The sequence below is a fragment of the Cetorhinus maximus genome, chromosome 23 (genome assembly GCF_964194155.1).
Source record: "Cetorhinus maximus chromosome 23, sCetMax3.hap1.1, whole genome shotgun sequence".
NCBI classification, from domain to species: domain Eukaryota; kingdom Metazoa; phylum Chordata; class Chondrichthyes; order Lamniformes; family Cetorhinidae; genus Cetorhinus; species Cetorhinus maximus.
In genome coordinates this window covers 57,911,072-58,199,429 of record NC_135901.1, presented here as the reverse complement: position 1 = coordinate 58,199,429, position 288,358 = coordinate 57,911,072, and the positions used below count along the sequence as shown (strand labels likewise).

General features: G+C 44.4%; 2 protein-coding genes, 14 non-coding genes and 2 pseudogenes across 18 annotated transcripts; 9 read left to right on the top strand and 9 right to left on the bottom strand.

Annotated features, from left to right (window-relative positions):
• The first annotated feature begins 15,213 nt into the window (after positions 1–15,213).
• Positions 15,214–15,295, top strand: trnas-aga (transfer RNA serine (anticodon AGA)). Its single transcript has one exon. It is a non-coding gene; the product is annotated as a tRNA-Ser (tRNA).
• A 2,972-nt stretch (positions 15,296–18,267) lies between these two features.
• trnak-cuu (transfer RNA lysine (anticodon CUU)) lies at positions 18,268–18,340 on the top strand. Its single transcript has one exon. It is a non-coding gene; the product is annotated as a tRNA-Lys (tRNA).
• A 1,315-nt stretch (positions 18,341–19,655) lies between these two features.
• trnas-uga (transfer RNA serine (anticodon UGA)) lies at positions 19,656–19,737 on the top strand. Its single transcript has one exon. It is a non-coding gene; the product is annotated as a tRNA-Ser (tRNA).
• A 2,100-nt stretch (positions 19,738–21,837) lies between these two features.
• trnas-uga (transfer RNA serine (anticodon UGA)) lies at positions 21,838–21,919 on the top strand. Its single transcript has one exon. It is a non-coding gene; the product is annotated as a tRNA-Ser (tRNA).
• A 5,140-nt stretch (positions 21,920–27,059) lies between these two features.
• On the top strand, positions 27,060–27,132 carry trnat-agu (transfer RNA threonine (anticodon AGU)). Its single transcript has one exon. It is a non-coding gene; the product is annotated as a tRNA-Thr (tRNA).
• Positions 27,133–46,705: 19,573 nt separating this feature from the next.
• trnan-guu (transfer RNA asparagine (anticodon GUU)) lies at positions 46,706–46,779 on the top strand. Its single transcript has one exon. It is a non-coding gene; the product is annotated as a tRNA-Asn (tRNA).
• Positions 46,780–49,665: 2,886 nt separating this feature from the next.
• Positions 49,666–49,738, bottom strand: trnat-agu (transfer RNA threonine (anticodon AGU)). Its single transcript has one exon. It is a non-coding gene; the product is annotated as a tRNA-Thr (tRNA).
• A 5,136-nt stretch (positions 49,739–54,874) lies between these two features.
• trnas-uga (transfer RNA serine (anticodon UGA)) lies at positions 54,875–54,956 on the bottom strand. Its single transcript has one exon. It is a non-coding gene; the product is annotated as a tRNA-Ser (tRNA).
• Positions 54,957–57,056: 2,100 nt separating this feature from the next.
• trnas-uga (transfer RNA serine (anticodon UGA)) lies at positions 57,057–57,138 on the bottom strand. Its single transcript has one exon. It is a non-coding gene; the product is annotated as a tRNA-Ser (tRNA).
• Positions 57,139–58,453: 1,315 nt separating this feature from the next.
• On the bottom strand, positions 58,454–58,526 carry trnak-cuu (transfer RNA lysine (anticodon CUU)). Its single transcript has one exon. It is a non-coding gene; the product is annotated as a tRNA-Lys (tRNA).
• A 2,972-nt stretch (positions 58,527–61,498) lies between these two features.
• On the bottom strand, positions 61,499–61,580 carry trnas-aga (transfer RNA serine (anticodon AGA)). The gene has a single exon. It is a non-coding gene; the product is annotated as a tRNA-Ser (tRNA).
• A 22,459-nt stretch (positions 61,581–84,039) lies between these two features.
• Positions 84,040–84,113, top strand: trnat-ugu (transfer RNA threonine (anticodon UGU)). The gene has a single exon. It is a non-coding gene; the product is annotated as a tRNA-Thr (tRNA).
• Positions 84,114–92,019: 7,906 nt separating this feature from the next.
• On the bottom strand, positions 92,020–103,797 carry LOC144698063 (uncharacterized; annotated as a pseudogene).
• A 72-nt stretch (positions 103,798–103,869) lies between these two features.
• Positions 103,870–225,611, top strand: LOC144698062 (uncharacterized). The gene is given in 8 exon segments (XM_078569991.1): positions 103,870–104,204; positions 109,269–109,471; positions 156,855–157,332; positions 170,312–171,235; positions 193,351–193,429; positions 219,579–219,937; positions 225,304–225,381; positions 225,449–225,611. Coding segments are annotated over 8 exon segments (2,619 nt in total).
• trnas-aga (transfer RNA serine (anticodon AGA)) lies at positions 208,330–208,411 on the bottom strand. The gene has a single exon. It is a non-coding gene; the product is annotated as a tRNA-Ser (tRNA).
• On the top strand, positions 212,118–212,189 carry trnae-cuc (transfer RNA glutamic acid (anticodon CUC)). Its single transcript has one exon. It is a non-coding gene; the product is annotated as a tRNA-Glu (tRNA).
• A 13,717-nt stretch (positions 225,612–239,328) lies between the features above and the next one.
• On the bottom strand, positions 239,329–245,441 carry LOC144698350 (uncharacterized; annotated as a pseudogene).
• A 20,131-nt stretch (positions 245,442–265,572) lies between these two features.
• Positions 265,573–270,294, bottom strand: LOC144697652 (uncharacterized). 3 transcript variants are annotated; one of them, XR_013580421.1, is made up of 2 exons: positions 266,129–266,401; positions 265,573–265,989 (listed from the first exon to the last, which is right to left on the bottom strand). XR_013580421.1 is itself a non-coding variant. In XM_078569675.1 (2 exons), exon 1 carries the CDS (start codon positions 270,047–270,049, stop codon positions 269,543–269,545), a length of 507 nt encoding a protein of 168 aa, XP_078425801.1. In that variant the 5' UTR covers positions 270,050–270,294; the 3' UTR covers positions 265,573–265,989; positions 269,471–269,542. The 3 variants fall into 3 exon arrangements, 1 of the variants encoding a protein (XP_078425801.1); XR_013580422.1 differs by having other exon boundaries at positions 266,177–266,276; XM_078569675.1 differs by lacking the exon at positions 266,129–266,401 and adding an exon at positions 269,471–270,294.
• Positions 270,295–288,358: the final 18,064 nt, after the last annotated feature.

The window sequence follows — 288,358 nt, the reverse complement described above, 5'->3', positions numbered from 1 at the left end:
TGTTTCCCTTTCCACATTTCCGCAGTGTTTTGCTTTTATTGAAGTGCAGTAATTGTTGTAATTTAGGGAACACGGCAGCCAATCAATGCTCAGGAAACAGTCAAAATCAGGCACGTCACAATGGGCAGACCATGTGCGGTTGTTTGAGGGATAAACACTGACCAGGCCACGTGGCTGCAACGTGAACCTACCGATTATGATAATGACTCTGCCCAGTTTTGAACCAGAGAACGTTTCACGTGTTAGACAAGCATGAAAATCACTGCACCACAGAAACAGGAAACAGCACAGAGGCCCAATGGGCTTCACTAAAATGTACAGCTGTGACGTCATGCAGCAGCACATTGGGTCTTTGTTTTGAAGAAATGGAATTCAGCTGTTCTCATTAGGAATGCTGGAGACAGACTGATCAACAATGTCATCATGTCATGATACAGCTCTACAAGAGTTCTTTCGGACAATTATATTTATGTCAGTTTTGTACAAAGAGAATTTTAGTTAATCTCAACTTCTTTGTCTCTTTCCATAACCCTGATTATATTTCTCCCTTTCATGTCATTGTCCAATTCCCTTCTGAAAACTCTGAGTTAAGAAAAACAATATTGAAAGAGGCGCAGGAGCTTCTGCAGTGTCTATGCACAATGTGTGAAAATTAACAAACCTTCCCTGACCCAATTACATGAAGAGTTGGATTCTGAAACTTTTTACAGTTTTCAAAATTTTTGAAATAGTTGATGTCAAATCGAATTATCAAAAAATGTTTATCCTGACCAATCATCTCCTCAATTTTCTCAGTCAATAGATACAAATTCATTACCTGTTACCAACATTTCATTCAGCAAACACGCACAGTCACACAGGAAAAAAGAAATATCATTTGCAACATCGAAGCAATGAGACATTGAAAAAAGAATTTAACAGTGGAGATGATTTCTGTATGTAACAAAATGCAGGATGATCTGATTAACTGCCAGAGCTGGTTCGAGTTTCGAAACGACCTACCCCTGCTACTTTGCTGCTGTTCTATTTCGTTGGCAATACCAGTGAAGGAAATTATGAGCGTTGCTGCTTACTGTGGTAACGTGGCTGAGCGGTTTAAGTCGCTGGATGAAGACTCCAGTCTCTACTGAGGCGTAGGTTCGGATCCCACCACTAGCAAATATTTAAGTTATCCGCCTTTTAGGATCTGCAGCAGTCCCATTTGAACCAACAGATACCAACTCACATTAAATCCAGCGGACTGTGCAGTTTTTAACTTTGTTAGGAGGAACGAGGAGAGACGACATGAATATGAGTTGCTGGAGGAAAAACACGGGGTGTGGAATGAGAGTCGCTGAGCTGCTCTTCCAGAGACTCGGCAAGTGAATGGCCGTCTGATGTAGCCGTCTATGATTTTATACAAACAACTTTCATGCAAATCTGGGACTTGGACTGAGTTGTTAAGGTGACGGGTTTTGAATGAATTGGGATCTCCACAGGTCGGCTGGAATCCTAATAGCTACGCTTCTTATCATCCCTGAATTTTACTGTGTGCCTGCACAATTAATTGCCGAATGAGTTGAATAAAAAACAGCCATAACTTCCAGCGTTCTCTAATTTTCATTCGTCTGCAAGCATTCACAAAAGTTACAGCTACAAAGTGGAGGATGATGGAAATTGTCACTGAGCAACATTTAAACAGACAGACACCAAGTCCTTGTGGTTGAGTGGGTAAGGCAATGGACACATCGACAGAATAAATTTTTAAATTCAAATAGCCCAAACTGAAATCACTTGGACAATAGGAATTGTTTCTACTGCTGTCAGGTGTCGCAAAGAACACGAAAGTAATAGCTCAATAACAAATGTTGCAACAACGGATAGCTTATAATCACCAGGAAAGGCTGAACAGCCTGAAGCTCTTTTCTCTGGGAAGGAGAAGGCTGAGAGATGACCTGATAGAAATGGAATGTTTTGCCCCTGTTTCTTCAGGGATTCGAGGTGAAATTTATTCACACAGCTGCAGGTTTACATCCTCTGAATCTGCATCAAACAAACAATGAAATGTTTAGAGATATAGAAAGAAAGATTCTACATTGAGATGGAAATCTTAAGATCGTATTTTGTCATCTATTGCATCAGCATTTTTATCAAACTTTCTCTGTCATTAGATTACCACAGTGAGTACGTTTCAAAAAGATTTCATTGGCTCTAAAGAGCCTCCCGGTTTCCTGAATTGGTGAAAGGCTCTGTTTTAATGTAAATATTTATTTCTCTCTTTCTGTCTGTCAACTTAAAGATAACAATCATATGGAATGGTGAAGTGTATCTGTTCCTTTCTGTGTCTACCGCTCTCTCTCCCTCTGTCTGCTTCTCTTTGCCTCTGTATATCTGTCTCGGTCTCTTTCACTCTCTCAGTCTCTCTGTCTGTGTCTCTATCTCTGTTGACTCTTGTGCTCTTTGTTCCCTCCAATCACTCGCTGTCTGTGTGCAACCAAGATTCACTGGATTGATCCTGAGATGAGACGGCTGTCCTAGGAGGAGAGATTATGTGGGATGAGTCTGTTCTCTCTGGAATTTAGAATAATGAGAGGTGATCTCATTGAACAGTCTGACATTTTGAGACAGCTTGACAGTGAACATGCTGAGAGGCTGTTTCCTCCTGGCTGGAGAGTCTAGAACTGGGCTCACATTCTCCGGATAATGTGTCAGCCATTTAGGACTGAGGTGAGGAGACATTTCTTCACTCAAAGGCTTGTGAATATTTAGAATTCTGTAGCCCACATGTCTCTGGATCCTCATTCGACGAGTATATTGAAGGCTGAGGTGGATATAGTTTTGGGCTTTAAGGGAATGAAGGACAATCGGGATCAGATGGGAAATTGGTGTTGAGATTGGGGATCTGACATGATCTAATAAAGTGGTAGCGGAGGCTCGAGGGGGCTTATAGTCAATTCCTGTTCCTTTTTTGATGTTTTTAATGTTCTGTTTCAGTGGGAAAACCATCAAAACGACGGGAAACAGCAGGTTGAGAGAGGTAGTCTGGCCGAACGGCCTCAGGCGCTGGATTCAGGTTCCAGTCTCTGTGGAACCGCTGCCAAAGTGTTAGGTGGTTCACCTGCAGATCACTTTGAATGCTCTCTTCTGACGACAAAGTGCCGGCTCAAAGTGAATGCGAGCGTGTATTGGGTTTCATTTTAACCGGGAGAAGAAGAAGAGGCAATGCAAATATTAATTGCTTTTGTGAGAATGCCGGCAATGGAAGTTGCTGACTTGATCTTCCAGACAGCCAGCACGGAGAAGATGGGCCGAAAGCCCGCCTTCTGTGCTGCAGCCATCTTATATAGCAACAACATTATCCTGTCCATAAGGCCAGTTGCAGTGGCCGACTGGTTAAGGCGATGGAGTGAAAATCCATTGGAGTTTCCCCGCTGCTCATTATTCCTGGTTTTAACTCTGTGTCTGCAGAGTTAATTCTCGGTTAGATTCAATCAAATCCGTCCAAGCACTAAAGCATCCAATGGGGTTTTCCTATTTCCGTTCATTCACAAAAACTTTCACAAAACTTTTAGTCCTAGTGGAACAAAAACGGAGCCAGGTGGTGTCATGCTTTCTTTCTGGGTGTTTGTCTCTCCTTGGATACAAACCCTTGCCCTCTGTCACTCTCGGTGTATATGTCGGTGTGTATCCCTCTATGTGTGTCAGTGTGCTTCAGTTCCCCGAGGGGGTGAGCACATTTTTACTATCACAAACTTTATTCACATTAGTTGTGCAGTTTCATATCAAAATGTTACAGAGAAAAATATCAGGATGGAAGACGCAGGAGGAGTTTGCAATAAAAACAAAAATAGCTGGAAAAACTCAGCAGGTCTGACAGCATCTGTGGAGAGGAAGACAGAGTTAACGTTTCGAGTCCTTATGATTCTTCATGAGTTCTGTTGAAGAGTCAGTCAAACGGACTCGAAACGTCAACTGTGTTCCTCTCCACAGATGCTGTCAGACCTGCTGAGTTTTTCCAGCTTTTTTTGTTTTTGTATCAGACTTCCAGCATTCGTAGTATTTTGCTTTTATCTTAGGAGTTTGCAATGTTTGGAAGGAGGTGCAGCTAAAAAGTGAAAGATTCAGCAACAAGTTTTCTTCTCAGTTAACATGAGATTTGGAAGCAGTTCTGGGAGATATTTGTATCGGTGTCAACAATAAAATCTCCCCTATTACCACTATATTTTGTCGTACACCACCGTCAGCGCTTTGTAGCCGATCACAGCCCTTCTCTCATTCCTTATCTTCACCTCTGTGTTTGTTCTCGACCGGTTGCGACCGAATGACATTTCCAACTCTGATGCAAACCTCGAGCTTTCACTCCACTGAGAATCAGATGACTTGCATTTTTTGCTTTTAATCAGGAAATTATTCAAGATCATTTTTACAGTTTGCACGAGGTCAATAAATTACTACCCCTTGACCGAGAATCGAACCCAAGGCAGCAGCCGTAAAAGAGTTGAATCCTGACCACTAGACCACCAAGGAAGCTGCATACAAATCTTACAACCTGGATTACCTATGTTATCTCTGCCTTTTATTTCCGACCCCTTTCACCAGAGACACGTTTCAAACGAACATAGGAACATAAGGAAAAGGAGCAGGAGTCGACCATTTGGCCCCTCAATCCTGCCCCGCTATTCAATAAGATAATAGTTGATCTGCCCCAGGCCTCAACTCCTCTTTTGTGCCAGTTCCTCATCGGCCTCAATTCCCCGATATTTTACAAATCCAACTTCCTCCTCTTTAAATACTTTCAGTGATCTAGCCGCCACAACTCTCTGGGGTAGAGAATTCCAGACATTTACTGCCCTCTGAGAGAGGGAATTCCTTCGCATCTCACTTTTAAATGAGTGTCCCCTTATTCTGTTACTATGTTCCCTAGTTCGAGATTCCCCCACTAGTGGAAGCATCTTCTCTACATCTGCCCTGTCAAGCTTCCTCAGAATCTTGTCCGTTTCAATAAGGTCACACCTCATTCTTATAAACTCTAATGAATAAAGGCTTAACCTGTTTCGCCGTTTTTGATAAGTCAGCCTCTTCATCCCAAAAATGAGCCTACTGAATCAAGATTCCCCACTACTGGAAACGTCTTCTTTACATTAATCTGTCAAGCCTCCTCGGAATCTTGTAGGTTTATGGAGGAGATTTTACTGTTTGCACCGATACAAATATCTCCCAGATCCAGTTCCAAATCTCGTGTTAAATGAAAAGAAAGCTTCTCGCTGAATCCTCTACTTCATGGCTGCACCTCATGCCAAACATTGCAAACCCGTCTTGCATCTTCCATCCTGATATTTTTCTCTACAACATTTTGATATGAAGCTGTACAACTAACGTGAATAAAATTTTTGATGGTAAAACTGTTTTCAATCTCTCGGGGAATTGAGCCACATTGACACACACAGAGGAAAACACACAGACATATACATATCTCTAAGGAGAGGCAAACACCTAGAAAGCAAGAATGGCATCAGCCTGGCTCCGTTTTTGTTCCATTTCCGACTGGAAATTTCGTGAATCTTTTCATCAATTAACGGAAATAGCTCCCGAGTTTCTGGATGGATTTGGTTCAATGTAACCGATAATTCACACTGTAGACAGATAGTTAAAACCAGGAATGCATTCTCATAAAATCAATAAATATTTGTTTTGCTTCTCCTCCTTCTTCCAGTTAAAATTAAGCCCAATACACTCCCGCATTCACTTTGTGCTGGCACTTTTTCGTCAGAAGAGAGCAGCCAAAGTGACTCACAGGTGAACCAAATATAACTTTGGCAGTGGTGACACAGAGACTGAAATCTGAATCCAGCATCTGAGGCCATTCGGCCAGGCTACCACGCTCAACCTGCTGTTTCCCTTCGCCTTGATGGTATTTCCACTGAGATAGAACATTGAAATGATCAAAAAAGGAACAGGAATTGGCCATAAGCCCCTTCGAGCCTCCTCCACCAGTTCATAAGATCATGGCGGATCCACAATCTCAACACCAATTGCCCACCCAATCCCGATGCCCTTTCATTCCCTTAAAGAGCAAAAATCTTAACATCTCAGCCTTCAATATACTCATCGGCTGAGGATCCACAGACCTCTTGGCTACAGAATTCCAAAGGTTCACAAATATTTGAATGAAGAAATGTCTCCTCACCTCAGTCCTAAACGGCTGACACATTATCTGGAGAATGTGAGCCCAGTTCTAGACACTCCAGCCAGGGGGAAACAGCCTCTCCGCATGTTCACTGTCAAGCTGGCTCAGAATGTCAGACTGTTCAATGAGATCACCTCTCATTATTCTAAACTCCAGAGAGAACAGACTCATCCCACTTAATCTCTCCTCCTAGGACAATCGTCTCATCTCAGGAATCAATCCAGTGAATCTTGGTTGCGCACAGACAGCGAGAGAATAGAAGGAACAACGAGCACAAGAGTGAACAGAGATAGAGACACAGACAGAGACTGAGAGAGTGAAAGAGAGCGAGGCTGATATACAGAGGCAAAGGGAGACAGATAGAGACAGAGAGTGGAGTAGACACTGGGAACAGATACACATCACCATTCCACATGATTGTTAACTCATATTGAAGTCAGAAAGAAAGAAGAGAAAGAAAGACTTACATTTAAATAGTGCTTTTCACCAACTCTGGATAACGGGAGGCGTTTTACAGCCAATGAAATCTTGCTGAAGTGCAGTCAATGTTGTAATCTAATGACAGAGAGAGTTTGATAAAAGTAATTCATTTAGCAGATGACAAAATCCGACTTTACGAATTCCATCTCAATGCAGAATAATTCTTTCTATATCCCTAAAGATTTCATTGTTTGTTTGCTGCAGATTCAGAAGATGTAAACCTGCAGCTGAAGAAATAAATTTCAACTCGAATCGCTGAAGAAGCAGGGACAAACCATCCCATTTCTATCAGGTCATCTCTCAGCCTTCTCTTTTCCGGAGAAATGACTTTCAGGCTGTTCAGCCTTTCCTGGTGATTATAACCTATCCGTTCCTGTAACATTTGTGATGGAACTTTTATTTTCCTGTTCCTTGCAGCACCCGACAGCAATAGAAACAGTTCCTAATGTCCGAGTGATTTCACTTTGGACTATTTGTTTTTAGAAACTCGTTCTCTCGATGTGTCCATTGCCTTAGCCACTCGACCACAAGGACTCGGTGTCTGCCTGTTTAAATGTTGCTCAGTGACAATTTCCATCATCCTCCACTTTGTACAGCCCCGACCCTTAGAAGCTGAAAAGTCTCCAGTAAAAGAAAAGAAAGAAAACCTCTCTTGTACATTTTAAATCCGGTCCTTTTGTTCTCTTTACCATCTTAATATGAAGCCGCACAATTAACGTGAATAATGTTTGGATGGTAAAAATGGGGAACTGAACCACATTGACACACACACAGGAACACACACGAGAGTGACAGAGGCAAGTCTCTAAGGAGAGACAAACACCCAGAAAGCAAGAATGACACCAATCTCGCACTGTTTTCCTTCCATTTTTAGCTGTAACTTTTGTGAATCCTTGCAGACGAATGGAAATTAGAGAACGCTGGGGAAATTGGGTCAGGGAAACTTTGTTAATTTTCACAAACTGTTCAGAGGCACTGCAGAAGCTCCTGCACCTATGTCAATATTGTTTTTCTTAACTCAGAGTTTTCAAAAGGGAATTGGACAATGACTTGCAAGCGAGTAAAAAAAAAGGTTATGGAAAGAGGCAACGAAATTGAGATTAACTGGAAATCTCGCTGTAGAAAATGGACACAGATATGATTGTCCGAAAGACTTCTTACTGCGCTGTGCCATTTGATGATGACATTGTTGATCAGTCTGTCTCCAGCATTCCTAATGAGAACAGCCGAATTCCATTTCTTCAAAACAAAGACCCAAAGTGCTGCTGCATGACGTCACCGTTTAACATTTTAGTGAAGCCCATTGGGCCTTTGTGTTGTTTCCTGTTTCTGTGGTGCAGTGATTTTCATGCTTATCTAACACGTGAAACGGTCTCTGGTTCAAAACTGGGCAAAGCCATTACCAAAATCTGTGGGGTACAGCCATGTGACCTGGTCAGTGTTTATCCCTCAACAAAAAACACATTATCTGCTCATTTTGACTTCCCTGGTTTTGGCTGTTTCCTGGGCGGTGATTGGCTGCCGTGTTTCCTGCATTACAACAATGACTGCACTTTATTAAAAGCAAAACTGCGGAAATCTGGAATGGAAAACAGAAAATGCAGGAAAAACTCAGCAGATCTGACAGCATCTGTGGAGAGTGAAACCTGCTGAGTTTTCCAACATTTTCTGTTCTTGTTTCAAAGAAGTACTTAATTGGCTGGAAAGTGTTTTGAGACATCCACCGGTCGGGAAAATCGCTATTAAAATGCAAGTCTGTCCATCTTTAATTATCTTAAATCCCAGTCCTCTGGTTACTGACCTCCGTCAGTGGAGAGCGCCCGTCCCCACCGCCCCCACCCCCATCATTTTGAACAGCTCCATGAAATCTCCGTTTAACCGTCTTTATTTTAAAGAGAACAATCCCGGTCTCTATAATCTCTCCACCAAACTGAATTTCCTCATCTTTGGACATGATGAACGGCGAAGGATTGAGATGAGATTTCGGAAAATATTGTCAGTTGGCAGGTGGGAAAATGGAGAAAGAACCAAAACAGAAAAACCAGTCTCCAGCTTTGTGAATCTTCAGAAAGACTTTGGGAACCGGAATCCGAGGAGAATGAAGGGTGAACTGTCCGACTGACCAGAGACAGTCAAGGCACCTTTCCCTTCTTTAAGACGCCGGAACACTGACTCTGATGTTCTCAGTGAAATTAACTGATCTGAGACTTTGAAAAGATTATCGTTACTGCACATCAGGAATTCAAGCCTAATATCGGCTTTGGGACAATCAGAATACTGGGCAACAGACAAGAAGCCGAAAGGCTCGAAGGGAGACGGCTCCGGTTGTAGGAGAGCTGGTTCCCGGTGACAGGGATGTGTCTGCAGTGGGTGGGGTCAGACTGTTTCCATGTATCCACAATGAATGTCCCAACCTTTATTTTGGAAGAGTAAAACTGATAGAGAACAATTGTCATTCCGTTCGCAGCAATCTGAAGCTTTAACTCGCTGACACCCGGCTGAAGTTTTTATCGGTCTCTGTGGCGCAATTGGTCAGCGCATTCGGGTATTAACCGAAAAGTTGGTGGTTTGAGACTACCCCGGGACGTCGCTGTCACTAATTTCTCCCCATCAACCTTCATTGTCACACAGTTCCTGATTGTCATTGGGTCCTTGAACTGAATGTCAAGACTCCAGAAATGTTGCCGGCTCCACTGTTATCCAGTGAGCTCCCAGGCAAGCGGCTTTTTTTCGAATATTAATTTCAAATGTAATGGGAAAACAATTAGGCATACCATGAAACGATATCCAACACACTGGAAATCTGTGAAGCTATTGGATTCAAACAAACCCATCAACTCTTCCCTCTTCCTCATTTCCACAGTGAATGAGACAGCGAAAAGCAAAAAAGCAGCAATATTCCGGCCCCACACTCTCCAATCACCCGCTGCCAGCAGAAAGCGCCGACTGCAGCTTCAATCAGCGGGTTACTGCCCATCCCTGGGACACAAGATACTCCAACCCGGGCCAAACCTCCCAATACACCGAGCACAGGCTCAGGAATACGCAGGTAGATTATATTCATGTCACTAAACCTCCGGGCAGCATTTACAGAATTCCCGAGTGAGTGAGTCACAAATAAAAATCACACCAACTTTCTAATCATTTCACTGTAAAATACCTTCATTTTATTGAAAAGCTGACTGTTGTGAATCTGAAAACGAGCATCATGGGATTTGTGTTACCGAGTGACTTGTTTTCCATTGTTTGTCCGTCAGGTTTGCAATTCAATTTTGTTGGATATTGAAGCGAATCTAATTTCAAAATGAGGACACAAAGCAGGTAAGTATAAAATACAGAAGAAAATCCTGAGGAAAATCAATCACAGTATTTGGAAAGAGGTGCAGCTAAGAAGTGGAAGATGTGAATGATGTTATTGATGATTGAGGGGAATGAATTGCAACCTTGGGGCATTCGTAGGCTGATTACGTTCCACACTTTAAAATTCCGACCAAGCTGAGGTATCGGGTGGAAAGCAACAAAACCATCCATGTAAGTTGGTATATGCGATAGCTGCGAACGTGCCCGGCTAGCTCAGCCGGTAGAACATGTGGTTCAGGGTCGTGGGTTAGAACCCCAATTTGGTAGCTGTTTCAAATTCTGACACAGAGTCGTACGGACTGGAAACATTGACCTGTTTCTCCCTTCAGCTGCTGAGGTTTTTCCAACATTTTCTGTTTGTGTTTCAGGTTTCCATCATTCGCAGTAATTTGCTTTTATCTTTTTACTTTTACATTTTCCTGCTTCAAAAAACACCAACTAATCACTGCGGCTCCTGTCAAACTTACAAGGCAGAAATTCATCTCTGAAAACAACTGACACACATCAATTTCAAAGTACTTTCATGTTGCATCTCTTTCTGCTTCTGTCCCTGCCTCGCCTCCAGCTCCCTCTATCTGTCCAGTTCCCAGGTAAATTAGCTGCTTGATGCAGACACAGTCAGTTCGTGGGAATGGGTAAAACTCGTGGGTAAAGAGACACCTGGATCTCATCTTCCTGGTTCTCCCAGATACAGGAATGTGCACAGTCCCGATTATCCACAGTCACTCTCCTCCCAGTTGTTCAGCTTTTTAATTGATTTTCACAGTGGGTTTCAATGTGAAGAAAGCAGAGCTGTGATAAGCTGATATTGTTCAGCAGATGTACTGCAAGAAGGTGCATAACAGGCTGATGATAACAGTACTCTTTGGACGCAGTGAGCTCTAGTGAAGGATTGGCACCATTAATGTATCGTTTAAGTAGTCTCTCGACAAATCTCGTGCTGGAAATGACAAGAAAACTCACTGAATTTGCTCCGTGTTTTGGTTTCAAAAGAGCCGAATACAAGGTAAGAAAGTACATCTCACTCGAGTGGGTGACAAAATGGCAGAATGACTCGTGCTGTTGGGAAAAATAAAACTATAGAAAGTCACAGCACAGAAAGTGGCCATTCGGCCGGGCGTGCTGCTTTCAAAGAGCAGTAGTGATTGGTTGATACATCAGGAATGATATTTGTGCCAGTGCAAACTGTAGGCAGCAAAATTTGTACGTTTCCCATCCATATTTTGCCTCACACCAACATTCCTATGATCAGTTTAATACCCTCACTCCACTTGAACCAAGTGAGATGATTTCCAGCTCTGAGGCGAAACTTAAACTCTCACTCATCTGATTCTGGTGGAGCTTTTAAACTTTCCCAATTAATGAATAATCAACACTCGTTCGAACAAACTCAATAAATCGACAACCCCTGACTGGGAATCGAACCCGAGCCGCGGCGGTGAGAGCGCTGAATCCTAACCACTAGATAACCAGGGAAGGTGCACCAGCATTTTTCGATTCGGCTTATCTACGCTGCTTTTAGCTATTGTTTTTCAGTTCAGATCTCTTTCACCACAAAACTGCCTGTTTAGGTTCAACACAAAGGACTTCTTCAGCCAAGGAAAATAACGGTTGATGTGAGCTGGAACATGAAATTGACAGTAAAGTGAAATCGTCCCACAAGCTGCTCATGTGCAACTTTAAATTTCTAAAACCCTCCACTCTTTTCGCTGTTGGTCAAATGAAAGCGCCGATTCCCAGTCACTGGACATCAGAGTAACTACCAATAAAGCTGGACAGGTGGATTATGGAGGCTACTTTTGACTTTTTTTTCATTCCCGATCTCTTTCGCCAGAGACAACTTTCTCTGACCAAATGGCCTGTGTCAGATGAACACAAGTGACATCTTCACCAATGAGAAGAACCATTGCTGTTAGCTGGAACATGAAATAGATACTTTCCTCCTTTAAGACAGTTCTTAAAGCCTCCCACTTTGACCGAGATTTTAGTCATCTGACCGAATATGAGGCTCGGTGTCACACTTTGTTATATAATGCTCCTGGGGAACGCCTTGTGAAGGTTTCATTAGGTTAAATGCGCTTTATAATTTAAGTTGTTGTTGTTTTTGGATATATATAGAAAGGGTCACTCTCCAGTTTTATCTTTCACGCTGATGATTGTCTCTGCTACATTTTAACATGAATTCGCACAACTAATGTGAGTCAAGTTTGCAACGTTAAAATCGTTTTCACCACCTCAGGGAACTGAACCACATTGACAATCACAGACACAGAGATATACACCGAGAGTGACAGAGGCCTAAGGAGAAACACTCCCAGAAAGCAAGGATGTCACCAACTTGGCTCAATGTTTGTTCCATTTCCGAAAGCAAATTTCCTGAATGCTGACAAATGAATGGGAATCGGAAAATACAGGAGTATTTGGATGGGTTTCCTTCTATTTAACTGATAATTAAACTGGTTAAATTCAAAAATGGTGAAAACTTTAGTCAGCAGGATTCCAACCCTTGTGTTCATATTTACAACAAACGTTAATTATCTAAATTTCGCTCACACTAAAATAAACAAGCCTGGATAATGTTCTTGCCAGGTTTCAAACCGCAGCTCCATCATACGTGAAGCGAATATGACCCCACTCGCCTCTACAAACTCTGCACTGTAAAGATACCAATGGAGCTGTCTGGAATGTTAAACGGTGACGTCATGCAGCAGCACTTTGGGTCTTTGTTTTGAAGAAATGGAATTAGGCTGTTCTCATTAGGAATGCTGGAGACAGACTGATCAACAATGTCATCATCAAATGGCACAGCTCAGTAAGAGGACCTTCCACACATCTTGTCTATATCAGTTTTGTACAAAGAGCTTTATAATTAATGACAGTTTCCTTCTCTTTCTCCTTAACCCTGTTTTTATTTCACTTTCAAGCCATTGTCCAATTCCCATTTGGAAACTCGGTGTTAAGGAAACCAATATTGGAAGTTTCAGCTGGTTCCTCACCTGAGCAAATACGTCAGACTTGCTCCAGACACTGACCTTTGCAGCGCTTTAATTTGGTTAGGAGAACAAGGCAATATAATTTGCAGGCTAACCTGAATGTTTTTAAAAAATCATTCATGGGATGTGGGCTTCGCTGTCTGGGCCAGCATTTAATGCCCATCCCTATTTGCCCTTGGGAAGATTGTCTGCCTTCCTGAACCGCTGCAGTCCATGTGGTGTAGGTACACCCACAGTGCTGTTAGGAAGGCCAGAACAAATTAAATGTAAAATAAAACTTATCGTACTCCACCCTACAATGCATCTTAGCCTCATGTTGGAACAGTAGCCCAACTGAACCAAAGTTTATTTGTTGCACTTAACAGAGCAGCATTCTCTTGTCCTTTCTTGGCAAGATTGTCATTTTAGTTCTGATTATGGGGCAAGCTTTGTGTTGTCAACTAGCATCCACTAGGAACTGGGTTGAGACGGTCCAAATACATTTCACGCAGGATCTTGAACCAGTGACAGTGAAGGAACGGCGATAAATTTCCGAGTCAGGATGGTGAGTGACTGAAAGGGAACTTCCAGGTGGTGGTGTTCCCATCTATCTTTTGCCTTTGTCCTTCTAGCTGGCAGTGGTCGTGAGTTTGGATGCTGCTGTCTAAGGAGCCTTGGTGAATTCCTGCAGTGCATCTTGTAGATGGTACACACTGATGCTACTGCATGTCGGTGGTGAAGAGAGTGAATGTGGATGTGGTGCCAGTCCAGCAGACTGCTTTGCCCTAGATGGTGTCCATTTTCTTCAGTGTTGTGGGAGCTGCACTCATCCAGGCAAGTAGCGAGTATTCCATCAGACTCCAAACTTGTGCCTTGCAGATAGTGGACAGGCTTCTGTGAGTCAGGAGGTGAGTTACTCGTTGCACGACTCCTAGCCTCTGACCTGCTCTTGTAGCCACAGTGTTTGTACGGCTAGTCCAGTTCAGTTCTTGGTCAATGTTAACCCCCAGGGCATTGATAGTGAAGGATTTGTGATGGTAATGCCATTGAACATCAAGCGGCGATGGTTGGATCCTCTCTTGGAGCTGGCCATTACCTGACACTTGTGTGCTGTGAATGTTGCTTGCTAATTGTCAGGCCAAGCCTGGATATTATCCAGGCGTTGCTGCATTTGGACATGAACTGCTTCAGTATCTGAAGGGTCGGGTATAAGATCATAAGACCATAAAACATAGGAGCAGAAATTAGGCCAATCGGCCCATCGAGTCTGCTCCGCCATTCAATCATGGCTGATAAGTTTCTCAACCCCATTCTCCCGCCTTCTCCCCGTAACCTTTGATCCCCTTACCAATCAAGAACCTATCTCTCTCGGTCTTAAATACACTCAGTCACCTGGCCTCCACAACCTTCTGTGGCAATGAATTCCATAGATTCACCACTCTCTGGTTAAAGATGTTTATCCTCATCTCTGTTATAAAAGGTCTTCCCTTTACTCTGAGGCGGTGCCCTCGGGTCCTAGTCTCTCCTCCTAATGGAAACATTTTCCCCACATATGGGTATGGTGCTGAACATTGTGCAAATCATCAGTGAACATCCCCACTTCTGAACTTATGATGGAAGGAAGGTCACTGGTCAAACAGCTGAAGGTGGTTGGGTCGAGGATACTACCCTGAGGAAGTCCTGCAGTGATGTCCTGGAGCTAAGATGGCTGACCTCCAACAACCACCATCATCTCGCTTTGTGCTAGGTATGACTCCAACAAGCGGTGAGTATCCTTCTGATTCCCATTGACTCCAGTTTTGCTAGGGCTCTTTGATGCCGCCTTGATGTCAAGGACAGTCACTCTCACCTCATCTCGGGAGTTCTGCTCTTTTGCCTATGTCTGAACCAAGGGTGTAATGAGGTCAGGAGCTGAGTAGCCCTTGCGGAACCCAAACTGGGCATCGGTGAGCAGGTTGTTGCTCAGTCAGTGCCGCTTGATAGCACCGTTGATGACCCCTTCCATTACTTTACTGACGACGGAGAGTAGACTGATGGTGCGGTAATTGGCCAGGTTGGATCATTCTCTTTCTTTCATTCCCAGTTTTGTTGGAAGAACGAGGGGAAACTGTATAAATTGCAGGGTTCTGGGGAAAAGATCGGCTCATGGCAATGACAGGACAGGCAGAAAGACCGTTTTCTCTGCTGTAACTTTTATGATTTCATATAAATAATAGTGATATAGGTGCAGCAGCTGTAGTCGTGGCCGAGTGGTTAAGGCGATGGATTAGAAATCCATTGGGGTTTCCCCGCGCAGGTTCGAATCCTGCCGACTACGTTTCTCATTACTTCTTATTTTAACCGCGTGCAGATGTAATTAATTATCGTTTGAATCGAGGAAAAGCGCTCCAAACATCTCCGTGATCTCTTATTTCCATTCATTTGTCAGCCTTCTGCAATTCTCCAGTGGGAAATTGAAAAAAAAACTGCGCCAATTTGGTGACATGATTTCATTCTGGCATTTCTCTCTCCTTAGGCCTCTGTCACTCTCGGTGTATATCTCTGTTTGTTCCTCTGTGTGGGTCAATGTGGTTTGGTTCCCCGAACACAAATGTATTCACATTCGTTGTGCAGCTTCACATTTCAATATTACAGCGAAAGATATCAGGATGAAAGAGGGAAGAAGAGTTTGTCTCTTTCTATCCATGGGCTAGAACAACAACTTATATTTATAAAGCTCTTTTTACCTAATGAAACATCACAAGGCGTTCCCCAGGAGCATTGTATAACAAAGTGTGACACCGAGCCTCATATTCGGTCAGATAACTAAAAGTTGAGTCAAAGGGTGAGGCTTTAAGAGCTGATGTAAAGGAGGAAAGTATCGATTTCACGTTCCGGCCAACAGCAATGGTTCTTCTCATTGGCTGAAGACGTCACTTGTGTTCACCCGACACAGACCATTTGGCCAAAGAAACTTGCACCTTGTCAACGGTATGTGGAATGGGAAAATGCCATACGCAACCAATATGTGTCTAACTGCTGGGCTAGCCGTTAAAATGCGGCAATTTTATCAGCACAACCTGCGTTCGATTCCTGGTTAGGGATTTGAAACTTATTCCTCCTGGGCGAGCTGATCAAATCAATGTGATTGATTTGCTGTTTGACGATAACACATTTTAGCTCTGCCAGAATTGTTGGAGTGAGAGTGGAAGTTTCACATCAGAGCTGGAAATATCACAAGGGCCAAAACTCGGGAATAAACCCAGAGTCGTAGTGAGGGGGCGACAATTAAAGAGAAGAGCTGTGATAGGTGACAAAGCACTGACTATAGAGCTGATGGTGCGAGGCAGGATATTATTCCTGTATTACCCATGTCACATGCAGTTCTAATTTCCTGATTTATGCCTTGCCCAATATTACCACTACAGTTTGGTGGCCTATAAACAACTCCCACCAATGCTTGCTGTTTCTTAGCTCCACCCAAACTGATTCTACATCTTGACCCTTCAATCTAAGACCCTCTCTCACCGATGTACCGATCTCGTTCCTTATTAACAGCGCGACCCCGCCTCGTTTTCCTTTTTGCCCATTCTTCCGAATGTACTGATATCTTTGAGTATTCAGATCAACCAATTACACTGTTCGTTGGAAGCAGCACACAGGGCCGAATGGCCTCTTTCCTTGTTGTAACTTTCTGTCATGTTATGTTTCCTAACACCACGGTTAAGATGAACTTTCTTATCTTCCATGTGATGCTTTCAATTTAAGACAATAAGCAAATTCCGCGAGTTTCCTTATCATTTCTAGCGCAGAATTTGGAACCGGACTCGTTGAACGACAATTAAATGGTCTCAATCGTTAGATGCAGCTCACTGTGTACACACTGTGTACAAGCACTGTGAACATCAGCCTGTTATATACATTCTTGCTTTACATCTTCTGAGCTATAAGCTGATCACAGCTCCACTTTCTGCTTATTGAAGGACATGGCAAAAATATTCACAATTTCAAATCTTAACAACGTGCATATTTGTGAATTTCTGTGTGCGTGTCAATGTGGTTCAGTCTCTCGTTTTTATTCATGTTAGTCCTGTAACTTCATATTAAGATGGTACAGAGAGAAAAAAGAGCAGTTTTAAAAGATGCAACATGATATTTCTTTGAGTGGAGACTGTTCAGTAACTGGACGTACGGATGTTACAAAGTGGATGATGATTGAAGTTTTCACATGATCTTATTCAGCAGCTGAAGATGCTCGAATGGCTAATTCCTGATCATATATTTTTATATACTAATTCAGTGTCAATGTTGGTGAAGACAATGTTTGTGTCTAATCTGAATGTGGTAGTGAGGCCGAGCGGGATCAGCCGCTGGTTCAGGTTTCGATCAGCCGCTGGTTCAGGTTTCGATCTCGCTGCTGACTTGAGCTTCAGTCTCACCGCTGCCAAACTTTCTGGTGGTTGGTTATTTGAGGCGCTTCCCAAAAAATCTCAGTGCAGTGAAGGAGCAGCTGATCTGTGCCGTGTTGTATTTCAGTTGGAAGAATGAGGAGAGACAGTGTAAATCCCAGGGTGACTGGGTTAAGGTAGGGCAATGGCACGGACTGGAAGACCTTCTTTCTTTGGAACTCCCTGTATTCATTCTATTATTTTAAACAAACAACATGCAGCCTTTACCCAGTTGTCCTGGCCGAGTGGTTCAGGCGTTTTTCTACATGGTTCGAATCCTGCCAACTCCCCTTCTTCTCATTCCTGATTGACACAAACAGTCTGCGGAATAAATTGTCAGTCAAATGAAAAGGAAAACCACCCAAACCCGCTGTGTTTCTTACTTCTCTTCATCTACAAACATTCACTACATTTGGCCCCTGAAATGGAAGAATAATTTGCGAAGTTGGTGACATTCTTGCTTTCTGGGTGTTTGTCTCTCCTTTGGCCTCTGTCACTCTCGGTGTTTGTGTCTGTGTGCGTTCCTCTGTGTGTGTTAATGTGGTTCAGTTCCCCGAGGGGCAAACACACATTCATCATCACAAACTTAACTCACATTAGTAGTGCAGCTTCTTATTAAAATGTCAAAGAGAAAAATATCAGGATGAACGATGCAAGTGGAGTTTGCAATGTTTGGAAGGAGGTGCAGCTAAGAAGTGGAAGATGTGAATGTTATTGATGATTGAGAGGAATGTATTGTAACCTTGGGGCTTTTGTAGCTCGATTACCTTCGACACTTTGAAATTCAGAACAAGCTGAGGCTCCAGGTGGAAAACAATATTGATCTCTCTGAATTTTTGCGTAGGAAGCAAGCACCGTATGTGCCCGGCTAGCTCAGTCGGTAGAGCATGAGACTCTTAATCTCAGGGTCGTGGGTTCGAGCCCCACGTTGGGCGCCGGCTCTTTTTTAAAGCTTTGCTGTTTTCATGGGTGATCCCCAGCTCCCCATTCCTCCGGCAGTGTCACCGCTCAAACTGAGTCTCTTTCCATCCCACTTTGTTAATATCACAGCCGCTGGTTTCTGAGCAAAAACTGCCATTGGCTTCACTGGAAGTCGGAGAGTTCCGTATGGAGGGTTTGGTGCTTTCATCGCTCGCAGCCCATGTTCAATTCCCAGTCAGGGAAAACCTTATTTCTTGCCTCTGTGTGAACTGTCTAAATGCACAGGAATTCCTCGCGTAAACTCTTAAAACGTACCTGAAATTCACTGTAAGGGAGAGTGAAGTGTTTCCTGTTGGTTGGAAGAATGAGGAGAGGTAACATCACATAAAGTGTACAGTTTTAAAGGGGTTTCTTTGTTAATCAGCGAGTGGTTAGGATCTGGAATGCACGGCCTGAGAGTGTGGGGGAGGCAGATACAGTCGAGGATTTCAAAAGAGAATTGGACAGAAAATGCAGGTCTTCGGGGAAAAGTTGGGCGAGTGGGACCAGGTCAGTTATTTTCCAGAAGAGTAAGAGGCCTCCCTTTTCAGACGGAGATGAGAAGATTTTTTCTCCCGTCGAGGGCCGTTAGCCTGTGGAATTATTTTCCCCAGAAAGCAGTGGAGGCTGGGTCACCGAATTTATTCAAGGCAGAATTAGACAGCTTTTTGATCGAGAAGGGGTTATGGGGGTTTGGGGCAAACAAAAATGTGGAGTTGAGACCACAACCTGATCAGCCATGAGCTTATTGAATGGTGGAGCAGTCGCAAAGGGCCGAATGGCCTCCTCCTGCTGCTAAATCCTATATTTCAATGACCCCGGCCGAATGGCCTCTATCTCTGGTGTAACATTAGCTGTCATTATGTAATATTATGAGGGGCTCCAGGGGGAGAATGGTTCCATTCCTCCTTCTATTTGTTATGGTCTAATTCAGCGCTGATACCACTCTAGGCGATGGTTACGGTGCTTCTGTTTGCTCTGTAGGTGCGTGTCCGAGCGGCCCAAGGCCCTGAAATTCGATTGTAGCGTTTTATGAAACGCGGGTTTTAGTGTCTTATGAAGCGTGGGTTCAAATCCCACTGCGATCGAAATTTCAAGTAGTTTGTCTTGTTCGAAAATCCATTGGGATGCGCTCGGGGCAGCTGACGCTTGCGGTGCTTTATTTTGGTAGGAAGAACGAGGAGAGACGATAAAAATTGCAGGGTGACCGGAAGTGGGTGGGGCCAAGTGCCAGCTTTTCCCACTGTAACCATTCTGCAATTTTAGCTCAAAAACATTCATGCTCCTTTAGTAGTCGTGGCCGAGTGGTTAAGGTGATGGATTTGAAATCCATTGTGGTTTCCCCACGCAGGTTCGACTCCTGCCGACTGCGCTGCTTCCCTGTTGGTCCTATCCGTTGTCTCGACAGCTAATTGCTGGTGAAATGAAATCAGAAGCTTCCAAATACTCCCGTGTTTTTTTTCCGCTTCACTTGCGCGCTCTTTCATTTCCGTTCATCTGAAAGTATTCACCAAATCGCCAGAAATGGAAGAAAACTGAGCCAAGTTGGTGACATGGGTGTTTGTCTCTCTTTAGGCCTCTGTCCCTCTCGGTGTATATGTCTGTTTGTGCTCCTCTGTGTGTGTCAGTGTGGTTTAGTTCACCGAGGGATGAACACATTTTTCCCAGCGCAAAATTTGTTCACTTTTGTTATGTACCTTCGTGGTAAATGGTACAGGGAAATGAACAGGTTTTAATGTTGCAAGATATGATTGCCACTTCCTGTGTTTATTTTTGAGTGCAGACTGCTTGTTGACTCAGTGCCCGAATGTTACACAGCGGAGGATGATTGAAATTTTCACTGAGCAACATTTAAACAGACAGTGGATTGCCCTTGTGTCCTTTTCATGTAATCAATATGTGAGAGAACCAGGAAGATAGATCATGTTTTATCTTTACACTGTCATCTGCAAACCCATCCCTTCCGGAAGCTTTGGGACTTCCATTCTCTGTCCCTGCTTTCCAGGGAAAGCTTGGGTTCATGAACTGACTGTGTCTGCATCAAGCAGCTAATTGACCTGGGAGCTGGATGGGCAGAGGGAGCTGAAGGCGAAGCAGGGACAGAAGCAGAAACAGATGCGACATGAAATTGTTTATTATTTGATGTGTGCCAGTTACTTTCAGTGATGAATGTCTGCCGTGTGCTCCCTTGTAAGTTTTACAGGACCCGCAGTGAAGAGGTTGGTGGGTTTTGGAAATTGAAATTTACACAGGAGCAGCTTGTGAGACTATTTCACCTCACTGTCGATTTCGTGTTCCAGCTCCCAGAAACCGTTGTCCTCATTGGCTGAACAATTGCCATTGAACAAGCCCTTCCTGTTCCAAGTAAACGCGCCATTTTGTAGGACAAACTTATCCCTGGTGAAGCGGGTCTGAAGCGAGGAAATGGCAAAATTGGAGTGGACGAAACATTCTGCAAGGCTTATGGACAGTGTTCGGAACGAGGAGGTGAAGGAAAAAAACACACACGGGCTGTGAAAGGTTGTTTGGTGGAGAACTGAGTAGAGGGATAGAGTGACGTGTACACAAATCTTCGAAGGTAGCAGGGCAAGCTGATCTCTCTGCTTTCTTTAAAAATAGCTCACGTGGTCCTTGGCTTCATTAATGGAGGCTTGGAGTTCAAAAGCAAACTGATGATGCTGAATCTTTGTAAATCATTTATTGAACCTCAGCTGAAATATTATGTTCACACTTTGGGAAAGATGTCAAGTCTTTGGAGAGGTTACGGGCAGTATTCACATGAACTGTGTCAGGGATAAGCTATTTCAATCATGTGGAGAGGCGGCAGAATCTGGTATTATTCTCACAGGATGGAGGAAACAGAAATGGGAATTTGGTCCAACCAGTCCGCTCCGGGGTTTATGATCCACCTCAGCCTCCTCCAATTTCCCTTCATTTAAATCTACAATTGTAACTATTTATTCCCTTCTCCCTTAAATACTTGCCTAGTTTCCTCTTAAATGTATCTGTACTATTCATTTCAACCACTCCCTGTGGCAACGGGTTCCACATTCCCACCACTCTCTGGGTAAAGAAGCTATTACACTGTTTCACCTCACTTCATGTTCATGTCTAAGACACTCGATGCTGTTATTGGCTGAACAAGTCTTCTGTGTTTGAACTAAACACGCTCCCACTGCTGGCCCTCCTCAGGGAATGTTGTTTTCTTGTTGCTGTGTGAACTGTCACAATGAACTGTCCCCGGAGTCTTTTTCCCTGGGATCGACAAAACCCATCACTTCTCTTCCTCTCTCATTCTCACTCTTTCATTCCCAGTTTGGGAGGGAGAACGAGAAGGGACAGTATAAATTGCAGGGTTATGGGGAAAAGGTTGGGTTGTGGCAGTGACAGGGCAGGAAGAAGGCCCTCTTTCTCTGCTGTAACTATTCTATGATTTCATATATGAAATATATATATTTCACTGTCCAGGTCTGTAGTCGTGGCCAAGTGGTTAAGGCGATGGATTTGAAATCCATTGGGGTTACCCCGCGCAGGTTCAAATCCTGCCGACTACGTTTTCCATTATTTCTGATTTTAACCATTGATATCAGAAACAGTAAATTGATTCGACATTTTCACAACACCGGCAGTAGCAAAGTTTGACCAGTAGGTGGCAGTGAAACCGTGATTGTTCACATCACATCAAGCAGGCGCTGTCTCAATTATTAGTGCACTTGGCACTGTCTCTGTTCAGATTAAATTAGACGCCGTTTATATTTCTATTACACTAGGACATGTCTCTTATCATATTAGCGAAGGTCATCTCTCAGTTGTTTCTATACTGGACTAGGGCACCATACCGTTGGCACTATCTCAGTCACGACTGCACTGAAGCAGGTCTTGGCTAAAGTTACAATAAGCCATGCCCCAGATGGCACTGCACTAGAGCTTGTCTCTGGTTATAGAAAACTAGAACATGTTTTTCGTTGCATTTCACAAGACCCTGCCTCAGCTATTACTCCAGTAGAACCTGCCACGTGTCTATCAAACTTGACCCTGTCTGTTAATGCTGCACCAATACATGCTTCCATTCATATCATACTTCCCTGTTCCTGTTGTTATTGCCCTAAACCATTACTCTCTTATTGCTGTACTTGTCCATGTCTCTGTTTTTATTAATCTCGTACCTTTGCCGGTATTTAATTCACCAGACACTGCGTCAATTTATATTATAAAGAGCCCTGAATTATGTGAAGCTCCACTAGACCCTGTATCAGTTTTCTTACACTGGATCCGGTCTGTCTTATCACTACACTAGACTGGTTCGTATTGCACAAGATCCTGTCTCAATTATTACTGCACTCTGCACTGTCTCACTTATATTCCACTAGATCGCGGCCCTGCTTATAATACACTGAATCATATCTGCACTTATATTCCGCTAGACCATATTTCAGAACAAGTTACATTAGACTCTGTATCAGCCTGTATCACACTCGAGCTGTTCTGCCTTTTTAATTAAAATGGATCCTGCCTTTGCAGAGACTTTGTCTTTGTCTCTGTCTCTGTCTCTGCTTCTATTCCACTCTCCCTGTCTCTGTTTTTACTCCACGAAATAATGTCTGTCTCTCTTACACTGGAGGCAGTCTCGGTTATTACGGCCTTAGACTCTCTCTAGGAAGCAATTATTCTATGTCCTGTGCCTGTAATGACTACCCTATTTCTCTTGATATTGATCCAGGCCCTGTATCAGTAACTACTGCACTAGACCCGTCTCCGATATTACAGCAGTAGTCCTTGTCTATGTTAATATAGCACTCGTCCCCGTCTTTGCTTAAGTAACATTAGATGCTGTTTCTATTATTACTGCGCTAGTAATGTCTCTGCTTAAATTGCTCTAGGTCCTGTCTCAGTAATTACCACACCAGGCTCTGTCTCTGTTGTTACTGCACTAGCCTATGTCTCTATAAGGTGGACGTCGAGCTCGAAATGGGCCTCTGACTTTGGCCTAAAACTAGAGGTTTCCCATTGACTCTTTGTTCTGCGCAGCTCCTGATAATCATTTTCATTACAGCCACAGAATTACATTTGAGACATCGCCTGTTCTGTATGTGTGTGTGAAAACAAATCATGCTGCATCATTCCACAAGGATAAACGAATTATCTTCACCAGAATGTTTCCGTTTGTTTTTATTCTCTCTTATTCAAACTGTAACTACAGATCGCCTAATACCGTAAATATTCGTCAGTGGTATATTCTGTTGTGTGCTCTTGTTAAGAAATTCATGTCCTACCAACTATTTCTTTGGTAAGACGGGCACGGAGAATGCTGCGGAGAGTAATTCACCTATTGAATCCCCAAACTCGCCCAGCACCTACAAGGCTCAATTCAGACGTCTCCACTTGCTTGGGTGAGCGCGGCTCCAGCAACACACTGTTGGCTCCAGCTCGACACCATCCAGCACAAAGTAGCCCACTTGTTGACACCTCACCTATCACCTTCGCCATTCACTCCCTCCACCACCGACGCACAGTAGCAGTAGTGTGTACCATCTAGAAGATGCACTGTAGGAACTCATCAAGGCTCCTTCGACTGCACTTTCCAAACCCACGACCACTACCATTTAGAAGGTCAATGGCAGCAGATGGATGGGAACACTACCACCTGGTACAGTAAGTCCCCATAATAAATGGAAAGGGGAACAGGATAACGTTCCACGTGGATTATATTTGATCGGCTGGAGATGTCTGAGAGGGAGGACAGGGAGTTAAAAGATGTGACATGAAAGCGCCAGAACTTGATGTGTGTCAGTTGCTTTCTGTGATGAATGTCTGCCGCGGTAATGTGGGAGATTTCACTGCCGACTGTTTACACTGACACAAATATCACTCCTGGCTAATCAATCACAACTGCCCTTTGAAAGCAGCGCGCCAGGCCGAATGGCCTCTTTCTTTGCTGGAACTGTCTATAATTTTATCTTTTCCAGCATCACGGTTGCTTCTTTCACTATCATTCCGACATTTTATTGCACACTATTGGGGAATGTACTTTCTTACATTCTATCCAACGCTTTTGACGTCAAGACACTGAGCAATTTCAGGGGGTTTTCTTGTTATTTCTGGCACGGGATTTGGAATCAGATCAGTTGAACGACAGTTTATTGGTGCCAATCCTCCACTGAGCTCACCCCTTAAAAAGAATGGGTGCCATTCGCTGAAGATGTCGTTTGAGTTCTCGTTAAACACAAAATTCTGTAGGAAAAAATTGTCTCTGGTGAAATTGTCTGAAGAAATGACAAATGTGGCTCAGATAAAGCACGTTGCAAGACTTATAGACAGCTGTCCTCGTGATTTAGAGGTGAGGATTCGGCCCTTGTGCTGCCGCGGTCCAGGATCGTTTCCTGGTCAGAGAATGAAGATTTATTGATCTGGTACAAACTGTTAAAACAGGCCTGATTTACTTATTGATTGAAAACCAAAACGCACAACAGCTCCGCCCGAATCAGAGGAGTAAGAGTTGAAGTTTCACATCAGAGCTGCAAATGTCACACGTGGAAAAACTTCGAGAAGAAATCCAGTTCCTAATGTCCGAGGGATATGAGTTTGGGCTATTTGTATTTACAAATTATCTCTCTCCAGCGTCCATTTCCTTAAACACTCGATCATAAGGACCCGGTGAATGTCTGTTTAAATGTTGCTCGGTGAAAATTTCAATCACCTTCCACTTTGTAACATAGACACTTAGTAACTGAACAGTTTCCACTCAAAAAAAATACAGAAAAAAATTCCTCTTCAATCTTTTAAATTTATTTTTATTTTCTCTCTACGATTTTAATATGAAGCCACACAACTAAGGTGAATGAAGTATGGATTGTGAAAAATGGGGAACGGAACTACATTGACACAGACAGAGGAACACACACAGACATATACACCGAGAGTGACAGAGGCCTGAGGAGAGACAAACACCCAGAAAGAAAGGATGTCACCAACTGGCTCACTTTGTTCCATTTGTGACTGCAGATTTCGTGAATCCATACAGATTAATTTAAATAAGAAAGCGCGGGTGTTTTTGTTTTATTCTATTTACCCGATAATTAATCCTGCTGGTACCTGGTTAAAATCGGGAATAATAAGAGCCGCAGTCAGCAGGATTGCAACCTACATTGGGAAGCCCGATAGATCTTGAAACCATCGCTTCAAACACTCGTACACGACTAACAGCATATCCATAGTCCATGCACACTCATATCAAATCAGAGATGGTGACAAAATAAGTCACTCGGCCCATTGTGTCCGTGCTGGATCTCTGGAAGAGCAACTCAACCAATTCCACGCACCCTCCTTTCCCCCACAGCAATTTATATTTGTATTGCCTCTCCCCGTTCTTCCAAACAAAATCAAGGACCGCAATCCGCACGCTCTCCCCACCACCCGCCACCCGCCCGGCATTAAACTGGAGTTGCCTCTTGTCCACCCAAACAGAATTCCTAAAGTGCCAGAAAGGGGGAAGCATCTGAAAGTTTGGCAGCCGCGGGATTCGGACCCACTCCGCCAGAGACTGGAACCTGAATCCAGCTCTGCCGTTTGTAGAGCACATTGAATCAGATTGTAGATATCAGCACAGAAATAGCAAGGGTATCTTGATAAGAAAAAATGTGTTGTTTTAAATTCGCTATGAAATCAATTGCATAAATCAATTATGTTTATGTCAAAAAGTATATATAGAACCGCAGCAGCGAAAGCGCCAATTCCTAATCACCACCGCACCAGAGAAACTGTTTGCAAACCTCACAACCGGCTGATCTGTGCTACCTGTGCCTTTTATTCTCATTCCAGTCCTCGCTCACCAGAGACACGTTTCCCCCACAAAATTACATGTTTATATCTAACACAAACGACTTCCTCAGCCAATGACAACAGCGATTGCTGTTAACTGGAACATCATTCATTGTCACGCAGTTCCGGGCTGTCACTGGGTCCTTCAGTAGCAAACAAAATAAAATAAATAACAAAAATTGCCACCTCTGCTGTCACCCAGCGAGTTCCAACTGATACTTGTTTTTTTGTGAAAAGAGGAGTTAGTCCGAATCCCAGCGCTGCCACAGTTTCAGTCACATTCCCCCTTTCAGGCACTTTAGGAAGTTCCTTTAGGTGAGCAAGAGGAGATTCTGGTTTAATGCTCCTTTATTTTGACAGGAAGAACGGGGAGAGGCAATACAAATATAAATGGCTGCGGGGGAAATTCGAGTGTGTGGAATCGGGTGAGTTGTTCTTCCAAAGAGCCAGCACAGGCGCGATGGGCCGAGTGACTTACTTTTTCGCCATCTCTGATTTGATAAGAACACCTTTGAACTCGGAGGAGCTGTTGGTCATAACTCAATGTTTAAGGTGATGGATTTGAAATCCACTGGTGTCTCCCCCTGTCGGTTTGAAACCTGCTGACTACAGTTCCCATTATTCCTCATTTCAACCACATGTCACCAACTTCATCCCTGCGGCTCCTGTGAAACTGACAAGGCGACACATGGCAGAAATTCATCACTGAAAGTAACTGACACACATCAAATTCTGCCACTTTCATGTCGCATCTTTTAACTTCCTGTTCTCCCTCTCAGACATTTCCAGGTCGATCAAATGTCTTCTACCTGAAATGTCATCCTGGTCCTCGTCCACTGAATATGGTTGACTTTCCGGGCATTTGATTGAGCAGTTGGCTCCATAGCTCAGTGGTTAGAGCACTGGTCTAGTAGACCAGGGGTCGCGAGTTCAACTCTTGCTGGAGCCTGTGGTTTAGCTGATGAAACCAAGTTCCGTGGGAAAATGGGCGATTGGTTGGACAATGCTGCAAAACAATATTGATCCTTGAAAAGGTGCCGTTCCCAGAACTACACACAGTCCTCCAGGTTCGATCTAAGCAGGGCTTCGTGTATCTGCAGTAAGCCTCTTTTGCATAACAGCCTCTGTAACAGGTTGTACAGCAAGAGGAATTAGATTGTAGATATCGAATAAGGAGTACTCTTTATTGTAATTATTTCTTTTTATTTCGAAGACCATATATGAATCCCCAGCACAACTCTCCATATAATTGGGTCAGGGAAACTTTGTTAATTTTCACACACTGAGCATGGACACTGCAGAAGCTCCTGCACCTCTTTCAATATTGGTTTTCTTCAATCAGAGTTTTCAAAAGGGAATTGGGCAATTATTTGAAATGGAAAATAAAACTGCAGGGTTATGAAGGAAGAGAATGATATTGGAACTAAGTGGAAGAAAGCACACACCCGATGGGTCGAAAGGCCTCCTAATGAGCTGTGTAAATTTACAATTAGATCAATTTCTCTGCAGCATTCCAAAATGTCCCACTCCAATTCAATACCTGTAAAACAGGATCTTGCAGTGCAGCATGTCTACACAGTTTGACATTCCATACAAGTCCCTTTGGCTTTATCTCACAACTTGTTTCTGTGGTGTAGTGACCTGGCCAGCGATGTCCATATCCTATAAATGATTAGAGAAACAAGTAGTGGTTTCACGTTCACTTCACATGTGCTAGGTCGCTGGTTCGAAAACTGACGGAAACATTATTAAAATTGAGCCATTTAATTGTGAGAAGTTGCACAATTCCCGTTTGTTGCCAAATAATAGCTGAATACATTATCTCACAGCCATGTGACATTGGCACTTCCCCAGGCTTTGACTGATTTTCTCCAAAAGGCATGGTTGTAAGAAAGAGACAATAAGTCAGACGAATTGCAATAAGATAGTTCACACGTGTGTGAAGTGTTGAATAACCTGTTGATGTGCTGTGTCATTTTATGATTCTAATGTCAAGTCAATTTCTCTGCCGCATGGTTATGTTTTTCAGCCGAATTGTACTTCCACAAAACAGGGTTCGGAAGTGCAGTAAGACTGCATGGTTTGATATTCTAAGTCAGTCCATGTGGTTCTGCCCATTGTTTCTGTAGTGCAGTGGTTACTACGTACACGCAAAAGGTCCCCTGTCTGGAAATGGGTAGAAACATTATCGAGATTTACACATCTAAGTGTGAGGGAAAGTTTCATAATTCACATTCGTTGTTGAATATTAATTGAATATAGTATCTCACCGCCACATTAAATCTGCCCTTCGCCAAGCCGCAAAAATCCACCCCCCGCCCCCACCCCCCCCCCCCTCCCCGCTCCAAAATCAAGAGGGATGAAACTGACTAGGCACAAAAACTAGCAGTTTCTTTAGTTGACAACAGAAATTAATGAGTTTACAAATGCAAATTCACAGTTAATTACTGACTGAAAGATGACGACCAGTGTGATCCAAAGACTAGCGTCATCCTAAAGATAGATGCAACTGATACAATGATTGAACATGAGGGAGTGGGAGAGATGGTAGAAAATCACTTTGTATCGCGCTTCATCATGGATCTTCATTCTTTCATGAGCATCGCTGGCCAGCATTTGTTGCCCATCCTGAATTGCCCTTCAACTGTGTAACTTGTTAAAGCATTTCAGAGGGCAGTTGAGAATCAACCACATCCATTGTGCGTCTGGAGTCACATGCAGGTCAGACCAGGTAAGGACGGCCGATTGAATTCCCTAAAGGACTGGTGAACCACATGGGTTTGTATGGCAATCAATGATAGTTTCATAGTCATCATGACTGAGGAAATACTGAGGACATGTCTGATCAGAATAAACATCTTTTGAAAGTTCACCATGAAAGGAATTGCATAAATAGCTTATACTTGTATCGAAAACTGGAGAAGGAACCCTAGTCCAACTCTTAATTTCATTGGGTAAGGGAACTATTCATTAAGGCAAAGTGCATGGATTCTGCAGAAACTCCTTCTACAAAGGGGAATTTGGCAATGGTTGAAAGGGAGAAAATTCTGATCCATGGAAAGAGAGAAGGAATTTGGGATTAATTGGCAAGATTTTTGTAAAAAGCTGGTATAAATAAAATGTGCGGAAGGTCCTCTTGCCGCGCTGTGCCATTTGATGATGACATTGTTGATCAGTCTGTCTCCAGCATTTCTAATGAGAACAGCCGAATTCAATTTCTTCAAAACAAAGACCCAAAGTGCTGCTGCATGACGTCACCGTTTAACATTCCAGACAGCTCCATTGGGATCCAGGCAGGGAAATGGTTCTGTAACCTTGTGGTTACCCCGCTCATTTCGCGTGTGCAAATTACTCCATTCGATGCTCGTGAAAAACATTGTCACCCAACTGTGTGGAAAAGTTGCATCGATCCCATTCCTGTTTGTTGTTGAATGTGATCTGAATGCTACATCTTGCAGCCACATTAGATTCGCTCTTCAGCATTTCTGAAGATAACATTCAGCAAAATAAGAATATGTTTCTGCTGGCAGCGGGTGATTGGAGAGTATGGGGCTGGAATATTGCTACTTTTTCCTGTCTCAGTTACCGTGGAGCGACTAATTGATGGGTTTGTTTCAATCCAATAGCCTCATAGATCTGTATTAAATTAGATGGGGGTACATGATCGTTCATTTTCTTTGTCATATCAGAAATGAATGTCCATAACAAAGCTTGATGTGGGAGCCGAGTTTGCAACTTGTGGGTGGGGGTCGGAGGATTTTCTTGTGGTTTCAGAGGCCCGAAACAAACCAGAGCGTTAATGAGTAATGACGGGGGGAAAACAGTGACAGCTTCGTCCCTGAGTGGTCTCGAACCACCAACGTTTCAGTTAACAGCCGAACGTGCTGACCAATTGCGCCACAGAGACGTGACGAAGTAACATATCCTCTATAAAATATCCTAAACCAATGGCTCAGCGAGTGAAAGCTTCAGATTGCCGCGACTGGAGTGACAATTATTCTTTCCCAGTTTTACTCTTCCCAAATAAAAGAGTGGGACATTCATTGTGGATACATGAAAACAGTCTGATCCCACCCACTGCAGACACATCCATGTCACCGCGAACCAGCTCTCGTACAACCGGTGCCGTCTCCCTTTGAGTCTTTCGCTGTCTTGTCTGTTACCAAGTATTCTGATTGTCCTGAAGCCGATATTAGGTTTGAATTCCTGATGTGCAGTAACGAGAATCCTTTCAAAGTCTCAGATCAGTTAATTTCACTGAGAACATCAGAGTCAATGTTCCAGCGTCTTAAGAAGGGAAAGGTGCCTTGACTGTCTCTGGTCAGTCGGACAGTTCACCCTTCATTCTCCTCTGATTCCGGTTCACAAAGAGTTTCTTAAGATTCACAAAGCTGGAGACTGGGTTTTCTGGTTTGGTTCCTTTTCCATTTTCTTACCTGCCAACTGACAATATTTTCCAAAATCTCGTCTCAATCCTCCGCCTTGCATCTTGTCCAGGGATGAGGAAATTCAGTTTTGTGGAGAGATTATAGAGACCGGGCTTGTTCTCTTTAGAGCAATGTCGGTTAAATGGAGAATTCATGGAGCGGCTCAAAATGATGGGGGTGGGGGCAACGGGGATGGGGCGGTTTGATGGAGCAGATAGGGAGAGACTGTTTCCACTGACGGGGGTCACTAGCCAGAGGACTGGAATTTAAGATAATTAAAGAAAGACAGACTTGCATTTAGTGTAGTGGTTATTACGTTTGCCTAACAAGTGGTTCGAAATCGGGCAGAAAAATTACCACAATCTGTTCAATCACGTTTGTTGAATATAGTACCTTCCAGCCCTGCCTTCTGGTCAATGCTTATAGCGCTTTTCCCGACCAGCGGGCGTCTCAAAGCGCTTTCCAGGCAATGAAGGACATTTTGAAGTGTCGCCATTGTTGTGATATAGAAAACGCGGCAGCCAATTAGCGCTCAGCAAACTCTCACAACCAGCAACGTCATCATGAGCGGATGATGTGTTTTTGTGACGTTGACTGACAGATGAACAGGACACGTGGCTGTGAGACACTGTATTCCCTTAATATTTAGCATCAAACGTGTAGTTTTGGATATTTGCTTCCCATTAAATTAACATATTTTGATCATATTTCTGCCCAGTTTCAAAGCGGGGACCTTTCACATGTGATAACCACTCCACTACAGAACAATACCTGACAGAGCCAGAGGCACCTACACATCATATTAAACTGTGAGGTCCTGCAGCAGCACTTTGGGTCTTTGATTTACGGAAATGGAATTCAGGTGGCAGATTTAGAAATGCTGTCGTCAAATTAATCTGATAATGTTATCATAAAATGACATAGCACGTGAGGAGACCATTCAGCCCTTCTAATCAATAACAACTTTTTACAATGTTCTTTCCAATTAGTCTCAATTTCGTTTTCTTTCTACATAACCATGATGTTTGACACTTTCAATTCATTTTCGAATTCCTTTTTGAAAACTCTGAGTGAAGAAAAACAATATTGAAAGAGGTGCAGGAGCTTCTGCCGTGTCCATGCTCAGTGTGTGAACATTAACAAAGTTCCCCTGACCCAATGACATGAAGGCTTAGGCTGGGGTTTCTTAAACAGCTTTCAAAAAAAAAATGAAGTTCATTTCAAATGGAATTTGCAAAGGAATTTTATTCTGACCAAGCATCTCCTTATTTTCCCCTGTCGATATGGACAATCTAATTCCTCTTGCTGTTCAACCTGTTACAGAGGCTGTTATAGAAAAGAGGGAAAGGTTTGCTACAGCTATACAAGGCCCTGGTTAGGTCACACCTGGAGGACTGTGTATAGTTCTGGGAACGGAACCTTATAAAGGATCAATATTTGCCTTGAAAGTTTCAGAGGAGCCGCATTGATTCCTTGGTGGGTTTTGGAAATTGGAAGCTGTACATCCGCAGTTTGTGGCACTATTTCACCTCACTGTTCACTTCGTGTTCATGTCTAACACATTCGATACTGTTATTGGTTGAACAAGTCTTCTGTGTTTGAGCTAAACGTGCTATTATTCGGCGCTCCCACTCCTGCCGCCCGGGTTTGGCCCTCCTCAAGGAATGTTGTTTTCTTGTTGCTGTGTGAACTGTCACAATGAACTGATCCTGGAGTCTCTTTCCTGTGGGATCTACAAAACCCCTCACTTCTCTTCCTTTTTCATTCTCACTCTTTGATTTCCAGTTGGGTTGGAAGCACGTGAAACAACCGCATCATGCATGGCTTAGTCAGTAGAGCAGACGGTTCTTAATTTTAGGGTCGTGGGCTCAAGCCCCAGGCTGGACAGCGCCGTTTTTTAAACTTTGCTGCTGTGATGGGTGAATCCCAGCTCCCCAATCCTCCAGCAGTGTCACCGCTCAAACTGAGTCCTTCTCCATCCTCTTTGTTAGTATCACAGTTGCTACTGTGCGAGTGTAAACTGCCTTCGGCTTCACTGGAAGTCGGAAAGCTTTAGTGCTTTCATCCACCCCAGCCTAGATTCAATCCCCGTTTTTTCCGCTCTGCTAACTGATACAATGGCAGGGATTCCTCGTGCAAACTGTAAAAACAATACTGAAATTTGCTCGAGGGAACTCTGAAGCGATTCATGTTGGTCAGGAGAATGAGGAGAGGCAACATCAAATAAATTGTACAATTCTAAAGGGGTTTCTCTGTTACACAGCGAGTGGTTAGGATCTGGAATGCACTATCTGAGAGTGTGGGGGAGGCAGATTCAATCCCGGATTTCAAAAGAGAATTGGACAGAAAATGCAGGTCTCTGGGGAAAAGGCGGGGGAGTGGGACCAGGTCAGTTAGTTTCCATAAGGGTAAAAGTTCTCCCTTTTCAGACGGAGATGAGGAGATTTTTCTCTCTCTCAAAGGGTCGTTGGCCTGTGGAATTATTTTCCCCAGAAAGCAGTGGAGGCTGGGTCACTGAATTTATTCAAGGCAGAATTAGACAGATTTTTGATGGACATGGGAATCAAGGCTTATGCCGGGGGCAGGAGTGGGGGGAAGCACGGTGGTGGGGGCGGAGGGGTCTCTGGTGGGGGAGTATGAAAGTGGAGTTGAGATCAGAACCGGATCAGCCATGATCTGATTGAATGCTGGAGCAGGCTGGAAGTGTTGAATGGCCTCCTCCTGTTCATTACTCCTATGTTCCTCAGGCCAGGGCCAAATGTAACCTTGTCTCTGATTCTCCAATACTATGGGGGGCTCGAGGGGCAAAATGGTTCCATTCCTGCTCCAGTTGTTCTGTTCTAATTCAGGGCTGGTCGCACTCAAAGCAATGGTTAAAGGGACATTCGCTGTGGTAAGTGTGGTTGAGTGGTTTGAGAAACTGGATTTAAATTATATTCATATTTATATTATATTTATATTATATCGGCCCGTTCTCTGCAACCGCAACACCCGTACCTTGTTAATTGGGGTCTCAAACCTGCACTGTGTCTTTATAAACCTTTTTTTCCCATTGCGCTGGCTCCATTCCTCCTCACACTCCCACTAACTCTGTTAGTTTGCTCCACTCTATATTTTCTCAACCACTCTGAGCGGCTTCAGTCACAGACCAGCAGTGCGCATGCTCATGAAGCAAACCGCAATGCGCACGCTCCAAGCACATACAACAATGCGCATGTGCCAGGAACTGCTGTCGTGAGAATAGGGCACATTCTGTCCCGCAGTGAATGCTGGGTGAGCACTCCGCCATTGAAGGGCGAAAATGTAGGAAATCAACCTATGTCCTGTAATCAGATACGATGAATGCCATTGAGGCAAGGCATAAAATTGTTCAATCAATTGATACAGCGACCAAATTGCTCTGGGCTCCACCATAATTCTCTCCTGTGTGCAATGAACAGCAGAACAAACCCCTGGAGTTAGATCTGAACTCAGCGGAATCTCAGCAGATGGGATGAGTTGGTGGCTTTTAAACCGTCCTTTGCCAGTAGCAATCCTCAGATTGTGGATCAAATCCTTTGAACCTTTAAAGATGGAGTGTTAACATGTGGGCAAACTGAATAAAGCCCTTTGCTCACGTGAATGTCCGCCCACCGGGGTCATGAAGCTATTATGTACATAATATTTTGGTAAATACTTTTGTTTTCAAATAGAGGTTTAGTCTATGGGTGAGTCTTATTTGGATTAAAGCCAGCTAGCCTGGGTGCTTTGATGTGTGCTAGTTTTGAGTTGTAAGAGGAATAACGTGCATTTGCATTTTTTAGTCGAGCATTCAAGAAGTAGGGTGAAAACGGACACCTGCCTAGCTGCTACCAAGCAATATATTTATCGTTTTAATAAAATTGGTATTATGAAAGGGCTTTCATTGTTAAAAGGTGGTGTTCAATGAGGCTGGTGGGAAAATGAGAATTAGCATTCAATCAGTGATGGTAGGTATAACAAGACAACCATTTTGGGTGTGCAGAACAAAGGCAACATGCGATCAAAAGGCAGCTGCAAGCCTCCAATTGACTCCACAAGGAACAAATGAAAAGAACCTCATTTTGAATTTGTACGGTGAAAATGCTTTGCCTGGTGTCTGGTTAAGTCAATGGGTTGCTGTTGCCTTAATGGAGATTAGTTTGGGAATTTGTTAAAATTTCTGAGAGTAATAATTTGTAGCCATGTGTATATATATTTTAATCTGTGTAAATTAATAAAATGTTTTACTTTGTTTAATTTAAAACTTCGAGAGCTGGTGGTCTGATTCCTGAATTTAGGGTCGCATCTCAAACATAGCACTTAAAATCAATGACAGTTGTTTAAGGTTTCCCTCTGGGAATTTAAATAACTCCGCTTTACCAACTGCATTACTCATAATACCAGCGAGACTGTGTTGCTGTGTTAGTAATTGCGATGATAGAGCGAATCCCTTTCCATTTCCACCTGGTGAACAATCTGTTTACAGTGTGAGCTTACCTGCACGTTTTCAGCTCAGACATGGATCTCTAAATCTACTGGTAATGGGTTTCACATTCTTAGCACTACATGAGAACAAGGAGCAGGAGTAGGCCATTAGGCCCCTCAATCCTGCTCCGCCATTTAATAAGATCATGGCTGACCTGACAGTAACCTGAAATCTGTACCCCGTCTACCCCCGATAACCTATCACCCCCTTGCTTACCAAGAATATATCCATCTCTGCCTTAAAAATATTCAAAGACTCTGCTTCAATAGCCTTTTCAGGAGTTCCAAAGACTCACGAATCTCTGAGAGAAAAAACACTTTGCCTCTCTGTTTTAAATGGGTGACCGCTTATTTTTAAACAGTGACCCCTAGTTCTAGATTCTCCCGCAAGAGGTAACATCCTCTCAACATCCGCCCTGCCAGGTACGCTCACAATCTTATATGTTTCACTAATCTGGTAAAGAAAAGCAACATATTGCAGATGCTGGTCATCTGAAATAAAAACATAAATACTGGAATTCTCAGTAGACCTGGTAGCCTCTGTGGAGAGATAAACATAGTTTTCATTTTAGGTCTGTAATCTTTCATCGGAACTCCATTACATCTGAACTATAAATTATGCCTCTCAAATCAAAGATGCTGCCAGATGTAGTCAGGGAACTCAAGGAGAAGGGCGCTGTGGTACTTCTAAAATCTTGCTGCTTTCAAAAAGGAAAAAAAAAACCATCTAATCGCTGCAAGGCAGACATTCACCATTGAAAGCAACTGGCAGCATCTTTCATGGCAAATTCAAAGCACTTTCATGTCACATCTCTTTCTGCTTCTGTCCCTGTCTCGTGTCCTGCTCCCGGGTCAATTAGCTGCTCGATGCAGACAGAGTCAGTTGATGGGAATGTAAAACATAAGGCGATAAGTTTGCAGACAACAGGGTAAAGAGACACCAGGATCTCATCTTCCTGATCCTCCCAGATTCTGATTACAGGAATGTCCACAGTGCCGATTATCCACAGTCACACTCTCCTTCTAGTCCGTTTGTACTTGTACGAGCACGTTCTAGTACGTTGTTCAGCTTTGAAATTGTTCATATTTTCACACTGGGTTTCAATGTGAAGGAAGTGGAGCTGTGATAAGCTTATATTGTTCAGCAGATGCACTGCAAGAAGGCACATAACAAGCTGATGAGAACAGTGCTCTTTGGACGCAGTGAGCTCCAGTGAAGGATTGGCACCATTAATGTGTCGTTCAATTAGTCTCGTGACAAACTGGTACTAGAAATGACAAGAAAACTCGCTGAATTTGCTCAGTGTTCTGGTTTGTTAAGAGCCGAATACAAGGTAAGAAAGTATATCTCGCTCGATTGGGCTATAAAATGGCAGAATGACCCGTGCTGTTGGGAACCATAAACTTATAAAAAGTTAGAGCAAAGAAAGAGCAGTTGTGATTGGTTGAATGATCAGGAGTGATCGCTGTGCCAGTACAAACAGTAGGGAGCAACATTTGTCCTTCTGCCACCCATATTTGGCCTTGCGCCACCATCTCTGGTCAGTGCTTTGCAACCAGCCCTACTCTTAGTCATTCCCTCACTCCGCCTCTGTGTTCTCCACCTGTTCCAAATGTGATTTTTCCAGCTCTGAGGCGATACTCTCACTCTTCTGCTTCTAGCAGAGCTGCTAAATGTTTTCAAGCAATAAGTAATCAACACTTGTTTAAACAATTTATCGAGATCCACAAACCTTTATTCCCTGACTGGCAATTAAACCCAGACCGTGGTGGGGAAAGCACCAAATCCTGACCACTAGACCACCAGGGAATCTGCCAAATTGTTTCTGGAGTTGACTTATCTAATCTACGCTGCTTTTGCCTCTTTTTGTTCCAAGGGGTCGGATATAAAAATTAAAGGCACAGGTAACATAGATAAGTCAGATTGTAAGGCTCGTGCACAGTTTCCCTAGTGGTTCGGTTTCGCCGCTTTCACCGGGCCATGGGCCGGGTTCAATTCCTGATCAGGGAATGATAATTTATTGGCCTCGTGCAAACTATTAAAGCGAGACTGGATAATTTCCTGATTAAAGCGAGAAATGCAGACCACCTTTGCCACAATCAGTGGTGTGAGAGCGTGAGTTTTGGATCAGAGTTGGAAATGTCATCTGGTCGCAACGGCTGGAGAACAAACACAGAGGTGAAGATAGGGAATGAGAGAAGGGCTGTGATATGTTGCAAAGCACTGACTATAGAGATAGTGGTGCAAGGCAAAATATAACGGTAATAGGGGAGATTTTACTGTTTACACCGATACAAATATCTCCCAGATCTGGTTCCAAATCTCGTGTTAAATGAGAAGAAAACTTCTCGCTGAATCTTCCACTTCTTAGCTGCACCTCCTTCCAAACATTGCAAAATCCTCCTGCATCTTCCATCCTGATATTTTTCTCTGTAACATTTTGAGATGAAACTGCACAGCTAATGTGAATAAAGTTTGTGATGGTAAAAATGTATTCACCCCTTCGGGAATTGAACCACATTGACACACACAGAGGAACAGACACAAAAATATACACCGAGAGTGACAGAGGGCAAGGGTTAGTCTCTAAGGAGAGACAAACGCTCAGAAAGCAAGCATAACACCAACCTGCCTCTGTTTATGTCCCACTATGACTACAAGTTTCGTGAATGTATTTGTGAATGAACGGAAATAGGAAAATCCCCTTGGAAGCTTTAGTGCTTGGATGGATTTGATTGAATCTAACCGAGAAATAACTTTGTAGACACAGAGTTAAAACCAGGAATAATGAGCAGCGGGAAAACCCAACTGATTTAAACTCCATCGCTTTAACCACACGACCACCGCAACTGGCCCTATGGACAGGTTAATGTTGCTGGTATATAAGATGGCTGCAGCAGAGAAGGCGGGCTTTCGGCCCATCTTCTCCATGCTCTGTCTGGAAGAACAACTCAACTATTTCCACTCCTGTACATTCTCATACAAGCAATTACTATTTGTATTGCCTCTCCTCCTTCTCCCAATTAAAATAAAACCCTATACACGCCCGCATTCTCTTTGAGCTGGCACTTTGATTTCAGAAGAGAGCATTCAAAATGGCCCACAAGTGAACCACCAATAAACTTGGCAGCGGTTCCACAAATAATGGAACCTGGACCCAGCACCTGAGGCCGTTCGGCCAGGCTACCTCTCTCAACCTGCGGTTTCCTGTCGCCTTGATGGTGTTTCCACTGAAACAGAACATTAAAAATTGGCCATAAGCCCCCTCGAGCCTCCGCTACCACTTAATAAGATCATGTCAGATCCCCAAACTCTACACCAATTTCCCACCTAATTCCAATAGCCCTTCATTCCCTTAATCGACCTCAGCCTTCAATATTCTCATTGGCTGGGGATCCACAGACATCCGGGCTACAAAATTCCATAGATTCACAAGCCTTTGAGTGAAGAAATGTCTCCTCACCTCAGTCCTAAGTGGCTGACACATTATCTGGAGAATCTGAGCCCAGTTCTAGACGCTCCAGCCAGGGGGAAACAGCCTCTCAGCATGTTCACTGTCAAGCTGACTCAGAATGTCAGCCTTTTCAATGAGATCACCTCTCATTATTATAAACTCCAGAGAGAACAGACTCATCCCATTTAATCTCTCCTCCTAGGACAACCGTCTCATCTCAGGAATCAATCCAGTGAATTTTGGTTGCACACAGGCAGCGAGTGAATGGGGTGAACAAAGAGCACAAGAGTCAACAGAGATAGAGACACAGACAGAGAGACTGAGAGAGTGAAAGAGAGCGAGGCAGATATACAGAGGCAAAGGCAGACAGATAGAGTCCGAGAGTGGAGTAGACACTGGGAACAGATAAACTTCACCATTTCATATGATTGTTAACTTAGATTGACAGACAGAAAGAAAGAAGAGAAAGAAGGGCTTACATTTAAACAGAGCCTTTCATCAACTCTGGACAACGGGAGGCGCTTTAGAGCCAATGAAATCTTTCTGAAGTGTAGTCACTGTTGTAATCCAATGACAGAGAGAGTTTGATAAAAATGCTGATTCAGCAGATGACAAAATCTGATTTTAAGAATTCCATCTCAACGTAGAATCTTTCTTTCTATATACCTAAACATTTCATTGTTTGTTTGATGCAGATTCAAATGATGTAAATCTGTAGCTGAAGAAATAAATTGCACCTCGAATCCCTGAAGAAACAACAACAAAGCATCCCATTTCTATCAGGTCATCTCTCAGCCTTCTCTTTCCTGGAGAAAAGAGCTTCAGGCTGCTCAGCCTATCTTGGTGATTATATCCTATCCGTTCCTGGAACATTTATTGTTGAACTTTTACGTTCCTGGTCCTTGCGACACCTGACAGCAGTAGAAATAGTTCCTAATGTCCGAGGGATTTCAGTTTGGACTATTTATATTTACAAATTCATTCTCCCGATGTGTTCGTTGCCTTAACCTCCAAACCACAAAGACTCGGTGTCTGTCTGTTTAAATGTTGATCAGTGACAATTTCAATCAACCTCCACTTTGTACCAAACCGACCCTCAGAAGCTGAAAAGTCTCCATTCAAATAAGAGAAAGAAAATTCCTCTTGTATATTTTAAAACTGCTCTTTTTGTTCTCTATACCGTCTTAACATGAAGCCACACAACTAACGTGAATAATGCTTGAATGGTAAAAGTGAGGAACTGAAACACAGTGACGCACACAGGAACATACACAGACATATACACCGAGCGTGACAGAGGGCAAGGGGTTCTCTCTATGGAGAGACAAACACCCAGAAAGCAAGCCTGACACCAACCTGGCTCCGTTTTTGTTTCATTTCTAGCTGCAACTTTTGTGAATGCTTGCAGACGAATGGAAATCAGAGCACGCTGGAGATTTTGGGTGGTTTTTATTCAACTTAATCGATAATTAATTGTGCAGGTACATTGAAAATTTCAGGAATGATAAGAGTAGTTGGCAGGATTCCAGCCTACCTGTGGAGATCCCAAAGCATTCAAAACCCGACACCTTAACAACTCAGTGACGAATCCAGGCCCCGGATTTGCATTAATGACGTTTATATAAAACCATAAGCGGCTACATAAGACGATCATTCACCATGTCGTTCACATGCTGACTCTCTGGAAGAGCAAATCAACTACTGTAATTCCACACTCCGCCTTTTCCCACACAGCAATTCATATCTATATTGTCTCTCCTCGATCTTCCCATCAAAGTAAAGCACCACACTGGATTTAATGCGGGCTGGTATCTGTTGGTTCTAATGGGCAGCTGCAGACATCAAAGAGAAGACTAAACCCTTGGTCGCGGTGGGATGCGAACTCACGCCTCTATAGTGACTGGAGCATAAATCCAGGGCCTAAGACTACTCGGCCAAGATAGAATAGCCAAAGATGTCAACCATCGTTTCCTTCACTGGTGTTGCCACCAAAATAGAACAGAAGCAAAGGAACAGGAATCGGTCATTGGGAAACTCGAACCAGCTCCGTCAGTTAATCAGATCATCCTCCACTTTGTAACATACAGACATCATCTCCAGTGGTAACTTAATTATTTCAATGTTTCATTATTTCGATGTTTCAAATGATGTTCCTTTTTTCCTGTGTGGCTGTGCGTGTTTACTCAATGAAATGTTGGTATAAGGTAATTAGATTGTGTTTTTTGACTGAGAAAAATGAGGAGGTGATTGGTCAGAATAAACTTTTTTTTCGAATATTCGATTTGAAATGAACTATTTTTAAAATTTCCATAACTGTAAAAAATTAGGAAACCAACTCCTCACGTCATTGAGTCAGGGAAACTTTGTTAATTTTCCCATTAATTTTAACAGACTGCAGAAGCTCCTACACCTCTTTCAATATTGCTTTTCTCAACTCAGAGTTTTCAAAGCGAATTGGGCAAAGACTTGAAAGGGAGAGAATAAAATTAGGGTTATGGATAGAGATAAAGAAATTCAGATTAATTAGAAAGTTCTTTGTACAAAACTGATGTAGATCCGTTGGGCCAAAATACCTCTTACTGTGTTGTACCATTTGATGATGACATTGTTGATCAGTCTGTCTCCAGCATTCCTAATGAGAACAGCCGAATTCCATTTCTTCAAAACAAAGACCCAAAGTGCTGCTGCATGACGTCACAGCTTAACATTTCAGTGAAGCCCATTGAGCTTTGCGGCTATCTCCTGCTTCTGCAGTGCAGAGGTTGTCACATTTGCCTAACTCATGATAAAAACCCTGGTTCAAGACTGCACAGAACCATTATCTAAATCTGCAGATTCACGTATGTTGAAGACATTATCTTACAGCCATGTGGCCTGGTCACTGTTTATCCTTCAACCAAACACACATGATCTGCTCATTGTGACTGGTTAATCAGGAGTGACTTTTGTCCCAGTCGGAACAGCAGGAAGAAAAATCTCTCCCATTCCCACCCACATTTTGTACCCTCATCCCTTTAGTCAGTTTCTTTCTCATGCCCTGTAACCTATCACACTCCTTCCCTTTTGTCCTTTCACCCCCCCCTCCCTCCGCCTCTGGACTTGTTTTCCACCTGTTACACCCCTGACTTTTCCAGCTCTGATAAAAGATCAACAAACTGGAAGGTAAACTCTGTTTCTCACTCCACAGACACTGCCAGGCCTACTTTCACTTGATAAGCAATCCCTGTTCATTGTGACAGTTCACACAGCGGAAGGGGAAAGGTTTTCCCTGGCCAGAAATTGAACCTGGGCTGCGGCAGTGAAAGCACCAAATTCAAAGCAGTAAATTCTTCACCTTCTGTTGAAGCGGAGGCAGTTTCCACTTATAAACCCAGCAACTTTGATATTAACAAAGCAGGATGGAAAAAGAATCAGTTTGACCGTTGACACTGTCGGAGGAATGGAGTGCTGGGGCTCACCCATGAAAGCAGCAAAGTTTAAAATCAATGTCGCCCATCAAGCAGCTCGAACTCACAACCGACAGGTCCAGTGTCATTCACTCTGCCAAGTGATGATGTGTGCATCCACTAGCTCTGGTCTCCAACGCGCAGAAAGACAAATATGTTCCATCTGGAGCCTCAGTTTGTTCTGAATTTCAAAGTGTAGAAGGTAATCGACCTACAAAAGCCCCAAGGTTGCACTGTATTCCTTTCAATCATCAATAACATCATTCAACATAGAACCACAGAATTATAGGAATGTTACAGTGAAGAAGGAGACCATTCAGCCCATCATGTCTTCGCCAGCCAAAAAAGAGGAAAAAGAAACCAGCCGGTCATTATATTCTCACTTTCTGGCACGTGGTCTGTAGCCTTGCAGGTTACAGCATTTCAGGTGTTGATCCAGGTACTTTTAAATACTTTCAGCGTTTCAGCCTCAATCACAAACTTAGGCAGTGAATTCCAGACGCCCTCCACTCTCTGGATGAAAATGTTTTTCCATCTTAATTTTGCATTCACGGGATGTGGGCTACACTAGCTGGGCCAGTATTTATTGCCCGTCCCTAGTTGCACTTGAGAAGTTGGTGGTGAGCGGCCTTCTTGAACCACTGCAGTCCATGTGGTATGGATACACTAACAGTGCTGTTAGGGAGGTAATTCCAGGATTCTGACCTAGCGATAGTGAAGGAACAGCGATATATTTCCAAGTCAGGATGGTGAGTAACTTGGAGGAGAACTTCCAGGTGGTGGTGTTTCCATCTATCTGCTGCCCTTGTCCTTCTAGGTGGTAATGGTCGTGGGTTTGGAAATTGCTGTCGAAGGATCTTTGGTGAATTGCCGCAGTGCATCTTGTAGATGGTACACACTGCTGCTACAGTGCATCGGTGCTGGAAGGAAAGAATGTTTGTGGATGTTGTGCCAATCAAGGGGGCTGTTTTGTCCTGGACAGTGTCAAGCTTCGTGAGTGTTGTTGGAGATGCACTCATTCAGGTAAATGGGAAGCAGTCTATCATACCACTGACCTGTGACTTGCAAAGAAAACTGGACTCGGTCTCACCTATTTCCGGTCACCCCACAATTTATATCGCTCCTCCTCATTCTTCCCATCAAACTGAAGCACTGCAGACATCGGCTTTCCCCAGCGCATCCTGAGGGATTTACTGAAGAGACCGAAAGAAAGCGAATTAGCTGGAATTCTGACAGCGGTGCGATTTGAATATAATTTAAATCCAGTTTCTCAAACCACTCAACCACACTTACCACAGCGAATGTCCCTTTAACCATTGCTTTGAGTGCGACCAGCCCTGAATTAGAACAGAACAACTGGAGCAGGAATGGAACCATTTTGCCCCTCGAGCCCCCCATAGTATTGGAGAATCAGAGACAAGGTTACATTTGGCCCTGGCCTGAGGAACATAGGAGTAATGAACAGGAGGAGGCCATTCAACACTTCCAGCCTGCTCCAGCATTCAATCAGATCATGGCTGATCCGGTTCTGATCTCAACTCCACTTTCATACTCCCCCACCAGAGACCCCTCCGCCCCCACCACCGTGCTTCCCCCCACTCCTGCCCCCGGCATAAGCCTTGATTCCCATGTCCATCAAAAATCTGTCTAATTCTGCCTTGAATAAATTCAGTGACCCAGCCTCCACTGCTTTCTGGGGAAAATAATTCCACAGGCCAACGACCCTTTGAGAGAGAGAAAAATCTCCTCATCTCCGTCTGAAAAGGGAGAACTTTTACCCTTATGGAAACTAACTGACCTGGTCCCACTCCCCCGCCTTTTCCCCAGAGACCTGCATTTTCTGTCCAATTCTCTTTTGAAATCCGGGATTGAATCTGCCTCCCCCACACTCTCAGATAGTGCATTCCAGATCCTAACCACTCGCTGTGTAACAGAGAAACCCCTTTAGAATTGTACAATTTATTTGATGTTGCCTCTCCTCATTCTCCTGACCAACATGAATCGCTTCACAGTTCCCTCGAGCAAATTTCAGTATTGTTTTTACAGTTTGCACGAGGAATCCCTGCCATTGTATCAGTTAGCAGAGCGGAAAAAAACGGGGATTGAATCTAGGCTGGGGTGGATGAAAGCACTAAAGCTTTCCGACTTCCAGTGAAGCCGAAGGCAGTTTACACTCGCAAAGTAGCAACTGTGACACTAACAAAGAGGATGGAGAAGGACTCAGTTTGAGCGGTGACACTGCCGGAGGAATGGGGAGCTGGGATTCACCCATCACAGCAGCAAAGTTTAAAAAACGGCGCTGTCCAGCCTGGGGCTTGAGCCCACGACCCTAAAATTAAGAACCGTCTGCTCTACTGACTAAGCCATGCATGATGCGGTTGTTTCACGTGCTTCCAACCCAACTGGAAATCAAAGAGTGAGAATGAAAAAGGAAGAGAAGTGAGGGGTTTTGTAGATCCCACAGGAAAGAGACTCCAGGATCAGTTCATTGTGACAGTTCACACAGCAACAAGAAAACAACATTCCTTGAGGAGGGCCAAAACCGGGCGGCAGGAGTGGGAGCGCCGAATAATAGCACGTTTAGCTCAAACACAGAAGACTTGTTCAACCAATAACAGTATCGAATGTGTTAGACATGAACACGAAATGAACAGTGAGGTGAAATAGTGCCACAAACTGCGGATGTACAGCTTCCAATTTCCAAAACCCACCAAGGAATCAATGCGGCTCCTCTGAAACTTTCAAGGCAAATATTGATCCTTTATAAGGTTCCGTTCCCAGAACTATACACAGTCCTCCAGGTGTGACCTAACCAGGGCCTTGTATAGCTGTAGCAAACCTTTCCCTCTTTTCTATAACAGCCTCTGTAACAGGTTGAACAGCAAGAGGAATTAGATTGTCCATATCGACAGGGGAAAATAAGGAGATGCTTGGTCAGAATAAAATTCCTTTGCAAATTCCATTTGAAATGAACTTCATTTTTTTTTTGAAAGCTGTTTAAGAAACCCCAGCCTAAGCCTTCATGTCATTGGGTCAGGGGAACTTTGTTAATGTTCACACACTGAGCATGGACACGGCAGAAGCTCCTGCACCTCTTTCAATATTGTTTTTCTTCACTCAGAGTTTTCAAAAAGGAATTCGAAAATGAATTGAAAGTGTCAAACATCATGGTTATGTAGAAAGAAAACGAAATTGAGACTAATTGGAAAGAACATTGTAAAAAGTTGTTATTGATTAGAAGGGCTGAATGGTCTCCTCACGTGCTATGTCATTTTATGATAACATTATCAGATTAATTTGACGACAGCATTTCTAAATCTGCCACCTGAATTCCATTTCCGTAAATCAAAGACCCAAAGTGCTGCTGCAGGACCTCACAGTTTAATATGATGTGTAGGTGCCTCTGGCTCTGTCAGGTATTGTTCTGTAGTGGAGTGGTTATCACATGTGAAAGGTCCCCGCTTTGAAACTGGGCAGAAATATGATCAAAATATGTTAATTTAATGGGAAGCAAATATCCAAAACTACACGTTTGATGCTAAATATTAAGGGAATACAGTGTCTCACAGCCACGTGTCCTGTTCATCTGTCAGTCAACGTCACAAAAACACATCATCCGCTCATGATGACGTTGCTGGTTGTGAGAGTTTGCTGAGCGCTAATTGGCTGCCGCGTTTTCTATATCACAACAATGGCGACACTTCAAAATGTCCTTCATTGCCTGGAAAGCGCTTTGAGACGCCCGCTGGTCGGGAAAAGCGCTATAAGCATTGACCAGAAGGCAGGGCTGGAAGGTACTATATTCAACAAACGTGATTGAACAGATTGTGGTAATTTTTCTGCCCGATTTCGAACCACTTGTTAGGCAAACGTAATAACCACTACACTAAATGCAAGTCTGTCTTTCTTTAATTATCTTAAATTCCAGTCCTCTGGCTAGTGACCCCCGTCAGTGGAAACAGTCTCTCCCTATCTGCTCCATCAAACCGCCCCATCCCCGTTGCCCCCCACCCCCATCATTTTGAGCCGCTCCATGAATTCTCCATTTAACCGACATTGCTCTAAAGAGAACAAGCCCGGTCTCTATAATCTCTCCACAAAACTGAATTTCCTCATCCCTGGACAAGATGCAAGGCGGAGGATTGAGACGAGATTTTGGAAAATATTGTCAGTTGGCAGGTAGGAAAATGGAGAAGGAACCAAACCAGAAAACCCAGTCTCCAGCTTTGTGAATCTTTAGAAACTCTTTGTGAACCGGAATCAGAGGAGAATGAAGGGTGAACTGTTCGACTGACCAGAGACAGTCAAGGCACCTTTCCCTTCTTTAAGACGCTGGAACATTGACTCTGATGTTCTCAGTGAAATTAACTGATCTGAGACTTTGAAAGGATTCTCGTTACTGCACATCAGGAATTCAAACCTAATATCGGCTTCAGGACAATCAGAATACTTGGTAACAGACAAGACAGCGAAAGACTCAAAGAGAGACGGCACCGGTTGTACGAGAGCTGGTTCCCGGTGACATGGATGTGTCTGCAGTGGGTGGGATCAGACTGTTTTCATGTATCCACAATGAATGTCCCACTCTTTTATTTGGGAAGAGTAAAACTGAGAAAGAATAATTGTCACTCCAGTCGCGGCAATCTGAAGCTTTCACTCGCTGAGCCATTGGTTTAGGATATTTTATAGAGGATATGGTACCTCGTCACGTCTCTGTGGCGCAATTGGTCAGCGCGTTCGGCTGTTAACTGAAAGGTTGGTGGTTCGAGACCACTCAGGGACGAAGCTGTCACTGTTTTCTCCCCGTCATTACTCATTAACGCTCTGGTTTGTTTCGGGCCTCTGAAACCACAAGAAAATCCTCCCACCCCCACCCACAAGTTGCAAACTCGGCTCCCACATCAAGCTTTGTTTATGGACATTCATTTCTGATATGACAAAGAAAATGAACGATCATGTACCCCCATCTAATTTAATACAGATCTATGAGGCAATTGGATTGAAACAAACCCATCAATTAGTCGCTCCACGGTAACTGAGACAGGAAAAAGTAGCAATATTCCAGCCCCATACTCTCCAATCACCCGCTGCCAGCAGAAACATATTCTTATTTTGCTGAATGTTATCTTCAGAAATGCTGAAGAGCGAATCTAATGTGGCTGCAAGATGTAGCATTCAGATCACATTCAACAACAAACAGGAATGGGATCGATGCAACTTTTCCACACAGTTGGGTGACAATGTTTTTCACGAGCATCGAATGGAGTAATTTGCACACGCGAAATGAGCGGGGTAACCACAAGGTTACAGAACCATTTCCCTGCCTGGATCCCAATGGAGCTGTCTGGAATGTTAAACGGTGACGTCATGCAGCAGCACTTTGGGTCTTTGTTTTGAAGAAATTGAATTCGGCTGTTCTCATTAGAAATGCTGGAGACAGACTGATCAACAATGTCATCATCAAATGGCACAGCGCGGCAAGAGGACCTTCCGCACATTTTATTTATACCAGCTTTTTACAAAAATCTTGCCAATTAATCCCAACTTCCTTCTCCCTTTCCATGGATCAGAATTTTCTCCCTTTCAACCATTGCCAAATTCCCCTTTGTAGAAGGAGTTTCTGCAGAATCCATGCACTTTGCCTTAATGAATAGTTCCCTTACCCAATGAAATTAAGAGTTGGACTAGGGTTCCTTCTCCAGTTTTCGATACAAGCATAAGCTATTTATGCAATTCCTTTCATGGTGAACTTTCAAAAGATGTTTATTCTGATCAGACATGTCCTCAGTATTTCCTCAGTCATGATGACTATGAAACTATCATTGATTGCCATACAAACCCATGTGGTTCACCAGTCCTTTAGGGAATTCAATCGGCCGTCCTTACCTGGTCTGACCTGCATGTGACTCCAGACGCACAATGGATGTGGTTGATTCTCAACTGCCCTCTGAAATGCTTTAACAAGTTACACAGTTGAAGGGCAATTCAGGATGGGCAACAAATGCTGGCCAGCGATGCTCATGAAAGAATGAAGATCCATGATGAAGCGCGATACAAAGTGATTTTCTACCATCTCTCCCACTCCCTCATGTTCAATCATTGTATCAGTTGCATCTATCTTTAGGATGACGCTAGTCTTTGGATCACACTGGTCGTCATCTTTCAGTCAGTAATTAACTGTGAATTTGCATTTGTAAACTCATTAATTTCTGTTGTCAACTAAAGAAACTGCTAGTTTTTGTGCCTAGTCAGTTTCATCCCTCTTGATTTTGGAGCGGGGAGGGGGGGGGGGGGTGGGGGCGGGGGGTGGCTTTTTGCGGCTTGGCGAAGGGCAGATTTAATGTGGCGGTGAGATACTATATTCAATTAATATTCAACAACGAATGTGAATTATGAAACTTTCCCTCACACTTAGATGTGTAAATTTCGATAATGTTTCTACCCGTTTCCAGACAGGGGACCTTTTGCGTGTACGTAGTAACCACTGCACTACAGAAACAATGGGCAGAACCACATGGACTGACTTAGAATATCAAACCATGCAGTCTTACTGCACTTCCGAACCCTGTTTTGTGGAAGTACAATTCGGCTGAAAAACATAACTATGCGGCAGAGAAATTGACTTGACATTAGAATCATAAAATGACACAGCACATCAACAGGTTATTCAACACTTCACACACGTGTGAACTATCTTATTGCAATTCGTCTGACTTATTGTCTCTTTCTTACAACCATGCCTTTTGGAGAAAATCAGTCAAAGCCTGGGGAAGTGCCAATGTCACATGGCTGTGAGATAATGTATTCAGCTATTATTTGGCAACAAACGGGAATTGTGCAACTTCTCACAATTAAATGGCTCAATTTTAATAATGTTTCCGTCAGTTTTCGAACCAGCGACCTAGCACATGTGAAGTGAACGTGAAACCACTACTTGTTTCTCTAATCATTTATAGGATATGGACATCGCTGGCCAGGTCACTACACCACAGAAACAAGTTGTGAGAAAAAGCCAAAGGGACTTGTATGGAATGTCAAACTGTGTAGACATGCTGCACTGCAAGATCCTGTTTTACAGGTATTGAATTGGAGTGGGACATTTTGGAATGCTGCAGAGAAATTGATCTAATTGTAAATTTACACAGCTCATTAGGAGGCCTTTCGACCCATCGGGTGTGTGCTTTCTTCCACTTAGTTCCAATATCATTCTCTTCCTTCATAACCCTGCAGTTTTATTTTCCATTTCAAATAATTGCCCAATTCCCTTTTGAAAACTCTGATTGAAGAAAACCAATATTGAAAGAGGTGCAGGAGCTTCTGCAGTGTCCATGCTCAGTGTGTGAAAATTAACAAAGTTTCCCTGACCCAATTATATGGAGAGTTGTGCTGGGGATTCATATATGGTCTTCGAAATAAAAAGAAATAATTACAATAAAGAGTACTCCTTATTCGATATCTACAATCTAATTCCTCTTGCTGTACAACCTGTTACAGAGGCTGTTATGCAAAAGAGGCTTACTGCAGATACACGAAGCCCTGCTTAGATCGAACCTGGAGGACTGTGTGTAGTTCTGGGAACGGCACCTTTTCAAGGATCAATATTGTTTTGCTGCATTGTCCAACCAATCGCCCATTTTCCCATGGAACATGGTCTCATCAGCTAAACCACAGGCTCCAGCAAGAGTTGAACTCGCGACCCCTGGTCTACTAGACCAGTGCTCTAACCACTGAGCTATGGAGCCAACTGCTCAATCAAATGCCCGGAAAGTCAACCATATTCAGTGGACGAGGACCAGGATGACATTTCAGGTAGAAGACATTTGATCGACCTGGAAATGTCTGAGAGGGAGAACAGGAAGTTAAAAGATGCGACATGAAAGTGGCAGAATTTGATGTGTGTCAGTTACTTTCAGTGATGAATTTCTGCCATGTGTCGCCTTGTCAGTTTCACAGGAGCCGCAGGGATGAAGTTGGTGACATGTGGTTGAAATGAGGAATAATGGGAACTGTAGTCAGCAGGATTCAAACCGACAGGGGGAGACACCAGTGGATTTCAAATCCATCACCTTAAACATTGAGTTATGACCAACAGCTCCTCCGAGTTCAAAGGTGTTCTTATCAAATCAGAGATGGCGAAAAAGTAAGTCACTCGGCCCATCGCGCCTGTGCTGGCTCTTTGGAAGAACAACTCACCCGATTCCACACACTCGAATTTCCCCCGCAGCCATTTATATTTGTATTGCCTCTCCCCGTTCTTCCTGTCAAAATAAAGGAGCATTAAACCAGAATCTCCTCTTGCTCACCTAAAGGAACTTCCTAAAGTGCCTGAAAGGGGGAATGTGACTGAAACTGTGGCAGCGCTGGGATTCGGACTAACTCCTCTTTTCACAAAAAAACAAGTATCAGTTGGAACTCGCTGGGTGACAGCAGAGGTGGCAATTTTTGTTATTTATTTTATTTTGTTTGCTACTGAAGGACCCAGTGACAGCCCGGAACTGCGTGACAATGAATGATGTTCCAGTTAACAGCAATCGCTGTTGTCATTGGCTGAGGAAGTCGTTTGTGTTCGATATAAACATGTAATTTTGTGGGGGAAACGTGTCTCTGGTGAGCGAGGACTGGAATGAGAATAAAAGGCACAGGTAGCACAGATCAGCCGTTTGTGAGGTTTGCAAACAGTTTCTCTGGTGCAGAGGTGATTAGGAATTGGCGCTTTCGCTGCTGCGGTTCTATATATACTTTTTGACATAAACATAATTGATTTATGCAATTGATTTCATAGCGAATTTAAAACAACACATTTTTTCTTATCAAGATACCCTTGCTATTTCTGTGCTGATATCTACAATCTGATTCAATGTGCTCTACAAACGGCAGAGCTGGATTCAGGTTCCAGTCTCTGGCGGAGTGGGTCCGAATCCCGCGGCTGCCAAACTTTCAGATGCTTCCCCCTTTCTGGCACTTTAGGAATTCTGTTTGGGTGGACAAGAGGCAACTCCAGTTTAATGCCGGGCGGGTGGCGGGGGGTGGGGAGAGCGTGCGGATTGCGGTCCTTGATTTTGTTTGGAAGAACGGGGAGAGGCAATACAAATATAAATTGCTGTGGGGGAAAGGAGGGTGCGTGGAATTGGTTGAGTTGCTCTTCCAGAGAGCCAGCAGGGACACAATGGGCCGAGTGACTTATTTTGTCACCATCTCTGATTTGATATGAGTGTGCATGGACTATGGATATGCTGTTAGTCGTGTACGAGTGTTTGAAGCGATGGTTTCAAGATCTATCGGGCTTCCCAATGTAGGTTGCAATCCTGCTGACTGCGGCTCTTATTATTCCCGATTTTAACCAGGTACCAACAGGATTAATTATCGGGTAAATAGAATAAAACAAAAACACCCGCGCTTTCTTATTTAAATTAATCTGTATGGATTCACGAAATCTGCAGTCACAAATGGAACAAAGTGAGCCAGTTGGTGACATCCTTTCTTTCTGGGTGTTTGTCTCTCCTCAGGCCTCTGTCACTCTCGGTGTATATGTCTGTGTGTGTTCCTCTGTCTGTGTCAATGTAGTTCCGTTCCCCATTTTTCACAATCCATACTTCATTCACCTTAGTTGTGTGGCTTCATATTAAAATCGCAGAGAGAAAATAAAAATAAATTTAAAAGATTGAAGAGGAATTTTTTTCTGTATTTTTTTTGAGTGGAAACTGTTCAGTTACTAAGTGTCTATGTTACAAAGTGGAAGGTGATTGAAATTTTCACCGAGCAACATTTAAACAGACATTCACCGGGTCCTTATGATCGAGTGTTTAAGGAAATGGACGCTGGAGAGAGATAATTTGTAAATACAAATAGCCCAAACTCATATCCCTCGGACATTAGGAACTGGATTTCTTCTCGAAGTTTTTCCACGTGTGACATTTGCAGCTCTGATGTGAAACTTCAACTCTTACTCCTCTGATTCGGGCGGAGCTGTTGTGCGTTTTGGTTTTCAATCAATAAGTAAATCAGGCCTGTTTTAACAGTTTGTACCAGATCAATAAATCTTCATTCTCTGACCAGGAAACGATCCTGGACCGCGGCAGCACAAGGGCCGAATCCTCACCTCTAAATCACGAGGACAGCTGTCTATAAGTCTTGCAACGTGCTTTATCTGAGCCACATTTGTCATTTCTTCAGACAATTTCACCAGAGACAATTTTTTCCTACAGAATTTTGTGTTTAACTAGAACTCAAACGACATCTTCAGCGAATGGCACCCATTCTTTTTAAGGGGTGAGCTCAGTGGAGGATTGGCACCAATAAACTGTCGTTCAACTGATCTGATTCCAAATCCCGTGCCAGAAATAACAAGAAAACCCCCTGAAATTGCTCAGTGTCTTGACTTCAAAAGCGTTGGATAGAATGTAAGAAAGTACATTCCCCAATAGTGTGCAATAAAATGTCGGAATGATAGTGAAAGAAGCAACCGTGATGCTGGAAAAGATAAAATTATAGACAGTTCCAGCAAAGAAAGAGGCCATTCGGCCTGGCGCGCTGCTTTCAAAGGGCAGTTGTGATTGATTAGCCAGGAGTGATATTTGTGTCAGTGTAAACAGTCGGCAGTGAAATCTCCCACATTACCGCGGCAGACATTCATCACAGAAAGCAACTGACACACATCAAGTTCTGGCGCTTTCATGTCACATCTTTTAACTCCCTGTCCTCCCTCTCAGACATCTCCAGCCGATCAAATATAATCCACGTGGAACGTTATCCTGTTCCCCTTTCCATTTATTATGGGGACTTACTGTACCAGGTGGTAGTGTTCCCATCCATCTGCTGCCATTGACCTTCTAAATGGTAGTGGTCGTGGGTTTGGAAAGTGCAGTCGAAGGAGCCTTGATGAGTTCCTACAGTGCATCTTCTAGATGGTACACACTACTGCTACTGTGCGTCGGTGGTGGAGGGAGTGAATGGCGAAGGTGATAGGTGAGGTGTCAACAAGTGGGCTACTTTGTGCTGGATGGTGTCGAGCTGGAGCCAACAGTGTGTTGCTGGAGCCGCGCTCACCCAAGCAAGTGGAGACGTCTGAATTGAGCCTTGTAGGTGCTGGGCGAGTTTGGGGATTCAATAGGTGAATTACTCTCCGCAGCATTCTCCGTGCCCGTCTTACCAAAGAAATAGTTGGTAGGACATGAATTTCTTAACAAGAGCACACAACAGAATATACCACCGACGAATATTTACGGTATTAGGCGATCTGTAGTTACAGTTTGAATAAGAGAGAATAAAAACAAACGGAAACATTCTGGTGAAGATAAATCGTTTATCCTTGTGGAATGATGCAGCATGATTTGTTTTCACACACACATACAGAACAGGCGATGTCTCAAATGTAATTCTGTGGCTGTAATGAAAATGATTATCAGGAGCTGCGCAGAACAAAGAGTCAATGGGAAACCTCTAGTTTTAGGCCAAAGTCAGAGGCCCATTTCGAGCTCGACGTCCACCTTATAGAGACATAGGCTAGTGCAGTAACAACAGAGACAGAGCCTGGTGTGGTAATTACTGAGACAGGACCTAGAGCAATTTAAGCAGAGACATTACTAGCGCAGTAATAATAGAAACAGCATCTAATGTTACTTAAGCAAAGACGGGGACGAGTGCTATATTAACATAGACAAGGACTACTGCTGTAATATCGGAGACGGGTCTAGTGCAGTAGTTACTGATACAGGGCCTGGATCAATATCAAGAGAAATAGGGTAGTCATTACAGGCACAGGACATAGAATAATTGCTTCCTAGAGAGAGTCTAAGGCCGTAATAACCGAGACTGCCTCCAGTGTAAGAGAGACAGACATTATTTCGTGGAGTAAAAACAGAGACAGGGAGAGTGGAATAGAAGCAGAGACAGAGGTACAAAGACAAAGTCTCTGCAAAGGCAGGATCCATTTTAATTAAAAAGGCAGAACAGCTCGAGTGTGATACAGGCTGATACAGAGTCTAATGTAACTTGTTCTGAAATATGGTCTAGCGGAATATAAGTGCAGATATGATTCAGTGTATTATAAGCAGGGCCGCGATCTAGTGGAATATAAGTGAGACAGTGCAGAGTGCAGTAATAATTGAGACAGGATCTTGTGCAATACGAACCAGTCTAGTGTAGTGATAAGACAGACCGGATCCCGTGTAAGAAAACTGATACAGGGTCTAGTGGAGCTTCACATAATTCAGGGCTCTTTATAATATAAATTGACGCAGTGTCTGGTGAATTAAATACCGGCAAAGGTACGAGATTAATAAAAACAGAGACATGGACAAGTACAGCAATAAGAGAGTAATGGTTTAGGGCAATAACAACAGGAGCAGGGAAGTATGATATGAATGGAAGCATGTATTGGTGCAGCATTAACAGACAGGGTCAAGTTTGATAGACACGTGGCAGGTTCTACTGGAGTAATAGCTGAGGCAGGGTCTTGTGAAATGCAACGAAAAACATGTTCTAGTTTTCTATAACCAGAGACAAGCTCTAGTGCAGTGCCATCTGGGGCATGGCTTATTGTAACTTTAGCCAAGACCTGCTTCAGTGCAGTCGTGACTGAGATAGTGCCAACGGTATGGTGCCCTAGTCCAGTATAGAAACAACTGAGAGATGACCTTCGCTAATATGATAAGAGACATGTCCTAGTGTAATAGAAATATAAACGGCGTCTAATTTAATCTGAACAGAGACAGTGCCAAGTGCACTAATAATTGAGACAGCGCCTGCTTGATGTGATGTGAACAATCACGGTTTCACTGCCACCTACTGGTCAAACTTTGCTACTGCAGGTGTTGTGAAAATGTCGAATCAATTTACTGTTTCTGATATCAATGGTTAAAATCAGAAATAATGGAAAACGTAGTCGGCAGGATTTGAACCTGCGCGGGGTAACCCCAATGGATTTCAAATCCATCGCCTTAACCACTCGGCCACGACTACAGACCTGGACAGTGAAATATAAACATTTCATATATGAAATCATAGAATAGTTACAGCAGAGAAAGAGGGCCTTCTTCCTGCCCTGTCACTGCCACAACCCAACCTTTTCCCCATAACCCTGCAATTTATACTGTCCCTTCTCGTTCTCCCTCCCAAACTGGGAATGAAAGAGTGAGAATGAGAGAGGAAGAGAAGTGATGGGTTTTGTCGATCCCAGGGAAAAAGACTCCAGGGACAGTTCATTGTGACAGTTCACACAGCAACAAGAAAACAACATTCCCTGAGGAGGGCCAGCAGTGGGAGCGTGTTTAGTTCAAACACAGAAGACTTGTTCAGCCAATAACAGCATCGAGTGTCTTAGACATGAACATGAAGTGAGGTGAAACAGTGTAATAGCTTCTTTACCCAGAGAGTGGTGGGAATGTGGAACCCGTTGCCACAGGGAGTGGTTGAAATGAATAGTACAGATACATTTAAGAGGAAACTAGGCAAGTATTTAAGGGAGAAGGGAATAAATAGTTACAATTGTAGATTTAAATGAAGGGAAATTGGAGGAGGCTGAGGTGGATCATAAACCCCGGAGCGGACTGGTTGGACCAAATTCCCATTTCTGTTTCCTCCATCCTGTGAGAATAATACCAGATTCTGCCGCCTCTCCACATGATTGAAATAGCTTATCCCTGACACAGTTCATGTGAATACTGCCCGTAACCTCTCCAAAGACTTGACATCTTTCCCAAAGTGTGAACATAATATTTCAGCTGAGGTTCAATAAATGATTTACAAAGATTCAGCATCATCAGTTTGCTTTTGAACTCCAAGCCTCCATTAATGAAGCCAAGGACCACATGAGCTATTTTTAAAGAAAGCAGAGAGATCAGCTTGCCCTGCTACCTTCGAAGATTTGTGTACACGTCACTCTATCCCTCTACTCAGTTATCCACCAAACAACCTTTCACAGCCCGTGTGTGTTTTTTTCCTTCACCTCCTCGTTCCGAACACTGTCCATAAGCCTTGCAGAATGTTTTGTCCATTCCAATTTTGCCATTTCCTCGCTTCAGACCCGCTTCACCAGGGATAAGTTTGTCCTACAAAATGGCGCGTTTACTTGGAACAGGAAGGGCTTGTTCAATGGCAATTGTTCAGCCAATGAGGACAACGGTTTCTGGGAGCTGGAACACGAAATCGACAGTGAGGTGAAATAGTCTCACAAGCTGCTCCTGTGTAAATTTCAATTTCCAAAACCCACCAACCTCTTCACTGCGGGTCCTGTAAAACTTACAAGGGAGCACACGGCAGACATTCATCACTGAAAGTAACTGGCACACATCAAATAATAAACAATTTCATGTCGCATCTGTTTCTGCTTCTGTCCCTGCTTCGCCTTCAGCTCCCTCTGCCCATCCAGCTCCCAGGTCAATTAGCTGCTTGATGCAGACACAGTCAGTTCATGAACCCAAGCTTTCCCTGGAAAGCAGGGACAGAGAATGGAAGTCCCAAAGCTTCCGGAAGGGATGGGTTTGCAGATGACAGTGTAAAGATAAAACATGATCTATCTTCCTGGTTCTCTCACGTATTGATTACATGAAAAGGACACAAGGGCAATCCACTGTCTGTTTAAATGTTGCTCAGTGAAAATTTCAATCATCCTCCGCTGTGTAACATTCGGGCACTGAGTCAACAAACAGTCTGCACTCAAAAATAAACACAGGAAGTGGCAATCATATCTTGCAACATTAAAACCTGTTCATTTCCCTGTACCATTTACCACGAAGGTACATAACAAAAGTGAACAAATTTTGCGCTGGGAAAAATGTGTTCATCCCTCGGTGAACTAAACCACACTGACACACACAGAGGAGCACAAACAGACATATACACCGAGAGGGACAGAGGCCTAAAGAGAGACAAACACCCATGTCACCAACTTGGCTCAGTTTTCTTCCATTTCTGGCGATTTGGTGAATACTTTCAGATGAACGGAAATGAAAGAGCGCGCAAGTGAAGCGGAAAAAAAACACGGGAGTATTTGGAAGCTTCTGATTTCATTTCACCAGCAATTAGCTGTCGAGACAACGGATAGGACCAACAGGGAAGCAGCGCAGTCGGCAGGAGTCGAACCTGCGTGGGGAAACCACAATGGATTTCAAATCCATCGCCTTAACCACTCGGCCACGACTACTAAAGGAGCATGAATGTTTTTGAGCTAAAATTGCAGAATGGTTACAGTGGGAAAAGCTGGCACTTGGCCCCACCCACTTCCGGTCACCCTGCAATTTTTATCGTCTCTCCTCGTTCTTCCTACCAAAATAAAGCACCACAGGCGTCAGCTGCCCCGAGCGCATCCCAATGGATTTTCGAAAAAGACAAACTACTTGAAATTTCGATCGCAGTGGGATTTGAACCCACGCTTCATAAGACACTAAAACCCGCGTTTCATAAAACGCTACAACCGAATTTCAGGGCCTTGGGCCGCTCGGACACGCACCTACAGAGCAAACAGAAGCACCGTAACCATCGCCTTGAGTGGTATCAGCGCTGAATTAGACCATAACAAATAGGAGGAGGAATGGAACCGTTTTCCCCCTGGAGCCCCTCATAATATTACATAATGACAGCTAATGTTACACCACAGATAGAGGCCATTCGGCCGGGGTCATTGAAATATAGGATTTAGCAGCAGGAGGAGGCCATTCGGCCCTTTGCGACTGCTCCACCATTCAATAAGCTCATGGCTGATCAGGTTGTGGTCTCAACTCCACATTTTTGCTTGCCCCAAACCCCCATAACCCCTTCTCGATCAAAAAGCTGTCTAATTCTGCCTTGAATAAATTCAGTGACCCAGCCTCCACTGCTTTCTGGGGAAAATAATTCCACAGGCTAACGGCCCTCGACGGGAGAAAAAATCTTCTCATCTCCGTCTGAAAAGGGAGGCCTCTTACTCTTCTGGAAAATAATTGACCTGGTCCCACTCGCCCAACTTTTCCCCGAAGACCTGCATTTTCTGTCCAATTCTCTTTTGAAATCCTCGACTGTATCTGCCTCCCCCACACTCTCAGGCCGTGCATTCCAGATCCTAACCACTCGCTGATTAACAAAGAAACCCCTTTAAAACTGTACACTTTATGTGATGTTACCTCTCCTCATTCTTCCAACCAACAGGAAACACTTCACTCTCCCTTACAGTGAATTTCAGGTACGTTTTAAGAGTTTACGCGAGGAATTCCTGTGCATTTAGACAATTCACACAGAGGCAAGAAATAAGGTTTTCCCTGACTGGGAATTGAACATGGGCTGCGAGCGATGAAAGTACCAAACCCTCCATACGGAACTCTCCGACTTCCAGTGAAGCCAATGGCAGTTTTTGCTCAGAAACCAGCGGCTGTGATATTAACAAAGTGGGATGGAAAGAGACTCAGTTTGAGCGGTGACACTGCCGGAGGAATGGGGAGCTGGGGATCACCCATGAAAACAGCAAAGCTTTAAAAAAGAGCCGGCGCCCAACGTGGGGCTCGAACCCACGACCCTGAGATTAAGAGTCTCATGCTCTACCGACTGAGCTAGCCGGGCACACACGGTGCTTGCTTCCTACGCAAAAATTCAGAGAGATCAATATTGTTTTCCACCTGGAGCCTCAGCTTGTTCTGAATTTCAAAGTGTCGAAGGTAATCGAGCGACAAAAGCCCCAAGGTTACAATACATTCCTCTCAATCATCAATAACATTCACATCTTCCACTTCTTAGTTGCACCTCCTTCCAAACATTGCAAACTCCACTTGCATCGTTCATCCTGATATTTTTCTCTTTGACATTTTAATATGAAGCTGCACTACTAATGTGAGTTAAGTTTGTGATGATGAATGTGTGTTTGCCCCTCGGGGAACTGAACCACATTGACACACACAGAGGAACGCACACAGACACAGACACCGAGAGTGACAGAGGCCAAAGGAGAGACAAACACCCAGAAAGCAAGAATGTCACCAACTTCGCAAATTATTCTTCCATTTCAGGGGCCAAATGTAGTGAATGTTTGTAGATGAAGAGAAGTAAGAAACACAGCGGGTTTGGGTGGTTTTCTTTTTCATTTGACTGACAATTTATTCCGCAGACAGTTTGTGTCAATCAGGAATGAGAAGAAGGGGAGTTGGCAGGATTCGAACCATGTAGAAAAACGCCTGAACCACTCGGCCAGGACAACTGGGTAAAGGCTGCATGTTGTTTGTTTAAAATAATAGAATGAATACAGGGAGTTCCAAAGAAAGAAGGTCTTCCAGTCCGTGCTATTGCCCTACCTTAACCCAGTCACCCTGGGATTTACACTGTCTCTCCTCATTCTTCCAACTGAAATACAACACGGCACAGATCAGCTGCTCCTTCACTGCACTGAGATTTTTTGGGAAGCGCCTCAAATAACCAACCACCAGAAAGTTTGGCAGCGGTGAAACTGAAGCTCAAGTCAGCAGCGAGATCGAAACCTGAACCAGCGGCTGATCGAAACCTGAACCAGCGGCTGATCCCGCTCGGCCTCACTACCACATTCAGATTAGACACAAACATTGTCTTCACCAACATTGACACTGAATTAGTATATAAAAATATATGATCAGGAATTAGCCATTCGAGCATCTTCAGCTGCTGAATAAGATCATGTGAAAACTTCAATCATCATCCACTTTGTAACATCCGGACGTTCAGTTACTGAACAGTCTCCACTCAAAGAAATATCATGTTGCATCTTTTAAAACTGCTCTTTTTTCTCTCTGTACCATCTTAATATGAAGTTACAGGACTAACATGAATAAAAACGAGAGACTGAACCACATTGACACGCACACAGAAATTCACAAATATGCACGTTGTTAAGATTTGAAATTGTGAATATTTTTGCCATGTCCTTCAATAAGCAGAAAGTGGAGCTGTGATCAGCTTATAGCTCAGAAGATGTAAAGCAAGAATGTATATAACAGGCTGATGTTCACAGTGCTTGTACACAGTGTGTACACAGTGAGCTGCATCTAACGATTGAGACCATTTAATTGTCGTTCAACGAGTCCGGTTCCAAATTCTGCGCTAGAAATGATAAGGAAACTCGCTGAATTTGCTTATTGTCTCAAATTGAAAGCATCACATGGAAGATAAGAAAGTTCATCTTAACCGTGGTGTTAGGAAACATAACATGACAGAAAGTTACAACAAGGAAAGAGGCCATTCGGCCCTGTGTGCTGCTTCCAACGAACAGTGTAATTGGTTGATCTGAATACTCAAAGATATCAGTACATTCGGAAGAATGGGCAAAAAGGAAAACGAGGCGGGGTCGCGCTGTTAATAAGGAACGAGATCGGTACATCGGTGAGAGAGGGTCTTAGATTGAAGGGTCAAGATGTAGAATCAGTTTGGGTGGAGCTAAGAAACAGCAAGCATTGGTGGGAGTTGTTTATAGGCCACCAAACTGTAGTGGTAATATTGGGCAAGGCATAAATCAGGAAATTAGAACTGCATGTGACATGGGTAATACAGGAATAATATCCTGCCTCGCACCACCAGCTCTATAGTCAGTGCTTTGTCACCTATCACAGCTCTTCTCTTTAATTGTCGCCCCCTCACGACGACTCTGGGTTTATTCCCGAGTTTTGGCCCTTGTGATATTTCCAGCTCTGATGTGAAACTTCCACTCTCACTCCACCAATTCTGGCAGAGCTAAAATGTGTTATCGTCAAACAGCAAATCAATCACATTGATTTGATCAGCTCGCCCAGGAGGAATAAGTTTCAAATCCCTAACCAGGAATCGAACGCAGGTTGTGCTGATAAAATTGCCGCATTTTAACGGCTAGCCCAGCAGTTAGACACATATTGGTTGCGTATGGCATTTTCCCATTCCACATATCGTTGACAAGGTGCAAGTTTCTTTGGCCAAATGGTCTGTGTCGGGTGAACACAAGTGACGTCTTCAGCCAATGAGAAGAACCATTGCTGTTGGCCGGAACGTGAAATCGATACTTTCCTCCTTTACATCAGCTCTTAAAGCCTCACCCTTTGACTCAACTTTTAGTCATCTGACCGAATATGAGGCTCGGTGTCACACTTTGTTATACAATGCTCCTGGGGAACGCCTTGTGATGTTTCATTAGGTAAAAAAAGCTTTATAAATATAAGTTGTTGTTCTAGCCCATGGATAGAAAGAGACAAACTCTTCTTCCCTCTTTCATCCTGATATCTTTCGCTGTAATATTGAAATGTGAAGCTGCACAACGAATGTGAATACATTTGTGTTCGGGGAACCAAACCACATTGACCCACACAGAGGAACAAACAGAGATATACACCGAGAGTGACAGAGGCCTAAGGAGAGAGAAATGCCAGAATGAAATCATGTCACCAAATTGGCGCAGTTTTTTTTTCAATTTCCCACTGGAGATTTGCAGAAGGCTGACAAATGAATGGAAATAAGAGATCACGGAGATGTTTGGAGCGCTTTTCCTCGATTCAAACGATAATTAATTACATCTGCACGCGGTTAAAATAAGAAGTAATGAGAAACGTAGTCGGCAGGATTCGAACCTGCGCGGGGAAACCCCAATGGATTTCTAATCCATCGCCTTAACCACTCGGCCACGACTACAGCTGCTGCACCTATATCACTATTATTTATATGAAATCATAAAAGTTACAGCAGAGAAAACGGTCTTTCTGCCTGTCCTGTCATTGCCATGAGCCGATCTTTTCCCCAGAACCCTGCAATTTATACAGTTTCCCCTCGTTCTTCCAACCAAACTGGGAATGAAAGAGTGAGAATGATCCAACCAGGCCAATTACCGCACCATCAGTCTACTCTCCGTCGTCAGTAAAGTAATGGAAGGGGTCATCAACGGTGCTATCAAGCGGCACTGACTGAGCAACAACCTGCTCACCGATGCCCAGTTTGGGTTCCGCAAGGGCTACTCAGCTCCTGACCTCATTACACCCTTGGTTCAGACATAGGCAAAAGAGCAGAACTCCCGAGATGAGGTGAGAGTGACTGTCCTTGACATCAAGGCGGCATCAAAGAGCCCTAGCAAAACTGGTGTCAATGGGAATCAGAAGGATACTCACCGCTTGTTGGAGTCATACCTAGCACAAAGCGAGATGATGGTGGTTGTTGGAGGTCAGCCATCTTAGCTCCAGGACATCACTGCAGGACTTCCTCAGGGTAGTATCCTCGACCCAACCACCTTCAGCTGTTTGACCAGTGACCTTCCTTCCATCATAAGTTCAGAAGTGGGGATGTTCACTGATGATTTGCACAATGTTCAGCACCATATCCATATGTGGGGAAAATGTTTCCATTAGGAGGAGAGACTAGGACCCGAGGGCACAGCCTCAGAGTAAAGGGAAGACCTTTTATAACAGAGATGAGGATAAACATCTTTAACCAGAGAGTGGTGAATCTATGGAATTCATTGCCACAGAAGGTTGTGGAGGCCAGGTGACTGAGTGTATTTAAGACCGAGAGAGATAGGTTCTTGATTGGTAAGGGGATCAAAGGTTACGGGGAGAAGGCGGGAGAATGGGGTTGAGAAACTTATCAGCCATGATTGAATGGCGGAGCAGACTCGATGGGCCGATTGGCCTAATTTCTGCTCCTATGTTTTATGGTCTTATGATCTTATACCCGACCCTTCAGATACTGAAGCAGTTCATGTCCAAATGCAGCAAGGCCTGGATAATATCCAGGCTTGGCCTGACAATTAGCAAGCAACATTCACAGCACACAAGTGTCAGGTAATGGCCAGCTCCAACAAGAGAGGATCCAACCATCGCCGCTTGATGTTCAATGGCATTACCATCACAAATCCTTCACTATCAATGCCCTGGGGGTTAACATTGACCAAGAACTGAACTGGACTAGCCGTACAAACACTGTGGCTACAAGAGCAGGTCAGAGGCTAGGAGTCGTGCAACGAGTAACTCACCTCCTGACTCACAGAAGCCTGTCCACTATCTGCAAGGCACAAGTTTGGAGTCTGATGGAATACTCGCTACTTGCCTGGATGAGTGCAGCTCCCACAACACTGAAGAAAATGGACACCATCTAGGGCAAAGCAGTCTGCTGGACTGGCACCACATCCACATTCACTCTCTTCACCACCGACATGCAGTAGCATCAGTGTGTACCATCTACAAGATGCACTGCAGGAATTCACCAAGGCTCCTTAGACAGCAGCATCCAAACTCACGACCACTGCCAGCTAGAAGGACAAAGGCAAAAGATAGATGGGAACACCACCACCTGGAAGTTCCCTTTCAGTCACTCACCATCCTGACTTGGAAATTTATCGCCGTTCCTTCACTGTCACTGGTTCAAGATCCTGCGTGAAATGTATTTGGACCGTCTCAACCCAGTTCCTAGTGGACGCTAGTTGACAACACAAAGCTTGCCCCATAATCAGAACTAAAATGACAATCTTGCCAAGAAAGGACAAGAGAATGCTGCTCTGTTAAGTGCAACAAATAAACTTTGGTTCAGTTGGGCTACTGTTCCAACATGAGGCTAAGATGCATTGTAGGGTGGAGTACGATAAGTTTTATTTTACATTTAATTTGTTCTGGCCTTCCTAACAGCACTGTGGGTGTACCTACACCACATGGACTGCAGCGGTTCAGGAAGGCAGACAATCTTCCCAAGGGCAAATAGGGATGGGCATTAAATGCTGGCCCAGACAGCGAAGCCCACATCCCATGAATGATTTTTTAAAAACATTCAGGTTAGCCTGCAAATTATATTGCCTTGTTCTCCTAACCAAATTAAAGCGCTGCAAAGGTCAGTGTCTGGAGCAAGTCTGACGTATTTGCTCAGGTGAGGAACCAGCTGAAACTTCCAATATTGGTTTCCTTAACACCGAGTTTCCAAATGGGAATTGGACAATGGCTTGAAAGTGAAATAAAAACAGGGTTAAGGAGAAAGAGAAGGAAACTGTCATTAATTATAAAGCTCTTTGTACAAAACTGATATAGACAAGATGTGTGGAAGGTCCTCTTACTGAGCTGTGCCATTTGATGATGACATTGTTGATCAGTCTGTCTCCAGCATTCCTAATGAGAACAGCCTAATTCCATTTCTTCAAAACAAAGACCCAAAGTGCTGCTGCATGACGTCACCGTTTAACATTCCAGACAGCTCCACTGGGATCTTTACAGTGCAGAGTTTGTAGAGGCGAGTGGGGGTCATATTCGCTTCACGTATGATGGAGCTGCGGTTTGAAACCTGGCAAGAACATTATCCAGGCTTGTTTATTTTAGTGTGAGCGAAATTTAGATAATTAACGTTTGTTGTAAATATGAACACAAGGGTTGGAATCCTGCTGACTAAAGTTTTCACCATTTTTGAATTTAACCAGTTTAATTATCAGTTAAATAGAAAGAAACCCATCCAAATACTCCTGTATTTTCTGATTCCCATTCATTTGTCAGCATTCAGGAAATTTGCTTTCGGAAATGGAACAAACATTGAGCCAAGTTGGTGACATCCTTGCTTTCTGGGAGTGTTTCTCCTTAGGCCTCTGTCACTCTCGGTGTATATCTCTGTGTCTGTGATTGTCAATGTGGTTCAGTTCCCTGAGGTGGTGAAAACGATTTTAACGTTGCAAACTTGACTCACATTAGTTGTGCGAATTCATGTTAAAATGTAGCAGAGACAATCATCAGCGTGAAAGATAAAACTGGAGAGTGACCCTTTCTATATATATCCAAAAACAACAACAACTTAAATTATAAAGCGCATTTAACCTAATGAAACCTTCACAAGGCGTTCCCCAGGAGCATTATATAACAAAGTGTGACACCGAGCCTCATATTCGGTCAGATGACTAAAATCTCGGTCAAAGTGGGAGGCTTTAAGAACTGTCTTAAAGGAGGAAAGTATCTATTTCATGTTCCAGCTAACAGCAATGGTTCTTCTCATTGGTGAAGATGTCACTTGTGTTCATCTGACACAGGCCACTTGGTCAGAGAAAGTTATCTCTGGCGAAAGAGATCGGGAATGAAAAAAAAGTCAAAAGTAGCCTCCATAATCCACCTGTCCAGCTTTATTGGTAGTTACTCTGATGTCCAGTGACTGGGAATCGGCGCTTTCATTTGACCTACAGCGAAAAGGGTGGAGGGTTTTAGAAATTTAAAGTTGCACATGAGCAGCTCGTGGGACGATTTCACTTTACTGTCAATTTCATGTTCCAGCTCACATCAACTGTTATTTTCCTTGGCTGAAGAAGTCCTTTGTGTTGAACCTAAACAGGCAGTTTTGTGGTGAAAGAGATCTGAACTGAAAAACAATAGCTAAAAGCAGCGTAGATAAGCCGAATCGAAAAATGCTGGTGCACGTTCCCTGGTTATCTAGTGGTTAGGATTCAGCGCTTTCACCGCCGCGGCTCGGGTTCGATTCCCAGTCAGGGGTTGTCGATTTATTGAGTTTGTTCGAACGAGTGTTGATTATTCATTAATTGGGAAAGTTTAAAAGCTCCACCAGAATCAGATGAGTGAGAGTTTAAGTTTCGCCTCAGAGCTGGAAATCATCTCACTTGGTTCAAGTGGAGTGAGGGTATTAAACTGATCATAGGAATGTTGGTGTGAGGCAAAATATGGATGGGAAACGTACAAATTTTGCTGCCTACAGTTTGCACTGGCACAAATATCATTCCTGATGTATCAACCAATCACTACTGCTCTTTGAAAGCAGCACGCCCGGCCGAATGGCCACTTTCTGTGCTGTGACTTTCTATAATTTTATTTTTCCCAACAGCACGAGTCATTCTGCCATTTTGTCACCCACTCGAGTGAGATGTACTTTCTTACCTTGTATTCGGCTCTTTTGAAACCAAAACACGAAGCAAATTCAGTGAGTTTTCTTGTCATTTCCAGCACGAGATTTGTCGAGAGACTACTTAAACGATACATTAATGGTGCCAATCCTTCACTAGAGCTCACTGCGTCCAAAGAGTACTGTTATAATCAGCCTGTTATGTACCTTCTTGCAGTACATCTGCTGAACAATATCAGCTTATCACAGCTCTGCTTTCTTCACATTGAAACCCACTGTGAAAATCAATTAAAAAGCTGAACAACTGGGAGGAGAGTGACTGTGGATAATCGGGACTGTGCACATTCCTGTATCTGGGAGAACCAGGAGGATGAGATCCAGGTGTCTCTTTACTCACGAGTTTTACCCATTCCCACGAACTGACTGTGTCTGCATCAAGCAGCTAATTGACCTGGGAACTGGACAGATAGAGGGAGCTGGAGGCGAGGCAGGGACAGAAGCAGAAAGAGATGCAACATGAAAGTACTTTGAAATTGATGTGTGTCAGTTGTTTTCAGAGATGAATTTCTGCCTTGTAAGTTTGACAGGAGCCGCAGTGATTAGTTGGTGTTTTTTGAAGCAGGAAAATGTAAAAGTAAAAAGATAAAAGCAAATTACTGCGAATGATGGAAACCTGAAACACAAACAGAAAATGTTGGAAAAACCTCAGCAGCTGAAGGGAGAAACAGGGTCAATGTTTCCAGTCCGTACGACTCTGTGTCAGAATTTGAAACAGCGACCAAATTGGGGTTCTAACCCACGACCCTGAACCACATGTTCTACCGGCTGAGCCAGCCGGGCACGTTCGCAGCTATCGCATATACCAACTTACATGGATGGTTTTGTTGCTTTCCACCCGATACCTCAGCTTGGTCGGAATTTTAAAGTGTGGAACGTAATCAGCCTACGAATGCCCCAAGGTTGCAATTCATTCCCCTCAATCATCAATAACATCATTCACATCTTCCACTTCTTAGCTGCACCTCTTTGCAAATACTGTGATTGATTTTCCTCAGGATTTTCTTCTGTATTTTATACTTACCTGCTTTGTGTCCTCATTTTGAAATTAGATTCGCTTCAATATCCAACAAAATTGAATTGCAAACCTGACGGACAAACAATGGAAAACAAGTCACTCGGTAACACAAATCCCATGATGCTCGTTTTCAGATTCACAACAGTCAGCTTTTCAATAAAATGAAGGTATTTTACAGTGAAATGATTAGAAAGTTGGTGTGATTTTTATTTGTGACTCACTCACTCGGGAATTCTGTAAATGCTGCCCGGAGGTTTAGTGACATGAATATAATCTACCTGCGTTTTCCTGAGCCTGTGCTCGGTGTATTGGGAGGTTTGGCCCGGGTTGGAGTATCTTGTGTCCCAGGGATTGGCAGTAACCCGCTGATTGAAGCTGCAGTCGGCGCTTTCTGCTGGCAGCGGGTGATTGGAGAGTGTAGGGCCGGAATATTGCTGCTTTTTTGCTTTTCGCTGTCTCATTCACTGTGGAAATGAGGAAGAGGGAAGAGTTGATGGGTTTGTTTGAATCCAATAACTTCACAGATTTCCAGTGTGTTGGATATCGTTTCATGGTATGCCTAATTGTTTTCCCATTACATTTGAAATTAATATTCGAAAAAAAGCCGCTTGCCTGGGAGCTCACTGGATAACAGTGGAGCCGGCAACATTTCTGGAGTCTTGACATTCAGTTCAAGGACCCAATGACAATCAGGAACTGTGTGACAATGAAGGTTGATGGGGAGAAATTAGTGACAGCGACGTCCCGGGGTAGTCTCAAACCACCAACTTTTCGGTTAATACCCGAATGCGCTGACCAATTGCGCCACAGAGACCGATAAAAACTTCAGCCGGGTGTCAGCGAGTTAAAGCTTCAGATTGCTGCGAACGGAATGACAATTGTTCTCGATCAGTTTTACTCTTCCAAAATAAAGGTTGGGACATTCATTGTGGATACATGGAAACAGTCTGACCCCACCCACTGCAGACACATCTCTGTCACCGGGAACCAGCTCTCCTACAACCGGAGCCGTCTCCCTTCGAGCCTTTCGGCTTCTTGTCTGTTGCCCAGTATTCTGATTGTCCCAAAGCCGATATTAGGCTTGAATTCCTGATGTGCAGTAACGATAATCTTTTCAAAGTCTCAGATCAGTTAATTTCACTGATAACATCAGAGTCAGTGTTCCGGCGTCTTAAAGAAGGGAAAGGTGCCTTGACTGTCTCTGGTCAGTCGGACAGTTCACCCTTCATTCTCCTCGGATTCCGGTTCCCAAAGTCTTTCTGAAGATTCACAAAGCTGGAGACTGGTTTTTCTGTTTTGGTTCTTTCTCCATTTTCCCACCTGCCAACTGACAATATTTTCCGAAATCTCATCTCAATCCTTCGCCGTTCATCATGTCCAAAGATGAGGAAATTCAGTTTGGTGGAGAGATTATAGAGACCGGGATTGTTCTCTTTAAAATAAAGACGGTTAAACGGAGATTTCATGGAGCTGTTCAAAATGATGGGGGTGGGGGCGGTGGGGACGGGCGCTCTCCACTGACGGAGGTCAGTAACCAGAGGACTGGGATTTAAGATAATTAAAGATGGACAGACTTGCATTTTAATAGCGATTTTCCCGACCGGTGGATGTCTCAAAACACTTTCCAGCCAATTAAGTACTTTTTTGAAATAAGAACAGAAAATGTTGGAAAACTCAGCAGGTTTCACTCTCCACAGATGCTGTCAGATCTGCTGAGTTTTTCCTGCATTTTCTGTTTTCCTTTCTAGATTTCCGCAGTTTTGCTTTTATTAAAGTGCAGTCATTGTTGTAATGCAGGAAACCCGGCAGCCAATCACCGCCCAGGAAACAGCCAAAACCAGGGAAGTCAAAATGAGCAGATAATGTGTTTTTTGTTGAGGGATAAACACTGACCAGGTCACATGGCTGTACCCCACAGATTTTGGTAATGGCTTTGCCCAGTTTTGAACCAGAGACCGTTTCACGTGTTAGATAAGCATGAAAATCACTGCACCACAGAAACAGGAAACAACACAGAGGCCCAATGGGCTTCACTAAAATGTTAAACGGTGACGTCATGCAGCAGCACTTTGGGTCTTTGTTTTGAAGAAATGGAATTCGGCTGTTCTCATTAGGATTGCTGGAGACAGACTGATCAACAATGTCATCATCAAATGGCACAGCGCAGTAAGAAGTCTTTCGGACAATCATATCTGTGTCCATTTTCTACAGAGAGATTTCCAGTTAATCTCAATTTCGTTGCCTCTTTCCATAACCTTTTTTTTTACTCGCTTGCAAGTCATTGTCCAATTCCCTTTTGAAAACTCTGAGTTAAGAAAAACAATATTGACATAGGTGCAGGAGCTTCTGCAGTGCCTCTGAACAGTTTGTGAAAATTAACAAAGTTTCCCTGACCCAATTTCCCCAGCGTTCTCTAATTTCCATTCGTCTGCAAGGATTCACAAAAGTTACAGCTAGAAATGGAAGGAAAACAGTGCGAGATTGGTGTCATTCTTGCTTTCTGGGTGTTTGTCTCTCCTTAGAGACTTGCCTCTGTCACTCTCGTGTGTGTTCCTGTGTGTGTGTCAATGTGGTTCAGTTCCCCATTTTTACCATCCAAACATTATTCACGTTAATTGTGCGGCTTCATATTAAGATGGTAAAGAGAACAAAAGGACCGGATTTAAAATGTACAAGAGAGGTTTTCTTTCTTTTCTTTCACTGGAGACTTTTCAGCTTCTAAGGGTCGGGGCGGTACAAAGTGGAGGATGATGGAAATTGTCACTGAGCAACATTTAAACAGGCAGACACCGAGTCCTTGTGGTCGAGTGGCTAAGGCAATGGACACATCGAGAGAATGAGTTTCTAAAAACAAATAGTCCAAAGTGAAATCACTCGGACATTAGGAACTGTTTCTATTGCTGTCGGGTGCTGCAAGGAACAGGAAAATAAAAGTTCCATCACAAATGTTACAGGAACGGATAGGTTATAATCACCAGGAAAGGCTGAACAGCCTGAAAGTCTTTTCTCTGGAAAAGAGAAGGCTGAGAGATGACCTGATAGAAATGGGATGGTTTGTCCCTGCTTCTTCAGCGATTCGAGTTGAAATTTATTTCTTCAGCTGCAGGTTTACATCTTCTGAATCTGCAACAAACAAACAATGAAATCTTTAGGGATATAGAAAGAATTATTCTGCATTGAGATGGAATTCGTAAAGTCGGATTTTGTCATCTGCTAAATGAATTACTTTTATCAAACTCTCTCTGTCATTAGATTACAACATTGACTGCACTTCAGCAAGATTTCATTGGCTGTAAAACGCCTCCCGTTATCCAGAGTTGGTGAAAAGCACTATTTAAATGTAAGTCTTTCTTTCTCTTCTTTCTTTCTGACTTCAATATGAGTTAACAATCATGTGGGATGGTGATGTGTATCTGTTCCCAGTGTCTACTCCACTCTCTGTCTCTATCTGTCTCCCTTTGCCTCTGTATATCTGCCTCGCTCTCTTTCACTCTCTCAGTCTCTGTCTGTGTCTCTATCTCTGTTCACTCTTGTGCTCTTTGTTCCTTCTAGTCTCTCGCTGTCTGTGCGCAACCAAGATTCACTGGATTGATTCCTGAGATGAGACGATTGTCCTAGGAGGAGAGATTAAGTGGGATGAGTCTGTTCTCTCTGGAGTTTAGAATAATGAGAGGTGATCTCATTGAACAGTCTGACATTCTGAGCCAGCTTGACAGTGAACATGCGGAGAGGCTGTTTCCCCCTGGCTGGAGTGTCTAGAACTGGGCTCACATTCTCCAGATAATGTGTCAGCCGTTTAGGACTGAGGTGAGGAGACATTTCTTCATTCAAATATTTGTGAACCTTTGGAATTCTGTAGCCAAGAGGTCTGTGGATCCTCAGCCGATGAGTATATTGAAGGCTGAGATGTTAAGATTTTTGCTCTTTAAGGGAATGAAAGGGCATCGGGATTGGGTGGGCAATTGGTGTTGAGATTGTGGATCCGCCATGATCTTATGAACTGGTGGAGGAGGCTCGAAGGGGCTTATGGCCAATTCCTGTTCCTTTTTTGATCATTTCAATGTTCTATCTCAGTGGAAATACCATCAAGGCGAAGGGAAACAGCAGGTTGAGCGTGGTAGCCTGGCCGAATGGCCTCAGATGCTGGATTCAGATTTCAGTCTCTGTGTCACCACTGCCAAAGTTATATTTGGTTCACCTGTGAGTCACTTTGGCTGCTCTCTTCTGACGAAAAAGTGCCAGCACAAAGTGAATGCGGGAGTGTATTGGGCTTAATTTTAACTGGAAGAAGGAGGAGAAGCAAAACAAATATTTATTGATTTTATGAGAATGCATTCCTGGTTTTAACTATCTGTCTACAGTGTGAATTATCGGTTACATTGAACCAAATCCATCCAGAAACTCGGGAGCTATTTCCGTTAATTGATGAAAGGATTCACGAAATTTCCAGTCGGAAATGGAACAAAAACGGAGCCAGGCTGATGCCATTCTTGCTTTCTGGGTGTTTGCCTCTCCTTAGAGATATGTATATGTCTGTGTGTTTTCCTCTGTGTGTGTCAATGTGGCTCAATTCCCCGAGAGATTGAAAACAGTTTTACCATCAAAAATTTTATTCACGTTAGTTGTACAGCTTCATATCGAAATGTTGTAGAGAAAAATATCAGGATGGAAGATGCAAGACGGGTTTGCAATGTTTGGCATGAGGTGCAGCCATGAAGTAGAGGATTCAGCGAGAAGCTTTCTTTTCATTTAACACGAGATTTGGAACTAGATCTGGGAGATATTTGTATCGGTGCAAACAGTAAAATCTCCTCCATAAACCTACAAGATTCCGAGGAGGCTTGACAGGTTAATGTAAAGAAGACGTTTCCAGTAGTGGGGAATCTTGATTCAGTAGGCTCATTTTTGGGATGAAGAGGCTGACTTATCAAAAACGGCGAAACAGGTTAAGCCTTTATTCATTAGAGTTTATAAGAATGAGGTGTGACCTTATTGAAACGGACAAGATTCTGCGGAAGCTTGACAGGGCAGATGTAGAGAAGATGCTTCCACTAGTGGGGGAATCTCGAACTAGGGAACATAGTAACAGAATAAGGGGACACTCATTTAAAAGTGAGATGCGAAGGAATTCCCTCTCTCAGAGGGCAGTAAATGTCTGGAATTCTCTACCCCAGAGAGTTGTGGCGGCTAGATCACTGAAAGTATTTAAAGAGGAGGTAGTTGGATTTGTAAAATATCGGGGAATTGAGGCCGATGAGGAGCTGGCACAAAAGAGGAGTTGAGGCCTGGGGCAGATCAACTATTATCTTATTGAATAGCGGGGCAGGGTTGAGGGGCCAAATGGTCGACTCCTGCTCCTTTTCCTTATGTTCCTATGTTCGTTTGAAACGTGTCTCTGGTGAAAGGGGTCGGAAATAAAAGGCAGAGATAACATCCAGGTTGTAAGATTTGTATGCAGCTTCCTTGGTGGTCTAGTGGTCAGGATTCAACTCTTTTACGGCTGCTGCCTTTGGTTCGATTCTCGGTCAAGGGGTAGTAATTTATTGACCTCGTGCAAACTGTAAAAATGATCTTGAATAATTTCCTGATTAAAAGCAAAAAATGCAAGTCATCTGATTCTCAGTGGAGTGAAAGCTCGAGGTTTGCATCAGAGTTGGAAATGTCATTCGGTCGCAACCGGTCGAGAACAAACACAGAGGTGAAGATAAGGAATGAGAGAAGGGCTGTGATCGGCTACAAAGCGCTGACGGTGGTGTACGACAAAATATAGTGGTAATAGGGGAGATTTTATTGTTGACACCGATACAAATATCTCCCAGAACTGCTTCCAAATCTCATGTTAACTGAGAAGAAAACTTGTTGCTGAATCTTTCACTTTTTAGCTGCACCTCCTTCCAAACATTGCAAACTCCTAAGATAAAAGCAAAATACTACGAATGCTGGAAGTCTGATACAAAAACAAAAATAGCTGGAAAAACTCAGCAGGTCTGACAGCATCTGTGGAGAGGAACACAGTTGACGTTTCGAGTCCGTTTGACTGACTCTTCAACAGAACTCATGAAGAATCATAAGGACTCGAAACGTTAACTCTGTCTTCCTCTCCACAGATGCTGTCAGACCTGCTGAGTTTTTCCAGCTATTTTTGTTTTTATTGCAAACTCCTCCTGCGTCTTCCATCCTGATATTTTTCTCTGTAACATTTTGATATGAAACTGCACAACTAATGTGAATAAAGTTTGTGATAGTAAAAATGTGCTCACCCCCTCGGGGAACTGAAGCACATTGACACACATAGAGGGATACACACCGACATATACACCGAGACTGACAGAGGGCAAGGGTTTGTATCCAAGGAGAGACAAACACCCAGAAAGCAAGCATGACACCACCTGGCTCCGTTTTTGTTCCACTAGGACTAAAAGTTTTGTGAAAGTTTTTGTGAATGAACGGAAATAGGAAAACCCCATTGGATGCTTTAGTGCTTGGACGGATTTGATTGAATATAACCGAGAATTAACTCTGCAGACACAGAGTTAAAACCAGGAATAATGAGCAGCGGGGAAACTCCAATGGATTTTCACTCCATCGCCTTAACCAGTCGGCCACTGCAACTGGCCTTGTGGACAGGATAATGTTGTTGCTATATAAGATGGCTGCAGCACAGAAGGCGGGCTTTCGGCCCATCTTCTCCGTGCTGGCTGTCTGGAAGATCAAGTCAGCAACTTCCATTGCCGGCATTCTCACAAAAGCAATTAATATTTGCATTGCCTCTTCTTCTTCTCCCGGTTAAAATGAAACCCAATACACGCTCGCATTCACTTTGAGCCGGCACTTTGTCGTCAGAAGAGAGCATTCAAAGTGATCTGCAGGTGAACCACCTAACACTTTGGCAGCGGTTCCACAGAGACTGGAACCTGAATCCAGCGCCTGAGGCCGTTCGGCCAGGCTACCTCTCTCAACCTGCTGTTTCCCGTCGTTTTGATGGTTTTCCCACTGAAACAGAACATTAAAAACATCAAAAAAGGAACAGGAATTGACTATAAGCCCCCTCGAGCCTCCGCTACCACTTTATTAGATCATGTCAGATCCCCAATCTCAACACCAATTTCCCATCTGATCCCGATTGTCCTTCATTCCCTTAAAGCCCAAAACTATATCCACCTCAGCCTTCAATATACTCGTCGACTGAGGATCCAGAGACATGTGGGCTACAGAATTCTAAATATTCACAAGCCTTTGAGTGAAGAAATGTCTCCTCACCTCAGTCCTAAATGGCTGACACATTATCCGGAGAATGTGAGCCCAGTTCTAGACTCTCCAGCCAGGAGGAAACAGCCTCTCAGCATGTTCACTGTCAAGCTGTCTCAAAATGTCAGACTGTTCAATGAGATCACCTCTCATTATTCTAAATTCCAGAGGGAACAGACTCATCCCACATAATCTCTCCTCCTAGGACAGCCGTCTCATCTCAGGATCAATCCAGTGAATCTTGGTTGCACACAGACAGCGAGTGATTGGAGGGAACAAAGAGCACAAGAGTCAACAGAGATAGAGACACAGACAGAGAGACTGAGAGAGTGAAAGAGACCGAGACAGATATACAGAGGCAAAGAGAAGCAGACAGAGGGAGAGAGAGCGGTAGACACAGAAAGGAACAGATACACTTCACCATTCCATATGATTGTTATCTTTAAGTTGACAGACAGAAAGAGAGAAATAAATATTTACATTAAAACAGAGCCTTTCACCAATTCAGGAAACCGGGAGGCTCTTTAGAGCCAATGAAATCTTTTTGAAACGTACTCACTGTGGTAATCTAATGACAGAGAAAGTTTGATAAAAATGCTGATGCAATAGATGACAAAATACGATCTTAAGATTTCCATCTCAATGTAGAATCTTTCTTTCTATATCTCTAAACATTTCATTGTTTGTTTGATGCAGATTCAGAGGATGTAAACCTGCAGCTGTGTGAATAAATTTCACCTCGAATCCCTGAAGAAACAGGGGCAAAACATTCCATTTCTATCAGGTCATCTCTCAGCCTTCTCTTTCCCAGAGAAAAGAGTTTCAGGCTGTTCAGCCTTTCCTGGTGATTATAAGCTATCCGTTGTTGCAACATTTGTTATTGAGCTTTTACTTTCGTGTTCTTTGCGACACCTGACAGCAGTAGAAACAGTTCCTATTGTCCAAGTGATTTCAGTTTGGGCTATTTGAATTTAAAAATTTATTCTCTCGATGTGTCCATTGCCTTACCCACTCAACCACAAGGACTTGGTGTCTGTCTGTTTAAATGTTGCTCAGTGACAATTTCCATCATCCTCCACTTTGTAGCTGTAACTTTTGTGAATGCTTGCAGACGAATGAAAATTAGAGAACGCTGGAAGTTATGGCTGTTTTTTATTCAACTCATTCGGCAATTAATTGTGCAGGCACACAGTAAAATTCAGGGATAATAAGAAGCGTAGCTATTAGGATTCCAGCCGACCTGTGGAGATCCCAATTCATTCAAAACCCGTCACCTTAACAACTCAGTCCAAGTCCCAGATTTGCATGAAAGTTGTTTGTATAAAATCATAGACGGCTACATCAGACGGCCATTCACTTGCCGAGTCTCTGGAAGAGCAGCTCAGCGACTCTCATTCCACACCCCGTGTTTTTCCTCCAGCAACTCATATTCATGTCGTCTCTCCTCGTTCCTCCTAACAAAGTTAAAAACTGCACAGTCCGCTGGATTTAGTGTGAGTTGGTATCTGTTGGTTCAAATGGGACTGCTGCAGATCCTAAAAGGCGGATAACTTAAATATTTGCTAGTGGTGGGATCCGAACCGACGCCTCAGTAGAGACTGGAGTCTTCATCCAGCGACTTAAACCGCTCAGCCACGTTACCACAGTAAGCAGCAACGCTCATAATTTCCTTCACTGGTATTGCCAACGAAATAGAACAGCAGCAAAGTAGCAGGGGTAGGTCGTTTCGAAACTCGAACCAGCTCTGGCAGTTAATCAGATCATCCTGCATTTTGTTACATACAGAAATCATCTCCACTGTTAAATTCTTTTTTCAATGTCTCATTGCTTCGATGTTGCAAATGATATTTCTTTTTTCCTGTGTGACTGTGCGTGTTTGCTGAATGAAATGTTGGTAACAGGTAATGAATTTGTATCTATTGACTGAGAAAATTGAGGAGATGATTGGTCAGGATAAACATTTTTTGATAATTCGATTTGACATCAACTATTTCAAAAATTTTGAAAACTGTAAAAAGTTTCAGAATCCAACTCTTCATGTAATTGGGTCAGGGAAGGTTTGTTAATTTTCACACATTGTGCATAGACACTGCAGAAGCTCCTGCGCCTCTTTCAATATTGTTTTTCTTAACTCAGAGTTTTCAGAAGGGAATTGGACAATGACATGAAAGGGAGAAACATAATCAGGGTTATGGAAAGAGACAAAGAAGTTGAGATTAACTAAAATTCTCTTTGTACAAAACTGACATAAATATAATTGTCCGAAAGAACTCTTGTAGCGCTGTATCATGACATGATGACATTGTTGATCAGTCTGTCTCCAGCATTCCTAATGAGAACAGCTGAATTCCATTTCTTCAAAACAAAGACCCAATGTGCTGCTGCATGACGTCACAGCTGTACATTTTAGTGAAGCCCATTGCGCCTTTGCGCTGTTTCCTGTTTCTGTGGTGCAGTGATTTTCATGCTTGTCTAACACGTGAAACGTTCTCTGGTTCAAAACTGGGCAGGGCCATTATCAAAATCGGTAGGTTCACGTTGCAGCCACGTGGCCTGGTCAGTGTTTATCCCTCAAACAACCGCACATGGTCTGCCCATTGTGACGTGCCTGATTTTGACTGTTTCCTGAGCATTGATTGGCTGCCGTGTTCCCTAAATTACAACAATTACTGCACTTCAATAAAAGCAAAACACTGCGGAAATGTGGAAAGGGAAACAGAAAATGCAGGAAAAACTCAGCAGGTCTGACAGCATCTGCGGAGAGAGAAACCTGCTGAGTTTTTCCATCATTTTCTGTTTTTATTTCAAAAAGCACTTAATTGGCTGAAAAGTGGTTTGAGACATCCACTGGTCGGGAATAGCGCTATTAAAATGCAAGTCTGTCCTTCTTTAATTATCTTAAATCCCAGTCCTCTGGTTACTGACCCCCGTCAGTGGAAATATTCTCCCCCTATCTGCTCTATTGAACCACCTGTCCCCATTGACCCCACCCCCATCATTTTGAACATCTCCGTTTAACCGTCTTTTTTTAAATATAACAAGCCCTGTCTCTATAATCTCTCCACAAAATTGAATTTACTCATCCCTGGACATGATGCAAGGCGGGGGATTGAGATGAGATTTTGGAAAATATTGTCGGTTGGCAGGTGGGGAAATGAAGAAAGAACCAAAACAGAAAACCCAGTCTCCAGCTTTGTGAATCTTTAGAAACTCTTTGGGAACCAGAATCAGGGGAGAATGAAGGGTGAACTGTCGGACTGACCAGAGACAGTCAAGGCACCTTTCCCTTCTTTAAGACGCTGGAACATCGACTCTGATGTTATCAGTGAAATTAACTGATCTGAGACAGTGAAAGGATTTTCGTTACTGCACATCAGGAATTCAAACCTAGTATCGGCTTCGGGAAAATCAGAATACTTGGTAACAGACAAGACACCGAAAGACTGGAAGGGAGATGGCACCGGTTGTGGGAGAGCTGGTTCCCGGTGACATGGATGTGTCTGCAGTGGGCGGGATCAGACTGTTTCGATGTATCCACAATGAATGTCCCACCCTTTGTTTTGAAAGAGTAAAACCGATAGAGAACAATTGTCATTCTGGTAGCGACAATCTGAAGCTTTAATTCACTGGCACCCTGCGGCAAGGTTGCATCATTCTCTGTGGTGCAATTGGTCAGCGCATTCGGCTGTTAACCGCAAGGTTGGTGGTTCAAAGCCATCCACAGATGTAGTTTTCACGGTTTTCTCCCCATCAGCATTCATTGCCATACAGTTGCGGGCTCTCATGATCTAAATGTCAACAGCCCAGAAATGTTGCCAGCTCAACTGCTATCCAGTGAGCCCCCAGGCAAGCGGCTTTTTTTCGATCATTTATTTCAAATATAATGAGAAAACAATTAAATCTACCATGCACCAATATCGAACCCATTAGAAACCTATGAAGTTATTGGATTCAAATAAACCCATCAATAATTCTCTTCCTCAGCTCCACAGTGAGTGAGACAGGGAAAAGCAGCAAAGCAGCAATATTGCGGCCCCACACTCTCCAATCACCCGCTGCCAGCAGAAAGCGGCGACTGCAGCTTCAATCAGCGGGTTACTGCCCATCACTGGGACACAAGGTACTCCAACCCGGGCCAAACCTCCCAATACACCGAGTACAGGCTCAGGAAAACTCAGGTAGATTATATCCTGGTCACTAAACCTCCGAGCAGCATTTACAGAATTCCCGAGTGATTAAGTCACAAATAAAAGTCACACGAACTTTCTAAATCGTTTCACTGTAAAATTCCTTCATTTTATTGAAAAGTTAACTGTTGTGAATCTGAAAATGAGCACCATGGGATTTGTGTTACCGAGTGACATTTTCCCATTGTTTGTCCGTCAGGTTTGCAATTTAATTTGTGTTGGATATTGAAGCAATTCTGATTTCAAAATGAGGTAAAGAGCAGGTAAATATTAAATCCAGAAACAAATCCTGAGGAAAATGGATCACAATGTTTGGGAGGAGGTTCAGTTGAGAAGCGGAAGCTGTGAATGGTGTTATTGATGAATGAGTGAAAATCCTTGGTCAATCATCGTAGCCGAGTGGTTAAATGGATGTTTCTAAAATCCATCGGAGTCTCCGCAGGTAAATTCAAACCTTACCGAATGTTCTTCTTATTATTGCTGATTTCAACCGGGTGTCCACAGAACTCCCGGATCAATGGAAGAAAAAACATCCAAAAATTCTCCTGATTTTTGGACTCTAAGGGAATGAAGGGCTCTCGGGATCGGGTAGGAATTTGGTGTTGAGGCTGGAGATTCGCCATGATCTTATTAAGTGACAGAGGAGGCTTGAGGGGCCTTATGAAGTATCTCTGCTGCTTTGCTCCTGTTCTATTTGAGTAGCAACACCAGCCAAGGTGATGGGCACTAATAGCCTGAGTTCGGTAGAGTGGCTAAAGGTGGTTGAAGGTGTCACTCTTCATTGAGAGGTGAAAACGATGCTTTTAAAATCCACTGGGGTTTCCCCAGGAAAGTTTAAATTTAACCGACTGTGCTTCTTATTATTGTTGATTTCAACCAGGTGTCCACAGAACTCTCGGATCAATGGAAGAAAAAACATCCACAATTTCTCCTGATTTTTGGACTCTTAGGGAATGAAGGGCGATCGGGATCGGGTGAGAAATTGGTGTTGAGGTTGGGGATCCGCCATGATCTTATTAAGTGACGGAGGAGGCTTGTGGGGCCTTATGACGTATTGTTGCTGCTTTGATTCTGTTCTGTTTCAGGAGCAATATCAGACAAAGCAATGGGCAGTAGCATCCTGATCTCGGTATTTCAACTGACTTGTTATCGGTGCTTGTTTAAGGTTTCGCTCTTTATTGAGGCGTGGTTTCTAATCCCACTGCTGCTAAATTGTCCTATTGGTCGAAAAGATGCCAGCGCACAGTTAAAGCAGGTGTTTGCAGTGTTTCAGTTTAACAGTAAGAACGAGGAGACACAATAAAAATATAAAAGGCTGTGGGGAAAATGTGGGTTTGTCGAATTAGCTAAATTCCTCTTCCATAAGCTGGCATGGACAGACTGGGCCGAATTTCCTCCTACTCTGCTGTAGCCATCTATAATCTTATACCAACAACACTAACCTAGCCATAGAACCAGTCATCGTGGCCGAGTGGTTCAGGCGATGGAGTCCAGATCCAGTCAAGGCGGTGTGAAATAGCATCATGAGCTTGGTAGCGCAGCTGTAGTGGTTGTCAATGGTTTAAGGTCTCATTCTTTATTGAGGCGTTGTTTCAAATCCCACTGCTGCTAAAATTGCCCTATTGGTCGAAAAGGTGCCAGCTCACAGTTAAAGCAGGTCTGTGTGGTAAAGTGAAACCACTTTAACAGTAACACTGAGGAGAGACAATAAAAATACAACTGGCTGCGGGACATGACGGGCCGAATGTCCTCCTTCTGTTCTGTGTCCGCCTACAATTTTATACCAACAAAATTACCCTGTGCATAGGGGCCGTCATCGTAGCCGGGTGGTTAGGCGATGGAGTCCAGATCCATTGGAGTTTCCTGCTTCTCGTTATTCCTGGTTTTATTATGTGTCTACAGAGTTGATTATCGGTTACATTGAAGAAAATCCATCGATACAAGCGGGCGTTTCCCTATTTCTGTTCATTCACGAAACCTGCAGTGGAAATTGAGCAAAACTTGGTGTCATGCTTGCTTTCTGGGAGTTTGTCTCTCCTTAGAGACAAACCCTTGCCCTCTGTCAGTCTCGGTGTTTATCCCTGTGTGTGTTCCTCTGTGTGTGTCAATGTGATTCAGTTTCCCGAGGAGGTGAACACATTTTTACCATCACAAACTTTATTCACATTAGTTGTGCAGCTTCAGATGAAAATGTTACAGAGAAAAATATCAGGATGAAAGATACAAGAGGAGTTTGCAATGTTTGGAAGGGGGTGCAGCTCAGAAGTGGAAGATGTGAATGATGTTATTGATGATTGAGATGAATGTATTGCAACCTTGGGACTTGTGTAGTTCGATTACCTTCTACACAATGAAATTCAGAACAAGCTGAGGCTGCAGGTGGAAAGCAACAGTTGTCTCCATGAATGTTGGGATATGGGATACATATGTTATGTGTGCCCGGTTAGTTCAACTGGTAGATCAAAGGCTCTTAATCTCAGGTCGTGGGCTCGCCGCACGTTGAGTGCAGCTTCTTTCAAACAAATAACCACCAACATCTGTCCCTTTGAAACTGGCACATGACGGATTTTCACCACTGATTCAAAGCACTTCCATGTCACATCTCTTTCTGTCTCACCTCCAGCTCTCTCCGCCCTTCCAGGAGCTGTTTGACCACACACAGTCAGTTAGTGCGAACGTAATGCACAACGTGATCGGTTTACAGATAACAGGCTAAAGAGACACCAGGATCTTCCTGATTCCCCCAGGTACTGATTACAGGAATGTGCACAGTGCCGATTATCCACAGTCACACACTCCTTCAAGTTTTGTCTACGTTGTTCAGCTTTGAAATTTCTCGTATTTTCGCACTGGATTTCAATGTAAAGAAAACAGAGCTGTGATAAGCTTATATTGTTCAGCAGATATACTGTAAGAAGATACATGACAGGCTGATGATAACAGTGCTCTTTGGTCGCGGTGAGCTCCAGTGAAGGATTGGCACCATTAATGTGTGGTTCAATTAGTCTTGTGATTAGATGATCCATCAGGAGTGATATTTTTGTCAATGCAAACAGTAGGCACCAGAATTTGCCCTTCTCCCACCCATATTTTGCCTGGCACCACCATCCCTATGGTCAGTGCTTTGCAACCAGCCCTTCTCTTGTCCTTCTTTCACTCCACTTCTGTCTTTGTTCCCGGCCTGTTCTAAGTGTGATGTTTCCAGCTCTGAGGCGAAACTTCAACTGATTCTGGTGGAGCTGCTAAATGTTTTCAATCAAATTGATACTCATTTTGACAATTCCACGAGATCAATAAAACTACATTCCCTGACCGGGAATCGAACCCGGGCTGCAGCGGTGAAAGTGCTGAACCTTAAGCACTAGACCACCAGGGAGACTGTCAAACTTGTTTCAGTTTGATTTATTTACGCTGCTTTTATCCATGTTTCCATTTTAAATGGAATTAATTCTTCAGTCAATTACAACAACGGTTTCTGTGAGCTGGAACATGAAATTGACAGTGAGGTGAAATATCCCCACAAGCTGCTCATGTGTAACTGTCAATTTCCTAAACCCACCAACCTGATCACTGCGGCTGTCGTGAAACTGACAAGGGAACACATGGCCGACATTCATCACTGAAAGTAACTGACACACTTCCAAACACTTTCATGTCGCATCTGTTTCTGCTTCTGTCCCTGTCTCGCCTCCAGCTCCCTCTGCCCGTCCAGCTCCCAGGTCAATTAGCTGCTTGATGCAGACACAGTCAGTTCATGAACCCAAGCTTTCCCTGGAAAGCAGGGACAGAGAATGCGGGACCCAAGGATTTTAGAAAGAAGGGGTTTGCAGATGACATGGTAAAGATAATCTGGGATCTCATCTTCCTGATTCTCCCAGACACTGAAGACAGGAATGTGCAGAGTGCCGATTATCCAGAGTTGCAGACTCCTTCCAGTCTTGTGCAAGTAGTTGAGCTTTGAACCCACTCGCAAAAGTGGATTATAAAATGGCAGAATGAGTGTGAAAGAAGTGGTGTTGGGAAATATCAAATTATAGAAAGTTACAGCAAAGAAAGAGGCCATTCGGCCCTGTGTGCGACTTTCAAAGAACTCCAAGGAAGAGTCACAGGGAATTGAAACATTAATTCTATTTCTCTCTCCAGAAATATTGCCAGACATGCTGAATTTTTCAAGCATTTTCTGTTTTAACTTCAGATTTCCCGCATCCACAGTATTTTGCTTTTATCTCTGGATTTCTAGCCCAGTGACAATGCCAATACGCCATCTCCTGAATGCTCTGATTTGATATGAACATGTTTTCCCGAAGGAAGTGCTGTTAGTCGCGGACGAGTGTTGAGGGCGATGGTTCTGACATCCATCGGGGTTTCCCCAATGTTGGTTTGCTGACTGCGGTTCTCATTATTCCCGATTTTGACCAACAGAATCAGTTATCGGGTAAATAGAATCAAACAAAAACTTCAGCGCTTTCTTATTTCCATTCATCTGCAAGGATTTGCGAAATCTGCAGACGGAAATGGAGTAAAACTGAGCGAGTTTGGTGACATCCTTTCTTTCTGGGTGTTTGTCTCTCCTTAGCCCTCTGTCACTGTCAATGTATATGTCTGTGAGTGTCCCGCTGTGTGTGTCAGTGTGGTTCAGTTCCTCATTTTTAGCAGTCCCCACTTTATTCACCTTACTTGTGTGGCTTCATATTAAAATCGTACAGAGAAAATAAAAACCGGTTTAAAAGTTTCAAGAGGAATTTTCTTTCTGTATTTCTGAGTGGAGACTGTTCAGTTATTAAGTGTCCGTATGTTACAAAGCGGAGGGCGATTGAAATTTTCACTGAGCAACATTTAAACAGACACCGAGTCCTTGTGGTCGAGTGGCTAAGGCAATGGACACATCGAGAGAATGAATTTGTAAATACAAACAGTCCAAACTGAAATCTCTCGGACATTAGGAACTGTATTTCTTCTCGAAGCTGTTCCACGTGTGATATTTGCAGCTCTGGTGTGAAACTTCAACTCCCACTCCACTGATTCGGGCGGAGCTGTTGTGCGTTTCGGTTTTCAATCAATAAGTAAATGAGGCTTGTTTTAACAGTTTGTACCAGATCAATAAACCTTCATTGCCTGGCCGGGAATCGAGTCCAGGCCACGGCGGTGAAAGGGCCGAATCCTCACGTCAAAATCACGAGGAAAGTTGTCTATAACTCTTGCAACGTGCTTTATCTGGGCCACATTTGCCATTTTTCAGACACTTTCACCAGAGGTGTTTTTAAGGAGCAGCTGCAGTGAAGGATTCGCACCAATACAGTGTCGTTCAACTGGTCTGGTTCCAAATCCTGCTCAGGAATTTAAGAAAAACTTTGAGTTTGCTCAGTGTCTTGACTTCAAAAGCGCGAATGTAAGAAAGTACATTCCCCCAAGCGTGTAATAAAATGTCGGAATGACTGGGAAATTATGCTGGGAAACATAAAATTGTAGACAGTTACAGCAAAGAAAGAGGCCATTCGGCTGGGCGCGCTGCTTTCAAAGAGCAGTTGTGATTGATTGGTCAGGAGTGATATTTGTGTCAGTGTAAACAGTCGGCAGTGAAATCTCTCACATTACCACGGCAGACTTTCATCACTAAAAGCAACTGACACACGTCAAATTTTGCCGCTTTCATGTCGCATCTTTAACTTCCTGTTCTCCCTTTCAGGCATTTCCAGGTCTATCAAATATTATCCATGCAGAACGTTGTCCTGTTCATCGTTCCACTAGGAGACTTACTGTGAGGGGGGATAGTGTAAGTGGCTCCATAGCTCAGTGGTTTAGAGCACTGGTCTTGTAAACCAGGGGTCGTGAGTTCAATTCTCACTGGGGCCTGCGATTAATTTTTATGAAATTTGGTAGCAAGGTAACTTTTGAGCAGAGCACTGTAAAAAGATTAAAGCTGGAAATCCAAAACAAAAGAAAACCTGGAAAAACTCAGCAGGTCCGACAGCATCTGCGGAGAGGAATAAAGTTAACGTTTCGAGTCCGTATGGCTCTTCAACAAAACCTGTACCGTAAGGTCATGTCAGTGGGCAACAAGATGGCAGATGGATTATAATGTAGGCAGGTGCGATTATGTTCACTTGGTTATAAAAATGAGAACAACAGAATGCTTTTAAAATGTGAGAAATTTGTAAGTGCTGATGTTCAAAGAAACTTGGCTGTGCTTGTACAAGCAATGTGGAAAGTTAGCATGCAGGATCAGCATGTTGGCCTTTATTGCAAGGGGATTGGGGAGCAAGAATAAAGAAGTCTTGCTACAGGGTTTTGGTGAGACGGCATCTGGAATCCCGTGTGCTGTTTTCATCTCCATATTTATAAAAGAATAGACTTGCATTGGCGACGGTGCAGGGAAGGTTCACTGAATTGCTCTCTGGAATCTATTCTCTGGAATTTAGAAGAATTAAAGCCAATCTGATTGAAACCTGTAAAATTCTGAGAGGGCTTGATAGGGTAGACACAGGGATTGTTTCCGCTGGTCAGGGAGTCTAAAACACTGGGGCACAGTCTCAGGGTAAAGGGTCGATAATTTCTGGCTGAGATGAGGAGAAATTACTTCATCCAAAGGGTTGTGAACCTTTGCATTCTCTACCCAGATGGTTGTGGATGTTCCATGATTGAATACATTTAAGGCTGGGATGGACAGATGTTTGGTCTCTCGGGGGACTAAGGGATATGGGGAACGGGCAGGATAATGGAGTTGAAGCCAAGATCAGTCATGATCGAATTGAATGATGGGACAAGCTCGATGAGCCGTGTGATCTACTCCTGCTTCTATTTCTTGTGATCATATGTATAATAAAGACAGTTATGCATGTTATAATAAAAACGTATTGGAAGTTCTCAGCAGGTCTGATAGCAAATGTGAGGGGAGAAACAGAGTGAAGGTTTTGAGTCTAATTTGACACTTTTTCAAACCATAAATTGGCTGCTAGTTATGACATTTTGCACAACATCAAGACAGAATTGAACCCAGGCAGTGAAAGCACCGAGGCTGAACCACTAAGAGTGTTAGCTTCCAACTGAAGGTTTAATGGTTTAAGAAAACCTAGGGTCAAGTAGAGTCCCTCTCTTCCTGCTTCTACTCATATTACCGACATAATTCTGCTTTGTGTCCTTTGGCTGCAAGGAAATGTTGTCCAAACTTTGCCAGCGCTGCTGTTATTCGGTAAGTTCTCACACAAGTATTGTGTGTCTCCAAATATTGCGTGCAGTTCTGGAATCCGCATCATAGGAAGGGTGTGATTGCACTGGAGAGAGTGCAGAGGAGATTTACCAAGATGTTGCCTGGGCTGGAGAGTTTTAGTTATGAGGAGAGATTAGATAGGCTGGGGTTATTTTCCTTGGAGCAGAGGAAATTGAGCGGGGACATGATTGAGGTGTATAAAATTATGAGGGGCATAGATAGAGTAGACAGGAAGGAACATTTCCCCTTGGTGGAGGGATCAATAAACAGGGAGCATATATTTAAGATAAGGGGAAGGAGGTTTAGAGGGGATGTGAGGAAGAATTATTTCACCCAGAGGTTAGGGGAAATCTGGAACTCACTGCCTGAAAGGGTGGTAGAGGCAGAAACCCTCATAACATTCAAAAAGTATTTGAATGTGCACTTGCAATGCTATGGCATAGAAGGCTATGGGCCTAGTGCTGGAAAATGGGATTAGAACAGTTAGGTACTTGTTTGACGGCGCAGATTCGATGGGATGAAGTTCCTCTTTCTGTGCTGTAGACCTCTATGACTCTATGACTAAATAGATTTATGAATATTTATTTCAAATAACGCGAGAAACTGAAAGAAACATATGCATAACATCCAACCTATTAGAAAGATTGGGTTCAAAGCAACGAATAGAAATTGACTGTCAAGTTGCATATATAGAACTGGAACACACCATCACAACGAATGAATCCATTGTCTGTTAAAATGTTGCTCAGTGAAAATTTCAATCATCCTCCGCTGTGTAACATACAGGCACTGAGTCAATAAGCAGTCTCCACTCAAATAAACACAAAGGGTCAATCTCCTCTTGCAACTTTTCAACCTGTTGTTATTCTCTGTGCCATTTACCATGAAGATATATAACGAAAGTGAATAAGGTTTGTGATGGTAAAAAATGTGTCCGCCCCTCGGGGAACTGAACCACATTGAGACACACAGACACTTGCAGCGTGAGTAATAGTGGGCAAGGTTTTATCTCTAAGGAGAGAAAAAACTCTCAGAACGCAAGTATGGCACAAATTAGTTCAGTTTTGTATCATTTCTGACTGCAAATTCCGTGAATGCTTATGGATCAACAGAAATGAAGCAACACGGAAGAGAAGCAGGAAAACCACACGGGAGTGTTTGGAAGGTGCTGATTCCATTTAACCAATAGTTCATTCTGGAGGCAGCAAAACGAAGGAACAGCGAGAAGTACAGTCAGCAGGACTCTAACCCACGTGGGGTGGCCCAAATGGATTTTAAATCCATCCCTTTAACCACTCAGTCACGGCTGCAGGCCTTATACTAGCGTCATTGTTGTTCCTGTAAAATCCTGGAATGGTTACAGCAGATAATGAGGGCATTCAGCCCCACCTATTCCCAGTCACCCTGCAATTCGTACAGCCTCCCTTGTTCTACCTACTAAGACGAACCACATCATATGTCAAATACCCCGAGCCTATTCTAAGGGATTTGATGAAACGTCTGAAAGACAAACCAACTGAAACTTTGGCAATGGTGGGATTAAAATCCATGACTTAATAGGAACTGGTGTTTAAATCCAGTGCCTGAGACCACTCGCATACGCTCCTGCTGGCAATATGATAGTATCCATCGCCTTGATTGGTAACGGTACTGAATTAGAACGTAACAAATAGCAACAGGAATAGACCATTTTGTCTTTCCAGCCCCTCAATGTACCATAAAATCAGAGCCAAAAACAACATATAGAGACCATTCAGCTGGGTCAGAGGAACAGAGGCCATTCAGCCCTTTGACCCTACTCAACCATTCAATAAGATCAAGGCTGATCTGTTTGTGGTCTCAACTCCACTTTCCTGTCTGTCTGTCCGTACCCACCCCCACCCTCACCGCCCCCCATAACCCTTGAGTCCCTTCCCTACCAAAAATCTGTCCAAATCAGCCATGAATAAATTCAATGACCCAGCCTCCAATGCTTTCTGGAGAAAATTCCTCAGACTAACGACCCTCTGAAAAATCAAAAAAAAACTCTTCATTTGCTTCTGAAAAGGGAAGCCTCTTACTCTTCTGGAATTAACTCACCTGGCCCCTCTCCCCTACCTTTTCCCTGGACATGTTGCAGTATTTGGTCCAAATCCCTTTTGAATTCCGCAGCTGAATCTGCCATCCCCACATTCTCTATCTTACCCAGCCGCCGGATCCATCCCTCCCAGGTCGCCATGTGGAAATGCATGGTGACCCTGCACTGAAGAACAGGTCCCAGACATACTCAGCTACTTGACCACAGAACAATATGAAGTGACTATTGTGGAAAATTGAATGAGACAACATTTTAAATTATCAAGATATTGACACACACTCCATAGAGAAACTGGCTTTCAAACAATCAGGATAGAATTAAACACACCAGTACCTATCAGAGGGAATAAAATTAAAGTGAAGAGGGAAACAGAATCTAGATTTAGAAAATATCCACAAGGTGGATGAAGGTGAATAGTGACCTAGAGAATCTTTAAATTCCGTGCATGAACTTCTGTTTGAACCAGATGTATTTACCACAGGCCAATAATTTAAAATTGTGTGAGATGATCTGCAGGTGGGGAGGATGAATCTCAGTCGATAGTTATCACATTTAGTGGATAAAGTTTTCACATTTATTCTTGGTGGCAGCTCAAGGGTTTGTGTTGCTGATTCTGATCATTCTAGTAGCTTTAGTATGTTATCCAGGGTTTGTCATAAAGAAATTAGGAAAACAACCTCGATGCTTAGAAATAGTGAGGTTAGTCAGGAGTCAGTTTTGAGAAATCAGTAAGAATATTCCCTTCTCAAGGTGGGGAGATCTGGAAGAAATCACTGTCTAATAACCTTATAAAATCTTCAGAAGTGTATTGAATATTGTAGGAATGGCTCTCCCTCTCCCTCTCTCTCTCTCGCTTAGGAACAAAGATTCCTGGCTTGACACACATAGGACAACATATCCCAATGTTACCTCATAGGGATGGACTCGGGAGTTAGGGAACGGAGTTTGTAGTGGTGACTGAAGACAATGGCTTTGATCTTCCCAATTCTTAAAAGGAGCAAATTTCTGCTCATCCTGTATGGAATGTTGGATAAACAGTTTGATAATTTAGTAACAGTGGAGGAATGGAGAGGGATGGTGGTGAGGTAGAGCTGGGTGCTTTCAGTGTACATGTGGAAACTAACACGGTGCTTTTGGATGATGTCACCTAGTGGCAGCATGTAGATGAGAAATAGGAGATCTCAAGTATAGATCCTTTTTTTAGGATGGATGATGACGGTGGATTTAAGGGTGAGAGGGACAGTACCAGAAGAGAGGGAAAAAGAACATGAACAATATCAGCCAACATGGAGAAGTTGAATGGTCAGCAGTTCAGTGGGAATAGGGTCACTGGAGCAGAAGGCGAGCCCCATGGACAAGATGAACACTGAAAGGTTATGAAGGGAAATAGGAAACTCGAGAAAGATCTGAGTTCAGAGCTCGGACATGGGGGATCTTTAGAGACAGTTGACCCGGTGAACTAGTGGGAGGGAGGGAAGCAGCAGAGGCAACTGATCGGATTGACTCAATCTTAGTGACAACGAAGCTCCATGAGCTCCTCACACTTGTTGTTGGAGGTGAGAACAGAACAGGCAGGGGAGAGAGAGAGCACTTCAAAATGAACTAACTTCTGTAGAGAAATGAAAAAGACTCGACACACGGTGTGTTTGACACAAAGCTAGTTTATTTGACTTTTATCCAGAATTTTAACCCCTATAACTGGGTTGGAGTTTATTAACATCAGCAGAAGCAGACCTCATAGAACATGGTTCAGTCCCAAATGTGATTAACAGCAAAATCCAATCACTGCAGTAACTTGTCAACTTGAGTTAATGTTTCGAGTCCATGTGACTCTTCTGAAGAAGAGTCTATGTGGACTCAAAACGTAAACTTTGTTTTTCTGTTCACAGATGCTGCCAGACCTGCTGAGTCTTTCTACACTTTGTTTTATTTCAGATTTCCAGCATCTGCAGTATTTTGTCTTTATATTTGTGAACTGGTTGTTATCTCTGCAGTGTGGATGAACAACCAAATGACTTGCCACACTCGGAGCGTGAGAACAGCCTCTCCCCAGTGTAAATTCACTGGTTTACAGTGAGGTCAGAGGATTGCCTGAACCCAGGCCCATTGTGAGAGCACCTCAACGGTCTTTCGTCAGTCTGAACATGTTAATAAGGCATCAGTTGCCTGGAACATTTCTAGCACTTCCCGCAGTCCGGGCATTTAAAAGGCCTCATCAGTGTGAACTCACGAGTGTGTCTGCAGATGGGATAACTGAGGGAATCCCTTTCCACAGTTGGAGCAGTTGAATGGTCTCTCGTCAGTGTGAACATGTTGATGGGAACCAATGAACATTCTCCACTCTCACAATCCGCCGCTTCCGGCTTCTCTCCGGCACCAACCTCAAGCAAAGAGAGCAGGAGACTCTGAGCATGCGCCATCCACCCGGACAACACGCGGCAGATAGAGCGGTTTCTGAGCCGCATGGGATTGTGGGTAATCAAGCCGCCATTATAGATCGCGTTTCAGTTAATCTTTGCTTGAAACTAGGAAAGCAATGGGAAGGTTCAATTCGCAAAGGGATAGAAAATAAGAAAGATCAAGTTCCAACTCCTGCCATTCGGACTAGAGATGATAAGGGACCAAAAAGAGGATTTACACATGGGGGCAAATGGCATAGCCGAGAGTCGAAATGAATACTTTGCAATTGCCTTTACAAAGGAAGAAAATGCTACAAAGAACATGGTGAAAGAGGAGGTGATTCAGATTCAGAAAGGTTTAAAATTGAATTCGAGGAGATATTAGATAGGTTATCAATACTTAAAGTTGTGAAAGAAAAACAGAACATTCTGGAAAAACTCAGCCGGTCTAACAGCATCTGTGGAATGAAAAAATAAACAATTAATGTTTCGAGTCTGTATGACTTACTGTTTTGTTCTCCCTCCGCAGATGCTGTTAGACCTACTGAGTTTTACCAGCATTTTCTGCTTTTGTTTCAGAATTCCAGCATCCGCAGTATTTTGCTTTTACTTTAAAGTTGTGAAATCACCTGAGCCAAAAGAGATGCACCCAAGGATCCTGGGAGAAATAAGAGTGAAATTTTCAGAGGCGGTGACCATCATGTTTAATTGTGCCTTAGACTCAGGTACCAAAGGGCTCGAAAATTGCAAAAGTCACACCCTTGTTCCAGAATAGGTGTAAGGATAAGCCCAGCAATTGCTGGCCAATTACTTTAACTTCAGTGGTGAGAAACTTCTAGAAACTATAATTTGGACGAAGTTAGCAGTCACATGGACAAATGCAGCTTAATAAAGGAAAGACAACATGGACTTCTTAAGAGTAAATCATGTTTAACTTCCTGGAGTTTTTTGAAGAGGTAACAGAGAGGGTTGATGAGGGCAATGCTCTTGATATAGTGTACATGGACTTTCAAAAGACATTTGGTACAGGGCTGCACAACAGACTTTTAAGCAAAGTTATAGCTCGTGGAATAAATGAGACAGTAGCCACATGGATACGGAATTGGCTCAGTGGAAGGAAACAGAAAGTAGTTAATGGATGTTTTTCAGGCTGGTGGAAGGTTTGTAATGGTGTTCCCCAGGGGTCAGTGTTGGGACTTGGACTTTTCCTGATATATATTAATGACCTAAATCTTGATGTAAAGGGAAAAATTTCAAAGTTTGCAGAATATACAAAAGGGGTTGAAGGAGAAAGGGACCTGGGTGTATATGTTCATATGTCATTGAATGTGGCAGGAGAGTGATTTAGAGAGTGATTAATAAAATATACAGTATCCTGGGTTTTATTAATAGGGGCATAGAGTAGAAGAGCAAAGAGGTCATGTATAAGTCACTCGCTTGGCCTCAGGTGGTATTTTGCATCCATTTCTGGGCACCACACGTCAGGAAGGATGTGAAGGCATTGGAGAGGGTGCAGAAAAGATTCACAAGCTTGATTCCAGGGAGGAAGGACAGCTCATAAGAAGATAAATTGGAGAAATTAGGACTGTTTTAATTAGAGAAAAGAAAGCTGAGAGGATATTTGGCAGAGTTATTCAAAATCAAGTGGGGGCTGCACAGAGTAGATAAGGAGAAACTGTTCCCACTCATCAAAGGATTGAGAACAGGAGGGCATAGCTTTAAAGTGAACAGTAAAATAATCAACAATGATATGAGAAAAATCCTTTCACGCAGTATCTGGTTAGGGTCTGGAATGCTTTGTGTGGGAGTGTGGTGGAGGCAGGTCCAATTGAAGCATTCAGGCAGGAATTAGGCTGTTATCTGAAAAGGAAGAATATACAGGTTTATGGGGAAAAGGCAGAAGAATAGGACTGGTTGAGTTGCTCATTTAGAGATCCAGTGCAGACACGATGGGCCAAATGGCCTCCTTCAGCCCCAAACCAAATCTATAATGTGGTAGAAATTATTGGTTTATTCTGACAGTCAATCTCTATCACCATGTTTGTAACAGAGCAACATCCCATTGTTCTCCCAGCTTTACATTCTAACAGGAAGTTCCAGGTGTTTGTAGCGCTGTGATCTTGCGGTGTGGACAATAACATAGTCAATCTTGTGGAAAGGGTCTGATACACGGAGAGTGATATGGTCTGCAAAATACAATCTGTGTGAGTCATTGGAATATGATTGTGTAATAGTTCAATGAGATCTGACCACTCACTGAGTGAATCCGTATAAGTGTAATTTAGATACACACAGCTTGTGTCACAGTTCAGTGAGATCTGACTACTTAATGAGTGAGTCTGTATGAGGGCGAGATTCTGCTCACATAGGCATTGCAAATTAATAATGACAAGGTCCATCTCCTACCATTTGCATCCTGCAATAATGGACCTGTTGGCAAATTCTTGGTAATGAATCTGTTTCAATAAGTCTGTCACAAACTAACACCCTGTTGTTCTGCTGTGCTTTATATTTTAATGGGCATTAGCAGACATTTTTATTGCAATGAGCTTGGGTAGTGGCTATGTCTTCACTCTTCTCTGTTGGTCTTATCAAGAAGGGCTGCTGCAGAAAGAAGGACTTGGTCTGTCAGACGCAGTCACTGTGAAAGTGATAATGAAACATCTGCATGTCAAAGTTCAGTGACACCTGATCACTTACCGAGTGAGAGTCTATGAAAATGTAACTCAAATAATCTCAGCTCCTGCAGGTGATTCTCTGGCTACAATGACATAGATAAGAAAGGAATCAGGATCATGTAGTCCCACCCAGCTGGACACCAGTGGAGAGGCATTGGAGGAGGATGGTTTAGTCAATGGTGTCAAAGACCACAGACAGGCCAAGAAGGACAATGAGGGAGAATTTACCTTTGTCACATTCACAGAGGATGTAATTTTTGACTTTGATGAGAGCTGTTTCAATATGGTGGCAGGGGCAGTTTTCTTATTGGAGGGATTGAACCATGGAGTTTCATAAAAGATCGGCATGGATTTTGGAGGTGACCAGGACTTTGGAGAGAAAAGGGTGGAGAGAAATGGGGAGGTAGTTTGCAAGGGCATTGGGGTCAAGGATTGGTTTTATTGAGGAGGGAGTGATGATGGCAGATTTGAAGGAGAGGGAAAGTGCTTCAAAGGAACTAACTTGTGTTCGAGATATTGAAAAGACTCAACGCACTGTATTTAACACAAAACTGATTTATTTGATTTTTATACAGAATATTAACCAGAATGACAGGGCTGGGGTTTATTAACATCAGCAGAAACAGACCCCAATGAACATGTCCTGGATGTGATTAACAGAAAAATCCAATCACTGCAGTTACTTATGAAATCACTGGTGTTTCACCCGGTTAGCTGACCGAGTGTTGGAAGGGATTCACTCAGGGCAGGTGAACAGTCTCTCCCCAGTGTGAGCTCGCTGGTGTGTCAGCAGGTGGGATGACTCAGTGAATCCTTTCCCACACTTGGAGCATCTGAATGGCCACTCCCCAGTGTGAACTCACTGGTGTACAGCGAGTTGAGAGGATCACCTAAACCCAGTTTAGAACCTAAGCGGTCTCTCATCAGTGTAAACCAATTGATGGGACACCAGTTCCCCAGAACTTTTAAAGCACTTCTTGCAGTCTGGACATTTAAAAGGCCTCTCATCAGTGTGAATTTATTGATGTGCCTTTAGGTGGGATGATTGAGTAAATCTCTTCCCACACTCGGAGCAGCTGAACAACTTCTCCCCAGTGTGAACTCGCTGGTGTTTCACCAGGTTGTTTGAATGGGCAAATATTTTCCCACACTCCGCACAGCTGAATGACCTCCCCTCAGTGTGAGTTTGTTCATGTCTCAGCAGGGTGGATAACTGAGTGAATCCCTTCCCACACACCGTACAGGTGAACGGTCTCTCCCCAGTGTGAATTTACTGGTGCCTCAGCAGGGTGGATAACTGAGTGAATCCCTTCCCACATACAGGTGAATGGCCTCTCCCCAGTGTGGACTCGCTGCTGTATGGTGAGTTCAGATAAACGCCTGAACCCAGTCCCACAGTGAGAGCATCTGAACGGTCTCTCGTCAGTGTGAAGACGCTGGTGTGCCAACAGGTTGGATGAGTCATTGAATCCCCTCTCACACTCGGAGCAGGAGAATGGCTTTTCCCCAGTGTGGACACATTGGTGTATCACCAGGTTGGATGAATTAATGAATCCCTTCCCACACTCTGGGCAGGTGAACAGCCTCAAACCAGTGTGACTGTCTTGATGAGTTTCCAGCTGAACTGCATAATTGAATCCCTTCCTATAATCTGCACGTTTCCACAGCTTCTCCCCACTGTGACTGTATTTATGTTCTGACAGGCCAGATGATCGGCTGAAGTCTCATCCATACACAGAACACGTGTACAGTTTCTCCCCATTGTGAACGGTGCTTTTTCCTTCCATGTTAAAAATCCGATGATATTCAGGTTACCACAAATTTGGTGAGTCTTTCAGACACTGATGTGATGTTTTATTTCACTTCCCCAAATTAAAATCCTCCCCTTCTAATACTCTGTGAAATTGATATAAAACAGAAAAAGGGGACTGAGAGAGAACCCACAAAAACACAAAGGCAGGTTGTGAAATTGAGCTGAATGAATCTGGGAATTTGTGGGGCCGGCACGAGGAAAAAGTGACCATGAAAACTGCTCGATTGTCATAAAAACCCAATTGGTTCACTGATGTCCTTCAGGGAAGGAAACCTGCCACTCGGTCTGGGCCTACACAAGACTCTGGACTCCATCAGAGCAAATAGAGAGAGAGGTTGGAGAGGCACTGGATAAAGCAGAGGGATAAACTCTAAATCTCAATCCCTAGAAGGACCAGGGTAGCAGGTGCAGGTGAACACCATCACCTCCAAGATCCCCTCCAAGTCACACACCCTCCTGACTTGTCTGACATCCAGAACTGGATTAACAGAAATTTCCTCCATTTAAATATTGAGAAGACGAAAGCCATTGTCTTCAGTCCTCGCTACAAACTCCACTCTGTAGTCACTGGCTCCATCCCTCTGCCTTGCTGGGAGTTGGAGGGGAGTGGACCTGTGGGAAATACTCGGGAGATGAGAAGCGCCTATAAATAAAGGTCAGGGATTCGAGTGAGGCCTACCTTGCTAGGAGTCAGAGTGGAGCGGACCTGCAGGAGACAGTGGGGAGTAGTGGAGCCCCTATAAATACAGACCGGGGATTTGAATGAGGAGTGTCTATAAATACAGACTGGGGATTTGAGTGAGGATCGTCTATAAATACAGACCGGGGATTTGAGTGAGGAGTGAGGAATGTGTATAAAAACAGACGGGGGATTTGAGTGAGGAACGTCTATAAATACAGACCGGGGATTTGAGTGAGCAGCGTCTATAAATACAGGCCGGGGATTTGAGTGAGGAACGTCTATAAATACAGAGCGGGGATGTGAGTGAGGAGCATCTATAAATACAGACCGGGGATTTGAGTGAGGAGTGTCTATAAATACAGACCGGGGATTTGAGTGAGGAGTGAAGAATGTGTACAAATACAGACTGGGGATCTGAGTGAGGAACGTCTATAAATACAGACTGGGGATTTGGGTGAGGAGCGTCTGTAAATACAGACCGAGGATTTGAGTGAGGAACGTCTATAAATACAGACAGGGGATTTGAGTGAGGAGTGTCTATAAATACAGACCGGGGATTTGAGTGAGGAGTCTCTATAAATACAGACCGGGGATTTGAGTGAGGAGCGTCTATAAATACAGACCGGGGATTTGAGTGAGGAGCGTCTATAAATACAGACCGGGGATTTGAGTGAGGAACGTCTATAAATACAGATGGGGGATTTGAGTGAAAAACGTCTATAAATACAGACGGGTGATTTGAGTGAGGAACATCTATAAATACAGACTGGGGATTTCAGTGAGGAACGTCTATAAATACAGACGGGTGATTTGAGTGAGGAACGTCTATAAATACAGACCGGGGATTTGAGTGAGGAGTCTCTATAAATACAGACCGGGGATTTGAGTGAGGAGCGTCTATAAATACAGACCGGGGATTTGAGTGAGGAGCGTCTATAAATACAGACCGGGGATTTGAGTGAGGAACGTCTATAAATACAGATGGGGGATTTGAGTGAAAAACGTCTATAAATACAGACGGGTGATTTGAGTGAGGAACATCTATAAATACAGACTGGGGATTTCAGTGAGGAACGTCTATAAATACAGACGGGTGATTTGAGTGAGGAACGTCTATAAATACAGACTGGGGATTTGAGTGAGGAACGTCTATAAACACAGACGGGGTATTTGAGTGAGGAACGCCTATAAATACAGACGGGGGATTTGAGTGAGGAGTGTCTTTAAATACAGATTGGGGATTTGAGTGAGGAGCGTCTATAAATACAGACGGGGGGTTTGTATGAGGAACGTCTATAAATACAGACGGGGTATTTGAGTGAGGAATGGGCTGTTTCACTGTTGCAGCTGCTGTGAGGCAGCAGGAGTGGGGGGGAAAGAGGCAGCTGTGATGTCACAGGAAGCTGGTACGTTGATTGGTCGGTAAGTGTTCAGTCTAAGGGACAGTGTGTGAGAAACCAGCTGAGGACAGGCGAGTTCAGGTAGATCTATCAATAAAAATAACTTTACAATAATAAACCAAAATTTGAAAACTTTAAAATTCAAATAAAACAACAAAGATTTTAAACAAGCAATAAAATAGAATTACTTAAATAAACATCTAATACACATCTCTTGTGGTTAAGAAGCATATAATCTTTAGTTGTCAGTGGTACTAGCATTCAGTAAACACAGTAAATTGTAGCAAACATAGGAAGAAAGTAATTTAAGTAAATTAACTAAATAACATAAGTTAGAATGGTAGGACAGGGGTTATGTTGCAGCTGTGAGATGTGGGAGCTTTTGGATGCCAAGGTGTTCCATGACAAACACCTCTGCAGGAAGTGTAAGCAGCTTGAGGAATTCCGGATCAGGATTATTGATCTGGAAACCAAAATGCAGACACTGTGCAACATAAGGGATGGGGAGAAATACCTGGATACTTTGTTCCAGAAGACAGTTACCTTAGAAGAGGGTCATCTGTTTTGATCAGCAATGAGGGACAGGAGGATGTGACTGTCAGTGAGGCAGGTAATGGGACCGAGCAGGCAGGAGTGGAGGAGTCTCAGACTTTGCAAGTGTCAAACAGGTTTGAGGTGCTCACAACCTGTGCGGATGAAAGTGAAATGTACAAGGTGGATGAGTTGGCTGGCCATGACACTGTGGTACAGGAAGCCATTCACACAGGGGAAGCAAAAACGAATGTAGTGGTAGTAAGGGATAGTATAGTGAGAGCATTGACACTGTTTTCTGCAGCAAAAAGTGAGAGTCCAGACGGCTGTGTTGCTTGCCCAGTGCCAGGGTTCCGGACATCTGCTCAGGGCTGGAGAGGGACTTGCAATGGGAGGGGGAGAATCCACCTGGTCCATGTACGTACCAATGACATAGGTAGAACTAGGAAAGAGGTTCTGTAAAATCAGTATAAGGAGCTAGGTACCAAATTATATAGGAGAAACTCAAAAATAATAATCTCTGGATTATTACCTGAGCCACGTGCAAATTGGCATCGGGCAAATAAGATTAGCGAGACCATTGCGTGGCTCGAAGATTGGTGTGGGAGAACTGGGTTCTGGTTTGTGGGGCACTGGTATCAGTTCTGGGGGCAGTGGGGGCTGTACCGTTGGGATGGTTTACACCTGAACCAAGCTGGGATGAGTGTCCTCGCAAATCGCATAGCTCGGGAAGTAGAGAGGGCTTTAAACTAAACAAGAGCGATGAGAGATCAAGCTTGAGTAGAGGTAGCAATTCAAGGTGTAGAGTCAAGAGAGGAGAGCAAAATAGTAATATGAGAAATGAGGTCAGAGAATGGCAGGAAAGGACTGAGAGAAAAAACCTAAGAATAAATCAACAGTCAAGACTAGATGTTACAACGGTAACAAAAAGACAAGACTGAAGGCTGTCTATCTGAATGCACATAGCATTCAAAACAAAGTAAATGAATTGATGACCCACACAGAAGTAAATAAATATGATCTGATAGTAATTATGGAGACGTGGCTGCAGGACAACTAAGATTGGGTCCTTAATATTGAGGAGTACATGACATTCAAGGAGAATAGGAAGCTAGGTAAAGGTGGAGGGGTTGCATTGTTAATTAAATGGGGCATTGGTGCAATGGTTAGAGATGACCTTGGATCAGGAGATCAGGATGTAGAATCGGTTTGGGTGCAGATGAGGAATAGTAGGGGAAAAATAGTCATTAGTGGGAGTGGTTGACGGGCCCCTAACAGCAGCCATAGTGTAGGACAAAGTATTCAAGAGAAAATATTGTGTGCTTGTGATAAAGGGACAGCAATAATCATGGGTGATTTTAATCTACACATTAACTTGAAAAATCAGATTGGCACTAATAGCCTGGATGAGGAGTTCTTAGAATGCTTTTAAGATAGTTTCTTAGAGCAGCATGTGCAAGAGCCAATCACAGAGCAGGTTATATTTGACTTGGTATTGTGTAATGTAACAGGATTAATTAATGACCTCAGAGTAAGGGCACTACTAGGTAGCAGCGAGCACAATATGGTTGAATTTTACATCCAGTTTGAAAGGGAGGAGAGTGGGTCAAAGTCTAGTATCTTAAACTTAAATAAGGGCAACTATGTGGGGATGAAAGCTGAGCTAGCTGAAGTGAACTGGGAAACGAGGCTAGAGGATAGATGAATAGAGAAGCAGTGGCAGACATTTAAGGGGATATTTCAGAGTATTCAGAATGAGTACATCCCGACCATAAAGAAAAATTATAAGGGGAGGACCCACCATCTGCGGTTAACTAAAGAAGTTAAAGAAAGCATCAAGCTCAAGGAAAAAGCATACAACTCTGCAAGGATGAGCAGCAGGACAGATGATTGGACAGAATATAAAGAACAGTTGAAAATGGCTAAAAGGTTAATCAGGAGAAAGAAATTAGAGTGTGAGAGGAAGTTTGCTAGAAATGTAAAAATGGATAGCAAGTGTTTCTACAGGTGCTTAAAAAGGAAAAGTGTGAGCAAAGTGAGTGTTAGTCCTCTAGAGGGTGACAGTGGGGAGTTAATAGTAGATAAGGAAATGGTGGAAGAAATGAATAATATTTTGCTTCTGTGTTCAATATAAAGGATACAAAAAACATTCTAGTAATAGCTGCAAATCAGAAGGTGACAGGAGAAAGGAACTTGGTGAAATTGAAATCACTGGTGAAATGGTACTGAGCAAATTGAAGGAGCTGCCAATGTCAAGTCTCTGTGACCCAATGAACTACATCCTAGGGTCTTAAAAGGGGCGGCCAATTGGGTAGTCGGTGCACTGGTGTTAATTTTCCAAAATTCACTCGATTCTGGAAAGGTTCCGTCAGATTGGAAAGTAGCAAATATAACCCCTCTATTCAAGAAGGGAGGGAGGCAGAAAACAGGAAACTATAGGCCAGTTAGCTTGACGTCTGTCGTGGGGAAGTTATCAGAATCAATCATTAAGGAGGTTATAGCTGGGCACTTAGAAGAGCTCAAGGCAATCGGGAAGAGTCAGCATGGTTTTGTGAAAGGAAAATCATGTTTAACCAAATGATTGGAGTTTTTTTGAAGGAGTAACATGCGCAATGGATAAAGTGGAGCCTGTAGATGTACTCTACTTGGATTTCCAGAAGGCATTTGAGAAGGTGCCACATCAAAGATTATTACGGAAAATAAAAGTGCATGGTGTAGGGGGTAACTTATTAGCATGGATAGGAGATTGGCTGGCTGGCAGAAAGCAGGGAGTATGTGTAAATGGGTCTTTTTCTGATTGGCAGGATGTGACGAATGGAGTCCCACAGGGATCTGTGCTGGGGCCTCAACTTTTTATGATTTACATCAATGACTTAGATGAGGGGAGTGAAGACATGGTCGCTAAATTGGCATTTGGAACAAAGATAGGTAGGAAAGTATGTTGTGAAGAGGACATGAGGAGGTTGCAGATGGCTGTAGATAGGTTGAATGAATGGCCAAAGATCTGGCAAATGGGGTGAAATGTGGGAAAATGTGAAGTTGGTCACTTTATCAGGAAGAACAAAAAAGCAGAGTATTGCTTAAATGGAGAATGGCTGCATAATTCTGAGGTGCAGAGGGACCTAGGTGTTCTAGTAAATGAGTCACAAAAAGTTTGTATGCAGGTACAGTAAGTAATTAATAAGGCTAATGGAATGCTATCCTTTGTTACGAGACGGGTTGAGCATAAAAGTAAGGATGTTATGCTTCAGTTATACAGGACCGCACCTTGAATACTGTGTGTGGTTTTGGTCTCCTTATTTAAGGAAGGATATAAATGCGTAGGAGGCGGTTCAAAGGATATTCACTAGATTGATACCTGGAATGAGTGGGCTGTCTTATGAGGAAAGGTTGGACAGACTGGGCTTGTTTCCACTGGAGTTTAGAAGAGGGAGGAGTGATTTGATTGAAGTATACAAGATCCTGAACGGCCTTGACAAGGTGGATGTGGAAAGGATGTTTCCTCTTGTGGGTGAGTCCAAAACTAGGGGGCACCGTTTCAAAATTAGGGGGTTGCCCTTTTAGGACAGAGATGAGGAGAATTTTTTTCTCTCAGAGGGATGTGCGAATGGGAATTCTCTGCCTCAGAAGGCGGTGGAGGCGCGATCATTGAATATTTTTAAGACACAGGTAGATAGATTCTTGTTAGGCAACGGAATCAAAGGTTGTCGAGGTTAGATGGGAATGTGGAAATTCAAACACAAGAAGATCAGCCATGATCTTATTGAACGGCACAGCAAACTTGAGAGGCCAAATGGTCTGCTCCCGTTCCTATTCCATATGTTCTTATGGTCTCTCTCCAGTGTGAATTCACTGGTGTATTCGCAAGTGGGATGACTGAGTGAATCCCTTCCCACACAGGGAGCAGGTGAATGGTCTTTCCCCAGTGTGAAACCGCTGGTGTCTCAGCAGGCTGGATGACTGAGTGAATCCCTTCCCACACTCGGAGCAGGTGAATGGTCTCTCTCCAGTGTGAAACCGCTGGTGCAGCAGCAGGCCGGGTGGCTGAGTGAATCCATTCCCACACTCGGAGCAGGTGAATGGTCTCTCTCCAGTGTGAAACCGCTGGTGTGTTCGGAGCCTGGATGACTGAGTGAATCCCTTCCCACACTCGGAGCAGGTGAACGGCCTCTCTCCAGTGTGTAGCTGCTGGTGTCTCAGCAGGCTGGATAACTGAGTGAATCTTTTCCCACATTCAGAGCAGGTGAATGGCCTCTCCCCACTGTGAACCCGCTGGTGTCTCAGCAGCTCAGATGACCGAGTGAATCCCTTCCCACATTCAGAGCAAGTGAATGGTCTTTCCCCACTGTGAATTCGCGGGTGTGTTCGCAGGTTGGTTGAGGAAGTGAATCCCTTCCCACACTCAGAGCAGGTGAATGGCTTCTTCCCACTGTGAACTCGCTGGTGTCTCAGCAGCTCAGATGACCGAGTGAATCCCTTCCCATATTCAGAGCAAGTGAATGGTCTCTCCTCAGTGTTAATTCGCTGGTGTGTTCGCAGGTCGGCTGACAGAGTGAATCCCTTCCCTCACTCGGAGCAGGTGAACGGCCTCTCCCCAGTGTGACGGCGTCGATGGATTTCCAGCTGGGATAGGTAATTGAATCCTTTCCCACAGTCCTTTCATTTCCACGGTTTCTCCATGGTTCAAGTGTCCCTGTGTCTCTCCAGGTTTGATGATCAGGTGAATCCTTGTCCACACATAGAACACGTGTACAATTTCCCCCCTGCTGTGAATGGTGTGATGTTATTTCAGGCTGTGTAACTGGTTAAAGCTCTTTCCACAGTCAGTTCACTGGAACACTCTCATTCGGGTGTGTGTGTGTCTCGGTGCTTTTCCAGTCACACTGATGTTTGAAATCTTTTCCCACAGAAAGAACAAACATTTCTCCTTCCACATTCAAAGACGATAATATTCAGGTCCTGATGAATCGAGTGACTGTCAGATCTTGATGTGATGTTTGGTTTGAGTTCCCTCTCTGTAAATCCTCCCCGTCCGATACCCTGTAAAAGGAGTTTACAAAAGTGATCACTGTTAGAACAGGATAGAAATTCAGAGCAGACAATTCTCATTTCTATGGAACATTATTTCCTGTCTTCTTCTCCCAAAGCTGCAAATCCCTTTCCCACACACTCTCCTTCCTCCCTGTGCTGAAGCCAAACAGAGTTTTGGATAATTCTTCCTGTATCTTTTTAACACATTTGTCCAACTGAAGATAACAATATGTTTCATCATTCACTTCAGTCTTTACTCGTGACAAAACATTAATCTGAAACCCCCTGACCGACCATACAGAATAGCAGCCTTGTGTCCAAAACTCACAGTGTGGAGATTTAATGAGTGATTGTGAAGGTGGTTTCTCCAAACCTCCCAGGATTTCCTTCCTTCCTTCTCTCCCTCTCTAACTAAGTTAAACCTGGGATCAGTCTCATGGCCCATTCTGGTTGCTGCTTCTCTTCCTGATGATTAATTAACTCCAATTAAACACTGAGAAGTCTGAAGACACTGTTTTCAGTCCCTGCTCCAATCTCCATTTCCCAGATACCAACTCCATCCCTCTCCCTGGGAACAGTCTGAGATTAAACCAGTCTGTTCATAACCTCGGTGTTACATTTGATCTCCAGATCAGGTTCTGACCTCATATCTGTGCCGTCACTAAGATCTCCTCTGCAACATCACCCGCCCTCACCCCGTCTCAGTGCATCTGCTGCTGAAACCCTAATCACTGCTGTTGTTACCTCCAGTCTTGAACGACTTTCCCAACACACTCCTGGCTGGTCTCCCACATTCTACTCTCCGTAAACCTGAAGCCATCCAAAGGTCTGCGGTCCACGTCTTCACTCGTAGCAAGTCCTGTTCCTCTGTCACCCATTTGCTTCCTGACCTGTCTTGGATCCCGGTCAAGCAACTGCTTGATTTTAAAATTCTCATCCTTGTTTTCAAATCCCTCCATGGCCTCGCCCCTCCCTTTCTCTGTAATCTCCTCCAGCCCTACAACCCTCTGAGATATCTGCACTGCTCGAATTCTGATAGCTTCTACATTCTCCATTTTAATCGCTCCAGCATTAATGACCTTGCCTTAAGTTCCCTCGTTCCCAAATTCTGAAATTCTCTCCCTACACATCTCCCTCTGTCTACCACATTTTCCCCCTTTAAGACACTTGAGTATTGCTAAAAAAAGAGACATTCTGTTGAAACCTTTTCTCTTGTACTCATCAGGACAGACGTAAGAACATCAAATTTCAAAGATTATCAGTCGGGCTCATAATGTGGCTCACTTATGCTTGCTAGAAGCTGCATGTATTCATACACAGGGAACTGTCCACTGCAGACAGAAGGTGCATGTCCAGGGATGGGGCCGTTTGTTGAATTAAACAAAAGAATGGAGGATGATAGCTCTTTGGTGAATTCTCCATGGTGATGCCTTGACCAATCAGAGCTGACTGGCCAAACCAGTCAACACCCTTTCCTTGTGCGGCACAAATTGTTATTCGCTCAGAAATTTGTTTTTTTTGCATCTGTCCGGATGAGTGCAACATGAAATATCAGCAATATGTCTCCCTTTTTCAGCAATACTTAAATTCTGTACTGCTGAGTGACTATGGGTTTATAATTCTATTGCTGCTGATCTAAAACGCCTGGTGAACACACATTTTATGAACGTCTCCCTCAGGCTGTTGCTCATTGTCCCCGTGAGGATGGCGGCTGCGCATGCGCCCTGTAGCACATTGACCCATCAAGATGGCATCCGCGCATGCGCCAATCTCCACATTGCCCCTATAAAGATGGCGGCCGTTAACTCGGGCATTTCTCCTGCAGCGCCGAGCAAACCCGGGGATGGTGGCTTCTTATTGAGGGATTGGGGCCGTTACCGTGAGTTTATGAAGCTTCCAAATTCATCCGCCGACCCTATCTCTGTTCACGCGTTTATTTTCGGTTCTGGATTTGCACTCGGGCTTTGTAAAACCCGCATTTTAAATCCGTTCGCTGGAGCTCCCGTCTGTCTCCACGGACTGCGCATGTTTCGACACCGAATGATTGGCGGCAGCTCCGGACCAATAGGAAGAAGGGGCGGAATTGGAGGACCGAGCGCGAGCAACTGGTCCTCCAGCCAATCGGAGTGAGAGGGGCGGAGCCTGCTGGGAGTGGAGCATGCGCAGTGTGGGCGGGGGACCGGGACGAAGGCGGTGGAATATTTTTGCCAATAATTGATATAGATTTTTCTTTTCCCGCCTATTTCCATTATTTTTAAATGTATTTTCATCCATTGTTTTATCTCTACCTTTTAGCCTATTTCGATCCCTTCCCCCCACCCCCACTAGGGCTATCTGTACCTTGCTCGTCCTGCTTTCTACCCTTAATTAGCACATTCCTTAGATAATGTCACCACCTTCAACACCTCTTTGCACTTTTGTCTGTGACATCTTTTGGTTTTCTCCACCTATCACTGGCCCTCTATCCAGATCGACTTGTTCCCCCCCCCCTCTTAAACCAGCTTATATTTCACCTCTCTTCTATTTTTACTTAGTTCTGTTGAAGAGTCATATGGACTCGAGACGTTAACTGTTTCCTCTCAGCAGATGCTGTCAGACCTGCTGAGTTTTTCCAGGTATTTTTGTTTGTGTTGCGGTGGAATTTAAAGTCCAGCGGGTGAGAAAGGGCCGAGTGCAGGAGAGGAATGGAGCCGGAGGGTGGACTGGGAGGATTCACAAACACCCGGTGTAGGACTCCAAACCCGGATTACAAACTCCCGGAGCCCAGTTTATACCGAGTGTTTGGAAACTCCTTTTACAGGGGGTTAGAAGGGGAGGATTTACACACAGCAAACTCAAACTAAGGGAAATATTTGTCTCTTTGGACTGACCTGCTGAAACACATTGAATTCTCACTGGCGAGAGGCTGTTCAGTTGCTCACAGTGTGGTAAGAGGTTCAGGACATCATCCCACCTGCTGGGACACCATTCACACTGACAAGAGACCTTTTAATTTAAGTGTGAGAAGTGCTTTAAAAGGTGTGAGGAACCATGCGTGGAAATTTGCTAGTGCTATCGGTGGGCTCTTAAACTAATTTGGCATGGGGGTGGGATACTGAGTGGAGGTATAGTAGGGGGTGATGTACAGACAAGTATATAAGAAAAAACAAGTCAGTCTGGAAGGCAGAGTGTACAAAGTCAAGTTAAGGCACAAGGCAACATGGCAAGGCTGGATGACATTTATTTTAATGTAAGGAGTGTTGTGAGTAAGGCAGATGAGTTGCAGATGCTGATTAACACATGGGGATATGATATCATTGCTATCACGGTGACATGGCTGAGGGAGGGGCAGGACTGGCAGCTCAATATTCTGAGGTATAGAATCTTCAGGTGAGACAGGAAGGGGGCAGAGGTTGTAAAAGAGATGGTGGTGTCACAATATTGATCAAGGAGTCAATTACTGCAGTAAGGAGGGATGGTATCTTAGAAGGTTCCTTAAATCAGGCCGTATAGGTAGAACTTAAAAACAGAAAGGGGGCAATCACATTGTTGTGAGCATACTATAGACCCCCAAACAGTCAGGGAGAGATAGAAGGGCAGATATGTAGGCAAATCTCAGAAGTGTTAAAATAATAGGGTAATAATAATCGGGGATTTCAACTTCCCCAATATTAACTGGGATAGACAAAGTGTGAAAGACTTTGAGGTGGCAGAATTCTTCAAATGTATCCAGGCGAGATTTTTAAGCCAGCACATAGAAAGTCCTACAAGAGAGGTGCTGGACCTGTTAGAGAACAAAGCTGGGCAAGTTGTAGAAGTATCAGTGGGGGAGCAGTTCAGTGATAATGACCATAACTCAGTAAGATTTAAGTAGTTATGGAAAAGGATGAAGATGGATAGAAAATAAGGGTTTTGAATTGGGGAAGGCCAATTTCAATATGATAAGACAGGACCTGGCCAATGTGGACTGGGAGCAGCTACTTGTAGGAAAATCAACATCAGAGCAGTGGGAGTCATTCAAAAAGGAAATAGTGAGAGTACAGGGCCAACATTTTCCCACAAAGGACCAACAAGTCCAGAGAAACTGGGATGTTGAGGAATTGACAGGATTAGATAAGGGGGGAATAAAAGGTAAGCTTATGGTACATACCGAGGGCTTAAAACAGCAGGAGCCCTTGATGGGTACAGAACGTGTAGGGGGTTAAAGAAGAAATTAGGAAGGCGAAGACGGGGCATGAAAAACACAGCTGGGTGAAATAAGTTAAAATCCAAAGGCATTTTATAAGTATATTCAGGGCAAGAGGATAACCAGGGAGAGATTAGGGGCCATCAGGGACCAAAATGGCAATCTGTGTGAGGAGCTGGAAGATGTAGATGAAGTTTTAAATGAGTACTTTGCATCTGTATTAACTATACAGAAGGACGATGTAGGTATAGAAATCAGGGAGGGGGACTGTGATATACTTGAACAAATGAGTATTGAGAGGGAGGAGGTATTAGCGGTTTTATTGGGCCTTAAAAGTGTATTAATCCCCAGGCCCAGATGAGATGTATCCCAGGTGCTGTGGGGGGCAAGGGAGGAGCTTTCAGGGGCCCTGACATTAATTTTCAAATCCTCTCTGGCCACAGGAGAAGTACCAGAGGACTGGAGGACAGCCAACGTGGTATCATTATTAAAGAAGAATGGTGGGGATAAACCAGGGAGCTAATAGGCCAGTGAGTCCAACATCACTGGTAGGGAAACTTTTGGAAACGTTCTGAGGGACAGAATTAATCCCCATGAGGAGTGGCAAGAATTAATCAAGGATAGTCAGCATGGCTTTGTCGGTGAGGGATCATGTCTAACAAATTTGATTGAATTTTTCGAGGAGGTGACGAGGTGTGTAGATGAGGGTAGTTCAATTGATGTAGTCCACATGGAATTCTCTAAGGCTTTTGACAAGGTCTGGCATGGGAGACAGGTCCAGAAGGTAAGAGCCCATGTGATCCAGGGCAATTTGGCAAATTGGATCCAGAATTAGCTCAGTGTCAGGAGGCAGAGGGTGATGGTCAAAGGTTGTTTTTGTGACTGGAAGCCTGTGTCCAGTGGCGTACTGCAGGGTTTGGTGCTGGGTCCCTTGTTGTTCTTCGTGGACATTAATGATGTAGACATGAATGTAGGAGGTATGATCAGTAAGTTCACAGGTAACACAAAAAAATCACTAGTGTGGTAAATAGCGAGGAGGAAACCCTTAGACATATAGACAGGCTGGTCAGATGGACAGAACAGTGGAAAATGGAATTTAATCCCAACAAGTGTGAGGTGATGCATTTTTGGAGGACTAACTGGACAAGGGAGTACATGATGAATGGTAGGACCCGAGGAAGTACAGAACCTTGGTGTGCATGTCCATAGATCCTTGAACATAAGAACATAAGAACTAGGAGCAGGAGTGGTCAATTCAGCCCCTCGAGCCTGCCCCGCCATTCATTACGATCATGGCTGATCTCATTTTGGCCTCAACGCCAATTTCCCTCCCTCTCCCCATAACCTTTCAACCCATTATTAATTAAGTAAGTGTGGTGAAGGTGCTCACACAATGCTGTTAGGTAAGAAGCTACAGGTTATTCACCCAGTGATGAGGAAAGGACATTGATATATCTCCAAATCAACAACAACAATTTGTGTTTATATCGCACATTTATTCTTATATAGTTTACCAAGACATTTCACAGAAATGTTAGAAACCAAGGAGATACTCAGGCAGGTGGCCAATAATTTGGTCAAAGTGGTCGGTCTGAAGGAATATCTTAAAGGATGCAAATGAGGTAGAGAGGTGGAGAGGTTTAGGGAGGGAATTCTAGAGTCTTGGAAACTGACAGAATGGCAACCAGTGATGGAATTATTAAAATCAGTAATTCTCGAATTCAAGAAGAGCAGATATCTCGGGAGGATAGTGAGGCTGGAGGAGGTTACAGAGATAGGAATGATCAAAACCGTGGAGGAAAACAAGGATGAGAATGTGAAAATTTAGGTGCTGCTTAAATGAGTGCCTTCAAATCATTTGTATAGTTTGTGAATGGCTGTGGGCCAAGCACTGATCCTTGCAGTATCCCACAAATAACAGCCTGTCATCCTGAGAATGAGACATTTATTCCGACTCTGTTTTCTGTCTGTTCACCAATTCTCAATCTATAACAGGATATTACCCCAATCCCATGTACTTGATTTCTGTTTATTGACATACTGTGCTTTGTTTAGTAACCTTCTCTCTCTGTCTCTCTCACTCCTCTCTCTCTTTCTCTCTCTGTCACATTGAATTCTCCAGCCCAGCGAGTTGTGGATGCTCCATCATTGAATATATTTCCGGCTGAGATGGAGAGATTTTTGGTCTCTCAGGGAGTCGAGGGATATGGTGAGTGGGCGGGAAAGTGGATTTGAAGCCCAAGATCAGCCACGATCGTATTGAATGGTGGAGCAGGCTCGACGGGGTGTTAGGACTTCTCTTGTTCCTATTTTGTATGTTCTTATGGAGGCCAGAGTCTTGTGTAGGCCCAGACCGGTTGGCAGGTTCCCTCCCCTGAAGGACATTAGTGAACCAGTTGGGTTTTTATCACAATCCAGCAGTTTTCATGGTCACTTTTTCCTCGTGCCGGCCCCACAAATTCCCAGATTCATTCAGCTCAATTTCACAACCTACCTGTGTTTTTGTGGGTTATCTCTGTTTTACTGTTTTAAATCAATTTCACAGGGTATTAGAGGGGGAGGATTTGCAGTCAGGAAACTGAAACCAAACATCACATCAGGATCTGATGGAGTCGCCTAATTTATCTTGAACTGAGTATCTTCAGATTTTGAACATGGAAGGAAAAAGCACCGTTCACAGTGGGGAGAAACCGTACACGTGTTCTGTGTGTGGACGAGGCTTCAGCCGATCATCTGACCTGAAGGAGCATAAATGCAGTCACAGTGGAGAGAAACCGTGGAAATGTGGGGACTGTGGGAAGAGATTCAAATCCCCATTGGAACTGGGAACTCATTGGTGCACTCACACTGGGGAGAGACCATTCACTTGCTCTGAGCGTGGGAAGGGATTCACTCAATTAGCTAACCTCATGGGACACCAACGAGTTAACACAGATGAGAGACCTTTTAGATGCCCACAGTGTGAGACGTGCTTCAAAAGTTCTGTGGAACTAAAGTCCCATCAACGTGTTCACACTGATGAGAGACCGTTCAGGTGCTCTCTCTGTGGGACTGGGCTCAGACGATCATCTCATCTCATCGCACACCAGCGAGTCCACACTGGAGAGAGACCGTTCACCTGCTCCAAATGTGGGAAGGGATTCACTCAGTCATCCAGCCTGCTGCTGCACCAGAGAGTTCACACTGGAGAGAGGCCATTTACCTGCTCCGAATGTGGGAAGGGATTTAGTCAGTCATCCGATTGGCTAAGACACCAGAGAGTTCACACTGGAGAGAGGCCATTTACCTGCTCCGAATGTGGTAAGGGATTCATTCAGTCATCCCACCTGCTGCTGCACCAGAGAGTCCACACTGGAGAGAGACCGTTCACCTGCTCCAAATGTGGGAAGGGATTCACTCAGTCATCCAACCTGCTGCTGCACCAGAGAGTTCACACTGGAGAGAGGCCATTTACCTGCTCCGAATGTGGGAAGGGATTCAGTCAGTCATCCCACCGGCTGAGACACCAGAGAGTTCACACTGGAGAGAGGCCATTTACCTGCTCCGAATGTGGGAAGGGATTCATTCAGTCATCCCACCTGCTGCTGCACCAGACAGTTCACACTGGAGAGAGGCCATTTACCTGCTCCGAATGTGGGAAGGGATTTAGTCAGTCATCCGACTGGCTAAGACACCAGAGAGTTCACTCTGGAGAGAGGCCATTTACCTGCTCTGAATGTGGGAAGGGATTCAGTCAGTCATCCAACTGGCTAAGACACCAGCAAGTACACAAGTAACTGTCGTGATGGGATTTTACTCTTAATAACATTCAGGACTGAAGTATGTTCAATATAGTGTGTTTCTGTAGACATTAATAAACTCCAGCCCACTTAGATAAAAGTCAAATAAATCAGCATTGTGTTAAACACAATGCGTTGAACCTTTTTACTATTTTTAACAAGTTAGTTCCTTTTTGATGTTAATAGACTCCAGCCCAGTTACAGATTCTGTATAAAATTGGAATAAATCAGCTTTGCGACGAACAGTTGAGCCGTTTTGATATTTCTAGCACAAGTTAGTTCCTTTTGAAGGGCTCTCCCTCTCCCCTGTCTCCTCCATCCTCACCTCCAGCAACAAGTGCGAGGAGCTCATGGAGCTTCTTTGTCACTAAGATTGAGACAATCTGATCAGCTGCTTCTGCTGTTTCCCTCCCTTCCACTAGCCCACCGGGACAAACTATCTCTAAAGACCCCCCTTGTCCAAGCCTGAACTCGTGATTAAATGACAAAGGGGATGATGGTGCAAGGCAGCATTGGGTGATAATGAGACAAGGAAATAAACTAAGGGGACAAGTGGAGAAACAACACAGGCTCAGAGGAGGGATAAATGGTAAAAGAAGAACCATTACCAGCACCTACTGTCAGGAAAAAATGGGAGCAGTGGTTATGATCTGAAATTGTCAAAATGAATGTTGAGTCCAGAAGGATGTAAAGTGTCCAATGAAAGATGAGCTGCTGTTCCTCGAGCTTCAATTGAGCTTCATTGGAACAGTGCAGGAGGCCGAGGTCAGAGTGGGAGTGGGTGGAGATTAAACTGATAAATGACCAGAACCTCAGGGTCACACTTGGAGACTGAAAGGCGATGTTCCACAAAGCAGTTACCCAATTGGGATTTAATCTCCTCAATGTAGAGAAAACCGCACTGTGGTCAGTGAATAGACAATACTGAATAGCAAGAAGTACCAGTAAATCACGGTGCCCCTTGGAAAGTGTTTTGGGCCCTGGAATGAGGGAAGGGAGGAGGTGGACGGGGGCTGCTGCATCTGCTGTGCTTGAATGGAAATGATTCACACTGATGTTCATAAGAACAGAAGAAATAGGAGCAGGGTTGGACTAAAAGGCCCTTTGATCCTGCTCCACCATTAAATGTTCTTCCAGCTCAACTCCACTTTCCCATCCTATCACCATATCCCTTAGTGCCCAAATATTTATGGATTTCCATCTTGAACATATCAAGATGGAGAACAACAGACTCAGTGCAACTATTAATCTGGGAAATGCACAAACAAGGTGCATGTGAATTACAAATTCACCTTTTCACTGCTTGGTAATCATGTTAAATGAGCTTTACACTGGCCCCATGCTGAAATCTAGTCATTCTCTGACAGGTATTCTTAATGGTATAATTAGCAAATTTAGAATGAAAAATACCCTCTGCTTCACTGTAAAGCTGAGAGACAACTTTGTAATTGATTCATTATGTCACATACTGGCTCATTAGATCTGCTCATTTCATCTAATCTTATTTTCAGCTAATTGGAGAATGGTTGAAACAGGGGATGGTGAATAACAGCTCGAAACCACAGTCCCCTCTCCCACTGCCATAATGATCCTTACAATATACAGGAATTTGGGACAATGTGACTTTGATGCTCAGATTAGCTCTGTCTCCATATTAGAGGAAGGAGCGAAGCACTGGGGACGGTGCAAAAACATTTACTGGAATGATGCCAGAATTGGAAAATATTTCAAATTCACAGAGATTTAACGGATTGAAAAGTTTTTCTCTGGAAAAGAAAGTGAGGAATGACCTGACTAAGGCCTTTAAGATAATGAAAGGGGTTGACAGGGTAGACAAGTGGAAGAGTTTTCCACTTGTAGATGGTTGAGAATAAATATACGTTAGACATCAATAAATCTAATGCACAATTCATATGCAACTTCTTCAATCAGAGATAAAAGCAGAAAATCATGGAAATACTCAGCACATCCAGGAAAATCTGTGAATTGAGAAATAGAGTTAAGTTTTCAAGTATGCTCACTGATGCAGTGCAGTTCTGATGGACAGTCACAGCCCTGAAATTTATATACATCTTTCACTCTCCACAGACACTGCCAGATCTGCTGAAAATTCCAATATTTTGTTTTTTTATTTCAGATTTACAGCACCACCTTTCTCTAACTGTGGTTGAGAATGTAGAGCTCATTCTCAGAAGGGTTTGAGATCCCAGTGTGAGCTGAAACTCATGTTGCAAAATCACACCATGAAATCACACCAGCTGAATGTGGAAATGGATTCACCTCGGTATTCCATTTTCTGACACAGCAGCACAGTCATACTTGTGGGAGACCATTCAGATACTTCATGTATGCAACCCTTTGCTCACTGCCCACCTGCTAACACTCCAGTTTTAGAAGGTCAAAGGATTAGATCCACAATTGCTACATTCCAACTGACAAGACAGAGTGTCAGTAGTCAGAGTATGGGAAGAAAAATCACTTGTCTGCGCCGCTGCTGAGACTCCAGTGAGTTCAGATCTAACTGTCAGGGTTTGTTCTGTTGTTAATTACACCCAGGTCATAACTATGGTGGAGGGGCCGTGCACTATGGTTGCCATATCAATATTCATAATTTTATGCATGGCCGTTCTTAGTTGGTGGAGCGATTTGTCTGGTTAATTCCGATAACGAACGAGACTCCTCAATGATAAATAGTTACGCGACCCCCAAGCAACTGATTTCTTCTTCGCCGATGCTGCCAGACCTGCTGAGTTTTTCCAGGTAATTCTGTTTTTGTTTTGGATTTCCAGCATCCGCAGTAGCTTTTAGTTTTTATATTCATAATTTTATATATTGGCCCTATGGCGCCAATCATCATCGGATAATAAAACATAATTATCTTATCAGAAAAGGCCGTTCAATGGCGGTACGTTTACCCAGGATTCAGTGGGGGGCAGAATGTGCTCTATCCTCACGACAGGCGGTCCTCGTGCACGCGCAGTAGCTGGCACTGACTGATACATGCGCATTGCAATCTCTGACTGGAGCATGCGCAGTACCATCAGTACCTGGAGCTGGTGGAAGACGCTGAGAAATGGCGAACACAGGCGGGTAAAAGGAGCCGGTGTTTGGGGAGGGATGGAGGGGGAGGGGAGGCTTCATGAAGACCCTGTAAAGGTCTGAAATCTTGAATAAGAAGCTACCGGTCCTGCGGTTACACCGAATGGAAAGGGGACAACTCTGACCCGCGTCTCCTCTCGGAGACAGGCCCGAGTTAACAACCGCCATCTTTATAGGGGGCAATGTTCAGCAGGGCGCATGCGCGGCCATATGGTCCAGGTCGCAGGAGGAGAGAATGTTGTTCATTTCTATCCTGGACTGACAGGAATGGATTTTGGAAACTCCTTTTACAGGGGGTTAGAAGGGGAGGATTTACACACAGCAAACTCAAACCAAGAGAAATGTTTGTCTCTTCTCAATTTCTAACTTGGACTGACGGTTAGTGTTTTTTGTAAATTTCTGATATTGGATCTTAGAAGTGGAGGGTTGACAGACGGGAAACTCAAATCAAACATCAATTCAGATCTGGCAGAGTCACTCGATTTGTGAGGACCTGAATATCGTCGGCCTTTAAATCTGGAAGGTAAACAGTTGGCCTGTCTGTCTGTGGGCAAAGGTTAATTGTAGAAGAAAGAATAATTAACTGGGGAAAGCCAACTTCAATAGGGTGAGAATGGATCTGACCCAGTAAAGTGGAATCAAAGGTCGGCAGGAGAAACTGTAATTGAGGAATGGGCTGCCTTAAAGAGGAAATAGATCAGACATAGTAATGACATATTCTTACAAAGGAGGAAGGTGTGGCTAACATATCCACAGCTCACTAAATAAGAGAAGAGATTAAGATGAAGATGAATAAATCTGCTAACAGAGATATCAGGTGGCTAATACAACCGAGAGACAGGATAAAGAAAGAATATTCAGAGAGAAATTGGAAAAAGAAAGTAAGAGAAGCAAAGAGAGAGTATGAGAAGAGACTGGCAGCTAACATGGAAGGAAATCAAAACGCTTTCTCTGGCTGATACCTAGTAACAGGGTGGTAAAAGGAGAAAGGGGCTGATTAGGGATTTAAGCAAAGGTGATTTACCCATTGGCACAGGGGGCATGGATGAGGTATAAATGAATATTTGGCATCTGTCTTTACCAAAGAAGATGATGCTGCACAGGTCATGGTTAAAGAGCAGGTAGTTCAAACACTTGTGGTGTTTAATATTGATAAGGAGAAGGTATTATATAGGCTGTCTGATAAAGTTGACAAGGCACCAGGATTGGATGAGATGTATCCAAGGATACTGAGGGAATTCAGAGTGGAAATTGTAGAGACACTGACCATATTATTCCAATCTTATTCAGACCCATGAGTGGTGACAGAGGACAGGAGAATTGCAAATCATACACCTTTGTTCAAAAAGGGTGTAATGATCAGCCCAGCAACTACCAGACCAGTCAGTTTAACCTTGGGAGTGATAATTCTGTACAAAATTAATAGTCACTTAAGCAAATGTGGGCTAATTCAGGAAAGCCAGCACAAGTTTGTTAAGGAAAAATCATGTTAAACTAACTTGCTTAAGGTTTTTCAAGAGTTAACAGTGTGGTTGATGAGGGTAATGCTGTTAATGTGGTGCACATGGTCTTCCAAATGGCATTAGGTGAAGTGCCACATAACAGACTTGTGAGCAAAGTTATAGCTCATAGAACAAAATGGGCAGCAGCAACATGGGTACAAAATTGACTGAGTGACAGGAAACAGAGAGTAATGATTTTTCAGAATGGAGGAAGGTTGAAAGTGGATTTCCCCAGGAGTCAGTGTTAGGACTCCTGCTCCTATGACCTAGACCTTAGTGTTCAGGCACAAGTTTGAAATTTATGGACACAGACTGTGTAGAAGGTCCTTTCTCTGGTGGACCTTAGTGAACCAGTTGAGTTTTTGTGACAATCCAGCATCTTTCGTGGTTACTTTTTCCTAGTGCAGGCCCCACAAATTCCCAGATTCATTCAGCTCAGTTTCACAACCTGCTGATGTGGGTTCTCTCTCACTCCCTCTTTCTGTTTTAAATCAATTCCACAGGATATTAGGAGAGGATTTGCAGTCAGGAAACTGAAACCAAACATCACATCAGGATCTGATGGAGTTGCACAGTTTATCGTAGTCTGAATATCATCGGATTTTGAACATGGAAGGAAAAAGCACCGTTCACAGTGGGGAGAAACCGTACGCGTGTTGTGTGTGTGGACAAGGCTTCAGCCAATCATCTAATCTGGCAGGACATAAATGCAGTCCCAACAGGGAGAAACCGTGGAAATGTGGGGACTGTGGGAAGGGATTCAATTACATGGAAAGACATCGGTGCAGTCAAACAGCAGAGAGACCGTTCATCTGCTCCGACTGTGGGAAGGGATTCACTCGTTCATCCTACCTACTGAAACACCAGCGAGTTCACACTGATGAGAGACCTTTTAAATGCTTGGACTGTGGGAAGTGCTACAAAAGTTCCTGGGAACTGATGTCCCATCAACGTGTTCACACTGACGAGAGACTGTTCAGCTGCTCTTACTGTGGGACTGGGTTCAGGCGATCATCTCATCTGACTGTGCACCAACGAATTTACACTGGGGAGAAGCCATTTATCTGTTCCAAGTGTGGGAAGGGATACACTCAGTCATCCAACCTGCTGAGACACCAGCATGGTCACACTGGAGAGAGGCATTTCACCTGTTCAGAATGTGGGAAGGGATTCACTGATTCATCCCATCTGTTGACGCACCAGCGAGTTCACAGTGAGGAGAGACCTTTTCAATGTCCAGACTGCGGGAAGTGCTATAAAAGTTCCGGGGACCTGATGTCCCATCAACGTGTTCACACTGACGAGAGACCGTTCAGGTGCTCTCACTGTGGGACTGGGTTCAGGCGATCAGCTAATCTGATTTCACACCAGTGAGTTCACACTGGGGAGAGGCCTTTCACCTGCTTTGAGTCTGGGAAAGGATTCACTCAGTCATCCAACCTGCTGAGACACCAGCAGGTTCACGAGTAACTACAGTGATTGAGTTTTGCAACTGAACCATGTTTCACTGGGGTCTGTTTCTGCTGATGTTAGTAAACTCCAGCCCAGTTATAGGTGTTAATGTTCTGGATAAAAATAAAATCATTAAGCTTTCTATTAAATAGATGATGTTGAATCTTTTTACTGTCCCTAAGACATTAGTTCCTTTTGAAGGGGTCTCCCTCTCCCCTGTCTCCTCCATCTTCACCTCCAACAACAAGTGTGAGGAGCTCATGGAGCTTCTTTGTCTCTAAGATTGAGACAATCCGATCAGCTGCCTCTGCTGCTTTCTTCCCTTCCACTAGCCCACCGGGACAAACTGTCTCTAAAGATCCCCCATGTCCGAGCTCTGAACCCACATCTTTCTCCAGTTTCTCTCCCATCTCCCCTTCCTGCCTTCTCAGAGCTCACTTTGCCCATGAGACCCACCTCCTGCTCCATCGACCCTATTCCCGCTAAACTGCTGATCACCCATTTTCCCCATGTTCACTGATATTGTTAATGGCCCTCTTTCTTCAGGTACTGTCCCTGTCACCTTCAAATCTGCCATCATCACCTGTCCTCAATAAAACCAACACTTGACCCCACGATCCTATTAAACTCCCGCTCCAGCTCCAACCTCCTTTCACTCTCCAAAGTCCTGATCATCTCCCAAATCCATGTCCACATTTCCCAGAACTCCATGTTTAAATCGCTCCAATAAGATCTCTGTCCCTGTCACGGTATCGAAATAGCTCTTCCCAAAGTCACCAATGACACCCGATGTGAATGTGACAAAGGAAAACTCCCTCATTGTCCTTCTCGGCCTGTCTGCAGCCTCTAACAACGTAGACCAAACCGTCCTCCTCCAATGCCTCTGCACTGGTGGCCAGCTGGGTGGGACATGATGAAACAATGTACAAACAATTCAAGGGCTGACTGACTTCAAGAAATAACTGGACAAACTGGGAATGTCACCGTTACAACAAGGAGAGTCCCTGGTTTCAGTGAATGAACCGACAGAAGGGTGTTGTGGAGAATCTAAAACACTCGACGTGAGTCAGCTGTGTGATGGAAAAGCAACATTAACGACAAATATGGGGATACAGGAGAGCTCCAAAGACATCTCATCGATACAAGTTTCTCCCGTACGTTTGGAGTATTTTGTAGACGTTACAGCATTGATGATGATTACAGAATGAACCATGTGCCCTTGTTTATAATTTCCATCCTGTACGTTCATGCCTATGTAGAAATGGTCTGCACCCATAGCTGGTTCCTCTGTTATTCCCCTCCCACCGCACACCACAAGTGCACTTCCTCTGACATTCCCGACTTTCTAGCTCCTTTTCACTGTCTCCCTTTCCATCAAAAATCAGCAAATTGTTAAAAAAATCAACGTAAAAATAGTGTCTAACCTTGTAATCCGGACATTAGCAAGAAGTCTCCTTATGTCCCCGTTGGACATCTGTCCATTCGACCATACCCTAATCCTTCTGTTAGTCCTAAATTAACCTTGTCAGTCAGACTAAGCAGAATTATTAACTTGAAGCATATATTTGTTAATGACGCATTCCCCCCTTTCAAGGGTTAGGACAGGTTAGGAAGGTTCATATTGTCATCATTCAGAACAACCCAGATTATAAAGGAACAACTGATCTCAAAGACAACCTCTTGTAGTGTGTGTGGAGGGGGTGTGCTGAATCAGGTTTAAATGGGTTAAATGATATATGTTTTCTATATTAGACAATCACATTAAAATCTGGAACTCAGATGGGGATATGGATTTGTGTTAGGTGGGAAGATCTGGATCAGTGTATTACTCCAGGAAGCCTAATGATCAGAGGGACAGTATTTCAGAACTGATTCCTGTGATAGCAGCAATCCCATTGCTGTCTGTGAAAAAGACCAATGGAAATATTTAAAGTGCAAACCATATGTGTGTTGGAGGATGTTGTACACAAGGAATTTGTGAATTATCTGAGGATAATAGTGAGGGGAAAGGAATGGATCTGGAAAGCAGCAGACACTTCATGTTGCTCCAGGAGAAGTGGGGCCTGGTTGTGTAGGTGTCAGGTTTTACACAGCACACAGTCAGCCTGTGGTTTCACCCTGGATGAAGGATCTCTGAATCGTACCATTCACATCACTGGATAAGATTCTCAGGAGCCATGTTGTCTGCTTGGAGAGGAAGGTTTGTGTTATAGCTAATGAGAAGCAGCACAGACAACCACACACAGAGACCCACACACACATTCTCTGTCTGTCTCACACACTCAGACAACCTCTCCACACCCACACACATTTACACACACTTCCACACTCAGGGACACACCCGCACCCATACAAACAGACACATGAGGACACATCCTGTCCTATCAGGTGGACAACACCGACCACAGTGACTAAAACTGGGGATAAAGTATTGGTGCCTGTGAAGAACACTGTTTTTGGCACATTCAAGTCAACATCACCCTCCATAGCCTGTGAGCGGTTTTGACCATCCAATCTCACCCCTTTCTCTGAACATTAAATCTACATTGAATAACATCTGGGACAGAGGCTACAACACAATTAGAACAATGAGCTGTCTATTGCCAGTTTTGGTGACAGTGGGAGGTTGTAAAATTTCAGAACAACATCTGTGGATAATTACAGCCTCTAATTTTCTCTTGGAATGACTGAAAATGTCAATTCCTCTCATGTTGATGGTCTGTTTGATGAGAGAATTCTGAGACAGGTCACACAGAGAAAGAATATAATGTTGTTTTGACTCTGTATCCAATATTCCATTGAGTTTGTTCATTGCTGCCCCAATATCCTGAGATATGTTCCTATGTTCAAAAGGAACTAATTTGTGTCAGCAATATTAAAAAAAACTCAATACACCATGTGTTTAACACAAATCTGATTGTTATCCAGAATATAAACCCCTATAACTGGGCTGGAGTTTATTACCATCAGCAGAAACAGACCCCAATGAACATGGTTCAGACCTGGATGTGATTCACAGCAAAATCCAATCACTTGTTAATTGTGAACTTGCTGGTGTCTCAGCAGGTTAGCGACTGAGTGAATCCCTTCCCACATGTGAATGGCCAGCATAGGAATGGCCTCTCTCCAGTGTGAATTCGCTGGTGTACAGTGAGTTGAGATGACCACCTGAACCCAGTCCCACAGTGAGAGCACCTGAACGGTCTCTCGTCAGTGTGAACACGTTGATGGGACATCAGTTCACTGGAATTTTAAAGCACTTCTCACAGTCTGGGCATTTAAAAGTCCACTCGGCAGTGTGAGTTTGTTGATGTGTCTGTAGGTGGGATGACTTAGTAAATCTCTTGCCACACTCGGAGCAGCTGAACAACTTCTCCCCAGTCTGAACCCGCTGGTGTCTCACAAGGTTGTTTGAATGGGTGAATCTTTTCCCACACTCGGAGCAGCTGAATGGCCTCCCCTCAGTGTGAGTTTGTTCGTGTCTCAGCAGGTTGGATAACTGAGTGAATCCCTTCCCACACTCCGTACAGGTGAATGGCCTCTCCCCAGTGTGAGTGTTCTGGTGTATTGTGAGTTCTGATAAATATGTGCTTTCTTTACCACCTGATCCACCTGTCCTGCCACCTTCAGGGACCTGTGGACATGGACTCCGAGGTCTCTCACTTTTTCTACCCCTCCTAATATTCTCCTGTTTATTGTGTATTCTCCAGCTTTGTTTGCCCTCCCCAAATGCATTAGCATGAATTTTCTTTCTCTTTTACAGCTGATTTAAAGTTGCAGATTTTGCTCCGAAGATTAAGTTGGGATTGATATTCAAAGTTAACTATTTTACTGCAGAAACAACTTCAGCTGGGAATCAGTGAATTAAGGGGAAAGATCCCAGACAGCGGCTCTGCAAGGCACACTGCAGGCCCGACAGCTCAATCAGCTCCACTCTCAGCTCAGGAGAGCTCAACAACTCCACATCCTGTCCACAGGGGAGATCTCCTGGTGCAGTGGGACCAACACTCGTGCTTTAACTAACACCACCAAAAAAAGCCTGGATTAATCTGTTAAGTCTGATTGCTGTTTGTGGAATCTTACTGTGCACAAACTGGTTGTCGTGAAACAGCAACAACTTGTATTCATATAATACCTTTAATGGAACAAAATGTGCCAAGGTTCTTCACAGGACTTTCATAAAGAAACATTTGACATCGAGTCACATGGGTCGATATTAGGTTAAATAGACAGAACCTTGATTGGAGAGGCAGATATTAACAAGCCTCTTTAATCAGGAGAGAGAGCTGGAGAGGTTTCGGGAGGAAATTCCGGAACTTTGCACCGAGGCACGGCCACCGATGGTGGAGTAATTAAAATCAGGGATGCTAAAGAGTACGGGATGAGATAGCACAGATATCTCAGAGGGTTGTGCGACTGGAAGTTACTGAGATAGGGAGGGACGTGGCCATGAAGGGATTTGTTAACAAGGTTACGAATTTTAAAATTGAGGCATTGCTTGAACAGGGGCCAATTTAGGTCAATGATTACAGGGGTGAAGGGTGAACAGGACTTGGCCTGATAAAGCTCACGGACAGCAGAGTTTTGGATGATCTCATGTTTCTGTGTGGGGCCGGGTTGAATGTGAGGGGCCGGCTAGGAATGTATTGGGATTGTCAAGTCAAAAGGTAACACGGACATGGATGAGGGTTTGAGCAGCGGATGAGCTGGGGTCAGGTGGAGACAGGCGACGTTTTAGAGATTAAAATATCTGGTGTTAATGATGGTGTGGATATGTGGTCAGAAACTCACCTTGGGGTCAAATAAAAGACCAAGATTGTGAACAGTGTGGTTCAGCCTCAGACAGTTCCCAGGGAGAGGGATGGACTCGGTAGTTAGGGAACGGAATTTGTACTGGTGACCGAAGACAATGGCTTTGGTCTTCCCAATTTTTGATTGGAGGAAATTTCTGCTCATCCAGTACTGGATGTGGGATAAGCAGTTTGATAATTTAGTACCAGTGGAGGAATGGAGAGGGATGGTGGTGAGGTAGAGCTGGGTGTTGTCAGTGTACATTTGAAAACTAACACGGTGCTTTTGGATGATGTCACCGAGTGGCAGCATGTAGATGAGAAATAGGAGGGGCCAAGGATAGCTCCTTGGGGGACACCAAGTACAAGGATTTTGGAGAGGAAAGTGAGATTGGAGATGGGGTGGTAGTTTGAAAAGATGGTCAGGTCAAGAGTTTATTTTTAGGATGGGTGATGACGATAGATTTGATGATGAGAGGGACATTACCAGGAGAGAGAGAAACATTAACAATATCAGCTAACATGGGGAAGTCGGATAATCAGCAGTTTGGTGAGAATAAGATCAAGGGAGCAGAAGGAGGGCCTCATGGACAAGAGGAGCACTGAGAGGACATGAGGGGAGATGGGAGAGAAACTGGAGAAAGATGCGAGTTCAGAGCTCAGACAAGAAGGAACCTTACAGACAGTTTGTCCCAGTGGGCTAGTGGGAGGGAGGGAAGCAGCAGAGGCAGCTGATCGGATTGTCTCAATCTTAGTAACAAAGAAGCTCCATCGGCTCCTCACACTTGTTGTTGGAGGCGACAGGGGAGAAGCAGAGTATTGGAGATATTACAAAGATTTGACACACCTTGTATTTCACACCAAGTTGACTTAATTGATTTGTATCAACAATATTAGCCTCTATAACAGGGCTGGAGTTTATTAACATCAGCAGAAACAGACCCCAATGAACATGGTTCCATCCAGGATGTGATTAACTACAGTAATTGGATTTTGCTGTTACTTGTCAACTTGCTGGTGTCTCAGCAGCACAAATGACTGAGTGAATCGCTTTCCACACACAGACCAGCTGACTGGTCTCTCCCCAGTGTGAACTCGGTGGTGTTTCAGTGGGTAGGTTCAATGAATGAATCCCTTCCTACAGTCAGGGCAAGTGAGCAGCCCCTTCTCCAGTATGAATTCGCTGGTGTCTCAGCAGGTTGGATGACTGAGTAAATCCCTTCCCACACATGGAACAGGTGAACGGCCTCTCCCCAGTGTGACTGCGCTGATGTACAATGAGGTCAGATGATTGCCTGAACCCAGTCCTGCAGTGAGGGCACCTGAGTGGTCTCTCATCAGTGTGAACACGTTGATGTAAGATCAGATCCTGGTAACTTTTATAGCACTTCCAGCAGACTGAGCATGTAAACTGTCTCTGGTCTGAATGAACCAGCTGATGTCTCAGTAGGTGGGATGACCTAGTGAATCCCTTCCCACACTCAGAGCAGGTGCACGGTCTCTCCCCGGTGTGAACTCTCTGGTGTGTCAGCAGGTTGGTTGAACTAACAAATCCCTTCCCACAGTCGGAGCAGGTGAACGGTCTCTCCCCAGTGTGAACTCGCTGGTGTGTCAGCAGAGTGGATGACTGAGTAAAACCCTTCCCACACTCAGGGCAGGTGAATGGCTTCTCCCCAGTGTGAGTGCGTCGATGAGTTTCCAGGTCAGACGGGTAATTAAATCCCTTCCCACAGTCCCCGCACTTACACGGTTTCTCCCCAGCGTGAGCAGCGCTTTCTGCTTCCATGTTCAACGGCTGATAATATTCAGGTCCTGATGAATCAAGTGACTCTCTCAGGTCTTGGTGTGAGTTTCCCGACAGCAAATCCTCCCCTTCTAATACCCTGTGAAATTGATTTAAAACAGAAAAAAGGGAGTGAGAGAGAACCCACAAAAACACAAAGGCAGGTTGTGAAATTGAGCTGAATGAATCTGGGAATTTGTGGGGCCGGCACGAGGAAAAAGTGACCATGAAAACTGCTGGATTGTCATAAAAACCCAACTGGTTCACTAATATCCTTCAGGGAAGGGAACCCGCCACCCAGTCTGGGCCTACACAAGATTCGGGCTTCTAGGGGAGGAGGGAGAAAGAGCGAGAGAGAAGTGAGAGATGCAGGAGAACCCTGACAGAATCGCCCAAACCCTCAACATCCACTACCTAGAAGGACCAGGGTAGCAGGTGTATGTGACACCATCACCTCCAAGTTCCCCTCCAAGTCACACACCGTCCTGACTTGTCTGACATCCAGTACTGGATGAGCAGAAAATTATTCCATTTAAATAACGGGAAGATTGAAGCCATTGTCTTCAGTCCCCACTACAAACTGCACTCCCCAGACACTGACTCAGCACCTCTCGCTGACAACTGTCTGAGACTGAACCAGACTGTTCACAAACATAGTGAAATATTTCACCCCAAGATGAGCTTCCAACCACATATCCACATCATCACCAAGACCGCCTATTTCCACCTCAGTAACATCGCCCGACTCCACCCCAGTCTCAGCTCATCTGCTGCTGAAACTCTCATCCATTCCTTTGTTACCTCTAGACTTAACTTTCCTAACGCACTCCCGGCCGGCTACCCATATTCAACCTCCCTGTAATCTTGAGGTCATCCAAAGCTCTGCTGCCCATGTGCTTACTCGCACCAAGTCTTGTTCACCCATCACTCCTGTGTTCACTGACCTACACAGACTCAGACAAATCTGTTAGAATTCTTTGAGGAGGTAACGAGTAGGTTAGACAAAGGAGAGCCAATGGATGTTATCTACTTGACTTCCAGAAGGCCTTTGACAAGGTGCCGCACAGGAGGCTGCTCAGTAAGATAAGAGCCCATGGTGTTAGAGGCAAGGTACTAACATGGATAGAAGATTGGCTGTCTGGCAGGAGGCAGAGAGTGGGGATAAGGAGGTCCTTCTCAGGATGGCGGCCGGTGACTAGTGGAGTTCCGCAGGGGTCAGTGTTGGGACCACAACTTTTCACCTTATACATTAATGATCTAGATGCAGGAACTGAGGGCATCCTGGCTAAGTTTGCAGATGATACAAAGATAGGTGGAGGGACAGGTAGTATTGAGGAGGCAGGGAGGCTGCAGAAGGATTTGGACAGGTTAGGAGAATGGGCAAAGAAGTGGCAGATGGAATACAACGTGGGGAAGTGTGAGGTCATGCACTTTGGTAGGAAGAATAGAGGCATAGACTATTTTCTAAATGGGGAGAGAATTCAGAAATCTGGAGTGCAAAGGGACTTGGGAGTCCTAGTCCATGATTCTCTTAAGGTTAACTTGCAGGTTGAGTCGGTAGTTAGGAAGGCAAATGCAATGTTGGCATTTATTTTGAAAGGACTAGAATATAAAAGCAGGGATGTGCTGCTGAGGCTTTATAAGGCTCTGGTCAGACCACATTTAGAATATTGTGAGCAATTTTGGGCCCCGTATCTCAGGAAGGATGTGTTGGCCCTGGAGAGGGTCCAGAGGAGGTTCCCGAGAACGATCCCAGGAATGAAAGGCTTAACATATGAGGTACATTTGAGGACTCTGGGTCTATACTCGATGGAGTTTAGAAGGATGAGGGGGGATCTGATTGAAACTTACCGAATACTGAAAGGCCTGGATAGAGTGGACGTGGGGAAGATGTTCCCCTTAGTAGGAGAGACTAGAACCCGAAGGCACAGCCTCAGAGTAAAGGGAAGACCTTTTAGAACAGAGATGAGGAGAAACTTCTTTGGCCAGAGAGTGGTGAATCTATGGAATTCATTGCCACAGAAGGATGTGAAGGCCAGGTCATTGAGTGTATTTAAGACGGAGATAGATAGGTTCTTGATTGGTAAGGGGATCAAAGGTTACAGGGAGAATGGGGTTGAAAAACTTATCAGCCATGATTGAATGACAGAGCAGACTCGATGGGCCAAATGGCCTAATTTCTGCTCCTATGTCTTATGGGCTTAAGGCTCCGAGTTAAGGAGAACCTAAATTAAATTATGCAGAGTCACCGCGAGGAAACTGAGCCTGACCTGGTTACAGTGTCCATCAATCAGCCAATTCAGAACTCAGTCAACAGCAGAGAGCTTTGATTGTACATTCCTAATCACTAATGCTTTTTATAAACGCATACTGTTCTTTGAAATGCCTTGGAAAGTTTTATTACGTTAAAGGTGCTATATGAACACAAATTGCTGTTGTTGATTTAGACATATATCGCTGGGTGAATAACCTGTAACTCCTTACCTAACAGCATTGTGGGAGCACCTTCACCACACGGACTGCAGCGGTTCAAGAAGGTCAAACATCATCTTCTCCACAGGCAACTGGGGATTGGCAATATTTGCTGGTTGTGTTAGTGAAAGGGCAGGGGAGTGGGACTAGCTGACTTGCTCTTGCAAAGAGCCAGCATGTGCACAATGGGCTGAATGGCCTCCATCTGTATTGTAATCATTCAATGATTTTATGACTTGATGAGAAAGGACCTACACTGGAGGCCAGGGACCAACTTCTGTAACCAACGGCCACCCTGATACAAACCGGCTCTTAATTGGTCCGTCTGTGTTTCTAGACTCGGTTCTGTGAGCAACACCTGCAATAAAATAATAGCAAAATACTGCAGCTGCTGGAAATCTGAAATAAAAAGAGAAAATGCTGGAAATACTTAGCAGATCAGGCAGTATCTGTGGAGAGAGAAACAGCGTTAACATTTCAGGGTGTGCAGAATGGATTACAGGGAATAAAAATGGTGCAGAATTTGATGGTCAATATAAGCTCAGAAGTGGAAGAGAAATGGATTATAGCACAGGAAAAACAATTCCTGACTGTGAAAGATACTGTGGGAAGATAAAGCTGGTAAGAAAGCAGCACATGGTCTGGGGATGGGCAGTAGAGGAAACCTTATTTGGACACAATCAGCAGAAGTAACAGTTAAATGCCAAACGCAGCTAAAATGCACCCAGTATTAGAGACAGAGGAAGTTAGACAATGACAGAGAGATGATCAGGGAGGGCAGAGGTGAAACAGAGCAAAAGATGGACATGGATTCAGATCCACAGGAAAGGAGCCACACTATCCCCAGAGCGATAGAACCTCTAAAAAATAACAGAGGAGAGAACTAAAAGCTCCAAATTGTAGATGAATGGTCAAAAATACTCAACTCTGAAACAATTTCAGTTTTCAACTTTAAACTCTCCTGCTGGAGCCTGCAGCTGGAAAGATGTCAGAAACACTGGAGTCAGAGAAAAATCTCACAGTTGAGGAAATACCCGGGAAGCGGGGTGATGTCACAGTGTAATTGTCGATGTGTGATGATGTCACAGTGTAATTGTCGATGTGTGATGATGTCACAGACACGAACGGAACATCTGGGTCTGTGCAAACCAGTGACCACCACACATTATGAAGGATGGGAGGGTCCTTGAGAGGGGGCAGAGGAGATTTATCAGAATGGGTTGAGGGATGAGGGATTTTAGTTGCAAGGTTAGGTTGGAGAAACTGGGATTGTTCTCCTTGGAGCAAAGTAGATTGAGGGAAGTTTCAACAAAAGGTGCACAAAATTATGAAAGGTTTACATAAAGTAGTTAAAGAAAAGCTGTTCACAGTAGCAGATCATGAAAGGATTATGGGTCACAGATTTAAAATTTTGGGTAAGATGTACAGGAGGGATGTGAGAAAGAAATGTTTGCACAGTGAGTGGTAATGACCTGGAACTCAATGCTTACACTCAGAGGCCGATAGAATCCAGGTCCTGAATTTCTATCCTGGACTGAGTGGCAGGTTTGGGAAACGGTTCATACAGAGCATTAAAAAAGGAGGATCCAGGTCCTGATGAATTGAGTGACTCTGTCAGATCTCATCCGTCTGTAAATGTTCCCCTTCTAAGCCCCTGTAAAAGGAGTTTCCAAAATCCATCCCTGTCAGTCCAGGATAGAAATACACAAGATTCTCTCCTCCTGCTACCTGGACCAGGATGACCGCGCATGCGCCCTGCTGCACATTGCCCCCTATAAAGATGGCGGCCGTTACCCCGGGCCTGCGCAGGGAGAAATCCAGACATTCTCGGTCCGTTTTCTGCAAACACAAAACCGGTACCTTGTTATTTGGTGTCTGCGGCCTGCACTGTGTCTTTATGAAGCCTCCCTGCCCACTCCGCTGGCTCCATTCCTCCTCACACACCCACTAACTCTGTTAGTTTGCTCCACTCGACATTCTCTCACCCGCTCTGAGCGGCTTCAGCCACAGACCAGCACTGCGCATGCTCCAAGCACACACCCTAGTTCGCATGTGTACTGTTGTGAGGATAGGGCACATTCTGGCCCCTGTTGAAGGCTGGGTAACCAGGCTGCCATTGAGAGGTCGTTTTTTTGAATAGAAAATTATGTTTTGTGATCCGATGACGAACGAAGCCCAAGACCAAAATATAAAATTATTCAGTCAATTGGTATGACAAACAAAGTGCATGGGTACTCTGCCATAATACTGTCCCAGGTGTAAATAACTGCAGTAAAACTACCTACATTTAGATGTGAACTCACTGGAGTCTCAGTCGGCAGTGTGAACAATTATTTTTTCTTCCCATACACAGAACATTTGAACTCCGTCTTGTCCGTAAGAACAGCCGGTGAACAATCCTTTCACAATGTCATTTTACCCCTAAATTCCAGAACCATTGTGCATGGATTTGGGAGGTAAGCATGATTTTGGAGACGGAAGAGTGGTCGGAGATTGGATGCGAATTGCAAGGATGTCGGGGACAAGGATGTACTCGTGGGAGGGAGAGAAGCAGCAGAGGCAGCTGATCTCAATTGTCTCAAGATTCTCAAGATTGTCTCAATCTTAGTGACAAATAACTAACTTGTGTTAGAGATGTTTTTGAAAATTCAACATCCTCTGTATTTGACAGAATGTTGGTTTATTTGAGCTTTATCCAGAATATTAACCTTATAACTGGGCTGGAGTTTATTAACATCAGCTGAAACAGACCCCAATGGGTATAGTTCATTCTTGTACATTATTAACAGCAAAATCCAATCACTGTAGTTCGTTGTGAAGTCGTTGATGTCTCGGCAGGTGGGATGACTGAATGCATATCTTCCCACACTCGGTGCAGGTGTACAGCATCTCCCCAGTATGAGAGCGCTTGTGTAGAGAGAGGTGGGATGATTGCCTGAATCCAGTCCCATAAAGAAGGAATCTGAACGGTCTCTCATCAGAATGAATACATTGCTGGCGGATCAGTTCCTGAGAACTTGTAAAGCACTTCCCACAGTCTTGAAATTTAAAAGCTCTCTTTGATGTGCAATCAGATTGTATAAATTAATGAATCTCTTTCCACACAGCGCAGATGAATGGCCTCTCCCCAGTGTGAACTCGCTGGTGTGTCTGCAGGTGGGATAACGGAGTGAATCCCTTCTGACACTTTAAGCAAGTCAATGGCCTCTCCACAGTGTGAACGCTCCAATGAGTTTCCAATTTCGATGGGTAAAAGAATCCCTTCCCATTGTCAACATTTGCACAACTGCTTTCAGTTGTGACTGCATTTATGTTTTGACCAGGTCAGATGATCGGCTGAAATCTCATCCACATGCAGAACACTGTGAATGGTGCTTTCTTCTCCCATTTTCAAAATCCCACAATTCTCTGCGGCCCAGAAACCACTCTGTCCAATAGAAACGCCCTCTGAAGAAGGGTCATACAGACTGGAAACTGCTGTCAGGCGTCGCAAGGGCCAAAGACATAAAAGTTCATTCACAAATGTTACAGGAACGGATAGGTTATAATCGCCAGGAAAGGCTAAATAGCCTGAAGCTCTTTTCTCTGGAAAAGAGAAGGCTGAGAGATGACCTGATAGAAATAGGATAAAGAATGGAGTTGGTAGCTCAGGAATGAAAACAATGGCTTCAATCTTCCCAAAATTTAATTGGAGAAAATTTCTGCACATCCACAAACATTCTGATAATCTAACAAAAGTGGAGAAGTCGAGAGAGGTGTTGCTGAGGTAGAGCTGGGCACTGTCAGTGTCCATGTGATAACTGACACTGTGTTTTCAGATGATGTCGCTGTGGGGAGAATGTTGCTGAGAAATAAATGGAGGCCAAGGCTGGATCCTCTGGGGACACCAGAGGTAACTGTGGGAGTGGGAAGGGAAGACAATCCAAGTGATTCTCTGACTATGATTAGATAGAGAATGGAACCAGGAGAGAGCAGCCCCACCCATGGACGACAGTGGAGAGGTGTTGGAGCAGAATGGCGTGGTCAACCTTGTCAAAGCAGGTCGAGAAGGGATAGTTTCCCTTTGCCACTGTCACATAGGATGTCATTGGTGGCTTTGATCTGAGCTGTTTCAGTACAGTGGCAGGGGCAGAAACCTGATTGGATGGATTCAAGCAGGGAGTTCTGGGAAAGATGGAGATGGATTTGGGAGGTGTGAACACTTTTCAAGAGTTCAGAGAGGAACTGGGGATTGAAGATGGGTCAATACTTTGCAAGGACAGTAAGAGTTAAGTAATTGTTTTTTGAGGAAAGTGTGATGATTTGAAGGAGAGAGGGATAGTACCAGAAGAGAGAGAACTGTGAACAATATCAGTGAACATGGGGAAGTTGGGGGATCAGCAGTTTAGTGGGAATACGGTCGATGGAGCAGGAGGTGGGTCTCATGGACAAGATGAGTACTGAGAGGGCAGGAAGGGGGATGGGAGAGAAGCTAATGAAAGATGTGGGTTCACAGCTTGGACAAGGTGGAACATTATAGAGGCAGTTTGTCCCAGTAGGCTAGTGGAAGGGAGGGAAGCAGCAGAGGCAGCTGATCGGATTGTCTCAATCTTAGTGACAAAGAAGGTGCATGAGCTCCTTACACTTGTTGTTAGAGGTGAGGATGGAGGAGAGAGGGGAGAGGGAGAGCCCTTCCAGAGAAACTAACTTGTGTTAGAGATATTAACAAGACTCAATATGCTATATTTAACACAAATATATTTTATTTGTCCTTATCCAGAATATTAGCCCCAATAACTGGGCTAGAGTTTATTAACATCAGCAGAAACAGACTACAATGAACAAGGTTCAGTCCTGGATGTGATTAACAGCAACATCCTGTTCATTATTTGTGAACTCGCTGGTGTCTCATCAGTTGGGATGACCAGGTGAATCCCTTCCCACACTTGGAGCAGCTGAACGGCCTCTCCTCAGTGTGAATTCGCTGGTGCTTCAGGAGGTCAGAGGACACAATGAATCCCTTCCCACATACAGGACAGATGAACGGCCTCTCTCCAGTATGAATTCGCTGATGTCTCAGCAAGTGGGATGACTGTGTGAAGCCCTTCCCACAGTGGGAGCAGGTGAACTGTCTCTCCACAGTGTGAATTCGCTGGTGTCTCAACAGATCGGATAAATTAACGAATCCCTTCTCACACTCAGAGCAGATGAATGGTCTCTCCCCAGTGTGAACTCGCAGGTGTGTCAGCAGGTTGGATAACTGAGTGAATCGCTTCCCGCACTCGGAGCAGGTGAACTGCCTCTCTCCAGAGTGAACTCTCTGGTGTATCAGCAGGTTTGATGACTGAGTGAATCTCTTCCCACACTGGGAGCAGGTGAACGGTCTCTCCCCAGAGTGAACTCTCTGGTGTTTCAGCAGGGTGGATGACTGACTGAATCCCTTCCCACACTCGGAGCAGGTAAATGGCCTCTCACCAGTGTGAACTCGCTGGTGTGTCAGCAGGTTGGATAACTGAGTGAATGCCTTCCCACACTCGGAGCAGGTAAATGGCCTCTCCCCAGTGTGAACTCTCTGGTGTGTCAGCAGGTTGGATAACTGAATGAATCCCTTCCCACACTTGGAGCAGGTAAATGGCATCCCCCCAGAGTGAATTCGCTGGTGCCTCAGCAGGCTGGATGCCCAAGTGAATCCCTTTCGACACTCGGAGCAGGTGAACGGCCTCTCTTCAGTGTGAATGAGCTGGTGTCTCAGGAGGGTGGATGAATCAATAAATCCCTTCATACATACAGAACAAGTGAAAGGCCTCTCCCCAGTGTGTGTGCGCTGGTGAGTATCCAGCCTGGATGGATAATTGAATCCTTTCCCACAGTCTCCACATTTCCATGGTTTCTCCGCACTGTAACTGCATTTATGTTTTGACAGGTCAGATGATCGGCTGAAGCTTCGTCTACACACAGAACACGTGTACGGTTTCTCCCCACGGTGAACGGTGCTTTTTCCTTCCATGTTCAAAATCCGATGAAATTCAGGTTACCACTAATTGTGCGACACCGTTAGATTCTGATGAAACATTGGGTTTCCCAATTGAAAATCCTGGGGAAATAGTTTAAATAGACAAAAGTGAATGAGAGAGAAACCACAATAACACAAAAACAGGTTGTGAAATTGAGGTGAATGAATCTGGTAATTTTTGGGGCCAGTACGAGGAAAAAGTGACCATGAAAACTGCTGGATTGTCATAAAAACCCAACTGGTTCACTAATGTCCTTCAGGGAAGGGAACCTGCCAACTGGTCAGGGACTATACAAAACACCAGCATCTACTGGGGGAAATAGAGAGGGACATGGGAGAGGCAGGGGGTGAAGGAAAGGGATTTTATGCATCTGCAATTCTACCAACATCTCCCAAACCCTCAGCCTCCATCCCCTAGAAGGACCTGGGTAGATGTATGCGAACACCATCACCTCCAAGTCACACACCATCCTGATTTGTTTAACATCCAGTGTTGGATGAACAGAAATTTCCTCCATTTAAATATTGGGAAGATTGAAGCCATTGTCTTCAGTCCCTGCTACAAACTCCACTCCCTAACCATCAATGCCATCCATCTCTCTGACAACTTTGAGGCTGAGCCAGACTGTTCACAACCTTAGTGTCATATTTCACCCTAAGCTGAGCTTCTAACTACATATCACTAAGACCGCCTATTTCCACCTCAGTAACTTTGCCTGCCAATAAAATAATAGCAAAATACTGCAGCAGCTAGAAATCTGAAATAAAAAGAGAAAATGCTGGAAATACTCAGCAAGTCAGGAAGTATCTGTGGAGAGAGAAACAGAGTTAACATTTCAGGGGTGCAGAATGAACTACAGGGAATAAAAATGATGCAGAATCTGATCATCAATATAAGCTCAGGGGTAGAAGTGAGATGGACTATAGCACAGGAAAAACAACTCCTGACTATGAAAGACATGGTGGGAAGCTATAATTGGTAAGCCAGCAGCACATGGTCAAGGCAGCAGTTGGCAGAAGTAACCCTAAAATGCTAAACAGAGCTAAAATACACCCACTATTAGAGACAGAGAAAGTTAGACAACAGCAGAGAGGTGATCAGGGAGGGCAGAGGTGAAAAAGAGCAATGGATGGACACAGAATCAGATCCACAATAAAGGAGTCACACCAGCCACAGAGCTGTCTGACCTCACACAGATAACAGAGGACTAAAAGCTCCAAATTGTAGATGACTTGTCAAAACTACTCAGCTGTGAAACAATTTAACTCTTTTTAGCTTTGGAAACTCCTGCCGGAGACTGTAGCTGGAAAGATATCAGAAGCACTGAAGTCAGAGAAAAATCTCCCAGTTGAGGAAATACACTGGGAGCGGGGTGATGTCACCGCGCAATTGTCGGTGTGTGCTGATGTCACAGTGTAATTATCGATGTGTGATGATATCACAGACATGGACACAGAACATCTGGGTTTGTGTAAACCACTGATCACCACACATTATGAAGGATGTGAGGGTCCTTAAGAGGGTGCGCAGGAGACTTACCAGAGTGGTTCAACGGGTGAAGGATTTTAGATTAGTTTGGAAAAACTGGTGTTGTTCTCCTTGGAGCAAAGTAGATTGAGGGGAAATTTGATAGAGTTATACATGTTTATGATTGGTTTACATGAGGTAGTTAAAGAAAAGCTGTTCACATTATCTGATCATAAAAGTGTTATGGGACACAGATTTAAGTTATGAAGCAAGATTTACAGGAGGGGTGTGAGCAAAAAATTTACACAATGAGTGATAATGACCTGAAACTCATTACTTACTCTCAAAGGTTGATGAATCGAGTGAGTCTGTCAGATCTTGATCTGATGTTTGGTTTGAGTTTCCCGTCTGCAAATCCTTCCCACGTGATATCCTATGAAAAGATTACAAAACAATCAATCACTGTCAGTCCAGGACAGAAATTGAGAAATATTTCTCTTGGTTTGAGTTTGCTGTGTGTAAATCCTCCCCTTCTAACCCCCTGTAAAAGGAGTTTCCAAAATCCATCCGTCAGTCCAGGATAGAAATTCACAACATTGTCTCCTCCTGCTACCTGGACCAGGATGACCGCGCATGCGCCCTGCTGCACAGCCGCTCCCCCGGGCCGAGCAGAGGGAGTGACCCAGCCATTTCCGGCCTGTTCGCTGCAAACGCGGGGCCTGTAGTTTCTTATTAAGGCTCTGCGGGCTGCACCAAGTGTTTATGAAACCTCCCTGCCCACTCCGCTGGCTCCATTCCTCCCGCACACCCACTAACTCTGTTATTCTGCTCCAGTCGCCATTTTCTCACCCACTCTGCGGCTCCAGTCACAGGACAGCACTGCGCATGCTGAGGTAATAGCCCGCAATGCGCAGGTGCGAATCAGGCTCCGCACTGCGCATGCGTAAGACTCTGGCGCTCTGGATAGGGCACATTCTGTACCGCATTGAATGCTGGGTGGGAGGACGTAATTGCATATCAAATAAATTTTTCTGATCCGATGGTAATTGCAGTTTTAAGGCCAAGATATAAAATTATACAATCAATTGATACAATAAATTGCATCGGCCTCCACCATACTTCTATCCTGGGTGTAATTAACAACAGAACAAACCCCTACAGAGAGAATTGAAGAGAAGAATGAGATTTTAAAAGGCTTCAGCCAACAAACATCACCCGACAGTACCACAAACAGAACAGCTGCCCTTTTAAACAATGAATGTGCAGCAGGGTGTAATGAAATCTGGAGCTGTGTGGCCCTGCTGGATCCCAAACTGAACATCATTGAGCAGGATTTTGGTGAGTAAGAAACCAGAATTAGAGGAACAATGAGTTTTTAAAATCAGAGATTGATACAGTTTTTAAGGAGGCCATCCAGCCCATCATGTCTGTGCTGGCTCCACTTTCCTGCCCTTTCCTCCTAGTTGTGCAACATTTTCCAATTGAAGAATTTATCAGTTTTGAAATTTGCTTACACCACCGTTTCAGGTGTTGCATTGCAGACCATAAGAAATCAGTGCAGAATGATATATCTCATGTCATATCTTCTTATTTTGTCAATTACCTCAAGCTTGAGCTGCCTCCTTACCAATCCCTCTGGCACTGGAAACAGTCTTTCCTTTTTAAGAGGGTTGGAGACTAGCAGATGTTCACAGAGATAGGGGTGGGCGAGGTAATGGAGGGAATTGAACAGAAGAATGAGAATTTTAAAGGCTTCAGCCAACATACATCACCCCACAGTACACAGTGTGCTTCACAACTAACAGAACAGCTGCCCTTTTAAACAATGAATGTGCAGAAGGGTGAGGGTTTTTTCATCTAAATATCACAAATGGATGCAGAGTGAGGGGATCAATCTCGGTATCTTTAATTAACAGCAACATGGAAAAAGGGCAATGAATGATCTTGAAAAACCTGAAACTTGATTGGTCAACTCAGGTCAATCCTTCCAGGCCCGCGATTTGTTCCAGAGGAACCGGCGGGGGGGCGGAGGGTTCATTCGCACCCACAAACCCCAATAAAATCCTGCAGCTCCGAGGCTTTTACCCGGGAGCAGGCCCAGGTTAGCGGCCGCCATCTTGTTCCAGCGGGGATCAGGGAGCATGCGCGGTTGTCTTGGTGACGCAACAGAGAGTGGGCGGGGCTTCACGGTCCCAGTGACCAGGGGAGAAATGATTGATTCAATCAAAATACTGCGGATGCTGGAAACCTGACACAAAAACAAAAATGCTGGAAAAACTCAACAGGTCTGACAGCATCTGTGGAGAGAAAGACAAAGTTATTGTTTTGAGTCCGTGTGACTCTTCATCAGAGAAATTATTGATTATTTGATTTTATTCTCACTCTTCACACAGGGGCTGGAGAACTGAACCCAACTACAGTAGAGGGAGGGAACAATCTCGGAGTGGAGAAAATAAATGGTTGCGATGGTGTGATGTGTTTGGATTTCAGCACAGGAGAAGCAACAGTGTGAGGGACAGCTTTGGGGGAGCAAAGGAGGAGAAATGTTGGATGAAAATTAGAATTGTTTTTTCAGAATTTATAGCCTGTGATGACCTTTGTAAACACATTTTACAGGGTAATTTGAAGGGGAGGATTTACAGACAGGAAACTCAAGCCAAACATGACATCCACATCTGACAGAAACACTCAATTCATCAGGACCTGAATCAGTCTTTGAATGTGTAACGAGAACTGTTTGTCTATTCTGTCGGAGGGAAAATATTTCAAACATCAGTGTGACTGGAAAGGCAACAAGACACATACGCACATTGGATTGAATTGACTGTGGAAAACGTTTTAACCAGTTACACAGCCTGAAGAAACATCACATCATTAACAGCAGGGAGAAACCGTACCTGGGTTTTTTTTGTGTGTGGACAAGGCTTTAATTGATTGTCCAAACTGGAGAAACTAAAGGAGACTGGCGCCATGAAGAGACTGTGGAAATGTGGGGACTTTGGAAGGGATTCAATTATCCATCCCTGTTGAGAAACCATCAACGCATTCACACAGGGGAGAAGCCATTCACCTGTTCCATGTGTGGGAAGGGATTCACTCAGTCATCCAGCCTCATGATACACCAGCGAATTCACACTGAGGAGAGACCATTTACCTGCTCTGTGTGTGGGAAGAGATTCACTCGGTCATCCAATCTGCTGACAAACCAGCGAATTCACACTGAAGAGAGGCCATTCACCTGTTCGGTGTGTGGGAAGGGATTCACCCAGTCAGGCAGCCTCATTTTACATCAGCGAATTCACACTGAAGAGAGGCCATTCACCTGCTGTGTGTGGGAAGGGATTCACTCGGTCAGTCAGACTCATGTTACACCAGCAAATTCACTCTGAGGACCGACCATTCAGCTGCACTTCCTGTGGAAAGAGGTTCACATCTCCATTTAATCTCAGTGCACACAAACGTGTTCACACCGGGGAGAGGCCATTCACCTGCTCCATGTGTGGGAAGAGATTCACTCAGTCATCCTGTCTGCTGAGACACCAGCGAGGTCACATTGAGGGGAAGCCATTCAGCTGCACTTCCAGTGGAAAGAGGTTCCAGCATTCTTCTGTCCTCAGTGCACACCAACGAGTTCACACTGGGAAAAGTCTGATCACATACTCTGGGTGTGGGAAGGGATACACTCAGTCATGATATTTGCTCAGAAAGCGAATTTACAAGTGACTGCAGGTGTTGGATTCTGCTGTTAATCATGTCCAGGTTGATGGTCTGACTATTATTACTGTTGCACCTTCATGACCTCCTCCTTCTCTGTTGGGAGGTAGGATCCATTCCATAGGACATGAGTAATGCAAGAATGATCACAATGTACAAAAAGAAAGGTGACAGAGGAGATTGCCACAGCTACAGAGACATCTCACTCCTCAGCATCACAGGGATGACCTTCACTAGGGTCAGGTCAGGCTTGAAAGGCTCCATCTACTTGCATACCGAGTGTATCCAGAAGCACAGTGCAGTTTCTGTGCTGGCAGATCTACAGTGGACATGATCTTCTCCATACGCCAGCTACAAGAGAAGTGTAGGGAACAGGATAAACCTCTTTACCTTACTTTACTAGATCTCACTAAAGAATTCAACTCCGTCAGCAGGGCAGGACTGTAGAAGACATTAGAAAAACTTGACTGTCCACCAAAGCTGCTCAATATCATCCACTCCTTTCAAGACAACAGGCCGTGTACTGTACAGGTTCATGGCAGAATCTATGACAGTTTCAGGATGAAGAATGAAGTGAAACAGACACCAGTACTGAGAACAAGAACCCACAACGAGACCTGATCAACACGAATAATAATAACTTCTGTCAGGGAGATAGAACAGGGAGGTATGACATTGAATGATGAGATAAGTAATGAGACCTGTGCATTTCAAGTCGAGAAGGGGATTGGATTAAATCATTGCTTCCCAAAATTTTTCTCAGTGTGACTCCATTTTAATGACTCAGCTTCATGTGACCCCAGATTGAAATTTGTTGAGGGGTGTGAGAATTGTTGAGCAGGAGGTGGGTGTGGGGGGTGGGGCTGATTATTAACAGATTATTGTGTTTGGACTCTGATTATCAATATACTAGCATCCTGATTATTAATCTTATCGGATCATGATTATTGAAACAATTAGCAAATGACTATAATGTAATTGGACCCTGATTATTGATTCAATAGGAATCTGATAGTTCATTGAAATAATTCTGATTATTAATGTATTCGCATCCTGATTATTGCTGCAATAGGCAGCCTAATTGTTAATGCAGTTGGAATCATGTTATTAATGTAATTAGATGCTGATTATTAATGTAAAAGGACTCTGATTATTAATGTCATAAGACACTGATTATTAATGTAATATGATGCTGATTCTTTATGTAATAGGTCACTGATTAATAATGTAATAGGACACTGACTATGAATGTAATCAGACACTGATTATTCGTGTCATTAGATCCTGATTATTAATATAAAAGGACACTGATTATACATGCAACTGGGTGTTGTTAGTACATATCTGAAAACTGATGTGGTGCTTTTGGATGATGTCACCAAGTGGCAATATGTAGATGAGAAATAGGAGGGGCCAAGGATAGATCCTTGGGGGACACCAAGTACAAGGACTTTGGAGAGGAAGGGGAGGTTGGAGATGGGGCGGTAGTTTGCAAAGACAGTGGAGTCAAAATTGTTTTTATCAGGATGGTTGATGGTGATGGATTTAAAGGTGAGAGGGTCAGTACCAAAAGAGAGAGAATCATTAACAATATCAGCTACATGGAGAAGTTGGCTGATCCGCAGTTTAGTGGGAATAGGGTCAATGGAGCAGAAGCTGGGCCTCATCAACAAGATGAGCATTGAGAGGGCATGAGGGAGATGGGAGAGAAACTGGAGAAAGATGTGGGTTCAGGGCTCAGACAAGGGGGATCTTTACAGACAGTTTGTCCCGGTGGGTTAGTGGAAGGGAGGGAAGTAGCAGAGGCAGCTGATCGGATTGTCTCAATCTTAGTGACAAAGAAACTCCATGGGTTCTCACACTTGTTGTTGGTGAGGATAGAGGAGACAGGGTTGAGGGAGAGACCTTCAAAAGGAACTTACTTGTCAAAGAGATATCAAAAAGATTTGACACACAGTATATTTCATGTAAAACTGATGTTTTTAACTTTTATCCAGCATATTAACCCCTATAACTGGGCTGGAGTTTATTAACATCAGCAGAAACAGACCCCAATGAATACGGTTCAGTCCTGGATGTGATTAACAGCAAAATCCAATCACTGTCGTTACTCATGAACTTGCTGGTGTGTCAGCAGGGTGGAGGAATCGGTGAATCTTACCCCACACTGAGGGCAGGTGAACGGCCTCTCCCCAGTGTGAGTGCGCTGGTGTGCAGTGAGTTGAGATGACCACCTGAACCCAGTCCCACACTGAGAGCAGCTGAATGGCCTCTCATCAGTGTGAACACGCTGATGGGACATCAGATCCCAGGAGCTTTTATAGCACTTCCCACAGTCTGGGCATTTGAAAGGTCTCTCCCCAATGTGAACTCGCTGGTGTTTCAGGAGTTTGGATGAATGAGTGAATCCCTTCCCACACACGGAGCAGGTGAATGGCCTCTCCCCAGTGTGACTGCGCCGATGAGTTTCCAGCTCAGATGGGGTTCTGAATCCCTTCCCACACTCCCCACATTTCCATGGACTCTCCCCGGTGTGACTGTGCTTGTGTCTCGACAGGCCAGATGATCGGCTGAAGCCTCGTCCACACACAGAACATGTGTATGGTTTCTCCCCACTGTGAACGGTGTTTTTTCCTTCCATGTTCAAAATCCGATGATATTCAGGTTTTGATAAATTGGGCGACTCCGTCAGATCCTGATGTGATGTTTGGTTTCAGTTTCCTGAATGAAAATCCTCCCCTTCTAATACCCTGTGAAATTGACTTAAAACAGAAAAAAGGGAGTGAGCGAGAACCCACAAAAACACAAAGGCAGGTTGTGAAATTGAGCTGAATGAATCTGGGAATTTGTGGGGCCGGCACGAGGAAAAAGTGACCATGAAAACTGCTGGATTGTCATAAAAACCCAACTGGTTCACTAATGTCCTTCAGGGGAGGGAACCTGCCACCCGGTCTGGGCCTACACAAGACTCTGGCCTCTATAAGAACTGAATAAATAGGAACAAGAGAAGTCTTAACACCCCGTCGAGCCTGCTCCACCATTCAATACGATCGTGGCTGATCTTGGGCTTCAACTCCACTTTCCGACCCACTCCCCATATCCCTCGACTCCCTGAGAGACCAAAAATCTCCCCATCTCAGTCTGAAATATATTCAATGATGGAGCATCCACAACCCGCTGGGCTGGAGAATTCTATGTGACAAGAGGGCCAGAAAAACAGAGAGACGAGTGGGAGAGGCAGAGGGAGTAGGTTACTGAACAAGACACAGGATGTCAGTAAACAGAATTCGAGCACATGGGATTGGAGTAATATACTGCTATGGATTGAGAATTAGTGAACAGACAGAAAACAGAGAGTAGGAATAAACGGCTCATTCTCAGGATGGCAGGCTGTTATTTGTGGGGTACGGCAAGGCTCAGTGCTTGGCCCACAGCCATTCACAGAATCACACAGTGCAGAAGAGGCCCTTCGGCCCATCGAGTCTGCACCGACACGTGAGAAACACCTGACCTACCTACCTAATCCCATTTACCAGCACTTGGCCCATAGCCTTGAATGTTATGACGTGCCAAGAGCTCATTCAGGTACTTTTTAAAGGATGTGAGGCAACCCGCCTCCACCACCCTCCCAGGCAGCGCATTCCAGACCGTAACCACCCTCTGGGTAAAAAGGTTTTTCCTCACATCCCCCCTAAAGCTCCTGCCCCTCATCTTGAACTTATGCCCCCTTGTGACTGACCCTTCAACTAAGGGGAACAGCTGCTCCCTAACCACCCTGTCCATGCCCTTCATAATCTTGTACACCTCGATCAGGTCGCCCCTCAGTCTTCTCTGCTCCAATGAAAACAACCCAAATCTATCCAACCTCTCTTCATATTTGAAATGTTTCTTCCCAGGCAACATCCTGGGGAATCTCTTCTCCGTACCCCACAAGTAACAGCCTGCCATCCTGAGAATGAGCCATTTATTCCTACTCTCTGTTTTCTGTCTGTTCACTAATTCTCAATCCATAGCAGTATATTACTCCAATCCCATGTGCTCGAATTCTGTTTACTGACATCCTGTGTCTTGTTCAGTAACCTCCTCCCTCTGCCTCCAGTGTAATCACATCCTTCCAAGAATGTGGCGACCAGAACTGCACACAGTACTCCAGCTGTGACCTCACCAAGGTTCTATACAACTCCAACATGACCTCCCTGCTTTTGTAATCTATGCCTCGAATTGATAAAGGCGCGTGTCCCATATGCCTTTTTCACCACCCCACTAACCTGCTCCTCCTTCAGAGATCTATGGACACACGCTCCAAGGTCCCTTTGTTCCTCAGAACTTCCTAGTGTCATGCTGTTCGTTGAATACTTCCTTGTCAAATTACTCCTTCCAAAGCGTATCACCTCACACCTTTCAGGGTTAAATTCCATCTGCCACTTTTCTGCTCATTTAACCATCCCATCTATAACTTCCTGTAGCCTAAGACACTCAACCTCACTGATAGCCACCCGGCCAATCTTGGTGTCATTCCCAAACTTACTAATCCTACCCCCCACATAGTCATCTATGTCATTTATATAAATGATAAATAATAGGGGACCCAGCACAGATCCCTGTGGTTCACCACTGGACACAGGCTTCCAGTCACTAAAGCAGCCTTCTGTCATCACCCTGTGTCTCCTACAACTAAGCCAATTTTGAGTCCACCTTATCAAATTACCCGGTATCCCGTGTGCATTTGCCTTCTTTATAAGTCTCCCATGTACGACCTTGTCAAAGGTTTTGCTTAAATCCATACAAACTACATCAACTGCATTACCCTCATCTACACACCTGGTCACCTCCTCAAAAAATTCAATCAAATTTGTTTGGCATGACCTCCCTCTGACAAAGCCATGCTGACTATCCCTGATCAAACCTTGCCTCTCCAAGTGGAGATAGATTCTCTCCCTTCAGAATTTTCTCCAATAGTTTCCCTACCATTGCCTTGAGACTCACTGGTCTGTAGTTCCCTGGCTTATCTCTACAACCCTTCTTAAATAGCGGAATCACATTAGCTGTTCTCCAGTCCTCTGGCACCTCCCCCGTGGCCAGAGAGGAATTAGAAATTTGGGTCAGAGCCCCTGCAATCTCCTCCCTTACCTCCCTCAATAGTCTGGGACACAAATCATCCAGACCTGGAGATTTGTCCACTGTTAAGCCTGCCAACACCTTATCACTCCCTATATCAACTTGCTCAAGAACCTCGCAGTCTCTCTCCCCAATTTCCATACCTTCATCCTCATTCTTTTCGGTGAAGACGGATGCGAAGTATTCATTCAACACTCTACCGATATCCTCTGGCTTCACTCACAGATTGCCCACTTGGTCCCTAATAGGCCTTACTCTTTCCCTGGTTACCCTCTTCCCATTGATACACTTACAGAATATCTTGGGATTTTCCCTACTTTTACCACAAACTATAGAGATGATTTGAAGGCACCGATTTAAGAGACACCTAAATTTTCACATGCTCATCCTTGTTTTCCTCCAAGCTAATGATCATTCCTATCTCTGTAGCCTCTTCCAGCCTTACAATTCTCCCAGAGATATCTGCGCTCCTCAAATTCCGACTTCCTGAGAATTCCTGATTTTAATCACTGTGTCACTGATTACCATCATGTCAGTTTCCAAGGCCCAAGCTCTGGAATTCCCTCCCTAAACCTCTCCACCTCATTAGCATCCTTTAGGATACTCCTTAAAACTGACCTCTTTGACCAATCTATTGGTCACCAGCCTGATGTGGCTCAGGGTCAAACCTGGTTTTCTAACATTTCTGTGAAATGTCTTGGAGAACTGCATAACCTTAAATGCGTGATATAAACACAAATTGTTGTTGTTGTTTTGGAACATATACCACTGTTCCTTCATCATCACTGGGTGAATAACCTGTAACTCATTACCTAACAGCATTGTGGGAGCACCTTCACCACACGGACTGCAGCGGTTCAAGAAGGTCAAACATCATCTTCTCCACAGGCAACTGGGGATTGGCAATATTTGCTGGTATCTTTGGAGAATGAAACAGAGTTAATGTTTCAAGGTGTGCGGAATGAATTATGCGGAATAAAAATGATGCCGAATCTGATGGTCAATATAAGCTCAGAAGTGGAGCAGAAATGGACTACAGTGCAGGAAAAACAATTCCTGACCAGGAAAGATACTGTGGGAAAATAAAGCTGGTAAGACAGCAGCACATGGTCGGGGGATGGAAAGCGGTGGAAACCTCATTTAGACACAATTGGCAGAAGTAACATTAAAATCCTAAACAGAGCTATAATACACCCATTATTCGAGACAGAACAAGTTAAACAATGGCAGAGAGGTGATCAGAGAGGGCAGAGGTGAAACAGGGCAATAGAGGGACATGGATTCAGGTCCACAGTAAAGGAGTCACACCAGCCCCAGGGCCGTGAAACGTTTCACAGATGACAGAACATTAACTAAAAGTTCAAAGTTGTAGCTAAATGGTGAAAAAAAGTCACCTCTAGAACAATTTCACAGTTTTCAATTTTAAACTCTCCTGCTGGAGCCTGCAGCCTGAAAGATATCAGAAGCACTGGAGTCAGAGAAAAATCTCCCAGTTGAGGAAATACCCAGGGAGCGGGGTGATGTCACCGTGTAATTGTTGATGTGTGATGATGTCACAGTATAATTGTCAATGTGTGATGATGTCACACACACGGACACAGAACATCTGGGTCTGTGCAAACCAGTGATCACCACACATTATGAAGGATGTGAGGGAGCTGAGGTTTATGTGAGGTAGTTAAAGAAAAACTGTTTCCATTAACTGATCGTAAAAGGACTATGGGACAAAGTTTAAAGATTTTGGGCAAGATATACAGGGGGGACGTGAGGAACAAATTTTACACGCTGAGTGGTGTCAATGCTTACACTGAAAAGACCGATAATATCCAGGTCCTGATGAATCGAGTGATTCTTGCAGACTCTGATGTGATCTTTCGTTTGAATTTCCCATCAGCAAAACCTCATCTTCTGATAGCCTGTGAGGGGAGTTTACAAAATCCATCATTGTCAGTCCAGGATAGAAATTGGGGAGGGACAAACATTACTCCTGGGTTGAGTCTGCTGTGTGTAAATTCTCCTCTTCTCACCCCCTGTAAAAGGAGTTTCCAAAATCCATCCCTGTCAGACAAGGATAGAAATGCACAATATTGTCTCCTCCTGCTAACTTGACCAGGTGGATCGCGCATGCGCCCTGTTGCACATTGCCCCCTATAAAAATGGCGGCCATTACCCCGGGCCTGGCGAAGGGAGAAATCCAGACTTTTTCGGCCCTTTCTCTCTAAACACAAGACCGGTACCTTGTTATTTGGGTCTGCGGCCTGCACTGTGTCTTTATGAATCTTCCCTGCCCACTCCGCTGGCTCCATTCCTCCTCACACACCCACTAACTCTGTTAGTTTTCTCCTCTCGACATTCTCTCGCCCGCTCTGAGCAGCCTCGGACACAGACCAGCACTGCGCATGCTCATGAAACACATCGCAACGCGCATGTGCGGGGAGCTGCTGTGTGGATAGGGCACCTTCTGTCCCGCAGCGAATGCTGGGTGAGCCCTCCGCCATTGAAAGGTGAAAATGTGCAATCAACTCTGTCGTATAATCAGAACATGATGGATACCGTAGAGTCATGATATAAAATTGTTCAATTGAATCAATTCATCCAGCGACTGAAGTGCTCTGGCATTCAACATAATTTTCTCCAGGATGTAATGAACAGCAGAACAAACCCCTACATTTAGATCTGAACTCAATGGAGTCTCAGCAGATGGGGTGAGGTTGTGATTCTTTTCCTCCCATACATGGCACATTTAAACCGTGTCTTGCAGTAGCAGCGCTCTGGTTGTGGATTAAATCCTTTGAACTTTTAAAGTTGGAGGTTTTTTTATTCATTCATGGGATTTGGGCTTCAAGGGCTGGGCCACCATTTATTGCCCTTCCCTGGTTGCCCCTGAGAAGGTGGTGGTGAGCTGCCTTCTTGAACTGCTGCAGTCCATGTGGCGTAGGTATACCCACAGTGCTGTTAGGAAGGGAGTTCCAGGATTTGAACCCAGCGACTTTGAAGGAACAGCAATAAATTTCCAAGTTAGGATGGTGAATGACTTGGAGGAGAACTTCCAGGTGTTGGTGTTCCCATCTATCTGCTGCCCTTATCCTTCTAGATGGTAGTGGTTGTGGGTTTGGAAGGTGCTGTTGAAGGCACCTTGGTGAATTCCTGCAGTGCATCTTGTAGATGGTACACACTGCTGCTACTATGCATCGGTGGTGGAGGGAGTGAATGTTTGTGGACGTGATGCCAATCAAGAGGGCTGCTTTTTCCTGGACGGTGTCAAGCTTCTTGAGTGTTGTGGGAGCTGCACTCATCCAGGCAAGTGGCGATCATTCCATCACACTTCTGACTTGCGCCTTGCAGATGGTGGACAGGCTTTGGGCAGTGAGGAGATGCGTTTCTCGTCGCACAATCCCTAGTCCCTGACCTGCTCTTGTAGCCACAGTATTTATATGGCTAGTCCAGTTCAGTTTCTGGTTAAAGGTAACCCCAGGATATTGACAATGGAGGATCAGTGATGGTAATGCCATTGAACATCAAGGGCCGTTGGATGGATTCTCTCTTGTTGGAGTTGGCCATTGCCTGACACTTGTGTAGCGTGAGTGTTACTTGCCACTTGTTAGCCCAAGCCAGGATATTGTCCAAGTCTTGCTGCATTTGGCCATGGACTGCTGCAGTATCTGAGGAGTCGTGATGGTGCATCATCAGTGAACATCCCCACTTCTGACCTTATGGTGGAAGGAAGGTCATTGATGAAGCAGTTAAAGATGGTTGGGCAAAGGACACTACCCCAAGAAACTCCCTTCGTGATGTCCTGGAGCTGAGATGATTGACCTCCAACAACCACAACCATCTTTCTTCGTGCTAGTTATGACTCTAACCAGCAGATAGTTTTCCCCCGATTCCCATTGACTCCAGTTTTGTTCGGGCTCCTTGATGCCAGACTCTGTCAAATGCGGTCTTGATGTCAAGGGCAGTCATTCTCACTTCACATCGGGAGTGCAGCTCTTTTGTCCATGTTTGATCCAAGGCTGCAATGAGGTCAGGAGCTGAGTGGCCCTGTCGGAATCCAAACTGGGCGTTAGTGAACAGGTTATTGCTAAGCAAGTGCTGCTTGATAGCACTGTCAGTGACCCCTTCCATTACTTTACTGATGATTGAGAGTAGACTGATGGGGCGGTAATTGGCCGGGTTGGATTTGTCCTGCGTTTTGTATGCAGGACATACCTGGGCAATTTTCCACATAGCCGGGTAGGTGCCAGTGTTGTAGCTGTACTGAAACAGCTTGGCTAGGGGTGCGGCATTTTCTGGAGCACAAGTCTTCAGTACCATTGCCGGAATATTGTCAGGCCCCATAGCCTTTGCAGTATCCACTGCCTTCAGCCATATCTTGCTATCACGTGGAGTGAATCGAATTGGATGAAGACTGGCATCTGTGATGCTGGGGACCTCCGGAGCAGGCCGAGATAGATCATCCACTCAGCACTTCTGGCTGAAGAATGTAGCAAATGCTTCAGCCTTATCTTTTGAACTGATGAGCTGGGCTCCTCTATCACTGAGGATGGGGATATTTGTGGAGCCTCCTCCTCCAGTGAGTTGTTTAATTGTTCAGCACAATTTACGACTGGATGTAGCAGGACTACAGAGCTTAATCTGATCCGTTGGTTGTGGGATTGCTTTGCTCTGTCTATCACTTGCTACTTATGCTATTTGGAGCACAATTAATCCTGTGTTATAGCTTTACCAGGTTGACACCTCATTTTTAGGTGTGCCTGATTCTGCTCTTGGCATCCCCTCCGGCACTTTTCATTGAACCAGGGTTGGTCCCCTGGCTTGATGGTAATGGCCAAGTGGGGGATATGCTGGACCATGAGGTTACAGATTGTGTTCGAGTACAATTCTGCTGCTGCTGATGGCCCACAGCGCCTCATGGAGGTCCAGCTTTGATTTGCTACATCTTCGAAATCTATCTCATTTAGTACAGTGGTAGTACACAACACGATGGAGGGTATCTTCAATGTGAAGGCAGGACATCATCTCCAGAATGACTGTGCGGTGGCCGCTCCTACCGATACTGACGTGGACAGATGCATCTGTGGCCGGCAGGTTTGTGAGGATGAGGTCAAGTATGTTTTGCCCTCTTGTTAACAGGTGGGAAAACTAAATAAACCCCTTTGCTCACGTAAAGTATCTGAATGGGCTTGCACCGACGAGACTGTGTTGCTGTGTCTGTAAATAGGATGATAGAGGGAATCCCTTTCCATTTCCATCTGTTAACAGTGTGAGTTTACCTGTACAGTTTCAGCTCAGACATGGATCTCAATCCCTTCTGGTAATGGGTTCCACATTCTTAGCATTTATCAGTTAAAGAAAAGCAAAATGCTGCAGATGCTGGATATCTGAAAGAAAAACTGAAAATGTTGGAATTCTCAGCAGATCTGGAGGCTTCTGTGGAGAGAGGAACAGTTTTCATTTCAGGTCTGTAACCTTTCATGAGAACTGCACTGCATCTGAAATGTTAATTATGCCTCTCAATCCAAAGATGCTGCCAGATGTGGTCAGGGAACTCAAGATGAAAAAGAAAATTCCCTTTGAGGAATGGAATCCGAGGAGAATGAAGGGTGAACTGCCCGACTGACCAGAGACAGTCAAGGCACCTTTCCCTTCTTTCAGACGCTGGAACATTGATTCTGATGTTATCAGTGAAATTAACTGATCTGAGACATTGAAAGGATTCTCGTTACTGCAAATCAGGAATTCAAACCTAATATCGGCTTCGGGACAATCAGAATACTTGGTAAAAGACAAGACACCGAAACGCTCGATGGGAGGTGGCACTGGTTGTAGGGGAGCTGGTTCCCGGTGACATGGATGTGTCAGCAGTGGGTGGGATCAGACTGTTTCCATGTATCCACAATGAATGTCCCAAAGATTATTTTGGAAGAGTAAATCTAACAGAACGAATGACATTTGGGTAGTGTCAATTTGAAGATTTGACTTACTCACACCTTGGTTGGGAGACCTTACAGTTGGAACTTGTCTCACTTTATGTGGAACAATTGGTCAGCACACTTGCCTGTTGACTGAAAGGTTGATGGTTCGAAACCATGTAGGGATGCACTTTTCACTGTTTTCCTCCCATCAGCATTCATTGTCACACAGTTCTGTTGTCAATGGGTATTTGAGATGCAAGATAATATCCCCAAAACGTTGTCAGCTCTGCAGTTATCCAGTGAGTTCCCACTTGAACACTTTTTAAAAATTAACTTTTCTGTCAAATATAATGTGAATAGATTTGGAACTACTATGCAGCTTCATATAACCCATTAGAAATCCATGAAATTATTAGATTTAAAGAAGCCAATCAATTATTTTCTCTTCCTCAGTTCCACAGCGAGTGAGACAGGGAAAAGCAGAAAAGCAGCAATATTCCGGCCCTGCACTCTCCAATCACCTGCTGCCAGCAGAAAGCAGCGACTGCAGCTTCAATCAGCGGGTTACTGCCCATCCCTGGGACACAAGATACTCCAACCCGGCCCAGACCTCCCAATACACCGAACACAGGCTCAGGAAAACGCAGGTACATTATATCCCGGTCACTAATCCCATGAATGAATAATATAAAAAAGGCAGTTAGGCATCAGAACTGAAGCACTTCCAACTTCCACTTCCAACAGAATACCCGAGTGCGAGTCACAAATGAAGAAACACCAACTTTCTGAATCCTTTCACTGTAAAATTCCCCCATTTTATTGAAAAGCTGACTGTTGTGAATCTGAAAATGAGCACCATGGGATTTGTGTTACCGAGTGACTTGTTTCCCATTGTTTGTCCATCAGGTTTGCAATTCAATTTGTGTTGGATGTTGAAGCGTATCTGATATCAAAATGAGGTCACAAAGCAGGTAAATATTAAACCCAGGAAAAAATCCTGAGGAAAATCGATCACAGTATTTGGAAGGAGGTGCAGCTAAGAAGCAGAAGCTGTGAATGATGTTATTGACGATTGAGTGGAAAGCATTGGGCCTTGGGCTTCTGGTGGTCAATTCCTTTCCCTCCCATTGCAGTCAGACAGTTATCTCACTGTGGTAAGAGATATGGGTATTGCATTTCTAAATACCTGACCTGCTTAGTTGGTAGAGCATGTGTCCCTTAATCTTTTTGAGCCCCATGATGGGCACCATTGTTTTTAAACTTTGTTGCTTTCATGGTCATCCCCAGCTCTCCATTCCTCCAGCAGTGTCACTGCTCAAACTGAGTCTTTCTCCAGCCCACTTTGTCAATCTCACAGAGATTCAGACACTGTGGGGAGGCCACTCCCTGACCACCCACCACGGGATCAGGAACTGGGCGAGTGGCTTTAGGGTCGGAATAAGATCCAACAGGGGGTCCCCTCCTGTGTTCCACTGGACAGCAGCTGGGGTCAGTCTGAGGACCTGAATAAGAGTCACAGGAGCTGGAGGACTGAACCCAGCCAGAGTTGAGAGAGGGAGAAAACTGGCAGTGGATGAAGGAAATGGTGGAGGTGGTGTGATGGGTTTGGATTTCAGCAGAGTGAAGATGGAGAGTGTGTCAGGTGGAGATTCGCAGCTTTGGGGGAACAATAGAGGAAAAAAATATTCCATAGCAACGAGAATTATCTGTTCTGAATTTCTATCCTGTACTGACAGTGAATAATTCTGTAAACTCCATTTGCAGGATATTGGAGGGAGAGGATTTGTGGACAGGAGACTCCAAACAAAAACCTTGACCCGAATTTACAGCAAGGGTTCTCAAACAGAGGGCTGTGATTCTCGGTGAGGTCGAGAGCTTAGTGATATTGTCACTAGGTTTGTATGCTGGAAACTCAGGGGAATGTTTTGGGGAGGTGAATTCGAATCCCACCATGGCAGATGGTGAAATTTAAATTCAATAAAAATCTGGAATTAAATATCTGATGTAACCATTGTTTATTGTTATTAAAAAATCCATCTGGTTCACTAATGCCCTTTAGGGAAGGAAATCTGCCATTCTGGGCAATAAATGCTGGCCCAGCCAGTGACACCCACATCCCATGAATGAATAATATAAAAAAGGCAGTTAGGCACCAGAACTGAAGCACTTCCAACAGTCTGGCATTTAAAAGGTCTCTCCCCTGTATGAACCCGCTGCTGTCTCAGCAGGTTGGATAAATGAGAGAAACGCTTTCCACACTCGGAGCAGGTGAATGGTCTCTCCAAAGTGTGACTGCGTCAATGAGTTTCCAAATCAGGCTGGTAACAGGACCCCTTCCCCCATTTCCATGGATTCTCTCAATTATTACTGTATTTATGTTTTGACAGGCCGGATGATTGGCTGAAGCCTGGTCCACACACACAACACGGTTTCTCCACATTGTGAACGGTGCTTTTTCCTTCCATATTCAAAATCCGATGATATTCAGGTTATGATATATTGACTGACTCTCAGATCCTGATGTGATGTTTGGCTTCAGTTTCCCGACTGAAAATCCTCCCCTTCTAATACCCCGTGAAATTGATTGAAAACAGACCAAAGGGAGTGAGAGAATCACAAAAATAGGTTGTGAAACTGAGCTGAATGAATCTGTTCATTTGTGGGGCCGGCACTAGGAAAAAATTGACCATGAAAACTGCTGGATTGTCATAAAAACCCGGAAAAACTCAGTAGGTCTGGCAGCATTGGCAGAGAAGAAAAGAGTTGACATTTCGAGTCCTCATGACCCTTCAACAGAACTGAGTAATATTAGGAGAGGGGTGAGGGGTCCTTTGTCCTGGACGGTCAACTCTTATCTTCTCCGCCGATGCTGCCAGACCTGCTGAGTTTTTCCAGGTAATTCTGTTTTTGTTTTGGATTTCCAGCATCCGCAGTTTTTTGTTTTTATGTCATAAAAACCCAACTGGTTCACTAATGTCCTTCAGCAGAGGGAACCTGCCACCCAGTCTGGGCCCACACTAGACTCTGGTCTATGTGGGAGGAGAGAAAGATGGGGCATGGGAAATGGACCATGTACATCTACAACACAACCAGAATGTTGACAGAATCAACCCAATTCACAGCCCACAGAACCCAGAATACAAGGGCAGCTGGTGCTTGGGAAAACCATCATCTCCAGGACACACACCAGCGAGTTCACACTGGGGAGAGGCCGTTCACCTGCTCCGTGTGTGAGAAGGGATTTAACTGATCATCCAACTGTTGAGAAAGCAGCAAGTTCACAAGTGACTGTAGGGGTTGGATTCTGCTGTTATTGCTGCTGTTAATCACATTCAGGGCTGAACCATGTTCATTCTGACAGTGGGGTTTGTTTCTGCTGATGTTAATAATCCCGGTAACTGGGATAGAATTTAATGTTCTAATAATTCACTTGCTTTACTTTGTAACCTTTATTCTTCAAATTAAGTATCGTTCTTCTGCCTGTTCTCAAGGTTTTGAAAAATGAAACCAAACAGTGATTTATTTGTACTTCTTGCAGTTTAGTTACTGTATTCACTGCTCACGATGTGATCTGCTCTACATTGGGAAGACCAAACACAGATTGGGTGATCACTTTGTGGAACAACTTCCATTCAGTCTGTGAGCTTGACCCTGAGCTTCCGGTCACTTGTCATTTTAATTCTCCGCCCCACTCCCACTCTGACCTCTCTGTCCTCGGCCTCTTACACTGTTCCAATGAAGCTCAATGGGAGGTCGAGGAACAGCAGCTCATCTTTCAATTCGGCACTTTACAACCTTCCGGACTCAACATCGAGTTCAGCAGTTTCTGCACCAACAGAGAGTTGTCAGGATCTGGAACACCCTACCTGGAAAGGTGCTGGAACCTGATTCTAACAGGAATTTTAAAAGGGAGTTGACTAGAATTTGAGATTGAGGAACTTACAGGGTAACAAACGGAAAGAGGGTGTGTGGGACTAAACACGACTGCTCTTTCAAAGAGACAGCACAAGCACAAAGGGTTGAATGGCCTCCTTGTGTGCGGTAAGTTTCTATGATTCAAGGAGTTGGCCATTTAGCCCCTCGACCCTGTCCTACCATTAGCTGATGGTACAAGGATTAGATTGAAGGTTATGGACTATAGAGACAGGACAAATGCAGTAAAGAACTTTTTACACAGCGAGTCGTAATAACCCAGAACTCACTACCGAGGAGGCAGGTGGAGCAGACATGAGCAGTGATTTAAAATAGAGATTGGATGTCAAGGGAAATAAACTTGCAGGGCCTTGGGGATACAGGAGTGGAATGGGACAGGCTGGAATGCTCTAGAGAGCTTGCTGGACTCAATGAGCTGAATGGCTTCTTTCTGTGCTCTAATTACTCGGACTCATTTGTTTACTGTCTCCTCATAATTTAAATTTTGGAGTCCAGGTATCATTCAGGTAAATCTGCACTGCACTCCCACTAAATCCAATACAGTCTATCCTTCCTAAGGTGTGCTGCTCAGAACTGAACACAGTATTCCTGTTCTAATCAAGGGTCATGTTCACCTGAAATGCTAACTCTGTTTCTCTCCACAGATACTGCCTGACCTGCTGAGTATTTCCAGCATTTTTTTATTTTTATTACAGTGGTTCAGGTGCGGTCTAACCTGGATTTTGAATATCTCGGTGCTTTTCCAGTCACATCGATATCTGGAACCTTTTCTGACAAACAGAACAGACAAACCTTTTTCCTTCCACAGTCAAAGTCCGATAAGATTCAGGTTCTGATGAATCCAGTGACTCTGTCAGACGTTAATGTGACGTTTGGTTTGAATTTCCCGTCTGCAAATCCTTCCCATTGAAAATCCTGTACAAAGATTATTTAAAAATCCATCCCTGTCAGTCCAGGATAGAAATTAAGAGACAAACATTTCTCTGGGTTTGAGTTTGCTGTGTGTAAATCCTCCCCTTCTAACCCCCTGTAAAAGGAGTTTCCAAACACTCGGTGTAAACTGGGCTCCGGGAGTTTGTAATCCGGGTTTGGAGTCCTACACCGGGTGTTTGTGAATCCTCCCAGTCCACCCTCCGGCTCCATTCCTCTCCTGCACTCGGCCCTTTCTCACCCGCTGGACTTTCAAACCGACCGCCTTCAGCCTGGTACTGCGCATGCTCCACTCCCAGCCGGCTCCGCCCTCTCATTCATTCCGATTGGTTGGAGGACCAGCAGCTCCGTTCGGCACTCCAGGCCCGCGCTCCTCTTCCTATTGGTCCGGAGCTGCCGTCAATCATTCTAAAATGCAGCATGCGCAGTCCGTTGGAACAGACGGTAAGTGAGCTCGAGCGAGCGGAGTTAAAATGCGGGTTTTAGAAAGACCGAGTGCGAATTCAGAGCCGAAAATAAAACCGTGAACATGGATGGGGCTGGCGGGTGGGTTGGGAGGCTTCATAAACACACGGTGTCGGCCCCAAACCCTCAAAAAGGAGCCATCATTCCCTCGTTTAGCTGGACGACGGCTAAGGCCTATTTTCCCGAAGTAGCCCCTCCAGCTAACGGCCGCCATGTTTATTCGGGGCAATGAGCAACTGTGAGCATTTGCGGTCGCCATCTTTGTGAGGGGTAAGGTCCAACAGCGCATGCGTGGCCGCCAACTTTACAGAGGCTGCAGACCCGGATGAATGACCCGCAGGAGGGACAATAAATCAGAGATAGAGTTTGGTGTGAAATCAATGGGTTGTTGTAAAACAGGAGATCAGGGTAACAGTCAGAAACAACAACAACTTCTATTAACATCATAAATCATCCCAGTGAGCTTCACAGGAAAATTATAAAACAAAGTGTGACATCCAGAGGCATAAGGAGATATTTGGGCAGAAGCTTCGGCAAAGCGTTTGAAGCAGCGTTAAATAGTCACTTGTTTCAACAGAACTTGATTATTACTGAAAAAAGAGACAAGCTGCTGAGGGCAGAGGGCATTTAAGAGTCAACCACATTGCTGTGAGTCTGGAGTCACATGTAGACCAGACAGATAAGGACGGCAGGTTTCCTTCCTGAAAGGACATGAGTGAACCAGATGGGTTTTTACGACAATTGGCAATGGTTTCATGGTCATCACCACCATCTGCCATGGTGCGATTCGAGCCTGGGTTTCCAGAGCATTACCCTGGGTCTCTGGAATACTCGTCTAGTGAAAATACCACAACGCCATCCCCTCGCCTTAAAGCATCCTCAAGCCAGGTAGTAGTCGAGTCTACAATCTTCGGATCCATAGGCAGACGCATTATCCATTGTGCCACTGGCCCTGGTCATGTTCCTTCTGCCTGTAGAGGACAGTTCACTGTGCGTGAGTATATGTAGCTTCTCGCAAGTGTAAATGAGTCACATTACGAGCCCGACTGATAATCTTTGAAATTTGATGTTCTTGCATTTGTCCTGATGAAGACAAGATAAAAAGCTGTTACAGAATGTCTCTTTTTTTTAGCAATATTCAAGTGTCTTAAAGGAGGAAGGTGCAGTAGACAAAGGGAGAGATTTTGAGAGTTTGGGGATGAGGCTACTGAAGGCATGGTCACTAATGGTGGAGTGATTAAAATAGAAAATTCGAGCAGTGCAGATATCTGAGGGTTGTGGTGCTGGAGGATGTTGCAGAGATAGGGAGGGGTGTAGTCCATGTAGACTACATCAACTGCACTATCCTCATTTGGGATTTGAAAACAAGAATGAGAATTTTAAAAACAGGTTGTTTCTTGACGGGGAGCCAAGGCAGGTCAGGAAGCAGAGGGGAGTTAGAGGAATGGGACTCACTGCGAGTGAAGACACAGACAGCAAACGTTTGGGTGGCTTCAGGTTTACAGGGGGAAGAATGTGGGAGACCAGCGCAGTGCAACTCCGACATTCTTCCCTCCCTAAACCTGAAGCCATCCAAACACCACATGGACCGCAGCAGTTCAAGAAGGCAGCTCACCACCACCTTGTCAAGGGCAACACAGGTTGGGCAATAAATGCTGGCACAGCCAGCAAAGCGCACTTCCCATGAATGAATGAAAAAAAGTGTGTTGGAATAGTAGCTCGAGTCTGGTGGAGGCAACAGCAGGGATGAGGGTTTAAGTAGCAGATGTGCTAAGACAGGGTGAGGTCGGGTGATGTTACAGAGGTGGGAACAGGTGATCTTAGTGATGGCACAGATATGAGGTCAGAAGCTTCCCTTGAGATGAAATGTAACACTGAAGTTGTGAAGAGACTGGCTTAATCCAAAACTGATCCCAGGGAGAGGGATGGAGTTGGTATGTAGGGAAATGGAGATTGGAGCAGGGACCGGAAAAGTCATAGATGGTCATAGAGTTATAAGCACAGAAACAGACCCTTCGGCCCATCATGTCCGTGCCTGCCATCAAGCACCTATCTATTCTAATCCCATTTTCCAGCACTTAGCCTGTAACCCTGTAAGCTGTGGCGTTTCAATTGCTCATCTCAATACTTCTTAAATGTTGTGAGGCTTCCTGCTTCTACCACCCCCTCAGGCAGCTTGTCCCAGATTCCAACCACCTTCTGGGTGAAATAATCCCTCCTCAAATCTCTTCTAAACCTCCTGCCCCTTACCTTAAATCTATGCCCCCTGGTTATTGACCCCTCCGCCAAGGGGAAAAGTTTCTTCCTATATACCCGATCTATGCCCCTCATAACTTTATATACCTCAATCAGGTCCCCCCTCAGCCTTCTCTACCCTAAGAATAACAACCCTAGCCTATCCAGACTCTCTTCAGAGCTGAAACACTCCAGCCAAGGCAACATCCTGGTGAATCTCCTCTGCACCCCGCCCCCCCAGTGCAATCACATCCTTCCTATAGTGTGGCAACCAGAACTGCACACAGTGCTCCAGCTGTGGCCTCACCAAGGTTTTATACAGCTCCAACATAACCTCCCTGCTCTTATATTCTATGCCTTGGCTAATAAAGGCAAGTATCCCTATGCGTTCTTAACCACCTCATCTACCTGTGCTGCTAATTAGGGATCGATGGACATGTACACCAAGTTCCCTCTGATCCTCCGTACTTCCTAGGGTCCTACCATTCATTGTGTATTCCCTTGCTGTTCCAAAATGCATCACCTCACACTTCTCAGGATTAAATTCTGTTTGCCACCTCTCTGTCCATCTTATCAGCCCATCTATATCATCCTGTAATCTAAGGCTTTCCTCCTCACTATTGACGACGCGACCAATTTGCGAGTCATCACCGAACTCCTATGTTCACGTCTAAATCATTAATGTACACTACAAACAGCAAGGGTCCCAGCACCAATCCCTGCAGCATACCACAAATCACAGGCTTCAAATCACAAAAATAACCTTCGACCATCACCCTCTGCCTCCTGACACTGAGCCAATTTTGGATCCAATTTGCCAAATTGCTCGAGATCCCATGGGTTCTTACCTTCTTGACCATTTTCCCATGTGGGACCTTGTCAAAAGCCTAACTGAAGTCCATGTAGACTACATCAACTACACTACCCTCATCGATACAACTAGACACCTCGAAAAATTCAATCAAATTTATTGGACATGATCTCCCCCTGACAAAGTCATGCTGACTATCCCTGATTAATCGCTGCCTCTCCAAGTGGAGATTAATCCTGTCCCTCAGAATTTTTTCCAATTAAAAGTGTCTTCAGTCTTCTCAGTGTTTAATTGGAGTTAACTGTTCATCAGGAAGAGAAGCAGGAACCAGAATGGGCCATGAGACTGATCCCAGGTTTAACTTAGTCAACGAGGGAGAGAAGGAAGGAAGGAAACCCTAGGAGGTTTGGAGAAATCACCTTCACATTCACTCATTAAATCTCCACACAGTAAGTTTTGGACACAAGGTTAACATCTGCTATTCTGTATGGTCGGTCAGGGGGTTTCAGATTAATGATTTGTCACGAGTAATCACTGAAGAGAATGTTATTGTTATCCCCAGTTGTAGAAATCTGTTAAAAAGATACAGAAAGAATTGTCCAAATCTCTGTTTGGATTTCAGCACAGGGAGGAGGGAGAGTGTGTGGGACGGGGATTTGTAGCTTTGGGGAAACAAGAGAGGAAAAAATGTTCCATGAATTGTCTGTTCTGAATTTCTATCCTGCATTGACAGTGATGACTTTTGTAAACTCCTTTTACAGAGAATTAGAAGGGAAGAATTTGCAGATGGGAAACTCAAACCAAACATCACTTCAAGATCTGATAAAGTCACTCGATTCATCAGGACCTGTAAATCATCGTCTTTGACTGTGGAAGGAGAAATATTTGTCTATTCTGTCTGTGGGAAAAGATTTCAAACATCAGTGTGACTGGAAAAGCACCGAGACACACACACACCCGAGTGAGAGTGTTCCAGTGAACTGACTGTGAAAAGAGCTTTGAGCAATTACACAGCTTGAAAAAAACATCACACATTCACAGCGGGGAGAAACTGTACACGTGTTCTCTGTGTGTGGATGAGTCTTCAATTGATCGCCCAACTTGGAGAGACACAGGGAGACTGACACCATGGAGAAACCGTGGAAATGTGGAGACTGTGGGAAGGGATTCAATTGTCCTTCCCATCTGGAAACCCACCGACGCAGTCACACTGGGGAGAGGCCGTTCTCCTGCCCCGAGTGTGGGAAGGGATTCACTCAATCATCCCAACTTCTAACACACCAGCAGGTTCACTCTGGAGAGAGGCAGTTCACCTGCACGGTGTGTAGGAAGGGATTCACTGGGTCCTCTGACCTGCGGCAGCACCAGCAAACTCACACTGAGCAGAGGCCATTCAGTTGTAACTTCTGTGGAAAGAGATTTGGGTCTTTTTGCAACCTGTTGAGACACCAGCGACTTCACACGGGAGAGAAGCCGTTCACCTGCACCAATTGTGGGATGGGATTCACTCAGTTTTCCAACCTGGTGACTCACCAGCGAGTTCACACTGGAGAGAGGCCGTTCACCTGCTCCGAGTGTGGGAAGGGATTCACTCAGTCATCCCAGCTGCTGAAACACAAGTGAGTTCACAAGTGACTGCAGGCGTTGGATTCTGCTGTGAATGCTGCTGTTAATCACATCCAGGACTGAACCATGTTCATTCTGACAGTTGGGGTTTGTTTCTGCTGATGTTAATAATCCCTGTAACTGGGATAGAATTTAATATTCTGGATCTATAGCTGATTGTGTTCTCGGGGCTGCAGTGTCCCTTTAAGAACCGCGGTCTCTGATCTTTCCCCATAATTCAGGAACTCTCATCAGAAATTACTTTACAACAAGATTCTGAACTTTTACTTCAATCCTAAATTGATCCTTAGTACGAACTCTACAATTAAGTATCTGAGAGGTTCCACTGATTAACATTTCCAGTTAGAAAGTGCTGATTAATCCTTGCTGACAATTCTTACTGACTTGCACATTACTCACAGTGACACCTCCATTATCCACCAGAAAGAAGGGGAATGGGAATTGGTGGAGAATCGAGAGTTCCCAAATGTTACCCCTCCCACCTGATACAGAAATCCCCTCGGCACGGGAATGGAGACAAGTTCAATCCAAGTAACGGACTGTAAGTCATCGCTGTCTAATAACCTTATCAGATCTTCAGAAATTTATGGAATATTACAGAAATAGCTCACTCTCTCTCTTATGAAGAAAGCTTCCATAGCTTGCTAGCTGACAAACACAGGACAGGCCTGTTATCTCTGCCAAGGACATGTCTCTCACACAGACCCTGAAACAAGACATTTCTCTTGCAATAAAGGCTAACATACCCTTTGCTTTCCTAATTACTCACTGCCCTTGCCTATTTACTTTCATTGACTGGTGTACAAGGACACCCAGATCCCTTTGTACATCCACAATTCCTAATATATCAACATTTAAATACTACTCTGCCTTTCTGTTTTTTCACACCAAAGCATATAACTTCACCTTTATCCACGTTACACTGCATCTCCCTTGTGTTTTCCCCCACACACAACTTGTCTAAATCGCCCTGAAGCCTCCTTGCATCCTCTTCACAGCCCTGCCCAGTTTTGTGTCATCAGCAAACTTGGAAATATTGCATTTGGTTCCCTCATCCAAGTCATTTATATATATTGTGAATAGCTGGGTCCAAGCACTGATCCCTGCGGTACATCACTGCCTGCCACCTGGAAAAAGACCCATTTATTCCCACTCTCTGTTTCTGGTCTGTCAACCAATTCTCAATCCATGCCAATATATTACCCCCAATCCCATGTACTTTAATTTTGCCCAACAGCCTCTTATGTGGGATCTCATCAAAAGCCTTTTTGAAATCCAAATACACCACATCCACTGGGTTCTCCCTTATCTATTCTACTAGTTACATCCTCAAAAAACTCCAGTAGATTAGTTAAGCATGATTTCCCTTTCATAAACCCATGCTGACTTTGTCCAATCTCGTTAATGCTTTCCAAGTGTTCTGTTACCACACCTTTAACAATAGATTCTAGCATTTTCCCCACTACTAATGTTAGGCTAACTGTCTGTGATTCTCTGTTTTTTCTCTCCCTCTTTTTTAAATAGTGGGGTTACATTTGCCACCCTCCAATCTGTATGAACTGCTCCAGAGTCAAAAGAATTTTGGAATATGACCACCAATGCATCCAATATTTCCAGGGCTACTTCCTTTATTGCTCTTGGATGTAGATTATCGGGCCCTGGGGAATTTTCAGCCTCTAACCCCATTAATTTCTCTTGCACCTTGTTTTTCAACTCATACTGATTTTCTTCAATTCCTCCCTCTCACTAGACTCTTGGTTCCCTAACATTTCTGGGAAATTATTTGTGCTTTCTTTGGTGAAGACAGAACAAAAATATGTGTTCAATTCTTCTGCCATTTCTTTGTTCCCCATTATACTTTCCCCCGTTTCTGACTATAAGGGACCTACATTTCTCTTCGCTAATCTTTTTCTCTTCACATATTTATAGATGCTTTTACAGTCAGTTTTTTATGTTACTTGCAAGTTTACTATCATACTCCATTTTCCCCTTCTCAACCAATCTTTTTGTCCACTTTTGCTGAATTCTGAACTGCTCCCAATCCTCAGACTTGCTGCTTATTCTGGAAATCTTATATGTCTTGTCTTTGGGTCTAATACGATCCATAATTTCTTTTCTAAGCCATGGTTGAGCCACCTTTCCTTTTTTATTTTTGCGCCAGACAGGAATGAATACTTGTTCTAATTCATGCATACATTCCTTAAATATTAGCCATTGCTTATCCAATGCCAACCCTTTTAGTAAGGTTCCCCAATCCATCATTGCCAACTCACACCTCATACCTGGAAGTTCCCTTTGTTTAGATTCAGGACCCTAGTTTTGGATTCAACTTCTTCACCCTCGATCCTAATGAACAATTCTATCATTTTATGGTCGCCCTTCCCCAAGGGACCCCGAACAACAAGATTGTTAATTAATCCATTCTCATTGCACAATACCCAATCTAGGATAGCCTGCTTGTTCGTTGGTTCCTCAATGTATTGGTCTAAAAATCATCTTGCACACACTCCAGGAAATCGTCCTCCACAGTATTATAGCTAGTTTGGTTTGTCAAATCTATATGTAGATTAAAGTCACCCATGATTACAGTTGTACCCTTATTACATGCATCTCTAATTTCCTGCTTAATGCCTTCCCTTACATCTCCATTACCATTTGGGGGCCTATAGACAACCCCCACCAACGTTGTGTGTCCCTTAGTGTTTCCTGTCTCCACCCAAACAGATTCCACATGGTGATTTTCCGTGCCAATATCCTTCCTCACTATTGTATTGATTTACTCCTTTACTAACAATGCTACCCCACCTCCTTTCCGATTTGTCTGTCCTCCCTAAATGTTGAATACCGTGGATGTTCAGTTCCCATCCTTGGTCACCTTGCAGCCATGTCTCCATAATTGCAACTATATTATAACCGTTTATACCCATTTGCGCTGTTAATTCATCTACCTTATTGCGAATGCTCCGAGCATTAAGATACAATGGCTTTGGACTTGTCTTTTTAACCTTGTTAGTCATCTTAGCTTTATTTTGTACTCTGATCCCATTTGTTTCTCGCCCTTGCTTTTTTTGCCTTCCACTTTTGCTCCTTACTTTCTGTCTTTTGTTTCTATCCTTGTTTCCCCCTCCTCTGTCTCCCTGCTCAGGTTCCCATCCCCCTGGCATTCTAGTTTAAACCCTCCTCGACCGCACTAGCAAACACCCCCCTGGGGACATTGGTCCCGGTCCTGCCCAGATGCCACCCATCCTGTTGTACTGGCCACACCTTCCCCAGAACCTGTCCCAATGTCCCAGGAATCTGAGTCGCTCCCCCCAAACCATTTCTTCAGCCACATATTCATCTGATAGATCCTGTTATTTCTACTCTTACTAGTACCTTTGAGGTCTGACTTTTTAATTTACGTCCTAACTCCCTGTATTCAGCTTGTGGGACCTCATCCCTTTTTTTACTGACGTCGTTGGTACCAATTATGTGGCACTTCCATTGGCTGTTCACCCTCCCCCTTCAGAATGCGCTGCAGCCTCTCTGAGACATCCTTGACCCTGGCACCAGGGAGGCAACATGCCATGCTGGAGTCTCTTTTCCAGCCGCAGAAACGCCTGTCTGTTCTCCTTACTATTGAATCCCTTATCTCTACAGCCCTGCCACTCTTCTTCCTCCCCTCTTGTGCAGCAGCGCCACCCGTGATGCCATGGACTTGGCTGCTGCTGCTTTCCCCTGAAAAGTTGTCTCCCCCAACAGTATCTAAAATGTTATATCTGTTAGAAAGGAGGGCAGCCACAGGGGACTCCTGTACTACCTGCATTCCTCTACTCTGCCTGGTGCCCTTCCTGCCTGTTCAGTCTTTATCAGTGGTGTGACCACCTCACTTGAATGTGCTGTCCACAATAATCGCAGCTCCAGCTCCGAAATGTGGTTAGCCAGTAGCTGCAGCTGAACACACCTCCTGCACACATGGCCACCAGGGACACTGGAAGTGTCCATTACTTTCCACAGCGTACAGGAGGAGCATATCACAAGTGCGAGCTCTGCTGCCATGATTTCCCTTTAGATTAAGCTCGTTAGTTACTCCCTTTGAACAACACTAACTACGCTAGGGGCCTTATTCTACTGCAAACGCTTCCACTCCAGTCCAAAATCCTCACCTTATTTTGTTTTTGGACTGCAGCAGTTTAATTAGTAGAAAAAGTAGAATAACTCCCCTGACCCTACTTAACAATCAGCTGTCCCCTGCATCGTGTCACTTTTTGAATCGTGACCTCCTCGCGCCGCTTTCAACCCTGAGTCTCCCCGAAACTCTCACTCTGTCCTCACACAGCTTTCAGCCCTGAGTCTCCCCGAAACTCTCACTCTGCCCTCACACAGCTTTCAGCCCTGAGTCTCCCCGGAACTCTCACTCTGTCCTCACACAGCTTTCAGCCCTGAGTCTCCCCGGAACTCTCACTCTGTCCTCACACAGCTTTCAGCCCTGAGCTCAGCTGCCGCTCTTTTTAAATCTTCGTTCTGACTCTCAGCTCCCGCTCTTTTTAAATCTCCGCTCTCTCAGCTCCCGCTCTTTTAAAATCTCCACTCTCTCAGCTCCCGCTCTTTTTAAATCTCCACTTTGACTCTCAGCTCCCGCTCTTTTTAAATCTCCACTTTGACTCTCAGCTCCCGCTCTTTTTAAATCTCCACTTTGACTCTCAGCTCCCGCTCTTTTTAAATCTCCACTCTGACTCTCAGCTCCCGCTCTTTTTAAATCTCCACTTTGACTCTCAGCTCCCACTCTTTTTAAATCTCCCTCTGACTCTCAGCTCCCGCTCTTTTTAAATCTCCACTCTCTCAGCTCCCGCTCTTTTTAAATCTCTGCTCCGACTCTCAGCTCCCACTCTTTTAAATCTCCGCTCTGACTCTCAGCTCCCGCTCTTTTTAAATCTCTGCTCCGACTCTCAGCTCCCACTCTTTTAAATCTCCGCTGACTCTCAGCTCCCTCTCTTTTTAAATCCCTGCTCTGACTCTCAGTTCCCGCTCTTTTTAAATCTCCGCTCTGACTCTCAGCTCCCACTCTTTTTAAATCTCCGCTCTGACTCTCAGCTCCCACTCTTTTTAAATCTCCACTCTGACTCTCAGCTCCCGCTCTTTTTAAATCTCCCTCTGACTCTCAGCTCCCGCTCTTTTTAAATCTCCACTCTCTCAGCTCCCGCTCTTTTTAAATCTCCGCTTTGACTCTCAGCTCCCGCTCTTTTTAAATCTCTGCTCCGACTCTCAGCTCCCACTCTTTTAAATCTCCGCTCTGACTCTCAGCTCCCGCTCTTTTTAAATCTCTGCTCCGACTCTCAGCTCCCGCTCTTTTAAATCTCCGCTTTGACTCTCAGCTCCCGCTCTTTTTAAATCTCTGCTCCGACTCTCAGCTCCCACTCTTTTTAAATCTCCACTCTGACTCTCAGCTCCCACTCTTTTAAATCTCCGCTCTGACTCTCAGCTCCCACTCTTTTAAATCTCCGCTTTGACTCTCAGCTCCCTCTCTTTTTAAATCCCTGCTCTGACTCTCAGTTCCCGCTCTTTTTAAATCTCCGCTCTGACTCTCAGCTCCCACTCTTTTTAAATCTCCGCTCTGACTCTCAGCTCCCACTCTTTTTAAATCTCCGCTCTGACTCTCAGCTCCCTCTCTTTTTAAGTCTCTGCTCTGACTCTCAGCTCCCGCTCTTTTTAAATCTCCGCTCTCTCAGCTCCCGCTCTTTTTAAATCTCCGCTCTCTCAGCTCCCTCTCTTTTTAAATCTCCCTCTGACTCTCAGCTCCCGCTCTTTTTAAATCTTCACTCTGACTCTCAGTCCCACACTTTTTAAATCGCCGCTCTGACTCTCAGCTCCCGCTCTTTTTAAATCTCCGCTTTGACTCTCAGATCCCACTTTTTAAAAATCTTCCCAAGGCCATCGCTCTTCTTGCACTGCCTCCCAGTCTCGCTCTGGAGTGATCACTATGAAGTGATCCACACTAGCTTCTGCCCAACACCCACACTCTAGCTCACAACAGTTAACCGTTCAGAGGAAACTGCAGCCACCAGCTACAAAGACCAGCACTCACGCTGTGTCATCGCAGAATTTTAACAGCACAGAAGGAGGCCATTCGGCCCATCATGTCTGCACCGGCTCTCCAAATGAACATTATGATCTAGTGCCATTGCTCTGCCTTTTCCCCGTACCCCTGCACATTGTTTCTATTCAGATAGTCACCTAATGCCCTCTTGAATGCCTCGATTGAACCTGCCTCCACCACACTACCAGGGAGTGCAATCCAGAAGCGAACCACTCGTTTTGTGAAAAAGTTTTTTCTCGCTTCACATTTGTTTCTGTTGCAAATCACTTTACATCTGTCCTCTCGTTCTTGATTCTTATAAGAGCAGGAACGGCTTCTCCCTATCTACTCTGTCCAGTCCCCTCATAATTTTGAACATCTCTATCAAATCTTCTCTTCGCCTTCTTCTCTCCAAGGAGAACAGTCCCAACCTCTCCAATCTATCCTCATAGCTGAAGTTTCTCGTCCCTTGAACTGCTCTTGTTAACCTCTTCTGCATTCTCTCCAATATGTCCACATCCTTTCTATAATGTGGCGCCCAGAACTGTACACAGTATACCAGCTGAGGTCTAATGAGTGACTTATATAAATTCAACATAACCTCCCTTCTCTTGTACTCTATGCCCCTATTAATAAAGCCCAGGATACTATATGCTTTATTAACAATTCTCACCACCTTCAATGATCTAGGCACATATACACCCAGGCCTTTCTGCTCCTGCATCCCCTTTAAAATTTCACCCCTAATTTTATATTATCTGTACATTTTCTTCCTACCAAAATGCATCACCTCACACTTCTCCGCATTGAACTTCTTCTGTCACCTATCTTCCCACTCCACCAACTTGTTTATGTCCTTTTGAAGTTCTACACTGTCCTCCTTCGCAGTTTACAACACTTCCAAGCTTTGTACCATCCGCAAACTTTGAAATTGTCCCCTGCACACCAAGATCTAGATCATTAATATATATCAGGAAAAGCAAGGTCCCAATACTGGCCCCTGGGGCACTCCACTACAAACCTTCCTCCAGCCTGAAAAATATCCATTGACCATTACTCTCTACTTCCTATTTTACAGCCAATTTTGTATCCACGTTGCCAATGTCTCTTTTATTCCATGAGCAATAACTTTTCTCACAAGTCTGTTGTGTGGCACTGTGTCAAATGCCTTTTGAAAGTCCATGTACACCATATCAACAGCATTATCCTCAACGATCTTTTCTGTTACCTCTTCAAAAAACTCTAGCAAGTTGGTTAAATACGATTTCCCCTTTAGAAATCCATGCTGGATCTTCCTTATCAACCCATATTTTTCCATGTGAGTACTAATTCTATCTCAAATAATTGTTTCTAGAATCTTACCCACCACTGAAGTTAAACTAAGATAAAAAACAAAATACTGTGGATGCTGGAAATCTGAAACAAAAACAGAAAATGCTGGAAAAGCTCAGCAGGTCTGACAGCATCTGTGGAGAGAGAAACAGTGTTGGCTTTTCGTGTCCGTATGACCCTCCTTCAGAACTGAAGTTAAACTAACTGGTCTGTAATTGCTGGGCTTATCCTCACAACCTTTTTTGAACAAGGGCATAATGTTTGCAATTCTCCAGTCCTCTGGCACCTCCCCTGAGTCTCGGGAAGACTGGAAAAATTATGGCCAGTCCCCCTGCAATTTCTACTCTCACTTCCTTCAATAACTTTGGATGCATCTCATCCGGTCCCGGTGCCTTGTCAACTTTAAGTACCGATAGTCTATTCAACACTTCCTACTTATCAATTTTGAACCCTCCTAGTGGCAAAGTTTCCTCATCTGTCACCATGGTCTGGGTAGCATCTACCTCCTTGGTAAAGATGGATACAATGTGTTCATTAAATACCTCAGCAATGGCCCCTTCGCCCATGTGTAAATTCCCTTTTAGGTCCCTAATCGGCCCTGCTCTTCCCTTTACTGCCCTTTTACTATTTCTACGCCTATAGAAGACTTTGGGATTCCCAAATTGATGTTGGCTGCTAGTATTTTCTCATAATTCCTCTTTGTTTCTCTAATATGCTTTTTTACCTTCACCCGAACCTTCTGCATTCCTCTTGGTTGTATTTTCTACCTGACACCTGTCATAAACACACATCTGCTTCATCTTAATTGCCATCTCCTTTTTCATCCAGGGAGCTCTGTCCATCTGTTTGTCCTCCATAACCAGTAAATTGTTTTCATGGGTAATGTGTCTTTCCTGTCTATTTAGCTTATGCATCATAGTTAAACTGTTGCTTCTCAATAAACTACTTTAAAATCACTTCTGAGCTCAGCCCCCTTTTTGGGTAATCTGTGACTCCCGAACCTAAATCTTACCAGCCATAATGAAGAGGGCAGTTTTGGTCGTCATATTATAGAAAAAGATATCGAGTCACTGGATGGGGCCCAGAGCAGATTGTAATGGTGGTACCAGAAATGTGCAGGTAAACATACCAGGAAAGGATTGACAGACTTGGTCTCTTTTCTATTGAGAAAATAAGGCTGAGGCTAATCGAGGTCTTTAAAATGATGAAAGGTTTTGATCAAGTGGATAGAGAGAGAATGTCTCCTCTTGTGGGGAAGAGCATAACTAGAGACCATCAATATAGGATAGTCACCAAGAAATCCAATAGGGAATTCAGAAGAAACTTCACCACCCAAAGAGTGGTGAGAAAGTGGAACTCGCTACCACTGGGAGTGGTTAAAGTGAATACTATAACTTTTGTTTAGTTGGAAAAGGCGCAATGTGTGGATGTGTTCTTTTTTTTTATTTGCAAAGCACAGGGTCCTGTGTGTGAATATCTGTAGCTTCTAGCACGTGTAAGTGAGCCACACGATGAGCCCGGCTGATAATCTTAAATTGGTTGTTAGTGTAATTCTTAGCACAATCAAGATTGTTTAACAAGTTGTTATGATCCCCAGCTGTGGTTACCTCTGGACAAGCCTGATCGCAGAGTGGAACCCAGCTTGATAGATCCGAACTTTAATTTGTTTGTTTAGATATGTGGAGAGTAGCTACTGAACATAGTCACAGCAGTCTGCTGATGAACTTTTAACAAAAGAATAAAACATTAATTAAACAAGAAAAAATGAACTATATTATAATACTCCTTCACGCACAAGTATACCTTTACAGATATATACAGATTTGTAAGGATAACACAAGTAACCAAAAGCTATCTTATACTCTAATGTTCACATAAGTACACAGTCCATGTAAACCAATAGGCACCCTGAGGTCAGACAAACCACACTCTGAAACCAAGTGACAGGTGCCACCTGAACCGAATGCTATGGATCTCTCATCAATTCCCCCACACGCTTGTCACAATGTGAGCCAACCAGTCTCACTGAACTCTGTCTTTCACACGACAGTTTCCAATCTCCACTCGCCAAGAACTCGCTTTGGAATCTTCTCCCAAACCAACACTTCCTCTCAGACGCCTTCCGCAAAGGTTCACCTCCAGAGTTTTGAACTCTTCTTCTGATGTTCCTTTCCCCTGGGTCACCACATGCATTCAAGCCAACTTCCATGCACTCCCTGTCATCAACTCAGCTGTCAACAGTACCGCTGCTTCTATTCCCAGAGCAAAGCGTTACCGGCCTTCAGTTGTCTCTTTGGACCTTCTTGCCACTCACAATCTGTTCTCGCTTTAAATCTGCTTTCTGCAGCTTTTGTCCCTATAAATCTGAAGCTTGGAACTTTCTCCCTGCCCCTCACCCTTAAATTCATTAACAGGACCTTTTCCAGGTTCCTGTCCTTCCTTTGGCTAGAATGTCTGCTTGGGACTTTCTCCTGTTCTGTTTCACTCCTTTGGCCTTGAGACATATGGTTCTTTTGGGAAACCTGCAGCTTCTTCTCCCAGTGTCCAGTCTCTCTGAAGCCCTGGCTTCAAACGGCATGAAGCTGCTGTTCCTTAGTTTTTTATGTGTGTTTGTGGGAGGGAACTGCCTCTCTGGACCATATTGCTAGGCAACAGCGCTGTTCTTTTTTTCTACTCTTGTTTGCTTACCTTAGTTGACAGTTGTAAAACTCTCATTAGAAATACAAGCACCTTTCAAAGTGAAAGGAAAACTCAGTTTGACCTTTTTAAACCAACAAATACAGAAATACAAATCAAACTTAAACTTTAAAGCTAAGTCTCATTCCGAACACCCACAAATGCTCAGAAAACTAACTTAAATTGCCTCTATTTCCAAACAAAGTGTTGTCCAATTGTGGAATCACATCTAATATTATTCAAGGGGAAACTAGACAAGCACAAGAGGGAGAAGGGAATAGGAGGTTACTATGATAGATTTAGATGAGGAAAGATGGGAGGAGGCTCTCTTGGAGCTTAACATCAGCATGGAGTGGTTGGGCTGAATGGCCTGTTTCTGTGTCATGTATCCTATGTAATTACACTCCTCAAGGGACTGGTTCTAATGTTTAGACTATACCACCTATTCTTAGACTGCCTAGCCAGCAGAAATAATTTCTATTCACCCTGTGTTCCCATTAATGTGATCAACTCTGCTGTTACTATTAATCACATCAGGAACTGAACCATGTTCATTCTGAGAGTTGGGGTTTATTTCTGCTGATCTTAATAATCCCTGTAACTGGGCTGAAGTTTAATATTTTGATGTCTGTTAAATAAATCAGTTTTGTTTCAAACACACAATGTCGAGTCTTTGATTTTTCCAGGATAAGAGGAGACTAATTAATGTCCTGTTACTGACTGCACCATTTTTGGATATTTTCTTCTTTCTAACTCTAGATTATTTAAGTTCTCAGACCTTTCGTTTCTCTCATGGACAAGTCCCAGCTCCCAACACCTCCCAGAGAGCCACTCTTCACCTTGGGCTCCAGGGGAGGTATTGGTTTTAAAAACAGAAAATGCTGGAAGTAGTAATCCACACTTTACTAACTGCCAATTGATTTTCTCCCAGATTATTGTCTCCAACCTTCCCCCACCACTAATGTGAAGCTGATTGTCCTGGAATTACTGTGTTTTTGAACAGGGGTGTAACATTTACAATCTGTCAGTTCTTTGACACCACTACTATATAAGGAGGATTGGAAGATTGTGACCAGAGCCTCTACAAGTTCCATGTGAAGGATGCTGTCTCTGACAGTGCAGCAGTCCCTCAGTGTCACCCTGGAGTGTCAGCCTAGATAATGTGCTCAGGTTTATTAATATTTCCTCTTGTTATTGATGTGGGTCATTAAGAAACAATGGACTCTTATGATGTCATCCAGTCCCAGTGCGATGATGTCATCCAGTCCCAGTGCGATGATGTCATCCAGTCCCAGTGAGATGATGTCATGAAGACTATTAAATACCAGCGGAGCCTTAGTGGTGAAAACAGTTTTGTTCGAGATGGCAGCAAGTCCATTACTGATAGATCAGCAAATGGAATTAATGGGTAAGAAAGTGAGGCAGCTCATGAACATCAGGAATAGTGTTGTAAATTATGAAGATGAACAACATGTCGAGTATACATGACCTATCACCCGGCACACTGTCCCCGTCTCCTGACACATTGTCCCCGTTTCTAAATTTTTCCAGTTTGGATAAAAGGTTAGTGACCTGAAACATTCTCTGTTTCCCTCTCCATAGAAGCTGTTTGACCTGCTGAGAGTTTCCAACATTTTCTGTTTTGAGCTCAGATTTCCAGCACCTGCAGTATCTTGTTTTGGGTTCACAGTGGATCAGTTTTCTCTGACTTATCGTTCCCTGTTTAAAGGTGATGAAGGAGCTTTTAAAGAATGAGACAATAACTGTCCCCCTGTTCGACATGAAACTAAACTCACTGTTAATTCCTCCTCAGTAACAATTGTAAACACAAAGCTTCCAGCCGGGATTGAACCGGGGACTTTCTCATGTAAAGTAAAGGTGATAATCAGTGCACTAGGGAAATGAGTGTGAATCCCCCCCGGACAGAGGGGAACTGACCATCCATCTCTAGCTCTAATTCCCGAACAGAAAATGCTGCCAAGAATCAGCAAGTCAGGCTGAGTCTGTGGCCGCCCTCACCATCTGAAACCGTCACAATGCCCGGCTGATTGACGGCAGATCAGGGTCAATAGGAAGTAGGGGCGTGGCTGGAGGACCGAGCGGGTGTGGCTGGTCCTCCAACCAATCGGAGTGAAGGAGGGGCGGGGCCCGAGGTGACGCGGCGCGCAGGCGCAGTGTCGTTATACCTGAAGCCCGGGGAGTGCGGGAGCTGAAGGAGGAAGGAGGCGGGAAAGGGTGAGTGACAGCCGAGTACAGGAGAGAAATGGAGTCAGTGTGGACTCGGAAGCTTTATAAACACCCGGTGCAGGCCTCCGGACCCGAATTAGAAACTTTCGGTCCAGCGTTTGCGCCAAGACGACAACTGAGACTCTTCAGGTCTCAGGCCCGGGGTAGCGGCCGCCATCTTTATAGGGGGCAATGTGCAGCAGGGCGTATGCGCAGATATCATAGTCCAGGTAGCAGGAGGAGAGAATGTTGTTCATTTCTATCCTGGACTGACAGGGATGGATTTTGGAAACTCCTTTCACAGGGGGTTAGAAGTGGGGGACTTACATACAGCAAACTCAAACCAGGAGTAATGTTTGTTTCTAATGAATATTTAATCCTGAACCTACAGTGATGATTTTTTTTTTACAGGATTTTTGAAGATCTGGAATTTGAGGCAGGAAACAGCAACCAAATCTGACAGAGTCACTTCGTTCATCAGATCCTGAACATCAATGGATTTTGAACATGGAAGGAAAAAGCAGTGTTCACAGTGGGGAGAAACCGTACATGTGTTCTGTGTGTGGACAAGGCTTCAGTGAATCATCTGGCCTGTTGAGGCATAAGCACAGTCACAGCAGGGGGAAACCGTGGAAATGTGGGGACTGTGGGAAGGGGTTCAGAACCCCTTCGGAGCTGGAAATTCATCAGCGCAGTCACACCGGGGAGAGGCCGTTCACCTGCTCTGAGTGTGGGAAGGGATTCATTCACTCATCCACCCTGCTGACACACCAGCGAGTTCACACTGGGGAGAGGCTGTTCAACTGCTCCAAGTGTGGGAAAGGATTTACCCGATCATCCAACCTGCTGAGACACCAGCAAGTTCACACAGGGGAGACACCATTCACCTGCTCCAAATGTGGGAAGAGATTCACTCGGTCATCCACCCTGCTGCAACACCAGCGACTTCATGCTGGGGAGAGGCCATTTACCTGCCCTGAGTGCGGAAAGGGATTCACTACCTCATCTATCTTGTCGAAACACCAGCGAGTTCACACTGGAGAGTTCGCCTGCCCTGAGTGTGGGAATGCATTCACTGATTCATCCACCCTACAGAAACACCAGCGAGTTCACACTGGGGAGAGACCTTTTCAATGTCCAGACTGCGAAATGTGTTTTAAGAGTTCCGGAGAGCTGATATCTCATCAACGTGTTCACACTGATGAGAGACCGTTCAGGTGCTCTCTGTGTGGGACTGGGTTCAGGTGGTCATCTCAACTCACTGTGCACCAGCGAACTCACACTGGGGAGAGACCATTCTCCTGCTCCGAGTGTGGGAAAGGATTCACCCAGTCATTTAACCTGCTGAGACACCAGCATGTTCATACTGCTGAGAGACCTTTTAAATGCCCAGACTGTGGAAATTGCTTTAAAAGTCCCAGGGAATTGATGTCCCATCGACGTGTTCACACTGACGAGAGACCATTCAAGTGCTCTCAGTGTGGGGCTGGGTTCAGGCATTCATCTCACCTCACTGTACATCAGCGTACTCACACTGGGAAGAGACCATTCACCTGCTCCAAGTGTGGGAAGAGATTCATTCAGTCATCTCACCTGCTGACACACCAACGAGTTCACAAGCAATAACAGTAATTGGATTTTGCTCTTACTCACATCCAGGACTGAACCCCATGTTCATTGGGGTCTGCTTCGGCTGATGTTAATAAACTCCAGCACAATTATAGGTGTTAATATTATGAATAAAAGTGAAATAAATAAGTTTTGTTTTAAACACACAGTGTTGAGCCTCTTTAATATTGCTAACACAAGTTAGTTCTTTTTGAAGGGCTCTCCCTCTCCCCGTCTCCTCCATCCTCACCTCCAACAACAAGTGTGAGGAGCTCATGGAGCTTCTTTGTCACTAAGATTGAGACAATCCGATCAGCTGCCTCTGCTGCTTCCCTCCCTTCCACTAGCCCACCGAGACAAACTGTCTCTTAACTCCCCCCTTGTCTGAGCCCGAACTCACATCTTTCTCCATCCAGCCTCCACATACTCAGCAAGTTCAGACGGCAGAGAGAGGGTTAAATGCTTAGATGTATCAAGAGCTTTAAAAACCCACATTCACTGATGTTTCACCAGTGCATTCACTCCAGTTCCACTCCATTCACCTGCTCTCACTGCAGGTAGAGGCTCAGGTGATTGTCCAGCCTGCTGCAACACCAGTGAGTTCACACTGGGGAGAGGTCATCCACCTGCTCCATGTGTGGGGAGGGATTCACTGATTCATGTAACCTGTTGGCACATCAGTGAGTTCACACTCACCAAAGATCTTTTAAACGTCTGGATTGTGGGAAGTGTTATAAAGGTTCTCTGGAGCTGACGTGCTATCAACATGTTCACACTGACAAGAGACCATTCAGGTGCTCTCGCTGTGGGACTGGGTTCAGGTGATCATGTGAACTCAGTATCTACCAGTGCACTCACACTGGGGAGAGACTGTTCATTTGTTCCATGTGTGGGAGAGATTCACTCAGTCATCCCACTTGACTACACATCAACCTGTTCATTCTGATAAGAAACCGCTTCAAACTTCTGCCTGTGAAAGAGATTTTAAACCAAAGTAGATGCTCTGAAACACAAACACATTCTAACTCACCATCACCATCCCTGGGTATGTCCTGTCCCAGCGGCAGGACAAACCCAGTAGAGGTGGTGGCACAGTGACATACAGTCGGGAGGGAGTTGCCCTGGGAGTCCTCAACATCGACTCCGGACCGCATGAAGTCATGTGGCATCAGGTCAAACATGGCCAAGGAAACCTCCCGCTAATTCCCATGTACCACACTCCCTCAGCTGATGAATCAGTGCTCCTCCATGTTGAATACCACTTGGAGGAAGCGCTGAGGGTGGCAAGGGCACAGAATGTACTCTGGGTGGGGGACTTCAATGTCCATCACCAAGAGTGGCTCAGTAGCCCCACTATACACTGAGCTGGGTGAGTCTGAAAGGACATAGCTGCTAGACTGGGTCTGCAGCTGGTGCTGAGTGAACCAACAAGAGGGAAAAACATACATTGTCATCAACCTGCCTGCCGCAGAGGCATCTGTCCATGACAGTACCTGTAAGAGTAACTACCACACAGCCCTTGTGGAGATGAAGTCCCATCTTCACATTGAGGATACCCTCTATCGTGTTGTGTGGCACTATCACCATGCTAAATAGAATAGATTTCGAACAGACTGGGCAGCCATGAAGTGCTGTGGGCCATCAGCAGCAGCAGCAATGTACTGAATCACAATCTGTAACCTCATGGCCCGGCATAACTCCCACTCTACCATTACCGTCAAGCCACGGAATCAACCCTGGTTCCATGAAGAGTGCAGGAGCAGCACCAGGCGTACCTAAAAATGCGGTGTCAAGCTGGTGAAACTATAACACAGGACTACTTGCATGCCAAACAGCATAAGCAGCAAGTGATAAGCAAAGCTAGGCACCCCACAATCAATGGATCAGATCTAAGTTTTGCAGTCCTATCACATCCAGAAAGGGGACATCAATAGTGCTATCAAGTGGCACTTGCTCAGCAATAACCTGCTCTTTGACGCTCAGTTTGGGTTCCACCAGGGCCACTCAGCTCCTGTCCTCATTACAGCATTGGTTCAAACATGGAGAAAAGAGCTGAACTCCTGAGATGAGGTGAGAGCTACTGCCCTTGACATCAATGCAGCATTTGACCGAGTGTGGCATCAAAGAGCCCTAGCAAAACTCGAGTCAATGGCTTCAGGGGGAAAACTCTCTGCTGGTTGGAGTCATACCTAGCACAAAAGAAAATGTAGTTGTTGGAGGTCAGTCATCTCAGCTCCAGGATATCATTGCAGGAGTTCCTCAGGGTAGTGTCCTCAGCCCAACCATCTTCAGCCAGTTCATCAATGACCTTCCTTCCATCATAAAGTCAGAAGTGGGGGTGTTCGCTGATGATTGCACAATGTTCAGCACCATTCGTGACTCCTCAGATACTGAAGCAGTCCATGTCCAAATGCAACAAGACCTGGTCAATATCCAGGCTTGGGCTGACAAGTGGCAAGTAACATTCGTGCCAGACAAGTGCTAGGCAATGACCATCTCCAACAAGAGAGAATCCAACCATCGCCCCTTGATGTTCAATGGCATTACCATCACTGAATCCACCACTATCAATAATCTGGGGGTTACCATTGACCAGAGACTGATCTGGAATAGCCAAATAAATACTGTGGCTACAAGTCCAGGTGAGAGGCTAGGAATCCTGCTACAAGTAACTCACCAGCAAGTTCACACTGAGTTCATTCAGCCATTCAGCTGCACTTCCTGTAGACAGAGGCTCAGGTATTCAGGCAACCTCAAAGCCCACCAGCGAGTTCACACTGGAGAGAGGCCATTCACTTGCACTGTGTGTGAGAAGGGATTCCATTGGTTATCCAGCTGCCGAGAGTCCAGCAAGTTCACAAGTGACTGTAGGAGTTAGATTCTGCTGTTATTGCTGGTCTTAATCACATGCAGGACTGATAGTCTGACTGTATTTGGTCTGTTTGTGTTGATGTTAGCAACCCTATAACTGGTTGGAGTTTAATAGTCTGGGTATGTCATTGATTTTCAGGACTGCATTTTGTCCTTTTTTGAAAGCACCATCTGTGACCTCTCCCCTTAATTCAGGAATTCTCAACAGGAACTCAGTTTCAATAAAATTATGGGCTTGTAATTCAATCCTAAATTGATCTTTGGTGCAAACTCTACAATTCAGTGTCTGAGAGGTCCCACTGATTAACATTTCCAATTAGAAAGTGCTGATTAATCCTTGCTGACAATTCTTACTGACTTGCACATTACTCACAGTGGCATCTCCATTATAGAGACATATAGGAACATAAGACTTAGGAGCAGGAGGGAGGCCATTCAGCCCTTCGGGTTTGTTACAGCATTCAATTAGATCATGGCTGATCTGGTTGTGGTCTCAACTCCACTTTCCTGTCTGTCCCCCATAACCCTTGACTCTGTTGTTTATCAATAATCTGTCTAACTCAGCTCTGAATACATTCAATGATCCAGCCCTCACTGCTTTCTGTAGAAAATAATTCTACATAACAATGACCCCTTGAGAGAACAACATTTCTTATCAACTCCGTCTTAAATGGTAGACCACATATTCTTAAACTGTGTCCGCTCGTTCTGTCTCTCACAAGTGGAATCATCCTCCTGCTACCTACCCTATCAAATCCCCTCAGGATTTGAAGAAGAGTCATACGGAGTCGAAACGTTAACTGTGTCTTTATCTCCACAGATGCTGTCAGACCTGCTGAGATTTGGCAGCATTTTTTGTTTTTGTCCCCTTAGGATCTTATCTGTTTCATTATGATCACCTCTCATTTTTCTAAACTCCAATGGGTGAAGTTCAAATTTTCTTCAGAAGATAAGCCCCTCATCCCAGGGATGAGTTGAGTGAACCTTCTCTGAACTGTTTCAATGCAATTATATCTGTTTCTAATAAAGATACCACAGCTGTACACAATATTCCAGATGTGGTCTCACCAAGGCCCTGTACAGCTGCAGTAAAACTTACCTACTGTTATATTGCATTTTATATTGGTGAAATTTAATTATCAAGGGACATAAACAAAATAGTCGTGTTTTATAGGCTCATCAATGGAAGCTTCATCAATCAACGTTGATATTGCTGAATCTTGGAAGGTGCTGAGTTCAATCATTTCTGACACAGCAGCAACAACATTTGGGAAAGGTGGAACCCACAACAAAGACTGGTTTGAGACCTACTTAGCAGAGATGAATCTGTCATTGAAGCAAAAAGCAAAGCCTACCTGATTACAACATAAACCCAACAGCTAGAACACTGTGTAAATTGAAATTAGTTGACACAGTTGTTTAAAACACAGGAAGATAATGTGCAAATAAACACTGGATCAGCCCAGATCATGAAATCCAAACTGCCTGTGACAATGGAAATCTACGTGCTGTGTATGATGGGATCAGGAGGGCGCTTGGTCTGACCATCACCAAAGTTGTCCCCCTGAAATCAGTAGATGTTGAAGTTCTCACCGACAGAATTAAACCGATGTCCCGCTGGGGTGAACACGACTGTGAGCTGTACACCTGTCGGACAGACATCTCCCAGTCTCCGTTTGACTCTCTCCTGCAGCTTCCTTTCATGGTTGAGTTGGACGAGGAACCATCATCACTTGAGCTTGATAAGGCCATTGATTCCTTAGCAAGTGGCAAGACACCCAGCAAGGATAGAATTCCAGCTGAACTGCTCAAACCCAGAAAGTCTCATCCACTGTCGCACCTTCGTGACCTCCTCCTCCTCTATTGAAATTTCTTTCTCTTCTGCAGCTGATTTAAAGTTGCAGATTTTGATCCGAAGATTAAGTTGGGATTGATATTCAAAGTTAACTATTTTACTGCAGAAACAACTACAGCTGGGAGTCAGTGAATTAAGAGGCAAGATCCCAGACAGCGGTTCTTCAAGGTACACTGCAGGCCCGACAGCTCAATCAGCTCCACTCTCAGCTCAGGAGAGCTCAACAACTCATCATCCTGTCCACAGGGGAGATCTCCTGGTGCAGTGGGACCAACATTCGTGCTTTAACTAACACCACCAAAAAAAACTGGATTAATCAGTTAGTCTGATTGCTGTTTGTGGAAACTTACTGTGCACAAACTGGCTGTGGTGAAACAGAAACAACTTGGATTTATGTAATACCTTTTACGTAACAAAACGTGCCAAAGTGCTTCACAGGACTTTCATAAAGAAACATTTGACATCGACTGGCATGGGTCGATATTCAGGTCAATGGACAGAACCTTGATTGGAGAGGCAGATATTAACAAGTCTCTTTAATCAGGAGAGAGAGGTGGAGAGGTTTAGGGAGGAAATTCCGGAACTTTGCACCTAGGCACGGCCACCAATGGTGGAGTAATTAAAATCAGGGATGCTAAAGAGTACAGAATGAGATAGCACAGATATCTCAGTGGGTGTGTGACCGGAAGTTACATAGATTGGGAGGGACGATGCCATGGAGGGATTTGGAAACAAAGTTCCAAATTTTAAAATTGAGGCATTGCTTGAACAGGAGCCAATTGAGGTCAATAAGCACAGGGGTGATGAGTGAATGGAACTTGGTGTGAGAAAGCACATGGACAGCAGGGTTTTGGATGATCTCACATTTTCGTGTGGGTGTTGGGTGAATGTGAGGGGCCGGCCAGGAATGTATTGGAATTGTCAAGTTTAAAGGTAACACGGACATGGATGAGGGTTTGAACAGCAGATGAGCTGGGGGTGGGGTGGAGACAGGCGACGTTATGGAGATTGAAATATCTGGTGTTAGTGATGGTGCGGATATGTGGTCAGAAACTCATCTTGGGGTCAAATAAGACATCGAGATTGTGAACAGTGTGGTTCAACCTCAAGACAGTTCCCCGGGAGAGGGATGGACTCGGTAGTTAGGGAACAGAATTTGTAGTGGTGACCGAAGACAATGGCTTTGGTCTTCCCAATTTTTAATTGGAGGAAATTTCTGCTCATCCAGCATTGGATACACGAAAATCAGTTTGATAATTTAGTAACAGTGGAGGAATGGAGAGGGATGGTGGTGAGGTAGAGCTGGGCGTTGTCAGTGTACATGTGAAAACTAACACGGTGCTTTTTGATGATGCCACTGAGTGGCAGCATGGAGATGAGTAATAGGAGGGGCCAAGGATAGGTCCTTGGGGGACACCAAGTACAAGGACTTTGGAGAGGAAAGGGAGGTTGGAGATGGGCCGGTAGTTTGAAAAGATGGTCAGGTCAAGAGTTTATTCTTAGGATGGGTGATGATGATAGATTTGATGATGAGAGGGATATTACCAGGAGAGAAACATTAACAATATCAGCTAACATGGGGAAATTGGATAATCAGCAGTTTAGTAAGCATAAGGTCAAGGGAGCAGAAGGAGGGCCTCATGGACAAGATGAGCACTGAGAGGACATGAGGGAAGATGGGAGAGAAACTGGAGAAAGATGTGGGTTCAGGGCTCAGACAAGAAGGAACCTTAGAGACAGTTTGTCCCGGTGGGCTAGTGGGAGGGAGGGAAGCAGCAGAGGCAGCTGATCGGATTGTCTCAATCTTAGTAACAAAGAAGCTCCATTAACTCCTCACACTTGTTGTTGGAGATGACAGGGGAGAAGCAGAGTATTGGAGATATTAAAAAGATTCAACATACCTTGTATTTCACACCATGTTGATTTAATTGATTTGTATGAACAATATTAGCCTCTATAACAGGGCTGGAGTTTATTAACATCAGCAGAAACAGAACCCAATGAACATGGTTCCATCCAGGATGAGATTAACTACAGTAATTGGATTTTGCTGTTACTTGTCAACTCGCTGGTGTCTCAGCAGCACAAATGACTGAGTGAATCACTTTCCACACACAGACCAGCTGACTGGTCTCTCCCCAGTGTGAACTCGGTGGTATTTCTGTGGGTAGGTTCTATTAATGAATCCCTTCCTACAGTCAGGGCAAGTGAGCAGCCCCTTCCCCAGTGTGAATTCGCTGGTGTCTCAGCAGGTTGGATGACTGAGTAAATCCCTTCCCACACATGGAACAGGTGAACGGTCTCTCCCCGGTGTGACTGCGCTGATGTACATTGAGGTCAGATGATCGCCTGAACCCAGTCCTGCAGTGAGAGCACCTGAATGGTCTGTCATCAGTGTGAACACGTTGATGTAAGATCAGGTCCTGGTGACTTTCATAGCACTTCCTGCAGACTGAGCATGTCAACTGTCTCTGGTCTGAGTGAACCAGCTGATTTCTCAGTAGGTGGGATGACCTAGTGAATCCCTTCCTACACTCAGAGCAGGTGTACGGTCTCTCCCCAGTGTGAACTCGCTGGTGTGTCAGCAGGTCGAATGATCGAGTGAATCCCTTGCCACATTTTGAGCAGGTGAATGGTCTCTCCCCATTGTGAATTTGCTGGTGTGTATGCAGGATCATTGAAGTAATGACTCCCATCCCACACTCAGAGCAGGTGAATGGTCTCTCCCCGGTGTGAACTCTCTGGTGTGTCAGCAGGTTGGTTGAACTAATAAATCCCTTCCCACACTCGGAGCAGGTGAACGGTCTCTCCCCAGTGTGAACTCGCTGGTGTGTCAGCAGAGTGGATGACTGAGTAAATTACTTCCCACACTCAGGGCAGGTGAATGGCTTCTCCCCAGTGTGAGCGCGTTGATGAGTTTCCAGGTCAGACGGGTAATTGAGTCCCTTCCCACAGTCCCTGCACTTACACGGTTTCTCCCCAGCGTGAGCAGCGCTTTCTGCTTCCATGTTCAAAGGCTGATAATATTCAGGTCCTGATGAATCAAGTGACTCTCTCAGGTCTTGGTGTGAGTTTCCCAACAGCAAATCCTCCCCTTCTATTACCCTGTGAAACTGATTTAAAACAGAAAAAAGGTAGTGAGAGAGAACCCACAAAAACACAAAGGCAGGTTGTGAAATTGAGCTGAATGAATCTGGGAATTTGTGGGGCCGGCACTAGGAAAAAGTGACCATGAAAACTGCTGGATTGTCATAAAAACACAACGGTTCACTAATGTCCTTCAGGAAAGGGAACCTGCCACCCAGTCTGGGCCTGCACAAGATTGGGGCTTCTAGGGCAGGAGGGAGAAAGAGCGAGAGAGAAGTGAGAGATGCAGGAGAACCCTGACAGAATCTCCCAAACCCTCAAGCTCCACCACCTAGAAGGACCAGGATAGCAGATGTATGTGAACACCATCACCTCCAAGTTCCCCTCCAAGTCACACACCGTCCTGACTTGTCTGACATCCAGCACTGGATGAAAAGAAATTTCCTCCATTTAAACATTGGGAAGATTGAAGCCATTTTCTTCTGTCCCTGTTACAAACTCCACTCCTTAGACACCGACTCCATCCCTCTCCCTGACAACTGTCTGAGACTGAGCCAGAATGTTCACAACCATGGTGAAATATTTCACCCCAAGATGAGCTTCCAACCACATATCCACATCATCACCAAGATCGCCTATTTCCACCTCAGTAACATCGCCCGACTCCAGCCCAGTCTCAGCTCATCTGCTGCTGAAACTCTCATCCATTCCTTTGTTCCCCCTAGACTTAACTATTCAAACACATTCCTGGTCGCCCCCCATATTCAGCCTCCATGTAATCTTGATGTCATCCAAAACTCTGCTGCCCATGTGCTTACTCGCACCAAGTCTTTTTCACCGATCACTCCTGTGTTCACTGACCGACAACGGCTCCGGGTCAAGGAGAACCTAAATTATAAAAGTCTCATCCCTATTTTAAAGGCTGTGTTTGCTGCCGTTGTGCAAGCGCAGTTGTTCTGTTATTCTCTGTCTTCATAGGGTTAATCTCTCGTCCTCCTCAGACTCAAGTCACCACTGCAGACTCACCGCGACGAAACTCAGACTGACCTGGTTACAGTGTCCATCAATCAGCCAATTCAGAACTCAGTCAACAGCAGAGAGCTTTGATTGTACATTCCTAATCTCTAATGCTTTTTCTTTAAAACACATGCTGTTCTTTGAAATGTCTTGGAAAGTTTTATTCCGTTAAACACAAATTCTTGTTGTTGATTTGGACACATGCCACTGTTCCTCCATCATAGCTGGGTGAATAACCTGTAACTCCTTATCTAACAGCATTGTGGGAGCACCTTCACCACACGGACTGCAGCGGTTCAAGAAGGTCAAACATCATCTTCTCCACAGACAACTGGGGATTTACAATATTTGCTGGTCTGGTTAGTGAAAGGGCAGGGGAGTGGGACTAGCTCACTTGCTCTTGCAGAGAGCCAGCATGGGCACGATGGGCTGAATGGCCTCCATCTGTATTGTAATCATTCAATGATTCTATGACTCGATGAGGAAGGACCTACACTGGAGGCCAGGGACCAACTTCTGTAACCAACACCCACCCTCATACAAACTGGCTCTTAATTGGTCCGTCTGTGTTTCTAGACTTGGTTCTGTGAGCAACGCCTGCAATAAAATAATAGCAAAATACTGCAGCTGCTGGAAATCTGAAATAAAAAGAGAAAATTCTGGAAATACTCAGCAGATCAGGTAGTATCTGTGGAGAGAAAGAAACAGAGTTAACATTTCAGGGTGTGCAGAATGGATTACAGGGAATAAAAATGGTGCAGAATTTGATGGTCAATATAAGCTCAGAAGTGGATTATAGCACAGGAAAAACAATTCCTGACTGTGAAAGATACTGTGGGAAGATGAAGCTGGTAAGACAGCAGCACATGGTCTGGGGATGGGTAGCTGTGGAAACCTTATTTGGACACAATCAACAGAAGTAACAGTTAAATGCCAAACACAGCTAAAATGCACCCAGTATTAGAGACAGAGGAAGTTAGACAATGGCAGAGAGGTGATCAGGGAGGGCAGAGGTGAAACAGAGCAAAAGATGGACATGGATTCAGATCCACAGTAAAGGAGCCACACTAGCCCCAGAGCGATGGAACCTCTAAAAGATAACAGAGCAGAGAATTAAAAGCTCCAAATTGTAGATGAATGGTCAAAAATACTCAACTTTGAAACAATTTCAGTTTTCAACTTTAAACTCTCCTGCTGGATTCTGCAGCTAGAAAGATATCAGAAGCACTGGAGTCAGAGAAAAATCTCCCAGTTGAGGAAATACCCGGGGAGCGGGATGATATCACCATGTAATTGTCGATGTGTGATGATGTCACAGTGTAATTGTCGATGTGTGATGATGTCACAGACACAGAACATCTGGGTCTCTGCAAACCAGTGATCATCACACATTATTAAGGATGGGAGGGTCCTTGAGAGGGGGCAGAGGAGATTTATCAGAATGGGTCGAGGGATGAGGAATTTTAATTGCAAGGTTAGGTTGGACAAACTGGGATTGTTCTCCTTCGAGCAAAGTAGATTGAGGGAAGTTTTAACAAAAGGTGTACAAAATTATGAAATGGTAATTAAAGTAGTTAAAGAAAAGCTGTTCACAGTAGCAGATCATGAAAGGATTATGGGTCACAGATTTAAGATTTTGGGTAAGATATACAGGAGGTATGTGAGAAAGAAATGTTTGCACAGTGAGTGGTAATGACCTGGAACTCAATGCTTACACTCAGAGGCCGATAGAATCCAGGTCCTGAATTTTTATCCTGGACTGAGTATGGCAGGTTTGGGAAATGGTTCATACAGAGCATTAAAAAAGGAGGATCCAGGTCCTGATGAATTGAGTGACTCTGTCAGATCTCAACCGTCTGTAAATGTTCCCCTTCTAACCCCCTGTAAAAGGAGTTTCCAAAATCCATCCCTGTCAGTCCAGGATACAAAATTCACAATATTCTCTCCTCCTGCTACCTGGACAAGGATGACCGCGCATGCGCCCTGCTGCACATTGCTCCCTATAAAGATGGCGGCCGTTACCCCGGGCCTGGCGAAGGGAGAAATCCAGACTTTTTCGACTCGTTCTCTGCAAACACAAGACCGGTACCTTGTTATTTGGGGTCTGCGGCCTGCACACTGTCTTTATGAAGCCTCCCTGTCCACTCCGCTGGCTCCATTCCTCCTCACACACCCACTAACTCTGTTAGTTTTCTCCACTCGACATTCTCTCACCCGCTCTAAGCAGCTTCAGTCATAGACCAGTCATGCGCATGCTCATGAAACGGGCCGCTCTGCGCATGCTCCCAGCACACTCCCTAATACGCATGTGTAAGGAGCTCCTGTTGTGAGGATAGGGCACATTCTGGCCCCTGTTGAAGGCTGGGTAACCAGGCTGCCATTGAGAGGTCGTTTTTTGAATAGAAAATTATGTTTTGTGATCCGATGACGAACGAAGCCCAAGACCAAAATATAAAATTATTCAGTCAATTGGTATGACAAACAAAGTGCATGGGTACTCTGCCATAATACTGTCCCAGGTGTAAATAACTGCAGTAAAACTACCTACATTTAGATGTGAACTCACAGGAGTCTCAGTCGGCGGTGTGAAAAATTATTTTTTCTTCCCATACACAGAACATTTAAACTCCATCTTGTCAGTAAGAACGTGACAATTCAGCCGGTGAACAATCCTTTCACAATGTCATTTTACCCCTAAGTTCCAGGACCATTGTGCGTGGATTTGGGAGGTAAGCATGATTTTGGAGACGGAAGACTGGTCGGAGATTGGATGCGAATTGGGAGGGAGAGAAGCAGGAGAGGCAGCTGATCTCAATTGTCTCAAGATTCTCAAGATTGTCTCAATCTTAGTGACAAATAAGCTCCATGAGCTCCTCACACTTGTTGGAGGTGTGGATGCAGGAGACAAGGGACAGGGAGAGTCCGAAACAAGGACCAACTTGTGTTAGAGATGTTTTTAACAATTCAACATCCTCTGTGTTTGACAGAATGTTGATTTATTTGACCTTTATCCAGAATATTAAACAGACCCCAATGGGTATAGTTCATTCTTGTACATTATTAACAGCAAAATCCAATCACTGTAGTTCACTGTGAACTCGTTGATGTCTCGGCAGGTGGGATGACTGAATGCATATCTTCCCACACTCGGTGCAGGTGTATGGTCTCTCCCCAGTGTGAACTCGCTGGTGTGTCAGCAGAGTGGATGACTGAGTAAATCCCTTCCCACACTCAGGGCAGGCAAATGGCTTCTCCCCAGTGTGAGTGCGTCGATGAGTTTCCAGGTCAGACGGGTAATTGAATCCCTTCCCACAGTCCCCGTACTTACACGGTTTCTCCCCAGCAAATTGTTGTTGTTGATTTGGACATATAGCACTGTTCCTTCATCATCGCTGTGTGAATAACCTGTAACTCCTTACCTAACAGCATTGTGGGAGCACCTTCACCACACGGACTGCAGCGGTTCAAGAAGGTCAAACATCATCTTCTCCACAGGCAACTGGGGATTGGCAATATTTGCTGGTCTGGTTAGTGAAAGGGCAGGGGAGTGGGACTGGCTAATGTGTTCTTGCAGAGAGCCAGCATGGGCACAATGAGCTGAATGGCCTCCGTCTGTACTGTAATCATTCAGTGATTCTATGACTTGATGAGAAAGGACCTACACTGGAGGCCAGGGACCAACTTCTGTAACTGACACCCATCCTGATACAAACCAGCTCTTAATTGGTCCGTCTGTGTTTCTAGACTCGGTTCTGTGAGCAATGCCTGCAGTAAAATAATAGCAAAATACTGCAGCTGCTGGAAATCTGAAATAAAAAGAGCAAATGCTGGAAATACTCAGCAGGTCAGGCAATGTCTGTGGAGTTAACATTTCAGGGCGTGCACAATGGGGGAATAAAAATGGTGCAGAAGTTGATGGTCAATATAAGCTCAGAAGTGGAAGAGAAATGGACTATAGCACAGGAAAAACAATTCCTGACTGTGAAAGATACTGTGGGAAGATAAAGCTGGTAAGACAGCAGCACATGGTCAGGGGATGGGTAGCAGTGGAAACCTTATTTGGACAGAATCAGCAGAAGTAAAAGTTAAATGCCAAACGCAGCTAAAATGCACCCAGTATTAGAGACAGATGAAGGTAGACAATGGCAGAGAGGTGATCAGGGAGGGCAGAGGTGAAACAGAGCAAAAGATGGACATGGATTCAGATCCACAGTAAAGGAGCCACACTTGCCCCAGAGCGATAGAACCTCTACAGGATAACAGAGGAGAGAACTAAAAGCTCCAAAATGTAGATGAATGGTCAAAAACACTCAACTCTGAAACAATTTCAGTTTTCAACTTTAAAATCTCCTGCTGGAGCCTGCAGCTGGAAAGATATCAGAAGCACTGGAGTCAGAGAAAAATCTCCCAGTTGAGGAAATACCCGGGGAGCGGGGTGATGTCACCGTGTAATTGTCGATGTGTGATGATGTCACAGTGTAATTATCAATGTGTGATGATGTCACAGACACGAACACAGAACATCTGGGTCTGTGCAAACCAGTGATCACCACACATTATGAAGGATGGGAGGGTCCTTGAGATGGGGCAGAGGAGATTTACCACAATGGGTCGAGGGATGAGGGATTTTAGTTTCAATGTTGGGTTGGAGAAACTGGGATTGTTCTCCTTGGAGCAAAGTAGATTGAGGGAAGGTTTAACAAAAGGTGCACAAAATTAAGAAAGGTTTACGTAAAGTAGGTAAATTGTTCACAGTAGCAGATCATGAAAGGATTATGGGTCACAGATTTAAGATTTTGGGTAAAATGTACAGGAGGGACGTGAGAAAGAAATGTTTGCACAGTGAGTGGTCATAACCTGGTGCTCAATGCTTACACTCAGAGGCCGATAGAATCCACGTCCTGAATTTCTATCCTGGACTGAGTGTGGCAGGTTTGGGAAACGGTTTGTACAGAGCATTAAAACAAGAGCCAGGTTCGTTGTGAACTCGTTGGTGTCTCGGCAGGTGGGATGACTGAATGCGTATCTTCCCACACTCGGTGCAGGTGTACAGCTTCTCCCCAGTGTGAGAGTGCTTGTGTAGAGAGAAGTGGGATGATTGCCTGAACCCAGACCCATAAAGAAGGCATCTGAACGGTCTCTCTTCAGTATGAATACATTGCTGGTGGATCAGTTCCTGAGAACTTGTAAAGGACTTTCCACAGTCTTGAAATTTAAAAGCTCTCGTTGATGTGCAATCAGGTTGGATAAATTAATGAATCTCTTCCAACATAGCGCAGATGAATGGCCTCTCCCCAGTGTGTACTCGCTGGTGTGTCTGCAGTTGGGATAATGGAGTGAATCCCTTCTGACACTTTAAGCAGGTTAATGGCCTCCCCCCAGTGTGAATGCTCCGATGAGTTTCCAATTTCGATGGGTAAATGAATTCCTTCCCAGTGTCAACATTTGCACAATTGCTTTCAGTTGTGACTGCATTTATGTTTTGAGCAGGCCAGATGATTGGCTGAAACCTCATCCACACACAGAACACTGTGAATGGTGCTTTCTTCTCCCATTTTCAAAATCCCACAATTCTCTGCGGCCCAGAAACCACACTGACCAATAGAGACGCCCTCTGAAGAAGGGTCATACAGACTCGAAACTGCTGTCAGGCATCGCAAGGGCCAGGGACATAAAAGTTCATTCACAAATGTTCCAAAAACAGATACATTATAATTGCCAGGAAAGGCTAAACAGCCTGAAGCTCTTTTCTCTAGAAAAGAGAAGGCTGAGAGATGACCTGATAGAAATAGGATAAAGAATGGAGTTGGTAGCTCAGGAATGAAAACAATGGCTTCAATCTTCCCAAAATTTAATTGGAGAAAATTTCTGCACATCCACAGTCTGAAAATTTAACAAAAGTGGAGAAGTGGAGAGAGGTGGTGGTGAGGCAGAGCTGGGCACTGTCAGTGTACACTTGATAACTGACACTGTGTTTTCAGATGATGTCGTTGTGGGGAGAATGTTGCTGAGAAATAAATGGAAGCCAAGGCTGGATCCTCTGGGGACACCAGAGGTAACTGTGGGAGTGGGAAGGGAAGACATTCCAAGTGATTCTCTGACTATGATTAGATAGAGAAGAATGGAACCAGGAGAGAGCAGTCCCACCCAGCTGGACGACAATGGAGAGGTGTTGGAGCAGAATGGTGTGGTCAAGCTTGTCAAAGCAGGTCAAGAAGGGATAGTTTCCCTTTGCCACGGTCACATAGGATGTCATTGGTGGATTTGATCTGAGCTGTTTCAGTGCAGTGGTAGGACAGAAACCTGATTGGATGGATTCAAGCAGGGAGTTCTGGGAAAGATGGAGACGGATTTGGGAGGTGGGAACACTTTTCAGGAGTTGAAAGAGGAACTGGGGGTTGAAGATGGGTCAATACTTTGCAAGGACAGTAGAGTTAAGTAATTGTCTTTTGAAGAAAGGGTGATGATTTGAAGGAGAGAGGGATAGTACCAGAACGGAGAGAACTGTGAACAATATCAGTGAACATGGGGAAGTTGGGTAATCAGTAGTTTAGTGGGAATAGGGTCGATGGAGCAGGAGGTGGGTCTCATGGACAAGATGACCACTGAGAGGGCAGGAAGGGAGATGGAAGAGAAGCTAATGAAAGATGTGGGTTCACGGCTTGGACAAGGTGGAACATTATAGAGACAGTTTGTCCCGGTGGGCTAGTGGAAGGGAGGGAAGCAGCAGAGGCAGCTGATCGGATTGTCTCAATCTTAGTGACAAAGAAGCTCCATGAGCTCCTCACACTTGTTGTTAGAGGTGAGGATGGAGGGGAGAGGGAGAGCCCTTCCTGAGAAACTAACTTGTGTTAGAGATATTAACAAGACTCAATATGCTATATTTAACACAAATATATTTTATTTGTCCTTATCCAGAATATTAGCCCCAATAACTGGGCTAGAGTTTATTAACATCAGCAGAAACAGACTACAATGAACAAGGTTCAGTCCTGGATGTGATTAACAGCAACATCCTGTTCGTTATTTGTGAACTCGCTGGTATCTCATCAGTTGGGATGACCAGGTGAATCCTTCCCACACTAGGAGCAGCTGAATGGCCTCTCTCAGTGTGAATTCGCTGGTGCTTCAGGAGGTCAGAGAACACAGTGAATCCCTTCCCACATACAGGACAGATGTACGGCCTCTCTCCAGCATGAATTCGCTGATGTCTCAGCAAGTGGGATGACTGTGTGAAGCCCTTCCCACAGTGGGAGCAGGTGAACTGTCTCTCCACAGTGTGAATTCGCTGGTGTCTCAACAGATCGGATAAATTAACGAATCCCTTCTCACACTCGGAGCAGATAAATGGTCTCTCCCCAGTGTGAACTCGCAGGTGTGTCAGCAGGTTGGATAACTGAGTGAATCGCTTCCCACACTCGGAGCAGGTGAACGGCCTCTCGCCAGTGTGAACTCTCTGGTGTATCAGCAGGTTTGACGACCGAGTGAATCTCTTCCCACACTCGGAGCAGGTGAATGGTCTCTCCCCAGAGTGAACTCTCTGGTGTGTCAGCAGGTGGGATGAATGACTGAATCCCTTCCCACACTCGGAGCAGGTAAATGGCCTCTCACCAGTGTGAACTCGCTGGTGTGTCAGCAGGTTGGATAACTGAGTGAATGCCTTCCCACACTCAGAGCAGGTAAATGGCCTCTCCCCAGTGTGAACTCTCTGGTGTGTCAGCAGGTAGGATAACTGAATGAATCCCTTCCCACACTCGGAGCAGGTAAATGGCATCCCCCCAGAGTGAATTCGCTGGTGCCTCAGCAGGTTGGATGCCCGAGTGAATCCCTTTCCACACTCGGAGCAGGTGAACGGCCTCTCTTCAGTGTGAATGAGCTGGTGTCTCAGGAGGGTGGATGAATCAACAAATCCTTTCTCACATACAGAACAAGTGAAAGGCCTCTCCCCAGTGTGAGTGCGCTGGTGAGTATCCAGCCTGGATGGATAATTGAATCCTTTCCCACAGTCCCCACATTTCCATCGTTTCTCTCCAGTGTGACTGTGCTTGTGTTTTGACAGGTCAGATGATCGACTGAAACCTCGTTCACACACAGAACACGTGTACGGTTTCTCCCCACGGTGAACGGTGATTTTATCTTTCATGCTTAAAATCCGATGAAATTCAGGTTTTGACTAATTGTGCGACACCGTCAGATTCTGATGAAATGCTGGGTTTCCCGATTGAAAATCCTGAGGAAATAGTTTAAACAGACAAAAGTGAATGAGAGAGAAACCACAATATCACAAAAACAGGTTGTGAAATTGAAGTGAATGAACCTGGGAATTTGTGGGGCCGGTACCAGGAAAAAGTGACCATGAAAACAGCTGGATTGTAATATAAACCCAACTGGTTCACTAATGTCCTTCAGGGAAGGGAACCTGCCAACTGGTCAGGGACTATACAAAATACCAGCATCTACTGGGGGAAATAGAGAGGGAGATGGGAGAGGCAGGGGGTGAAGGAAAGGGATTTTATGCATCTACAATTCCACCAACATCTCCCAAACCCTCATCCTGCACCCCCTAAATGGACCAGGGTAGCAGGTGTATGTGAACACCATCACCTCCAAGTTCCCCTCCAAGTCACACACCATCCTGACTTGTCTGACATCCAGCACTGGATGAACAGAAATTTCCTCCATTTAAATATTAGGAAGATTGAAGCCATTGAGTTCAGTCCCCTCTATAAACTCCACTCCCTGAGCATCAATGCCGTCCATCTCTCTGACAACTCTGAGGCTGAACCACTGTTCACAATCTTGGTATCATATTTCACCCCAGGCTGAGCTTCTGACTATACATCACTAAGACCGCCTATTTCCACCTCAGTCATTTTGTGTAACTTCATCTGCTGCTGAATCTCACCCATTCCTTTGTTCCCTCTAAACTGGACTATTCCTAGCCACCCACATAAAGATGAGGTCATTAAAAGCTCTGCTTCCCATGTCCTTGCTCTGCACGGCCGGATCTGAAATTTAAAAGATAAAACACTGAAAATATTGAACAGGTCAGGCCGCATCAATCGAGTGAGAAACAGAGCTTGGCCGTGAGACTGTCAGAAAAATCTCAGCGACAGTCACTGACTAATGTGGCCATAGTTCCCACTATTCTATGCGTCCAAGGGACCGCTCTATCTAAAAGTTGTTCATCATTTGCGAATTGAATGTCGGTTGTCGGAATCTGCAGATGACAACAATCCTATAATTCCAGCTAAGAAGGTGAAGAACTGCAGCAAAATACAGGAAGACATAAACAGCCTGGCTGATTGCACGGATAAATGGAAAATTAAATTCAAAATAGTAGAATGAGGGCGGACTGGGCTCCTGTATTTGAGACAGACCGTATTCTACCTCAGAGCATTCTGGGTAGCATCACCCACCATTACTGCAGAACAATAAGCCTTCCTTCAGCGCTTGCGCACCCACACTAGGGCCGAGACTAACAACCATTCCGCATCCAGAATCACCGCAACCTGCAGCTTGGAACTGGGAGTGGGAGAAGCGGGAAGAATGAGGAGAAACAATATAATCTAACACTCACAGCAACCTCCAATCCACCTCCATTCCCGGGATAGTGAGACAGAGTTTAGAAACACTCACCAACACGACTCCAGTGAAACTTCCACGAGGAAAAGAGGGAGCAGTGACTGTGCCTGCTCTGATATAGCCCCAGACCTGTCACTCAAACCCCCCAACTCCGCCCAGTTCACAGCTCAACCTACCAGCTTGCAGCTTCCTGCACCTTGACCCCCGCCCAGCCCAGGTGTGGGACAGTCCAAGGTGAGTCGTTTGTGTAACCAGGGGAGTGGGGGAGGGGTGACCTCCCGCCCTTTGTTTTGTCCCAAATGGTTCCATTCTCCCCTCCCCCAGGGCCCTCTACACACTGCATGCAAATGGCTGATGGACCTTGGAGATCCTCACTGACCTGCACAGGTACATTATCCTGTACCCCACTCATGAATCACTCTGTGAACAAGTTGTTTTACTTTTTTTTCTGCTACCCCTTCATGTAAACTTCTTGTTACATACAGATCTTGTTCAATCTTGGTTAATCACAGGCTCTGGGAAAAGGGAGGGAGGTGGCACCAGGTAAATTGTTCCTTCAGTGGGCCAACACAGGCATGACCCACCGAGCGGTCTCCTCTGTGCTGTAACCATTCTATGATTCTCTGATGTATCTGGATGAAAATCTGGAATTAAAATTCTAATGATGACCACAAAACCATTGCCGATTGTCATGAAAACCCATCTGGTTCACTAACGTCATTTAGGGAAGCAAATGTGCTGTCCTTACCTGGACTGGCCTACATGACCAGACCCACATTAATGTGGTTGACTCTTAAATGTCCAGAGGACAAGGGGAATTAGGGATGGGCAATAAATGCTGGCTTAGCCAGCGACACTCACATCCCATGAACGAATAAAAAAAAACCCCTTTTGTCAGTTAACCTCTCCCAACCTGCAGCCTTTCACAGTCCTTTCCTTCTGTTCTTCTTCCCACCTCCCCTCTTTCACTGGCTCACAGTCCTGAAACGTTAATTCTGTTTCCATCTCCATGGATTCTTTCAGATCTGCTGAGAGTTTCCAGTTTTTACTGTTTTTATTTCAGATTTTAGTAATCAATAAATTTATAATAATTGACACTAGCCCTCTCTGTGGCAATTGTCCGAGGCTGAACCAGACTGTTCACAAACATGGTGAAATATTTCACCCCAAGATGAGCTTCCAACCACATATCCACATCATCACCAAGACCGCCTATTTCCACCTCAGTGACATCACCCGACTCCACCCCAGTCTCAGCTCATCTGCTGCTGAAACTCTCATACATTCCTTTGTTAAGACTTAACTCTCCTAACGCACTCCTGGCCGGCCTCCTACATTCAACCTCACTGTAATATTGAGCTCATCCAAAACTCTGCTGCCCGTGTGCTTACTCGCACCCCTGTGCTCACTGAACTACAAAGGCTCCTGATTTATAACACATCTGTGAAACTCGTTGGAAAGGTCTAGTACACAAAAACATTCCATACAAATGCAAATTGTTGTTGTTGATTTGGACATATATCACTGTTCCTTCATCATCTCTGGGGGAATAACCTGTATCTCCTTACCGAACAGCATTGTGGGAGCACGTTCATCATACCACATGGACGGCAGCAGTTTAAGAAGGTCAAACATCACCTTCACAAGCAACTGGGGATTGGCAACATTTGCTGGTTTTGTTAATGAAAAGGCGAGGGAGAGGCTAACTGATTTGGTCTTGCAGAGAGCCAACAGGGGCACAACAGACTGAATGGCCTCCGTCTGTATTGTAATCATTCAATGATGCTATAACTTGATGAGAAAGGACCTACACTGGAGGCCAGGGACCAACTTCTGTAACCAACAGCCACCCTGATACAAACCGGCTCTTAATTGGTCTGTCTGTGTTTCTAGACTCGGTTCTGTGAGCAACGCCTGCAATAAAATAATAGCAAAATACTGCAGCTGCTGGAAATCTGAAATAAAAAGAGAAAATGCTGGAAATACTCAGCAGATCAGGCAGTATCTGTGGAGAGAGAAACAGAGTAAACATTTCAGGGAGCGCAGAATGAATTACTGGGAATAAAAATTATGCAGAATCTGATGATAAATATAAGCTCAGAGATGGAAGAGAGATGGACTATAGCACAGGAAAAACAATTCCTGACTATGAAAGACATGGTGGGAAGCTATAGCTGGTAAGCCAGCAGCACATGGTCAGCGCAGCAGTTGGCAGAAGTAACAGGAAAATACTAAACAGAGCTAAAATACACCCATTATTAGAGACAGAAGAAGTTAGACAACAGCAGAGAGGTGATCAGGAAGGGCAGAGGTGGAACAGAGCAATGGATGGACACAGAATCAGATCCACAGTAAAGGAGTCACACCAGCCGCAGAGCTGTCGGACCTCACACAGATAACAGAGCAGAGGACTAAAAGCTCCAAATTGTAGATGAATGGTCAAAACTACTCATCTCTCAAACAATTTAACTCTTTTCAGCTTTGGAAATTCCTGCTGGAGCCTGCAGCTGGAAAGATATCAGAAGCACTGGAGTCATAGAAAAATCTCCCAGTTGAGGAAATACCCGGGGAGCGGGGTGATGTCACCGTGTAATTGTTGATGTGTGCTGATGTCACCGTGCAATTGTCGATGTGTGATGATGTCACACACACGAACACAGAACATCTGGGTCTGTGCAAACCAGTGATCATCACACATGATGAAGGATGTGAGGGTCCTTGAGAGGGTGTGGAGGAGACTTACCAGAATGGTTCAAGGGGTGAAGGATTTTAGATTAGTTTGGAGAAACTGGTGTTGTTCTCCTTGGAGCAAAGTAGATTGAGGGGAAATTTGATAGAGGTGTACAAGTTTATGATTGGTTTACATGAGGTAGTTATAGAAAAGCTGTTCACATTATCTGAGCATAAAAGGGTTATGGGACACAGATTTAAGATATGAGGTAAGATTTACAGGGGGGGGTGTGAGGAAGAAATTTTACACAGTGAATGATAATGACCTGAAACTCATTAGTTACTCTCAAAGGCCGAAAATATCCAAGTCCTGATGAATCAAGTGAGTCTGTCAGATCTTGATCTGATGTTTGGTTTGAGTTTCCCATCAGCAAATCCTTCCCAGTTAATATCCTATGAAAAGATTACAAAACTATCAGTCCAGGACAGAGATTGATAAGAGAGAAAAATTTCTCGTGGTTTGAGTTTGCTGTGTGTAAATCCTCCCCTTCACACTCCCTGTAAAAGGAGTTTCCAAAATCCATCCCTGTCAGTCCAGGGTAGAAATTCACAACATTCTGTGGAGGCCAGGTCATTGAGTATATTTAAGACCGAGGTAGATAGGTTCATGATTGGTAAGGGGATCAAAGGTTACGGGGAGAAGGAGAAAATTGGGGTTGAGAAACTTATCAGCCATGATTGAATGGCGGAGCAGACTCGATGGGTCGAATGGCCTAATTTCTGCTCCTATGTCTTAAGGTCTTATTCTCTCCTCCTGCTACCTGACCAGGATGATTGCGCATGCGCCCTGCTGCTCAGCCGCTCCCCCGGGCCGAGCAGAGGGAGAGATCCAGCCATTTCCGGTCTGTTCGCTGCAAACGCGGGGCCGGTAGTTTCTTATTAAGGCTCTGCGGCCTGTACCAACTGTTTATGAAGCCTCCCTGTCCACTCTGTTGGCTCCATTCTTCCCGTCCACCTAATAACTCTGTTATTCTGCTGCAGTCGCCATTTTCTTACCCTCTCAGCGGCTCCAGACACGGACAGCTCTGCGCATGCTCAGACAGGAGACCGCAATGCGCAGGTGCGAATCAGATTCCGCAATGCGCATGCGTAATACCCTGGCGCTCTGGGAGGATGCAATTGCATATACAATAAATTTTTATGAGCCGATGGTAATTGCAGCTTTAAGGTCAAGATATAAAATTATACAATCAATTGATATAATAAATTGCATCGGCCTCTACCATACTTCTGTTCTAGGTGTAATTAACAACAGAACAAACCCCTACAGTTAGATGTGAATTCACTGGATTCTTCGCAGGTGAGGTGAAGAAGTGATTTCTCCTTCCATACACCAAACATTTAAACTCCGTCTTGTCAGTCAGAATGTGCCTATTGCGGAGCAAATCCTTTGAACTTTTATAGCTGGATTGTTCACTGGAGGTCAAACTGAGTAAATGCCTTCGGACACATGAAATCTCTGAATTTTCACCATCAGATGTGACTGCTGCTGTGTCAACTAATCAGATGATCGAGTAAACCTTTTTTTCCATAATTAGCTGCTGAATGATGTTTTCACAGTGTGACTGTACCTAGGCGTGTCCAACACAGACTTGGATCTCTAATCCTCCTGGCAATGGGCTCTGCATTATCATCTGAAGAAAAAAGGAAAGCGATGCTCTAAATCTGAAATAAAAACAGAACATTTTCGAATTCTAAACAGGTCTGGTAGTGTCTGTGGAGAAAGAGACATAGTTTTCATTTCAGGTCTGTGACTGGTCAGCAGAACTGTACTGAATCAGTGCACAGACCTGAAAATATAACTCTGGTTCTCACTCCACAGAAATTCCCAGATTTGCTGAGTATTTCCATTATTTTCTGCTTTTATCTCTGGTTAAAGACGTTGCTTCTGAATTGGACATTGGGTTTCCTGTTAACCAACTTTTATTTATTCTTGTCTATCCGCAAGTAGAAACATCTTCCAAACCCTTTTGGAATATTAAAGGCTTCGATCAGGTCATTCCCTCACTCTGTTTTCTAGAGAAAACCTATTTAATCAGTTCAATCGTTGTTGAATGTTAAAAGTTTTCAGTTTTAACATCACTCCAGTAAATCTTTCTTGTACCTTCTCCGGTGCTTCTAGATCCATCTCATAATATGGAGACAGAGCTAATCTGAGTATCAAACTGATAATTGCTCCCAAATGCCTGTAAATTGGAAGGATCAGCATTGCAGTGGGAGAGAGGAACATGGTTACAAGCTGTTATTCACCAACCTCTATTTTGGCCATTTTCCCATCTGCAGAACTTAAAATGAAATGAACACATCCAATAAAAAGATTTAGAAAGTTGGTGTTAGTTTTGTTTGTGACTCATTCACTCGGGTATTCAGTAAATGCTGCTCGGAGGTTAGGGACTGGGATATAATACATTTGCATTTCCTGAGCCTATGTTCGGTGAATTGGGAAGTTTGGCCCGGGTTGGAGTGACTTGTGTCCCAGGAACGGGCAGTAACCCACTGATTGAAGCTGCAGTCGCCGCTTTCTGCTGGCAGCGGGTGACTGGAGAGTGCAGGGCTGGAATATTACTGCTTTTCTGCTTTCCCCTATCTCACTCACTGTGGAGCTAAGGAAGAATGAATACCTGATGGGTTTGTTTGAATCCAATAGTTCTATAGATTTCGAAAGCGCTCGATGTAGGCCTAAATGTCTTTTTCATTATGTTGCAGATTCGTGAACATTGACCAGGACACATGGCTGTGAGATCAAGCACCTCCTCATTTTCCTCAGTCGAAATATACAATCTAATTCCCCTTGCTGTACAACCTGTTACAGAGATTGTTCTAGAAAAGAGGGAAAGGTTTGCTACAGCTATACAAAGCCCTGGTTAGATCACACCTGGAGGACTGTGCATAGTTCTAGGAGCGGCACCTTATTAAGGAACAATATTTGCCTTGAAAGTTTCAGTGGAGCCGCATTGATTAGGTTGTTGGGTTTTGGAAATTGGAAGTTGTACATCCGCAGCTTGTGGCACTATTTCACCTCACTGTTCACTTCATGTTCATGTCCAACACACTCGATGCTGTTAGTGGCTCTACGAGTCTTCTCTGTTTTGACTAAACATGCTATTATTTTGTAGGAGGAACGAGGAGAGACAGTATAAATTACAGGGTTCTGGAGAAAAGGTCGGGTAATGGCAGTGACAGGACAGGCAGAAGGCCCACTTTCCCTGTTGTAACCATTCTATGATTTTAAACAATTAATATTAACATGTTAGCAAGTTCTGTAGTTGTGGCCCAGTGTTTAAGGTGAATGGGTTTAAAATCCATTGGGGCCTCCTGACGTAGGTTCAAATCTTGCTGACTGTGCTTCTCGTTATTTCTGCTTGCCTGTAGAATTAATTCTCATTCAAATAGAAGAAAAGCCATCCAAACAAATCCATTTCTGTGTCAGTCTTCTACAAGCCTCCAGTCGGATATGAAATAAAAACTGAGCCAAGTTGGTGACATCTTGTTTTCTGGGAGTTCGTCTCTCCTTAGGCCTCTGTTACTCTCGGTGTATCCCTCTGTGTGTGTCAATGTGGTTCAGTTTCCCGAGGGGTTGAACACATTTTACCAGCACAAACTTTATTTACTTTCGTTGTGCAACTTCATGTTAAAATGTTACAAGGAAAAACTCTCAGGATAAAAGATGCAAGAGGAGTTTGTCTATTTCTCTGTATGTTAAACTGCAACAACAATTTATATTTATAAACCGCCTTTAACCCAATGAAATGTCACAAGGTGTTCCCCAGGATCATTATATTACAAAGTGTGACACCGAGTCACATATTCGGTCAGATGACTAAAAGCTCGGTCAAAGGCGAAGAACTGTATTAAAGGAGGAAACTATCGATTTCATGTTCCAGATAACAGCAATGGTTCTGCTCATTGGCTCATTGTGTTCAAACTGAACAGGCCATTTGGTCAGAGAAATTTATCTCTGGTGAAAGGGATCGGGAATGAAAAAAATGCCAAAATCAGCCTCCATGAGCCAAATTTCCAGCCCTGTTAGCAGCTTCTCTGATGGCCGACTGGTTAGGGTTCAGCACTTTTGCTGCCGCACCGCAGGTTTGATTCCCTGTCAGGGAATTGAGATTTACTGCCCTTGGGCGAACTGTTAAAACCAATGTTATTGTCTTCCAGTCTGAAAGCAACACAGAACAGCTCTGTCAGAGTCAGGGGAGTGAGAGTTAAAGTTTCACATCAGAGTTGGAAATGTTACACGTGCAACAAGTCGAGAATAAACCCACAGTCGGAGTGAGGGAGTGAAAATAAAAGAGAAGAGCTGTGATAGGTTACAACGCACTTACTATAGAGCTGGTGGTGCGAGGCAGAATATTATTCCTGTATTACCCATGTTACTTGTAGCTCTAATTTCCTGAGTTATTACAGTGCCCAACATTACCACTACAGTTTGGTGACCAATAAACAACTCCCACCAATGTTTGTTGCCTCTTGCTGTTTCTTAGCTCCACCAAAATTGATTCTACACCTTGATGCTTCAATCTAAGACCCTCTCTCATTAATGTACCGATCTTGTCGTTATTAACTGCGCGACCCCGCCTCCTTTCCCCTTTTGTCTATCCTTCCTAAATGACGAATACCCTTGAATATTCAGATCAATCACACTGCTCTTTGAAAGCAGCACACAGGACCGAATGGCCTCTTTATTTGCTGTAACTTTCTGTCATTTTGTGTTCCCTAACACCCCGATTGCATCTCTCTAAGTTATTCTGCCATTTCATAAGTCAATCTAGCGAGATGTACACAAAAAGCTAAAAGCTACTGCGGATGCTGGAAATCCAAAAACAGAATTAGAATTACCTGGAAAAACTCAGCAGGTCTGGCAGCATCGGTGGAGAAGAAATCAGTTAACGTTTCGAGTCTTCATGACCCTTCGGCAGAACTGAGTATAGTTAGGAGAAAGGTGAAATATAAGCTGGTTTAAGGTGGGGGGGCGGGGGGAGAGAGAAGTTGAGGGTGGGATGATTGTGGAGATAAGCAAGCAGTGATAGGAGCAGATAATCAAAAGATGTCACAGACAAAAGGATCAAAGAGGTGTTGAAGGTGGTGATATTATCTAAGAAAAGTGCTAATTAAGAATGGAAGGCAGGATACTCAAGGTACAGCTCTAGTGGGGGTGGGGTGGAAAGACTAACAAAGTTTTAGTTTTAGATTTAAAAATAATGGAAATAGGTGGGAAAAGAAGAATCTATATAAATTATTGAAAAAAAAAGGGAGGGGGGAGAAACGGGGTGGGGATGGGGGAGGGGAAGTTTAAGATCTAAAGTTGTTGAACCAGGTAATTCTGTTTTTGTTTAGCGAGATGTACATCCTGCCTTCTAGCTAACACTTTGAATTCCAGACACTAAACAGATTCAGCGAGTTTTCTTCTCATTTCCAGCACTGAATTTGAAACCAGACTAGTACAACTGCATAAATGATCTGAACCATTCACCTGAGTTTCAAACACGCAGTGTTTGCACATGAGCATGTACCTTCTTGTATATCTACTGAAGAACACAAGTTCATTCCGTTTCTTCACATTGAAAATCAGTTCAAAATAATTTCAAAGTTTAACAACATACACAAGACTGTGGATAATTGATACTCTGCACATTCCTATAATCAGCGTCTGGGACAATCAGCTCCTTGAACCCTTCTCGTGTCTTACATTCCCATTCCTTGCTTTCCAGGGAAAGAATGGGTTCATAAACTGGATGGGTGGGCAGTCCCTGGCTAAGTCAGGCCTCTTCCAGAGAGAATTTAAGAGTTAAAGAGATTTTCGTCCCGACTGTCATCAGTGATGATCACATGATTTTTATTGAAAACCAATTTCACCATCTGCAATGGTGAGATTTGATCCCCGGTTCCTAGAATCCCAAACCAGTGAAAGTACCACTGTGCCACAGCCTCCCAATAAGGTAAACACGTTTAGAATTTGATGTGTGTCAGTTACTTTCAGTGATGAATTTCTGCCATGTGTTCCCTTGTCAGTTTCACAGGTGCCGCAGTGATGAGGTTAGTGGGTTTTGGAAATTGAAAGTTCTACATGAGCAGCTTGAACAGCGAGTTGAACAAGTGCCAGCTCAGATTGAATTGTACGGTTTGTGTGCGGTGTTTCATTTTAACAGGAAGGGCGAGGAGAGACAGATTCAAAATAAATTGCTGTGAGGAAAAAGACGAGGGTTATAGAATGAGTTAAACTGCTCTTCCAGAGAGCCGGCACGGACAAGAATGTTCTCCTTCTCTGCTGTAGCCACGCATGATTTCATACTAACAACATCACCCTGTGCATTGAGTCAGTCGTGGTGACTGAGTGGTGAAGGCGATGGAGTCCAAATCCATTGGGGTTCCCCGCTTCTCATTATTCCTGGTTTTAACTCTGTGTTTACAGAGTTAATTATCGGTTAGATTGAATCAAGTCCATCCAAACACTGGAGCGTTTTCCTATTTCCGTTCATTCACGAAAATATTCACGAAACTTCTAGTCGGAAATGGAACAAAAACGGATCCAGGTTCGTATCATGTTTGCTTTCTGAGTGTTTGTCTCTCCTTAGAAACAAACCCTTGTCCTCTGTCACTCTCGGTGTCGATGTCTGTGTGTGTTCCTTTGTGTGTGTCAATGTGGTTCAGTTCCTCATTTTTACCATTCAAACATTATTCACCTTAGTCCTGCGGCTTCATATTAAGATGGTCCAGAGAAAACAAAAGCGCTGTTTTAAAAGATGCGAAAGGACATTTCTTTCTGTTTCTTTTTGGGTGGAGGCTGTTCAGCTACTAAATGCCCGGATGTTACAAAGCGGAGGATGATTGAAGTTTTCACATGATCTGATGAAGTAGCTGAGAATGCCCGAGGGGCCGAATGGCCTATTCCTGATTATATTTTTCCCATACCGATGCCGGTCGAGGCAATGGTTGCTTCTGCTCTAAATGTGATACTGAGTCGCCGAGTGGGCTAAGATGCTGGCCGAGGCTTTCCTGCTTTGGGCTCCACTCCCGCGGCTGTTAAACTTTCCAACGGTTTGTTGTTTGAGACGCTTCCAAAAAATCCTCCGTGCGGCCAGGGGCCGGCTGACCTGTGCAGTGTTGCATTTTGTTTGGGAGAATGGGGAGAGGTGGTTGGGGCAATGGCACAGACTGAAAATCTTATTTCTCTGTTACTCCCTGTCTCCATTCTATTATTTTATACAATCAATAGCGAACTTTCGCTAAGTATTGTGGCGAATTAGTTAAACTGATGGACTGGAAATCGGCTGGAGTTTTCTCATGCAGGTTTGACCCCGGTCGTTTATGCTTCCTATCATTCCTGATTTTAATTGACGGTCTGTAGAATTAGTTATGGGTTAAATTGAATATAAAGCATCCAAATACCCCGTGATTCTTATTTCTGTTCATTTGCAAACATTCACTAAATTCGGAGTCGGAAATGGAAGAGTAATTGACCACTCCTGATCAACCAATCACAACTGCTCTTTGACAGCAGCAGACCAGGCCGAATGGCCTCTTTCTTTGCTGTAACTTTCTATAATTTTATGTTTTCCAACACCACAGATGCTCTTTCCCAGTCATTCTGCCATTTTATAACGCATTTTATCGAAATGTACTTTGTTACCTTGTGTCCTGTCCTTCTGAAATCAAGACCCGGAGTGAATTCAGTGAGAAGTTTTCTTGTCATTTCCAGCAGGAGATTTGGAACCAGACCAGTTCATTGAGTTCAAATGGTCCCGACCCTTCACTGCAGCTCATTGTGCTTTTGAGTGGAGATGATTTCTGTTTGTTACTAAGTGCAGGATGATCTGATTAACTGACGGAGCAGGTTTGAGGTTCCAAATGATCTATTCCTACTCTGAAACAAAAACAAAACTTGCTGGAAAAACTCAGCAGGTTTGACAGCATCTGTGGAGAGAAAGACAGAGTTAATGTTTCGAGTCCACATGACTCTTCTTCAGAACTAAAGGGAAGTAGGACTTCATATTTCTACTTCCCTTTAGCTCTGAAGAAGAGTCATACGGACTCGAAACATTAATTCTGCCTTTCTCTCCACAGATGCTGTCAGACCTGCTGAGTTTTTCCAGCATTTTTTGCTTTTGTTTAAGATTTCCAGCATCTGCAGTATTTTGCCTATTCCTAATCTATAGCTTTTGTTCTATTTCAGTGCCGAAACTTGTGAAGGAAACGTTTCATAAATTTCGCCCAGCGTGGCTGAGCGAGCTAAGCCGTTGGCTTAAAGTATGTACGAAGTCGTGAGTTTGCGTCCCACCGCCGCTCAACATTTAGCAGCCCCATTAGCACAAGCAAGATGCCACCTCATATTGACAGGGAGAACTAGGAGAATTGCTGTGGGGAAAAGGTGGGGTGTGGAATTACAGTAGTTGAGTTGCTCTTCGAGAGAGACAACATGCTGAATGACCGTCTGATGGAGCCGTCTATGATTTTATACAAAGAGCAGTGATGTCAGTGTCAGTCCTGTGTTCACGGTGGAGTGGATAAGGGGTTGGAGTTGGAATCCTGTGGGGTCTCCTCACAGAGGTACAAATCCTACCGTCTCCAGTTCTCATCATTCCTGATTTTAATCAGGTGCCCATGGAATTAATTATTGGATAAACGGAATCAATACCACGCAAACACTCCCGTGGTTTCTTCTTTCTCTTGGTCTGTGTGAGTGTTAATGTGGTTCAGTTCCCCAAGGGAATGGACACATTTTTAACAGAACAAACTTTATTCACATTAGTTGTGCAACTTCAGATCAAAAAAATATCGGGGTGAAAGTTGGAAGAGGAGCTTGTCTCCTTCTCTATATGCCCCATTACAACAACAGCTTACATTTAGATAGTGTCTTCAACGTAATTAAACCTCCAAAGATGGTTGACATGATCTTTATGTAACAGAGTCTGACACTGACACACATATTGAGATGTTAGGCCAGGTGAACAAAAGCTTGGTCAAAGAGATAGGTTTTATGGAGCGTCTTAAAGGAGGAAAGAGTGGTCGAGGTGGAGGGAGGGAATTCCAGAGCTTGGGGCCTCGGTAACTGAAACCTCGGTCACCAATGGTGGAGCGATTCTAATTGGGAATGTACAACAGGCCAGGATTAGAGGGGCACAGATAGCTCAGAGACGTGTGGGGTTCGAGGAGATCTCAGAGATAGGGAGGGGCGAGAACACCGGGAGATTTGAACACAAGGATAAGAAAGTTTGAAGTAAATGCATTCTTTGACCAGGAACCAATGTAGGTCAACGAGTAGAGGGTGATGGGGAATGGGACTTGCTGTGAGTGAAGACACGGACAGCAGTTTTGGATGACCTCAATTTACGGAGGGGAGAATGTCCACTTACATTCCAGAACTGACATTGTGCTGGATCAGCACTGCCCTGTTTCCAAGACCAATATTGATCCTTTATAAGGTGCCGTTCCCAGAACTATACACAGTCCTCCAGGTGAGATCTAACCAGGGCTTTGTTTAGCTGTAGCAAACCTTTCCCTCTTTTCTATAACAGCCTCTGTAACAGGCTGTACAATAAGGGGAATTACATTGTACATATCGACTGAGATGCTTGGTCAGAATAAACTTCATTTAAATATTCAATAGGAAATCAATTGCATAAATAAACATTCCTCTTCATTTCGAAGACAACATATGAATCCCCAGTCCAACTCTCCGTGTGATTGGGACAGGGAAACTTTGTTAATTTTCACACACTGAGCATGGACACTGCAGAAGCTCCTGCACCTCTTTCAATATTGTTTTTCTTAACTCAGAGTTTTCAAAAAGGAATTCATAATTATTTGAAATGGAAAAAAAACCTGCAGGATTATGAAGGAAGAGAATGATATTCGAACTAAGTGGTTAGCTCTTTGAAGAAAGCACAAACCCGATGGGTCGAATGGCCTCCTAATGGGCGGTGTCAGTTTACAATTAGATCAATTTCTCTGCAGCATTCCAAAATGTCCCATCCCAATCTTATTCCAGTAGAACAGGATCTTGCAGTGCAGCAGGTCTACACAGTTTGAAATTCTATACAAGTCCCTTTGGCATTTTCTCGCGAATTGTTTCTGTGGTGCATTGCCAGTGATGCCAACGTCCCATAAATGAATAAAAATACAAATAGTGGTTATCACATTCACTTCACATACGCAAGGTGACTGGTTCAAAAGCTGGCAGAGACATTATCAAAACTGAATCATCTAATTGCGAGAAGTTGCACAATTCCCATTTGTTGCTAAACAATAACTGAATATATTATCTCACAGCCATGTGTCATTGGCACTTCTCCAGGCTTTGAATGATTTTCTCCAAAAGGCACAGTTATGAGAAAGAGACAAAAATGAGACGAATTACAGTGAGATAGTTCGCACATGTGTGAAGTGTTGAATGACCTGATGTGCTGTGACATTTTATGATTCTAATTTCAGATCAATTTCTCTGCCGCATGGCTATGTTTTTCAGCCAAACTGGACTTCCACAAACCAGGGTTCGGAAGTGCAGTAAGACTGCAGGATTTGATGTACTAAGTCACTCTCTGTGGTTCTGTCCATTGTTTCTGTAGTGTAGTGGTTATCAAGTACATGCAAAAAGTCCCCTGTCTGGAAATGGGTAGAAACATTATCGAGATTTACACATCTAAGTGTGAGGGAAAGTTCCATAATTCATGTTTGTTGCTGAATATTAACTGAATATAGTTCCTTGCCACCACATTAAATTTGCCCTTCGCCAACTTCAAAAAGCATTCTCAAATTCAGGAGGGATGAAACTGACTAGGCACAAAAAAAAATACCAGTTTCTTTAGTCAACAACAGGAATTAATGAGTTTACAAATGCAAATTCACAGTTACTTACTGACTGAAAGATGACGACCAGTGTGATCCAAAGACTAGCATTACCCTAAAGGCAGGCGCAACTGATACTGTGATTGAACACAAGGGAATGGGAGAGATGGTACCAAATCACTTTTCATCGCTCCTCATCATGGATCTTCATTCTTTCATAGGCACGGCTGGCCAGCATTTGTTGCCCATTCAGAACTTTCCTTGAGCTTTGTAACTTGTTAAAGCATTTCGGAGGGCCGTTAAGAATCAACCACATCACTGTTGGTCTGGAGTCACAGGCAGGTCAGCCAGGTAAGGACGACCGATTGTCTTCCCTAAAGGACTGGTGAACCACATGGGTTTGTACGGCAATCCGTGATAGTTTCATGGTCATCATGACTGAGAAAATACTGAGGACATGTCCGATCAGAATAAACGTCTTTTGTAAATTCAATATGAAATTAATTGCACAAATAACTAATGTTTATAGCAAAAACTTCAGAAGGAACCAGCGTTCAACTCTTCATTTCATTGGGTAAGGGAAATGTTCATTAAGGCAAACTGCATGGATTCTGCAGAAACTCCTTCTTCAAAAGGGAATTTGGAAATGGTTGAAAGGGAGAAATTTCTGATTCATGGAAAGGGAGAAGGAAACTGGGACTAATAGGCAAGATCTTTGTAAAAGGCTGGTTATAAATAGAATGGGTGGAAGGTCCTCTTACTGAGCTGTGCCATTTGATGATGACATTGTTGATCAGTCTGTCTCCAGCATTCCTAATGAGAACAGCCGAATTCCATTTCTTCAAAACAAAGACCCAAAGACTGCTGCATGACGTCACCGCTTAACATTCCAGACAGCTCCATTGGGATCCAGGCAGGGAAATGTTCCTGTGGTGTTGTGGTTACCCCATTCATTTCGCATGTGCAAGTTACTTCATTCAATGCTCGGGGAAACATTATCACCCAGCTGTGTGGAAAAGTTGTATCGCTCCCATTCCTGTTTGTTGTTGAATATGAACTGAATGTAGGATCTGCAGCCACATTATATTCGCTCTTCACCCTCTCTGAAGGTAACATTCAGCAAAATAAGAAGATGTTTCCGCTGGCAGCGGGTGATTGGAGAGTGTCGGGCTGGAATATTGTTACTTGTTCCTGTCTCACTCACTGTGGAGCTGAGCAAGAGCGACGAATTGATGGGCTTGTTTCAATCAAATAGCCTCATAGATCTCTATTGATATAGATGGGGGTTCACGATCGTTCATATTCTTTGTTATATCTGAAATGAATATCCATAAACAGAGCTTGGTGTGGGAACTCAGTGGGTGACAGCCGAGTTTTCAACGTGGGGGGTGGGATGGATTTTCTTGTAGTTTCAGGGCCCCGAAACAAATCAGAGCGTTAATGAGTAATGATGGGGAGAAAAAAAGTGCCAGCTTCGTCCCTGGGTGGTCTCGAACCACCAACCTTTCAGTTAACAGCCAAACGCGCTGATCAATTGCAACACAGAGAATTAATAAAAGCGCTTGCACTCTGTAACATGTCCTAAACCAATGGCTCAGCGAGAGAAAGCTTCAGATTGCCGCGACTGCAATGACAATTATTCCCTATCAGTTTTACTCTTCCCAAATAAAGGGTGGGACATTCATTGTGGGCACATGGAAAAAGTCTGATCCCACCCACTGCAGACACATCCAGGTCACTGGGAACCAGCTCTCCTACAACCGGAGCCATCTCCCTTCGAGCCTTCCGGTGTTTTGTCTGTTACTGAGTATTCTGCTTGTCCCGAAGCCGGTAATTCTAAAGGGGTTTCTCTATTACACAGCGAGTGGTTAGGATCAGCAATGCACTCCCTGAGCATGTGGGGGAGGCAGATTCAATCACGGATTTCAAAAGAGAATTAGACAGAAAATGCAGGTCTCCGGGGAAAAGGCGGGGTAAAGGGACCAGGTGAGTTAGTTTCCAGAAGAGTAAGACTCAGAAGCCAGCGGCTGTGATATTAACAAAGCGGGATGGAGAAAGACTCAGTTTGAGCGGTGACACTGCTGGAGGGATGGGGAGTTGGGGATCACCCATCAAAGTTTTTAAAAAACGGCAGCGCCCAGAGTGGGACTCGAACCCACGATGGTCAGATTAAGAGTCTCCCGCTTTACTGGGTAAGCTAGCCGGGAATGCACAGTCATTGTTCACTATGCAAAAATTCAGGGAGATCAATGTTCCTTCCTCCCTGGAGCCTCAGCTTGTTCTGAATTTCAAAGTGTGGAAGGTAATCGGCCTACAAAAGCCCCAAGGTTACAATACATTCCTCTCGATCAGCAATAACATTCACATCTTCCACTTCTTAGCTGCACCTCCTTCCAAACATTGCAAACTCTCTCTTGCATCTTTCATCCTGATATTTTTCTCTTTGACATTTTAATACGAAGCTGCACAATTAATGTGAGTCAAGTTTATGAAGTGAATATGTGTCCATCCCCTTGAACTGAACCGCATTGTCACACACAGAGGAACACACACCGACACATACACCGAGAGTGACAGAGGCCTCAGGAGAAACAAACACCCAAAAGCAAGGATGTCACCAACTTGGTCAATTATTGTTCCATTTCAGGGGCCAAATGTAGTGAATGTTTGCAGATGAACAATAGTAAGAAACACGGGTGTGTTTGGGTGGTTTTCTTTTTCATTTGACGGATAATTTATTCTGCAGACAGTTTGTGTCAATCAGGAATGAGAAGAAGGGGAGTTGGCAGGATTCGAACCACATGGAAAAATGCCCTAAGCACTCGGCCAGGAGAACTGGGTAAAGGCTGCATGTTGTTTGTTTAAAATAATAGAATGAATACAGCGAGTTCCAGTGAAAGAAGGTCTTCCAGTCCGTGCCATTGTCCCACCTTTTCCCAGTCACCCTGGGATTTACACTGTCTCTCCTCAATCTTCCAAATGAAATACAACACGGCACAGCTCAGCTGCCCCTTCACCGCACAGAGAATTTTTGGAAAGCGCCTCAAATAACAAACCACCAGAAAGTTTGGCAGCGGTGGGAGTGAAGCCCAAATCACCAGAGAGATCGAAACCTGAACCAGCGGCTGAGCCCACTCGGCCTCACTATCACATTCAGATTAGACACAAACATTGTCTTCACCAACATTGACACTGAATTAGGATATTAAAAATTATGATCAGGAATTGGCCATTCGGCCCCTCGAGCGTTCTCAGCTACTTAATAAGATCATGTGAAAGCTTCAATCATCACCCAGTAACATCTGGAGGTTTAGTTGCTGAACAGTCTCCACTCAAAGAAAAGAGAGAAATGTTTTAAAGCTGCTCTTTTTTACCCTGTACCACCTTAACATGAAGCCACAGAACTAACATGGCCAATGTTTGGGTGGTAAAAATGGGAAACTGACCCACATTGACACACACAGAAAATCACAAATATGTGTGTTGTTAAGATTTGAAATTGTGCTTATTTTCACACTGACTTTCAATGTGCAGAAAGTGGAGCTGTGATCAGCTTATAGCTCAGAAGATGTACAGCAAGAATGTACATAACAGGCTGATGCTAACAGTGCCTGTTTTAACTCGGTGAGCTGCATCTGACGATTGAGAACATTTAATTGCCGCTCAACGAGTCCGGTTCCAAATTCCCTGCCATAAATGAAAAGAAAACTCGCTGAATTTGCTGAATGTCTTGAATTCAAAGCATCATATGGAAGGTAAGAAAATTCATCTTAACCGTGGTATTAGGAAAAATAAAATGACAGAAAGTTACAGCAAAGAAAAAAGGCCATTCGGCCCTGTGTGCTGCTTTCAAAGAACAGTGTGATTGGTTGACCTGAATACTTTTAGGAAGAATGGACAAAAAGGAAAACGAGGTGGGGTCACGCCGTTAATAAGGAACGAGATCGGTACATTAGTGACAGAGGATCTTAGATTGAAGGATCAAGATGTGGAATTAGTTTGGGTGAGCTAAGAAACAACAAGAGGCAGCAAACATTGGTGGGAGTTGTTTACAGGCCACCAAACTGTAGTGGTAATGTTGGGCATGGGATAAATCAGGAAATTAGAACTGCATGTGACATGGGTAACACGGAAATAATATTTTGCCGTGCACCACCAGCTCTATAGTCAGTGCTTTGTAACCTATCACAGTTCTTCTCTTTTATTTTCACTCCCTCACTCCGACTCTGGGTTTATTCCCGAGTTTGCCCTTGTGACATTTCCAGCTCTGATGTGAAACTTACACTCTTACTCCATCATTTCTAGCAGAGTTTTACAGTGTTATTTACAACCAGCAAATTAATCACATTGATTTGATCAGCTCGCCCAGGAGGAATAAGTTTCAAATCCCTAACCAGGAATCGAACGCAGGCTGTACTGATAAAATTACCGCATTCTAACCACTAACCCAGCAGTTTGACACATTCAGACTGCTTGTGGCATTTTCCCTTTCCAGATCCCTTTTTCCAGGGACAAGTTTCTTTGACCAAATGGTCTGTGTCGTTTGAACACAAGTAACGTCTTCAGCCAATGAGAAGAGCCATTGCTGTTAGCTGGAACATGAAATCGACACTTTCCTCCTTTAAGACAGTTCTTAAAGCCTCCCCCTTTGACAGAGCTTTTAGTCATCTGACCGAATATGAGGCTCGGTGTCACACTTTGTTATACAATGCTCCTGGGGAACGCCTTGTGACGTTTCATGAGGTAAAAGGAGCTTTATAAATATAAGTTGTTGTTGTACTCCATACATAGAAAAAGACAGACTCCTGTTGTCTCTTTCATCCTGATATTTTTCACTGTAACATTGTAATGTGAAGTTGCACCACGAATGTGAATACGGTTTGTGCTCGTAAAAATGTGTTCACCTCCTCGGGGAACTAAACCACATTGACCCCCACACAAGAACAAACAGAGATATACACCGAGAGTGACATGGGCTTAAGGAGAGGCAAATGCCAGGATGAAATCATGTCACCAAATTGGCTCTTTTTTTTTTCATTTCCGACTGGAGATTTGCAGAAGGCTGACAATGAATGGACATAAGAAATCACGGATGTGTTTGGATCTCTTTTCCTCGATTCAAACGATAATTAGTTCTGTCTGCGTACAGTCAAAGTCAGAAATAACAGGAAACGTAGTCAGCAGGATTCGAACCTGCGCAGGGTAACCCCAATGGATTTCTAATCCATCGCCTTAACCACTCGGCCACGACTACAGAAATTGCTCCTACACCATTATTAGTTGTATGAAATCAGAAAGGTTACAGCAGAGAAAGCAGTTTTTCTGCCCGTCTTGTCATGGCCATTACCTGGCCTTTTCCCCGGAACCCCGAAATTTATCCTGTCTCTCCTCATTCTTCCCACCAAATTGGGAATGAAAGACTGAGAAGGATCACATAAGCTTAGAAAGCTCACAGCAACCGTTGTTTTCATTGGCTGACAAAGTCGTTTATCTTGAACCTAAACAGGCAGTTTTGTGGTGAAAGAGATCTGAACTGAAAAACAATAGGCAAAAGCAGCGTAGATAAGCCAAATCGAAAATTATTGGTGCAGCTTCCCTGGTGGTCTCATGGTTAGGATGCGGTGCTCTTAGCGCTGCGACCCGCATTTGATTCCCGGTCAGGGAATGTCAATTTGTTGGAACGAGTGTTGGTTATTCATTGATTGGAAACGTTTAAAACTCCACCAGAATCAGGGGAGTGTGGTTTTAAGTTTTGCCTCAGAGCTGGAAAACAGCACACTTAGTTCAAGTGGGGTAAGGGAATGAAGGAAGAGGAGAGGAGAAGGGCTGGGTGCAAAGCACTGACTATAGAAATGTTGGTGTGAGGCAAAATATGGGTGGGAGAAGTACGAAATTTGCTGCCTACTGTTTGCACTGACACAAATATCATTCCTGAAGGATCAACCAATCACTACTGCTCTTTGAAACCAGCACGCCCGGCCGAATGGCCTCTTTCTGCGCTGTAACTTTCTATAATTTTATATTTCCCAACAGCACGGGTCATTCTGCCATTTTATAACCCACTCGAGCGAGATGCGCTTTCCTACCTTGTATTCGGCTCTTTTGAAACCTAAACACGGAGCAAATTCAGCGAGTTTTCTTGTCATTTCCAGCACGAGATTTGAGACTAATTGAGCGACACGTTAATGGTGCCAATCCTTCACTGGAGCTCACCGCGTCCAAAGAGCACTGCTCCCATCAGCCTGTTATGTAACTTCTTGCAGTACATCTGCTGAACAATATAAGCCGATCACAGCTCAGCTTTCTTCACATTGAAACCCAGTGTGAAAATCAGTTTCAAAGCTGAACAACTGGGTGGAGAGAGTGACTGTGGATAATCGGCACTGTGCACATTCCTGTAATCAGTATCTGGGAGAACCAGGAAGATGAGATCCAGGTGTCTCTTTACCCACGAGTTTTACCCATTCCCACGAACTGACTGTCTCTGCTTCAAGCAGCTAATTAACCTGGGGTTTGGACGGGTAGAGGGAGCTGGAGGCGATACAGGGACAGAAGCAGAATGAGATGCGACATGAAAGTGTTTTAAATTTGATGTGTGTCAGTTGCTTTCACTGATCAATGACAGTCTTGTAAGTTTCAGAGGAGCCGCAGAGATTAGTCGGTGTTTTTTTTCTTTCAAGCAGCAAGATTTTAAAAGTAAAAACATAAAAGACTGAACCTTTCTATATATATCCTACAACAACAACAGCTTATATTTATAAAGCGCCTTTTACCTAATGAAACGTCATAAGACGTTCCCCAGGGGCATTATATATCAAAGTGTGACACCGAGACACATATTCGGTCAGATGTCTAAAAACTTGGTCACCTCAATGTTAATTTCATGTTCCAGATCACAGAAACCGTTGTTTTCATTGGCTGAAGAAATCGTTTATCTTGAACCTAAACAGGCAGCTTTGTGGTGAAAGAGATCTGAACTGAAAAACTATAGGCAAAAGCAGCGCAGATAAGCCAAATCTAAAACTGCTGGTGCAGCTTCAATGGTGATCTGGAGGTGTCAGCTGTGGCTCAGTTCATAGCACCCTCGCCTTTGAATCAAAGGGTTGTGGGTTCATGTCCCACTCCCAGAAAACCAAGAACTGTGATTGTATTCGAAAGAAGTTGCAATCTGTGACTGTTGGTAACTCGAAAGAGTTTCCTTGGTGGTCTGGTGGTCTGGTGGTCAGGATTCGGCGCTTTCACTGCCGTGGCTCGGGTTCAATTCCCAGTTAGGGAATGTTGAGTTATTGAATTTGTGGGAACGAGTGTTGATTTTTCATTGATTGGAAACGATTAAAAGCTCCACCAGAATCAGAGAAGTGAGAGGTTAAGTTTCGCCCCAGAGCTGGAAAACATCACACTTGGTTCAAGTGAAGTGAGGGAATGAAGGAAGAGGAAAAGTTGCAAAGCACTGGCAGTAGAAATGTTGGTGTGAGGCAAAATATGGGTGGGAGAAGTACGAATTTTGCTGCCTACTGTTTGTGCTGGCAAAAATAATCACTCCTGATGGATGAAACAATCACTACTGCTCTTTGAAAGCAGCACGCCCGGCCGAATGGCCTCTTTCTGTGCTGTAACTTTCTATAATTTTATAGCAACAACACGGGTCATTCTAACATTTTATAACCCACTCGAGCGAGATGTACTTTCTTACCTTGTATTCGGCTTTTTTGAAACCTAAACAAGGAACAAATTCAGCGAGTTTTCTTGTCATTTCCAGCATGAGATTTGTCACGAGACTAATTGAGCGACACATTAATGGTGCCAATCCTTCACTGGAGCTCATCGCGTTCAAAGAGCACTGTTATCATCAGCCTGTCATGTATCTTCTTGCAGTACATCTGCTGAACAATATAAAGCTTATCACAGCTCTGCTTTCTTCACATTGAAACCCAGTGTGAAAATCAATTACAAAGCTGAACAACTGGGAGGGGAGAGTGACTGTGGATAATCGGCACTAGGCACATTCCTGTAATCAGTATCTGGGAGAACCAGGAAGATGAGATCCAGGTGTCTCTTTACCAACGAATTTTACCCATTCCCACGAACTGGCTGTGTCTGCATCAAGCACCTAATTAACCTGGGGGCTGGACGGATAGAGGAAGCTGGAGGCCAAACAGGGACAGAAGCAGAAAGAGATGCGATGTGAAAGTGTTTTGAATTAGATGTGTGTCAGTTGCTTTCAGTGATGAATGGCAGCCTTGTAAGTTTCACAGGAGCCGCAGTAATTAGTTGTTTTTTTTTTATTTCAAGCAGCAAGATTTTAAAAGTAAAAAGATAAAAAACTGAAACTTTCTATATATATCCTACAACAACAGCGCCTTTTACCGAATGAAACGTCATAAGACGTTCCCCAGGAGCATTATATATCACAGTGTGACACTGAGACACATATTCGGTCAGATGTCTAAAAGCTCGGTCAAAGGGGGAGGCTTTAAGAACTGTCTTAAATGAGAAAAGTACCGATTTCATGTTCCAGCCATCAGCAATGGTTCTTCTCATTGGGGAAAAGTCACTTGTGTTCAACCCAAACAGACCAATTGGTCGGAGAAAGTTGTCTCTGGTGAAAGAGATCGGGAATGAAAAAGAAAATGTCATAAGTTGCCTCCATAATCCAAATGTTAAGCCTTGTTGGTAGTTTCCCTGATGTCCAGTGACTGGGAATCGGCGATTCCATTGGACCAACAGCGTATAGGGTGGAGGGTTTTGGAAATTGAAAGTTATACATGAGCAGCTTGTGGGGCTATTTCACCTCACTGTCAATTTCATGTTCCAGATCACAGCAACCGTTGTTTTCATTGGCTGAAGAAGTCGTTTATCTTGAACCTAAACAGGCAGTTTTGTGGTGAAGGAGATCTGAACTGAAAAACAATAGGCAAATGCAGCGCAGATAAGCCAAATCAAAAACTGCTGGTGCAGATTCCCTGGTGGTCTAGTGGTCAGGATTCGGCGCTCTCACCGCCGCGACCCTGGTTCAATTCCCGGTCAGGGAATGTCGAGTTATTGAATTTGTTGGAATGAATGTTGATTTTTCATTGATTGGAAACGTTTAAAAGCTCCACCAGAATCAGAGAAGTGAGAGGTTAAGTTTCGCCTCAGAGCTGGAAAACATCACACTTGGTTCAAGTGGAGTGAGGGAATGAAGGAAGAGGAAAAGTTGCAAAGCACTGACTATAGAAATGTTGGTGTGAGGCAAAATATGAGTGGGAGAAGTACGAATTTTGCTGCCTACTGTTTGCACCGGCACAAATATCACTCCTGATGGATCAGACAATCACTACTGCTCTTTGAAAGCAGCACGCCCGGCCGAATGGCCTCTTTCTGTGCTGTAACTTTCTATAATTTTATAGCAACAGCACGGGTCATTCTGCCATTTTATAACCCACTCGAGCGAGATGTACTTTCTTACCTTGTATTCGGCTCTTTTGAAACCAAAACACGGACCAAATTCAACGAGTTTTCTTGTCATTTCCAGCAAGAGATTTGTCACGAGACTAATTGGGCGATACATTAATGGTGCCAATCCTTCACTGGTGCTCACCACGTCCAAAGAGCACTGTTATCATCGGCCTGTCATGTATCTTCTTGCAGTACATCTGTTGAACAATATAAGCTTATCACAGCTTTGCTTTCTTCACATTGAAACCCAGTGTGAAAATCAATTAAAAAGCTGAACAACTTGGAGGGTAGCGACTGTGGGTACTTGTGGCTCAGTTCATAGCACCCTCGCCTTTGAATCAGAGGGTTGTGGGTTCATGTCCCACTCCCGGAAAACCAAGAACTGTGATTGTACTCGAAAGAAGTTGCAATCTGTGACTGTTGGTAGCTTGAAAGAGTTTCCTGTAATCAGTATCTGGGAGAATCAGGAAGATGAGATCCAGTTGTCTCTCTACCCACGAGTTTTACCCATTCCCACGAATTCACTGTGTCTGCATGAAGCACCTAATTGACCTGGGAGCTGGACGGGCAGAGGGAGCTGGGGGCGAGACAGAAGCAGAAAGAGATGCGACATGAACGTACTTTGAATTTCAGTGGTGAATGTCTGTCTTGTAAGTTTCACAGGAGCCGCAGTGATCGGTTGGTGTTTTATTTAAGCAGCAAGATTTCAAATTAAAAAGATAAAAGCAAATTACCTTGAATGATGGAAATCTGAAACAAAAGCAGGATATGCTGGAAAAACTCAGCAGCTGGAGCAAGGGTCAATGTTTCCAGACAGTACGACTTTTATTCAGATTTTTAAATTATTAGAGCACCAGCGTGGGGCTTGAACCCATGACCCAGAAATTAACATTCTCATGCTCTGCCAAGTAAGCTAGTGAGGAACATGAAAAATTGTTTTGTATCTCAATATACATGGTTAAACCTGCTGCTTTCTACCTGATACCTCAGCTTGACCGGAATTTTAAAGTGTGGAACGTAATCGGCCGACAAAAGCCCCAAAGTTGCAATGCATTCCCCTCAATCATCAATCACATCATTCACATCTTCCACTTCTTAGCTGCACCTCCTTCCAAATACTGTGATCCATTTTCCTCAGGATTTTCTCCTGGATTTAATATTTACCTGCTTCGTGTCCTCATTTTGAAATCAGAATCGCTTCAATATCCAACACAATTTGAATTGCAAACCTGACGGGCAAACAATGGAAAACAAGTCACTCAGTAACACAAATCCCATGGTGCTCATTTTCAGATTCACAACAGTCAGCTTTTCAATAAAATGAAGGAATTTTACAGTGAAAAGTTTAGAAAGTTGGTGTGACTTTTATTTGTGACTCAGTCACTCGGGTATTCTGTAAATGCTGTTCGGAGGTTTAGTGACCGGGATTTAATCTACCTGCGTTTTCCTGAGCCTGTGCTCGGTGTATTGGGAGGTTTGGCCCTGGTTGGAGTATCTTGCATTCCAGGGATGGGCAGTAACCCGCTGATTGAAGCTGCAGTCGCCGCTTTCTGCTGGCAGCGGGTGATTGGAGAGTGTGGAGCCGGAACACTGCTGCTTTTCTGCTTTTCTCTGTCTCACTCACTGTGGAGTTGAGGAAGAGAGAATAATTGAGGAGTTCGTTTGATTCCAATAATTTCATGAATTTCTGATGGGTTAGATGAAGGTACAGAGTGGGTCCAAATCTTTTCTCATTGTATTTGACAGAAAACGTAATTTTAAAAAGAAGCTGTTTTTGTGGGAGCTCACTGGACAACAGAAGACCTGCCACCGTTTGGGGATATCTTGCAGCCCAAGTACCCAATGACAACCTGGAAATGGGTGACAATGAATGGTGCTGAGGGGGAAAAACAGTAAAAATCTTAAACCACTGGGTGGTCTTGAATGACCAACCTTTCAGTTAACAGACAAACACGCTGACCAATTGCGCCACAGACACTTACACAAACCTAACTGACAAGGTATCCAAACCAGGGTGTCAGTGAGTCTAATGTTCAGATTTCCACTACCCAGATAGCTATCACGCTCTGTCAGTTTTACTCTTCCAAAATAAAGGGTGGGACATTCATTCCAGATATATGGAAACAGTCTGATCCCACCCACTTCAGACACATCCATGTCACCGGGAACCAGCTCTCCTACAACCGGTGCCATCTCCCTTTGAGCCTTTCATTGTCTTATCTGTTACCAAGTATTCTGATAGTCCCGAAGCCGATATTAGGTTTGAATTCCTGATGTGCAGTAACGAGAATCCTTTCAATGTCTCGAATCAGTTAATTTCACTGATAACATTAGTGTCACTGTTCCAGCGTCTTAAAGAAAGGAAAGGTGCCTTGACTGTCTCTGGTCAGTCGGGCAGGTCACCCTTCATTCGCATTGGATTCCATTCCTCAAAGTGGATTTTCATTTCCTTCTTGAGTTCCCTTACTACATCTGGCAGCATTTTTGGATTGAGAGGCATTATTAACATTTCAGATGCAGTGCAGTTCTGATGAAAGGTTACGGACCTGAAATGAAAACCATGCCTCTCTCTCCACAGTCACTACCAGAGCTGTTGAGAATTCCAGCATTTTCTATTTTTATTTCAGATAACCAGCATCTGCAGTAATTTGCTTTACTTTACCTGATCAGTGAAACATATAAGATCCTCAGGGTACTTGACAGGGCGGTTTTGGAGAGGATGTTACCTCTTGTGAGAGAATCTAGAACTCGGAATCGCTGTTTAAAAACAAGGGGTCACCCATTCAAAATGGAGATGAGGCGATTTTTTTTCTCTCACAGGGTCGTGAAACTTTGGAACTCTGTTCCTGAAAAGGCTGTGGAAGCAAAGTCTTTGAATATTTTTAAGGCAGAGGTCGATATGTCCTTGGGAAGCAAGAGGGTGATAGGTTATCAGTGATAGGTGGGATACAGATTTCAGGTGACTATCAGGTCAGCCATGATCTTATTAAATGGCGGAGTAGGCTTGAGGGGCCGAATGGCCTACTCCTGTTCCTTTTTCTTATGTAGTGCTAAGAATGTGGAACCCATTACCAGTCAATTTCGAGATCCATGTCTGAGCTGAAAATGTGTAGGTAAACCCACACTGTAAACAGATTGTTCACCAGTTAAAATTGGAAAGGGATTCACTCTCATCCCTTTTACTGACACAGCAACACAGTCTTGCTGGTGGGAGACCATTCAGATACTTCACGTGTGCAAAGTGCTTTATTCAGTTTGCCCACACGTTAACACTCCAACTTTAAAAGTTCAAAAGATTTGATCCACAATCAGAGCAGAGATCTGTTCTCTTAAATGTTCCATGTATCGGGGGAAATGTTACCAGCTCACCGCATCTGCTGAGACTACACTGAGTTCAGATCTAACTGTCGGGGTTTGTTCTGCATCCAGGTGAGAATTGCGGTGGACCCCTTAGCAATTTGGCCGCTGTTTCATTGATTCAACAATTTTATGTCTTGCCCATATGGCACCCATCGTATTCTGATTACAGGACAGAGGTTTCTGTTCTACAACGTGATATTTCAATGGCGGAGCGGCCACCCAGCATTCGCTGCGGGGCAGAATGTGCCCTCTCTTCACAACAGCAGCGCCTACGCATGCGCAGTGCTGAGTGTGGTGGGGCATGCGCATTGCGGTCGGATCCATTAGCATGCGCAGTGCTGGTCTGTGACTGAAGCTGCTCAGAGCGGGTGAGAGAATGTCGAGTGGAGCAAACTAACAGAGTTAGTGGGTGTGTGAGGAGGAATGGAGCCAGCGGAGTGGGCAGGGAGGCTTCATAAAGACACAGCGCAGGCCGCAGACCTCAAATAACAAGGTACCGGTCTTGTATTTGCAGAGAACGGGCCGAAAAAGTCTGGATTTCTCCCTTCGCCAGGCCCGGGGTAACGGCCGCCATCTTTACAGGGGGCAATGTGCAGCAGGGCGCATGCGCGGTCATCCTGGTCCAGGTAGCAGGAGGAGAGAGTGTTATGCATTTCTATCCCGGACCGACAGGGATGGATTTTGGAAACTCCTTTCACAGGGGGTAAGAAGGGGAGGATTTACACACAGCAAACTCAAACCAAGAGAAACGTTTGTTCTTTCTGAATTTCAATCCTGGATTGACCGTGATGGATTTTTTGAATTCCATTTACAGGATGTTAGAAGAGGAGGAACTCAAGGGATACTTGAGGGAGATGAGAAACTGAAACCAAACATCATGACAAAATCTGAAAGTCTCTTGATTCACCAGGACCTGAATAGCACCAGCCTTTGAATGTAAGCATTGAGGTCGTTTTCAGTTACTGGGTAAAAAATCTCTTCCTCACATTGTGGGTCTTACCTAAAATCTTAAATCTCTGTCCCTTAATCCTTTCATAATCAGCCAATGGGAACAGCTTTAATTTAACTACCTTTCATAATCCTGTACACCTCTATCAAATCTCCCCTCAAGCTCCTTTACTACAAGGAGAACAACCTCAGTTTCTTGAATTTAATCTTACAATTAAAATCCCTCATCCCTCGACCCATTCTGATAAATCTCCTCTACCCCCTCTCAAGGACCCTCACATCATAATTTGTGGTGATCACTGGTTTGCACAGACCCAGATGTTCTGTGTCTGTGACATCATCACACATCGACAATTACACTGTGACATCATCACACATCAACAATTACACGGTGACATCACCCCGCTCCCCAGGTATATCCTCAACTGGGAGATTTTTCACTGACTCCAGTGCTTCTGATATCTTTCTAGCTACAGGCTGCAACAGGAGAGTTTAAATTTGAAAATGGTGATATTCTTTCAGAGGTGAGTATTTTTCACCATCCATCTACAATTTAGAGCTTTTAGTGCTGTGATGTTTTCTGTGAGAGGTTCCAAGTCTCTGGGACTGGTGCGGCTCCTTTACTGAGGATTTGAATCCATGTCCATCCATTGCTCTGTTTCACCTCTGCCCTCCCTGATCACCTCTCTACCATTGTCCACCTTCCTCTGTCTCTAATAATGGATCTATTTGAGTTATGTTTAGTATTTTATTGTTAATTCTGCTGACTGTGTCTCAATGAGGTTTCCTCCGCTGCCCATCCCCTGACCATGTGCTGCTGGTTTCCCAGCTTTATCTTCCCACAGTATCTTTCATAGTCAGGAACTGTTTTTCCTGCGCTATAGTCCATTTCTATTCCACTTCTGAGCTTATATTGATCACCAAATTCTGCAGCAATTTTACTCCCTGTAAATCATTCTGCGAACCCTGAAATGTTTACTCTGTTTCCCTCTCCACAGATACCAGCAAATATTGCCAATTCCCAGTTGCCTGTGGAGAAGATGATGTTTGACCTTCTTGAACCGCTGCAGTCCGTGTGGTGAAGGTGCTCCCACGATGCTGTTAGGTAAGGAGTTACAGGTTATTCACCCAGTGATGATGAAGGAACAGTGATATATGTCCAAATCAACAAGAACAATTTGTATTTATAAAGCACTTTTAATGTAAGACAATGTTCCAAGGCATTTCACAGAAATGTTACAAAGCAAGGTTTGACACTGAGCCACATGAGGAGATATTAGGGCAGGTGATCAAGCGTTTGGTCAAAGAAGTGGGTTTTACAGAGTAAGTTAAAGGAGGAAAATGAGGTAGAGAATGGGAGAGGTTTAGGGAGTGAATTCCAGAGCTTGGAGCCTTGGAAAGTGACAGAATGGGCACGAATGTGGAACAATAGAAATCAGGAACACTCAGTATGCCAAATTAGAGGAGCGCAGATATTTCCGAGGGTTGTTATGTTGGAGGAGCTTCCAGCAACAGGGAGCAGCCATACAGGAATTTGAAAATAAGGGGTGGAGTCGGGCCATGTTACTGAGGTGGAAATAGGTGGTCTTGGTGATGATGTGGATATGTGGTTGGAAGCTCATCTTGGGGTGAAATATTTCACCATGGTTGTGAACAGTCTGGTTCAGTCCCAGACAGTTGTCAGGGAGAGGGATAGAGTCGGTGTCTAGGGAGTGACATTTGTAGTGGGGACTGAAGACAATGGCTTCAATCTTCCCAATATTTAAATGGAGGAAATTTCTGTACATCCAGTACAGGATGTCAGACAAGTCAGGACAGTGTGTGACTTGGAGGGGAACTTGGAGGTGATGGTGTTCACATCCACCTGCTACCCTGGTCCTTCTCCGGGGTAGAGGTTGAAGGTTTGGGAGATTCTGTCAAAGTTCTGGTTTATTTGTAGGTCTCTGAAAAGCCCTCTCCTCACCCCCTGCTTCTCCCACTCCTCTCTCTGACTTTCTCTCCCTCTCCTTTTCTCCTTCTGTCACATAGAATTCTCCAGCCCAGCGGGTTGTGGATGCTCCATCATTGAATATATTTCAGGCTGAGATGGAGAGATTTTTGGTCTCTCAGGGAGTCGAGGGACATGGGGAGTGGGTGGGAAATTGCAGATGAAGCCCAAGATCAGCCACGATCATATTGAATGGTGGAGCAGGCTCGACGGGGTGTTAGGTCTTCTCTTGTTCCTATTACTTCAGTTCTTATGGAGACCAGAGTCTTATGTAGGCCCAGACCGGGTGGCAGGTTCCCTTCCCTGAAGGACATTAGTGAACCAGTTGGGTTTTTATGACGATCCAGCAGTTTTCATGGTCACTTCTTCCTAGTGCCGGCCCCACAAGTTCCCAGATTCATTCAGCTCAATTTCACAACCTGCCTTTGTGTTTTTGTGGGTTCTCTCTCACTCCCTTTTTTCTGTTTTAAATCAATTCCACAGGGTATTAGAAGGGGAGGATTTGCAGTCGGGAAACTGAAACTAAACATCAGCTCAGGATCTGACGGAGCCGTCCAATTTATCGTAACCTGAATATCATCAGATTTTGAACATGGAAGGAAAAAGCACCGTTCACAGTGGGGAGAAACTGTACACGTGTTCTGTGTGTGGACGAGGCTTCAATCAATCATCTGACCTAATGGGACATAAATGCAGTCACAATGGAGAGAAACCGTGGAAATGTGGGAACTGTGGGAAGGGATTCAAATACCCATCTGACCTGGAAAAGCATCAGCGCAGTCACACTGGGGAGAGGCCATTCACCTGCTCCACATGTGGTAAAGGATTCACTCAGTCATCCAACCTGCGGAAACACCAGCGAGTTCACACCGATGAGAGGCCTTTTAAATGCCCAGACTGTGGGAAGTGCTATAAAAGTTCCGGGGAACTCATGTTCCATCAACGTGTTCACACTGATGAGAGGATGTTCAGGTGCTCTCACTGTGAGACTGGGTTCAAGACATCATCTGATCTCACTGTACACCTGAGAATTCACACTGGAGAGAGGCCGTTCACCTGCTCCCAGTGTGGGAATGGATTCACTCAGTTACCCCATCTGCTGACACACAAGCATGTTCTCACTGAGGAGAGACTTTTCAAATGCCCAGGTTGTGGGAAGTGCTATAAAAGTTCCAGGGAACTAATGTGCCATCAACGTGTTCACACTGACGAGAGACCATTCAGGTGCTCTCACTGTGGGACTGGGTTCAAAACATCATCTCAGCTCACTGTACACCAGCGAATTCACACTGGGGAGAAGCCATTCACCTGCTCTGAGTGTGGGATGGGATTCACTCAGTCATCCCACCTGCAGACACACCAGCGACTTCACACTGGGGAGAGACCTTTTAAATGCCCAGACTGTGGGAAATGCTATAAAAGTTCTTGGAATCTGATGTACCATCAACGTGTTCACACTGACGAGAAACCGTTCGCCTGCTCCAAGTGTGGGAAGGGATTCACACAATCATCTCAACTGCTGACACACCAGCGACTTCACACTGATGAGGGACCTTTTAAATGCCCAGACTGTGGGAAGTGCTATAAAAGTTCTGGGAACCTGATATACCATCAACATGTTCACACTGACGAGAGACCATTCAGGTGCTCTCACTGCGGGACTGGATTCAAGACATCATTTGAGCTCACCGTTCACCAACGGATTCACACTGGGGAGAGGCTGTTCATCTGCTCTAATTGTGGGAAACGATTCACTACCTCATCCCACCTGCTGAGACACCAGCGAGTTCACAAGTAACTGTAGCCATTTTGTTGTTAATCACATCCAGACTGAACCATGTTCTTCGGGGCCCATTTCTGCTGATGTTCATCGACTCCTAATATTCTGGATGAAGTTAAATAAATCAGCTTTTTGTTAAATACAGTGTGTGTTGAATCTGTTAAACATCTCTGTCAGTTCCATTTGAAGGGCTCTCCCTCTCCCTTCTCTCCTCCATCCTCACCTCCAACAACAAGTGTGAGGAGCTCATGGAGTTTCTTTGTCACTAAGATTGAGACAATCCGATCAGCTGCCTCTGCTGCTTCCCTCCCTTCCACTAGCCCACCGGGACAAAATGTCTCTAAAGTTCCCCAATGTCCGAACCCACATCTTTCTCCAGTTTCTCTCCCATCTCCCCTCATGTCCTCCCAGTGCTCATCTTGTCCATGAGACCCACCTCCTGCTCCATCGACCCTATTCCTATGACAATGTTGATGGCCCAACTTCCCCATGTTTGAAGACATGGTTACTGGTTCTCTCTCCAGGTGCTGTTCTTTGCCTCAAATCTGCCATCACCACCCCCTCCTCAAAAATAAACCTTTTATCCACCATTCTTGCAAACTACTGCCCCATCTCCAAGCTCCCGCTCCTCCCTACACTGTTCCAATGTGCTGTCACCTCCCAAATACTAGGATTGTCAGTGTGAACAGGGTGGGATGTGTTTGGAGACAGGATGTCCCAGTTCTCCACCCTGGGATTCTCAGTGTGAACAGGGTGGGATGTGTTTGGAGACAGGATGTCCCAGTTCTCCACCCTGGGATTCTCAGTGTGAACAAGGTGGGATGTGTTTGGAGACAGGATGTCCCAGTTCCCCAACCTGGGATTCTCAGTGTGAACAGGGTGGGATGTGTTTGGAGACGGGATGTCCCAGTTCTCCACCCTGGGATTCTCAGTGTGAACAGGGTGGGATGTGTTTGGAGACAGGATGCCCCAGTTCCCCACCCTGGGATTCTCAGTGTGAACAGGGTGGGATGTGTTTGGAGACAGGAGGTCCCAGTTCTCCACCCTGGGATTCTCAGTGTGAACAGGGTGGGATGTGTTTGGAGACAGGATGTCCCAGTTCTCCACCCTGGGATTTTCAGTATGAACATGGTGGGATGTGTTTGGAGACAGGATGTCCCAGTTCTCCACCCTGGGATTCTCAGTGTGAACAGGGTGGGATGTGTTTGGAGACAGGATGTCCCAGTTCTCCACCCTGGGATTCTCAGTGTGAACAGGGTGGGATGTGTTTGGAGACAGGATGTCCCAGTTCTCCACCCTGGGATTGTCAGTGTGAACAGGGTGGGATGTGTTTGGAGACAGGATGTCCCAGTTTTCCACCTTTAAAGGGACAGGGAGAGGACCAGCTGGGCTGAATGACGCTGTTTTATGACATCACTGCAGTGCCTAGTAACCATTCTCCCTGAGCCCTGCTCATTATGGGCTGGCTTTAGCTCAGTGCTGTTACAGGGAGGGAAACAGGAGGAGGATTCGAGCCGTGTGGAGCTCAGGATTAATGGCGAGAGATACAGGATCAATTTCTACCTTACTGAGTGAGAAATGTCATTGTCCCAGACACTCCCTGTCCCTCGGTATCTGTATCCGGGGGACAGGCTGATGGGTTTACTCTGTATCTAATCCGTGCTGTGTTTGACTGGAGAGTGTTTGATTCTGACAGAAGCCATTCACCTCGATGATGATGAGATAAACCCATCAGCTTCTCCCCTGGACACTGATCCTGAAGGACAAGGAGTATCTGGAATATTTTGTGCCATGTACTTGACCCAGTTTTGAACTCCTTGCTCACATCTCCTTTCATCCTGCTTTGTTCTAATGAAAAGACCCCCAGTTTCTCCAGTCTGTCCTCATGGGAAAGAGAAGTTGGAATGAAGTTCGAAACTCAAACAGGAGCTTCACAGCAGACAGGTCACCATGAGAAAACATTTCATTCCACAGTCAGTTGTTATCATCTGGAATACACTGTCTGAAAGTTTGGTGGGAGCAGATTCAACAGTAACTTTCAAAAGGGAATTTGAGAAATGCTTGAAGGAAAACATTGACCGGGGCCATGGGGAAACAGCAGGGGAGTGGATTATTCAGATAGCTCTTCCAAAGAGCTGACAAAGGCACAATGTGCCAAATGGCCTCCTTTTGTGCTGTCGCCCCTCATCCATTGTATCATCTCTGTGAATCTCCTGCACTCTCTCCATGGCCTTGACATCATTCCTGTTGTAAGATACCCAGAATTTGACTCAATATTCTAAATGCAGCCTAACCAATGATTTACAAATTAATTTTATAAATAAAAATGGAGTAACAGGTTCAAACAGCATTTTAAACTTGTCCTTCAAATTTAAAGATTTATGTTACTGAACCCCTTGTAACATGGCTAAAATACTTTGAGGTAAAATGTCTGGTATAACGTGTATTATGAGATAGAGAAGTTTAGTCTGAGTTCGAAACTCAAACAAGCTCTTTACTGCAGACAGGTCACCACGGCAACACTGATAAGACATTCCATTGCACAGAATCAGCTCATTGGAAACTTGAATCAGTTCAGGGAAAAGGACAGAGTTTGTCTGTTATTGACCATATTATAAACTGAAACCAGAGTGAGGAATAGATCAGATTATAATGTGTGATGTTTATACCTATAATTGTGAAACTATCAGAAATAACAGAATTAACAGTGGGCAGGGGAGTTTAGGGAGAATGAGAACATTCCTGAAGAAAAGTAATTGCTGGGAAACAGGGAATGTGTCCTTGTGAATCACAGATTCGAGAAATTCCAGCTGTCTTTTCCTCACTTCCTGCCAAAACCCAGCAGAGAAGACAATGAATCGGGGCCAGAGCTGGATCACTACAGGGTATAAAAGTGAGGGGATACTGATGTAAGGGGGCAGCCGGGACTGGAGACACCGGAGATCAAGCTCAGGGCACCCGAGGTTCCATCCCGTGGGCTGACCTCGTGTAAGTGACTCTGGACACATGGGAGTTACATGTTTATTCTGATTTATGGATCAATATACGATACAGTAGAGAACAGAGAATCTGCTCAGCATATGCTTCTTAATGAGGTGTTGAAGTTGCTGACTCTGGACTCTCAAACCCACAGATTCTGAGAGAGAGAGAATACAGAAAGAAAGCAATGAATGATATGTAAAATTGAGGGGGAAACAGGAAGTGATCAATGAGTGAAGTTATAATGACAAAGGATAGACAATGAGAGAAAGTAGAGAAATAAAAGATATCTACAAATCTCAGAGGATGTGAGAATAGTTACAGAAGGTTAATTAATTTGGGGATAGTATGGGGAAATGGTGTTGAAGTAGAAGATTATTAAATGGTGCAGCATCACGCTCCTATTTCTTATGTTCTTCTAAAAAGTGTATTGTTTTAGAAACAAATATTTCTGTACAGGCTTTTAATTCGGGTTGTGTGGGCGTTGGTAGCAAGTCTATTATATAAACTGCCCATCTCTTGTTACCCTTTGAGAAGGTAATGGTGGTCTTGGTGATGATGTGGAGATGTGGTTGGAAGCTCATCTTGGGGTGAAATATTTCACCATGATTGTGAACAGTCTGATTCAGTCTCAGACAGTTGTCAGGGAGAGGGATGGAGTAGGTATTTGGGGAGTGGAGTTTGTAGTGGGGACTGAAGACAATGGTTTCAGTCTTCCCAATATTTAAATGAAGGAAATTTCTGCTCATCCAGTATTGGACGGTGTGTAACTTTGAAGAGAACTTTGAGGTGATGGTGTTCACTCACACCTGCTACCCTGGTCCTTCTAGGTAGTGGAGGTTGATGGTTTGCAAGAACCTGATGTATTTCTGTTCTATTTGTATAGGGTCAAGATATTCTCTCTCCTTCGCTTCTCTCTCGCCCTTCCTCTCACACTCGCACTCCTCCCACAGAGGCCAGCGTCTTGTGTAGGCCCAGACCGGGTGGCAGGTTCCCTTCCGTGAAGGACATTAGTGAACCAGTTGGGTTTTTATGACAATCCAGCAGTTTTCATGGTCACTTTTTCCTCGTGCCAGCCCCACAAATTCCCAGACTCATTCAGCTCAATTTCACAACCTGCCTTTGTGTTTTTGTGGGTTCTCTCTCACTCCCTTTTTTCTGTTTTAAATCAATTTCACAGGGTATTAGAAAGGGATGATTTACAGTCGGGAAACTCAAACCAAACATCGCATCAGGATCTGACAGAGTCACTCGATCCATCAAGCTCGATAATGGAAGGAAAAAGCAGTGTTTACACTGAGGAGTAACTGTGGAAATGTGAGGACTGTGGGAAGAGATTCAATTCCCCATCTCAGCTCGAAACTCATCAGCGAGTTCATACTGGGGAGAGACTGTTCACCTGTTCCTCTGTATGTGGGCAGGGATTCACTCAGTTATCCAACCTGCTGAGACACCAGCGAGTTCACACTGGGGTGAGGCCGTTCACCTGCTCTGTATGTGGGCAGCGATTCACTCAGTTATCCAACCTGCTGAGACACCAGCGATTCAATACTGATGAGAGGCATTTTAAATGTTCGGACTGCGGGAAGTGCTTTAAAAGTTCTGGGGAACTGTTGTGCCATCAACGTGTTCACACTGACGAGAGACCGTTCAGGTGCTCTCACTGTGGGACCGGATTCAGGCACTCATCTCACCTCACTGTACACCAGCGAATTCACAATGGGGTAAGGACGTTTACCTGCTCCGAGTGTAGAAAGGGATTCACTCAGTTATGTCACCTGCTGACACACCAGGGAGAGACCGTATACCTGCTCAGAGTGTGGGAAGGGGTTCATTGATTCATCCACCCTTTTTAGACACCATCGAATTCACACTGGGGAGAGACCATTCACCTGCTCTGAGTGTGGGAAGGGATTCACTCAGTCATCCCACCTGCCAACACACCAGCGAGTTCACAATTAACTACAGTGATTGGATTTTGTTGTTCATTACATCCAGGACTGAACAAATTTCATCGGAGTCTGTTTTTGCTGATGTTGAAAAGCTCCAACCATGTTGGAGGTGCTAAATATTCTGGATGAAGTCAAATAAATCAACTTTGTATTAAACACACAGTATGTTGAACATTTTTCATATCTTTAACACAAGTCAGTTCCTTTTGACGGGCTCTCTCTCTCTCCCCTGTCTTCTCCATCCTCACCTCCAACAACAAGTGTGAGGAGCTCATGGAGCTTCTTTGTCACTAAGGTTGAGACAATCCAATCACCTGCCTCTGCTGCTTCCCTCCCTTCCTCTAGCCTACCGGGACAAACTGTCTCTAAAGTTCCCCTTGTCAGAGCCCCAAACTCACATTTTTCCCCAGTTTCTCTCCCCTCATGCCCTCTCAGTACTCATCTTGTCCTCTGCTGTATTGACCCCATTCTCATTAAACTACTGATCACCCAGCTTCCCTATCTCAGCTGATATTGTTAATGGCTCTCTCTATCTTTCTTCTGGTACTGTCTCTCTCAATTTCAAATCCACTGTTATCACCTGAAAAAACACTTGACCCCACCACCCTAAAATTCCACCCCATCTCCAAACTCATTTTCCTCTGCACAGTCCTTCGACTTAGTGTCCCCCAGGGACTTCAATCTCCATGCAATTGCATGTCCCCACCTGACCCCAGCTTATCTGCTGCTCAAACCCTCATCCCTGCCCTTGTTACCTTGAGACTTGATGATTCCAATACATTCCTGACCAGCTTCTCACATTCACCCCACCCCCACGCAGAAACATAACTCATCGAAAACTCTGCTGCCCGTGTGCTTTTTCACACCATGTCCTGTTCACCCATCACCCCTTGGCTCGCTGACATACATTGGCTCCTAGTCAAGCAATGCCTCAAGTTTAAAACTCACATCCTTGTTTTCAAATCCCCCTGTCGCCTCGTGTCTCCCTACCCCTGCAACCTCCATCACTCAACCCTCAGGGATATATGTGCCCTTCTCATTCTGGCCTCTTGAACATCCCAGCTTTTAATTACTCCACCACTGTTGGCCATGCCTGGCATGAAGTTCTGAAATTCCCTCCCTGAACTTCTCCAGCTCTCTCTCCTGATTAAAGGTCCTTGTTAAAATCTGCCTCTCCAATGAAGGTTTTGTTCATTTACTCTAATATGCTATGTGCCTTGATGTTAAATTTCTCTTCAGGATGCTTCTCTGAAGCACCTTGGGATGTTTTATTACATTAAACGTGTTATATAAATACAAATTGTTACTGTTTACCTGTTTGTGCACAGTAAGATTCCACAAATAGCCATCAGACCATCAATCTTTTTTTCATATTAATTCATTCTTGGGATGTAGGCGTTGCCAGCTGGGCCAGCGTTTATTGCCCATCCTAATTGCCTTTGAGAATGTGGTGATGAGCTGCCTTCTTGAACCGCTGCAGTCCATGTGGTTTAGGTACACCCACAGTGCTGTTAGGGAGGGAGTTTCAGGATTTTGACCCAACAACAGTGAAGGAATTTCCAAGTCAGAATGGTGGGCGGCTTGGAGGGGAACTTCCAGGTGGTGATGTTCACATGTGTCTATTGCCCTTGTCCTTCTAGATGGTAGTGGTCATGGGTTTGGAAGATACCGTCTAAGGGGGCTTGGTGAGTTCCTGCAGTGCATCTTGTAGATGGTATGCACTGCTGCTACTATGCATTATTGGTGGAGCGAATGAATGTTTGTGGATGGGGTGCCAATCAAGCAAGCTGATTTGTCCTAGATGGTGTCAAGCTTCTTGAGAGTTGTTGGAGCTGCACTCATCCAGGCAAGTGGGGCGTTTTCCATCACACTCCTGACTTGAGGCTTCTCGATGGTGGACAGGCTTTGGGGAGTCGGGAGGTGAACTACTCGTCGCAGGGTTCCTAGCATCTGACCTGCTCTTGTAGCCACAGCATTTTTATGGCTAGTCCAGTTCAGTTTCTGGTCAATGGAACACCCGAGGATGTTAATAGTGGGGGATTCAGTGAAGGTAATGCCATCGATTGTCTAGGGATGATAGTTGGATACTCTCTTGTTGGGAGATGGTAATTGCCTGGCACTTGTGTGGTGTGGATGTTACTTGCCACTTGTCAGCCCAAGCCTGGCTATTCGCGAGGTCTTTCTGGATTTGGACATGGACTGCTTCATTATCTGAGGAGTCACAAATGCTGCTGAACATTGTGCAATCATCAGCAAACATCCCCACTTCTGCCCTCATATTGGAAGGAAGGTCATTGATGAAGCAGCTGAAGATGGTTGGGCCTAGGACACTACCCTGAGGAACTTCTGCAGTGATGTCCTGGAGCTGAGATGACTGACCTCCAACAACTAAAACATCTTCCTTTGTGCTAGGTATGACTCCAACCAGTGGAGAGTTTCCCCCTGACTCCCATTGAATCTAGTTTTGCTCGGGCTCCTCAATGCCACACTCAGTCAAAGACTGCCTTGATATCAAAGGCAGTCACTCTAACCTCATCTCTGGAGTTCAGCTCTTTTGTCCATGTTTGAACCAAGGCTGTAATGAGGTCAGGAGCTGAGTGGCCCTAGTGGAAACCAAACTGGGTGTCAGTGAGTGGGCTATTGCTAAGCAAGTGCCGCTTGATAGCACTGTTGATGACCCCTTCCATTAATTTACTGATGATCGAGAGCAGACTGATGGGGCAGTAATTAGCCGGGTTGGATTTGTCCTGCTTTTTGTGTAGAGGACATACCTGGGCATTTTTCCACATAGCCGGGTAGATGCCAGTGTTGTAGCTGTATTGGAACAGCTTGGCTAGGGGTGCAGCCAGTTCTGGAGCACAAGTCTTCAGTACTTTTGCTGGAATATTGTCAGGGCCCATTGACTTTGCAGTATCCAGCACCTTCAGCCGTTTATTGGTATCACGTGGAGTGAATCGAATTGGCTGAAGACTGGCATCTGTGATGCTGGGGACCTCCGGAGGAGGCCGAGATGGACCGTCCGCTCAGCACTTCTGGCTGAAGGTTGTTGCAAATGGTTCAGCCTTATATTTTGCCCTCTTGTGCTGGGCTCCTCCATCATCGAGGATGGGGATAGTTGGGGAGCCTCATCATCCAATTAGTTGCTTAATTGTTCACCACTATTCACGACTGGATGTGGCAGGACTGTTGAGCTTAGATCCTTTGGCTTTGGAGAAAGGAATGGAGTTGGTAGCTTGGGAATGAAAATAATGTCTTCAGTCTTGACAATATTGAATTGGAAGAAATTTCTGCACATCCACCACTGGATATCAAACAAACAGTCTGATAATTTAACCACAGTGGAGAAGTGGAGAGAGGTGGTGAGGTAGAGCTGGGCACTATCAGTGCACATGTGATAACTGACACTGTGTTTTCAGATGATGTCACTGTGGGGAGAATGTTGATGAGAAATAAGAGGCCAAGGCTGGATCCTTTGGGGACACCAGTGGTAACTGTGGGAGTGGGAAGGGAAGACATTCCAAGTGATTCTCTGGCTATGATTAGATAGAGAAGAATGGAACGAGGAGAGAGCAGCCCCACCCAGCTGGACGACAGTGGAGAGGTGTTGGAGCAGAATGGTGTGGTCAACCTTGTCAAAGGCTGCAGACAGGTTGAGAAGGGATAGTTTCCCTTTGTCACAGTCACATAGGATGTAGTTGGTGGCTTTGATCAGAGCTGTTTCAGTCCAGTGGCAGGGGCAGAAACCTGATTGGAGGGATTCAAACAGGGAGTTCTGGGAAAGCTGGGCACAGATTTGGGAGGTGACAACATGTTCAAGAAGTTTGGAGAGGAGAGGGAGGTTGGAGATTGGGCAATAGTTTGCAAGGATGATGTGGTCAAGGGTTTGATTTTTGAGACGGGCGTGATGATGGCAGATTTGAGGGAGAGATCAACAGTACGTGAAGAGAGAGAACTGGGTTAGTGGAAGGGAGGGAAGCAGCAGAGGCAGCTGATCGGATTGTCTCAATCTTAGTGACAAAGAAGCTCCATGAGCTCCTCACACTTGTTGGAGGTGAGGATGGAGGAGACAGGGAAGAGGGAGAGACCTTCAAAAGGAACTAACTTGCATTAGAAATAGTAAAAAGATTCAACACTGTATTTAACACAAAGCTGATTTATTTTACTTCTATCCAAAATATGAACCACTATATCTGTCCTGGAGCTTACCAACTTCAGCAGAAACATACCCCAATGGACATGGTTCAGTCTTCGATGTGACTGACAGCAAAATCCCATCACTGTAGTGACCTGTGAACTCGCTGATGTCTGTGTAGGTTGGATGACTGAGTGAATCCTTTCCCACAATCAGAGCAGGTGAACGGCTTCTCCCCAGTGTGAACTCGCTGGTGTACAGTGAGTTCAGATGATCGCCTGAACCCAGCCCCACACTGAGAGCACCTGAACGGTCTCTCATCAGTGTGAACATGTTGATGTGTAATTAGGTTCCTGGAACTTTTACAGCACTTCCCACAGTCTGGGCATTTGAAAGATCTCTTTCCTGTGTGAACTCGCTGGTGTGTCAGAAGGCTAGATGACTGAGTGAATCCCTTCCCACACTCGGAGCAGGTGAAAGGTCTCTCCCCAGTGTGACTGCGCTGATGTTTAGTGAGGTCAGATGATCGCCTGAACCCAGTCCCGCACTGAGAGCACCTGAATGGTCTCTCGTCAGTGTGAACACGTTGATGGGATATCAGTTCTCCGGAACTTTTAAAGCACTTTACGCAGTCTGCACATTTAAAAGGTCTCTCGTCTGTGTGACTTAGCTGGTGTTTGAGCAGGTGGGATGACTGAGCGAATCCTTTGCCACACTCAGAGCAGGTGAACGGCCTTTCCCCAGTGTGACTGCGCCGATGAATTTCCAGCTCAGATGGACACGTGAATCGCTTCCCACAGTCCCCACATTTCCACGGTTTCTCCCCAGTGTGACTGCGCTTGTGTTTTGACAGAGCGAATGATCGGCTGAAGCCTCGTCCACACACAGAACACGTGTACGGTTTCTCCCCACTGTGAACGGTGCTTTTTCCTTCCATGTTCAAAATTCGATCATATTCAGGTTATGATAAATTGGGCGACTTCGTCCGATCCTGATGTGATGTTTGGTTTCAGTTTCCCGACTGCAAATCCTCTATTCGCCTCTGAAATTGATTTAAAACGAGAGTGAGAGAGAACCCACAAAAACACAAAGACAGGTTGTGAAATTGAGCTGAATGAATCTGGGAATTTGTCGAGCCGGTACGAGGAAAAAGTGACCATGAAAACCGCTGGATTGTCATAAAAACCCAACTGGTTCAACTAATGTCCTTCAGGGAAGGGAAGCCGCTATTCACTCTGTGCCCACTCAAGACTCTGTCCACAAATTTGAAAATTGAGCCTGAACACCAAGGTCTGTGTCATTTATATATGTTCAGGAGAGCAGGAGTCCTCACAGTGACTCCTGGGGATCTCCATTATAAACCTTATTCCAGTCTGAAAAAATCCATTAACCATGACTCGCTGTTTCCTATACCCAGCCAGTTTTGTATCCATGTTGCTACTGTCCCTTTTATTCCATGAGCTAACTCTGCTCATGTCTGTTGTGCGGCACAATCTCTAATTCCATTCGGAAGTCCATGTACACCACATTAACAGCAGCATCCTCATCACCCACTCTGTTACCTCTCCAAATACCTTAAGCAAGTTTATTAAACACAATTTTCCCTTAACAATTCCATGCTGGTGTTCCTGAATTAACCCACATTTGCTCACATGACTATTAATTTTGTCCTGAGTTGAGAAGGGGTAACACATCCACATGGATAGATAGTTAGCTAGGATTAGTTAGCTAACAGAAAGCAGAAGAGGGAAACTGGGTCTTTTTCAGGCTGGCAAGATGTGACGAGTGGAGTTCCACAGGGATCAATACTGAGGCCTCAACTATTTACAATCTATAGCAATGGCTTGGATGAAGGGACTGAATGTATGGTTGTTAAATTTGCTGATGACACAAAGATTGGCAGGAAAGTGAGTTGTGAAGAGGACCTAAGGAGCCTGCAAGGGGATATAGATGGTTAAGTGAGTGGGCAGAAATTTGGCAGATTGAGTATAATGTGGGGAAATGTGAACTTGTCCACTTTGGCAAGAAGCATAGAAAAACAGCAAATTATATAAATGGAGAGAGATTGCAGAACTCTGAGATACAGAGGGATCTGGGTGTCCTGCTACATGAATCAGGAAATGTTAGTATTCAGGTACAGCAAGTGATTAGGAAGTCAAATGGTGTTGTTTTATTGCAAGGGGAATGGAATATAAAAGTAGGGGTGCTTTGCTACAGTTGTTCAGGGTGTTGATGAGCATCTGAAGTACTGTGTACAGTTTTGGGTCTCCTTATTTCAGAAAAGATATAAGTGTGTTCGTAGTTCGGAGAAGGTTCACTCGACTGATACCTGAGATGAGGGGCTTATCTTATGAGGAAGGGTTGGACAGGCTGGACCTGTACCCATTGTAGCTTAAAAGAATGAGAGGTGATCTTATTGAAACATATAAGATTCTGAGGGGCTCAACAGGGTGGATGCTGAAAGGATGTTTCCCCTTGTGGGAAAGACTAGAACTAGGGGACACAGTTTAAAAATAAGGGGTCTCCCATTTAAGACAGATGAGATTTTTTTTCTCTGAGGGTTGTTGGTCTTTGGAGCTCTCTTTTCCAGAGAGGGGTGGAGGCAGGGTCATCGGTTATCATTCAGGCAAAGGTAGATAGATTCTTAACTAACAAGAGAGTTAAAGGTTATTGGGGGTAGTTGGATCCAGAGTTGAGGCCACAATCAGATCAGCCATGATCTTATTAAATGGTGGAGCAGGCTTGAGGGGCTGAATGGCCTCCTCCTGCTCCAATCTCGCCTGTTCAAATCAGGCTTTTAATTCAAAGCTGATTTGTTGACTTTATCCATATATTAACCACAATAGCTGGGCTGGGGTTTATTAACATCAGCAGAAACAGATCCCAATGAACATGGTTCAGTCCTGGATGTGATTAACAGCAAAATACAATCACTGTAGTTATTTGTGAACACGCTGGTGTGTCAGCAGGTTGGATAACTGAGTGAATCCCTTCCCACACTTGGAGCAGGTGAACGGTCTCTCCCCAGTGTGAATTCGTTGGTGTACTGTGAGGTGATTTACTGTCTTGAACCCAGTCGCACAGTGAGAGCACCTGAAAGGTCTCACGTCAGTGTGAACACGTTGATGGGACATCAGCTCCCCAGAACTTTTAAAGCACTTCCTGCAGTCTGGGCATTTAAAATGTCTCTTGTTAGAGTGAGCTCACTGATGGGACATCAGGTCTCTGGAACTTATATAGCACTTCCTGTAGTCTGGACAACTAAATGGTCTCTCTGCCCTGTGAACTCGCTGATGCTTCAGCAGATTGGATGAGAGACTGAGTCTCTTCCCACACTGGGAGTAGATGAACGGTCTCTCCGCAGTGTGAGTGCGTCGATGAGCTTCCAGCTCAAACAGGTAATTGAACCCCTTCCCACAATCCCCACATTTCGAGTTTCTCTCGGCTGTAACAGGATTTATGTTCTGACAGGCCAGATGATCAGACAAAGCCTCGTCCACACACAGAACACGTGTACGGTGTTTCCCCACTGTGAATGGTGCTTTTTCCTTCCATGTTCAAAATCTGATGATATTGAGGTTACAATAAATTGGGTGGCACTGTCAGAACCTGATGTGATGTTTGGTTTCAGTTTCCCAACTGCAAATCCTCCTCTTCTAATACCCTGTGGAATTGATTTAAAACAGAAAAAAGGGAGAGAGAGAGAACCCACAAAAACACCAAGGCAGGTTGTGAAACTGAGCTGAATGAATCTGGTAATTTGTGGGGCCGGCACGAGGAAAAAGTGACCATGAAAACTGCTGGATTGTCATAAAAACCCAACTGGTTCAAAAATGTCCTTCAGGGAAGGGAACCTGCCACCCGGTCTGGGTGTACACAAGACACTGGACCCTCTGGGAGGAGGGGAAGAGAGCAAGAATGAGATAGGTGGTAGAGGCACCCGATAAAGCAGGGGGAATTTATATTTCTAGAACTCAACCAGAACTTGGACAGAATCTTCCGAACCCTCAACCTCCACGCGCTAGAAGATCTAGGGTAGCAGGTGTAACTCTTTTGAGTCAAAACAATAAACTAAATTAACAAAAACAAGGGAGAAATCAAGCACAGCCCCTATGTCAGGTCAGCTGTAAAATCAAGGAAAAACTTTAAAGGAACCTTACAAACATCAAACTAAGATGTGATTAAAGTTCGCCTCCAAGTCACACACTGTCCTGACTTGTCTAACATCCAGTACTGGATGAACAGAAATTTCCGCCATTTAAATATTGGGAAGACTGAACATTGTCTTCAGTCCCCACTACAAACTCCACTCCCCAGACACCGACTCCATCCCTCTCCCTGACAACTGTCTGAGACTGAACCAGACTGTTCACAAACATGGTGAAATATTTCACTGCAAGATGAGCTTCCAACCACATATCCACATCATCACCAAGACCACCTATTTCCACCTCAGTAACATCGCCCGACTCCAGCCCAGTCTCAGCTCATCTGCTGCTGAAACTCTCATCCATTCCTTTGTAATCTCCTCCAGTCTCACAGTCCCCCCCAGATATCTTCACTTTAATTCTGGATTGCTGACAATTCTTTTTTGGTCACAGCTGCTGCCCATTGCCCCCTAAAAGGATGGCGGCCGCGAAATGCGCACTGCTGCCTATTGCCCCCTATAAATATGGCGGATCCACATGCGCACTGCTACCCTGTCCCTATAAAGATGGCACCTGCGCATGCGCATAAATGTGCGCGTCCCAAAAAGATGGCGGCCATCAATCGGACCTGATATCGTGACAAACGCCGCCATCGCCAAAACGGAGCAAACGCGGGGTCGGAAGCTTCCTATTCGCGGTTTGCGGCCTGCAGTGTGTATTTCTGAAGGCGTCCCACCCGCTTGCCAGTTCCATTCGCCTTCAGCTGCCCGCTTGCTGCACTCTTCTTCTGCTCTCCTCCCTGATCCGACTCGACCGCGACTCTCCTTCCAGCACCGCAACTGCGCATGCTCCAGCCACAACCTGACAATGCGCATGCTCTGGGCACAGTCCGGCGCCGCGCTTGCGCGATGATCTCCCGCAGCGAAGATAGAGCATATTCTGCCTCTCTTTGAATGCTGGGTAACTGCAGCGCCATTAAACCATAACATTGTTAGATACAAAATCATATTCCGAGCTCCGATTATGATTGGCGCCAACCATATATTATTATTATTTCAATTGTTACAACCAGCAAGAGCACGGGAGTGGAACCTGCCACCTGGTCTTTGTCCCTACCTGAGAAGAGAGAGAGGGAGACGGGACAAGGTGAAGACGAAGGATTTGAGACATCAGCAACACAACCGGAATTTTTATGGAACCTCCAAACCCTAAGGTTTACGCCACGTAGAAGGAGAAAGATAGCAGATGCTGGGGAACACCCTTATCCCCATCTTTCCATCTAAGTCACACACCATCCTGTCTTGTGCATATTCTCACTGCTCCTTTATCGCTGAGTGAAAATGGTGGATCTCAGGATTTTACGTCATGACCTTGTGGGAGCACCTTCACTAGACAGTGGGTCAAGGAGAAGGTGGCGCATCATTTCCTGCACAAAGACTAACTGGGGATGTGCAATATAATTAATAGACTTGCTACCAATGCCCACACACCAAGAATGAAAAGCCTGTACAGAAATATTTGTTTCTAAAACAAAACTCCTTTTATATTGGTTGGGGGGTGGTGTCGGTGTTTGTTTACTAATTTTATATTTGATGCGTGAGGGCAGGTGGTTGGGGTTGTTTCTTCAACAAACTCATTTCCCAAGAATCTAACAGAAAATGTTTGAAATACTCAGCTGCTCAGGAAACATCTGTGGAGAGAGAAAGAGTCAGCCTTTCAGGCCTTTGTTAGGGTTAACAACTGGGGGGTACAGGGAAAGAGGGGGAGTGGGATGAACTGGGTTGGTCTTTGAGCTGGTACAGACTTGATAGGCTGAATAACCTCTGTTGGTCCTGTATTCTCGGGTCCTGACACTGCTGGACCTTCCACAATCTCCTGTTTTCATGTGGTTCTTGCTGCTGCCGCTCACCCGCATGGGAGGCTGGTCTGTGTATCACTCCATTTACTGAGATTGTGTTAAACTAACTGCAGCCCCTCAACCAGCTTCCTCTTTCCTGATCAGACATCAGCTGCTTTTTTCTTTTCTAAGACCACTAACTGTCAAAGCAGTATATACTTGAAAAAAATTCTATTTATCTGCCACATGGAATCTGACTCATTTTCTCCTCTTCAATTAGTTTTTGGTTTCTCTCTCTTTTATTCTCTCTCTCTCTCACTCTATCCATCTATCCCTTTAGCCTATCACTATGTTCCTCCCTCTATGCCATCCAACTCCAAAATCTCCCATAACTAACCAAGGGCTCTCTGTGACCATTTCTACTTCCTGTACAGACACACTCTGACCACACCATTTCTTGCTCATTCACATTTCTGTTCATTTACAGACCCTCACTGACAAGTCACATTGCTGTTCTGTTACAGACTCTCCCTGACAAGTCGCATGAGCTGCTCAGTTACACACTCTCCCTGACAAGTCGCATTGTTGTTTATTTACAGACCCACCCTGACAAATCACGTTGTTGTTCATTAACAGACCCACCCTGACAAGTCACGTTGCTGTTGAGTTCCAAACCCTCCTTGACAATTCACATTGCTGTTCATTTACAAGTCCCTCACTGACAAGTCACATTGCTGTTCATTAACAGACTCTCCTTCAAACGTCACAATTTCTCCTCCATTTACAGATGTTCTCTGACTGGTTCCAATTTCTTCTCCATTTACAGGCGCTCCATAATCAGTCAAAAATTCCCCTTGATGTTTGTGAATGGGAACAGTTTAAAGGGAGTAGAGGGCCAGAACAGTAAAGAGATGGGTAAATCAGTAGATTTGAGAGTCCAGTGTCAATAATTTTAGTACCTTTTTAAGAAACACAAGCTGAGCAGATTCTCTGTCCTCTACCGTATATTATATTGATCCATCAATCAGAGTAAATATGCATGTCCCGTGTGTCCACAGTCACTTACACGAGGTCAGCCCGCTGGATGGAACCTCGGGCACTCTGAGCTTGATCTCCGGTGTCTCCAGTCCCGACTGCCCCCTTACATCAGTGTCCCCTCACTTTTATAACCTGTGGTGATGCAGCTCTGGCCCCTGAATCTTCTTTGGCTTCTCTGCTGCGTTTTGGCAGGAAGTGAGGAAAAGACAGCTGGAATTTCTCTAATCTGTGATTTACAAGGAGACATTCCCTGGTTCCCAGCAGTTACTTTTCTTCAGGAATTTTCTCATTCTCCCTAAACTACCTTGCCCACTGTTAATTCTGTTATTTCTGATAGTTACACAATTATAGGCATAAACATCACACATTATAATCTGATCTATTCTGTTCCTCACTCTGGTTTCAGTTTATATTGTGGTTAATAACAGACAAACTCTGAACTTTTCCCTGATCTGATTCGAGTTTCCAAAGAGCTGATTCTGTGCAATGGAATGTCTTATCAGTGTTGCCGTGGTGACCTGTCTGCAGTGAACAGCCTATTTGAGTTTCTAATTCAGACTAAACTTCTCTATCCCATAACACACATTATATCAGAGAATTTACCTCAAAGTATTTTAGCCATGTTACAAGGGGTTCAGATACACAGATCTTTAAGTTTGAAGGGCAAGTTTAAAATGCTGTTTGAACCTGTTACTCCACTTTTCCTTATGAAATTAACTTGTAAATCATTGGTTAAGCTGCATTTAGAATATTGAGTCAAATCCTGGGCATCTTATAACAGGAATGATGTCAAGGCCATGGAGAGGGTGCAGGGGAGATTCACAGATGACACCACGGATGAGAGCCTCCAGCTAAAAAGGGATCCATTCGGCCCATTGTGCCTTTGACAGCTCTTTGGAAGAGCGATCTGAATAGTCACTCCCCTACTGATTCCCCATGGCCCTGTCAATGTTTTCCTTCAAGCATTTCTCCAATTCCATTTTGAAAGATACTGTTGAACCCGCTCCCACCAAACTTTCAGACAGTGTATTCCAGATGATAACAACTGACTGTGGAATGAAATGTTTTCTCATAGTGACCTGTCTGCTGTGAAGATCCTGTTTGAGTTTCTAACTTAATTACAATTTCTCTTTCCCAGGTGGAGAGACTGGAGAAACTGGGGGTCTTTTCATTAGAACTAAGCAAGATGAGAGAAGATGTGAGAAAGGAGTTCAAAACTGGATCAAGGACATAATCCAAAATATTCCAGACACTCCTTGTCCTTCAGGATCTGTGTCCAGGGGGAAACTGATGGTTTTATCTCATCATCATTGAGGTCAACAACTACTGTCAGACTCAAACACTCTCCAATCAAATACAGCACGGATTAGGTACAGAGTAAACCCATCAGCCTGTCCCCCGGATACAGATACCGAGGGACAGGGAGTATCCGGGACAATGACATTTCTCACTCAGTAAGGTAGAAATTGACCCTGTATCTCTCCCCATTAATCCTGAGCTCCACACAGCTTGAATCCTCCTCCTGTTTCCCTCCCTGTAACAGCACTGAGCTAAAGCCAGCCCATAATGAGCAGGGCTCAGGGAGAATGGTTACTAGGCACTGCAGAGATGTCATAAAGCAGCATCATTCAGCCCAGCTGGTCCTCTCCCTGTCCCTTTAAAGGTAGAAAACTGGGGCATCCTGTCTCCAAACACATCCCACCCTGTTCACATTGAGAATCCCAGGGTGGAGAACTGGGACATCCTGTCTCCAAACACATCCCACCCTGTTCACACTGAGAATCCCAGGGTGGAGAACTGGGACATCCTGTCTCCAAACACATCCCACCCTGTTCACACTGAGAATCCCAGGGTGGAGAACTGGGACATCCTGTCTCCAAACACATCCCACCCTGTTCACACTGAGAATCCCAGGGTGGAGAACTGGGACATCCTGTCTCCAAACACATCCCACCCTGTTCACACTGAGAATCCCAGGGTGGAGAACTGGGACATCCTGTCTCCAAACACATCCCACCCTGTTCACACTGAGAATCCCAGTGTTTGGGAGATGACAGCAGGTTCGAACAGTGTGGAGAGGAGAGGGAGGTTGGAGATGAGGCAGTAAGGATGGTGGGGTGAAAGGTTTGTTTTTTGAGGAGGGGGTGATGATGGCAGATTTGAAGGAGAGAGGGACAGTACCTGGAGAGAAAGAACCATTAACAATCTGATTGAACATGGGGTAGTTGGGTGATCAGCAGTTTAGTGGGAATAGAGTCAATGGAGCAGGAGGTGGGTCTCATGGACAAGATGAGCACTAAGGTGGCATGAGGGGAAATGGGGGTGGGGAAACTAAAGAAAGATGTGGGTTCAGGGCTCAGACAAGGGGGGACTTTAAATACAGTTTGTTCTGGTGGGCTAGTGGAAGGGAGGGAAGCAGCAGAGGCAGCTGATCAGATTGTGTCAATCTTAGTGACAAAGAAGCTCCATGAGCTCCTCACACTTGTTGCTGGTGGTGAGGATGGAGGAGACAGGGGAGAGGGAGAGCACTTTAAAAGAAGCTAACTTGTGTGAGAGATAATAACAGTGTGCATTCAACAAAAAGCTGATTTATTTGATTTTTAGCCAGAATATTAACCCCTATATGTGAGTGGAGCTTATTAACTTCAGCAGAAACAGACTCCAATGAATATGATTCAGTTTTGGATGTGATTAACAGCAAAATCCATTCACTGCAGTTACTTGTGAACTCGCTGGTGTCTCAGCAGGTTTGATGACCGAGTGAATCCCTTCCCACACTGGGACCAGGTGAATGGCCTCTCCCCAGTGTGAACTCGCTGGTGTCTCAGCGGGTTGGATAAGTGAGTGAATCCTTTCCCACACTCAGAGCAGGTGAACGGCCTCTCCCCAGTGTGAATTCGCTGGTGTACAGTGAGTTCAGATGATGTCTTGAACCCAGTCCCACAGTGAGAGCACCTGAATGGTCGGTCGTCAGTGTGAACACGTTGATGGGACATCAGGTTCTTGGAACTTTTAAAACACTTCCCACAGTCTGGGCATTTAAAATGTCTCTCATCATTGTGAACATGTTGATGGGACATCAGTTCACCAGAATGTTTATAGCACTTCCCACAGTCTGGGCATTTAAAAGGTCTCTCATCAGTGTGAACTCGCTGGTGTATCAGCAGGTGAGATGACTGAGTGAATCCTTTCCCACACTCGGAGCATGTGAACGGCCTCTCCCCAGTGTGAATTCGCTGGTGTAGAATGAGTTGAGATGATCGCCTGAACCCAGTCCCGCAGTGAGAGCACCTGAACGGTCTCTCGTCAGTGTGAACACGTTGATGGGACAACAGCTCTCCAGTACTTTTGTAGCACTTCCCACAGTCTTGACATTTAAAAGGTCTCTCCCCAGTGTGAACTCGCTGATGTGACAGCAGCTCGGACAACTGAGTGAATCCCTTCCCACACTCGGAGCAAGTGAATGGCTTCTCCCCGGTGTGAACTCGATGGTGCCTCATTAGGTTAGAAGACTGAGTGAATCCCTTCCCACACTCAGAGCAGGTGAATGGCCTCTCCCCGGTGTGAAGTCGCTGGTGTCGCATCAGGGTGGATGACTGAGTGAATGTCTTTCCACACTGGGAGCAGGTGAACGGCCTCTCCCCAGTGTGAACTCGCTGGTGTACAGTGAGGTCAGATGATTGCCTGAACCCAGTCCCACAGTGAGAGCATCTGAACGGTCTCTCATCGGTGTGAATATGTTGGTGGGACATCAGATTCCCAAAACTTTTATTGCACTTCTCACAGTCTGGGCATGTAAAAGGCCTCTCCCCAGTGTGAACTCGCTGGTGCCTCAGCAGGTGGGATAACTAAGTGAATCCCTACCCACAGGTGAAGCAGGTAAATGGTCTCTCCCCAGTCAGACAGCACCGATAGGTTTCCAGCTCAGAGGGGGATATGAATCCCTTCCCACAGTCTTCACATTTCTGTGCTTTGTCTCCGTTGTGATCACATTTATGTTTTGACAGATCAGATGATCGGCTGAAGCCACATCCACACACAGGACACGTGTATCATTTCCCCCCCACTGTGAACAGTACAACTTCTTTCCATGTTCAAAATCCGATGATATTCAGGTTGTGATAAATTGGGCGACTCCGTCAGATCCTGATGTGATGTTTGGTTTCAGTTTCCCGACTGCAAATCATCCCCTTCTAACACCCTGTGAAATTGATTTAAAACAGAAAAAAGGGAGTGAGACAACCCACAAAATCACAAAGGCAGGTTGTGAAATTGAGCTGAATGAATCTGGGAATTTGTGGGGCCGGCACGAGGAAAAAGTGATCATGAAAACTGCTGGATTGTCATAAAAAACCAACTGGTTCACTAATGTCCTTCAGGGAAGGGAACCTGCCACCCGGTCTGGGCTTACATAAGACTCTGGCCTCTATGAGAGCACATAGATAGAGAGAGAGAGAGAGGTATCTAGGAGCAGCAGGGGATGAAGGAGAAACATTTCATATTTCTACAACGCAACCAGAACTTTCCCAAACCTTCAACCTCCTCCCCCTAGAAGGACCAGGGTAGCAGGTGTGTGTGAACACGATCAACTCCAAGTTCCCCTGAGAGTCACACACTGTCCTGACTTGTCTGACATCCAGTACTGGATGAGCAGACATTTCCTCCATTTAAGTATTGAGAAGACTGAAGCCATTGTCTTCAGCCCCCACTACAAACTCCACTCCCCAGACACCGACTCCATCCCTCTCCCTGATAACTGTCTGAGACTGAACCATGGTTCACAACCATGGTGAAATATTTCACCCCAAGATGAGCTTCCAACTACATATCCACATCATCACCAAGACTGCCTATTTCCACCTCACTAACATCGCCCGACTCCAGCCCAGTCTCAGCTCATCTGCTGCTGAAACTCTCATCCATTCCTTTGTTACCTCTAGACTTAACTATCCTAACGCACTCCTGGCTGGCCTCCCACATTCAACCGCCCTGTAATCTTGAGGTCATTCAAAACTCTGCTGCCCGTGTGCTTACTCACACCAAGTCTTGTTCACCCATCATCCCTGTGCTCAGTGACCCAGAAAGGTTCCTCATTAGGAAGCAACTAAATTTTACATTTCTCATCCTTGTTTTCCTCCATGGTTGTGATCATCCCTGTCTCTGTAATCTCCTCCAGCCACACACTCCTCCGAGATCTCTAAACTCATCTAATTCCAGCCTCTTGAGCATTCCTGATTTTAATCACTTCACCATTGGTGACCGTGCTTTCATTTGCCAAGGCCACAAGTTCTGGATTTTTGTCCTTGGACTTCTCCACCTCTCTTTCTCCCCTACAAATCATTCCTTAAAACCGACCTCTTTGACTAAGCTTTTGGTCACTTGCCCCAATATCTCCTTATGTGGCTCAGTGTCAAATGTTACTTTGTAACATTTCTGTGAAATGCCTTGTGAAGTTTTATTATGTTAAAGCCCCAGTATAAAAACGAATTATTGTCACTGACTTGGACATATACCGTTGTTCCACCTCATCAATAAGACATTGTAACTCAAAACATGAAGCAGTTTGATGGACAAGTTGTTCTTATTCTGTCAATTAAGATTCCAAAAAGTTGACCCCAATAAAGATGGCCGCCGCGCATGCGCCCTTCCGGGCCTTGCCCCCAATAAAGATGGCGGCCGTTAACCCTGGGCCTGAAAGTGGGAGAAACCTCGGCGTAAACGAAGGGGACGGTCCAGAGTTTACCATAAGTTCTTTCTCTGGGTTTGCCGTTTACACAACATGTTTACGAAGCCAACCCGCCCACCGGCCTGATCCATCGCTCCCTTCTCCCCACCATTTTATCCACTCACCGATTGCGGAACTAAGAAAGAAGCGTCTCTTCATCGCCATTACTCACACTGCGCATGCTTCACTCCCAGATCGGCCCCGCCCCTCATTCACTCCGATTGGTTGGAGGGCCAGCCACACCCGCTCGGTCCCCCAGTCCCGCCCCCTCTTCCTATTGGTCCGGAGCTGCCGTCAATCAGCCGGGCATTGTGACGGTTTCAGATGGTGAGGGCGGCCACAGACTCAGCCTGACTTGCTGATTCTTGGCAGCATTTTCTGTTTGGGAATTAGAGCTAGAGATGGATGGTCAGTTCCCCTCTGTCCGGGGGGGATTCACACTCATTTCCCTAGTGCACTGATTATCACCTTTACTTTACATGAGAAAGTCCCCGGTTCAATCCCGGCTGGAAGCTTTGTGTTTACAATTGTTACTGAGGAGGAATTAACAGTGAGTTTAGTTTCATGTCGAACAGGGGGACAGTTATTGTCTCATTCTTTAAAAGCTCCTTCTTCACCTTTAAACAGGGAACGGTAATTCAGAGAAAACTGATCCACTGTGACCCTGAAACAAGATACTGCAGATGCTGGAAATCCGAGCTCAAAACAGAAAATGTTGGAAACATTCAGCAGGTCAACAGCTTCTCTGGAGAGGGAAACAGAGTGAATGTTTCAGGTCGCTGGCTTTTTATAGAAAATGGAAGAATTTGGAGATGTAATAATTTACAAACAAGTACAGAGTCAGGGAAAAGAGACGAGGAAAGGACAAACGGTCTTGTGATGGGATGGAAGGCTGGAGTGATTAAATGAGAAAGGGGATGATGATACAACATTGGGTGATAATGAGACAAGTAAATAAACTAATGGGACAAGAGGAGAAACAAAAGACAGGTCCAGAGGAGGGATAAATGGCAACAGCAGAACCGACTGTCTGAAAAAAATGGGAGTGGTGGCAATGATCTGAAATTGTTGAAATGAAGCTTGAGTCTAGGAGGTTGTGAAGTGTCAAATAAAAGATGAGCTGCTGTTTCCCGAGCTTCCACTGAGCTTCATTGGAACAGTGCAGGAGGCTGAGGACAGAGAGTTCAGACCAAAAGTGATTCCTAGAATTAAAACAGTAAATGAGCAGAAGCTCAGGATCACAGTTGCAGACTGAATGGTGATGTTCCGCAAAACAGTCACCCAATCGGGAATTAGTCTCCTCAGCGTAGAGGAGATCACATTGTGAGCAGTAAAAACACAATACTGAATAGCAAGAAGTACAAGTAAATGACTGTGTCATCTGGAAAGTGTGTGGAAAATGCCCTCGAATGTGGGAAGGGAGGAGGTGACAATGAATCTGTTTCAATAAGTCTGTAACAGAGCAGTGCAGTGTCGTTCTGCTGTACCTTTCATTTTAAAGGGAATTTTCAGATATTTTTTCTCACTATGTGCTTGGGTTGTGGACGAGAATGTTTTCACTCTTCTCCATTGATCTTAAGAAAGACTTGGTCTGTAAGATACCGTCACTGTGAGACTGATAATGGATCATTTTTATATCTAAGTTCAGTGAGATCTGATCACTTACTGAGTGAGTCAATCTGTGAAATTGTAACTCAAATAGCCACAGTTACTGCAGGTGATTCTCTGGCTACAATGAGATTGATAAGAAAGGAATCAAGAGGGTGCAGTCCCACCCAGCTGGACACCAGTGGACAGGCATTGGAGGAGGAAGATTTGGTCAATGGTGTCAAAGACTGCAGACAGACAGAGAAAGAAATGAGGGAGAGTTTGGGTGATCAAGAGTTCAGTGGGAATAGGCTTGATGGAGCAGGAGGTGGGTCTCAAGGACAAGATGAGAACTGAGGGGAAATGGGAGAGAAACTAGATAAATATGTGGGTTCAGGGCTCAGACAAAGGAAAGCTTTAGAGACAGTTTGTCCCAGTGAGCTAGTGGAAGGGAGGGAAGCAGCAGAGGCAGCTGATCGAATTGTCTCAATCTTAGTGACATAGAAGCTCCATGGGTTCCTCATACTTATTATTGGAGGTGAGGATGGAGGTGAGAGGGAGAGCACTTTGAAAGGAACTAACTTGTGTCAGAGATATTGAAAAGATTCATCACACTGTAAAACACCAAGCGGATTGATTTGAATTTTATCCAGAATATTAAAACCTATAACTGGGCTGGAGTTCATTAACATCAGCAAAAACAAACCCCAATGAATATGGTTCAGTCCTGGATGTGATGAACAGCAAAATCCCATCACTGTAGTTACTTGTGAACTCGCTGGTGTGTTATCACGTGGGATAACTGACTGAAACTTTTCCCACACTCAGAGCAAGTGAATGGTTTCTCCCCAGTGTGAACTCCCTGGTGTGTCTGCAGGTTCGATGACCGATTAAATCCCTTCCCACATTCAAAGCAGGTGAACAGCCTCTCCCCAGCGTGAATTCGCTGGTGTTCAGTGAGTTGAGATGACCATATAAACCCAGTCCCACACTGAGAGTACCTGAACGGTCTCTCATCAGTGTGAACACGTTGATGGGACATCAGTTCCCCAGAACTTTTAAAGCCCTTCCCACAGTCCAGACATTTGAAAGGTCTCTCCCCTGTGTGAACTCGCTGGTGTCTCTGCAGGTTGGGTGACTGAGTGAATCCCTCCCCACACTCGGAGCAGGTGAACGGTCTCTCGCCAGTGTGAATGCGCCGATGAGTTTCCAGTTGAACTGGGTAATTAAATCCCTTCCCACAATCCCCACATCTTCTCTGCTTTGTGACTGCATTTATGTTCCGACAGGTCAAATAATCGGCTGAAGCCTCGTCCACACACAGGACATGTGTACAGTTTCTCCCCACTGTGAACGATGCTTTTTCCTTCCATGTTCAAAATCCGATAATGTTCAGGTTACGATAAATTGGGCGACTCGACTCCGTCAGATCCTGATGTGATGTTTGGTTTCAGTTTCCCAACCACAAGTTCTCTCCTTCTGATACCCTGTGAAACTGATTTAAAACAGAAAAAAGGGAGTGAGAGAGAACCCACAGAAACACAAAGGCAGGTTGTGAAATTGAGCGGAATGAATCTGGGAATTTGTGGGGCCGGCACGAGGAAAAAGTGACCACGAAAACTGCTGGATTGTCATAAAAACCCAACTGGTTCACTAATGTCCTTCAGGGAAGGGAACCTGTCATGCTGTCTGGATCTATACAAACTCTGGCCTCTATTGGAGCAGAGAGAGAGAGATGGGAGATGCAGGTGATAAGCAAGATTTTGTATCACTGCAACTTGACCAGAACTTTGATAGAATCTCCCAAACCATCGAACTCTTCCAACGAGAAGAGCAAGGGTAGCAGGTGTATGTGAACACCATCACTTCCAAGTTCCCCTCCAAGTCACACACCGTCCTGACTTGTCTGACATCCAGTACTGGATGAGCAGAAATTTCCTCCATTTAAAAATTGGGAAAACCAAAGTCATTTTCTTCAGTCCCCGCGACAAACTCCACTCCCTTGACACCGACTCCATCCCTCTCCCTGACAACTGTCTGAGACTGAACCAGACTGTTCACAACCATGGTGAAATATTTCACCCCAAGATGAGCTTCCAAACAAAAATCCACATCTTCACCAAGACCATCTATTTTCACTAGTAACATCACCGACTCAGCCCTCATCTCAGCTCATCTGCCTTTTGAGGAAGAGAATTCCAAAGATTCACTACCCTCTGAGAGAAAAACATTCCCCTCATCTCTGTCTTAAATCGGCGCCCCCTTATTTTTAAACAGTGACCCCTCATTCTGAATTCTCCCACAAGAGGAAAGTTCCTCGCCACAACGACCCTGTCAAAATCCCTCAGGATCTTAAAGGTTTGATTCAAGTCATATCTTTCCCTTCTAAACTCCAGTAATACAAGCCTAACCTGTCCAATCTTTCCACATAACACAATCTGCCCATTCCTGGTATTAGTCTAGTAACCTTTTTCTAAGCTGCATCTAACACATTTACATGTTTCCTGAAATAAGGAGACCAGTACTGTACACAGTTCTCCAGATGTGATCTCACCTGTGCCCTGTACAACTGAAGCATAACCACTCTACTTTTGTTCTCAATTCCCCTCACAATAAATATTAACATTCTATTAGCGTTCCTAATTACCCGTTGTACCTGCATACTAACCTTTTGTGATTCATGCACTAGGACACCCAGATCCCCCTGAATCTCAGAGCTCTGCAATCTCTCACCATTTAGATTATTTTTTTTTATTCTTCCTGCCAAGATGAACAATTTCACTTTTGTCCACATTATACTCCATTTGCCGGATCTTTGCCACTCACTTAACCTATCTATGACCCTTTGTAGCCTCCTTATGTCCTCTTCACAACTTACTTTCCTACCTATCTTTGTGTCATCAGCAAATTTAGCCACCATACCCTTGGTCCCTTCATCCAAGTCATTTATATAAACTGTAAAAAGTTGAGGCTCCAGTACTGATCCCAGTGGCACACCATTCGTTACATCCCACCAACCAGAAAAACACCCATTTATGCCAACTCTCTGTTTCCTGTTAGTGAGCCAATCTTCTACCCATGCCAATATGTTATCCCCTACACCATGAGCTTTTATTTTCCACAAGAAACTTTTATGTGGAACCTTATCCAATGCCTTCTGGAAATCTAAGTGCAGCACATCCAGTGATTCCCCTTTATCCACAGCACATGTGACTCCTTCAAAGCACTCCAATAAATTGGTTAAACATGATTTCCCTTACACAAAACCATATTGACTCTGCCTGATTACCTTTAACTTTTCTTCATGCTCTGCCACAATGTCTTTAATAATAGCTTCTAACATTTTGCCTACAACAGACATTAAGCTAACTGGTCTGGAATTTCCTGCCTTCTGTCTCCCTCCCTTTTTGAATAAAGGAGTTGCATTTGCTAATTTCCAATCTAATGAAACCTCCCTGAGTCTAGGGAATTTTAATAAATTAAAACAAATGCATCAACTATGTCACTAGCCACTTCTTTTAAGACCCTAGGATGAAGTCCATCAGGAACTGGGGACTTGTCAGCTCACAGCTTCAACAATTTGCTCAGTACTACTTCACTGGTGATTGTAATTTTCTTGAGTTCCTCCCTTCCTTCCAGGTCCTGATTTACAGCTATTTTTTGGGATGTTACTTTGATCCTATTTTCTGAAGACCGATGTAAATACCTGTTTAATTCATCTGCCAGCTCCTTATTTTCCATTATTAATTTGCAGACTCACATTCTGTGGGACCAATGTTCACTTTCATAACTCTTTTCATTTTTCAATGTCTATAGAACTTCTTTTCTTATCTTACTAACGGCCTTTATCTTTCTAGCTGGCTTTCACTCATACTCTAATTTTTCCATCGTTATTAATCCCTTCATCATCCTTTGCAGTTTTAAAATATTCTCACCAATCTTCTGACCTGCCATCCATCTTTGCGCAATTATATGATTTTCCTTTAAGTTTGATATTATCTTTAACTTTCTGAGTTAACTACACGTGAGGGTCGTCCCCTTGAAATTTTTCTCTCTGGTTTGAATGTATCTATTTATTCTGTGTATTCTGAAATATCCCCTCAAATGTCTGCCACTGCATCTCCATTGGCCCATCCCCTTACCTAATTTGCCAGTTCACTTTCGCTAGCGCTATTGGAAAAACTTAGCAGGTCAGGCAGTATCCGTGGAGAGTGAAATGAAGAGTTAATGTTTCAGGATGTGCAGAATGAATTACGGGGAATAAAGATGGTGCAAAATCCGATGGGCAATATAAGCTCAGAAGTGGAAGAGAAATGGACTATAGCACAGGAAAAACAATTCCTGACTATGAAAGATACTGTGGGAAGATAAAGCTGGGAAGCCAGCAGCACATGGTCTGGGATGGACAGCAGTGGACACCTTATTGAGACAGTCGGCAGGAGTAACAGTAAAATCCTAAACAGAGCTAAACTACACGCAGTATTAGAGACAGAGGAAGTTAGACAATGGTAAAGCGGTGATCAGGGAGGGCAGAGGTGAAAGAGAGGAATGGATGGACATGGGTTCAGACGCACAGAAAAGGACTCACACCAGCCCCAGAGCAATGGAACGTCTCACAGAAACAGAGCATAGAACTAAAACTCAAAATTGTAGATGAATGGTATTTTATGGTATAAATACTCTGAAACAATTTCACCGTTTTAAATTTAAACTCTCCTGCTGCAGCCTGCAGCTGGAAAGGTATCATAAGTACTGGAGTCAGAGAAAAATCTTCCAGTTGAGGAAATACCGGGGAGCGGGATGATGTCACCATGTAATTGTCGATGTGTGATGATGTCACAGTGTAATTGTCGATGTGTGATGATGTCACAGTGTAATTGTCGATGTGTGATGATGTCACCGACACAAACACGGAACATCTGGGTCTGTGCAAACCAGTGATCACCACACATTATGAAGGATGTGAGGGTCCTGAGGTTTATGCGAGCCAGTTAAAGGCAGTTTCCATAAACTAATCGTAAAAGGGTACAGGGACACAGTTTAAAGATTTTGGGCAAGATCTACCGGAGAGATATGAGGTAGAAATTTTACACAGTGAGTGCTAATGACCTAGAACTTATTGCTTATACTCAGAGGCCGATAATATCCAGGTCCTAATGAATCGAGTGATTATATCAGACTTTGAGGTGATGTTTGGTTTGGATTTCCCATCTGCAATATCTCATCTTCTAGCATCCTATAAATGGAGTACTCAAAATCTATTTCTGTCAGTCTAGGGTAGAAATTGAGAAGAGAAACATTTCTCTTGGTCTGAGTTTGCTGTGTGTAAATCCTCCCCTTCTAACCCCCTGTAAAAGGAGTTTCCAAAATCCATCCCTCAGTCCAGGATAGAAATTCACAACATACTCTCCTCCTGCTACCTGGACCAGGATGACCGCGCATGCGCCATGCTGCACATTGCCCCCTATAAAGATGGCGGCCGTTACCCCGGGCCTGGCGAAGGGAGAAATCCAGATTTTTCGGCCCGTTCTCTGCAAACACAAGACCGGTACCTTGTTATTTGGGGTATACGGTCTGCACTGCGTCTTTATGAAGCCTCCCTGCCCACTCCGCTGGCTCCATTCCTCCTCACACACCCACTAATTCTGTTAGTTTGCTCCACTCGACATTCTCTCAACCGCTCTGAGCAGCTTCAGTCACAGACCAGTACTGCGCATGCTCGTGAAACAGAGAGCAATGCGCATGCTTCAAAGTCTAGTCAATGAGCGCATGCGCAGCGAGCTTCTCTCGTGAGGTTAGGGCACATTCTGAGCCGCAGCGAATGCTGGGTGACCGTTCCGCCATTAAACGTCGAAATATAGAATCAAAATGTATATCCTCTTATCAGAATAAGATGAGGGCCATAGGGCCAACATATAAAATTGTTGAGTGAACTGATGCAGCGACCAAATTGCACTGACATCCACAACAATTCTCTCCTGGATGTAACTAGTAACAGCAGAACAAACTCTTACATTTAGATCTGGACACACTAAACTCTCAGCAGATGGGGTGAACTGATGATATTTCTTCAATATACATGGAATATTGAAACCGTGTCTTGCCAGTAGCAATGCTTCCATTGTGGATCAAATCCTTTGAACTTTTAAAGCTGGAGTGTTAACTGAATAAATCCTTTCACATGCATGAAGTATCTGAATAGTCTCTCACCACTGAAACTGTGTTGCCGTGTCAGTCAATGAGTTGATAGGGTCAATCCCTTTCCATTTCCAGCTGGTGAACAATATGTTAACATTGTGAGTTTACCTATATAGTTTCAGCTCAGACATGGATCTCGGAGTCTACTGGTCATGGATTCCACATTCTTAACACAAATCATTTAAAGAAAATCAAAATATTGCAGAGGCCGGCTATATGAAATGAAACAGAAAATGCTGGAATTCTCAGCAGATCTGATAGCATCTGTGGAGAGAGAAACATCGTTTTTATTTCAGGTCTGCAACATTTCATCAGAACTGCGCTGCATCTGAACTGTTAATTATGGCTCTCAATGAAAAGATGCTGCCAGATGTGGTCAGGGAACTCAAGAAGAAAAAGGAAGTCCCTTTTGAGGAACCGAATCCGAGGAGAATGAAGGGTGGACTGTCCAACTGAACAGAGACAGTCAAGGCACCTTCCCCTTCTTTAAGATGCTGGAACATTAACTCTAATGTTATCAGTGAAATTAAGTGATCTGAGACATTGAAAGGATTCTTGTTACTGCACATCAGGAATTCAAACCTAATATCGGCTTCGGGACAATCAGAATACTTTATAACAGACAAGACACCGAAACACTCGAAGGGAGATGGCACTGGGTGTAGGCGGGCAGGTTCCTGGTGACATGAATGTGTCTGCAGTGGGTAGGATCAGACTGTTTCCATGTGTCCACAATGAATGTCCCCCTTTTGGTTAACAGCCGAACGTGCTGACCAATTGTGCCACAGAGACTAATGAAAGCATCATCAGCAATCCCTAACTTTAGCAAACTGCCTTCGGAATTAATTGTCAGTTAAATGAAATTAAAAAACCATCCAATCATTTAAGCGTTTCTTATTTCTGTTCGTTTGCAAACATTCACTAAATTTGCAACCTGAAATTGAACAATAATTGGCCGAGTTGGTGACATCCTTGTTTTCGGGGTGTTTGTCTCTCCTTTGCCCTCTGTCACTCTCAGTGTATATGTCTGTGTGCGTTCCTCTGTCTATGTCAATGTGGTTCAGTTCCCCGAGGGGTTGAACACATTTTTCCCATCACATCCTTTATTCACATTAGTTGTGCAGTTTCATCTCAAAATATAAAAAACAAAGAAAAATATCAGGATGGAAGATGCAGGAGGAGTTTGCAATGTTTGGAAGGAGATGCATTTAAAAAGTGGAAGATTCAGTGAGAAGTTTTCTTCTCCTTTAACACGAGAGTTGGAACCAGATCTGGGAGATATTTGTGCCAGTGTAAACAGTAAAAGCTCCCCTATTACCTCTATATTTTTCCTTGCACCATCATCCCGACAGTTCGTGCTATGCAACCTATCACAACCCTTCCCTCATTCCATATATTCACCTCTGTATTTGGTTTTGACCTGTTGCACGGATGACATTTCTGGCACCGATGCAATACTCCACTGATTCTGGCAGAGCTTTTATGCGTTTTGAGGTTTTAATCAGCTAAATTTTAGCAATTTGCACGAGGGCAGTAAATCACCTTTCCCTGTATGGGAATTGAACCCAGGCCGCAGTGGTGAAAGTGCCAAATCCTGACCACTAGACCACCAGGCAAGATACTCAAAAGTGTTACAACCTGGCCTGATGCCTGTATCTTCTATTTTCATTTCAGGCCTCTTTCACCAGAGGCACGTTTCTCCCACAAAATGACACGTTTATGTAAAACACAAACAACATTCATTGTCACACAGTTCAGGGTGACATTGGGTCCTTAAGCGACAAAAGAAAGAAAATAAATTGCAACCTCTCCTGTAACCCAATGATTTCCAACAGTAATGATTGTTTTCTGAGGATCAATTTCAAATATAATTTAACAAATGATCAACCATGTACCATTGTACATTCCAAATCTATCAAGTTATTGGATTCAAATAAACCCATTAATTATTCTCGCTTCCTCAGCTCTCCAGTGAGAGACAGGGAAAAGCAGCAATATCCGGGCCCGCACTCACCTGCTGCCAGTTTAAAAGTACGTTTGCTTTGCTGAGTGTTTATTCTGTGAAATGATGAAAAGAGAACATAACGTGGTTGTAGGATACTGCGTTCAGTTAATGTTCCACAGTAAACAGGAACAATTCAACTACTTGATAATGTTTCTGCCCCGGATTCCAACCAGGGCACCTATTATTGTGCAAGGCGAATGTGATAACCACTACACCACAGAAACACGGCAGGAGACAGTACCCATTACCCCTGATTACAATGCAGTCCTGAAGTAGCACTTTGGGTCTTTGTTTTGAAGAAATGGAATTCGGCTGTTCTCATTAGGAATGCTGGGGACAGACTGATCAACAATGTCAGCATCAAATGGCACAACATGTTGGAAAATCATTCGATCATCCCATCATATCTATCCAAACCCGGGGGCGCGACGGTAAGAGCACTGAATCCTTACCACTAAACCGACCTGTGCCAGCTTCTGTTGTGAAGAGGAACAAATTAGTCTCAATTTACTTCTCTCTTTTCATAAACATGATGTTTATCCACTTCAGGTAGTTGTCCAATTCACTTTCAAAGAAGCAGTTTCTGCAGAATCCATGTACAGTTTGCCTTAATTAAAATAATTTATCTGACCCCATGACATAATGAGCTGGACTTAGGTTCCTGATACTGGTTTTGTTATAATTATTACTTATTTACACAATTGATTTCATATTGAATTTATAAAAGACGTTTATTCTGATTCAGCATGTCCTTATTCTTTCTGAGTTTGTATCGACATTCTCAATACGTTTCCTCTTTAACCTGCCAACCGAGTCTGTTACAGAACAGGGATAAAAACAAACATACCTGGAAAAACTCAGCAGGTCTAGCAGCATCTGCGGAGAGGAACACAGTTAACGTTTCGAGTCCGTATGACTCTTTATCAGAGCTCAGGGTTAAATAATTGTTACAGATTGTCCCTCTTCATAGAACAGGGATAAATGATTGTTACAGATATCCAAAGGTCCGGTTCGATCACATGCTTAAACAGATAGTTTAATTGGTTTAAAATAATTTAGATCTGGGAATGGAATGTCATACAGGATAACTATTTATCTTGGAAACAGGAAAGCGAGTCACTGTGCAATACAAATTCCAATGGTGCTCATTTGGAGATTTGGTTAATGCTAGTAGATGTACGGGAATGAAGGAACATGGAAGTCAGGCAGGAAAAACACACGGGAGAGTTTGGAAGGTTTTTGACTTCGTTTGATCAATAATTTATTCTGGAGGCACCAAAAGGTAAGAAAAGGAAGCAGCGCAGTCGGCAGGATTTAAACATACGTGGGAAGTTTCCCAATGGGTTTCGAATCCAACCTTAACCACTCGGCCACAGCAATGAGCCTTCAACGAGTATTAATGTTGTTCATATAAAATCTTGGGATGGCTACAGCAGAGGAAGAGGACATTCGGCCCGATTGATTCCAAATCACCCTGAAAATTATACTGCCTTGTTCTTCCGACCAAAATAAAACACTGCAAACGTCAGTGCCCGGAAAAGCAAGCCTGACATATTTGCTCAGGTGAGGAACCAGCTGAAGCTTTCAATATTGATTTTCTTAACTCTGAGTTTCCAAATGGGAATTGGACAATGGCTTGAAAGCGAAAAAAAAACAGGGTTAAGAAGAAAGAGAAGGAAATTGAGATTAATTAGAAAGCTCTTTGTACAAAACTGACATAGACACGATGGGTGGAAGGTCCTCTTACTGCGCTGTGCCATTTGATGATATTGTTGATCAGTCTGTCTCCAGCATTCCTAATGAGAACAGCCGAATTCCATTTCTTCAAAACAAAGACCCAAAGTGCTGCTGCATGACGTCACCGCTTAACATTCCAGACAGCTCCATTGGGATCTTTACAGCACAGGGTTTATAGAGGCGAGTGGGGGTCATAGACACTTCACATGTGATAGTGCAGCAGTTTAAAACCTGGCAAGAGCATTGTCCAAGCGTGTTTATTTAAGTGTGAGTGGAAGTGCTATCATTTACCTTTGTTGTAAATATAAACATCCTGCTGTCTAAGGTTTTTACCTTTTGTGATTTTAACCAAATTAATTTTAAATTCAATAGAAGAAAACCCATCCAAATACACACGTATTTTCTGATTTCCATTCAACAAAAACTGTGCCAAGTTAGTGACATCCTTGTTTTCTGCGCCCCTGTCTCCCTTAGGCCTCTGTCACACTCGGTGCATATCTCTGTGTGTATTCCTCTGTGATTGTCAATGTGGTTCAGTTCCCTGAGGGGTGAAAGCGTTTTTAAAATCACAAATTTTATTTACATTAGTTGTGCAACTTCATGGTCAAAAGTTGCAGAGAGAAGCAGCAGCGTAAAAGGTAAAAGAGGAGATTGGGCCTTTCTATGTGTGTCTTACAACAACAACTTATATTTATAAAGCACGTTTAACGTAATGAAACATCACAAAGCGTTCCCCAAGATCATTATATAACAAAGTGTGACACCGAGCCTCATATCCGGTCAGATGATTAAAAGCTCGGTCAAAGGGGGAGACTTTAAGAACTGTCTTAAAGGAGGAAAGTATCGATTTCATGTTCCAGCTAACAGCAATAGTTCTTCTCATTGGTGAAGAAGTCACCTGTGTTCAACCTAAACAGACCATTTGGTCGGAGCAAGTTGTCTCTGGTAGAAGAGATCTGAAATGAAAAAATAACATGTCAACAGCAGCCTCCATAAGTCAAATTTCAAGCCTTATTGGTAGTTTCCCTCGTGGCACAGTGACTATGATTCGGTACTTTCATTGGACCAACAGCATTTAGGTTGGAGGGTTTTGGAAATTGAAAGTTGCACATGAGCAGCCTGTGGGACTATTTCTCCTCACTGTCAATTTCATGTTCCAGCTCACAGCAACCGTTGTTTTCATTGGCTGAAGAAGTCGTTTTTTGTTGAACCTAAACCTCAACTGAAATGGAAAAAAGGGCAAAAGCTGTAGATAAGCCAAACCGAAAGTGCGTTGGACAACTTGTATGGTGGTCTAGTGGTTAGGATTGAACGCTCTTCGACGTTCCCAGTCAGGGAATCAAGATTTATTGATCTTGTGAGGTTGTTAAAATGATTTCTTGGAAACATTTAACAGCCCCACCGGAATCAGTGGAGTGAGGGTTGAAGCATTGCCTCAGCTGCAAATCTTACATTTGAGAACAAATACAGTGAAAAGCTTTAGAAAGTTGGTGTGATTTTATTTGTGACTCTCTCACTCGGGTATTCTGTAAATGCTGCTCGGAGGTTTAGTAATCGGGATATAATCTACCTGCGTTTCCCTGAGCCTGTGCTCGGTGTATGGGGAGGTTTGGCCCGGGTTGCTTTTCTGCTTTTCCCTGTCTCACTCACTGTGGAGCTGAGGAAGAGAGATTAATTGATGGCTTTGTTTGAATCCAATAATTTCCTAGATTTCTAATGGATTCGATGAAGGCATTTAATAGGTTCAAATCTTTTCTCATTATATGTGTTTGTGTGTTTCCTTTTTGTGTGGGAGTTCACTGGATAACAGTCGATCTGGCACCATTTTGGGGATATTATTTTGCAGCCCAAGTACCCGGTGACAATGCGGAACTGTGTGATAATGAATACTGATGGAGGGAAAACAGTATCAACTTCGCCTCTGGATGGTCTTGAATCACCAACCTTTCGATAAACAGGCAAACACGCTGACCAATTGCGCCACAGAGACTTATGAAAGGTCAGCCTACAAGGTATCCCAACAAGGGTGAAGGTGAGTCAAATCTTCAGGTTGCCGCTACCCAGATGACTATCACTCTCTATCAGTCTTATTCTTTCAAAATAAAGGGTGGGCACTCATTGTGGATACATGGAAACAGTCTGATCCCACCCACTGCTGACACATCCATGTCACCGGGAACCAGCTCTCCTACATCCGGTGCCATCTCCCTTAAACCTTCCCATGTATTGTTTGTTACCAAATTCTGATTGTCCCGAAGCTGATATTAGGTTTGAATTCCTGATGTGCGGTAACGAGAATCCTTTCAATGTCTCAGATCAGTTAATTTCACGGATAACATCAGAGTCAATGTTCCAACGTCTTAAAGAAGGGAAAGATGCCTTGACCATCTCTGGTCAGTCGGGCATTTCATCCTTAATTTTCCTCTGATTCCATTCCTCAAAGGGATTTTCTTTTTCTTCTTGAGTTCCCTGACTACACCTGGCAGCATATTTGGATTGAGAGGCAAAATTAACAGTTCGGATGCAGTGCAGTTCTGATGAAAGGTTACAGGCCTGAAATGAAAAGTATGTTTCTCTCTCCACAGACGCTAACAGATTTGCTGAGAATTCCAATATTTTCTGTTTTTATTTGAGATAGCCAGCACCTGCCGTATTTTGCGTTGCTTTAACTCCTTAGTCAAACATATAAGATCCTGAGGAGACTTGACAGGGTTAATGTGGAGAGGATGTTGCCTCTTGAGGGAGAATCTAGAACTAGGGATTGCTGTTTAAAAATAAGGGGTCACCCATTTAAAACGGAGCTGAAGCAAAGTTTTTTTTCTCTCAGAGGGCCGTGAGTCTTTGGAACTCCCTTCCTGAAAAGATTGTGGAAGCAAAGTCTTTGAATATTTTTAAAACAGAGGTGGATATATTCTTGGTAAGCAAGGGGGTGATACATTATCGGGGGTAGGCACGATATAGATTTCGGGTTACTTTCAGATCAGCCATGATCTTACTGAATGGCGGAGCAGGCTTGAGGAGCCGAATGGCCTACTCCTGCTCCTTGTTGTTATGGACGAACCCATTACCAGCAGATTTCGAGATCCATGTCTGAGCTGAAAACATATAGGTAAACTCAATCTGTAAACAGACCATTCACCAGCTGGAAATGGAAAGGGATTCACTCATCATCTCTTTTACCGACACAGCAACACAGCATCACTGGTGCGAGGCCATTCAGACACTTCATGAGTACAAAGGGCTTTATTCAGTTTGCCCACATGCTAATACTCCAACTTGAAAAGTTCAAAGAGTTTGATCCACAGTCAGGGCATTGCTACTGGCAAGAGGCATTTAATGTTCCATGTTTGGCAACGAAAAAAATGCACCAGCTCACCCCAACTGCTGAGACTCCAGTGAGTTCAGATCTAGCTGTAGGGCTTTGTTCTGCTGTTCATCATGTCCAGGAGAGAATTATGGTGGAGACCAGACCAATTTGGTCACTGCATAGATTAATTCAAGAATTTTATAGCTTGCCCCCTTGGCATCGTATTCTGATTACAGGACACATGTTTCTGTTGCATATTATCACCTTTGAATGGCGGGGTAGTCACCCAGCATTCACTGCGGGGCAGAATGTGCCCTATCCTCATTACAGCAGCTCTCTGCACATGCGTATTACCCTGCGTGTGTGTCTGTGTGTGTGTGTGCGTGCGTGTGCGTGTGTGTGTGTGTGTGTGTGTTTAGAGCATGCGCATTACGTCTGTTTCACGAGCATGCGCAGTGCTGGTCTGTGAGTGAAGCTGCTCAGAGCAGGGGAGAGAATGTCGAGTGGAGCAAACTAACAGAGTTAGTGGGTGTGTGAGGAGGAATGGAGCCAGCGGAGTGGACAGGGAGGCTTCATAAAGACACAGTGCAGGCCGCAGACCCCAAATAACAAGGTACCGGTCTTGTGTTTGCAGAGAACGGGCCGAAAAATTCTGGAATTCTCCCTTCGCCAGGCCCGGGGTTACGGCCGCCATCTTTATAGGGGGCAATGTGCAGCAGGGCGCATGCGCGCTCATCCTGGCCCAGGTCGCAGGAGGAGAGAATGTTGTGCATTTCTATCCTGGACTGACAGGGATGGATTTTGGAAATTTCTTTTACAGGGGAGAAGGGGAGGTTTTACACACGGCAAATTCAAACCAAGAGAAACGTTTGGCCTTTCAGAATTTCTGTCCTGGACTGACAGTGATGGATCTTGTGAACTCTATTTACAGGATGTTAGAAGAGGAGGGGAGACGAGAAACTCAAACCAAACATCACATCAAAATCTGAAAGTCACTTGATTCATCAGGACCTGAATATCATCAGCCTTTGAATGTATGCATAGAGTTCCAGGTCACTACCAATCACTGGGTAAAAAATCTCTCCCTCACATCCCCCTTGTGGATCTTGCCTAAAATCTTAAATCTCTGTCCCTTAAAACTTTCATAATCAGCTAATGGGAAAAGCTTTCATTTAACTACCCTACCCATACCTTTCATAATCTTGTACAACTCTATCAAATCTCCCCTCAATCTCCATCACACCAAAGAGGAAAACCCCAGTTTCTCGAACCTAATCTTACAATTAAAATCCCTCAACCCTCGAACCATTCTGGCAAATCTGCTCTGCAGCCTCTCAAGGACCCTCCCATCCTTCATGAAGTGTGTTGATCACTGGTTTGCACAGACCCAGATGTTCTGTGTTTGTGTCTGTGACATCATCACACATCGACAATTACACTGTGACATCATCACACATCGACAATTACACGGTGACATCACCCCGCTCCCTGGGTATTTCCTCAACTGGGAGATTTTTCTTTGACTCCAGTGTTTCTGATATCTTTCCAGCTGCAGGCTGCAACAGGGGAGTTTAAAGTTGGAACGAGTGAAATAGTTTCAGAGGTTAATATTTTTGAGTATTCATCTACAATTGAGACCTTTAGTGCTGTGCTGTGTTATCTGTGAGAGTTCAATGGCTGGTGTCACTCCTCCACTGTGGATCTGAATCCATGTCCACCTATTGCCCTATTTTACCTCTGCCATTCCTGACCACCTCTCTGCCATTGTCTAAACTCCCCTTTCTCCCATACTGGGTGTGTTTTAACTACGTTTCGTACTCTACTGTAACTTCTGCCAACTCTGTCTAAATGAGGTTTTCACTGCTGCCCACCCACTGAACATCTGCTGCTGGCTTCCCAACTTTATCTTCCCACAGTATCTTTCATAGTCAGGAATTGTTTTTCCTGTGCTATCGTCAATTTCTCTCCCACTCTGAGCTTATATTGACTATCACATACTGTCCACCCTGAAACGTTAATTAATTAATTCTATTGTGTGACAGAATGCTCCAAGGTGTTTCACAGGAGTGTTAGAAACATCTGACACCAAGCCACATGAAGAGATATCAGGGCAGATGAACAAAGGTCTACTAAAAGAGGTAGGTTTTAAGGAGTATCTTAAAGGAGGAAAGAGAAGTGGTGAGGATTAGGGGGGAAATTCCAGAGTTTGTGGCCTTGGCAGCTGCTGGGGGAGACACTAAAGATGGAGCAGTTAAAATCAGGAATGCTGATGAGGTCGGAATTAGAGAAGTGTAGATATCTCGGAGGGTTGTGAGGCTGGAGGAGATTACAGAGATAGAGAAGGAAAGACCTTGCACAAATTTAAACTAAGGATGAGAAATTTAAAATCTAGGTTCTCCTTAACCCAGAGCCTTTGTAAGTCAGTGAGTTCAGGGGTGATGGGTGAACAAGACTTGGTGCGAGTAAGCAGAGTTCTGGATTACAGGGGTGCTGAATGTGGGAGGCCGGCCAGGAGTTGAGTCTAGAGGAAACAAAGGAATGGATGACAGGCTTAGCAATTACATAAAGGGATATGGGGATAGTGTGGGGAAAAAGACATTGATCGGATTGAACGGTGGAGCAGGTTTGACGGGCTGAATGGCCTACTCCTATTCCTATCAACAGTCTGGTTCAGTCTCAGTCAGTCAGGGAGAGGGATGGAGTCGGTGTCTAGGGAGTGGAGGTTTTAGCTGGGACTGAAGACAATGGATTCAGTCTTCCCAGTAATTAAATGGAGGAACTTTCTGCTCATCAAATACTGGATGACAGACAAGTCAGGACGGTGTGTGACTTGCAGGGCAACTTGGAGGTGATGGTGTTCACATACACCTACCCTGGTCCTTCCAGGGAGTGGAGGTTGAGGTTTCTGGAAATTTTGTCAAAGTTCTTGTTGTGTTGTAAATATCCCTTCACCCCCTGCCCCTCCCACCTCTCTCTCCCTCTCCTCCCTTGTGGGCCAGAGTCTTGTGTAGGCCCAGACCAGATGGCAGATTCCCTTCCCTGAAAAACATTAGTGAACCAGTTGGGTTTTTATGACAATCCAGCAGTTTTCATGGTCACTTTTTCCTCGTGCCGGCCCCACAAATTCCCTGATTCATTCAGCTCAGTTTCACAAGCTGCCTTTGTGTTTTTGTGGGTTCTCTCTCACTCCCTTTGTTCTGTTTTAAATCAATTTCACAGGTTATTAGAAGGGGAGGATTTATAGTCAGGAAACTGAAACCAAACATCACTTCAGAATTTGATGGAGTCGGCCATTCTATTGTAACCTGAATATCATTGGATTTTGAACATGGAAGGAAAAAACACCATTCTCCGTGTTTTGTGTTCTGTGTGTGGACGAGGCTTCAGCCGATCATCTGACCTGTCAAAACATAAACGCAGTCACAACGGGGAGAAACCGTGGAAATGTGGGGACTGTGGGAAGGGATTCAACTACCCTTCCCTGCTGGAAACTCATCGGCGCAGTCACACCGGAGAGAGGCCGTTCACCTGCTCCGAGTGTTGGAAGGGATTCACTCGGTTGTCCCACCTGTTGACTCACAAGCGAGTTCACACTGGGGAGAGACCTTTCACCTGCTCTGAGTGTGGGAAGGGATTTACGGATTCATCCAACCTGCTGACACACCAGCGGGTTCACACTGAGGAGAGACCTTTTAAATGTCCCGACTGTGGGAAGTGCTACATAAGTTCTGGGAATCTGATGTCCCATCAATGTGTTCACACTGACGAGAGACCGTTCAGGTGCTCTCAGTGCGGGACTGGGTTCAGGTGGTCATCCCACCTGCTGACACACCAGCGAGTTCACACAGGGGAGAGACCATTCACCTGCTCCGAGTGTGGGAAGGGATTCACTCAGTCATCCCACCTGCTGAGACACCAGCGGGTTCACAAGTAACTACAGTGATTGGATGTTGTTGTGAAATTCCATCCAGGACTAACCATGTTCATTTGGGGCTGTTTCTGCTGATGTTAATAAACTACAGCCCGGTTATAGGGGTTGATATTCTGGATAAAACTCAAATACATCAGCTTTGCATTCAACTCACCATGTGTCAAGTCTTTTTAATATCTCTAACACAAGTTAGTTCCTTTTGAAGGGCTCTCCCTCTCCCCTGTCTCCTCCATCCTCACCTCCAACAACAAGTGTGAGGAGTTCATGGAGCTTCTTTGTCCCTAAGATTGGGACAATCCGATCATCTGCCTCTGCTGCTTCCCTCCCTTCCACTAGCCCACCGAGACAAACTGTCTCTAAAGTTTCCTCTTGTCTGAGCCCTGAAACCACATCTTTCTCCAGTTTCTCTCCCATCTCCCCTCATTCTTCCTAAGCAAAAGATAGAGACCTATTCCTATAATATTCAATACATTTCTGAAGATTTTATAAGGTTATTAGACAATGATTTTTTACAGATCTCCACAGCTTGAGAAGGGAATATCCTTATTGACTTCTCACAACTGATTTCTGACTAACCTCACTATTTCTAAGCTACGAGCTTGTTTTCCTAATTTCTTGATGACAAACTGTAGATAACATACTAAAGCTACTAGAATGATCAGAATGAGCAACACAAACCCTTGAGCTGCCACCAAGAGTAAATGTTAAAACTTTCCCACTAAAATGTGATAACTATCGACTTAGATTCATCCTCCCCACTTGCCCATCATCTATCACAATTCTACATTTTTTTGAATGCAAATACATCTGGTTCAAACGAAAGTTCATGCACGGACTTTAAAGATTCTCCATGTCTCTGTTCACCTGCCTCCACCTTGTGGATATTTTCTAAATCCAGATTCTATTTCCCTCTTCACTTTAACTTTACTCCCTCTGATAGGTACCAGTGTGTTTAACTCAATGCTGAATGTTTTATAGTTAGTTTCACTATGGAGTATATGTTAATGTCCTGTTGATTTAAAATGTCTCATTCAATTTTCCACAATAATCACATCATGTTCTGTTGTCAAGTAGCTGAGCATGTCTGGGACCTGTTCTTCAATGCAGGGTCACCATGCATTTCCCACATGTTAATTACACAACATGTAACATATCACATCTGCACACTCACGCTGTATCCCAATACCATGCTGCATGTGCCAACCTACGCAAGTCACTCTTGGTCTCTCAGGTGATCTTATCAAAATATCAATGGGGTGTCTGTCTGAAGATCTTTGCTGATCTACCCCTGCCTGGTTCTGATGCCTTGGATAGCGGCCAGACTATCAAATTCAGTTTCTTTTAAATACAGAGGCAAGGACACAAACATCACCAAGAGAAATCTGTTTACTGGTCTCATCTACACTTCCCTGACTTTCACTAGAATGTACATGTATATCAATTTGAACTATTCCATTGAATTATACCCAAGTGAATTATTCCATTTCCCAATTGGTGGTGTGATTTTCTCTATCTTTTATTCTAAATACGTCATTCCATTAATTACCATTCAATCTCATTGAGGAGCACTCGAGGAACTTTACTGTCCATTTAATACTCTCATATTATGGTGTTTGGAGATCAGAGACACAAGTACAGATACTTGCAATCAGATTGCAGATCACTCCCATTTCTCCCATTCTCAGACACTTTGTCTTGGATGATAACAAACGGGATGAAGCCAAATCTTTAAAAAGCAAAGCCTTTTGTATAAATTGTCACCAGGCTGTCAGTGGAAAGGGTTAACTTCTCAGCTTATTAGCAAAGGGGCTGAAGAAACATTCTCAAATGTGCACACTTGTGTCAACTTTATGTAGCTTCATTTTCAGATCAAGGATGAACCAAACCCCATTTCAATCTTTTATTTTCCAATTCTCTTGATATTTTTCTCAGCTTTTCAAAAATGTTATTTTTTTCTTCTTTCTTCAGGCACCTTTCCAAATGACGGTAATAAAACTGAAGAAAAGTAAAACAGAAAAAGTTCACTTTCACAGGCAAAAGGAGCTTCAACCTTCTGAGACTGAAAAGAGTTAAAGAGGGTGGAGCTTCCCACAGCTTGTGAGCTCCGGAACAGAACCTCAAGGCTGAAGCTTATCTTTAGGGAATCAAACTTTTCGATGCCCTTTACAATTGTACAAGTTCATTGTGATTCATACTTAAAGGTTTACTTTCACTCAGTAATTATAACCTTTCACTTTTCTCAGCACAGAAGCTGACAGCATTTTAGATTCAATCCCAATTGTAAACTTCTCTTGTAGCTGGCAAATGGAGAAGATCATGTCCACTGTAGATCTGCCAGCACAGAAACCGCACTGTGCTTCTGGATACACTCGCTCTGCAAGTAGATGGAGTCTTTTAAGCCTGACCCTAGTGAAGGACATCCCTGTGATACTGAGGAGATGTCCCTGTAAATGTGACAATCTCCTCTGTCACTCTTGTTTTTGTATCATTCTTCAATCACATGTGTCCTGTGGAATGGATCCTACCTTCCAACAGAGAAGGAGGAGGTAATGAAGCTGTGACAGTAGATGGGACTTTCTGGGTTGGAGCAGTTCAGCTGGAATTCCATCCTTGCCGGGTGTCTATCTGCTTGCTAAACAATCAATGGCCTTTTCGAGCTCAAGTGGTGAGGGTTCCTCATCCAACTCAACCATGTCAGGAAGCTCCAGGAGAGAGTCAAACGGAGACTGGGAGATGTCCTTCTCACAGGAGTACAGCTCACAGCAGTTTCAACCCAGTGGGACATCTGTTTACATCTCTGGGTGAGAACTTCAACATCCATTTGGTGATGGTCGGACCAAACGCCCTCCTGATCCCAACATACACAGCACGTAGATTTCCACTGTCACAGGCAGTTTGGATTTCATGATCTGGGCTGATCCAGTGTTTATTTACACAGTATCTCCCTGTTTTTTACACGACTGTCTCAGCTATTTGCAAGTTACACAGTGTTCGAGCTGTTGGGTTTATGTTGTAATCAGGCAGGCTTTGCTTTTTGCTTCAATGACAGATTCATCTCTGCTGAGTAGGTCTCAAGCCAGTCTTTGTTGTGGGTTCCACCTTTACCAAATGTTGCTGCTGCTGGGTCAGAAATGATTGAACTCAGCGACTTCCAAGATTCAGCAATATCAGTGTTGACTGATGAAGCTTTTACTGATGTGCCTGTTAAATATTTTACTGTTTTGTTTATGTTCCTTGATAAATTAATTTCATCATGGAGGTGTCTCTGTGTGGAATGTACAGGTCAGTAAGAATTGTCAGCAAGGATTAATCAGTACTCTCTAACTGGAGATGTTAATCAGTGGAACCTCTCAGACAATGAATTGTAGACTTTGCTCCAAAGGTCAATTTAGGATTGAAGTAAAAATCCATAATTTTATTGTAATCGAGTTCCTGTTGAGAGTTCTGAAATTAAGTGGAAAATTCACAGATGGTTCTTTTAAAAAGGGACACTGCAGCTCAGATAATCAGTGACAGATCCAGAAAATTAAACTCCAGCCAGTTATAGGGATGTTAATATCAGCAGAATCAAAGCTAATACTATCTGACGATCAGTCCTGGATATGACTAACAGCAGCAATAACAGCAAAATCCAATCCCTGCAGTCACTTGTGAATTCACTGGTGTGACAGCAGGTTGGCTGACTGAGTGAATCCCTTCCCACACTCGGAGCAGGTGAATGGCCTCTCCCCAGTGTGAACTCGCTTGTGTACTTTAAGATTAGATGAAGACCTGAACCTTTTTCCACAGGAAGTGCAGCTGAATGGCTTCTCCCCAGAGTGAACTTGCTGGTGTGACTTTAGACTGGCTGACTGAGTGAATCCCTTCTCGCACGCAGAGCAGGTGAATGGTTCCTCCCCAGTGTGAACTCGCTGGTGTGCAGTGAGGTCAGAGGAATGCCTGAACCTCTTTCCGCAGGAATTGCAGCTGAACGGTCTCTCCTCAGTGTGAATTTGCTGGTGTTTTAGTAGGTTGGAGGACACAGTGAATCCCTTTCCACACATGGAGCAGGTGAATGGCCTCTCCCCAGTGTGAAATCACTGGTGTCCACTCAGGTGGGATGAAGACCTGAACCTCTTACCACAGTAAATGCAGCTAAAGGGCCTCTCCCCAGTGTGACCTCGCTGATGTGTCAGCAGAGTGGATGACTGAGTAAATCCCTTGCCATACACGGAGCAGGTGAATGGCTTCTCTCCAGTGTGAATACGTCGATGGCTTCTCAGCAGAGATGGATAATTGAATCCTTTCCCACAGTCCCCACATTTCCACCATGGTGCTGGCCCCAATGTGAGTGCCTCAATGAATTTCCAGCTGGGATGGATAACTGAATAGCTTCACACCATTCTCACATTTTCTCATCCACACACAGAACACGTACACAGTTTCTCCCCACTGTGAATGGTGCAATGATTTTTCAGGCTGTGTAACTGGTTAAAGCTCTTTCCTTAGTGAGTTCACTGGAACACTCACACTCGGGTGCGTGTGTCTCAGTGCTTTCCCAGTCACACTGATGTTTGAAATCTTTTCCCACAGAAAGAACAGTCAAACATTTCTCCTTCCACATTGAAAGGTCGATTATATTCAGGTCCTGATGAATCGAGTGACTCAGTCAGATGTTGATGTGATGTTTGGTTTGCGTTTCCAATCTACAAATCTTAATATTTGATGATGTTTGGCATCTGAAAATCCTTCCCTCCTAAGACCCTGTAAAAGGAGTTAACAAAAGTCATCACTGTCAGTCCAGCATGGAAATTAATAATTGACTATTCCACTTGGTACAGAATATTTCTTCCTCTCGCCTCCCCTCCCCCCACCCAAAGCTGTAAATCATAGTCCCACACACACTCTCCTTCCTGTGATGAGAAATCCAGACCCATCATGCAAACTCCACCATTTCTTTCCTCTCCCAGTTTTCTATCTCCCTCTGCTCTGGCTGGGTTCAGTTCTACAGCCCTGCTGTAAAAGGAATTTAAAATCCACTACTGTAAGTCCAAGATTAGAAACTGAGAAGAGACAAACATTTCCCTTGGTTTGAGTTTGCTGTGTGTAAATTCTCCCCTTCTAACCACCTGTAAAAGGAGTTTCCAAAATCCATCCCTGTCAGTCCAGGATAGAAATGCACAATGTTCTCTCCTCCTGCTACTGGACCAGGATGACCGCGCATGCGCCTTACTGCATATTGGCCCTATAAAGATGGCGGCCGTTGCCTTGGGCCTGGCGAAGGGAGAAATCCAGACTTTTTCGGCCCGTTCTCTGCAAACACAAGATGGGTACCTTGTTATTTGGGATCTGTGGCCTGCACTGTGTCTTTATGAAGCCTTCTTGCCCACACCGCTGGCTCCATTCCTCCTCACACACCCACCAACTCTGTTAGTTTGCTCCACTTGACATTCTCTCACCCGCTCTGAGCAGCTTCAGTCACAGGCCAGCACTGCGCATGCTCATGAAACAGACCGTAATGCGCATGTGCAGGGAGCTGTTGTTTTGAGGATCGGGCACATTCTTCTCCCCTTTGAATGCTGGGTCGTCCCGCTGCCATTGAAAGCCCTTTTCTTTTGCACAGCAAATTATGGTTTGTGATCCGATGACGACTGGATGCCACAGTCAAGATATAACATTATTTATCAATTGATATAACAAAGTGCATGGGTCCTCTGCTATAGTTCTGTCCCGGGTGTAAATAGCAGAACAATCCTCTACAGTTAGGTGTGAACTCCCTGGAGTCTCAGTCAGCGGTGCGAACAAAATTTTTCTTCCCATAAATAGAACTTTTAAACTCAGTTTTTGTTATTAAAATACGAACATATGAATGTACGAACAAAGAGTAGGAGCAAGGAGTAGGGGTATATGCCCCCTTGAGCCTGTTCTACCTTTTAATAAGATCATGGCTGATCTGACAGTCACCTCAAATCTGCATCCCTCCTCCCGCCAATAACCTATCACCCCCTTGCTCATCATGAATCTATCCACCTCTGCCTTAAAAATATTCAAAGATTCTGCTTCCACCACGCTTTCAGGAAGAGAGTTCAAAAGAATCACGATCCTCTGAGAGAAAAAAATTCACCTCTTCTCCATTTTAAAGAGGTGATCTCTTATTTTTAGTCAGAGAATGACCAGATTTTAGCTCGGGGCCAGTGGAAAGTTCAGGTAACATAATTATCAATCAGTGATGAAGTGAATTTTCAATTCATGTGCACCTTGTTTGTGCATTTGCCAGATTAAAACTTGAATTGAATCCATCGTTCTCCATCATAAGAACATTCAAGGTGGAAAGCCATAAATCCTTGGACACTCAGGGAATCAATGGATATGGGGGTAGGGTGAAAGTGGAGTGGAGCTGGAAGATCATTCAATGGTGAAGCAGGTTCAATCATTGGTCTATCAATCAATGGTCTATCCCTGTTCCAATTTCTTGTGTTCTTTTGAACATCACTATGAATCACTATGATCCTTTAAAAGCAGAGGCTGGTGGGGTGAAAAGTGAGGGGAAGAGCAACCCTATCATGGTTCTGGGAGTGATAAATAAATGAAACTGGCGATAAGGAGAGCTTTGAGATCAGATGGGTCGGTGCTGCTGGACGGAGAGATCGACTGTGTACATACGGCGGCGCATGGCACTGAGTGTGGATCTCAGGGTGAGGTGAGAACAGCAGTGTGAGGAGCATTCTATGTCCCGGAGATACCTGTCTTCCTGGGTGGATTCAAAACATGAGGGATGGAACTTCAGTTGAATCCACATGGGGTAAGTCAGAGACGGAGACAATCACTGAGGAAGGAACCATGATAGGGTCCCCCTTAGCCTCACTTAACACCCCACCAGCCTCCACATTCAAAGGATCATCCTCCGCCATTTCTGCCAACTCCAGCATGATGCCACCACCAAACACATCTTCCCCTCACCACCCCCATCAGCATTCCATAGGGACAACTCTGGGACACCCTGGGCAACTCCTCCATCACCCCTAACACCTCAAACCCTTCCCAAGGCACCTTCCCATGCAATCGTGAAAGGTGCAACACCAGTCCCTTTACCACCTCCTTTCTCACTATCCAAGGGGCCAAATACTCCTCTCCGGAGAAGCAGCACTTCACTTGCGCTTCCCTCAATTTAGTCTACTGCATTCACTGCTCCCAATGCGGTTTCCCCTACATTAGAGAGACTAAATGCTGACTGGGTGACCGCTTTGAGGAACACCTTCGGTCTGTCCACAATCATGACACAGACCTTCCTGTCGCTTGCCAATTCAACAAACCACCCTGCTCTCATGCCCACATGTCCGCCTTGGCCTGCTGCAATGTTCCATTGAAACTCAACGCAAACTGGAGGAACAGCACCTCCTCTTCCGATTAGGCACTTTGCAGCCTTCTGGACCTAACATTGAGTTCAACAACTTCATGGCATGTACTCTCTCCTCTATCCTCCTCCCTTTTTCACCCATTTAAAACATTTTATTTTTTATCCACTTATTGTCATTTTTATTCAATTATTCATGTTTTATTCCCTTTTACATCGTCTTTCATTTTGTCCATGACATCTTTGTCAATCTCTCCTTAGCCCCACCTATCGCTGGCCCTCGATCCAGCTTCACCTGCTCCACCCCCCTCAACCACCGCCTTAAAACAGTATACGTTTTGTCACATTTCTACTTCTCTTTAGCTCTGAAGAAGGGTCATACAGACTCAAAGCATTAACTCTGTTTCTCACTCCACAGATGATGTCAGACCAGCTGAGATTTTCCAGCATTTTCTGTTTCTATCTCTGAATTACTAGTCTAGTGACAATATCACTATGGCATTGTCTCCCCCTCTTGTGGTAAACTAATTTCTAATGAGAGTTGCTGAATTATGGGGAAGGATCAAAGACAGCGGTTCTTAAAGGGACACTGCAGCCCTGAGAACACAACCAGCAAATGATCCAGAATATTAAACTCCAGCCCAGTAACAGGGATTATTAACATCAGCAGAAACAAACCCCAACTGTCAGAATGAACGTGGTTCAGTCCTGGATGTGATTAACAAAGAACAAAGAAAAGTACAGCACAGGAACAGGCCATTCGGCCCTCCAAGCCTGTGCTGATCATATTGCCCGTCAACTAAAACATTTTGCACTTCCGGGGTCCGTATCCCTCTATTCCCATCCTATTCATGTATTTGTCAAGCTGCCTCTTAAACACCATTATCGTACCTGCTTCCACCACCTCCTCTGGCAGCGAATTCCAGACACAGCAGCGATAACAGCAGAGTCTGACTTCTGCAGTCACTTGTGAACTCGCTGGTGTCTCAGCAAGTTGGATGACTGAGTGAATTCCTTCCCACACTTGGAGCAGGTGAATGGCCGCTCTCCAGTGTGAAGTCGCTGGTGTACAATGAGGCTGAATGAAGACCTGAATCTCTTTCCACAAGAAGTACAGCTGAATGGCCTCTCCCCAGTGTGAATTCGCTGGTGTGTCAGCAGGTCAGATGACTGAGTGAAACCCTTCCCACACTCAAAGCAGGTGAATGGCCTCTCCCCAGTGTGAACTCGCTGGTGTTTCAGGAGGTTGGATAACTGAGTGAATCCCTTCCCACACTCGGAGCAGGTGAATGGCCTCTCTCCAGTGTGAACTCTCTGATGTGCCAGCAGGCTGGATGACCAAATAAATCCCTTCCCACACTTGGAGCAGATAAACAGTCTCTTCCCTGTGTGAGTGCGTTGGTGGTTTTCAAGCCAGGATGGGTAATTGAATCCCTTCCCACGTTCCTCACATTTCCACGGTTTCTCCATGCTGCGGGCGTCCGTGTCTCTCCAGGTTTGATGATCAGTTGAAGCCTCGTCCACACAGGGAACACGTGTACAGTTTCTCCCCGCTGTGAATGGTGTGATTTTTTTTCAGGCTGTGTAAATGATTAAAGCTCTTTGCACAGTCAGTTCACTGGAACACTCTCACTCGGGTGTGTGTGCGTCTCGGTGCTTTTCCAGTCACACTGATGTTTGAAATCTTTTCCCACAGGCAGAACAGACAAACATTTCTCCTTCCATGTTCAAAGATCGATGATGTTCAGTTCCTGTTGAATCGAGTGACAGTGTCAGATCTTGATGTGATGTTTGGTTTGAGTTTCCTGTCCGCAAATCCTCTCCTTCTAATTCTCTGTAAAAGGAGTTTATAAAAGTCATCACTGTAAGAACAGGATAGAAATTTAGAACAGACAATTCTTGTTTCTCTGGAACATTTTTTCCTCTCTCGTTTCCCCAAAGCTGCAAATCCCCGTCCCACACACTCTCCTTCCCCTGTGCTGAAATCCAAATCGAGATTTGCACAATTTTTTCTGTATCTGCTCAACCAAATTTGTACAACTGGAGATAACAATATGTTTCATCATTATTTTCGGCCCTGCACTCTCTCTATTTCCTTTTTGAATGACTCCCACTGCTCGAACGTAGATTTTCCTACAAGTAGCTGCTCCCAGTCCACTTCGTCCAGATCCTGTCTTATCATATTAAAATCAGCCTTCACCCAATTCAGAACCTTTATTTCTGGACCATCTTTGCCCTTTTCCATAACTACCTTAAATCTTACTGAGTTATAGTCACTATTGCCAAAATTCTCCCCCACTGACACTTCTACCGCCTGCTCGGCTTCGCACCGCTGCCTCTCTTGTAGGACTTCCTACGTGCTGGGTTAAAAATCTCTCCTGGATACATTTTAAGAATTCAGCCCCCCCTAAGCCTTTCACACTTTGTCTATCCCAGTTAATATTGGGGAAGTTGAAATCCCCTACTATTATTACCCTATTCTTTTTACACTTTTGTGAGGTTTGCCTATATATCTGCCCTTCTATCTCTCACTGACTGTTTGGGGGTTTATAGTACACTCCCAGCAATGTGATTTCCCCCTTTTTGTTTTTAAGTTCTACCTATATTGCCTCATTTGAGGAGCCTTCCAAGATATCGCCCCTCCTTACTGGAGTAATTGACTCACTGATAACATTGCGACCCCACCTCCTCTTTTACAGTCCCCACCCCTTTCTTGCCTGAAGATTCCATACCCTGGAATATTGAGCTGCCAGTCCTGCCCCTCCCTCAACCATGTCTCAGTTATAGCAATGATATCATATCCCCATGTGTTAATCAGCATCCTCAACTCACCTGCCTTACTCGTAAGGTTTGTTGTATTAAAATAAATGCCATTCAGCCTTGCTATGCTCCTTTGTGCCTTAACTTGACCATATACATTCCAGACCGACATGTTTTTTCTTCTATACTTGTCTGTGCATCACACCTACTATATTTCCACTCCTTAACCCACCCCCCTGCCAAATTATTTTAAACCCCCACCCACAGCATGAGCAACCCTCTCGCAAGGATGTTGGTCCCGTTCCAGTTCAGGTGCAACTCGTCGGATTTGTACAAGTCCCACCTTCCCCAGAAGTGAGCCCATTGATCCAGAAATCTCAGGCCCTCCCACCTGCACCAATTCTTGGACAGTAATGGAGTTTTTTATAATCTCTTTTTTACAGCTTTTTAAAAATTCGTTCATGGGATGTGAGCATCGCTGGCTGGGCCAGCATTTATCTCTGATATCTCTTTGCCCTTGGAAAGGTGGTGGTGAGCTGCCTTCTTGAACCGCTGCAGTCCATGTGCCATTAAGAAGGGAGTTCCAGGATTTTGACCCAGTGACAGTGAAGGAACGGTAATATATTTCCAATTCAGGATGGTGAGTGACTTGAAGGGGAACTTCAATATGGTGGTGTTCCCATCTATCTGCTGTCCTTCTCCTTCTAGATGGTGGTGTGTTTGGAAGGTACTGTTGAGCCTTGGTGAGGATTTGCAGGCGGGAAACTCAAACCAAGCATCACATCAAAATTGGACAGAGTCACTCGGTTCATCAGGACCTGAATATAATCGTTCCACCTGCTCCACCCCTCTTAAACAGTATGAAGTCCATAATATTTCAACTTCTCTTTAGCTTTGAAGAAGAGTCATACGGACTCTAGACATTAACTCTGTCTCTTTCTCCACAGTTGCTGTCAGACCTGCTGGGGGTGGGGGGGTAGGGGGGATTGGGGGAGAGGGGGGGTGGGGGAGGGAAGAGGGGTGGGGGGGACAGGGGGGGTGGGGAGAGGGGCTGGGGGGGTGGGGAGAGGGGGGGTGGGGGGGTGGGGAGAGGGGGTGTTGGGGGTTAGGGTGTGGGGAGAGGGGGGGTTGTGGTGTGGGGAGAGGTGGGGTGGGGGGTGGGTGGTCGGGGGTGGGGAGAGGGGGGTGGGGGGTGTCAGGGGGGAGAGGGGGAGGGAGGGTGGGGGGAGAGGGGGGAGGGGGGGTGGGGGGGAGAGGGGGGGTGGGGGGAATGGGGGAGAGAGGGGGTGGGGGAGAGGGGGGTGGGCTGAGAGGGGGGGTGGGGTTGTGGTGGGAGAGAGGATGGGGGGAGAAGTGGGGCTGTGGTTGAAAGGAGTGTTTGGGCCCTTGGACGGTGAGGAGAGAGGAAGTGAAGGGGCAGGTGTTGCACCTTTTGCGTGGGAATGGGGAGGTGCCAAAGCTGGGGGTTGAGGAGTAGGGGGTGATGGAGGAATGGACCAGGGTGTCCCGGAGGGAACGATCCCTACGGAATGCCGCCAGGGTGGGGTGAAGAGAGGATGTGTTTGTTGGTGGCATCATGCTGGAGTTGGGGGAAATGGTGGAGGATGATCCTTTGAATGTGGAGGCTGGTGGGGTGATAAGTGAGGACATGGGGGACCCTATCATGTTTCAGGGAGGGAGGAGAAAGCGTGAGGGCGGATGCGCAGGAGATGGGCCGGACACGGTTGAGGGCGCTGTCAACGACGGTGGGTGGAAAACCTCGATTATGGAAGAAGGAGGACATGTCAAAGGAACTGTCAGGGCCCTCAACCATGTCCGGCCCATCTCCCACGCATCCACCCTCACACCTTCTCCTCCCTCCCAGAAACGTGATAGGGTCCTCCTTGTCCTCACTTATCACCCCACCAGCCTCCGCATTCAAAGGATCATCCTCCGCCATTTCCACCAACTCCAGCATGATGCCATCACTAAACACATCTTTCCTTCACCCTCCCTGGCGGCATTCCGTAGGGATCGTTCCCTCCGGGACACCCTGGTCCACTCCTCCATCACCCACTAATCCTCAACCCCCACCTTTGGCACCTCCCCATGCCCACGCAAAAGAAACAACACCTGCCCCTTCACTTCTTCTCTCCTCACCGTCCAAGGGCCCAAACACTCCTTTAAATTGAAGCAGCATTTCACTTGAATTTGCCCTAACTTAGTCTACTGCATTCGTTGCTCCCAATTCGGTCTCCTCTACATTGGAGAGACCAAACGTAAACTGGGCGACCGCTTTGCAGAACTCCTGCGGTCTGTCCGCAAGAAAGACCCAAACCTCCCTGTCGCTTGCCATTTTAACACTCCACTCTGCTCTCTTGCCCACATGTCTGTCCTTGGCTTGCTGCATTGTTCCAGTGAAGCCCAACGCAAACTGGAGGAACAGCACCTCATCTTCCGACTAGGCACTTTACAGTCTTCCGGGCTGAATATTGAATTCAACAACTTTAGATCTTGAAATCCCTCCTCCACCCCCACCCCATTTCCGTTTCTTCTCCCTTCTTTTTGTTTTTTCCAATAATTTATAAAGATTTTTCTTTTCCCACCTATTTCCATTACTTTTAAATCTATACCTTTTATGCCCTGTTAGTCTTTCCACCGCACCCCCACTAGAGCTGTACCTTGAGTGTCCTGCCATCCATTCTTAATTAGCACATTCATTTAGATAATATCACCACCTTCAACACCTCTTTGATCCTTTGTCTGTGACATCTTTTGATTATCTGCTCCTATCACTGCTTGCTTGTCCCTACAACCACCCCGCCTCCCCCAACTTCTCTGTCCCCCCACCACCACCACCTCCCCCCCACCCCCCACCTTAAACCAGCTTATATTTCACCACTCTCCTAATATTACTCAGTTCTGCTGAAGGATCATGAGGACTCGAAACGTCAACTCTTTTCTTCTCCACTGATGCTGCCAGACCTGCTGAGTTTTTCCAGGTAATTCTGTTTTAGTTTTGGATTTCCAGCATCCGCAGTTTTTTGTTTTTATTCTCGATTTATGAACTCGAAAATTCCAAAACCTGTTGTAACGATACTCTCAACATTTCATGTCACCTTCGAATATCGATTCACATGGACCCTCAGGTCCCTCTGTCCTTGCGCACTGTTTAGAACCTTAACATTAAATGGATATTGCTCCTCACTGGCCGTTTTACTAAATCTAGCATTTCGTGGGTTAAGTCCAATCTGCCACTTTTATTCACATGCTGTAGACTTTTGAAATAGGAAGGCCTCTTCCCAACTCTTTTCAATATTCTGATCTGTCAGAGTCCTCGTAGTATTGTCTATGAAAAAGGTTAAATGTTGCGTTTCTAGTTTTATCCAAAACTAACATTGCCTTCTTCATCTTGTTTCTCGCTTTTATTTCAGTAATTGGGCGAGGACAGGCTTGGCCAATTTAGTTTAAATTATTCACAACTACACTAGCCGTGCAACATTACTGGTCTCAGCTCTGTTGTTGTGCACACCATCCCTATTGAACAAGTGCCTCCAGCTGATTCCCCCGCCGCCCCCAACCCCACACGACCACCCGCTCCCCTTCCCACACTTCCAAGATGAATCAGTACTGCTCCACGCTGAGCGCCACTTGCAAGAAAGACTAATAGTTGCAAGTTCACAGAATGAACTCAGGGGGCTTCAATGTCCAACACCAAGCGTGTCTCCGAAGCACCGGTAAAAATTGACCTGGCTGCATGCCCAAGGAAACACCTACCAGATTGTGCCTGTAGTAGGTGGTGAGGGAGCCAAAAACAGGGAAGAACACATGTTACCTGATCATAAGTAAACTACCTGCAGCAGATGCACCTGTCCACCATAGTATTGTGAGAAGCCTCCAGGACACATTCTGTGTAAACATGAAAACCATCACACTGTCATGCTGTGTAGCGCTACCATTGTGCTAAATCAAATCAAGTAAATCAAAGTCAGATTTCCATTAGGCGCAGTGAGCCATTAGCAGCTGTAGCATTGTATCAAATCCTAGTTTGTAAACTCATGGCCCGTTATATCCCTCACTTTGACATTACCAACAGATGAAGGGATCAATTCTGATTAAGTGAAGGGTTTAGGACAGCATGCCAGAGGCTGCACCCACTGGACCTAAAAAGGAGATTTCGACCTGGTGAAGTAAAAAAACAGAAACCTGTGCATGCCAAGCAGCAGAAGCTGCATGTGATTGACAGCGCTAAGATATCCCACAAACAATTGGTCAAACCAAAGATCTGCAATCCTTCCACATCCAATCATGAATAGCGGTGGACAATAGAAGAATAGAGAGAAAGAGGATATTCCACAAATATCCCCAACCCTAAAGATGGGCGAGTCCAGCCTATCGGTGCAAAAAGAGATGGCTGAAGGATTTTAATCCACATTCAGCCAGAACACCCGAATGGAAGATCCATCTCAGACTCCTCCTGAGGTCTCCATCCTCCCATTGTTCTGTCATCACCCAATTCGATTGATTACATTTAATATTAAAGACGACTGAGTACACAGGATGCCACAAAGGCAATGGGCCCGAAAAAAGAGCCGGCTGTAGAATTGAAGATTAGTGCTTCAGAACGAGCCGACTCCATTTCCGACTTCAGTACATCTTAGACAGCTGGCAATGACCCAAACACTTGGAAGCTGCCCAAATATGACCTGTCCAGAAAAGGAAGGAACAATCCAGTCCGGTCAAATATCGCCACATTAGTCTACATTGCATTACAAGCAAAGTGATGGAAAGTCTCGCCATTTTTGTTAATGGTTGGTCGAAAGTCATTCTTGTGAATGGCGCTGTGCTTCAAGAACAGCTTCGTAGTATCTTTGTAACGTTTTCCCTGTCCTTCCCCGGAACGTTGGCTGCTTAAGTGATAGAAAATTTAGAGCATGTGGCGTGGGGTCGATTTCCGCGGGGCATGAGCATAAATTTAAAATGACGAATAGTTCATTGCAGTATTAATGGAGAGCTGCGCTGATTGAAGTTCGGCCAGTCGGATGGCATCTAAAACTTAATCCATTTTCACGATCCCAGGTGGATGCAAGAAACATCATGTGGAGCAATTTTGCTTGGAGGGTCTTTCTATAAATTAAAAAATCCTATTTTTGCCCATAGCTTCGGTCGCATTGAGCAAAATCGTGTTGCCGTGGACTGTGCGTTGACCAAGTAATCTATTAATACTGAAACATTCACAAAAGTATCGGAGTGCATGTGCGTAAAAGTACAAAGATTGGTCAGAGGGGAATATGATATTTTAGCGATAATAGAAATCTGCCACAATATATGGGGTGATTGAACGTTTCATATTCCTGTTTGCAATGCATTTTTGAATCATTATTTTTAACTCTTTGCAAAGTAAACTTCTATCACCTCCCACTGTTCTGCGACTGATGGAACATCCCAGGTAGTGTGGCAGCTCAAGTGCGATTTATCAGCTCCCAGCAGTTGGGTTATGTGTTTGATATGAGGAGGAAATTCATACTAGGACTGCAATATTGTCGCCACTCAATACTGATACCACCTTTTTTATTTGTCCATGCGATATGGCCCTGGGTGGCAAGGTCAATCTTTATTGCGAATTGCTAATTTTGTTTAGAATTTCGTGGTGAGCTGCCTTCTTGAGCCCCTTCAGTCCGTGTGCGCTATCTTCACCCATAATGCTGGGAGGCAGGAAGTTTCACAGTTTGACCAAGTGATGAAAAATATTTTCAAGTTTCGAGCGTGGGTGAGATGCAGCTGCTGGTGTTTCCATGTGCCTGTTACCTTTGTTTTCCAAGACAGTAAAACCCGGAGTTTGGAAGGTGCAGTTACAGAATACCTGATAACTTGATTTTCCTTTTTTCATGGGATGTGGGCATCGCGCAGAAGGCCACATTTGTTGTCAATTTGAGCGCAGTTAAGAGGCAGACATATTGCTGTGGGTATGCATGCCAGATCGGGTAAGGACGGCACATTGTCTTCCTTAAAGGACATTAGTGAAGCAGATGCGTGTTTGCCACAATCGATGACCGTTTTCGTGGGCACAGTTACCGAGACGAGCTTGATACTCCAGTCGAATTAATTGAATTAGCTGCCATGGTATGATTTAAAACAATGTCACAAAGTATGTGCCTTGGCCTCAGGATCACCCTATCACGCTGCCCCGAATGTTGACGTAGGGGGTTCGACTATCGCAATTAGTTTAAATTTCAAGGGGAAGTTGTTTGACGTCCTCATCTTGGATATGGTAACATTCTGCTGTATCCTTCCTGAATACATTCTACACACCTGGATCTCTTGATACAGATTGGAATCACGAAATACTGTTCATTGTCGCTATAAACATAAAATACTGCTGAAAAAGACCAGTCCAGAAGAGTAGATATTGTTCACAACTGTACCTGCACACGCTGAATGTAACTGTACTGAAGTAGCAACGTGCACACTAAACCTAACTACGATGATTTTAAGGAGTTCTTATTGCTTGCAATACTGATGAATTGGGATTGTTAACATTGAATCTAATGAGGTTGAACTGCAGCAGTGCACGCCAGAAGTAACAGCGTATAACTGAACCAGTCCCCTCTGAACATCGGCATCGAGAAATGACATGTGCACATTGATAATTACTGTGCAGACCTGAGTCATTTCACACTCATTATAGACCAACAGGCCCCGTCTCTGTGGGAAACAATCGTACATAAATTGAGCATTTCACCCTTAAAGGAAACCATGTCGATGAAATCAGTGCGATAATGAGAGTGGGATATTGGCTCAGAAAATCTAGATGTAGATGCAATCTGGGTGGAGCTAAGAAGCAACAATGAGTGGAAAAGATCACTTATCTGTTGACCTGCAGACAGCAGTGTCGACATAGGGGACGGCATAAAACAGGACCTTGGAGGTGCATGTAACAAGGGTGCTATAGAAATCATGGGTGACTTTTAACTACATATAGTTTGCAAACCAAATTAACAATAATACAATGGCGAATGGATTCCTGTAGTGTGTACAAAATGTTTTTTTCAGACTCGTATGTCGAGGAACGGACTGGGGATCAGGCTATCCTAGATTTGGTATAGTGAAATGAGAAGCACTTAATTAATAATCTTGTTGTGCGGGGTCCTTTGGGGAACAGTGACCATAACATGATAGAATTCTTCATTAGAATGGAAAGTGACGTAATGTGATCTGAAACGAGGGTGCTAAATCTTACAAAGAAATCGGCAAAGGTAGGAGATTTGAGTTGGCTAAGATCGATTGGAGTACTTTATTAAAAGGAATGATGGTGTGTAGATAACGTCCAATGATTAAGGAACGAGTGCATACATTTCAAAAGTTATACTTTATTTTCTGGCCCAAAAGAACACGACAGGAAAAGCGGCCCAACCATGGGTAACAAAATAAATTAAGGATAGCTTTAGATCCAAAGAGGAGTCATATGTAGTTGCTAGAAAAATTAGCAAGCCTAAGGATTGGGAACAGTTTGGAACTCAGCAAAGGACGACCAGGAGTTCGAATAAGGGGGTAAAATATTGGATGAGGGTAAACTTGCAAGTAACATAAAAGCGGTCAGTAAAAGCATCTATAACTATTTAAAAAGAAACCTTCCTGTCTGAAACGGGAGAATTTATAATAGAAAACAAAGAAAAAAACAGAGCAATCAAACAATTACTTTAGCTCTGTCTTCACGTAGGGAGACATAACTAACTTCACAGAAGTACGAGGGAACCAAGGGTCTATTGAGAAGGAAGAATTCAACGAAATTAGTGTTACTAAAACAATAGTGCTGGAGAAATTAATCGGACTGAAAGCCAATCAATCCCCAAGGCCTGATAATATACATCTTGCAGTACTAAAGGAGGTGGACATGTAAATAGTGAGTGTATTGGTTATCATCTTCCAAAATTATGTAGATTCTGCAACAGTCCCGGTCGTTTGCAGGGTGTTAAATATAACCCCGCTATTTTAAAAAGGAGTGAGGGAGAAAACAGCGAATTACAGACCTGTTAGCCGAACCTCAGTAGTAGGGAAAATGCTAGAGTCTATTGTAGAGTATGTGATAACAGGACACTTTAAAAATATGAATGGGATGAGACAAAGTCAACATGTATCTATGAAAGGAAATCATGTTTGACAAACCTACTGGAGCTTTTAAGGACGAAATCTGCAAAAGAGATAAGGGAGAACCAATGGCTGTGATGTATTTGTATTATCAGAACGCCTTTCACAAAGACCCACATAAGGGGTTAGCGTGTAAAATTAAAGACAGGAAAGAGAGCAGGAATAAGTGGGTCTTCTTTGGAGTGGCAGGCAGTGACGAGTGGACTAGCAGGGATGAGTGCTTGGGCCCGAGCTATTTACTATATACATATATATATATCAATGATTTGCATGACACAACAAACGGCAATATTTCTAATTTGTGGATGACACGAAACCTAGTGAGGATGTGAGCGATGAGGCGAGTGTTCAAAGGCTTCAAGGCGACTTACACAGGTTGAGTGAGTGGGAAAATAAGTGTGAAGTTATCCACTATGGCAGGAAAAGCAGATTGACAGAATATTACTTAAATGGTGATAAATTGGGAAATGTTGATGTGCAAAGGGACCGGGATGCCCTTGTGCAGCAATCACTGAAAGCAAGCATGCAGGAACAGCAAGCAGTTAAGGACGTAAATGGTACGTTGACCTTTACTGCGAGAGGATTTGATTACAGGAGCAAAGATGTCTAACTGCAGCCGTGCATGGCCATTGTGAGATCACACCTGGAGTAGCGTGTGCAGTTCTGGCCTCCTTACCTAAGAAAGGATATACTTGCCGTAGAGGGAGTTCAGCAAAGGTTCGCCAGGCTGATTTCTGGGCTGGCAGAATTGTCGTATGAGGAGAGCTTGGGCCGGCTAGGCCTTTATTCATTGGAGCTCAGAAGGATGAGAGGGGATCGCATTGAAACGTATGAAACTCTGACAGGGATGTACAAACTGGATGCAGGGGTTGTTGAGGTCAAGTCACTGAATATATTTAAGAAGTAAATAAATAGACTTCTAGCCTTCAAATGCATCAAGAGGTATGGGGAGATAGCCGGACTAAGGCGTTGAGATAGAGGATCAGACATCATCAAACTGAATGGCGGAGCAAGCTCGAAGGGCTCGAAGGAGTAATCCTACTCCTATTTTCAATATTTCGGTGGACATTTTTTTCCGGACACTGAAAGTAAGCATGAGGAATTAAATATCTGCACAAGCTTCGCATGTGCACATTGAAGTTAGCAGTGCAAAATGGTGCCTGTCCATATTCAATGCAACATGACTGAACTGGGCATTTGCAGACTTAGTGCACCCGTGCATAATCTCGCCTGGCGACACGGAAAGCGATTTACGGGAACAGGACGTGCACACTGAAGTTAACCCTTCCTTATCCGTCATGAATGAATGTCACGTGGCAGAAATGGAGCCTCGACACATCACATAACCATACCGAACTGGAACGGTCCACATTAAGTAGAATCGTGCTCAACCGGACCTCCATTTACGGAATTTAAGCGTACTCTGTATAATTATGCATAATTAACGCATAAGCGCTTGATTGCATCTAGCCAAGTAAAACGTAGCCGTTCACAGCTACACACCTATGCACAATCACCACAGTTGGATTTGACATGTCTGCAATAAACCTAACTGAATTGGAATAATCCACACTGCAAGAAGCCGTGCAGAAGAGGATGTGAGTTCTTTAAAACTAAATGTGATGAGTTGAACATTTCCATATCAAATGCGAACAAGCTTATGTGAATGAGACAGAAAATGCTGGAAATACGCAATAGACCGTTCAGCATCTGTGGACAGAAAAACGGTAAAAGTTTCAGATTCATGACTTTACATAGAAGTTGGGGAATAGGTAGCAATGGAACAGTTTTTGTTTTTCAGTATAGGGGCGGGAAACGGTTGTGGTAGAGGGCGGGTGACAAAGAAACACCAATGTAGGTTTGTGTTAATGTGGAAGACAGAAGGGCACTTTGTGAGGATGTTACTTCACAATAATGTCAGTGACCTTGAAGAGCTTTCTACTCCGTCAAAATAAAAACAATTTCCTGACAGCTGCAGCACGAGCATCTTTGTTTCAATTAGCGTAATTATTGCAAAAGATCAAAACGTCTAATTGTCTCCCTGGAGGCTGGCCTGAGATATATATGTGACGGTCTTTAATTGTGGTGCAGAACACACTCGCAGCTGGGGACAGAAATGCACGGATTGCCAAAAGGTCTGATTTTCATCATATACTATCCCGTCCTTGCAGCGATCGGGATTCCAGGTTAAGTATTTTGGTTAGCTATTAGTTATTGAAATCATTGTTTAATCACTTCTGTTTGGTTTGCTTTCATTTCAGTGAATCATTGTTCTTATTTAGCTCCGCTTCTGCATGGTACGATATTTTTTCTCCCATTAAACAGAACAATCTACCAATATTACGGCGACATCTTCCCACTTTATCACCCTCGACAATGTCACTTTTTTCCATTTTATGGGAAATGTTTAATTTAATTCTCCATTTTAGCAACACAATCGCTTCCATTTACTGACATGATTAGTCGTCATCACATGTCGAGTCGCTCAAGTTTATCTGTGTCATTGCTTCCCTTGAACATAGTTTCTCCCCAATGCCAGAATAATAGTTCAGCAGTAACAATGCACTATCTTCCCTGAGCTAGTAACATTAGTCAGTTTAATTGGACACTTTCATCTGTTTACCGCCACCGTTCGAGGTTTCAGATGTTATTTTATTTTATTCTTGGTATTTTCAAAAAGGGTATAACGCTGTTACCACTGAGGAAATGTTTTTCTATCGTGTCAATGGCATTGTCACCGTGGGTGAATTATTACACAGGAACTGTATCTGTATCATGCATTATCTCATTCTTTTCCCTTTAAACTTTCGCTGGAATATGAACACTATTTATCTGATAAATCTGCGTAGAATATTAAATGGCTGGCCCAGGGTTTATTGCCTTCGCGGAAACCTGGCACCTTGGACGGCGAGGAATTCTCAGCAATTTGAATGCTCACTATAGGGCTGAGCCCGCATTCTTCCTGTAAATCAGCGCAGTATTGACAATTTGCTGCATTTTCGAATGAGTCTTTTTTCTCCACTGGAGCAGATAAGTCATAGTACTGAAATGGGAACATTGCTTTCTTTCCATTACCGATGCTGTATCTGTGAGTTTCCCAATATTTTCTGTTCTATATTCATTTGTCCGCACCGCAAACTTACTGGTTATATTCCTCTTTCACAGCTAATTTGGCAGTAATTGTGATCCTGTCTCGAGGAAGATGCGGTCTCACTGGATGTATCACATACTACCTGATGTCCATGGCCGTGACGGATCTCCTGATCATGATCCTTGCTGTGATGTTAAACCGGATTGTAGGTACATATTTCCCATTCAGTTTCCTCTCCATCACTCCGGCCTTTGCTCTCAGTCTTGTGTTCATATATGGCGTCAGGGATTCTTCTGTCTGGGTGACAGTTGCTTTCACCTTTGATCGATTTGTAGCCATTTGTTGCCAGAAGCTGAAAACCAAATATTGCACCAAGAAATCGGCAGCTGTGGTCATAGGAACTGTCTGCGTTGTGCATTGTGCTAAAAAAATACCCTTGTACTTTGCATGTGAACCTTCTGTTATCACGGACAATACACCCTGGTACTGCAAACTAAAGCCAATATATTATTCGTCACCCGGATGGGTGGCATATGACAGCATAAATGCCGTTTTAACCCCTTGTCTCCCATTCGTTCTTATTTTGTTGCTCAATGTTCTGACGGTCAGGCACATTGTTGTGGCCAGTCGAGCCCGCAGAAGACTCCGGGCCTACAGCAAAAGCGAGAAACAAAGCGACCCAGAGATGGAGAAGAGGAGAAAGTCCATTGTTTTACTCTTTGCCATCTCGGGAAGTTTCATCCTGTTATATTTCCTCGCTCTTATAACTTTCCTCTACGCACGAATTGCCAGTGTTAGTTATTTTGATGGCTCGAATTTCAATCAATCAAATGTTATTCTGGAGGAATGCGGACTTATGCTGCAGCTTTTAAGTTCCTGCATCAACCCGTTTATTTATGCAGGTACCCAGAGTAAATTCAGAGAGGAGTTAAAGAATGGCGTGAAATATCCATTGAGTCTGATTGTTAAGTTATTTAAATGATCAAAGCAGTGAAAGCCAACATGAATTCTACATTTTACCCCACTCTTTGTTGTTGTTGTACATGTTACATATGGCTTCAACCCGCAGAAACAGAGTTACCTCCTGCCCGAGGCTTACCCCCTGTGTGAATTCAGAATTATATAACTAACTCTGCATTTTCCCAGTTAGTTTTTATTTCTCTTCCCCTTTCCAGAACGGGCCTGGTACATTCCAAACTGCCCCTAAGGTCTCGGGGTGTCTCAACTTTCATGTAGGAGACAAAGTGTCTGACAAAAATTTGTAAGTTGGCAACAAATTTTCACCATTAAATGTAGGAACCTCGCTATCCCTCCTTCCTATGTTTTGGATCTTGATGGTAGATGGCGCCCTGAAATGGAAACGAACACTATCCCCACACATTGTTCTACACTGGGCAGGCTCCGCTTCACACTTCAACTCGTTTTCCCATAAACATAGGAACAGGGAACTGGAGTATTACAGACACAGATAAAGTAAAGATTTTGTTCGCCTCTTCAATTTGGCAATGGAGGCGAAATCCGCAGGGTCATCATACAGTACAAGTCACACTGGCAACAATATCCCCTTTTAAATGATTACAAATCGCAACTGGCCAGAACAAAAAAAATACCAAATTTAATGGAAACATTATCTTCAGCACCCACAATGCATTATAAGAGTTTATTGCCATCCTGATACAGAAACAGTAATTAGAATTAAATTGTGTTACGCTTCGCAATGACCCCCTATCCCAATCGTGGGTAAATACTACACACTTGCTCTTATTTGGAATTTCCCGTGTCGTGGTTTACAACCGCACCGAAGGTCTCAAGATTCAGCATTGCTCTCAGCAGAAAATCCAATCCAAGGCATTCATGCTGTGTACATATTATCACTCGTTATGTCTTCCGATGTTAGTTGAAACAGACCGATTGCCCTACACTTTAAAAGAGCTTTGTCTAAAGAATTAAGTAGCCGAAAAATGCACATATTGTAGAAGCTTATGTTCTTGCACTCATCAGGACAATTTGCAAAAGTTGCACCTATTTTAACTGAACAAAAGACGGGAGAGCCAGTCTCTGGCTCATGCCCTCGTGAAATGCCTTGACTAATCAGAGTCAACATGCTTGATTTGAATGTAAACAATGGTTGACAGTTAACTTCCATTCATCAGGTCACTGGCGCATTCTCTATTGCAACACCGCGGGTGATCCGTTTTCACTCGCCAATCAATCATCACTCTCTTCACATTACGTTTAAAGAGTTGTTCCCTTTGATTTTTTTGCTACTCTTGCGAATTGTCCTGATGAGTCCAAGATGAAAAGCTTCGACAGCATGTGTCTTTGATCAGCAATCTCACGTTCTGTTCTACCAAACAACGAGTGAGTCCCACGTCCGTGGTCGGGAAACTATTGGAGAAAATTCTGAATGAAAGAATCTATCTTAACTTGCAGAGAGAAGGTTTGATAAGGGATATTCAGCATGGATTTTTCAGAGGTAGGTCATGCCTAAAAAATTTGACTGAATTTTTGAGGAGGTGACCAGGTGTGTAGATGATGGTAGTGCAGTTGATGTAGTTTATATGGATTTCAGAAAAGGCCTTGACAAAGTCCCACATGGCAGCCTTATAAATAAGGCAAATGCGCATGGGATACAGGGTAATTTGATAAGGTGGATTATAAATTGGCTTAGTTTTAGGAGACAGAGTGTGATGACAAATGGCTGTTTTAGTGACTGAAAACCCGAGTCCAGTGGCATACCACAGGGATCTGTGCTGGGTCCCCTATTATTCATTATTTATATAAACGACATAGATGACTATGTGGGGAGTAGGGTTAGTAAGTTTGCGGATGACACAAAGATTGGCCGGTTGGTTTACAGTGAGGTTGAGAGTCTTGGGCTAGAGGAAGATATTGGCGTGGTGGTGAAATGGGCAGATCAGTGGCAGATGGAATTTAACCCTGAAAAGCGTGAGGTTATACACTTTGGAAGGAGTAATTTGACAAGGAAGTGTTCAATGAACGGCATGGCACTAGGAAGTTCGGAGGAACAAAGGGATCTTGGTGCAAGTCTCTGAAGGCAGAGGGGCATGTTAGTGGGGTGGTAAAAAAGGCTTTTGGGACACTTGCCTTCATCAATCGAGGCACAGATTGCAAAAGTAGAGGGGCCATGTTGGAGTTGTATAGAACCTTGGTGAGACCACAGCTGGAGTGCTGTGTGCAGTTTTGGTCGCCAAATGATAGGAAGGATGTGATTGCGCTTGAGGCGGTGTAGAGGAGGTACACCTGGATGCTGCCTGAGATGAAACATTTAAGTTATGAAGAGAGGTTGGATACACTTGGGTTATTTTCGGCGAAGCAGAGAAGACTGAGGGGCGACCGGTTCAAGGTGTATAGGATTATGAGAGGTATTGATGGGGTGGATAGGGAGCAGCTGTTCACCTTAGTCGAAGGCTCAGTCACGAGGGAACACACGTTCAAGGTGAGGGGCAGGAGGTTTCGGGGGGATGTGAGGGAAAAACTTTTTTACCCAGGTGGTGGTGACGGTCTGGAATGCACTGCCTGGGAGGGTGGTGGAGGCGGGTTGCCTCACATCCTTTATAAAGTACCTGGATGAATACTTGGGACGTCCTAACATTCAAGGTTGTGGGCCAAGTGCTGGTCAATGGGATTAGTTAGATAGGTCAGGTGTTTCTCAAGTGTCGGTGCAGACCCGATGGGCCGAATGGCCTCTTCTGCACTGTGCGATCCTGTGATTCTGTGATTCTGTGGCTACTTATTAAACTCTCCTTGAAGTGATTGTCATGATTATAAACAGCAGAATCAAATCTCTACATTCGCTGACCTATCAACAATTGAAGCGAATGACCGACTCTCTTCCCACCCAAACATCGTTTTAATCATTTTATAATCTGGGTGAACGTACTGGAATTTGAAAGAATGGGACAACTGGCAATATGCTTCCTCGCCGATGCTGCAGGTGATCGATTTCTTACCTGTGGAAACATTTCAATAAATCTCCAGCTGGGGTGGGGAAACGAATCCCTTTCTATGGTCCAGGTATTTCCAAGGCTTGCTTCCGTAGAGTACGTCCTGTCTCTGCCCAGGTTCGGTAATCCGTTGAAACCTATTCCACAGAAAGAAGTGTTGCAGGGTCTCTCTCCATTGCAATTGCTGCAACTTTAATTCTAATTCTGTGTAAGTGATTGCAGATCTTTGGATAGTCATTGCATTGGAACAGTCTCAGTTGGGTGCGTGTTTTATTGTGCTTCCAGCAACACTGGCCTTTGAAATTAAATTCCACTGATTGTATTGGAAAACATCGCTCCTTTGTTTTGTTTTACTTTCTGTTCTCCATTCGCGGGATCCCCTCTCGCTGTTGCCTGAAAGAATTGCTTTTCGATGGTATCAGTTTTGCATTTACCCAATAGCCTTTGAGTTCCTCTCCTGAAGATGTTGACTCAGAGGAAAAGCAGGATACATACAGCTGCTCGAATATTTCCTATAATTCAATTAGATCATGGGTAATCTATATATAACTTGCATCTACCCACCTTAGTTTTATTCTCTTCCAAGGGTTTTCCTGAAAGTAGTCAATCTATCTCAGTTTTCGCATGTTCGATTGACTCCGATACTCTTTGAATCCTTGGGAGAAAATGGTCAAGGGGCATGGTAGCATAGTAATTATTTTAATGGACTAAAACACGAAATCTATTTAATTGATTCGGGACGTAATTTAAGATCCCACAGCGGTGGCTAAAATAGTTGAATTAAGTTCTCTAAATGCAGCTGAAATTTAGAAGGCAAAGAAAAAGAAAAATGACACATCACGAATAATGACCATGAAAGCATAGTCTTATCAAGAAGAAAAAAAAATGCGTTCTGTTTCATTAATGCATCTTAGTGGAAGGATTGTTCTTTAGTTCCCCTGCTTGGCTTACATGTAATTCCAGACCCATGGAGATGTACTTAAGTGTTACTGTTGTCTGAAATGGTCGAGCAAGCCGCTATGAAACAAAAAAAAAGAAAAGTAACAGTGTGAGGAACATTCGTCATTGTCCCAGGTGCTGGAAGCTACACACGGAAAGCCAGCCCAATCGATCCTGCAAAGCCCTCCTCGTTCACATCTTGGGACATGAGAGCTGACCCACAAACTAGCCAATGGAAGATCTGACATTGTCGGACTCGCCGAATCAAACCGTTGAGAAAATGTTCCAAGCTCTTCCATCACCAGCTCAGTCATGTGCTGTCCCAATGGCATAATAACAAAATGTATCGGAAAATGTGGCACGCTATTTTGCCACAACAGGACGGAACATTTGTCTTCAAAATGCAAACGGGCTAAATGACAATTAAATTTAGACTATATTCAGATATCTCTTTGAGTTTTGCGAAGAGCAATTAGATCTCCTGGCCTTGAAGTGAAAAGCTTTGTAATCTTGAATACAACAATATCATTCCAGTAAAAATAATACATTGAGCATTCGTTGGCTAGTAATTATAAAAACGACTATCTTTCAAATTTGCGCATATAGTTTTGGAGCCAATGTAGTTGTTAACCGCCAGGCATCAGAAAGGATACGAAGCAAAACACACAATTTCAGTTAGTGACCTGTTACAGCCATCTTCTTAATTGGGATGATCCATCCGGAGAAGTCGTTTTCAAAGTGGACATCATATCAGTAGTTGAATGTTGCAATTATGATCCATCTTTGAAAGCAATAATACCAGGCATCCAGTGTAGTTATATTACACATAGACTTCCATGTGGAAGTGCTTTCATAATTATATGCCAATTTGAATTTTGTCTAGTTAGAAAATGT

Bases quoted from the DNA above. Each gene is read 5' to 3' on its own strand.
- LOC144697652 (XM_078569675.1), bottom strand. From the start codon at position 270,049: ATGGAGAAACCGTGGAAATGTGAGGAACGTGGGAAGGGATTCAATTAC.